Below are 245,696 nucleotides of genomic sequence, written 5' to 3' on the forward strand. Positions count from 1 at the left end.
GGAAGAGGAAGAGGAAGAGGAGCTCCACCACAATTCCCATCAAATGCTGTGACAGCTGTCACCTCCTGGCTGGTCCTGGCTGGAGGGGAGCCCTGCCAGGACAGAACTAATGGCAGAGAGAGCCCCAAATCACGAGGTTTATTCAGTGACATCAAGGATCAGTTGATACCTGTTTGTTATGTTGGGAAGATGAGTGTCTGTTCCTTTTTTTATTCAGGAATTGTTCCAGAGCAGTTAATGCTTTCCCTGTCTCCTTGTCCTGCATGTACGAGTTAGATTTACATGAGCTAGACCAGCTGTTCTCGGCCTGGGCTGGGAATTTTGTTATGCCGGGAGATTGAGCAGTTCATTTTTCATGCATCAGGAAGAGCTCGTAGTGTCAGTCAGCTGGACTTGTTAGGGGACAACTTCTACCTTAGGCTGCTTTAAAAACAGCCATTGTTTAACTTAATTGCTCCTCGGGAAACTTTCAGCTTCTAGCGTGCTTTTATGCTCATTTCGGGCTCAAGCTTTTCCGTTCCAGCTATGCGCTTCTTTTCCCGGGGCTTCCCGTTTCTCCCGTTGCAGAAACACAGATTCTGCCCTCTCGGAGCTGTTTCTGAACACCACTGCTTGCCTCTCGGACTGGGGCTTTGCTTGGCAATCCCTTGCGGCACAGCAGGAGCTGCGCTGACCTCTAGTGACAGGCCAGGAGACAGAAACTGTCTTTGCTGTTCACACCCACCCACAGCACTTCCCTCGGAGCATCCCCCTTTCTGCGGCGTTCAGCCCAAACAAACCCTTAGGGCTTAGTCTCTCCTGCAGTATCTCCAAGCCTTTATAATACTTGCTTCAATTTCTGTCCAGTTGTTGAACAGCTGGTGTCAGACTCAGATCTTCTGCTGGCTGTGCAATGGCAGAATTCTATTAACTTTTAATAATACTTATTAATTATAAAATGAACAAGTTTTGCAAGCTGATGATACTTCATTCCATTTATAATCCTACAATAAAATGATTCATATGAAGATAACCCTTGAAACCCAGAAAAAGCTTTAAAAAGCTTGTTTTGACTCTTACAATTTGCCTTTTTACTACATTTCAGTCCGTATGTCTTGTTGCCAACAGGGGAGTTGGAAGGGTTCAGTGAGATACTACTTGTTATGAAACATAGAGAAAAATCTTATAATTAGCAAATGTCTCTAGGGTTGCTAGATCTCTTTCAAAAGGTTTTAGACAATTCATGCCTCACAGTTTTAAATGGTTTTAATTTTTAAAATTTTGAAGTGTTAGAAAATCACCTATAAACTGGGAGCAGAGTTACTCCCTGTGTGAGTCACTGAAGTCAGCTGAGCGCACCAAACATCGAGTTGCACCAAAATTAGGTGGCACAGTCTACATACTAACAGATATTGTCAACTGTACTTGTACAGAAGAATGAAGAGATGACAGTGGAAATCACAGGGAACTAAACCAGAACTAAATTAGAACTTTAAGGGAATCAAATGTGAGAGAGACTCTGCAGGGACCTTTTGTTTGGCCTGCCCAGGAGGCTGGTAGATCACATGAAAGAGGCTCTCATTCCAGGTCCTCGCCCTTGAGTCCTGGATGCTCCTGGATCTCTAGGACCAGTTTTGAGTTAGGTGTTTAGACAGGGAAAATACTCCTGGTGTTGGAGTCTCCTACAGTATTGTCCTTGGGGTACATGTTCCCAAGTGTTCTGTTAGGTCTCACTGTGGTAGATGTAATGTGTTTAGCAAACCCTAAAAAGTCCAAACATAAACTGGATTTTACTGGATGAGGTAAGGGCCATTTTGGCTAAAAATAGTTATTGCTGCCTTCTGGTGAAATAACCCAATACCAGAACTATTACCAGATGCGAAATTAAAATATATGTCTGAATGCACTATGCACTCAGCAGTGAAATCCTCAGAAGCTCGCTATCATCTGCTTTGCTGTATCTCCAGTGTGCTACAATGAACCAACATCACAATTAGCAATACAGCTAATGTAGTTCCTTTTTTTCCTTAGCAGACTAAGGGAATTTAAAAATAATAATTCTCCTTTTTTTTAAAAAAAAAAGTATAATCATGAGCAAATGTGAATGAAAATTCTGTGTTCATTCATCTCACTGTTGTGCAAAGCAAAGGATTTCCCTTTCCTGTCTTATTTTTGAAACTTCCTTATTCTGTGTTTGCTCTTCAGCTCAGTTTGGTGATGCTGCAGGCCAAAGAACACATTCATTTCTAAAGGCATGTTTGCAATTTCTTGCTTACGGTAAAAGAAGGACAAAGATGTCACATCTCCCTGGGTAGTTTTGCTGCTTGGTGGTGGTGGCTTCAGTTCCTGTGAGGAGAGGGATCACTGTGAGGGAAATGATCGGTTTACCTTGGCGGAAGGTCTTCCCGAGCACCGGAGAGCAGCTATCTATTTCACCACATGCCAAATCTTTATTTAGAGCCTGAAAACTGCTTTTGTGGCCTCCAATGCCAACAAACAGGAAGGATGGGATACATGAGATGCTGAGGCTTTGGATCATGAGCAAATGACAGGATGTACTGGAGGCAAAATAGCAAAAGCAGGACTTCAGTGAAGACAGCTCCTGGAAAGGGGTATCAAATGGAACAGAAACTGGGAATGCCCTTGTGCCCAGAGATGAGCTGCAGCAAGAAGGAGAGGTGTGTCACATCCTGAGAATAGTGCCCACTCACAAAGTTACAAGGACTGCCCTGATAAAAGTAAAGTTTCTTTCAGTTTTAGTTGAAAACAGACAATATCCTGCTGGGGATTTTGGAACACGTCTTACCCACTCTTCTGGGCAGCTACTGCCTGGATGAGAAGTGGCAGAAATTGAACTTTTAATGTGAAAGAAACAAAAAAATCTGCTTAGCTGCACTCAAAACTTTTCTGCCAGAGACATTCCTCATTAGACACACATGGTGGGATTTTTTTCAAAAGAGTTTGGCACAGCCTTTTCCCTGCTCCCACTGGAATCCATGTAGGTGCCACAGGTTTCAGTGGGAGGAGAGCTAAATCAATACGGAGTGCTTTGGAAAAATGCAGCTCAGAATGGATCCTGGCAGCCTGAGCAGATAGGGATTGGAGGTGATGCTGAAATTGTCACGTAGAAATTTTCCATGCTGGCTAGCATTATCCTCTCCATCCTCCTCCGCTCAGAGCTAATGGAAAGCAGTGTGTGGCAAAGCATGACTTGAGGGGAAGGGAAAGTCAGTGTTGAATAAAATAAGAATACCCTAATTTCCTCTCTCCTCTGTGTCTTTTATCAGGACAAAAATGCAGAACTTCCCTTCTTCCTGAGGTTGCCACTTAACTCTTGAAGAACAGATGGGTTAATTGCAAGCAACAGAACACATTGTGCATGCTGCTCCTTCTGCATGGGATTCTCCTGACTGGGCTGAGCAGGCTGGTGCTCTGTTCTCTCCAAAGTGCACCTGGCACACGCTCAGGTGTGGGAGAAATAGAGGAGGAGGTCATGTTCCCTCCGTCCCCTTACCTATCTCATTTAAGGACAGGCAGCAGAGGCTGCTGTGCCAGGTCACAGGCCTCATGGAAAAATGTAGCTTGGAAGGGACCTCTGGAGGTCCCTAAGGCAAGCTCCTACCTTGGGCAGGGCAAACTTGAGAGTTCAGTGAGGTTGCTCAGGTGCTGAGCAGTAATTCCTCCAATATAGAGGGGAAAGAGCAAAGCGAGCACAGGCCTCAGATGTATGTGGGACAAAACAGGCAGCCTGAAGACTGTCAAAATATCTATCTGGTGATCCAGTGGTCTTGAAGGAAACCTAACATAGCTGACATCCTGCATTTCTTTGGTTTATGTCATTCTTTCCCCATCAGGTAGTAAAATCTCTTACTAATACAGGTTGTCACAGGAAATCCTGTTTCATTACATGTTTTCTTGTTGGCACGTGGGCAGTGAAGTGGTAAAGGTTGGTGAGGAGCAAAGTGGTCTTTGGATTCAAGGTCTTGCACAGCTGTGCCAGCTGTGGAGGTGGTGCCCCAGATGTGTCCAGATTTTCTAGTCCTTCTGTTGTGTGAGGTTACTCCTGCAGCTGAAAGCAGTGACAGCAGGCCAGTCCTGCAGCAGCCTCTGTGACTCTCACAAAGTGACATTGTCCCTCATTTGAGAAACCTTCAGCAAGTGGCTGATTCTCCTCATTCCCTCAGTTAGTCTGCATCTCTTCTGGATGCATCACGTTCAGCTTCCCTAGGTAAATTTCAGATCTTCTGACAGAAAAAGCTATACAAATACCAAATAATCACAGAATCAATCAGTTTGAAAAAGACCTCTGTGATCATTGAGTCCAACCTATGATCAAACATCCATCATGTGAACTGGACTATAGCACTGAGTGCCACATCCAGTCTTTCCTTAAACACTTGCAGGAACAGTGACTACACCAGTCATGGTCTCAGAAGTGAACAGTAGCCTCTGTTACACACAGCAATTCACCCCTTCTTTGCTTGAATGGCTCCTTAATAACTCCCTTGGCCTGCCTGGTGTTAAAAGAGGCCCCAGCATGCACAAACTGCCCTTCAAAGTGGGTGGCACTGTTAAAAGAACAATACTGTAGTGTCTTCTAGAGGCAGCAGCAGGGTTCCTGAGTTTGCCATGCACTTTGAAGGAATGCACTGTGGTTTAATTGCTGCCCAGATCAGGCCTGTGACATGCTCTAATTGAGTCTGTCACCTTTCTTTTTGAGGAATTAGGGAAGTGCCAAAGCCAGGAGCCCCTCTGCTGCCAAACTCAGATTCAGCCACGATCAATGTGAGCTAATAGGTCCTGACAACTCCTTCAGTGCCTTTAGCATTCCAGGACTTCTCTTAGTCAGGAATTTACTTGAGTATGTCAGTTGCCACTGTCTAGCTGAATATTTGTCATCACTGTGAGCTCTGTCTCTTGGATCCAAATTCAGCTGTTCAGCTGTGAGTCTTTTCCCAAGGAATGTTAGTGTTCACTTTGATAGTTTTAACACTGGCTAGTTTTTACACTGAATAGCATCCCAACATGAAAGTATCTGTTCATATCAAATATCTTTCTAGCTGAAATACACATAACTCCAGTTTCATAGTAACTTCATTCTCATTAGCACAGCAGCATTAAAAGGGAACTAGCACAATTCAGTTCTACCATGTCAGCAATTTTATTTTTTGTAGCAAGGAAATGTCTGCTTGAAAAAAGACTGGTTTTTTTAAAGGATCCATATGGATATATAAAGTATTGGTGCCATTTGGTATAAATTGTAATCAGTTCCAGATTCTGCTGTACTCAGAAACTTGAATCATGGAACTGTACGCGGTGGTTTCTGTATTTTGAAGGCTCTCACCTAAACCGCAGCTCTTGTAACAACTAAAATGGCTACACCCATGGTGTCCAATCCCTTGTCTTAATCATGTTAAGAAAATGTTTGTTTAACTATGAATCAAAATTGTATTCCTAAGCCCTGCAGCTTTTCAGGTAAAATGACAGAACCAGCCTTGCTATACTGGGCAAAGTAGGTGGGCTCCAGAGGCTGAATTTCACTTAATTCCTCCAATTGTGGTTCCTTTGTCAAAGCATTTCTGAAGGCCTGGAGCGAGGCAACGTGGAATGCTAAGCACTGGGATGTCAGTGGGATTTGGGGCTGCTTGGTCTGCCTTTGGCTCCCTGTGTGTTTTAAGGCATATTAGAGGTACAAAGAGGTGGAAGGGAAAGGCATGAGCACGCACAAAGTCTGCTGCCTGCTTCCACAGTGTCTTTGATTGACGGAACTGTGTGGCTGTAATGAGCACATGGCTACTGAACCAGCAGAATATTTCAAGCTTCATTCAGGGCTTGGGTCAACTGCTGCCCTCTTGAAGTAGGTAGGGGAGATGGAAGATGGCTGGACAAACCAGAATGTTTTTTGAGAATTGCTGCCAATAGAAACTGATAGGCAAAGAGATGGTTTAGGTTTGCTGGGGGATTTGTTTTCCATGGAACCAGAGCTAGCACAAGCCATCACTCTGAACATACTGGTAGCTTTCAATGCTGTGACCAATTTCAACCATGTCTATAAGGCAAACTAGAGCAAAAGGCAAGCACAACCTGAGGTCTGTGAACTTTGATGAACAGCTAGAGACAACTGAGCCAACTAATCCTCCCTGCTGAGAGCATGGACAACATTTAGTTTGGCAGCAGTTGTGCCAATGCATCTGCATCTATCAGCCTGTCCTGGCACTCACACCTGCAAACGGGTGCTACCTGTGTATGGACTGATGGAGTACTAGGATGGTGAAAATCTGAGCCTGGGGTGAGAGCTGCAGTGGTGGCTTGGGGCCCCAGGCTGTCTTACAGAGATGAACGCAGCTGGGTACGGAAGCAGGAGGAGGTGAGAGTCAGGACAGCACTGCCTTGTCTATGAATTGTCATGGTGGCTGAAAGCAGCCAGGGCTCATCCTGAAGCCAGTGAACAGCTCTAACTGTGACCTTGCTCTTTACTAAAGTCGTAGGATTAACCTCAAGCAGGACTAAGAGATCTTAGATCAACTAAGAGCTCTTTAGTTACAGTATCCACTAATTAAACTAAACCTTCCTTCCTTCTTCCTTAACCACAGCAGGTAAGCAAGAATTATTTTTGTGAGTGTAATTATAGACCAGCTCTAGTGTTTGTGATCCACCTCTTTTTGACTAGAAGAGTAACTGACCCTCCACCCCCTCCCCTGCCTAATTCTAGAAAAGTAAAGAGAGTTTGGCACTTCAAAAGTATCTCTTCCCTAAAGATCCTTCTTTCTAGAGTTTATTGAGAATGTTTTACTGCATTTTGACAGTAACTCCACTAGTCCTAGTGTCAGGTTCCAGCAGAGAGAGAGAAGCATCCTGGGAAGGACAGATGCTACTGCACATTTACCGTCACATGGACTTTAGTAAGATCTACTGTAGGTGCAGAACTGAAAGGGATGGAGCTTATATTTTTGGTTCCGTGGCTGACCTGAATATTGACTCACTTTTAAAAATCTCAAGTTATCCTTCTCCTTTTAATGCAGGGCATGTCTAGAAGGCACAGCAAAACATTTCATTTGAAAAATATGAGAACGACCTGTTTCAGGATTTCTGAAAGAAACTCTTTCATCACTTTGGAGAAGGTCACAGTGAAACATCTGTCAGTCTCCTAATCTCTCTCTCCTTCCACTGAAAAGTAAGAGCTGATGGGAAGGTACAGTTCATCAAGAAAAGGAAATTCTCCCCCTTCTCCTCAGTATTTCTGAAAACCAGGCCATCATACTGTAGAGTGTTATTTGCAGATTTAGTGGGAAACATGCCTAAACCAGGAAAGAAAAAAAAAAAATTCCATGTGAATCAGCTTCCAAGTCAAACAGTTTCTGTAGGTCTGTGTTTGAAATCTTCCCCTTGGAAGCCTAACTTCAGGCATTAACTAATTCAGGTTCTGGTCTTATTAAAACAGAATGAGAAGGAAAAACCAGCCAGACAACTCCCTAACACTATTCTAATGTAAATTAAATCTAGTACTGAGAGGCTGATTCTTGTAAACACCTGAGGGCTGATTTTTGTACAATAAACACACAGAAAAAAGAAAGGGGGGGGGGAGGAAAGGAGCCAAAATATTACTTTTTTTTTCTAAAAAAAGGTGATTTTATTGAGTTTTAATATACAGCTTTAATATGTTAGGGTAATCATACAAGATGTCTCTTGTGTTCAATTTACACATTACAATAGAGATGTGAGCTAAAATCTTTTGGTTTAATGTACAAAAGGAATCCAATGTTGTCCACTAGCAGCTTTGAACTTGGCAAGAAAGGTTCTAACGACTTTAAGTGCAGTAACAACCATAGAGGATACAAAATGAATATAAGGACTTTTCGCCAAGGTATATAAACATTTGAAAACAAATGGTGCCTGCTCCACAGGGCAGACAACTAGCAAATTAAAAAAAAGTCACTGACCAATGTTCTAGGGAAGGAGGAGCACCACCCTGTGTAACAGTTCTTATAAAATGGACTAAGAATATCTGTATCATAGAATTTGTACTGATCAGAAAAAAGGTCTGAAAAGAAACAGTAGGCAAGGAAATTAACAATCAAAAAATGACATAGTAATATAAAATATTTCCATCACTATTTAAATGCCAAATTAATCAAGCAATAGTAAAAACAATCCAAAACAAAACAAAAAACATAAAACCAATGCTCTTCTGTTTCAAATAACAGCACTGGTTTTGATTATTTTCAAAGATTTTTTTTTATGAACACACTATATACTTGTTTCTTTCATACAGAGCAATGTGTCCATTTGGTCTGTCACTTCAGTGAAGCTGATAAAGAACCAACCCATCACGTCTCACCTTTGATACACTTTAACCCTTTTCTCCCCTTCTGTTTGTTACTCTGGTGCCTTCTCTCCTCAAGTTAAATACTTTTCTTCCTTTTCTTTATACAGTGCAGAGTATATGGGCTTAGGATGTGGAGATTTTCCTCTACTCCAGTTCACTCTCTGGTTCTGAGTTCAGTGGTGTGCAGTAGTTTGGCTTGTCTGAAGGCACGTACCCAGGGAGACACAGGCACTTGTAGGACCCCTCTGTGTTGATGCACTTGGCGTTCTTGCAGAGGGACATCCTGTTGTTCAGCTCGCTGCACTCATTCACATCTGCAAAAAGGAGACATCAAAAGACACATGTGCTTGAGTCTGGTGTGTAGTTAATACTCATTCAGTTCCAGCATTGTTAGGACCAGAACAATCTGCACAAATGCCCTGGGAGCTTTATTTTCAGTTCCGATTGGGTGGAATTAGGCTGGGCCAAAAGCCCTAAAAGATGAATTGGGAAGAGGTGGAAGTTATCATAGGAAATCAATAGGGTATTAAAGGGCCTTAAACTGTTAGATTACCAAGCCCAAATTCAGCCCAGCTGCACAACAAAAGTAAGTAACCACTTACATGTGTTTATCTGATGACTGAAAAGTAACTTTTAAGAAAGAATCTCAAAGTTCTCAGCATAACATCTGTACTTTACCAGTGGAATACTTTAGGAGCTGCTGGTGCTGCCAGCTGAATAGCTGTGAGGACAAACTACCTGCACTCAGTGTCACACAGCTTAGGTCTGACATACACAGCAGCTACATCTTTTCTTTCTAAGGAGGCCAGCTTGCCATAAAGCCCTGAAGATTACAAGGCACATGGGCAGCTCCTCCTCACAGAGCTGGGAGATTTCAGCTGTGTGACACAAAGCAAAATGCTAAACAGGTTAGTGCAGACCTTAGACTGAAATAATCACACTGTTTGTACTAGGTTGCTATGTTGAGGGGTGGTTTTGCTTCATCTTCTCACTGACATTTGTTGTTCCCATGTTTAGCTGTTTTAATTGAAGATATAGATGTCTTGGTTAGTGAACATGCAGATTTACTAGTCTGAGAGTGAGAGAAATAGTTGAGTGTGTTGACTGTTGAAGTCTGTGAAAATCAGGGGCCAAACTTCACTAGCTTCACAAACTTCACTATTTCACTAAATATGCATATTTAGGCAAACACTCTGAATCCACTCTAAAAATCACTCTTCTGCTCTGGATCCAGTTCCATCCTCCTAGCTTACTTGAAGCCTTTGAAAAACATTTGGTCTGTACATTAAAATCTTGATATAAGTTTAAGCTTAATTCCAAAACTGTGTATCTGTTCACGTCTACTCTCTTAACTGAACACAGCTGTAATGACCAAGATGCACTGAGAAACACAAAGACATTTTTGTAACAATAATTACTAGCCTTTGCAGTAAATGAAACAAAGCTTGGATCTTTAATACAATTCAGGTGATCATCCTTAAATTCTTTGTTCAAGGCCTCCTAAGGGGAAGTGAGTGAGTAAACTGACAGACTACCAGGAGATAACAGGGGATATAAGAGGTGATATGTTATCCTCACCAACACAGGTCATTTTGGCCATGTCCAGGTGATAACCATCAAAGCAGTCACAGGTGTAGCCCTCCTGGACTCTCACACATCGGCCATTTTCACATCCATTCAGAATACCACATTCCTCTGCTTGTAGCTCCTCAAAGCTGTTCAGGAAACCTGGGAGGAAAAATAATTGCAAACAGGCAGGTTACAAAGCTATTGAATCAGTATACCCAAATATATAGTGGGAGACTGAAATTCTCTCAGAAGTTTACTGGAATGTGACTTGACTTTGCAGAAAATAGGTCAGCTCTAGCAGAGCTGCACCATCTGGAGTTTTAAATGTACCAGAAAAGTGCTGTGATATGTTTCAAGATGGAAACTGAATAACTTGGTTAACTCTTAAGTTTTATTTTGTGTTAAAAATCTGTGATTTTTTTTTTTTTTGGTAGAATGGAAACTCTAGAATTTCTTTGTTTATTTTTAAAGGGTAAGTTAGTGTTTTCTAAATAGCACCCTTTATTTCAATTGTTATGTTTATCAGCCTTTAAGGAAACAAATAGTCATGCAATTTGGGAAAGTTTCTTAAAACAGGATTGTAGAAAAATAAGGTGAGTGTGTAGAGGGGTAAGAGATGCATTATAATTTATCCAGAAGAAAACATATTAAAAAAAAATCAATCCCAGCTGCCATAAGGAAAATGAGAAGAAATCAGAGACTGCTTTCCTGTTGTGGTTTTTTGTTAACAGCCCTTTGGCTTGTGCTTCAGTGACTGGTGCCAGTACAAATACCTATAATCTACCAATTCCTCCTTGTCATAATTCTAGATGGTGAGCAGTCAAAGCTCAAAGAGTTGAGCTTTTTTTTTTTTCACCTCTTATACAAAGAGTTGTCTTTGTATTCAGTGGTTTGTATAATGCTTTTTGTGCTCCCTGCCTTAGGGCTTTTGTGACAGTTATGCTTTTATATATAAGGAAGAATTTATACTTACAAAATTATTTTACATTTTTAAATGTTCAGAGATTGTCTCTAGGACTGAACTGTTCCTCTAAGTCCTAAGATTTTTTTCACCAGCTTTCTGCTCATGGAGCAGTGATGTAACAGGACTGCAGATGGCAGCCCATCACACCAAACAGACTTCTGTGGAAAAAGCTGAGAATGTTTGACTCATAAGTTTAATAGCACAATGAATAGAGAGGGGAAATTGGAGCTGGAGTGGAATAGAGTAGAATATATCTCCCCATCTGTCCTGTAACTGGTAGTGGCTCCTCCAACAAGCCAGCAACTTATTGAAAAACTGTTTACTGATTCACATTGCAACAGCTGTGATACAGTATTTGCTAAGCTAGCTTGGAATATGAATTTCTCCCTTCCTTACGTTTTTTTTCTCTTGTCTTTTCTTATTTACTCCATTCTGTCTTGGTCCTTGAGGCCCTCTTTTCTACTGACCTGCTTTTTTCCTTTCCTATTCTGCCCTTTCCATATCTTCTTCCATTCTGCCATTTCCACTCCACTTCTCTTGACTACCAATACTGTTCCTATCCTGGATTTTCTAGCATGGTGGGCTTCTGAGTGAGGATCAGGCTGGTCAGTGATATGTTGAGTGGCTTCTGAAGATACTGAACACATAATGTGAAGTAAGTACTTGCTGACAGATGTCACATCTCAAGAACATATATAATACACAGAAGGTATACAAGTGCACATTACATGGGAAACATTGCAGGCTTTCTCATGAGCCTTGTAAATCACTTCTCAGTGCAGTAGTATTGAGGATATTGAGCACTGTCGTGATGTAGGCAACCAAGTTTCATTACTTGCTGGAGACCTCTGGCAGAGCTTGTAGAGAGCTCAGGAGAGACCTTTAAAGTAAAAACCTCTTCTAATTTAGAAAACAGTGCCAAGAAAGGCAAAGGTGTCCTCCCAAATACACAGGTATTTTTTAAATTCAAAAGCCCCTCATAATTTATTAGAAATATAGCTTATATGTAGCACATAGGCATGTGCATAAACTTATGTACACATATATATATATTTTTTTCTCTCCCTCTCTCTCTGTCATGAACTCAGTATGTTGCAATTTTAACTAGGTAAAACTAAAATATGTATCACTCACAGCAAGTTCTACTTCACAAAATATACTCTAGTTCAAAACAGCTCAACAGGACCTGTATTGTAATTCTGAGGTATGTATTTGCTTCTGTAGAAACTGACTGCACAATGACAAATACTGCACTGAAATACATGGCCCTGCCATGGGATGGGAGGTATTGTTGTATTCCTCACACAGCCTGCAGCAGGATTGTGATCCTGAAGTCTCTGATGCCCCATCTGGTTCAGTGATAAGATGGGAGCAAGAGCCATGAGCTCTCAAGCCTCTGTCCTTAAGAGGTTGGAACCAGATGATCTTTAAGGTCCCTTCCCACTGCAGCCATTCTATGGTCTCAGCTGTGGATTCAAAACTTTCCACAATTTATTGTATTTATTTACCACTAAATTATATACCTTGTTTATACCTTGTGAAATGCTTCTTTCCAGATTAACAGTACATTAACATTGCTTTTCCAGTCATTGTTCTGGGTTTTCATGGTGTAATCAGTAGTTTTCAGCTGTGAGACATTTCAGTTACACATCAACACTCAGAAACACTGACTGGGGAAGAACAGAGTGGCAACTTGCAGGCCATACATATGTAAAGCATGAGAAATTACCAGCTCCTTCTGATACTTCCACTTTTTTTCTCTAAAACTGTGTTGAAATACTCTGGACCTGTACAGGGTGCCTGATTTTGAGGAAGATGCTGAAATCTGTAAGCATTTATCTCATACAAGTGTTAAAAGTGAGCTGGGCCTGACCCAACATAAAGAGCCCTGATATTCCTCAGGTACAAGCAAGATGCTGTGTGCAATCCCTCACACCCTGCTTGGCAGGCCAGAGCATCCAGCCTCAAGTCCATACATGTGGGTATTCTCTGATCACACTCTGCTGTACATGTTCTCTGTTGGGCAAGAATGACTTGCATGCTCTCATTTCACCCATACAAGTTCTGCTGGGAAATCATGGAAAGATGAAGAGTTGTTTTTTTAATGCACTCTGGAGAAATCTGTCCCATGCTCCAAAGGAAAATCAATTTGTGAGAAGGAAAATTGGCAAGCCTTTTGACCTTGAGCTGTAAAACTGTTGGTAAACACAAATTTAGTACACTTGGCACAAACTGTTTCACTAAATTAAAAATGAATTGTACCCTGAGCCCAACTGGACTCTCACACAAACCTGGCTCTTGAACTGGAACACCTGACTGAAAGCTAGTATTGTAGGAATAACTAAAGCATAAATAGGCCACACTACCGAGAAGCAAAGAGAAGAATGAAACTGGCTACAGGGAAAAAAAACTGAAGTAAAAATCTCATTTCAAGTCTTTTTCATAACAGAGACTCTGGCTTACGGTCTTCAACGAAGTATGGATTGGTTTCTGGAGTGTAGTGCTCCTCAAAGTCAACCAAAGCATCCTGTCCATATGGCCGGCGAGATCCTGGAACGGGAATGTTGCACAGCTGGGCGTAATCCTCTGAGGGGGGGAAGAAAATAAGATACAAAAGTAAACACACTTGTAGCACAGGCTGCATTACATTAGTCCCAGTGAGCTGTGGTTCATGTTTGCTGGAAATAAACTTTTCTTCCTAGAAACACCATAAATCTGCAGAAAAGAAAATTTCCAGAAAGCATTCTCTCTTCAAGAAGGATGTCATTAAAATGTTAATGAGCCAAATATATACTATTAAGTCATAATAGGGATAACACCAGGGACAGATTTGAGTCAATAACTGTACAAAAAGTTATAGGTCAGGTTCTTCTGCTCTGCATGAGAAACAAGAGCTGAGGGATGCTGTGTATCCCGCTGCTGATGCACTTCTCTCCAGGGCTGTCTCTGTTTATACTCCTTGTTCTGTGGAACAAAGGCTATCCCAGACCATCATGGCTGCTAGCAGGAGCCTCCACAAGGGAAGTAAATTGGGGCAGGTACAGCCAATATTTCTAGCACTATCAGCCAAGCTGCAGAAATCAGAGTGAAAATATTTCTAGAATAGCCCACACTTATCTACAAACTGTATCTTAAACCCACAGCATTAAAAGTGTGAGTGCTGTTCAAAGTCTCCTTGGCTGTGAAGCTCAGAGCATGGGGAAACACACAGAAGAAAGAGTTACATCTGATTTTGTGCCTCTCTCTAAAAGCTGAGCAACACAAGTTAAGACCAAAGCAACTTTTCATTTTAGGTGTCAGAGTCCATGTTTGAAATGCTTAAGCAGAGTTTGATTCTTATAAATCAAATAAAAATTGTGTCAACTCTGTTTCTACTACCCTTTCCTAAAACACAAACAATGGAATTTATTTGAAAACAGAAATATTGTTAAAATAGAGCAACCCAGGTGCTCCCTTACTGTTGCTACAGTCTATTCAGCTTCTGGTTCTGTGAAGATTGCCTGGTGTTCTGAGAATCAGGCAGAGAAAGGACGGGAAAGAAAAACCACCAAAAGAGAGGGAGGAAAAAAAGCCCTAAGCAGATGCAGAATCCAAGAATTGCAGATGGTTGCAGAGCCAGAAACCTCATGCTGTGTAGAACTGTCCCAGACAGCAAATAGTTGGATAAGTCCAGACTGCCTCTAGACAGTACAGAGCACAGCCCTACTTGCTGTCCAGCACTGTAATTTTATTTTTACAGGTAGTATCTCCTCCACCTGGAATGATTTTATTTTGTACTGAAAACACCAAAGTGTTCAAATAGTCTGTTTGAATTCTGTGGTCAACAACTTGGCCCTTTGAGAGCACAAGACAGAGCAGTACAGGCAAAGCTTGTCTGTGCACACCCAGAGCTGCCATGGCTGGCAGTCCAAGTCTGCAGCATGAACTCCCCAGAGAACTGAAAAATCATTGTAAATCCCACCACATTCTGCTGCAAGAGCAAAGTGGTTTCCTTTGAGCTATGTCCTCCAGAATATATTTATATACAGTAATAACATCCAAACACCACTTTCCTCTCCCAGAGAACAAAGTACACTGCCCAAGAGCAACACCCCAGGGCACAGGAAACAAAGCCAGCATGGCAAAATAAACAACATATAGCAAAGGTTGCTTACATCCCTGACTGCACAGCTTCCCACTGAGATAGTGTGATAATGAGCACAGTTTTAAAAGTTGTCATAGGACCAGAAACACCTCATTCTTTCTTCCCCACATCTAACCCCTTCATGCATGGGGACAAGTTATCATCTCAGAATGATCCCTTCATTCATATGGAATGGACACAGAGGAAAGCTATGCAGAATAGTAAAAGCACTTTGTCACAGATGCCCACAAATGTTCTTGGCAAAGGAAATCTGTGTTCTACCACAAAATACTAATTCGTCTGGCTTGTGTGGAAGAAACCACCACATAAAAACAGTCAGTGAAAGGCAAAGGGACAAGACAAGCAGCTTTTAGGGATCACTGCCTCTTCCAGATGAATGTGATCTGATGGGAAGGGCTGAGCAGAACCTGTATACTGGCTTCCCAGATTACTCAGGGCTAAGCTTGCCATTAGTGATACTAGTAGTTATAAACAATGTTTTAGTTCTGAAGAAACTTTTGAAAATCCATAGAGCTGGAGGTCTCATGTACATGAGAGTTGCATAGTTTGATGATTGTGCAAGACTATTTTATATTGCATGTCTGCCAATGCAAAGTTGTTCAACATCTAAGGAAGAATTAAGAAATGTTGACAACAGAAACTTGTTTCCTGCCCCACTGGTCCCTCAAAAATCAAATTCTGAATGTCTGCATTTTTAGGTCTTATACTTGTAATACTCTCTTAATACTGTATGTTCTGTTTAGCTGTCCAAGTAGTATAGACTAAATCTCTTGTCTTTTAAATTGTGTTGATTCAGTCAACTAGGTGCTCGGGCAATAAATCCAAAGGGAGCAATAGCAACTCACCTAAGAAACTAACAGTAGAAATTCAGAAATAACAATGGTAAGTTATCTATTCCACCTTTCTCAGCTTGTCTTTTTTTTTTTCTTTCTTTCTTTTTTTTCCATTTTTTTTTCCCAGGGGAAAAAAGGGTGTGCAGAGAGGAGAGTACAAAGACTGAAAGGTATACAGGGGGCCACATTCTGGAAAGGTCATGAGAACTGGTGTTTTGAAATAAGGTAGACTTGAGACTTGGATCCCTGACAGAAATTAACCCATCAGAGTGCCCCTGTGGAGGATAGAACAAGTTACAGCAATGACACTTTCTGTTATTTTAAACTTTTCCCCTTGTTATGCTATGTTCCTACAGTTCAAATTAAAAATAAAGTATTTGGGGTCACTGTGATGTATGTTGGTCACAGTTTCCCAGGGGAGGGAACTACATGAACAGAGTGCTGTAAGATTTGTGGGTGAAAGCGTGACTGGTGCACAGAAACTTGCAGGCAAGTATTCAAATGGGAGAACAGCATGACACTGCCCTAGGGAAATGACAACAGGAGACTGAGATCAAGAAGGAGGTAAGGGGGCAGAGACCAAGACAGAACATGTAACTATCCCTGAATGACAGAAGCATTTTAGTTGTCACAGAAATTATTGCTGACTTTGAAACTAATCTTTCAAGTAAAGTTGAAAGAAAATACTCTATAATTCACAATGAATGAAGAAATCTTTTTATATAGGGGTTTATTTTTTCTGTTCACTCATCTCTTGGCTGTGATTAGGGACAATATAACTACAATTCAAGAGAAAAAAAATCCCTTTTTTTTAATAAAGCTTAGTCTACATTGGTCCATGTGTCTCTAAGTTTTTCTCATAACTTGCAAATGAAGCACAGAGACAGCTTGTTGTATACCTTAGGGTGGCTACTATCAAAGGAAGCTGATCATGCTTCCAAAAATGTAAAGGACATTTTTAAAGTCAGAAGTATTGCCTATTAAACAAGTGTTAGGGGATTACATCTAGACACACATGTGTACTGGCACAGATGTCAGCTGTAATTGGTGATGAAAGCTTGGCTGACAGAGATGACACAATATAAATTGCATGAACCGAGTGGCTTTTAGGTGCTTGTTAGCCAAAATGCAGCTGTGCAAATGTGCATCTAATTTGCATACAGAGTTGTAACTGAGCAAGCTCTTGTGAGTCTTACTTGTACCCAGAGGCCTAAAATTCCTAATGTCAGAAACATTATTCCATATTTCATGTATTTAAAGCAAAATATTAGATAAAAAGCTTTTCCTGACACAACCATGAAACAAATACACCACAGCCAGTCCAGCTCCTGCCCATAAAGAAAGCTTTATTTCTGTTCCAGCTCCTCAGAATTGTCACCATCACACACAGAAGAAGCCAAGACTAAGAAACCAAACCAGATCCTTCAAGTTATTTAAGAACGTAACAGTTTCAGCAAAGGTTCTGGACATCAATCTAAATTGGTTAAGTTTCTGCTGTCTCAGGACACTGCATCATATGAGAACTAAAGCTAATGGTATTTCTGCTCTATATTTAGATGTGCTATTTGACAATTTTGAAAACTTCATTGATGCTGCCCATGGATAGATGCTGAGGTTTGCAGTGAACAGCATTGGTATCTATTCTACAGCACAAGCAAAAGGTAAAGGTGTCAGTCTTAAAGGCTATTTTTTATTAGTTAAGAAGGATGTTTCTATCCTCTCATGAACACACTAAATAAAATACCTGAAAAAGATTCACAGTGGATGTAAAGCTCTTGCTAAGCTGAAATAATTACCAAATTGATTGTCTCAAAACCTCTTGGTAGTGACCTTTTGTTCCACTACTAATGCTGCTCAAGTTTCCTAAAATGATCTTGCCATTCCTTTTACTCCAAGCAGATAGTTAAAAGTTGGAGTAAAAGTCAGGTTGTTTCTGACACAACTTTGCACATGGCTTTCTGACTCCTTGCTGATTTCCATGAACACTTGGAATGTGAGGTTCCATGAGAAAGAACCTTTAGCCAAAGCTACTCTGCATGTCTCTCCTAACCTTCAGAAAAAGCACTGAAACTCTTCATCAACAGAAATTAAATCAGCGAAAAAACTGCACAACCAAACACAAGAATTTGAATATTCAAGGCCCAATCACTGCAATATTTTAAACCCAGAGGACAGAATCCATTTGACCAGAGTCCTTACCACAAAGGAAGGAGCCACAATGCCATCCTAAATGGAAAGATGAGCAATGATCTACAGAAATGAATCCAGTGCCTCCCTGCTCATCTTTACCATCCCAAAAGAGGAGAGATGAAAACTCATCCTTTACACACATTGGTTTTTCCCTGTACTTCCAGATCTTCATGAGTGACATCAGCCAGGACTTTAAGGGAACACTATGTTCACATAATATGGAAGCTCAGCCCAGAACTTACTCAATGTTTACAAAGGATACACAGAGTTCCTTTGCAACAAAAATGCAATCCAAACAATCTGTTCTGCCAGAAATGGGCAGAATTCAATTCCATGTAGGCATCTCTGAAGGTCTGCATCTGAATTAGTTGTTCATTGTCCATTTTAATCCATGGAAAGAGAGAAAGACCTCTAGGACAGCATCTCATTGTAAAGAACATGTCTAGAACAGATCAGGGAACTATATTGCTCAGGGCACTGATTTATCTTTCCAGATGGAAGGAAAAACTGGCAGCACTGATGTGGGTTTCTGTATAAAAACCACAATAGGAAATTGTTCAAGATAAATCCTACACTATACAATAGCCCAGGTGATCCACATTACCCACTACTCTCAGTGTTCTCCCAGCATGGGTTTTGCAAATGGTAAGGTGGAGATAAAGAGAAACATCAAATACAATATGAAGAGCAGTTCTTTATGTGACTTCTAATCCCACAGAACATCTGAAACATCTACTGACTGGAGAACTACCATTGTCTTTTCTGTAGATCTAAACATAAAGTGGTTCCCATAAAACCCCATAAAGTAATAGAATTCAAAACTTAAAGAGTAGAAAAATTATTTCTAAGGGTACACAAATAAGCAGGCTGATAAACAGAATGCTGGTGCCTCTTCCAGGTGCTTTAGAATGTGTTCGTGACATTATCTTAGTACTCAAACCAACAAAAAGTCTAGGTTACAGATGTAGTAATGTACCCCCACTCTCAATAGTTATTAAAACATCTGCTAAAGCTGCTGAGTCCCAGACCTACCTCACCCTGGTTTTCTGTATGAAAGCTTCTCCAGGCAGCCAGCTACAGAAAAGAAAGTACCTCCTTAACTGACTGACATCTCTTTGGTTCAGGGGCTCCTAATACCACCTTACAGCAACTTCAGGTGTTATTGAAGCAGAGGTGGTACTGCACTGCAATAGCCTCAAAACTATCATTTTGCAAATACAAAGATAGGCTGTTTCTGTAAATTAAATGCTGACCCAGCACACCACATCACTCAACATTTTCTAGATGATAGTTCTATCTCCTCTCTTCAAATTTCCTGTAACCATATACCTTGCCTAAAATCCATCCCAGTCCCCTAAGGGTCTCACAGGAATTTCTGGAGTCTCAGAACATTTATAGCTCAGGTCCTACAAGTTCAAGTTAACTTGAGGTGTATATGGCTTTATTTTGGATTTCAGATTTTTTCAGTCTGGGGCAGTTGCTCTGTTTTCTGGCATGGAGGCTCTGACCCAGCTGCTAAACCTATTGGTGCTTGTCCTGCTACCAGTTACTAGACCATGGACTCTGGATGGAGAGAGTTGGGCTGGTAGACACTAACAGCAAATTGACAAAGCAAGCAGCATTTCCAAAGGCCAGGCATCCAACATGTATTTTTTTGTGTGGGTGCAATGAAGAAAGGATGATTTGCTGTTGTTTTCTAAACCAAAAAGTATCCAATTTTCTAATTTTTGTCAACTGGTCAATTTCTACAGATTGCCAATGACAAACCCAAAACAACACAGAAGTGTTTTAAGAATAACTACTAAACTTCCATTACTGTTCTTTGGGCAAACACAGACTAATGACACTGTGAGCTCAGAGAGAATACATTTTAGTAGTCAACATTTTGGTATTGATGAAATCTGTGAAAGTCTTTATCCGCAATGATGATATACTAAGATAATTGAAATAATTAATTACAAGATAATTGAATGTAATTGAAAACAATGTCTTTACTTCTCTTGTTTGCACAAGTCAGATGTACTCAACCATAGCACTACAGCTCATGCTGCCAGTATTTTGATCAGGACTTTGAACCAATATTTTGAGTTTGTTCTTAATGTTGTCACCGAAATACTTATCAGTCTTACTGTTGTTAAGATGTTGCTGTTGATATTCGTTGCAATATCAAAAAATCCTAGTTATTTTTGTCTCAGTCGCTGAATGTTTGGAGTGGAATTTGTTTAATTAAGCACTGATTATTAGTTTTTAGAAACAGTAGTAACCATGTAAGTTCTGTTTTCAGGCTGATATTAAGATTGTATTTCTTTTTGCTTAATATGGATAAATTCTTACAAGAGTGCTCTATCTTCTCACTGGTTTTATGATGGATCCTACTCAAACAGCACATCTAAATCTTCCCATGAAAAAATGGAAGCACTTTAAAGACAAGTTGGGTTACAAAAGCTAGAGCTTACTTTTTAATAAAGCATTAATATCTTTAGAAGGGACTTGCAAAAGTATCAGTTATGGTGATAGGCCTGTATTTCCTTCTTTCTAAGGGTGGTGACTAGATCTTCAAATACAATGGAACTATAAACAAGGTGAAAGGAAACCACAGATCTGTACTATGATCCAACTCCTTTCATGGTGGAAGTCTTGTGGTAATAATGCTTTTCACATCGGCAGGTCTTCTTTAACATGTGTTAAAAATCTTCAGAAAGCCCTTAACTAGGGAAAGAAGCAAACACCTTCAGTAGTAAACCCAGCCAACACAATACCTAAGTATTTAAAAATGGAGAAATTCCAGGTTCCCCAGCCAGGACCTGAACCTGTGACCTGATGGCCTGGAGGTGTGAAAGCACTCTCCTGAGCCAATGATATCACTGTAAGGGCTACGGACCGAAGACATGTCAAATGAATCATTTGTTCAGTTCAGTCAGCTTCAAATTTTTCTTGGTAAATGTTCCTGAACACAGAGAAAGGCTTCCAGGTTTCTGTGTGGGTGAGTGCACATGTGTGTGAGGACAAATGAGCACATACCATCTCCACTAAAAAAATGAGAGCTTGCATGTTTGTTCTGACATATTAAACATTAACTATGCTTTTATTTTTAGCTATTTTCCAATCTATAGGGATAACTTAAAGTATTTGGGATCAAAGGTATGCCTCAGTTTCAGTTAAAGCAGATACTTCTCAATGCAAATGAAACCACATAAAAGTTATCTTGTGTCTGGAGGGAGAAAGATTTTATTACCCAACATAATGTTCTTCAGCTTTGACTAAGGATCATCCAACTGATGTTTAGGATGGTATCCATTGGGAACCTCCATGTAATTTTTAAAATGAATTTCTCAATTTCCTTCATAAGCTATTGGGGATTTGCACCCCACTGCTGGCACAGAATCCAGAATCCTGTGTTCCTAATGATCAAAATACATCTAGTATTTTCACACTGAAATAGTTCCAATTTTTTCCTGCACTTTTGTTTAAATTAAAAGCTTCTGGGAATCCTCTATGATTGTGCTCTAGAGGAGAGTCTTAGAATTTGTAGTCTTTGTTCTGCAGCTATGTTTGAAATTTTTCATCTTCCCTTGTGAGGCAGGTTCTCTTTGCCTGATCATGTTGGTGGTCCTTATCTCTTGCTTTTCAGATTTATCCTGCTTTAAATGTAACTAGCTAGAAATCTCCAGAAGTAAATCTCATACCTAATTTAACTCTCTCTAACAGGAACAGCTTTTCTTTGCTCCCTCAGGATTGCATGACACAGATGGGTCACTCTCACCACGTGATGAACTTTATAAGAGGAAAAACTCCTCTAATCTGCTCAATCTTTCCACTTGAGGAGTTCCAGGCCATAGCAACGATTCTTGCTATTAGCTGTTGCTCTATATTTGTCTTTCAAATACAGGGCAACATTACATTTCTTTCCACTGCATTTATTATTCTAGCAGGTATAGTAATTTGATGTCCTCATGTAAGATTTGTTCTGACAAAGACATTTCAAAGATTTCCAAATCTTATAAATCAAGCTGCTGTCATGCCCTGTTTTTCTTCTTCAGTCTCTTCCTGGGGTAAGCATCAGCCAGCACTTACTCCAGCCAACATCATCAAAATCAGATGCTTTTTTTTCAGTTGCTGCATTTCCAAAGCAAACTCAAACAAGTAAAGATATCTAAGAACAGGTTCAGGGACCTTGCAAGTAAATTATAAAAGCATACAACCCAAGCAGACAGAAACAGCCACATTAATGCTGCACTGAGTCTCTCTACGTAGTTTTTTAATTCCTGGGTTTTTCCTACAAGTAAAACATGTATTGCTTTAGCCACAACACTACCATTAGAGCAACAAAGGCCCAAGTGAAAATCCAGGAATGTGCACAATAAAATGCTTTACCAGTGCAGGTTGGTATTCCTACATGGTAAGGTATGTCACTGAAAGACATATTTATAGTAAGAAAGCTGCATCCAAACTAAGCCTTGGAACAGTTTATACAGGGGGGGAAGAAGTTTGTATTGTACCACCAGACTGTGTAACCAGGGCTGATGTATCTCAGGCAAAGCATGACATCTACCTATGCTGCTTCCACTAGCCCCTCCTCCAGAACCCAGAAATAAATCTGTGGGTCAAAGACATGTCTCTCTGTATCCATTCAGCTTTTGTAGTCACCACAAGTAACACCTTCTACATGAAATATCATAGAAAAGTATCTGATTTCCAAACATGTAAACAAAATACAGTCTTTTACAAATACAACAGCCAGCTTTCTTTTTAACACTAAACTATTGTATTTGCTGGGATGCCCTGATGAAGGCAGGAATGATGCATCGGACTCCATGTTCTCAGAAGGGTGATTTATTACTTTATTATACTATATTTTATTAAAGAATACTATACTATACTAAAGAATACAGAAAAGATACTTATTGAATGCTAAAAAGATAATAATGAAAATTTGTGACTCGTGGAAAAATCTTGCCAGAGTTTTGACACAGTTTGGCCCCAACTGGCCAATGAGTCATAACAACTCACACCAGAATCCAATGAAACAATATCACCTGTGGGTAATCAATCTCCAAACACATTCCACATGAGCACAACACAGGAGAAGCAAATGAGATAAGAATTGTTTTCCTTTTCTCTGAGGCCTCTCAGCTTCCCAGGAGAAAAATCCTGGGCAAAGGGATTTTTTCAGAGAATGTGAATGCCACACTAAACTACAGTCCCTGGAAATTCTTCAGTCGTTATTGGTAACCCATTTCTCTTAACTAGAGGGGCTAGGGGTTTTTTGTTCTTTCTCATGGTACTGGTGCAGGTACAAATGCAAGGGATGAAAGCAATGGAGTGCTCCAAGCAGTGCTGGAGCAGTGCTGTGTGTGCTCCTTACCTGACTCCTTCATGGGACACAGGGCGCACTGCATGCCCCAGGCCTCCCCGTACAGGCAGCAGCACTCCGTGTACGTCGTCTGCTTTCCAACCAGTGGGCGACTACAGACAAAATCGTCACTTAGGTGCTGCCAGCAAAGGTCCTGGTAGACCTCAGCTTCTTCAGTTTGTTCTGATGGAGAAGACAGGATTAGGTCATTGTCACATCGCTGTTATTTAAATAAGACGCTGGTATAATGATAAAATTTGTAAATTTAAATTAGAAAAATAACTTAGCTTTACAGACTTTGCTGAATACAAATTTAAGCTTAGAAGTCATGATCTTTTTTAAGGTCATGAGGTGGCTCATCCCTTGAATGTTCAGCTTTGGAAAAATCTTAAAATGTCCTGAGTTGTCACATTAGGCCAATTTAAAAGCACATTGTGTTGCATATCCAAAAACCAGATCTTTCTAAATCATAGTCATTGCTGAACACTTAACAGGGATTCAGCTCGGCTCCCATGGAAATTAACAGAGCTTGACAAAAAACAGCATTGGGAGAGAGGTGAATATTTGGGGAACTCCATCCACACAATAGATCTTTAAAAGTTGTTATTTCGCTTTTCTTATATTGCAATCAATGCATCTGAAAGAACTGTTACAACTAGGGCAGAGCTCAACAAAAATTTTACATGGTCTCCCTGGGAGACTGGACAAATACTTGGAAGACAGAGTCCCATTAACTAAACAGACAAACTACATCAGTCTCAGGAAATCCCCTGAGCTGAAAATAGCTGGAGGCTGAGAGAGCGCTGGGGAGGGTGAAGAGAAGTATTGTTTATCTGCCCTCCTGGTCTCCAATCTTCCACTTACAGCTATTGTTAAAGACAGAACACTGCTGTGAACTACTGTCACATTCTTATGAACATTAACAAAAATCTGTATTTTTGTCCAGGCTGGAATATTTCAGAGGCATAATAGTTTTGACACAGATCTCAGAAGAAACCATTCCCAGTCCCAGCAAGTTCTGATCACTGCTGATCAGAAGGAGAGGAACTGTAAACTTAATCTTCCACTTGGAATGTAAAAACCTCAGCACAATCGTTTTGTGAAGACATCTGCAAGGTTTTGATTTTGTTCCAACACAGAGTGAAAAATAAGTGTTGTCACAAAGCAAGGTTCTGTTTTGTCTGTGCATATCCATTTACCGCATTTTCACATTATGCATGGCTGAGTACAGAACCGAAACCTCACTCAAGAGCAAAACAGAGTTCTGAAAGCATGAAGGTGATCACAGCTTAGATACCTATTCTACTAAGAGCTTGGCAGAATATGCAGTGAAAAGCAGCAGTGGGTCTCTGCAACTGACTCCAAATTCTGCTGGCAGCAAAAGAACCAGCCTGCCCCCTCCCCCTGTGCATGAGGGGGACATTGCCAGAAGCGACACAAGGCTTGAGTGCTCTGTGCTGGCTGAGATGTTCACTGCTGTGTCAGCCGAATGTCTCATGACAGAAGACCCTTTGGGCTCTTGCATTCTCTTCACATCCTAGATGAACCCAAAGGACAATCCTGCTCTTGGTTTGTTTAACTGAAGATTGAACAATAGAAATGCTGTGGTTCTTTCACAGTTTCACGCAACAGGGTGACCACATCACTCCTCAAAATCTCAGCCTTACAATTTGGAGTGACTAAAGCAGGCATTCAGTCTGTATTCTCATTTCTTTTTACAGAAGCATCTCAGGAAAATTCACTGCAAGTTGCAGGAACCAGAGGTCTGGATTTATGGCTATACAGTGCCAGCATTAAATCAAACCCATTGTAACACTTCTGTCGAAGACATGAATGGCATAGACAAAGCTGTGCAGACTGCATAATGCTCTGGATTTCTGAGAGGTTTCCAAGAATCTCATAATATCTAACTTTTTTTTTCTGAAATAAGTGTCTATTGAAATTAAAAGCACACATAAAAATGTTACTTCAACACTGATGCTGAAGCCCACAGCTTGAAACTGTGAGCTCAATGTACCTTCAAAGTTAATCAATTGAGAGCACACATACAATTTTAGCTATTTCCTCCTATATCCTGTCATTCCTGTTTTTATTTTACTTTGGTAGAACTGAATCTCGAGACTTAGCCTGCAGCCAAACCCCAGCCTTACTGAGACAGCAAGCAGGCTGTGCCTCATTACCTACAAGGCTGGACAAGGCAGACGCAGAGCTGGTGAACTGGCTGAAGACTCCTCAGCCCGAGCCTAATCTCACAATACTTCCAGCAATGTCCTGTCTGTATGGGCAAAGTGGAGCACTGTGGAGTCCTACATCACGGTGCCTTCTGGATCAACAGACGACGGTCCAAGCATTGCCTTCCAAAATCCTCCAGAAGAGCAGGCTCATCCAAGGGTGACCCAGTCTAAGCTTAGACTTTGGGTCTGTAGCCATGTCAGCACCACCTCGTAGAGGTGTACTCACTTCAGTAATATGTATAATGGATCATACCACTTGAATCTGCTGGTCTGATGCATCGCTTTTCTGTTGCGTCCAAAACCATTGGGTGTGTACAGAAACAGTTGTAAGATCCTTCTGTGTTAATGCACTGGCCATCAATACAGCTGTGTGGGTCCTGACATTCATCCGTGTCTTTAAAATGGAAGGAAATGTATCAAGGAAAGCCAGCACAAAGTATTTGCATTGTGTTAATCTATGTTTCTATTTTCCTATATTAGGAGCAGACTTCCCTACATGCCTTCAGTAAATTACCACAAATACCCACTGCTGGCAAAAAAATCCTGCCTGTGCCCATGGAGAAGGACAGACATCTGAAGGATGCTGACCTCTGATCCTCAAGTCTTAGGGAGTTAGTACAGAGAAGTACTTGGGAGGATAAAGAGGCTTGTTGTAGGGGCTGCAGTGCCAGGAATACCCTGCACTCAAGTATAGTTGCTACTGCCTCCCACATTCCTCTCCCTTCAGGACAATACCAGCAGGCAGGTAGGCATACTCTTAGTGATTTCTTGTGAGCTTGTCAGAAGAAGAGATCACCTTACCTAGCCATGGTAGTTATTTTTCTTAGTTTGTCTTGGAAAGCAAAAGCTGAAATTTAGCTCAAAGGGAAGAGCAGGCCACTTCAGATAAATTACATGTAGTCAGCTAAAATTCCACCCTTTGTAAAGAATAATCACAGAATCCCAAGGTAAAAAGCTCCCTTATTGCAGTTGCAAAAATTGCTTCCTTTCATTATGCTATTCTGCACATTATACATGGTTCTCTGCTTACAAAGCAAAAGCCAGGGTCATGGTCATAAGTAATTTTCAGTTGAATGTCAGAACCAAAAGAGTACAAGGTTGTGCAGGCTAAAATGGGCTTATCAATGACCTCAACTGTAATTTCACATTGCATATTAACTCCATGGGGAAAATAGCTGTCCTTGAAACAAAAAAGAAGTCTGCATTAATTTGATTTAATATAGTAAACCCAGAACACCTACCAAATGAAAGGTGAGCTTCAACATACAGGCTTTCACTGCTCACCTCATACACAAAGAACAGAAGGCTAAACTGTCCCTTGGCAGAGCGAAGCAGCAGTGTGCATGTGAGGAGGGAGCCTCCTCTGATCACTTTGTGTTGCCTGCATTAAGGCTGGCACCAGTTCTTGACTGTGCACTCAAAGGAGCACAAAAGGCTGTTCTGGAGATGAAAACTCCTGGGAGTAATTTGCTGAAAAAGGAGGCAAATAAAGCAAACCCTGCTCTACATGCCACAGCCGTGTCATCCAGAATTGCTGCTCAGCCAAGCAGAAGGAAGGGAAATGACCCAATGCATCTTACAAAACTGCTACAGGAGTCCAGAGGCCCAGTGTTTCTCCCCTTACTGGAAATGCCACAGTTGTGATGGGAATCCTGCTGCAGGAGTCTGCTTGTTTTGCCCATCTGCATACTATTATAGTGACAAGACCACTTTAAATAAACTTACCAAAGCACTGGAGCTTAACAGGGTCATAGTATGTGCCTTGTTTGCAGTAGCACTCATAACCTGGCTGTGTATTCAAACAGAAGCCGTTTTTACAGATTTCTTGGCCAAAGAGTTGGCATTCATCAGCATCTGGGGAGAAAACGTAAACGTTGTGTTACCATTGTTATTATGATGCCATGTAGACAAGCAAGATGGAATAAATCCTATACACTTCTCTGTTCAAGCAAACTTCAATTTAAACAGAAAATCCTAGGAGCACAGATATCCACAGAAAAAAACCCCTCAGACAACTGGTGTGGAAGAGGCGATGTAGCCAGAGTGGAAATGGAAAAATTGGTGGACCCTTACTTTCCCTTGTCAGAATCAAGTCCTGTGGCACAGAGAGAATGGAATAATCTGCAGTTTTCCTTTCGTTCCTTTGGTATCACATTGCTCCTAACTCCAAGCAAAACAGATGAACAATACAGCCTGTATTTTCCCATATAATTTGCTTTACTGAAGGTGTTCCTACCATGGATGTAATTTAAGGACACCATCTGGCTACCAAACTAACTAATCTTCTTGCATAGAGTTTGGTGACTCTGCTGTGCACAGTAGGAAATCTTCCTATCTGCACTGCTCATGGCTTTGTTGCTCAAAGCACAACTTGAGTGCAGCCTTCCCCCTCACAGGGCCAATTGTGTCTGTGGCTGAACACTGGGTGGCAATCACTACAGAACTAGTGATGGCTGAAAAAGAGAATCTATCATGCTTTCAAATGAGGCTAAACGTGTTCAGGGAGGTTTCATGGAAAATATATGCCAGCTCATATATTGCTTTTCACAGTTGTACACATTTTTTCCCAGTCTTTATTTATGTATTTGTTACTGTTGGAATTCCATTCACTTCCTTTTCTCCAGCCTACTTTTCATTTGCTAGACCTACTTAGAGCCAATCTGTTAAAGCAAGGTTTGCAGTGAAAATGGCAATAAAAGGCACAACTTAAAGTAGGTCATTCTTCTCTCAATACCAATTGTTTTAATCCACTGTCTTCCATATATTTACTCCCCATTTATATTCTGGGGCACCACAGATCTTATCCCAAAGCTATCATTTCCAGCTGTACAGTAGCTTGAAAGGGACATTATTCAAATGTTTCCTTTTCTCCAGAAGAACTGAAAGATGTAGAAAACGATTTATTTTTACATCCACTCTTCCAGCCACTAAGTGGCTACAAACATTAAATATTTTGACTGCAGCAAGAATAATGCAAAGATTAATAAAAAACATCGTGTTCACATCTGTGGTTTTCCTGTGGAACACGGATTTGTGTCTGGAGAAAAGTGGGAAAGCCTGGAAGCAAAACCAAGGAAGGCTACCAGGCTATTCACTTCTGACAGATAATTCCAATAGCAAAACAGGAATTACTCCTACAAGCAGAAGCTTGTGGACAAAAGCAACAGTAACATTTAAGTTAGTGTAACAGAGAAAGACCATATTACAAAAAGAGCACATTAGTAAAAGTTATTTATCTGTTTAGTGTTTGTCCTTTGTGCCATTCCTAAGGTTTTACAACATAAATTTACTGAAAAGGAAAAAAGTCATACTATGACAGGGATTTGTGGAAGATATTTCCAGGTAGAGTACTTCAGTATTTACTCAGTCTACATTATTCAGTATACATTTCAGTATTTATAGCAGCTAGAGATATTACCAACCCTGAGCTAGCACAAGACCAACACAGATTTTATTTGAGACTAATTTGGATATGCTGCACACACAGCAAGTTCCAAATCCTCATTGTGAATATACACAGAAATCTTAGATCTCTAAAGATAAACAACCCCCTTAAACAATACCTCAACAAAAATACTCTCAAAGACTTTAGGATGAGTTCTGTGACAATCTTAAAAATTATCAATATTGATGGCTACTTCTCAAAACTGAAAAGACATTTTGCTGATCTCAATTTTCCTTCTTGGTGATGCCAGCTCCCTCCCAACTTCTATCACTCTGATTTCTTTACTACCACTGGACTACCACCAGTAATTATTCTATGAAGGTCTGTAATGAAAATATCGTTGCTGAACTTCTCTTCAGTTTTAATATTCATTCGCCCTTGCAGGTCAAATGTTTAACAGAACTCTCTCCTCTCTTCCAGCTCCCCATACATATATTTACAAATTTAAGCTGGCATTGTATTCCATATGTAAATAAGTATCTGTGGTTTGTGGTCACAGCACCTATTCTCACAGCATATAGCACTTAGTAGAAATTAAACCAGAATATTACAGAGACTGTGTAATCAACATTCTTAACAACCCGTAGAATGATTTTCAGCAATGGTTTGTACTACAAAATGTTTTTATCACCTAATAAAATTTGAATTAGTATGCTTACATTCCTGGCTCACATTTCTAGTCAATCAACTACCAGCACTTCTGAAATAATTAAACTTAATACAAGTCAGTACTGACCTTTGTAATTCTGAGCAAGAAGCCCGTAAGATGATTCTCCAGAGGGAATGAAACCTTTTCCTTCAGGACACAAGTCAGTAAATTCAGCTGGGAAAGAAAGAAAAAAAATTATGTTGTTAAGAAGAAGGTATTCACATATGTAGTGTTAGATGTATTTCAGGGTACTTTGAGATATTAGCCTTCTTTACATCTATCAGGCAATCATACACACTTTTAGTTTAATGAGGGATGTTAAATGCCACAGCCTGACTTGCCCCTGCTCTCAGTTTGCAGAAAAAAAACCAAACCTCACTAGGCTGCCTACAGCATCACACAGCTCCAGGCAAACTCATTTCTCTTGCTTTTTGGCAGGAGAATGTGGTCCTTACTAGGTTTCATGGTACACTGCAGTTATAACAATACCAGTAGCCAAATTACATTAATTAAAGCTAGCATGGGCCTCTCTGAGCTATGCTGCAAGCTGTAATCTAGGCATACTCCAACTGAGATACAAAACCCTGTCCACATTCTTCAGTCCTCATACAGGCAAAACACTAATTGACTGCAACAGGAGAACATGGTGTGCATTACAGAGAAAAATTATTTCAAGTGTCTTGGAGACTATACAGAATCAAACAAACCTATCTAAGCAGAGAGGCCCCTTTTTCATTTTGCATTTCATTTCAATTTGACCAATTCTAAGGTATAGTTAAAACCAGAATTAAACATGATGATGCATTTCTGTGAAAAGTAATCTTTAGCATTTAATCCCAAGGTTTACGCATGTTCTTCTCTTATGTGATTTTTTTTCCAGCTGGATTCTGAATTTCAACCATCCCTGTTTATGCTTCAAGTACTCTTCAAAATTTGTGACAAATGGCCCTGTTTGTCTAATTTAATATTTCGAGGTTAAACAATGGTCTGCAGACAACATTATTAACTGATGTTCTGTAAGTTGCAAAATGTAAAACTAATGCCATAATATATATTGGTAAGCTGTAGTGCTGTACAAACAGCACTACAAAGAATAGCTGCAGTCTCAAAAATATTATAATGGTTACCTTTGTTTTCCAGCTTGTGGAAAAAATCTAAAGTGTTACCATAGCATCTGGAAAAAGCTCTTGTGAGAATCCGTATTTGCCTAAAATCACTGCTCAGTAACAGGCTCTTTTAATCCCTAGGGCAAGAGCAGAGAAGCCAATGGATTTACAACAGGTAGAAATTATTCTTATCACCCTTTCCTCTGTGGAGGGTTCCTATGGATAAGTCATGACTAAATATTAAAAAATATGGGATTTAATGGGCCAGCCTTCTCTAAAGGCAAAGCAAACTCTGTTAACATAAACACAATGCTTCAAAAGCTTGCAGAGGGACAGAAGGCCTCCTCTTACCAGTTCCAATGACAGGGCATGGGAAGATCTCACAGTTATCACCCCAGCCGGCACCCAAGGTACAGCAGCATTCCTGTTTGGTTACATTGGACGTCAGCACGTTGTCACAGAAATTGGCATCATTCAGATTGTAGTAGCACTCCTTCTTTCCATCTTCCTGTTGATCAGCCTCTACCGGCATTTCTAAGGTAGAAAAGGAAACATAAACCACACAAGATGACATATGAAATTATTCACTCTTCCAGGAGGTCAAAAGAGCAGAGAAGAAAATGGTTAGGTACAAATTTTGGTTTAACTTTTTGACATTAGAAAGAACCATGGAAGTCAATGACATTCCTTTGGCTTTTTCAGACCTGTTCTCCAACTTGACCATAAAAGGATTCCTCCAATTTGCACTTCCATCATTTTCAAGCAATGCATGAAGTACCTACTCTCATGTTCTGCTACTAATGGACATGGCCAACTTTTGACATCTGCTCTTCACATATGAATCCAAAAGCTCTTCACAGAGGTAAGAAAATATTACAACCTCATTTTTTCAGATAAAGAAGTGAAGGCATGAACTGAAAAGACTCAATTTTCAAAAGAATGAGCATTTACCACCCCTTTTAATTTCACTGTGAAAAAGCACACTCCACATTTGAATACAATGCCCTTTATGATTTTTGCAGAAGTAACTTACTGACTCCACAGTAAGCAGAGGAATATAATACAGATGTCAAGTTAACTGACTCTGTGTTTTACTTTAAAATAGCAATCCAGCCAAGAAAGCAGATTTATTGCCTTAAGCACGGACTGGGTCCTCTCACAATATTTATATGGACTGAAGGCAAAATAGTCTGACCCACAGATCCAGTAAATACCCTATTACTATAATACTCAAAGACCTTTCAAAAGCAAGGCACTCCTGAAATACACCAAGAAGCAATTTTGAAAGAAAAACCTATTTAAAGCTTCTGTGTTTGTAGAACTCTGTTTACCTAACATTTCACTTCACAAAAACTATCATCAAGGGCTCAGAAGTGGGAACTACCACATAAAATTGTTATTCACACTTGATCAATATGAAAAACTTTTCACAGGCCATCAGTAAAGTCACCAAGCTCTAAAATTTCATATGCTCACATTTATCAATCAAACCCAAAACTTCATTCAGGAATTTTAGATAGATAAATCTTGAGGAGACTAGCTCATTTCCTTTTTATCTAGGGAAATTCTTTGTGCTTAGTACTTAACAAATGTTTAAGTCACAAAAAACCTATTAAACTTATTCCATGTTGGCTGATTTCTCACTCTTTGAGATCTCATTGTTTTTACCCAGGCTCTTGTACAATAAGGTAAGCATGAGACATTTGTCAAGAAACACAGCTGTAGGCAGGAATCAGGCAGGAATCAGAACCTCTACTTTATAGAGCGGCAGTGCATTTCAAGATGCTGCTGCAGCAAATGTTGGCTCCATGTTGCGGCAGGAAAACTGGAACAGAGCTGCTACCAGAGACACGGTGAGATGACTCGCACAACTAGAGCACCACAATGAACAGCTGTAAACTCTTGAGAAGGGACAGGCAGGGAAAGAGAGGCTGTGGGGTAGCCCTGTGTGTTAGGGAGTGTCTCAGTTGTCTGGAGTTGAATGATGATGATGATAGGGTTGAGTGCTTATGGGTAAGAATCAGGGGAGAGGCCAACAAGGCAGGTATCGTGGTGGGAGTCTGATGTAGACCACCCAGCCAGGATGGAGAGAAGGAATATTCTATAAGTAGCTGGGATAAGTCTTGCAATCCCTGGCCCTTACTGCTACGGCAGACTTCAGCATACCAGATGTCTGACAGAAAATACAACACAGCAGAAAGGAAGCAGTCTAGGAGATTCCTGGAGTGTGTAGAAGAGAACTTCCTGACATGTCTGGTGAGGAAGCCAACCAGGGGAGGTGCCCCAGAGGACTTGCTGTTTGTGAACAGAGAAGGATGGGCGGGTGATGTGATGGTCAGAGGCCACGGTGGGAAAAGCAATCAGGAAATGATAGTGATTGTGACTCTTTGGAAGTGAGGAGGGGTGCTAGCAGATCTGCCACCTTGGACTTCCAGAGGGCAGACTTTCACCTCTTTAGGAGACTGGTTGAGAGACTCCCTAAGGCAACAGTCCTGAAGGGCAAAAGAGTCCAGCAGGGCTGGATGTACTTTAGGAAGAAAATCCTAAAGGAGCAGGAGCAGGCCATCCCCATGTGCCGAAAGATGGGACAGGAGGGAAGGTGAACAGCCTGCCTGAATAGAGAACTTTGGCTGGAACTTGGAAAAAAAAAAGTGAATCACCTTTGAAACAAGACGCAAGCAACTCTGGAGTGGGTTTTAAGATCTCACTTAAAAAGTGTTTTTGAGGTGGGAGCTTGAAGATAGTGATGTCTAACAAATGCTGAAGGAATTAAATGAACTCCAGCTCTTGCTGTTTCAATCCAATCACTGCCCACCCACATTTCCCAAGGCAGATGGAGCAAAGGAACTTTACTGGGTGTGCAAATACTAGATCCATTTGGAGAAAAGCAGATTTTAAAATGTCAGCATGGGTTGCCTATTATTGCACTTCAATAGTATGAACATGTATAATAGTTCTTTTGGTTTCTAATTAGACACAGACAATTGGATTTACTTCTATTTTCCTCAGAAAAGTGACTTCAATTTTGGGAGGCTAAAGGGTTGGCAGACACCTCCATTCAAATTTAGTATGATGTTGCCACCTACAAGGCTTTGCAGTTTTGCCAATATAACTAAATCATACATTAAAGGATACACCCAGCTGGCTGCTTATTTCAGCTTTGTTACTTTAGCCTGTGGTCAACCCTCATCTGATAATTACAATTTTCCATAATGTGTTGAATTTCATCAATTGAGGCGGTTTTGTGGTATCAGTTGCTATCCAATAGGAACTATATTAAGACTATCATGTCACAGAAATCCAGCTGAACTAAATCTGCCATTCCAAGGTGAGAGAGCAGTACTTCAGTCACCAATTTATACATTTTCCTTGGCCATTTGCCATCTGTCTAACTGAATTAAAGCCAAATCTTCATTGGAAGAGAAAGCATGGCTGTTTTCATGCTGCTTATCAGAGAAAGAACACCAGAAGCTGCCTTGGAAGGAAAGGGATATGGTCTCATCATGTCCTTGTTTATTCCCATTTTCCATATCATGTGCTGGTTTCTCCTTCCATTATCTGTTCAGCAGCTTAAATGGCTGTTGTTTACACAGCTGTGAGTGAGGGTTAGTCAAGAAGGTGTCATGAATGTTTGGAAAGCAAATGAGACACAAACCTTTTTTTACTTTTTAAACCAAGTCCAGTCTATGTCTACAAGCTTTTAATTTCTCTATCATAGATTATTAACCATTTAGTAAATAGGCTGTTTCTGAAAGTGATTTCACTAGGTATGTTGACAAAATATGACAGAACAGGAGTACTTATTCTTTTGTATTGTTGCTTCTGGGTTTTTTTTTTTGGTTAGAAAATGTAAAATATCTCTATATATAAGGTAAAGGAAAATAATTTTACCCCATTTTCGATCTAACTGTTCTATTAACAGCCTATGAGAGGAATTCTGTGTAGTTGCTGCTGGACTGTATTCTGAAGTATTTCTTAGAAATAGATTTATATACCTTAGCATAACCTTAATCCTACAATATCCTTAGCATATGTTTGATACAAAAACATGCATCAGTAATATAGGATTCAGTAAATAATATGGATTAGCATATGCTTAGCCTTCAGCATACACTGAAATATTTGCCTAAATAGTGTTCTGTTAACAACTGTGATCTGAAGAAACCAAAACAGACAGGATCTCAAATACTGCAACTGTGTACCAACAATGCTTACAGATGCAATCAGAAAACTGGTTGCAACAATGAAAAATAGTCATTATAACTTCACGACTTCTAAAAACTCAGCAAATGATGACTCTGAGCAAACAGCTTGAGTAAGAATTTGAGTAACAATTCTCACTTTCAGAATCTGATTTTCAAGAAGAAAGTAAAAGTATATTGGTATGTGCCCATTATCAGGGTGTACTTGTTCAGATTTCTCAACTGACTCCACATGTGACAAGCCAACACGTGCATGTACAGTGCATATAAATATACCCGCATATACACAATTCAGGGATTAGTGCAACTGATGCACACATAAAACTTACAGCTAAGACTTCGTCCACAGACAACTGAAATTCACTTAACAATAAGAAAGCCCATAATGTTTAGGAAATTTAGAATCTATACTCATGCACCAAATTTCCAGCCTTAAGGAACCTTATGGATCAAATTTATTAACTGTTATGTTACTTGGCAGCCTCAAATTTTTTGTACTGGTCGTTGGTTAGATTACAGGGGGGATTGATTTTGTTTCAATATTAATCAATCTAGAAGGGACTTTTGGTTTTGGACATCAAAACCATGATTTTAACTTATAAATCCCATCAATCACTGTTAAATATATTACCATAAATAGCTGGTTGTATTTCATGTAGCCAGGAGAAAGCAACATCTAAATTAGCCGTAGTTACCTAAGTGGGCCCAGGTACCTTAGTGGAGATCTCCATGGTGATGCTGTCCCTGATGCCCCTCAGGACAGGGCTGGCCCTCCTGGCTGCCAGACCACTGCTGAACTGCCATCAACCAGGACCCCCCAGGTCCCTTTCTGTGGCACTGCTCTCCAGCATCTCATTCCCCAGCCATTCCATATGTCCAGGGCTGTCCCATCCCAGGTACAGAATCCGACACTTTCCTTTGTTGAACTTCACACTGTTGGTGATTGCCCAGCTCTCCGGTTTGTTGAGGTTCTCTCTGCCCTCAAGGTATTCAACAGCTCCTCCCAGTTCTGTATCCTCTGTGAACTCGCTCTGTGTCCCTTCCAATCCTGTGTCCAAGTCATTTATGAAGATGTTGAAGAGCACAGGGCCGAGAATGGAGCCCTGTGGAACCCCCCTAGTGACAGGTCCCCAGTCTGATGTCACCCCATTCACTGTAACCCTTTGTGCCTGGCCCGTGAGCCAGCTGCTCACCCATCCCATGATGTGTCTATCCAGCTGTGTGCTGGACATTTTGTCCCGAAAGATCCTGTGAGAGACAGTATCAAAACTTTACTGAAATCCAAAAAGATTACATCAACTGGTTTCCCTTGATCAGCTAGGTGGGATACCTTGTCAGAAAAGGAAATCAGGTTTGATAGGCATTCTCCTAATGAAGACATGCCAGCTGTGACCAATGACCATGTTGCTTTTCAGGTGTTTTTCAATAATTCCCAGATTAATCTTCTCCATAACTTTACCAGACACTGAAGTGAGACTGACAGACCTGTAGTTGGCAGGACCCTCCTTCTTGCCCTTTTTGAAAATCAGGACAATGTTTGCCTTTTTCCAGTCAGTTGGGATCTCTCCATACTCCAAAGACTGCTCAAAAATGATTGAGAGAGGCCTCACAATGACACAAGAGGCTCTTTGAGGATCCTTGGTTCAAACCCATTAGGTTGCAGAAGCTTACAGGGATCCAGATGGAGCAGCAGATCCTGCACAGGTTTAGGGTCAGTTTATCATTCTCACAGCCCTTCTCCAGCTCAGATCAACAAGACCCCCTTAGCTTGTGCTGAAGACAGAGGCAAAGAATACATTAAATATCTCTACCTTTCTATGTCCCTGTTTGTGAGGTGACCATCCTCATCCTGTAATGGGCCCATGCCATTTCTGTGCTGCCTTTCTCTATTAGTGTATTTAAACCCCTCTCTTTTTTATTGTCCCCCACAGTAATAGCCAGCATCAACTCCAACTGAGCTTTGGCCACACAAATTTTCTCCCAACAATGGTGAGCAGCATCTCTGTATTCTTCTCATGTTATCTGACCTTCCTCTCACTGGACATAAACCTTCTTTTTTTGTCTTAGCTCCAAAAGAAGACCCCTGCTCAGCCAAGCTGGTCTTCTGCCTCACCTTCTTGACTTTCCATGTTTTGGAATTGCCTGCTCCTGTGCTCCTAGGCAGCGGAGCTTAAAAAGTAAGCAGCACCTAATGGACCCCCAACACCTCCAAGAGCATTTTCTCAGGGGACCTGGCTAACCAGCTCCCTGAGAAGCCTGAAGTCTGCTATTCTCATATCTTCAGAGCTGAAGCTGGCAGTTTCCTCTTGTCATGAGATTTTAAACCTGATTGCTTTGTTGTCTCTGTATGCAAGACAGACATCAATAACCACTTCAGTCACAAAACCCTCCTTGTTAATTAAGCAACAAATCAAAAAGGGCATCCTTCCTAGCTGGCTCCCTTAGTACCTATACCATGAAGTTAGCATCCTGTTTGAGCAATCTTCTGAATCTGTTTGTGCCAGCTGTTTGATGTTCCTAGTTAATATCTGGCAAGTTGAAGTCCCCCCAAAGGACAAGGGAAGTTGATTGGAGGTTTCCATTAATTCCTCAAAGAAAAATTCATCATTGTCCTGGCTAGGTGGTTTAGAGTCCCACGATGACATCCATGCTATTTGTTTGTCCCTTTGTCCTTACCCAGAGACTTTAAACCATACCATTGCCAAATGTAAGCTCCACACATTCCAGCCACCTCACTGCCTCACCTAGCATGCCTGAAGAGCCTGTAAACATCCAGTGTGTCACTCCAGGCATAGTTTCATCCTACCACGTTTCTCTTATGCCAATGATGTTGTATCTCTGCAAGCACTGGTATTGAAACATTTCAAGTTTTGGCATGCCACCCCAAATCATACTAGTTATAATCCTCAGATATTCACTGTCCATTAGAGCTCCCGGATTCAATGTTATGAGACCTGTTAGTACTATATTAGTCTACATGAGTAGTTCAAATGTGTACTACAACATGCCACAGTTAAAACCATAATTATACTTAAACTTATTATTATTTATTACTATTGTTGATTATAACTTGAAATGCATAGAGATTGGCAGTTGCTAGAAATTAATCACAAATAGCTTTATATAGTTTGTTAAAAGAATAAATGAGAAGACTTTAATACAAAGCATGCATTTTTTTCTCCCTTAGGTACAAAGATGTATAGAACAGCAGATTTTCATCTCCTAGAGAATAAAGCTCTTTCTTCCTTTATCTTTTCTTATTTCTGAAACATTTCCTACATGTTATGAATGGTAGGGCAGAGAAGAGGGGAATGAGACAACCAACCCTTGCACAATTTTTTTGCACTTTTTTGGGTATTTTGACTGGAAAGTGACAATAGGGGCTTAAATTCCTGATACATACACTGGGAGGATTGTTTCAAGGCACAGCTAACAACAGACAAATTTCCAGCAAGTGGAATCTAAATAAAAGGAAGTCTTGAGAGCCCTAAGGATAAGAAAAGCGTGAACAGCACCCCACAAATTTAATGGACTTTAACCACATGTAAGAAAAGTCCCAAATTAAAGTAATGTTTGAACAAATGTCACCTATTTACACTTCATACAAGGGGAACAAACACTTCTTTATGCACAAAAATAAAGAATGAGAAATAAGCAGGAGCTGGGTGAGCCAGTCTGAACTATAGATATCTGTAACAGGATAACACAGATTAAGTTCTTCCTTTCTGCCTTTTAAGTTGTGCCTTCCATAAGCATGGTGCACGCTAATGCTGACAGATGATGTCCATATGCACCACGGGAGCTCTGGAAGCACCACGCCTGACTTGAGTATGTGGCTTGTCAAAGCCAGAGAGGACGTGTGACTATTCCAGCATTCTTTGCAGCAAGAATAGTTTATAAGAAGAACTAATAACAGTCTTTTCTCCTTTTACTTTGGAAGAAAAGAGGAGAGTAAGAACTCTATTCCAAGTACTGCCATTTTGCCTTACTCTAGTCCAAGACCATACGACATAAAGTACTTCTCATTAGCTCCTTGTGGTTGCCTATGAAACATCTTGATGACCTTATCAGAGAAGAGACAAAGGCAAATCATGTGTTTTCTTAGAGCCTGATGAAGCCTGGAGGGGAAGGAAGAACAGTTACTTTCCAGACTGATCACAGCAAAGCTGTGCTCACTGCTGATAGCATCATGGAATTAGTACTGACAGTAGAGTATCCATCTGTTGAAAGCACAATTGGTCATGCTGTGTTCTTCATCCCCTTCCTCCCCACAGTAATGTTAGTGTACGTCCTCAAATGTCCCTTAGATGTGAGTTCTTTTTACATGACTCAGGTCCTGTGCTAAGTTTTTAGTTCTGGTTTCATCAGCTAGCTGAACTCTCCTGAGTACTGCCTCCTCACAGGCCCAAAACATTCATCCATCAGCTGTTAATGATATTTCACAGACAACTTCTTGAGTGCTGCTGAGTGCTACATTCAGTGATCTAAGTATTTGTGACAATTAGGTCATGGATATTTCAACCCTCTTTACAAGTCTGAAAGATCACGAGTGATAGGAGAAAACAGCCAAAGCCTGGAAGCTGTAAAGAGAGCACCCCGGCCAAAAAGCCAGTTCCTCTAAGCCTTTCCAGAAGCTACATCAGCCTGCAGTGTAAGAAAACAAGGAAAAACCACCAAGATTTGCCTTCTGAAAAAAGCTATGCAAGTAAATCCTGTCAGTTCTTATACTCTGTTCATCCTCCTGTGGGTTTGTTCCTTTCTCCAAACTGGATCAGTGTAGAAATGTGAAGGCAGCTTTAAAAGTTCTATTTCCAACACCCAAAACACTTTGTAAGAAAAGCTCAAAAATGCAGTACAATGGACTAGTAGGAATGGACTAAAGGAGTAAAGCAGGCAAGGATACTTCAAGAGAGACTGACAACAGAGGTAGTTTGACACCAATGTAGTGGTTTGGGTTTTTGCTTTCCCAACAACCTTCTCTTAAGGCTCATATTAAATCTAGACAACGCTAATAAGATAAGACTATTGTGCTGATTTTGGCTGGTACAGAGCTCTTCACAGTGGCTTGTATGGACTTGGTTTTTGGATTTGTGCTGAGCACAGGTTTGATAAAATAGGGTTTTTGTTACTGCTGAGCAGGGCTTACAGAGAGCCAAAGCCTTTTCTGCTTTTTGTTCTGCCACACTCTAGCTGAAGTTGGGGGTGCATGGGAGGATGGGAGGAGACAGAGCCAGGACAGGTGACCCAAACTGACCAAAAGGATATTCCAGACTGAATGACAACATGCTCAGGATATAAAATGAGGAGAAGGAAGAAGAGAGGGGATGTTTGGAGTAATGACTTTTGTCTTCCCACATCACTGTGATGTGTGATGCGGCCCTGCTCTGCTGGAGATGGCTCAACACCAGCTGGCTCATGGGAAGCAGTCAATTCCTTGATTTGCTTTGCATGTGTGTGTGGCTTTTGCTTTCCCTATTAATTTGTCTTCATCTCAACCTGTGAGAGAGCTTTCTAGGGGAGTGAGTAAGTCACTGCTTGGGGCGTCGTTGCCATCTGGGTGGAAACCACAACTAAATATAACTCCTGGTTTTAATAATATGCTCCCTTCAACATTGTCCAAGCATACTAATGGGTGTTTGTAAAAGTTTGGACAAAACCCAAAATCACTCAGGCCGTAGACTTGATTCCATATCAGATTTCATTCATACAGTACAGTCAGCGAGACTATTTACTCTTACCTGTAGTAATTGCTCAATATTACTGCCAAGTCTGTTGATGTATAACATTTAAAAGGTGCTTCTGCTACATTTTCCCTGCTAATGATTCACTGATAACATATTCTGTCCTAGAAAACCACCTCTCATGTACACACTTTCAAGACAATGACAATGATTTCAATTTTTCTGCTGTAGTTAAAGCAACACCAATACTGCAACCAGCTTTGCCTTTCCAATGGTTCAGCATGCAGTTGAAATCAAGCCAAGCAGGCAAGAATCCACTGGTGCTTTACCTGGTGAGGTGCGGAAGCGACACTGTCCAGTCATTGGATCGTACTCCTGGTTTTCATTGGAGCACAGACACAGGAAAGAACCGTCAACATTTTCACAGAGGGCTTCGCCACATACTCCACTCAACATTTCACATTCATTCACATCTGGGGAAAAAAATCCAAAACAGAAATCAACTGAGACCCCCTACCGACTGATCTTTTATCTGCTGTATCTGTGCCAATACTGTCTGCCAGATTACAGATGTGATCTCTGGGGAAGGATTAAAAACTCACTAATACCTAAGTGGATTCATAAACAAGTAGTAAGTCCTTTGAAATAAAGACCCCTGAAAGTTTATAGACTATTAGTGTTGATTAGGTGCTGACTGTAGACCAGAACACAGTTTTTTTGATGTTTCTCGTTGTTAAATAATTGCTTTTCTGTGTATTCTCTTATTGGGATTTAAGACTCAGAGTAATTAAATTTGTTTTCTTATCTTTATTTTCAAACTTTCACTAACTCAAGGAGCAAAATGAACAGGCTTTGGTGAGATTCAGACTGCCTAACAAAAAAGAGAATTCATTTTCCTTCCCAAAATACCATTTTTCTTGTAAACAACCACCAAACAGAGAATTCCCCAGCCCCATTGCCACCATATGTCTATGCATGGACTCACAGGCTGTTCTGGGATCCACAAAAGTTGTGCCCAGGCCACTCAGGGACCCCCACTGAACACTGCAAAATTCCTCCCTCCAAAAAATTCCACATATTTTTAACTTAGATTCCATATACCTGCTCACTAGCCAGCCTGAAATGGTTTTTTGACTGATAGAATTGTCGGTTGTTAAAACAAGGACCAAGTACTACCAAGATCATTGAACTTTATTTTCTTTTTAGTTGCTAATGTTGACATTTGAAAATCTACTTCTAGTGAGAGAATCTCATTAGTAGATAGAAATTATGCTGATTAGTATCAGAAAAAGTAATTTCTGCATCACAGTTCAGAAATTCCTATAACTGAGTGTGGTCAAACTTGTGAAGCAGTATTTCATCCTTTTTACCTCTTGCCTATCAAAATCTAGTTATCTGAATAAATGTTGATTTTTGTGTGTTTTTATACACATATGAATTTTAACTTAGAGTTTGCTCACATTTAAAAAATGCATTCAGATTTTTCTTTATCTTTTTACTGGCTTCCTGTCATAGGAAGAACATTGCCTAGTCAGGAACTAGTGACTTGATTTTCCTTTAAATTGTTTTGGATGATAACTGGCTTCAAAATTTAAAAGAGTATTTTATACTATACAGTATTATACAAGAAAAAAAAAAAACCAAAAACAAGCAAATGCAGCATTTTGTGGTTCAGAACTACTTCAGTAGGAGCTCAAAATTAAATTTAGTTTCACACCATCCTTTACTTTCCCCTTTTATTTTTTACTTTCTTTGCTTCATTTGTTTTTATCCATGAAAAGTCATTGTACGACAAAATATACCTTGCTATGCAGCAAAGTAAGTGTCAAATGGCATAAAGAATTTTGTAAGAAAACTACTTAACATGTTAGAAAAGGCATACAATCACTCTGTAAAACTTCTGATTCCTCCTCTCTGTTACCAGTAAATGTGTTTCGTCCTGAGTCTGGCTTGAAGAAATTGCTTAATGAATACCTCTCCTTGATCTGGTATTAATTTTATACTACAAACTTGTGCTGCCTCAATTCTCCAGCCATCACTATTAACAACAGATCTGAAAACCTATTAGTCACAAAAGAAATGTGCACAATTTATACATCTACAAAAATCCCACATCATTTCAAGGTGATAGGTGTCCTTCCTGGAGCTGGAAGCTAATGTCAAAATCTGTTTAAACACCATATGCCTTGGGAGGTGCCATCTAATTCAGCCTGGCTGTGCCACATTCCAGATGTTATTTCCTGCAGGGGGTAGTGCAGGGTTCTGGTTAGTCAGCTAAGAGACTCAACAGATGTAGCTCTTAAATAGGCTAAGATATTAAATTCATGCTATTATATTTGTGAATGGTCCTGACATGCACCAACAAGGAGGTTTCTGGGGGTTTTTAAAAGAAATAAAATAAGTGGTTCAGCTTATTTGCTGTTGCCTTCTGTTTGCCCCAATAAAAGGTATTCATTAAATAAAGTTTCCATCTGGCACAAAGTTCAGTGAGTAAAGAAGAGCTCAACCCTATTTTACTAGTAAGTGGCATAACTTTAATAAAAAAATGTCAGAAAGCAAAAATGTGAAATGTGTCTTGTTGGAATGCTGTTTTTGGTCCCTTGAAGTTTGCAGCAGTGATTGCTAGCACCCACGAGCTCACCTGTGCAGCCTTGCCCATCCTGCGTGTCCTGGTAGCCCTGGTAACAGAGGCACCGGTAGGAGCCATCCATGTTCTCACAGAAGCCGTGAGTGCCGCACACCGTGCCGTTCACACACTCGTCCACATCTGCAGGGAGAATTGCAGCATCAGACAGGCTGTGTGACAGCAAAGGCACACATTCACTGAGTGCAGAACACCCACAGAGGGGCCACTTTGCAAACAGATGCAGCTACGCCTCGACACATTGGGAAGGAACACAAGGACAAGACACATAAATTAATGGAAGCACACACAATTTAAGACATTCTTTCAGTGTTAGCTTTGCAGTAAGCATGTCAGCAATGGGCAACTGCCTCCACCCATCTGTTTCACTAAACTTGCCAACCACAGCATGATGTTACATACCACAGACTAAAGCATAGTTTAAATAATTTCTCTGACTGACATATAGATTCTACCAGCGCACTATTATACAGTCAACAACACAAGTGAAACTGAACTCACTGTGCCTACAAAGACTTCAAGGGTATAGCTACATCCCCTGTGCAGAAGTGCTGCACAGATTTCATTTTGGCTCAGCACAGATCACAGTTTCACACTAGTGGTAAATATCTGTGGACTGAGCCTTCTGTCTTAAGTCCTGTAAATCTACACATACAAGTCATCTTGCTCAGGTGCACAAAGTAATTCCAATGCCAGAATGTTTTCTCTACTGGCCTTTTCATTTGTAGTTCCAGTTTTTTTTGCCTTACAAGTAAGTCATTTGCACATGTCTGTTCTTTGACTCAGCTGCCCATCAAATTGTAATGAAGCAGAGCTGCTTGTGGCACACTATGGTTTATTTTTGTAAGTGTGTTATAAGTGCTAGGAATGCGTTATTTTTATCTCCACTCAAAGTAAGACCTAAACCCAAAGCCCTGGCCATATGTGGTCATTAAAGATGTCATGAGGTGCTTTTCAGGAGGAAGAACACTAGCTGTGAACCTGCCAGGATACCAGGATTTCTATACTCCTTCTGCTTTCTATATTCCTCTGCAGTCTGAAGCAGAGAAAATATTGCTGTATTTCTTTCCTAAAAAACATTAAGTAAAGCTGCTGCTTTCCTTCTGCACATTTCCTCAAGGGATAATTGCATTTTAAATGGGGAATAAAGTGATTTATCTGAGGGCTTGTTCCTATCATTGTTTCTGCACATTTTGGTAGCCCTTCATGTGATGGAGCCTATCATCATTTTACCTCCAGTGAAGGCCTTTGGCACTCCCTGAGCTAAAGAACTGTTGGGACTGAATCTTGCAGTGCCACAGAGAGAAGGCTTCTCCAAACAGGTGACCAGCACCTGGTGCTTTTCTGTAAGGACAGAGCAGGGCTCAAATGTAGCCCTGCCTACTCCTCCAGCTGTCCACAGCTGTGTCAAACAAAAACCTAGAGAACTCAGCAAAGATGCACTGCAGTCTTATCCTGACAGTACTCACCAATCAAGGACTTTTTTACTTCTAAATTTTACTTCTAAATTGTGATTTATGGTCAGTTGAAAGGGAACTCTTGGTCTTGGAACAGTGTGGTCACAGCCCCCCAGGCTACCAAAATTTGAGCAACATGTCATCACCATCCATGCCTGTTAACTCTTCTGCTGCCCTCCTGCATCCAAGTGCTCAAATTTACCTGTACAAGCTTTGTGTGCCTCAGGGACTGGTGGTTTTGGGATCTTGAAAACCAGCTTTTCCTGTGTGCTGTGGTGGGGTCTGAACAGATTTGGAATCGCATGTACACTTTTAAAAAGGCTAAAAAACCTGTCTCTGACAATTTCTGTACCAATGGAACAAACTGTTAAATTTTAACATTTTTCTCAGAAAGGCATGTAGTTTCATGTTAGGATGTTTAAGTGATTGAAAACTCACTTCTCCCACTGAACTGATTCATTGGTTAACAAACTTTGGCACACATATGAAATGCAGGCAAAAACTGCACATACTAAATACACCAAAATCTAGGACACATGTATGAGTATAATTGATGGTTATAAAAAAGTACTTGCAGATGGAACTGGCAGAAAAATTTATTTGGTTCGTAAGTTTTGTAGTAAAGATTTTAATGGTCTTTACATCATGATTTATTAAACAAAGAAAAAATATTCAAGGCATTTATTTTAGAAAGGGCTATTGTATTTGGCAAAGAATACAATAGCCAGTATGCTTTTTCTCAAGGGATTCAATACAAAAATTTGGATGGTTTCTGGATATTGAACTTATTGAAACCTACCACAAGTCCTTCTTAGTAGAATTAATTCAGCAACACAAATAAGCAACTTATCTGTGTTAAAGACTGTCAGAGGTGAAGGGTCAAGAACTACCTTTTATACCTTTTCCTTTTTAAGTCCCCACAGTGACAGAATTATAAAAAGATGCATTTGGAGTTACTGGGAGGAAGACAATGGAAATTTTTGACAGTTGTGTTTTTCTGGTCCCTTCTTCTTGCTGCTGTGCACTGTCCCTGCATAACATATTTGCTATTAATAGTCTCATGTGATCAGCAGAGTTTCACATATCTAGTAAAAATATCTGAATACTCTGTCTCTTAATCAGAAAGCTCTATTAAGTAAAGGAATTCAAAATGAGTAAACAATGGTGACTTGACAGCCTGGAATTTCAGACAACAGACAGTAACACAGTGTTTGTGTTTTCAGTGAACAACTATTGTTAAATAAAAAGTTCCTGAGCCACGGGACAGTTCCTGTTAAAAACCTAAGCAGAAGAAACTGGAGATTTTAGAATTATCCAAATTACAGAACTCTTCTTACTTAAAACCTAAATGTTAAAGGAAACAGGGGAATGGTTCATGCAGCTGGATCTTCACAGGTAAAACAAGGTCATTGCCTAAAAAAGCCACAGAAACAAAACTTGTGATTGTAGCAAGTCCCCTAATTCAGTATTTAATACAGCCACAGAAGACAAGCTTTTTTTCTAAAAAGTACAGTCTGAACATCTTTCAGTGCATGGGATACTACAGAGAAGGTCCAAGCACCAAATATTTTTCCTTGTCTAGACAGTTCACTCAAAGGACTCTTTTTTACAGCCGGAAAGGACATTTGTTTCTTTAATCACCCCATAAAGAGCGAGGCTTGTAATTGGCAATTCTCTTGCTACATGGAAGCAAAGTCAGGGGAAAAAACTAAGCATGAAACTAATATATCCTCTGTCTATAGAGCGAATAAAGCAGTTCTCTGTAATTAAAACCTATTTTGGAATCCATTAATCAGTGCTGCCTGCTTTAATCAAAAGGTAAGATGAGTGCACTCACACACTTTTGTGCAGTTCAACACTGTGCTCCTGTTTTCTGACAACCTGAACAAGATGAAGGCAACCTCAACCTCAAGCATGATATTTAAATCTCACTGAAATCTACTTACATAGCAATATGTCTGGAAGAGGAACTGGTTCCTAAGACAGGCCTGCAAAGTGATTAGAGCAGCAGAGCTCTGATTCTGAAATTTCCAGGGCTACCTATAACATGCACACATAAAAAGGAAGAAGTAGAGGTGGGAGAGCTCTAGTGGGATGAGTAAGTTTTTTTGGACTGCCTGCTGCAGCAGTGAGAAGCCAATGAGAGACATATGGGATGGGACATGGAGACAGAAGAGATGCTTGAAGCAGAGAACCTTAAACATCAGAGAACCTCTAACTTGAGGTTTTGCCAACATATTTGACTAGTAGCCAGCTGGGTAAAACATCATCTTTACATGAACCCCAGAGAGCTCAACAAGGAACTAAGGAGCACTCAGAGAGCCTCCAGTTCAGAGAGCCCAGTGCAGTCAAATTTCTGAGCCCGGGGCCAGGCTGCAGTGGAATGTCACTGCTGCAACAAAAGTTTGTCTACACCTTGGAAGAAGACACAGTCTCCACAGCTGTTCGGTTTACTTTGGCCAATGGCCACAAAAACTCCATACCAGAACTAAACCACATGAGGATCTTAAATGTTTTGTGCTGTTGTTGTTTCAAACATCAAAAAAACCCAAGTCAAACTCATAAAAAAAATGTCTGGAGATAAGGAAAATCTGCTCCCCAGGTACAGAGAGGTGTGTGAATCCAGGAGAATTTTCTCAGATTCTTCCTCTGATGGTATAAACAGTTATTCTCACTCACTTAACTTGAATTAAATTCACAGAGGCACTTAGTGTAAAGAACAGTAGCTCCTGCGGCTGGAAGCCACACGTTTTCTCAGTATGTCACACATTCCTTTTGTTTTGTTCTGCTTTTTAGCATGAAGCTGACACCACTACAAATATTGACACTGATGCCATCAGTGCTCCCTTAAAATGAGTTTTTTCAAAACTATGGAGTTGTTTTTATTAAAACGACAGAATGGAGAAACTAATTGTGGTGGAAAAGGAGTGCTGCTGCTTCAGAGACTAGAAGTACCTTTGCTTAGCCAAGTTATTAAAATACTTTTCCAAGTGCTGAATATAAAGTCTGATCTGTATTCCATACACAACACCAATTACTTGTGAAGCATGCTCAACTGGTTTTGGACTCGTTTTACTCTTCATTAAAACGTTCCAAAACTAGTCACAATCCTGGAAATAAGATCTTGTGATTTCATCTTTCTCTATTTAGTAGAAGTTTGGCTTTTTTGTTCTAATGGAGATTAACTTTGTATTACTTCATCATATACGATAGCAGCCTTTCCCTAGAAACTGCTATTTTATTAAATGTCAGAGATACAGAGGAGCTCATTGTTTCTGCTACAGCTCCTAACAGTAGATGCTAATGACTTCAGATTTCTTTTTTAAATTGTGTTCCTTTTCAGTTGTGCTTTTTTAAATTTCTATGAATTTGATTTCACAAGGTTAATAAGTGTTCTTCTAGCTTCATTTTGAAATAAAGTGTTTGGCTTCTACAAAGAGAAGGCGGTATTCTTCTGTAGCCACTTTTCCCCCTTCTTTTATAGCTATGCTCAAGAGTGAGGCAAAACACCTGCTACTACTTTTCTTGCAGAGCAATTGAAGATATGTGGCCATACCCTTCCCAAATATTGGGTGAAGTGTACACATGCTGATGAAAGAGTCCACGAACATGCTTTAGAATTATCCCTATTACTTCAAATCATAAAATACTGCCTCCTCCATGAATCAGTGGAGTTACTCAGATTTGCTCTCTCTAGCCTACTTGACCAGGCTTTTGTCTTGGCAGTAAGAGAATATTTCTTTCAACTAACACCATGATTACAAAATGAGGTAAATGTTTAGAGATAAAAAAGCACTAAAGAACACTGGAGAATTTTTTATAATTACCAATAATAACTGAAGCACAAATGGTGCGTTTGATGTTATGCTATATCTAAATTTACAGCACTTATTCCCTGACATCAAGCGTAACAGTGTTCCTGCCAGCACAGTATTTCATTTCAGGAGAGATCACATTACTAAATACATGGCAGGTTATATGCCAGCTTCAGTAATAAAGCTGTAAGGCTCATTTTCCTCTGGTATAAGCAGGGAGCTGCAACAATCAGACACAAGTTTCAGTGTACTTCATCCACCAAAGGACAAACGTTTTCACCACAGTTCACTAAGTGAACTATGGGAAGAATTGGCCTCTGAAAACCAATCACATATGGATTTACTGGCCTATAATTTGGGAGAGAGAATGCTGCTTACTTCTTGGGTGCTTGAGATCCCTACCCATTGGTTCTAAGACTGAGCTATCTGCTCAGTGGTTCCCCTCAGCATGCTTCCAGCTGAAATACTACCATATTAATTTTTCACCTTCTGAACTTTTCCAACAAGCCTTACTGCCTTGAACACTCCTCTCAACCATAAGAATAGCCATTCTTAATCTAGTTAGGGGAGAGTTTATTTTCTATCAGCATCACTGACTTCACAAAGCCACATACCTTCTTGGTATCACTGGACACAAGTATCCTGTTTTAAATTCAGTGCAGGAGAGCAGCATCACTTGCAAATGTGTGTACACCATTAGCAACAGGATATATTCTCATGACATAGCAACATAAAAAACATAGTTACCCTTAATTCCAGGCTCCTGGTTGATGTTTCTATAAAGATCTAATTACTGCTACTTGCTCCATTTCTACCATTTCAAAATGCCTGAAGTTCTATAATAGAACTATTGGATTTCACTACAACTTCTCACTGGAGTTACTACTCTGTAACTTAATCAGGATATTTTAAATAAAAGTTTGGACAAGCAAGGTTCTGCTGTCTTCCATACAGCAATGAGAACATTCAGGTAGCTCAGGCTTGCTGACAATGCACTTAAGCTTCAAATTAGATAATCCTGAATATTCATGCGTATCTTACCCACAGAAATTTAAGTGGCAGATTTCAGAGTTAGTAGTGACTGACTGACTACTTTTCTCACCCTCCTAACAACAGCAAATCAATGGGAATGAATTATTGTAACTGGTCTCACCTTCACATGTTCTGCCATCTGCAGACACAGAAAAGCCCCGCTCACATATGCACTGGTAGGAACCATCCGTGTTTAGACACTCTCCATGTGGTGAACAGAGGTCAGATCTCTCACATTCATTGATATCTGAAAACACAGAGACATTTAGAGCTTTGCAAATCATCACAGCCTTAATATTAAGCCTAAATTCAATTAGTCTTAAAAGCAGCTTCTATCTCCACTGGCTATGTAAATAGCTGTGTGAATGGCTCATCTTCCAGAGTAACCAAATCTCCTGGGACCCTTCTCAAACTCTGTATGGATGTCAATCTGTTCTGCTGCATCATACTCTTGCTACACCACTCTGTGATGAGGATAAGCAGAGAGTGACTGGTGGGAAATGAGCATAGGCACCACCCTAGCACACATTTCTTCTGTGTTACAGGTATTCTCAGCCCCATCTCACTGCTCTTTCATGGCTGCACACCAGTCAACTTTGGTGTCCGACTCCACATGTTACTAGCAGGTTTGGAGCTGCATCTTTCCCAGAAGGCTGATTTTACATAATTTAAATCCAAATGCTCTTTTTTGCTGATGGGGAGTGGGAATGATCCCAAAAGATTGCTATATAAGAGCTTATCAGTCTCTTTTGTTTCATTCTATTTTTAACTTAGGAAGCATTTTTCAAACTTGTGAGTCTGAAAAACAAGTATTTCCTTTTGATTGATGTCTCATGTGAGCAACCAAATCTGCCCTCAGAACTTAAGGACTTCATTATTTCATTAAGGTACTGCCACTTTTATATAAATGATCATTCAAGTTGTAGTTGTACTTTTGTATTTTTTGCTTTACAAAAGCCCATTAAGAAGCTTTCAGTACCATGCTGAAACCGAGCACAAATTTACAAACAAAACTGACTCATGGGGCTTATTCATCCCTTACCCAAACACTAGAATTTCTCATTCTTAACTGTACCTTTTTCTGCTTACAGCCATCCAGAATGTATCAAAGTAGCCAGCAACTTTGATATACTACAGAAATTATGATTTCAATATCACTGTCTCAAGACCATGATATCATTATAGAATTTTCTCTAGCTACAAACTGATTCTAGCCTTAGTGTAAACCTTCTAACCAGTGTCCTGAAATCATGGCCATAAGAGGAAAGAAAAGAGGCAGGCAGCTCGGGGAAGTTGTATCTGCATGAGGTGCCTAAGGAAAAGTAAGTGCACTGTGCTGAACACAACACCTACATGAACAAAGCTTTCTCTGAAATCATAGCAAAAGCAAACCATCAACTACTTCCTGAAGCCCTCTGAAAGTTGGAAATGGTGGGAGATCAGCAATGACAAGGACAGTATTGTACCTTCTCATCCTGTACTCAAGATTTAGCTGTCTTAAAACTGCCAGAAAAATACTGGAAACCAAGCCAGCTGATTACACAAGGTAGAATGGTGTATTAAAAGGCAGGAAAACAAAATTACCAGTGTTAGGGAAATTAAGTATAATACCTCTGAAAGAGCAAACTGCACTTTCTCAAGTTTTGGAGTCTTTTCAATTTTCTCCTTACCAAAACGCATATCCCCAACTTCTAGTCTAGTCCAGATTCAAATTGCAGACACTGCACTCTGATAAATTTGCCAGTTTAATTCAATAGCTCTCTGTTTGCACTGTCTGTCCCTTAGCTGGCTCACAAGTGCTTTCAGTTTTGTTATATTTATCCATTTAAAATATGAGGCATGTATCTACTACTTTAGATGGCAAAGTGAAGAGAGTAGAGGGATATCAAAGCTGCCAATGATTTCAGCTTGTGGTCAATTCTCTTTTATCTGCTAAAGCAAGGTCTAATACAGCACTTCTGTACGCTGAATGCAGCATTTTCTGAATAAGAAAGCAGTCACATAGAACACTCAGAACTTTCACAGGGAATTTAGTGTTTGTTGCAGAAGACCTTCAATGTGGATGAGCTGGAATCCAGTTTCTCAGCTCAAGTCTAAACTCTGCACAAGTGAGCAGCCAAAGCAAAGTCCCGTGTTCTGGTCCTTCAGCCATTTAGAACATGTACGTGTTGTCACTTTCCAGCTCTAATACCATGGCTTCTGTCTCACAAAAACGGTGGGCAAAAGTGATGAGGCATGCCTGGGTGTTGTGCCAACATGAAGATGGGATTGTTCAGAACTAAAACCTGGGAAGTGTTTTCCTGGGTTTGGCAATGCTGACTCAGTCTCAGGTAACACATTTTCTTCATCCCCACCCATCCTCCACAAAGTACTGCAAGTGTTTTATAGAGGCAATATCTAAAGCGACTTTAATGCTAACAGTGCAGCTCTTCTTGTTACGGCTCTGATTCACAACACATAGAATGCTCTGTCAAAATAAACGTTTCCAGGATTTGGGAAAAAAGCAGCATGCATCTCTGTTAGTCGTAACATAGATTCTCTTTCAAGTTATGAAGGCTGAGACTTCAGCCTCTTGAAATAATTTCTCCGCATATATTTACAGAGAGAAGAGAATGAAAGAGTAGAAAATAAGAAGAGTAAAAAGCACTACAAATGATAAATTAGTTTCTCTTCCTTAGCAAGGTCTGTGACTATCACAAGTTACACTTACAAATCTGAACATTTATAATAATAATCCAGGGATTTTTTACCCCTACTTCATACCTTGACATCCCCTATTTGCTATCTGCTGGAAACCATCTGGACAAGTGCATTTGTAGGACCCTTCAGTATTTATGCAGCTTCCTCTTAGGCAAACATTGCTGTCTTGAAGGCATTCATCAACATCTGAAATAAAAAGGCAACTGAATTATTAGATGATGTCAAAACTGATGAAACTTTTAGAAGTTTCAACATAACTTGAAGCAACTGTGTGCATACATGGAAATCAAGTTTACTACGCTTTAGGATTCTTTGTTATTTTCCTTTCATTGTGTCATCAAACTTCTCATATTTCAAGAGGGCTTTGAAATTTGAGTTTGTATGTGATTAATTCCTAGCAAATATGACTCATCTCCATCTCTCACAAAAGCACATCATAACAGTAATGCAGTTAAAAAGAAATCCAAGCAGCTGCACATTGAGAAGACAGACACAAAAACTACCTACTAATGCAAATTTAAAATAGTCTTCTTTGGACATGTTTAAACCCCCACATAGAAATCCAAGAGCTGGAAGTGACTGACTCAGGCATCCCCCTGGGAGTGGGCAAGCCCAAGCAGAGCTGGTGTGTCACAGCAGGCAGGATGTGCCTGGGGAGCCTGCTCACTCCACAGCCACGTGGGACAGGACCACACTGTGGGCACTGCTGTGCTAATGGGGAGCTTTCCATGCAGCTCCCGAGATGCAACACAGCCATTTCACAGGCTTTTAGCAGCTGGGTCATGCAGCTACATGGCTGCTTTTGCACAGTGCGGCACCCCAGCCATAAATCCAGCTCCAGAGTCCAGGCACACAGGATCTTGTTTCCCAGCTCCTGCACACCATGTTCAGGATCAAGCCTCAGGCCTGTACACTCTGCTCTAGTGCCTCAATATCCATGGGATAAACAGCTGACACACAGCAGGGAAAGTTTCAGGATATAAACTAGACACAAGATAATCAAGTATTTCAAGAACAGGACACTGGCACTGTCTCCACCTATTTTCTTCCCTTAGTCTTTCAAAGGGCTTAAAGGCAGCCCAGTGGAGGAACCAGAGTACAGCTACTCTGGGTACAGGATTAAGTCAGCAAGTGCCGACATTCCAGTGACATTATACAGCTTTGGTTTCACTGCAGCTAAAGATCACAAGGTATTTGGTGCCTGTGCCTCTAAGTTCTACAAGCAAACAGAAAGTGAGTGACAAATTAAAAATACTGTCTCATAAGCAACTTCCCTCAGCCTCCACAGAGCTCTACCTAATCATCTACCCAGTCTATTGCTTTGATAATGTAGTTAGCTTCCTTTGAAAAACAGTATTCAAAGACTTTTCCCAGTACCTTTGATTATTCTGATTTCTTAAGTATGGATTTTAGCTGATTAGAATTGTAATTTTTTCCTGTGCTGCAGGAATGAATAGCAATTGTAATTGAAAAGAGGACATGACCTCATTTCTACATTTATCTTTGGAAGCCCACACTATATCATTCTCCTTGGGATTTAATCTATTTAATAAAAGTAAGAAATAGGGATAGCTCTCTTACACAAATGAATGTTATTGAAGATAAAATTGCACTTAATGTTGACAAAGTTATGACCTTTAAGATAACCACATGTTTTATAACCATTTTCAAGTGCAAAACAAATTGTGGCTTATTTAAAAAGCAATTCATTTTGACTAGAGCATGAGAAAAAATAATTACTCCCTTGTGCTAAGTTAATGCCAAGTCTAACAACAAGAAGGTGCCTTCTGCCAAATTCAGTAAAACTGCATTATTTTCCATATAGGATGCAAACCTCCCTCTCTCTGATGCAACTCTTCATATACCCTATGAGTGCTGCATGAGAATCCCCAGAAAAATCAGTGGCATCCCCAGAAAAATCTTAAGGCATTCACTGCTTTTTACCACCTTTACACATGCATGTCTTGAACATTTTGGCTAGCAAAATCTCTGAAAGCTCTAGGAGAACAGCAGAGACTTAAGCTTCAGACTTTCTTGCAGTAACACAGGTTTTTTGAGATGTACAGTCTGTATGTAAGTCCTGTTGGAGCATATTCCCCTCCTTTTTGGCTGAGACAAGGCCTCACAGGTGCCCTCACACTTTGTGCTCCCTCTTATTCAGGGCAACAATGAGCAGAAAGTCTCAATGTCACGTCACCTCAAGAACAAGGCGCTGAATGACAGACTAAGGCAGAAGATAAACACACATGTGGGTGTGTATCTTGAAGATAATACTGCATGTATAGTTGTATACATTGATGTGTACCAGTTATTTTCAAATAACTTCTATTCTTACACAAGTAAAACACTGCACAAGGGCTTCCAGACAAAAACTTCAGCCAGGGAGTTGCAAAAAGCACAGCTGAAAATGAGCACAGCATAATTCTCCTGAATTCTACAATACCCCTAGAAGTTTGCACAAGTTATAATGATCAAAGCAGCAAAATGCTTCTTGCATGCAACATCTTTAAGAAAACGCCTGCACCAGAAGAAAACTTAATTAAACAAACACATTTCTTGCAAGTGGTTTGCTAATCACATTTGTTTTACAGCATCACACATTCTTTGGGTATCCAGATGTGACAAATGTCCACACCTGGTTCTTGAGAAACTGGACAAAATTTGAACCACTTTGTTTTTTCCAGACAATTGTGCTGTGCTATGCTCACAGTTTTTGTAATCTCTTTTCTGCTTTCTCTGTGAAGTGTTATAAAACATTGAGGTAAATAAGCTAATCCAAAAATCAGAGGCCATTATGTGGAAAAACACTGCATGTCTTCTTGAGGTGACTGTCTCTTTAGTTTCCAAGGTGCAAAAAGCAGTCTGTAATATCCTGTACTTCAGAAAATTTTGAAGGGATATAATGAAAGCACAGAAGAACTTCTTCCACTTCAAGAGATTAAGTATTTTTGCAGGACTTGCAATATTTACAGAAGTCTTCAGCAAACAAACCATGGCTACAGAAATTAACCATTCTGTCACTGGGTGGAGAAGCTGTAAATTTGGTTCCAGATTTTTAAATGAGACAAATATCTTTGAGTAAGGGAATGGTTTTACTCTTTTTTCTTGTTTGATACAACCCCTCTTCTTTTGCCTTGAAAATGTCTGAAACTATTTTGTCTTGAAAACTGCCTTTAAGCAGGAGTAAGAGTTAAAGTATGGACCTATTGTGACAAGCCAGGTGATGGAGAGCTGCAACAGCTACCATGAGTTCTTGGGCTGTTTGAAAAGCACCAAAGCAGTCTGAAGAGAAGTTTGAAATGTCATCTGAAGTCTACTTAGAGCAAGTTAGATTAGCAGTTGTCACAAATGATACCATATTATCTCTTCTGTCTTTGGGAGGCAGAAGGACCTGTGATCCATTACACCACATTTTTCTTTGATTCTTGACAGGGTATCTCTGCATCTGCTGCAATTCATGAAGATCTTGAAGGCAGATGAGAGCAAAATTATTTGATGACAATTTCTAGTCCATTGCATCATCAGCCCACAATTCTTGAAGCTGATGCAAGAGATGCTGGGACTCAGCATGAATGATGTTAAGTGTGTTAAGTTCTTCCATGAACATATTCTCCAAATAGCTCAGGACCAAAGAGTATCAGTGTGCTGGGGAGATTTTATAAGATATCCTTACTCCTTGTTGATGAGAAATGCAAGAGTTGCTGTCACTCATGGAATGTGGATGTGTCCACATTCCATGTGTCCATTCCAATCCAGTGTAATCAGTTATGATAAAGTCTGTTACAAGTTTGTCTTGAGCAAACAGCATTTGTTTAGCCCAGGGGGAACTGCTCTTCTGCCTGCATCACTTGAAGAGGAGGATTCCTGACCTGTTGCTGTGAGGGAGAAGGTGAGGACTGCCTTCCAAGTGCTGTGTGGAGGATAACCTAGCAGCAGAACACTGTTTGGTAGAACAGCTGTAAGAAGCTGTACCTTGCAAAGCATCAGCAGTTACAGAAAGCACACCAGAGACCAAAAAGCTTTTATGAGCTAATGCCTCACGTACAGTGAGACCTTAAATGCCTCTTAGCTACTTTTCGCTGCTAGTGCGAGATAAGAAAGCAATTGAGACAGAATCTTTCCTGGAGCTTGCTGGTAAGTAATCTTGCATTCTCAAGGTGACCATGAGTAGTGCAGCAGATGTACCATATCAGATGGTAGCCAACAACAGAGAAGAGGGAGTAGCTTTGAAATGCTTCAATAGAAAAAAATATCAGTTTGCCAATTATGGGACAATTAAATTGTTTTACTTAAGAGATAAGAGAATTTTTTTTTCTACAACACAGCATTTCTTGCTACATATATTGTACATCTTTCACTTCTTTATTTTGTTTTTGCAAGCTCAGTACCTAGATTGCAGTTTGAGACAGTGCAAGCTGTGAGCTCCAGTAGATCCTGCTGGAACTTGTCATCTACTAAATGCTTTTCTTTCATGTGCACTCTTGCCAGTGCACATGTGTGACTGTGGTGGCTGGCTGCAGGTTCCCAAAACCAGCTGGAGAAGAAGTTTTAACTAGCAGACCCCCATGAGACTAGCATATACTGGCAGAAGCTTTTGTAATACAGAGCCTCTGTGTCAGAACTTAAACAAGGTTTGGAAAGGCTGACTTGTTCTCAGTAATAATATCAATTGGTCTTCCAATCTTACTGTTGGAAGCACATGTCCTAACTTTTTGTATGTGGAAAGATGACAGGTACTATTTCTAAGAATCCATTAAATATGTGGCTGTGTTGGTGGGAACGAATGGTTGGCAGTGTAGAGAAAGAAAGAGAGGCAACATATACTTCTTCTCCATTCTTAAAAGAGTTCACTCCTATACCTGAAATACTCAAGATCTTATTCAATAAAATTAAGTCAGCAGCTGAGTCCCTAAGCTTACCTTCACACTGATCTCCAGTAGATGACAAGGAGTAGCCTTGGCTACAGATACATCTGAAAGATCCTTCTGTGTTCCTGCAGCGTCCATTTGTACAGACTGATCGCTGCTGGCATTCGTTAATATCTGCAGAGACAGTGAAACTCTTACACATCTGAAAATACCAGCTACTCATCAAATGGTACAAAGACCAAGTCTGAACAAAACAGCAAAGCACGGTATCAGTATCCAGTACTGCTTAACTTGTTTGTGTTTATTAAATACAGACAATGTAATGCATAAAATTGTATGAAACTGCAGACTGTGTTTTTTCCTTGAGACGACGGTGTTCAACATTCTCTCCTGTAATTTATCCCTCATGCACAATGGGGTACACACAGACTCACAAATACACACACATGCTGCCTGAGAGCTGCTTTTGTTTCTGTTATATCTGGCAGAGGTAACAAGTCAGCCGCTCCAGTGAATCAGCAAAACCCACAAAATACTTTCCAGCAGGATCACCACCTTTTAACAGGGTGTGGTTTTCAGACGCACACTGACAGGCTAATCCCCTATTAAGTTAAGGCTCCTTGAAATTCTTGCCTTGTAGCAGTATGATTAATAACTGGAGAAATGTCTCTTTGCTTCCACAACACTGCTAATCCCTCTGTGCTTCAGCTCTCATAAACTGGGGTCAGCTTGAGCTAACAGATGGATTTGAACATCAAATTTATATTTTCCTATGGAAAACTCAAAGTATTGGAGGCAAGTGGCACTTTGAATTCAGAACATAGCACATGCCTTGTTTGAGCTAGGAAGCCTATTTTCCCTCTGTTATTTGTAAAATATTCATTAAGAACCATAAGAACCAGTGTTTAAATTGACATGGTGAGTTCTTGGTCACTTCTAGCATTTTGGCACAGCTGAAAGTCTTTCTGGAAATACACTTCAATTCAAACGGGAGAGTGCTACTCAATGAGGTTTTTCAGGTCTGTGTTATGGCTGAACAGTCTGACCTCTTAAGTAACGGTTCCTTGCAACCACAGAAGTTTAGAATTTAAGGATCACTGAAATCTGTGAGGCTCCATGAAGCAGCTGGGCATGTGTACGGGTCCTTACTTAGAAGGGTGCACTTTAAGAAGAACAGTCTGCACATGCCAGCTCAGCTTGGCAAGGGCTCTTTTCCATGAAAGTCTCAGAGGAAGCAGTCAAATTTTGTCTACATATTTTCCCCAAGATCAGTCTGCTGTGTGTCCTGAACAGCACATTTAACTCACTCAAGACACTTAACTTACACTGATGTTTTGTTTCAAACTTCCTGACAAATTTATATGAACGATCATTTAGTTTTACTGTATTATTTTTAGCACTCAGAAGTCTGAAAGTATTTGGTGCTGTACAGAGACATTTAGGGAAGGCTGAGGGAAAGGCAAAGGAAATCCAACATCTGACAAGAAACATGTAGGTGACTGTGCACTTCCACAGCCTGGAGACACTGTCTCAGATTTTCACCATTAGGGAAAAGTTTCAAGTACTCTCTAGTAAAGGAGAGGAATATTTATACCTCCTGTACATGCTCTAGGTTCACCCTCACACTACTTCACCCTAACTTCAGACCTAATTTTGTTCCACTGGAGAAGTCTTGACGGGAATTTTAGATGTGGAAGAAATGTGGAAACTGACACTTTAGGGGCACGGGAACTGTTCCTAGAAACACACCACCAAGCTCTCTCTCTCTCTCTCTCAGTGTACTGCTGGAAACACAGAGACACCAGTGCAGGCAGGGTTAACTGCTCAGTGGTAACTGACACTGCTGGGCTCCAAAGGGCAGCAGCCTAGGTTTTTTGATTTCACTCACCCACATGGTAGCGAAAAAAAAGAAAGAAAAGCAAAAGCCGCTGTCCTTAAAGCTCTGAAATGCCAGATATGCCATGGATTTTGCAAATATTTCAGTTTAGCAATATAAATATTACTACATGTTCTTGACTGGCTTTATAACATATGTCAAGATCTACAATGTGATCATAGAAACCATAAAATGGAAATACACATTCTTACATTTCTGTGTTTTTAGCATCAGTGTTATACATTTAAAAGCAAGATTTAAAAAAATTAAAAATATTATCTGAAAGGTAAATGCAACCTCATGAATTTTAGTAATATTCTTTCTTACCTTCACACTGATCCTTTGATGCAGAGAGTTTGAAACCCTGGGCACAAAAACACCTGAAGGATCCCTCTGTATTCTCACAACGTCCATTTGTACAGTGACTGCCATACTGACATTCATTTATATCTGTGAATAAAAAAAAAGTGCAAGAAATTAACTGGGGTACAACCACCTTTCAGTTGAGCTTGGGAATATATTCAAATTACATCATAAAGATGACTATTATTCCTGAGGAATTTATTTCAATGCGATTTTAGCACTTCATGCAGGTCCCTTTGTAAGGCTACCTACACACTCATCAAGGAACTTAACTGGATTATGCAAAATCTTTCCTAGTCACAAACCATCCTTTCTTTAGAAAGACTTGAAAGCAGCTTTTATTTCCTATACACTATCCCATGCACATCTACTTTCATCCTTCTCTGAAAGGTATTAATTAGATGGGCCACTTTCTTTAGCCAACATGAAAATTGCTGTGTTGCTACTTAACAGTAATTTTCAAGAATTCCTTCTGAAGGCAATTTGTATAAATCAACAAAGCAAAAAGCAAACAAAGATAAAACAAGAAACATATTTTACTATAAATCCAGCCAGAATTAATTCTGTATTCTAAAATAACAATTAGAAGTGGTTTTCACAGGAAAAAAAAATAATTCAAATTTTATTTCTTTCTTTTGGGTTTGCAGTAGTCAGCGCGTGTCCTTGTTTTACGGAAAAATGCTGTATTTTTTTAGCTTCACTGATGCAGGAAAAGAACTACCCTTTGTTTGTTTTTATGTGCCAGAAATCATATTACTCCCAATTATCCTGTCTTCTGCCACCACAAAGCACACAAAACCCATCAGCTAATTATTTGAGGCACTGGAGCCATTTAGACAGCTGTAGCACAGGGAGAGCTGGAAGATTCGACATCTTTAAACCATCATCAGAACCCTTATTAGCTGTTGTGAATATGTGCAGTAACTATTTTCCTCACATGTATTTAGAGGCATGGCTCTTTGCAAGCTCCTGTACCACCTGCCTTTGACAAAGCCCATCTTTCCCCCACAAACAAAATCACCACTATCATCCACATTCCCAGTGACCTACAACTCTCAGTTCCTCACTTGAGCCTCTAGCTCTGTAAATAATGGCCTGTTGCAGCCTGGCCAAGAAGAAGGAGTGACAGACATCCTTGGAGATACGACAGCACAGATCCACAGGTGCTGTGCTATGGCATTCAGTGGTGCTACTCCTCACTGCTTTCTCCAAGGCTTATCTCCCACTCACTAGCGTTGCTAATTGTGTTTGCTCTACAAAACACAATCTTTGCTCTCCATGTACATGATCAATGCTCTGACTGAAGAATCTGTTCAAACACAGAGAACCCAATTCAAGCACACAAATTTCCAACCAAACAACAAAACTGCTTCTTACAGATTCACTTGCATCTCCAAGCTGCTTGACAAAGAAATCTGGAATACTATTTCTGATTTTTGGATGGGATTCAAAGATCAAGAGTTTTCCACACGATGCCAACAGAAAAGCCAGGAACAGAACTTAAATTTTCTGAGATGAAATCCAGAGTTATAACTGATTCTGTTGGTGCTCCCTACAGTAGGGCTAGAGGTATTTGGATTAGCTCTGCTTACCTCTGTATTAGTTTTGGTATCTTCTAATGGGATCCTTAAAACTGTACAATTTGAATATTGACAGTTAAACCATGCAGCTTCAAAATCCACCACAGTGATAATCGCAAGGATGAAGTGATTTAGAAAGTTTTGCCAATCTACTTTTTAAATTTGTTCATCAATACACAGAAGTGTGCTCTAGATACGTCATGATATCTGACTTTATTTGAATGTGAAAATGTGCAGAGAGAAAAACGGAATAAAAAATTAATCAGTGGTTGAAAGTGAACTTAAAAATCAATTAATTATTTCATATAGTCCCTGTACAACACAAATACAGTGAGGGACCTGGGACAGTGACAATTTCAAGACAATGAGGAGTCAGGCTGTGCAAGTGTCCTTTTCCATTTCTTCCAATACATACCGAACATTCCCACCTAAACTCCAGATAAATGTAGTCTACCTGAGTTTGAAGTGAACTGATGGACTTGGCTTAATAAAACAGAAGTGGCTATGTTCCTGCCTTTAAATCCTGCAAGATTACAATATAAATGGCATCAAAGACCTATCTGTAGGATAAAGTGCAGGCAGAGGAATGAAGTGAAGTAAAAAAATTACTGAAAACAGCACTGTGGAAAAACAGAAGAGCTGCAACTGATCTAAACTAACAGGAGAAACAAATGAATTTATGGAACAATAGATTTAAATATCCTTCACAGACAATGGGAAATATTTTCCTTTTTGGTGTATTTAAGTGGTGCCATACTGCAGAACTACAGATTTAAGAAAAAATGTCTGCATTACATTTTCTAAAATATGTATGGCTCATTTCCAACATGATGTAAGCCTAGGATAAACAAAAAACAGAGTGATCACATCACTAATGAAGTGAGTAAGAATGTCTAGGCTTAGAACATTTCATAAGACAAAGGAAAAAAGGAAAGCTACATGAAGTAATACAAGGAAAAAATTATCACTTTAAATCAAGACATATTCCTTGCATGACTTAGTTCTGAGCAAAGAACTGACTTCTCTCATTCCCCTCCTACTAACCTGGTTAGCAAGAATGAAACAACTGAAAGTTTTGTCAGGGAATTTTCAACCAAGCTATTTCCATAAATAGGTACAGAAATAAAGCTTAATATTGGGAAAGAAGGCAAAATTAGGCCAACATTTTTGCAAAAGAAAAAAAAAAGGAGTTAAGTAAGTGCACTCTTAACAGAGTACATATGCCACATTCTTTGCAAGGGCACCAGGAATGCAGGCAGGTGGGCAGGAATGAAACAAAGATCAATGTGGAGTAATTAGTGCGAAAAGAAACCCATTAATTTGTTGTAAACATTTTGTAGCTTGTTACAACTCCATTAAATCCATGAAATTACCAGAGAAATACATTCCTCCACAGTAAGTCAAATGACAAGACCAAATATGCAGCTACGACATGGCAGATCAGACAGTAAAGACCTCTTCAGAAAACAGGGTAGTTGAAAAGGGTGTAATCTGCACAGCAAAATTGGTGGTGAGGTGCTGACAGCCACACCATTGGCTCCCTGCAACTTGGCTCTAATCTTGATCCATAGATCAGCACCACACTTGCAGCTGGAGCACAGCAGATCCCAGCCACCAGAGCTGCTTCAACCAAACTCTGCCCTAAGACTGCTTTGTGAACTAAACCACATCACAGCACCGGGAGCCATTACAAAATAGGCCATGGAAGTACACTGACAATCTGCCCTACAACAGTAATGCAAACACCCTCTGTATAGGTCATTGTACACCTGTTTAGGCAACACAGTTACTCCAACAATCACAATTATAGGGCATGTGTTACATCGAGTGGGAGGAATATTCGCAACAGATAGCAGATCCTTCACAACTGATGCTAAATTTAAGTTTCTGGTAGTGTCCCAAAAAGTGGCACTCAAAACTGCAAAAGATTATTTCCTTTTGCACAATGGATTAGTTTGCACTTTCTTACCTCCATTTCAAATAGTCAAAACTGATTTTGAAAAAAAAATTAATCTAACATTTACAAAAAAATCAACAAAAGTAAAATGCGAGAAATCTGTCCTAAACCCTCAAACTAAAGTTAGACAAGGGGCTTTAAGATATACTAATGTGTTGCTAGAAGTACAGATAATTAAAGACTTTAATTAACATGCTCCATGAGCAAACTCTCGAATATATTCCACTGAAAAACCTGAGTTGTACTGATGTATTAGCACTCGTCTTTTCCATTTTTCCACTTGTCTTTGCCAAACCACAGCCTACTAGTATTTCACTGACAATACATCCCCTTTCTGTTCCATATTTTCTATTTCAAGAATTTTGTTTTGTAATTATATTATTTGTAGTCTAGATTTATCTACAGTAAAACAAGATTTTCTCTTATGTACTGTGTCTGAGAACATAAAGCAATTTCAAAAATCTCATATTTTCAGATATTCTTGAATGAAATGAGGACCCAGAGCACAGTGATGTCATCAGATTGTAACACTGATTGAATATGAAACACAGCACCTCAGAACAAGAGCCACAACCAGAGAGACAAAGAGTACTAAACATACCATGGCACTGTCCATTCCAGCCTCTGAACCCCACTCTGCAAGGAATGCACTGGTAGGAGCCAGGAGCATTAAGGCACTGTGCATCTGGACAGGTAGTTGGAGTCAGGCACTCATCGATGTCTTCAAAAGAGAAGATAAAAGGAAATACTGGTCAAAGCCATAGCAGAACACTGAATAATAATCTGGTTACTCTGACTCTCTTCCTGAGATACTAAAGCATTTAAAGAGTTGTGTAATTTATCTGATAGAGGCACAGGAAAGAACAAGTTCACACATATTTGTACCATCAAAGCGGCATCTCAGAATAGTTCATAATACATGCAGCTGAATCTGAATTCTCTGTTTTACTATAAATCTTTGGTAGGTCTTCCAGAACATACAGCATATCAGATTTCTGGCTACCACATGTAAAAATAACTTTCCTTTACTCTACATGTTACTCCTTTATCATACTGAAGTGCCTGAGATTCTTCCTATAGTAAGACTTTTGAAGTTCATTGGAACTTCAGTAAAATTGTAACTGTGGCTTCCAAAAGCAAAGCACAATTTGGTATTTTCCAATGCTATAGAGTTATTCAGCATGCAAGTGCTATTGGGACAAAAACATAATTGTGTGAATAAGAATCAAAGAGGTTTACATGGAGTAAGGAGTTAATTTTGGCTGAAAGAAGGCACAAGCCACATCACTGAGGCTGGCAATGTTTAGGGTGAGAGAGGGACTTTCTGCATCAGGCAGAGTCCTAGAATGCCCATGACAAGAAGAGAGAGGTCCTGAAAAAGTCATGGAACTCATGTTCAGGCTCTGAGCAAGAACAACTTCTCATCCTGCCCCTAGGAAACCCAGACATCCAATATACGCAATCTAGAGGAGACTGCACACAGAAAACAACATTCAAAGACAAGTTGCTGTTAAGTGACCAATGATCAGAAGATTCTGGAATTAAAACTGTGTAGGCAGTCTCCTTGCAGTCTGCTCGCATGTGTGAGATCATTTTATATGATGGTATTTAATTACATAATAATTATAATCTTTTACATTAAATACTTCCTTCATGCAGTGCACAGAACTAATTAAATTGTCAGTCACCTCTAAACTCAGCTTCCTAAGCTTCCATCCTTTTCCTGCCCCAGGCCTAGCAGTTTTGTCTTCTGCAATTAAGGACTGCTACTTGAGCACAGATCATAGGGAGGGAATTCACTCCTAGTTTTAAGAACAAGCTCACAGAACTCAAGGAGCTCCCAACACTTGTAATTTAACTGGACAATGCTCCAAGGTTGAGAGAATTGAATATTCCAGCTCCAAACATCTCACTGGATGTAGGCAAATCACAATTTTTCGTAAAATCACGACTGTCCAGCTTAGAATACTTTCTCATAAAAACACTAACAGGCTTCTTCAGTGGCTACAATGCAGACCTGGAAAAGTTTCTCATTAAACTGCTGTACTGCTGTGGGAGTTTGTTTTTTTTTGGGTTTTTTTTTTGCCTTTTTTTTTTTAACTTAATTAACAAAGAAAATTACACTTCTGCTCCAATTTCTTCTCAGAATTGTGGACTGTGTCTGCCTTCAGAACATGAATGATGCACCTGGTTCAGAAATTTTTAGTCAAAGTCTAGATGTAGCAAAGCATTAAAAAAATCACAAGAAGATTCTATGAGAATTCTTCATCCTGTGCAATGATGTTCAGCTATGACTAAAACACTGTTCTACAGAAACAACAGAATTTACAAGATCTATGCACTCTCTACATTGGCCTGGCTAGGCCTGTGACAGAGCTTGTGTGAGTACAGCTTGAAGGCAGAATGAGGATGGGGTGAGGAAGTGCAAGTGAGCCCTGAGTATTGTGTGCAGCCTGGAGGACTCTTGCCTTTGTTTTTGAACTGTGGAGGGGGTGGAAGGAAGTTTTTTGTGAAATTAGAAATCTGTCAGTAGAGTGATGACGTGGTGAAATGATTCCCCAAATGTATCATTTCCTTGGTTTGATGGATTAATGTAGGAGCATTTTCCCCTCAAGCAACCTTAAATAACTTTCAAGAGAGAATTTGGTTTCAGAAATTACATTTTGTTAGGTTAAATTATAGAGGACTACCACCACACTATTTAAAATACAAGTTAATAACAAATTTGATGTAGTGTAAAAGTCTGATTTATAGCCTAACTGAATTACAGATTCCCTAGTCAGAGAAGATTTGCAAAGACTAGTTGTAAGAGTGGAGTTTGTGAAACATTTAAATAAATAAAAAAAAAATTGGAATAAGACTCTTTTATCATTGCTCAGAGCAGCAAATATATCCATGGCAGCTTTAAGTTGCTTATTTTCCAGGCAATCTAACATGTCAGCAATTTTATTCTATCCTATGTAACTTAGACTAAAGCATAAACAAAATCATGTTTAAAATGAAATGATTTCTTGGGGGTTTTAGTTCACCATTCAAGTTGAGAACGAAAAAAATACCAGGAAAATAGACCAAAATATCACACTAAAAAGCTTTGAAGGTCAGATGTGCTAGGATCTCCTGCAATGTGAAATATCTGCTTGATATGGATATTAAAAAGTCAACCTATCATTTGCGACCTGATCTAATATAGGAAAAGTTAATTTCTTCTTTTAAACAAAACTTGGCAAGCAGGCAAGGACTAACAATGAAGTTAGTGATTCCATGGCAAGAGATGATAAAATGGCTGTTCCAAGATGGTTCTGTACACAGTGGGGGAACTCCTTTACAACATCTTAAATTCAAATAGCAGGAATTGAATTGCAGTTCCAGACACCAAATAATGACAAAGATTGAAGAGTACTCACAAAGGCTTCTTGTTTAAGATTGCACCCCCTGAGATTTGTCCCCTTGCAGCTCAAGCTGCAGCGCAAAGCCTCGCCTCCCTTGAACAGAGGGAATGTTCATCGTTCCAAATAGCAGTAGTTTGGCACTGGTTTTGTGCTATCAATAAATGGTGCAATGAAGTGCTATCAGTATCAACCATCACCACCAGGGAAGAGTCCAAACCTACCTTCACATTCCCCTCTCCTGTTCATTTGGTAGCCACTATCACAATATTCACATCTGTATGAGCCAAGAGTGTTTATACAAAAGCCTTCTCCACAAGTGTGAGGTCTTGAACATTCATCAAAATCTGCAGATGACAAAGAGAAGTTCAGAGAAGCTGCTTCACCATCAAAGTATCAAATGCCTGCATCTCCTCAAAACTCTGCTTTAACTAAACACTAAGTAGTAAGTTTGGATTTCTGAAGCTGTTTGCAAGCCACCTCACTGCTTGTAATCAGAGAGACAGTGAGTTTGAGAAACAGCCAGGGTATAGAAGGTGGCCTGGGAGCATCCCTATGGCTGCAAACACAATGTGTGTTGCTGCATCTATGCAGTGCCCAAGGCAGACCTAACCTAAGGCAGACAACAGCCCATTCAGGCTGTTTGTGTTGTTTTGTGAAGTCTGTGGCTGTTTGGAGCTGTGTTTAAAAATATGGTTTGTTTCAGCTTCTACTCATTGAAAGTGTTGAATATTTGTATTTTATACAGCAGGTGTTTTTACTTATTGGTAGTTTTCTTAAACAATGATATACTGAATAAATTCTTGTTTTCCAACAAACAAACATTCTGAAAAGGAGTATCAGCTAATAAACAGGTGCCTTGCTCACTACAACACCTGGTGAGAGACAGTGAAATATACTTCCAGACATCAGTCCAGTACCACTGACATTGAGGAAAAAAGAGTTGAAAAGGGGACTTTAGGAAGGTTTAGCTATGCTTCTTGAATAATTTTGATATTTTTATTTTCTATAAAGAAGACTAATTATTACCAACGCAGTCAGTTCCATCTTCACTGGCCATGAATCCAGCTTGGCAAATACATAGGAAACTTCCTTCTGTATTTTCACAGCGTCCAAGGGAACAGAGATGTGGTGCCTGATCACACTCATTAATATCTGTAAAAGAAATGAAAACATAAGACTATAGAATAATGTATATAGTTGTGATTTTTTGTGCCTTCTGTGCCATGCACTTGAAAAGACTGATCTTGTAATTATTTTAACTATTGGAAAAGGTATACACGTTTTCTCTCAGAGATGAAAAAAAGATGCATTAAACAGTTTTGGTTGAAGTAAAATGCTCTTACTGGCTTACACTGTAAGAATATTGCATTGGCCTGAAGAACGTGACATGATTACAGTTCAAATCACTACACTGTGTGCAACATGAGCACAAGCTGCAAGCATGGAATGTTAATAAAATTTGGACAAAATAAAGGGATTCTAAGTTGCCATTTGGCTGTGTTGCATAATTTATTTTTCAATACTGCAGTTGCACCTGACAGCATGTGTTACAGCGTGAAGCTGCTGAGCTTTGGTGGCATGAACATTTTATAGCATTTAATCTGTAGATACAATACACCCTTTCTGATCCAAGTTATAGAGCAACCAGTGCACTCTGAATGACGAAAAGATACCAATACAGCTGCTTCCAAATCTGAAATGGCTCATGTAGGACCCCTTTGTGCTCTGCCTTATGTTCATCAGAGAATCATCATCTAGATTTACTAAAAAGGGGATGGAGACCTTACTTTGCAGATCTCTCACTGTGCTTCTGGGTTGTTTAGGATACACCTTCTCTTTTCAGTAGCAGGCTGAAAGGAATGACATAACAAAATGCCTGGACTTAGTCTGCCTGCAGAGCTGGTAGCTGGGTGAATCACTGTGAGAAGCAGGCACAAATTCATTCTTTTTCCAAACAGAAGGGTATTTCCTCCTAGTAGTCTGACTTTTAGATACCTGATACACAGCTGAGAGAAGATGGTCTGCCTATTTCTTTTTCTCTCACATCACAATGGGAGATGTCTTTACGCCATTTCATTAAATTCACACTAATTTTAGAGCAGCTGAAATGCTGTATTAGAGACTACCTCACAAATTCTATTTGGCATAGAAAAAAAAGCCTTGTAGTTTGAACGCCTGACTGCTCTGGAGAGATTTCCCGTAACCAGATTCTACATTTCAAGCATTTCATAGCACGGTTATTTCGGATTTTTGAAAGCACCATTTCATACCAATGCATTTTGTCTGCTGATCATTAAGTTTGAACCCCTTGTAGCAGATGCAAGTGTATCCCACAGGCAAATTAACACAGTGTCCTGCTCCACAGATATCAGGATTAACTGTACATTCGTTGATTTCTAAGCAAAGAAAGAGAAATTTCATGTTAAACTTACATAGCTCAGTAAGTGCACAATACTCTGTAATCCAAGTAGAAAGCTCATGCATGAAAACAACTGTAAATCAAGTCTGCAACTCCTGAATTTCTCTAATGGATATCTTATCTGGGAGAATCTAGAAACCATCTGCACTTTTCCTAGGGACATAATCTTATGTCCCATCCAAGATCTATAAATTAGTACATAAAATTTAAAGTAAAATGAAGATAAAATAAAAAAATGTATGGCTCAATCTTTGCATTGCACATTAAGAAAATAACTGCAGTGAGTTTTTGATCACAGTGGGTATCCTGATTTATAGAATACTCATCTACTAATGGCTTGGATGTATTTTGTAAGATAAGGAGATTCAGATATGGGCAGCATTGAATGCTAAATCCTTACAGTAGTTTTAGAAATTCCTGAAGTATATGCCTTACTGCAGAAAATACTAATTACTATCTTCAGTTCAACAAACTAAGGTTATACTGCAGTATGGAATTGTAATTCCTGAAAAAGAAGAAATTAAGTGTAAAGAAGAATTGTTTATCGAGACTTTAGAAGCAGGTCACATTTAAATTTACCTAAATTTTAAAGTACGGAAATAAGGCACTCAAAAACTTCTCAGCTTAAACTGCAGTCAGTTTTTTAAATCCTGTTTAGGATTTTGTCCTACAAATCTTACAGCACTTCTACTTTATTATCTCTGAACAACATTTTGATTTATAGCACACAGCAATTTCTAGTTCTACTAATTTTCCTGAGGAAATAAAAAACAGAGCATGGAAAATTACCATTTTCTTTTTACTAAGTGATGTGAGCTCCCAGCAATGTAACTTTCTCTCCTTGTAAAGAAGCTGGGAGCTGGCTGGTAGAAGGGGCACAGTCACAGAAGAGCTGACTTCCAAGTTCTACTTTGATGATCACAACTATTTGAACCTTTGTATGGGACTGATAAACTGTAATTATAGCAAACTGAAGGCAGCAGTTTGCTATAATTACTGTAAGCAGAATGCTTACAGACAGACAGGATTCTTTCTCTACTCTTAGAGTACATTCCAGAGGATTTAACTGCAGACAGAATTGTACAACTGGGTGATTTAGACCCTGCGTGCATTGCATCAACTTAAAAATCCATTCCTGCATGAATGAAAAGTGATTTTGAAGAGTTCATTTTTTTATTAAAGTATGTGAAATTTCTCCCTCTGAATGGAAACCAGGAAACCTCTTTGTAGGCCTAAATATCTCTACAATATACAAGAATGCATCTTACAGTATTCACCAGGATATTGCAAACACTTCAAAGCACCTGTGTTCATTCTGGGTCATTCTAACCAATGTGAATTGCTCTCATGTATACAAATATGGTACATTCACCTTTTGGCTTCTAAATGTATGGCAAAAGAACTTTTGATGTCTTTTTGACACAGCTGTCATTTAGACAAATTTCAGCTATGGCAGGTGCATTACTTGCATTTCTGTTATTTTCACCTCTTGACACATAGACGTAGATGAGGCAACTCTAATACATTAAATAAGGATGAAGCACAAACATCAAAAGAACATTTCAAAACAGATCTTAATGTCTCACCTGCTTTTTGCAGAACATTCTGATCTATATCCCTTGAACTCTACACCCCTCAAAGAACATCATCATGTATACTTCATGAAAACACATGCAGACTGTCTAACAACCTGACTTGTATTCAAGAAGTATTCAGTTCTAGACTTGCCTTGCAGATCTGCAAAGAAAGTCCAGAAATGAATCTGAGGTGAATTATTAATTTTATCTTCTGTCCTTTACTTGTGGACTCAAAAATGGCAGGTACATCCTGGAGGACCTGTCCTGGCTTTCTTGATAGTAGAAAGCCTCATTGTGCTGTTCTGCACTTTCTCCAGAATATTCCTTCTGTTCTACAACCATGGTCTCTTCACTATGGCAGCTCAGCAACAGCACAGAACAATAGTGTCAGAAACTCAGCAATTTCTTAATTTATTGCAGTTCTAAAAGAGAAGTACAATACCTGTAACTTGAGTAGGTGCAATAACTTGACTTGCACTGGAAGTAGAGACTTCAGGAGCAACTTCAACAGGCAAAGGAGGGGATGTTTTCTCAATCACTACTGTGTGACATGGAATGGAAATCAATCACGTCCAAAAAACCCACTTTAAAGCATTCAAAAATCACAACCCTTAAAGAATTCACACATGAATAAGGTAGGCATTCTAGAGATTTTTGTTTATTCTGCTTTGACCCACAGTAGGAAAAAACCCGTGTAATTGAGGTTTTCATCTTTCTACTGCTTGTGAAAAAATGCCACTGAGTTGCTAAAGAAAGCAAACACAGTTGCAAAACTTTTGCAGCAAAAGTTATGCATAAATCTGCAAAGAGCCACCTAAGCATAGTTTCCTCTGGAAAGGAGTACAAGGCTTCACCTCTGCTGACATTAAAATTCTCATGCACATCATCATCCAGGATACCACTTCTTCTTAAAATATGTCTTTATCTCCTAAACAAGTCATTAAACCAATGCAAACCTTTCAATTCCTCCCACTTCTGCTTCCATGATTTTTTTTTTGACCATGGAAAAATTGTTTTTGAAGCTCCAATCATTTTTTCATTAACTTCTGTTAGAATTGCTACTTTCCCATTCTTTAAGAACTGTAAGCACTCTCTCATACTGAAAGAAAAGATAAAATAAGTTACCTGGAAACTGTGGATGCAGGTTAATTGTTGAAATTCCAGGAGAAAGCTGAGGCTGCCCAGGCTCTAGATAAGGTTGCTTTTCTTGATCAATGGAAGCTAATTCCTAGAATCATAAAAAAAAAAAACATTCTGAAAACATTCTCTTAATTCATAGCTACCCACAAACTCCTGGCTTGAGACATTGCTAATATTCTCACATGAGTGGCTTTTGATAGCAGATCATTAATCACCACCAATTTAAAACTGAATGAACGTGGAATACTATGTTTATACAATAGAACACAATTTAACACTGATTTTACTTGAAGCAGCCATTTCCTAGAGCTTCTAATTGCATCTTTGGCTTTGTCCCTCCATAATTCTCCCATTCTCTGGTCTTTAATTGCTTACAAATAGCATTTGAATGCAGTTCAGCATCACACAAAAGTATACAATCACATCTAGGTGTCTGGCAACTGTGAAAGCTTCCTTCTTAGCTACTGAACCCATCATCTTATTTTCACAGAAATGTTATACGCTTGTATGTCTGTAGGAAAATTAAACAGAGCACAGCTGCAATTATTCACAACAAATCCCATTATCTGCAGCACAGAAAACCTGAAACCTCCAGAACGGAGGACTTCACAAAGATACACACTTACTCTTCTCCAATGAACACAGGACACCCTACACAATGAAATTAACTTAGGCACTAATACCAGCCTCACAAGCAGGTGTCACAAATGCTTCTCAAAGCTTCATAGCGTTTCTCTCTGATTTGTTTTCTCCAGCTGTTAGTATCTGTGTCTCTTCTTCATACTCTCTGCATTTTTTAATCTCTTAAAAAAGAGATTAAAGAGGATAAAGTATCCTCTTTATAACAGTCTCCAGAAGGGGACAGAGCAATATATACCAGACCCTCCAGCAAATGTCTCTAAGAGAGGTTAAAGTAATCTCTTTCCTGTACCTCACTACCTGCCTGTTGCTGTACATTATAACAACACGAGCTCTTTTTGCCTCAGGGTTTGAGCAGCAAGTCCACAGTGACTTGTTTGTACATCATAAATTCTAAATCCTTTCAGTTATCTGTATCCCATCTCATACATGGTCTGCATTCTAATTTCTACATAAATTACATCATGTTTTACCTGATCAGGAGCTGCAGTTGCCACTAAAACCAGAAAGAAAAAAGGAGAATTAATCAGTTTTCACAAAACATTTTATTACATATTTTGTCACATTTGAAAGCAGTCGTCGCCATCACACAAAAAATTCAGGCTCAAACCTCATTCCAAACTAGTGGAAACATGAAATCATGTTCCTGAAGCAAGTGTATAAAACTAACCTGAAAACCAGAATAAGATTCTACACACCATCTAATGTTTATTTACTCAGTATTCTGCTCCCTTGTAGATTTCTCAATTGTTTACCTGCTTCCTCAGAAACAATTTGACTAGCACGCAGGTTATTAACTCACTGATGAAACCTTTTCAATTCCTTCCAAGGGATATCAACATCTGTAAATACTTTAAAGGTAAATTAATGTCATAATGATAAATAATTTGCCACTAACAAATTTGCAGGATTTATTGCAAAAAAAAAGTTTTAAAATTAGTCTTTTCTTTAGACAAGTAAGAGTAGTTTGGGGGTTTTTCCTCTGCAAATATGACTTTTTTTCTGGGAAGGAGTGGTAGAAATTTCATATAAATTCTTATTTTCCATTGCAGCTTTCCTTTTTAGAATTCATAAATATATATATATATATATATATATATAAAATAAGTTTTTTTAAGTCTTACAAAAAGACTTGAAAAATATGTACTATTTCTGATCATAAAAATGATTGAGATTAAAGCAGTCTCACTTTCTCTCCATGGTCTCAGCACCTGGCAGGACCTACCCACAGCCTGTGAGGAGCAAATCCCGTGATGCCACACAGCGGGCACCAGGGAATGCTCTGCTGTGGGGAGCGCTGCCTCTCGGCCCTGCACTGTCTGCAGCTGCCACAAAAGAGACAAACCATGGAAGACACATGCACAGAAACAGAGAAAGACTAAATTCCCCCACTCTCACCTTCTTGTACAGCCATCTCAGTCTCACTTTTCTGTGAGAAGGTCAGTGCCTCCACTGGCTCTTCCTTTGCTGGGAGAGGTGGAGGAGAAGTACCTTTAGCAACAGGTTGAGTAATCGGGGTCTTGCCAATGGCAGGTGGCTGTACTCTAACTGCAGGGTGATGATATAGCTTGTTTCTGTGAGGGCCAGAAACCGTATAACCCATTCCACCAGGGCAGATTTCCTTAAAAGCAGCTAGATTTGGGATGGGAAAATATTCCTTTTAGGAGCTAAAAGTGCAATATGTTGACATAGTGGAAAATATAATGACTACCACTAAAAAATTTCATCTCATATTGTATATACATATTTACAAAAAACTTCTTAAAGAGAAGGTATGCATAGCATTCTAATACGATTGAGCATTCTCCCAAAGGCATGTTCTGACTGTTTTTCCCAGGAGGTTTCCACTCCAGTTTACCATTTTTCTTTAGTTATGCTTATCTGTCAATATATCAAGATTTTTTTAAATAAATCCCCTTAAAACAGTATATCCTTTCTTTGTATAAATTTATTGTGCAAGTAGTTTTTATCATCTATATTGCATAATGAATGGAGATCACTACTGCTATAATTCTCTTTTTTGTAGAAATCAAAGGGGAAAAGCTCACCAGCCCTGTACTATAGGAGCAGAACACTATCAACCAGTATCAACACTGATCCACAGGATCCCACCTGACTACATGAGAGGCCTCATAACAGTCCAGATCCAAATTCCACTGAATTGAAAAAGGCTGGCTAAAAACAAGATGGGGATATTAAGAAGCCAAATCACTACTGGAAGAGAGGGGAAATAACCTTATTTATAAAGCTGCTACAGAAAAAGTTAATTAAAGTCAGGCAAAAGCACTTGCTCTATCTCTACAGGCGCTCTATATGAACATCATATTTCACATTCTTTCTACTGGAAGAGTAAAATGAAAAAGAAATGCAAGTCAGTCCTCCTCCCCATCAAAGAGAATAGTTATAATCCTGTCAGGGTCAGGAGACCTTTAGGAGTCTTGAGGGAGCAGTGCTTCATTGTCCTTATTGCTCTAGGTAAAGCCATGTTGGGATGAAACAAAAAATATTTAGTCTCCTGTGTGGGAATTCTTATGGCAGCCTGAGGGATCTGCCAAGTGGGGCACTGGTATGTTCACAAATCCTGTTTTGAACACACCAGGGTTTCAAAATTAATTAGTATCTAAAATAAAAGCACAAAGTAGCTAAAAGCTCTCCAGAGATGAGTTAAACTATACATTAACCAATATGCATTAACTGCACAATGTGTTCTGATAGTGTCTTAGTAATAGAAAATATGAGGCGTAAAACTAATTAAATTGAGTGGATTCAGAATAAGGAAATACTTTTTGCTGGGACATCTAAGATCAAAACTTGCCATAATACCCGACTGAGGGTGGGAATTCTGGTCAAAAGAGTAAGACAGAAAATTTGCTGTCTGTCCCTTCAGATGCATACTTAGGACATAGGAAATCTTGCTTCAGGTCATATTCTCTCAAATGAAAAATAGAAATGTGAGCCTTATGCTACTACAGCTCTTATAAGAGCTCTCAACACCTGGGCATACAAATCTGGCCTCTCAGTGTCTCTTTAGGAGACAATTTACTTTGTACGAATATTTAGAAGCTTTTTACTTTAGTGGCTTTTATACTAACATGGGATGCTGCAGTAAATACATTACCCCCTTCTGGAGTATCCCACTTTCACACATTTTTCATAGAAAACTCTGAAACATTATCAATTTAACCTGTTACAGAAAGGAACATGTTTTTAAATCATGCATGTAGTCAATAAATGGGAAAAGCTCATCAGAATTTTCTACTAAGAGATTACTGAAGTTTTTTTCATTGAGAAAAAAATCACTACAATAACCAATTCCATATGATACTCAATATATTTTTTGTGACTATATAGCAGTCATATAAGGATGAATTCTGTGCTCCACTATACACACTATTGGGCATAATGCCTCATGCAATTTTCTCACAGATGTGAAACACCTGCATTTAAATTGCAAGTCATATCATTAGAATAGATTTTTTCTCCTTTAAAAAGCCATAGAAATATTATTTATCCAAAAGTGAACTGGAGTTTTAAATCCTGATCAATAATCTAGTGACCCAATGGTCATGCAGGAAACAGTGGCTTTAAAAATCTATTGAAATGCTCAAAACTGTTGGTCACTTTCATTTCTGTAAGTCAAAACTTCAGAAAGTAAGGAATCTGCTCATCATATCTCATAATATCTCTGATAGTAGCTGTGGATTTCCCAAAGCAGCTAGCTGGTTTGAAAATGTAAATCTTTACAAAATACTTCAGAGAAACACATGACCTGCATCACGACAGTGACATCTGCAGCAGCAGCTTCAAGTAAGCACAGTGGATTGTCACTAAAAATACCTGGGCTAACATACTCAAGAGACTGTACATCATGTATAGTACAACAAGCAGTGATGCTTCTAAAACAGATTAATTTGATATTACATTTGGGAAAAAAGGTAATAGTAAATTGATTTTGATTGAAGACTCCATGGGTATTTCAGTTTTAAGCAACATCAGTGAAAAAAAAGTACTTGAAAACAGTGATTGGTATGTGGTATCTTAATCTATAACCTGCCAAAGTGAGAGTGGTCACCAAACAGCTTGATGTTTTTGAACTCCTTATATATATATTTAAATAACAGCAGAGCTCCAAGGGAGCACAGATAATACAAGAAAGTTTTATGTATCAAGTAAGGAATAGCACATTCCTCAAAATGGATGGTAAAGATATGAAGGAAGATGAGAAAGCCGAGACATTACTGTGCATATCCTACTAAGTGTAATACAAACTACATCCCGTGTCACTCTGTAACTGAATTCTCAAAAGCCGCCACAGCCTTTAACAACTGAAGAGTATTAACTACATTTTGGGTTACTTTTCCTCTATCTAAAGTATATACTCTGGTGGTTGTTTTGGTTTTTTTAAAAGCGTGCATAACAAATTAGGGGGCAGGGCCAAGAGCTTGTATGCTTAGTGGGAGGTGCTTACCTGTTCCTGGGAGCGGACACTTCTCACAGTGTGGGCCCCAGGCTTTGCCAACACTGCAACAGCAAAGCTGCTTGCTGAGCTGCACAGAAAGAGGATGCATGCATTGCTTTCCTGCACTAACAAACCGGTAGCAGGGTCCTTTCTCTTCAGCAACTACAGGGTTATCAGCTGCAATGAAAGTGGAAGAGAGGATGGTACTGTTCACATGAAAAGCAAAACAGAGAAACACCACTAGATTTCCAAAACCACTTAAACAGATTTATATTCTGTCAGCAGAAGTTTTATTTCAAACACCTATCTCAGATGAGAATTACAACATTAAAAATTCTTATTTTGCATCAAACGCTCCGAATTCCAGCTTACTCTAGATCAAGGATAAGAAGTATTTGAAAGAAGAACAACAACAAAAAGTAAATTCAAAACCAGCAGTTGCCAAGCTGCCACAATAAAGAGTGAGAATTGTCACTCTCACTTGCACACAGCTGCTGAAGATCAGGCACTGGCACTACACAGTTGTGTCAAACTGTCAAGCCAAAGGAACGGCCATCTATAAGCAGGCTATATCAATAAGTCTGCAAAAGTTTTAAGTAGCATATATGACTTTTTTTTTTTTCATAAAAGAGACAATTACACATTAACATTTTGTTATGCTTAGTTTTAATGTGGAAGAGCCAAAGGCCATAAACTGTGATTTGTATGAGGTAACAGAAAGCTAAGGTCCATCCAGCTTTCTAATTTATGCATCCACATTAACATAAAGTTAACACTTCTGGGTAACACATTCACATAAATCAAAAAATACAGACATCTGATTTTCAACATGACATGTGAAGCAAAACCAAAACCCAACAACCAACTCCTTTCTTCTGGTGTTCAACTGCAAAGCAGTATGAAGTTCTTCAAACTGCTGAGAAGCTCTCTCAGCAATGGAGTGTTATTAACTAGTAGCATAAGATAGTTAAGGTAGGAAAAAAAAAAAGAACTCACTCACCTATGACTTGAGACTATATTTTATAAATGTAAAGATAGCTCAGAGAAAAAAGTTAGGATTATAGCTATTTTTCACTTGTACATATTCTTCACCAAAAAACGTGAAAAAATTAGTTGTTCTTTACATTGTCTTTTCTTCTTGCAGAGGTCATTGATTGTAAGCAAAGTAAAAGCTAACTAACAGAGGGAAATATTTGCATTCATGTCATTCACAACTTTTCTTTCTCCTAATTATCTCTTAATTTTTAATTCTTCTTAATTAAAAGGAAAATGTGCCAAAGACCATCCTGGGCTAAATCTTTATTAATGGAAACAACCGAAATCAAAGCTGCAGAGGTGGAAAAGAGGAGAGCACACAAAGATGATTTTGGCTGAAACTAGCAGAGAGGGGAGTGAAAAAAAAAAGTAGAAACCCCAGGCTATTGAAAAATGTACATAGGAGCTGGAGATGGCCTTGAAGATTTGGTAACAAGAAAATCAGGAAAAGATAGAAAGGATCCTGGGCAGCCACTGGTGGAGAGCAAGGTTTCCAGGACAAAGAAACAGAAAAGAGGCAGGAGCACTGAGAATAAGTAAATAAAGCAAATATACTGAGAACATCAGTTGGGGACAGAAAAAGAAAGCTGACAGATGAGAATAATTGGGCCCAGTCAAATAAATCTTCATCTGAAATGTAACTAGGTATCTAATTTGGTACTTTGATTAGCAGTGTTACTTACGGATGCATCTTGAGAGGGTAGGATCTGGCACAAATCCCATTTTGCAGGTACATCTGTAGCTGCCCATGGTATTCAAGCACTCACCATTAGGGCATACTCCCTGTAACTGACACTCATTGATATCTGTGGGAAAATTGAAAAAAATCAGACGCTGAAACATATACTAATATTTTTCTTTCTTCAGAAGTACTTTTTTTTAATATATGAAGGATAATTGTTACAAGTTAACACTCTAATCAACACTTTTCCCCATTCTGACATGCGATTTATAACCCTTTAAAACACTGCTGAGAACATAACAGAAACAAAATTATATTTATACATCATTCTTAAGTACACTGAATTAGAAAAACAAATACACTTTGACCAGCTTATCGATCCTTCTTCTCCTGACTAGATGATTGCTTGCACAGCTCAACACAGCTCACAAGAACATTCAAAGAGACAAGATTTGACCAATCTAGTATATTTTACAAAGGGTAGAACACTGCTTGCCACATTTAATACAGTTTTTATTAGTATTTATATTTAAGAGTGCTCAGCGGTTCATTATACTGAAAGAAGCACAATGCAAAAATATCTGTAGCCCAAAGGAACTTGATGGCAAGAACATGTTTCAGGGAGCACAGAACACACCTGGCATGGAAAGCATTGCAGCTGTGGCAACAGCAACACAACTTCTTAACAATTATGCTGATTGTGAGCCAGCAGTGCCCTGGCAGCCAGGAGGGCCAGCCCTGTCCTGGGGAGCATCAGGCACAGCATCACCAGCAGGGCAAGGGAGGGGATTGTCCTGCTCTGCTCTGAGCTGGGGCAGCCTCACCTTGAGTGCTGGGGGCGGCTTTGGGTGACACAATGTAAAAGGGACATTGAACTGTTAGAGAGTTTCCAAAGGAGGGCAGAAAAGATGGTGAAGACCTTGAGGAGTACCTGTATGATGAGTCGCTGAGGGCACTGGGTCTGTTCAGCCTGGGAGAGACTGAGGGCAGAGCTCACTGCAGTTACAGCTTCCTTGTGAGGGGAACAGGAGGGGCAGGCACTGATCTCTGCCCTGGGGTGACCAGTGACAGGACACAAGGAAATAGACTGAAGTTGTGTTGGGGATAAGTTGTTAAGTCGGATATTTGGAAAAGATTCTTCACCCAGAGGATGGTTTGGCACTGGAACAGGCTCTCCAGGGAAGTGCTCACAGCACCAGCCTTTCAGAATACAAGAAGTGTTTGAAGAACACTCTTGGGCACCTGGTGTGATTCCTGGGGATGCTGCTGTGCAGGGCAGGAGCTTGACTCCATGATCCTTATGGGTCCCCCTTCAAACTCTGTGTGTTCTCTAATTCTGTGAACTGCTTTAATGAAGTTTGCTGTTACTAGGCCACCTGTGCAAGTGTTGCTTTCAGGGTCTGTGTTGCTTTCAGGGTCTGACTGAATAATCCCCGCATTCCTCAAGCAATCGGTCTCAGGTCTGTATCACACTCATGGTTGCGTTTGTAGTTTACTTACTCTTAAAACAGGACCTGTCTAATAATCATCTGGATACCATCTGGAACCATAAGTCAGCCAAACTAGGTTTTTATTTCAGGAGACAGCAACAACATAGTTTGCGCTGATAATCCAAATGTCAAAATACTAACAAAAATATAATTTAAAAAAATCCTCTAATTCATAATTATCTGTGTCATAAATTGTGATCTCCTCTTTCAAAAAAAAATGGAGAGAGTAGGTTGAAATAGACCTACCTTAAAATATTTACATCTATTATTTTTCCATCAGACTTTTCCTCCCTATCCTCAAGGCTAGGAAAAAACACCTACCCCTGCTGGGTAAACAAACTTCATGTGGAAGTCAGAAATTCCAGCTAGCTCTTTAAAAATCAGATATTAGTGATCTTTTATCTAAAATATATAATATTTATTATCTTTCCTTTTACCTTTTATAATACCAACCTCATTATATTTGACCTCATTGTATGTTGCTTTGTAATTCAACACCATCACTCAGGGTAAGAGGTGGAATATACAAAATGTAACAGATGTGCCAAAGTTTGCATTTGGAAACCTACAGAAAGACTCTTTCTTCTTCATTTTTCTCCATAAGTTTGGCTACCTGTCCCATGACACAGGAGTGTACAGTACAGCAGACTGTGGCAGTTGACATATCAGGCAGATTTTTTTTCCCAAATACTGTGTTGAGCTTATCCCTCAGCTCTTCCAGTGTATAATATCTTGACACCACCTGGATAAACTTCACTTCCATGCACTTAGCTGCGTGTGACAAGGAGTAATAATTTATATCCTAGGACTTTGGATGAAATGTGATGGAAACCACATGAATTACAAAGGATCAGCTCTGCCTCAAAGGAATTTTCAAGTGAAATTCCCAGACTATATGACTTTCTGACCTCAGAGGGAGTGGACTATTTAAAGAGGAGAATGGTATAAGAAAAGAGCAGAAAAAACAGCTGAAATATTTTTGTACAGTAGTCTACTTTTTGTCCCGTCCAATGTTTAAGCAGGATGACATCCCATATAAGAAAAGGAGGATCTTATTTAAGGATTGTATTAATACAGAATATTTATCAAGCCAGACATTTTCAGATGTACTTGAATTTTATGAAGTTTCTTCATCTGACTAGGTTCTTTCTTTTACCCTGAAATCTCAAAATATGATCGAAGGCATCTACACAGTCCCAACTGATCCCAGAAGAAAGATTATCACTATTCCAATACCATTATAATTTGTGAGTATTAAAGAAATTAACTTAAATCTTAACAGTTAGCAAACTAAAGATATTATTGAAACATCCCTAAATAGAAACACAGTGATGCTGCTGTAAAGTTGTTGGGAGGAAAGGGCATATTACTAATGTGCTATTTTCCAAAATTAGGCTCAACTAGGACCTAATGGAACAAAATACTCTGAAATATCTACAAGCTAATACAAAGAAAATACTGGAACACTCAAGAACCTTCTGTTGAATTTTCTCTCTGTTGGCAATTTGGGTTGTCAGATCAGTCTTCAAATGCTAAACCACAAAATTATTCTACTTGCTTTGATAAAGCATTTTCTCTGATGTCAGAAATAAGCTAGAGGAAGAGATAGTATCCTTTACTCTGAGTACAGGTAAAATGTCATTATCTAGGTTCATTTCAAAATGAAAATCCTCAACACAATTACACAAATTACACATACACTTATGAACAAAAACCACATACAGATTTTGGAGGAAGAGGAAAAACACAGGAGAAATCAACACACATAATGAAAATAATTTCTCTACTTCCTACATTGTAATACCCAGACAATTTCAAACAACTTTCTCCCTTTCCAAATTCTCATTATATGTTTTTCTTTACAGGAAAACTAAATATACGACTGGGGGAAAATGGAAGCTGTCTGCCAAGCGACATACATAATGTATCACTTTTTGATGACTTTTTCTGGAATTAGAATTAGCAGAAATGTTTTGTCTCATGAAAACAGAATTTAAGTTTTACATCAGTAAGGAAGACAGCTTATTTTAAATAATGACAATTTGACTTAGTCTTTTTACTGAAAATAAGCACTGTAAAATCTAAGTCTCTTCTTTGTTAACTGTTAAAATACATGGCTATTTACATATATGTTAGCATGAAATGGATGGCACTTTTTCTTTCTATCAAGGAGAATAATTCTACCCTTCTACATGTTTTTAAGCAAGGTAAGTAATTACACGGCTTAACATAAATGCATTTGTATTTTGAATGTTAAAAATGATTAATGATGCATTCTTCACTTATTAGATAATATAATTTACTCATGTACATCCACCTTCCTTTTAAGGAATGTTTAAAAAAATCTATAGAGGGATAAACTTTATTATTTGAATATTAGAAGTATAAATGTTTCAAGGCATTATTTCCTGGAGTGGCTAATTTGTGGATATATGGGATCTTCCTATAATTCATGAATACACAGTCATCCTTCTTTCCAAATGATTCAACTATTCTGCAGGAAACATTCACAGATGCTGTCATTATTGCCTCAGTATTCAATCTCTTTACAGATGAACTGTTCTTGTATGTCTTGTACTAAAAACATAATTCCCCATTCACATGAGCTCTGCTATTCCTATTTAATGTGGACACTGCTACATTTAAGTACCAGCTTATATATATGTAAATATCAACTAAAATTTCTTCTAAGTTACTGATGCAGATAGTCCTTTTGCTAAATTTGTACAATTTTTAAAGTTAACTTCATTGTGCATGTGCCAGTGCCTCAGCATAACTTAATTATAGTGCATTTTAATGCCTCCTTTCCTGGTCATGTCTACTCAATGAGCTCATAGAATAACTGAGCTGATGCTCTATGCTGAATTGCACAAGCTTGTCTAGGGATTCCACAGAAAGCCAGAAGCTGATGATAAAAAAAATTTTAAAAACTCAAATTTTCAAAAGAAACATATATACACATAGGAATAGTGTTTATTTAACAGTTTGAGCTGAAAAAAAGAATCCTCTCGGATTTACTATCCATTTCAAACTGTGGTAAAAGGCAATCTATCCAAAATGTTTCCTACCACCTGTTGGCCTGCCCAGCTGTGCAAATTGCATTGGAATCAACTTGTTCAAGCAGCTTGAAAGGAAACCTGACACAATATTAGCAGACTTTTTTCTTAGCCCTCTATTTCTTATATATGGACATTAAAAATATTTCAATTGTACACTAGCATAGGAATAAGAATTCTTGCGCTCCATTGTAAAAACTAGAGAAAAATGTCTGAATAATGTCTTGTGCAGAAGTACAAACTCAAATTACCCCTGAAGCATGATGGCATGCTTGAGGAGTAATTAGATCAAATGCCTTCATCTACACAGAGGAACTACTAAGGGGCTAGGTAGTAGTACTATAAAACTACATATAACTTTCCAAAGACCAACTCATTATAGACTTTCAGTTTTTGAGAAAAGGAGAGCAATTAAGTTCCATTGCTAAAAAGCCTCTGTTCCAGTGATACAAAAAAAGAGAATTTAAACTAGGAGATATTCCACACAGCACCTCACATGGCTCCATAAAGAACTCTCACAGTAAGCACCGTCATGTATAATTTATACAGAACTGGTAAATAAATAATTGATTTTTAACAGTTGGTGTTTGATAATATGAATGACTTGAGCCTTTCTCCAGGGTAATAAATGGGTATAACCCCAGTGGCATGAAAGAAGCATTGTCAATTCTGCACTGACTGACAGCCTGACTCTTTGCTGTTACCCTTTAGTATTATCCATGCCAAATATGTGGAACTGCTCCTTGGCACACTGTGTCCCTGGATTTAGTAGTCCATGCTCATGAAAGTCTGACTCATCCTTACAATCAGCTGAGATGGCAGTGGAAGCCAGATGCCATCCCAGCGGCCCTGTTGGTGACTGCTCTCACAAGGTCACCCAAATACACAGAAGCTTTGTCACAACCAAGGTCTTAACAGTGATGCTGCGGCACTGTACGCTGTACACAGCACTGTACACACACAGCTGAGGCTGCTGTGGCTCAGCTCCTCCTTTACCCTTCTCTAAGCACAGCTTGATATATGGTGAGGTCAGCCACCACACTCTCCAGAGCCACCACCGTGCTCCCAGCTTCAAATAACCCAGACACCGTAACCAAACTGCTGCTAATCTGTCCCACTAAGGCAAATTTAAAACAGGCTTTCTTAACAACAACAACAGTTGGTGTTTGATACCTTCCCACACATTTTTATAGGTCTTCTGGGTGTTAGGTCAGCCTGCTCTCAGAAAATGCAATGTGTTAATGACTCACTGCCACTGAATTTCCGGGTGAAAAAAAGCAAGCTACAACTGCCATTTTCTAACTGCATGCCTGCCTGCTTATGTGGAGAGAACAACTATGAACACAGTACTATCTTCGTGAATTAAAAAAAAAAAAAAAACAACAAGAAAAAAACAACCCTCAGAACCAACCAAGCAAAGAAGGAAGGTGGGAACAATAAAAGATGGTGCTCATTTAAACAAGTAAGCACACAGTAACATTGAACTTGTTATAAACCATGATAATTATATAGCTTTATTAAGTTCAAAAAGAGATTCATCTTCAAAGAACTTTACATCCATTATTAGAAGATAAAAGATGGAAATGAATAGATAGGCCAGATAATAAAAAGAAAATTTACTTTGATCATGTCTTTCCTGCTTGCTTTCTATGAATGTTCCTAAAGAAATTTTATTTGGATTTTTGTCCAGTGTAAGGCAATCATCAAGATTTCATACTAGAAATACCCCAAAGCACTTTACTAGAATCTTGGTCCACATATATTTAACACAATCAGATGAAGAACTGTTTTTACTCATGACCATATATAAACATTTGCATGGGCTGAGTATCACAATACTAAACTAAATTTCGTTCAGTCTAAGTGCAGGTAATAGTTAACATCACCCATTTTCTTCTAATAACTGTGATTTAGAGAAGGACTAAATACTTCAGCAGAAATAAAAACTTGCAGGAAGCTTCTGAAAAACAACTGACCCCTATCTGTTACTCTTCTCTAAGCAGTTCTTGCTTGCCTTAAGATCAAAACCCCCAGTGATTTTTCAACATCTCCACCTGTATTTCCTCAAGTATGGATGTACTTGTTCAGCTCTCTTACATACACTGCACACTGGGGAATTGTGGTGACCAAAAAAGAAATGCATCAATCAAAACTTCAAATTCTGTCCTAAGGCACTTAAATTTCAGTGACAAACATTTCACACCTAATGAAAGGTTTCCCTCTCGCTGATGTAGAGGTATTTACGTACACAAAAGTACAATTGCAGTAGAATCTCTTTCTCAACTGAATGATAATGCACAGAACTCTCTGCTGGAGGGGAAGACATGCTGCAGAGGTTCTTAATTTCCAATATTCTGCTTGCATTCTCCAATTCTACATTGTTTTAAATTAGATTAAAACAGTATTTGTGACTGCATTAGCTGCTGTCCAACAGTTCTTTGGTTCTTTACTGGAAACCTACAAGCATCTACAAGCACATTTCCTTGAGCAATGTTATACCTAATTCAATCACATCCAGGAAGTGAATAATTTCAGCTTTATTCCAGGATTAATGACATTTAACGCAGCCTGAGTACCCTTTATCCAAGAATAACAAACCATGCTAAGTGTAAACATCCAATCCTAGGAAAAATTCCCGTGCCAGCTTAAAATGAGATCTGTACCTGTCACTTACTGTTGAAAGAACATGCTTTGCTTGGTTACTGTACAGCATGCCGAGTTATTTAGTACACCATAAAGCTCCTTTAATTTCCCCTTTTACTGAAATAGCAAGCAAAATGGAAATGCCCCACAACCTGCTTCTGTTCTACACATTAACAGGCCAACACAACCTGAAGGTGATGGCTGCTACAGCCAAGCAAAGTGGTGCAGAAGGACTGATGATCAGCAGAGAGCTGCTCTGCTGCTACAGAGCACCCTACAAAAGCTGATGGCTGGAGTATCAGCTCTGCAGCATTTCCCTCTGGCAGCTTCCAGCTGTAAGGCTATTTAGGAAAAGAAGTTTGCTGTGTTTTGGCTGTGTTAACCATTACAACAGCTTCTCAGACCACCCAGGCCCAGCTGGCCTAATGCAGAAATGCTGAGGTGGTGTAAAGCTGTCTTCTCTGCCTCCAGACTAGTAAGTCATTCGGACACACCACTGCCCACCCTTGTTGGATAGTGAGCAATGCCCATATTTGGTCACAGAATGCAGGCATTTCAAACATTCCTATAAAATTAAATTCATTCTTTCATTTCCAGGCTTAGCACATTGAATTTATGTGTATCAAAATCATTGCTGCTTGGAAACTTTAACGACATTTAAGTATTATCTTAAAATTCTACAACCAAACGTACGCGTTTATTATTGTGTTCTACAACCTTCTAATATTACATTATTTAAATCTATCTATTCATTTTAAAGAAAACATTTTTACTCAAGAAAAGCAGTCCATGAATTAAAAAAGGTCAGGGGTTAATGCAAGACTTTTGAACAATGTAATTGCAAAAAAAATAGCCTTTTTTGAAAGAAACCACTGCTACTATTGATGTAAATAATGCAGTCAAATTTCAGGAGAACTGACAGCTTGGAAATTATAAGTTCCACTATTAAAATGGGACTGGGGTTTGATTTTATTACTATTTAATGCTGAAGTAACTAAAAAAGGCATTTAAAATTTTTATAAACAAGGATGAAGAATGTTAAATGATTTAGTAAAAATTTTAAAAATAACCCCTCTTCTGAAACACTGTATCTCACTTGTATCATTGAGTTTTCTATATTACAAATTTGGTAGTTAATTTTTTGATTACATTAATTAATATGACAAAAAAACCAATGAACGAATCCAATTTTCAAAGTCACATTACAGGCACTAGAAGAAAAACAACATAATTTCACAATTTTTAATACAACACATAACAAGGCATGAGAAACTAAATACACAACTGCTTTCAGCTAAGACAGTCATGATATCCAGAAAGTTCTTATAAAAATTGGACCAAGAATAGGAATGCCTAGAAGTAGGGATTTCTAGCCAGACCACCTCAGCCCTGGTAAGTTCACAGAACTATTCAGAATAAACTTGTGGCTAGAGATGCACTGCAGCCCATCTCACCCCTTGGTCCCAAGAGGCTGGTGCTGCAGGACTCAAGCAATCTCAATTGCTGACTACAGGCCTAAGCACTGTGGAGAGATAAATTTCTGAAGGGGGACTTGTACAGTTAGCTCTGAAATCCCACCTCGAGGCTTATCAAGAACTGACTGACTTTGTTTAAATTACTAAGTAACAAAACCAAGTGGAAAATATTTGTCCCCTTCTGATGCAAAGAGAACAACTTGCCTTTCAATATGTACCATGCACCCTTAAAACACTCTGCTGCATTTAAGCAAAGAAAGCTGTCTAGATCAATTATATACTAATTAGAATTTGCCAAACTATTTAGGCAACTTCTTAATTAAAAATGACCTAGTGGTCAGTCATTAAATGTTATTTAGTAATATCTGCCTAGATAGATGTTTTCATGCTCTAAGTGCATAATAAATCATGCCGTAAATTTAGACTGGAACGTAAAATTTATGTCAATTGTGAAAATCTGATACATGCTGGTAAGTTAAATCCTAGGCTTCACTGCGAGTGCCATCTGACTGATTGACCCCCAAATTGACTCAATATGCAGGCATCAGTTTTTATTCTCCTTATGAAATATCAATTACAATCAATTACCTATTAACACCTCAGAAAATACCGTTCAAGTTGTTTCTGCTATATAATTAATATTAACCACTATTAATATAACCTAAGAAAAATACAATATCCAGATTTTACTGCCTCCATTATAGTTGATTGTTTCAATAATAACTTGATTAGTGAGAATAAGAGGTAGAAGAAACAAAAAACAAGGCTTTGCTGTTAAATAAACTATTGCAATGTTTTTTTAAATCAGAGAAAAAACAGTTGCTTATTCTAAGAACTGACCTAGTGATTTCTGTGAGCTAGCAGAATAGCAGCAGAAGAAATCAGTCCAACTCATTTTGTGCTTTTGCGTGGAATTTACCGGAACGCCAGTTTGCAGCGCCACACTTCTCAAACACATAATCAGTATCCAAACAGCAACCCAGCCCAGTTTCTGGAGATATATTTATTTCTCACTATGATCATCACAAAAGAACTTCTTGGAAAGAAGATTGTTGACTTAGCAACATTAAACAGCATTTCTTATTAATGAAGCTATTTTATTACTAAAAAGGAGTGAAATAAATATACAACATGCAGAGAAAACAAATTTATTACTGTAATTTAGGGACAGATGTAGGAGGGAAGAATATACCTTCAAAATTTATCTTAAATCATGATGAAGTCAAGGGAAAAGTGCTTCAAGCCCAAGTCCCCTGAGCATGTGATTATAGAATTTGATCTATCAATATACAAGTACTAGCTTCTACAAGCTCATAAACATTTAATTTTAATAATATAGGGACTTTCCAAGAACTTCCATGGACTTTTTACTTCATTGCAAAACAACAAGTGTTCAGGTATTTTTCCAGTTCTTCAAGATAAGATTTCTAAAGTGCTCTGTTGGCAATATATTAGTTTCCTGAAAAATGAATCCAACCTTTTCACCAGCTGTTTTTTCCATTCTATTTCAGTTTTCCAAGAAGACCATTAGCAGACTGAGGAAACATTAGGTATAACTTTAAGCAGGGAACCAGAAATCAGCATTGCATGTGGATTCTAACAAAGAAGTTGCAACACTGATAAGCTGTATTTTGGCTCTAGTGACAGCCTTAGGGCATCCACGTGTGTACATGTAATAAATCACCCCATTGAAAAGATAATTACTGAGGGGGAAAAAAGATTTCTTGATAGTAATTACACTAAACTGCTTGAATTAACATACCCACAGATGGTTCTTTGTGGTCCTACTTACACATTAGAGAGAAGAATGCTTGATTACATTAGTTCACTCACTTGAAAGGAAAAAAAAATAATGATCTGGTAATTATTCACACTAATACTCCTTAGTTGATGAAGCCTATGTAGATTTTTGACTGCAAAACCAAAGTAGAACAAAAGGGTAATTAGGCTTTTAGGCCTGAGTTTTCAAAGGCAGTGAAAGTTGGACAACATCTAGGTGAAAAAACCAGCCTCTTTTAGCTGCAGGCAGGGATTCAGAAACATATTCCCATTACTATTTGGTCTGGCAGCCCTGGCCCTTTCTGAGCATGGACACAGCATGTGTACCCTTTCAGCAAAGAATAATTTAATTAAAACTTACACTTGCATATGGACATGCTGTTCCACTCCCTTCCAATTTAATTGTAAGGATTCTTAAAGGAATATGAATACTCCCACGCCAGCAGCTCACACAGTTTTCTTCTGCCGTCTGTGGCTGTCTGTGTTAGTGATATGCACAGCTCTTTCTTCATTAGCCCTGGCTTCTTCTCTTACAGAAAAGCATGTCTGCTTCAGATAAACAAACAGGACATTTCTGGCTGACCCATTGAGAAGCTCATGCTAATGACCATTTCAGGGCTGCAATGCACCCTGGCAGCAGCTTTCACATATGAAGCTAGCTTTCCTGAAGAACATTCAAACAGAGGTCAAAATCCTGACCCTCTGAAAGAAAATGGTAATCTTGTTACTTACTTCAATAGGACTAAATACCATCATGGCTTTGTTTCATGGGGATTCCTTCTCCCTTTTGTGTCTCCTTATTGGAATGTGCTAGTGAGCAAATTACACACGAGCTATTTAAACCTCAGTAAAGCAATAAGGGGAACCTTCAACAGCCACTACCAAATTCCTCTCCAGAAAGTTAGGAGATTGTCCCCATCCTAAATTCATCAACAGTCTGGTAAAATAATCCTACTATCATTTTATGATTAAACAATACATTATAGATTTTCATGTATCAACTACAAATTAGAGTTCACAGCTCACTCTCTTCTGGGATAGTGACAGCAGTATAAAAACAAACTGTTTAAAACCTCATATTTCTTGCAATTTTAGTCATGTAGTACAAAAATGTGTCAGGGGAAGAACTATCGAAACCCAGTGCAAAACCCAATGATCAGCCTACCAGGTACAGTTCTATTTCTGTACACTACCGTGGTGGTACTCAGTTCTCTCTTATGCTCCTACCCACAGACCTATGTTCTCTCTCTATCAGCCTGTCATTGCTCAGTGAAACAACTTCCTGGCCTATTTCTGGCAGCCCTCACAAGCAGCAGACCATTTCTAACTGTCCATAACCCCTGAAAATGGATCTTAGGTTCCATGAAATAAGGTTTGCCAACACCTAGGTTCAACCTCTTGAACCAAGCTGAATGCCCTACTCACCTTGAAATGCCTGCTGGGTAGCTGCTGTCTGAAACCACTGTGTGCTCTGTGGGGTATACACATGAGTACTGAATCTCTCCTGGATCATGCTCAGAGGGTTGCATGAGGGCACTAATCCATTATGGCATCTTCTAGACACTTTCTAGGGTCAAAGTTAGAAAACCTCTCTTTTGCAGACTCTGATAAACCTCATGACTGATATGTGGAACAAGAATATCTCTTTCAAAATAGCTGGGACTGTCTTGCAGAAATGCATCGCCTGCATGTTTAATTTGAGGTATAAAAAGGCTGCCCATTTACATCTGACACTCAGTTCCTTCACCTTTTCACTTGGCAGTCCTCATTAGCAAATTGCCATGAACATCTCCCCATCCCTTTTACTTACTAAGAGGACTTTACAGTCTTCCACCGCAGAGCAGGGAACAAGCTCTTGAGATGCAATTGGCAGCTCTCCTCCATTTACTTTTTTAGTGTTTTGACTCATCCAGTCCTCCAAATGTCCCTACCCTGCAAGCTGGTAAACCACTAGGTAGAGACCTGAGGAACACACAGGCTCAGATAGCTGCAGATAGCAGCTCACATCTCCCTCAGCAGTGAAACAGTATGATGTTTGTGTTTAGTGCTCTACAAACTTCATTATTTTGGTGGGCAAATAATTCATTTATGCAACTGGCTATTGTACATTCCCTCATTAACAGGCAAAGTGAAAATTTTCAGTTAAATAAGATTAAATTTATGTCCAAAATGCTTACAAATATCCTTTAACATCAACTGTTCTTTCATTTTATCCAGCTCTTCACCAGCACTACTATTTGTTTGGACCTCTTTACCGCTTGCAGTATCAACACTGATCAAGAGTGCTGGCCACAGCAGTATCAGCCTCACTTGAACTAATTTTTCTCTTTCTTCCCAAATCTCTCTCCAGAACACTGCTGCAAGATTGCTTACATTGTCTCAGAGCTCCTTGTTCTTGTGCTGTGCCAAACCAGTCAGACAAGCAGCTAAGCTTTTTCCTACATCCTCACCTGGCACCTCTGTGCAGTGCTCCAAGATACACAGACAGAATGAGCATTTGTCTGTGCTCATCTCTTCAGCTGATCAGACAGAGATGCTACAGACCAGCAGAATCCAAATGTCCCAAGCTTTGCTTTGTAGCTGCATGATCATGCGGACCCCACAACCCTGTATGTTTTGGAAACTTCTGTATTTGCCAGCAGGCAATAATAATCTCAGAGTAACACAACTAGCCTGTGTCTAACTCCACACATCCTCACCTGCACTATGCACATTCTGGAACCAGGGGGGTCACTTTACATGGCAGCCAAGTACTCATTCTTTTCATCTCCACTTGCCAGGGATGTTATCTGGCTATTGTCAGTACTGTTGTGCCTATTCTCTTAAGTCCAAAAGAATTGTTCTCTGATTACTCTATACTTTGTAGTAACAAAAATTGTTCTGTATTGCTAGTTTCACCTGACTTAACTGAATATGTCCACAGATTCACTCTTTAGCAAAAAAACCTGACAAAACAATGTATTTCTACAGTAAAAGAATCCTTATGAAGTCATCTTTATATATCACCAAAGAAAATGAGGGTATACATAAAAGTTTCAGAAGTTATTTTCCCTGGAGGAAAAAACTCACTCTTACAGAGTTGTCAATATTTAGAAAGCATCAAAAGTATACTCAACATTTTTTCCCAAATATAAATCAATGGACCCGAATAATTGATCTAAATCATCAATATCAAAGAAGCTGTCACAGAAAGTCAGTACTAAAACTAAACACAACCAATTTGGGCGCTATCATACCTTGACAAAATGTAGCATTGATCCTCTTGTAGCCTTGTGGGCATTCCATCATAGGACCGTATCCATGGTAAGCTGAAAAAAAAAAATACATCAGTTAAATACTGATCACTCATATGTTTGCAGAGCCTGGCAGCTAAATTATTATATAAGTATGTTTAAAAAATTGTAAGGTTTTGTGAAAAAATGGTTAAGCAAAAAAGACAAGTTAAATTAAAGATTGTACAGGCAACCTTAATTTAATCTTTGTCAACATGTGTGCCACTTAAGTCTTCAGTTATCCAGTCAAATTTGTGTTAGAAAACCAATCTTTGAAATCTTTGAAATCAGGATACCTTTCATCCTACTTGTTCTGAAATATTCAAATAATAATAATTACTTTTGCAAACCAGCTACAAATATCATGTTTGGAAAAAGTAAAGCTGAAGATTCATTATGGAAACATCTAGGATTTAGCTAACAGAGCTGTTGCATTTTAGAATACTAAACTTCATTTACTGGCTGATCAGTGCAAACAGTCACAGACATAATAACACTGCAAAATAAATACTGAATTCAGTTTTGCCAAACTAGAAAGTTTTCAGTTAACCAGCTTTTTATTTCTATTGATTGTTTCTTTCCTTCACTTAAGGTTGCTTTTCAGACTACAGAAAACCATTTACTGATTCTTGAACATCATAAATGCAAGCAGTAACTTTGTATAGTTATGCACTAAAAGCTAACTTCTTGGCAAAGCCCAGCACTTTATTAAGCATACAGAACTAAACTTTTGGCACTATGATCACATAAATGCTTTTAATAAGAGTCAAGAGAGGTTTTCATAATTTCAATGTTACAACAGAGATACCTTACATTTTGTCAAATCTTTTGTTCATTTCAAAAGTGTTCCAAATATTCAACAGACAAAACCCACCAAAACTCACCAGATTAATTTGTTTCCATCTTTACTGTGTACAAGCTATCAAATAAGACAGAACAACCAAGTAACATAATGCCATTGATTGGCTTCCCTTCACATAATACCTGAATTGCACATTTATCCCTGCAGCTTACTTTAAAGCTGGCACTTGGTTGACTGTAATGATGGGAAAAAAAAAAAAAAAGGATAACTGCTTTAGCTAGTTTTAAAGCGTTGCCTATTATTTGGAAAAAATTAAGTGACGATCTTGAGTAGGAGGTTTTGGACTGAGATAGTTTTATTTCAAATATCAGTGAATTATTTAAAATAACTGCTTAAATAAAACACTGAGATTCTCCTTAGATGTTGCATAAAGTGTAAAATGGTTAAACACGCATAGTAAAAATACAGCAATGTTACTAGACTTCTGGACACATACTTTTCCATCTTTACACTGACTACAATCATGCTAACACCAACTAAAACTTGAAAATTTTTCTCTCTACTCAAGTGGCAGCTACACATTTAGTTTCTAAGGCAGATTTTTCAGTCTTTTCCTAATGTTAATATTAAAACTAGTTGAAATTTAAGGAGACTTCCAAAAGCACTATGCATTAGTCTACTTCTGGTCCCCAAAAGTGTCAATGAGACTCCTAGTACTCATGATAGCAGATTCAAACTCATAATTGCACTCATTATGTCCTAACTGATTTGTGCTTGCCATAACAGACCTGATTTAATCCACACTAGAACCAGGAGAGTCTCTGTAACTTTCTGTGGGCAGGAATGGTACCCTGCAGTGCAGCCTGCTGAATGAAAACAGCTTCCACTTATAGATGGAGACCAGCCCATAACCGATGCCAGGTCTTTTCCAGTGCTGCAGCACATTTTCCCTCCCAGGGTGACTCAGCTACTCTAGGAAGTGCAGTGCTGGACTGAGGTCAGAGATTTTAACCTCTCCCTCCTTCCTCATCCTCCTACTCCCACAATAAACAGGAAACTGGCAGCTTACTAGCAGCTGTTTTCTTCCCTTCAACAAAGAGCAGAAATATAAGCAAGTCACAGTAGAGAAGCAGCTTGTTCAGTGATGGCTGGAGATCCATGTGGGAGCTGAATGGAGTGCAACATTACTTACCCTTTACTCACCTAACAACATGTTTGTAATGACTAAGTTAGCAAGAAGCCTGACCAATCCCAACACTCCCCACATAACACAGAAAGATGCTTCTTCTTAAAAGCGGTCTTCTGTTAGAAGCCCTTAAAAATGGAGATGTGTTCCAAAACTACTTTTGGTTTTCAGTAATACTGAACAGCCCATAAACTTACAGACATGGCAGCTATCTAAGGCCAAGGCACTTACATTTGCAACAAGTCAGGAGCTCTGACTGAGCAGCGGCTGTTACCCAAAATACTCAAGTCCTTACAAAGATGACAGAGCCCCCTGTAAGACCATGGGAACAAGACATATGCAAACTTACGCATGTCCTTAAGTAGTTGATTGAAGAGAGAAGTACCTGCTAGTGACACTGGAGTATATGCTTAAATATTTTGCTCAAGTGGGTTAGGCAGAAGATCACAACCTGATTACACATTATTATAAAAACGTGTCCACTTTTAATGAAGTCTATGAGGCATAAAACCATAAAAGTAAAAGGAAGCCTGTTTGCTTCCAAAATATCTACAATAAAAAGGGTAATACCAATTTAATGAAATATCAGAACAGGTCGGAATTATATGGGAAGAATGTGGGACTAACTTAACCTGGTGAGACACATCTATAGATATCACTTAACTGACAACTTACTATTTATTTACTTGACTCTCAAGTTTTCCCATCCAATATCATATAAATTTATGTACATAATACATGCATATTATTTTTACCACAGAAACATTCTCAGTGTTGTAAAAATAAAAACACTTGATGAATATAAATCCTTCAGCATCCACTCTAGACTTCCACTAAATCTTCTAACAAATTTACATTTATCTTTGGAAATTGTTTACTCTACAGAACCGTAACACTTTGATACTGTCATGAGGTTCAGTTTGACACCTGTGCCCAAATAATACTTGGAAGAGATCCAGATCCAGAAGAGATTTTCAGTTTTCAGGTTTTGTGCCACAGCTCAAACAGAACACCTATAACATTTTAAGATGCTGTAAGATCAATTAAACACCTGCAACACACTAAATGTATCACCTTCAATTCTTAAAAATCTAAAAATTCACCATTTGCATCTATGTAGCACTGCCTTAAGACGTGGCATGATTAAACAGCATCATGCTTAGAATCATTCCTAAATCAAATGTTGTCTAGAGAAAATACATACAACTGTTACTAAACTTTGACAGACTCAATGAATATTCTTGAATCGTACATGTACCAAATCACACTCTTGATATAATGACACTGTATTTTAATTTGGAAAAAATAGATAGTGCACCCTTCTCCTTCTCCCTTCTTAAAACAGTAACCTACAGTGAGAACTTCCACCTAGAAAGATGAGAAATGTGTCCTATTACGTCTAGGAGTCACAAATCCTTACTTTCCAGGAATGCTTTAATTAGAAGAAGAGGATTATTCCAAGTGGCACCATTCTCTGTCTCCTCCTGAAATCATACAGTTACATTCAAAAAAACAATTCCAAATTGAGCCAGAAAGCAGGAGTGAGCATGACTCATACTGTGAGTAATTAAGGGCTCTGGGAAAGAGACTGGGTTCCCAGACCTGTTCCAAGAATTGTTTCTACATTTTATGGGTTAGGGCATCTCCTCATAGGTATAAAATGTAGATTAGAAATTATTATGGCAGATAAAGGAACTCTGAAGTGTCCCATCTGGAGCAAGCATGCTAGTCATTAAGCTTTTTTATAACAAAAGGACATTGCTCATCTCATTAGCATTTAAAGAAATTATTCAGTGCTTTGAAAAAAGAGTGGTGGACTTCCCTTTAGGAGAGGTTTTAGGCTGAGTTCAAGCACTTCTCTGCACCCACTTAGGAAGCACCTGTGGATCAGAAGTTCATCACAGTTTCCCTGTTTGCTTGCTTTTAACACTGTGCTGAGCACTGTGCCATTAAGCAGCTGCCTGATCCACGCATCTACTGTGGATTCCAGGCTGAGACAATGAATATTTTACCTGAACTGTGAAGAATTAGCAAGTGTGCTTCCTTTCAAATCAGGCACCAAAAATTTGTATTAGTAGCTCCAATCAATTTTTGGTTGAAACACATTTCAGCTCTTTTCTGATTTTTCTCGTATCACACCTACATCCAAAAATAAGCAACAATTCACTTGTCACTATGATTCTCATGAACTAGATTTCAGTTGTAGCTCAATTTCATCGCCTGAACCCTTCTCAAAATCTGTCAGGCTGGTGCTGTGACCACTTCCCTGGGGAGCTGTTGCAGTGCCCAACCACCCTCTGGTGAAGAACCTTTCCCTAATATCCAACCTAAGCCTCCTCTAACACAACTTCAGGCCATTCCCTTGGGTCCTGTCACTGTCACCCCCGAGCAGAGATCAGTGCCTGCCCCTCCTGTTCCCCTCACAAGGAAGCTGTAACTGCAGTGAGGTCTGCCCTCAGTCTCCCCCAGGCTGAACAGACCCAGTGACCACAGCTTTTCATCATACAGCTTCCCCTCAAGGCCCTTCACCATCCTCATGGTTCTCCTCTGGACACTCTCTAACAGTTCAATTTCTTTCTTATATTGTGTCACCCAACACTGCCCCCAGCACTTGAGGTGAGGCTGCCCCAGCTCAGAGCAGAGCAGCACAATCCTCTCCCTTGCCCTGCTGGTGATGCTGTGCCTGATGCCCCCAGGACAGTGCTGGCCCTCCTGGCTGCCAGGGCACTGCTGGCTCAGGTTCAACTTTCTGACTGGCACTGCTCTCCAGCCTCTCACTCTGCAGTCTGTACATACATCTGGGGCTGCCCGGGGCCAGGTGCAGAATCTGGCACTTGTCCTTTGTTCAGTTTTATACTGTTGGCACATATGCTCCTTTTAGAAACTGTATTTACATGCTACAGGAATAAAATAGATACCTAAGACTTCTTAACTATGACCTTCAAACACCCAAGGAGGCTCTCTTTCTAAAGCATGTCAGAAGATAGACATATTCAAACACACAGAATGTTTCAGGAACTAGCAAATCAGACTGAGTTATCATAAATTTATATCAGTCTCCTATGGAAGGAGGAGTCAGAGAAATAGGAGTAATAGCATATTTTCTGCTGAAATTGTATTTACATCCACATTACGACTTTCAGAGAAGCACATGCTTCCAAAAAAATCAAACACTGAACATATTTCCAGTATTGCTATCTGAATAACAGGGTCCCTAGAAGAACTAGGTAAGAATGATTGCAGTTTAATGATCTATTTTTGGTCCAGTAAATGCAAGTCCACTCCATCTGCAAAACAGAGATCACATTATCTTTTCCCATCTTTCATTTAATGCTGAAAATATGACATGACACAGAAGTATTATTATTCCTGTGCAACAATAATAGAATTCACAAAAAGTTCAAGATATTATCCTCACCAATCATGCAAATAATACTAAATTCTTTTCTCATTATAATATGATGTCAAATCCTAATAAAATGCTGAAGAAAGTCTTTGTCATTGTCTAATTATTGGGTAAGATATTTCAAAAGCAGAGGAAAAAAAAAGCAACCAGCAATTTAGAGCCTGGAAGACCTTGGCTCCAAACATGGAATTTCATCTGCAGTCCCAAGAGGTCACCGCATTCTCTCCAAGCAGAAACTGGCGCCTCCCTAATTCAAGATTTCTCTGCAAACTTAAAAAAAAAAAAAAAGAAGTCCAGCTGGAAAATCAATGTGATTACTCTTCCTGCACTGAGTAAATGCAACAGTCCATCACTAACTCAAAGGAGGAAGAAGCAGGGGAAAAACCCTATGACGTCAACTTTGCTGGCTGCACCAAGTGCCTGCATATTGTAACTCTGTTGGCATGCAAGGGAATTCCAGTTTCTACAACCTGTCCCTAATCAAATCATAGCACATTTTTTCTACTAGGTTCCTTCGGTATTTTTCCCTTCTAAAAAAAAGGAAAATACTACTTGAGCGGAAAAAGCCACAAGAATAACAATAAAATAGCACTTACATGGCTTCTTGGGACATTTCTGGCATTTGTTAAAACCCCAGGAAGTACCCACGGTTCCACAGCAGTCTTCTTGCTTGGAAAGGCCAGGAAGTGCTTTGCCACACTGAAATAGTCAGGTGAAGAATACTCTGGTTAGTGATACTGTACGACACTCACTTGCAGTACAATGTTCTTTTTCAGTCATTTTGGGTCAATCTCTTGCTGAGACACTGAAGATACAATGGAGTTCCTAACTGAACTAAAATGGTGCTCACACATTGCAGAGGCTCTCTACACAGGCATGAACACATTAAAAGACATTATTATCTTCCCCCATGTTGCCTTGAAAAGAAGAAGAAAACAGTATGTCATAGGAATGAATGAGTATATTTCTAAGGTAGTAATTCACCATTGGCAGCTATCGTTTTCATCATAAAAACATGCTTGTCCACTTTTTCAAAAGCTCTATGAATTATCTCAAATACCTTATTATTTCCGAGGTCAATTTCCATTTCCCCACCAATCAATAACATACTTATTACTCTTCATAATGATAAGACTATTAATATTTGGAAGCTTACAACATACTAGTTATGTTCTTGACTTTCGCAATTTTCTTCCATTTTGCATGGTAAAGAAAGCTTAAATGTATTTCAGCTGCAGACATTAAAAAGATCCCCCCAAACATCTAAACCTGCTAATTTGGTATACAATGGAACACATAAAGCCCAGGAGAAGTCCACAACAGCTGCACTTAGTAACACTTTCAAAGCAAATGTGATATAAATAGGCACTGCAGCAAACAATTCTAATGTGCTGAAGTGTGAATCCTCAGTATGGCGTGAATAGACTTTCCCTAATCTAACTCTGCTTTCTGACAGCCTGTAAGCTCTGACCCAAATGTTCATTGCCACACAGCTTTCAGCTCAAGATAGCTGGCTCATCCTATGCCACAGGGTGTGGCCTTGTGGTTGCTCTCACTTAGCTGGTAACACAGTCATTCTACAGTACACACACATGCTGAATGCACAGGCACTGACAGCTTCCTCCAGCTTTCCCAAAATTTTTCCAATGTGATCTTAATCATACTGTCATACATAAGCCAATGATATTTCTAAAGCAAAGTTACCCTGTGTAGCTTTACAGTGTGACTACTAACAGGATAGCAAGCTCTTCTAAAGGGTTCTGACTCATCAGAGGGTACCCTCTGCATGGGGAGGCCCAGCAAAGCATCATCCCAGCCATTTTCTCTCACAGATGCTCCCCAGACACATCCTGAAGTATCACAACAAATTAAAAGCAGCACCAGTTCACCATTTAAACATCAGACTGCAGCTCAGCATGTGCAGCACCTGAAGCTTAGATCTGTGTCAAGGGATATGTGAGAAGTTTGAAGTGTCCTCCATCTCAGTGACAGCCAGCCACACATGTCCAAGATTTTAGCACCAGGGCAACTTGGCATGGCTACTGTGTGCCTCTGCCCATTACCCACACACAGGTTAGCACCACCTGTGCTTTGAGCCTCAGCTTGGCATGGCACATGAACAGCCAAAAGAACAGAGTGGCCAAACAGGTTCAAACAGACTGCTCAGTTACTGTGCAACTTTAGGAGTACATCTTCACATTACTGTCTGGAGTGGGTCTGATGACAAATTTTCCTATATTGCAAGGGAGGGAAATAGTTCTTGCCGGGATGGTATTAGGCTGTGTTAAAACAGTGGAGTATCTCAGCAAGTCCCACTTTTCAGATGTAGGCCCAGGTTTACCCCAGGTGAATGCATATCTTTCAGCTGTCTTGCACTCCTCTGGCTTAGGCACTGGTAGGGTTGATACAAGGCAGACCACTGACCATCTGACCATCAGTCAGAGTCCACTGAGTTTCCTTCCATAAGCAAGTCCCAGCCTGGTACTTCAGAAATACCATCAAGATGCATAAATGGGGAATTCTGTATAATTTCCTCTGCCACAGCAGCTCTGCTGTTTTCAAAACTGAAATAAACTCTTCCAACTGCCCTTGCTAGAGCATACACAGATTGTCCTGCACATCCCAGAAGCTCAACTGGAGAGTACTCATAATGCCTCCTCTATGTGGTTACCCTAAAACCTTACAGAGTTCAAGCTACATCTTTACACAATGCTGGTTTCTCAACCTGCATCCCAGGCAGGCATGCTCCAGGAAGAACCATTTTACTTTATAACCACAGCTACCTTTGCTTTATAGTTACAGATGTTCCACCCCTTTTCTAGAGCTTCTTCAAAGACAGAGAAGCCACTTGGTAAAGTCATACACTGTGGCTGTTATCAAGAGTCAGCCAAAGCATTTTGCACCCAGCTTTTCTCCCCACACTGTACCTCGGTTTTACAAGTCTGCAAAAAGAAATGGGAGGAATCAAGGCTGGGGTTGGATCTCCCCTTATGATCTCAGAAATGGAGCATCTGGGCAGTGAGGCACATTACCTAACACCCAGTGTTTCTCTTCAAGGTCAAAACCTCAAGGACACATCCCAGGAGCTTGCATGTGTCAAGGCAAGATTCCAATAACACGACAGCCAACATGTCATCATGAACTGCCCCCCCCCACCTTTTTTCCCCTTTTCCCCAAAATAGAAAACGTGTCATCTAATTGTAACAAGCTAAAAGAGAAGAAGGGGGAAAAAAAAGGAGGGGAGAAGGAGGAAGATGGACTAAAGCCCACTTATAATTTAGGTGTGGTGCTACAGTATTTGCACTCCACTGAAAATCATGATCTTTGTGGTCATAACTTTTTCGAATTTCCATATAAAAATCATGAGCAAAAATAAGGATGCCAAAGTCTGAGTCATCTGGCAACTGTGATTTGCAGTTCTGTCAGTAAAAGCTGGCAATGATTAAAGCTGCTGCTCCCACTGCTTCTATGGTGAATTAAAGCTTGAAGAATCAATGATAATTTGGTTAACATCCAGATCATTGTAGAAACTGGGCAACAAGGAAAAGCAACTCCCACATGGGGCTCCTATTGCCTTAAGATCTGTGTAATTTTGGAGATATGCATCACAAAACATGAGTGCTCTGCAAAGTCCTAATCCAAGCAGAAACAGAGTTCTTCTGTGGCTAATAAACCCTGATTTCTCTGGTTCATCTAGTAGTGCTTCAGATACTCTAAACACTCATGGCACTGCACAAACTGTTCCTTAGCCCGATATGTTTTCTGAAGATGCTCGCTCCTTTCAGCAGCCTTAAGCATATTGGAACTGAAGCTCTATTTCTACAGGTCTCAAAAACTTTTATAGGTAATTCCTTTCCACTTTAAAAGTCTTAACACACTTCCTACTACCAAGATGAACTCATAAGCTCTTCAGACAGTCTTTTTCAGTCTCTGACTCACAAGTGACTGGAAAAGTCACTTGGAGGAATCCATAACTGTTTTTTAGTTTGTTTCACCATTCTACACAACTCCAACACACACTTATAGGCCTAAAATAAGCAGGAAAACTAAACACAGGCATGCTGGACTATGCATGAAGATAATGCCATTCTTTAAGCTTAAGTTTACACTATTCTATCCATCATATACACATATTTTAAACTAATCTAGTCTGTATTCCTGAGGGCTCCTGGAAAAGAGTACAGATTTTCATGAATGATATCTCTGTCATAAGCTTATGATTTGGAAATAAGTCTTACTGGTTCAGAAGGCAAAAAAGTCATGAAGGTTTGGTATAAAAGAGCTCAACTGTGCTGAAAGAGGCTCAGCAGTAGTAGCAGTATGATGAACACATGGTACTGCTATAAAACAAAGTTCTTCCTGGGTAAAGCACTCAGAGACACTGAAAGTATTGTTTCAAATCCACATATTTTTCCTCATGCGTGCCTAGGCTCCTGTGCCAATATTTTATATAACTGAAGGAAGTACTGAATATTCCCACTGGAAGACTGAAATTCTGGCTGACCCTGTGCTGGGGCACAAACGCCACCCCAAGCCACATCACTTTCTGTTACCCTGTCCAGACTCCAGCCTCTGCCCCATCTCCACAGTCCTAGAGCGCTAAGCTGTGTATTGCCACCAGTGCTGCACCATTTCCAATGGCAGGGAAAAGGAAGGATTATATCCTTGCAACTCATCTGCTAAGGCAGTGGAGGAAATTTATTCAGCTCCCTGTAAAGTGCACTGGGGAGCCCAGTCTGGCAATTACTCTCAGAGCAGCCGCAGAGGATTCTGGCCAAGGGACCACAAGGTTTCCTGGGACTCCCGCTCCTGTGCAGCCCATCTACAAATCCCTGTCACAAGCTGTTAGTTAAAACCACAATACAGACATAAATAAAGGAGTGTCACATGATTAGCTATGATTGAAACTGATAGGTGCTTTGCCTGAGCTAATAGCTAATGACTCTGGGATACAGCTCAAAAGACTGCATTTCACATACCACAATAGCAGAAGTGAATGGATACACTGTTTAACTTTCTACAAACTATTCAACAGGCACAGACCTTGGATTGTTGCTTCTTTTTTTTTCCTATAGGAACGACAAACAGAGTAAGAAACCTCAAACTCAATACACTGTATTACTGAAACAATTAACAGACATTCTTAATTAGCTTACTGACCAGCTGAATGACAGGTTGTTACAAATGAAGAGTGTTATCCCATGTAGCACTGGCTCACTAACAGGCATTGTCTCATAAGCAGAGGAGAGAAACTTAAATACTTCCAGACTTTCCAGAAGAACTGGTAAAGAATTTGTTTTGGCTTAAGCAGAACATTCTTCATAAGCAAGTAAAAATTATCCAGCTTTCTTCTATTTGAGTAATTAAAACAATGTTTGGTGTTTTTGGTATCTGATACATGTTTAATCTTCTGATATTTCAGAGTATTGATCTTGCAAAGAAACTACTGCAAATGAAACATTAATCCTGCAAATGAATCCACACCAATTTCTGACAGTCTATTTGTTTAAGAACTTCAGAAGCCAAACCATGAGCTTCAAGGAATTCCAGACAGTTATTTTATTTTATGAGATGGTATTTTTAAGACTATTCTAAAGAAAAGAGGTTTTAAAAGTGCTCTAAGAGAAAAAGTACCAGTACGAAGCACAAAACTATATCACTTCTCCGTCCTAAAGAAGATAAATACCAAAATTCATTTGATGCAGCTGTCAAAAAAAGAAAATACCTGAAATTTACCTCCCCAGGAAATGTTTTCTTAAATCTGAACTTCGACGGGGATGCTTATACAGTTGAATTAATAACTTCAACAGGCATATCACTGCTGTCATCACTTCCACACTACACTATGATTGTATTGCACACAGTAGCATCAGTATGTTGGGTTAGGCTTTAAGGGCTACCAACATATTTTGCTGTTCTGATTTCTAACTAAAAAAACTTTGATGTCTTTGTTTAATATTTCCCATCATGAAAAACTCATCAACTATCTAAGCCCAGTTTTTAAAAACTGAATGCATATTCTCAAAGTTAAGTACCCAGCCAGTGTATGCCCTTGTCGGAATGAAGGAAATGCTTAATGATTTGCAGTCAGAATCTTGACCATGATACAATGTTGATAATTTCTGACCTTTTCCAGCTGCCACCTATCATTTGGCTTTATTTTGTATTCTATTAAGTCTGACAGCAGACAGAAATGTGTTGCTCAAACCAAAACAAACTTTTCCTGTAAAAGATATTGCTGAAACAAAGTATTAAATAAACTGTCTCCATAGAAATTTATCCCACTTAAGATGCTGGTTAACTAATATCTGTTGATCAAACATACTAAGCAGCATTTGAAACACATTCGAATGCATATGTGAGGGTTTTGATTGCACTGAAAAATGGACAATCCTTATAATTTGCAAAAGTCTTTCCTAGTGTTCATCATTAATGTTACTTATTAAAACATTTCAATAATTAAAATAAATTAATTAAAACCATTAATTTATCAAAAATATGCTTCTTTTGTCTGCTATAGATGCTATATTGAGATTTTCTTTAAGATGATTTTTCAAAGTATCACTATAATCCACCAAACTTCACTTCATGATACCAAGACAACTCTAATTCAGGTGTCCTTTTGAACAGAGGTGTAACAATTATGGACCTTTTCTGCAACACCTTTTAAAGAACTTTGCAAGGGAAGCCTAAAACATCATGCAGCAAACCACTAAAAAGTGAGGAATGGAACATATACCCCCCAACATAGCAACCTGGAACGGACTTGAATTTGAAGTACCACAACAAGAAGGGGGGATCAGAAGACAGTATTTCTGAAATTCTTGTAGTGAGCATTTCAGAGAGCAGCCCAGCTCCTCTCAGCAGTTACGCGAGGAGGAATGAACAAGGATAGGCAGACATGACTTCATAGCCAGCTTCTCTTCTGGACATTTTGCCATGTGTTCCTTTCATCAAGGTAAGCAATTTCAGTATCTGTCTCTCTCTAGAATAACAATGGTTTTTAATTTTGTTTTTAAACTACAGATGCTGGGATCACTAGAAGTATCTTTCTGTAAACCTAATACCCAAAAATATCCGTAGAAGAGCACAGCATTACATGTGAATCTAGACAGACAGAGTCTGATTTAGAAGAATTTTTTGCGGTACCAACTTCTCCAATTTCTTGCTGTTTTGAAGTTTTTTTTACATTGAAGCAATGAAGAGACCCAAATAACTCTGAGGAAAAACCCCATTTTTTAGTGATAATATTTCTGCAATGCAGTTACCATAGGAAAACGAAAAACACATTAATATACTTAGTAAAAACTTTCAAAGTGTCTTAAGGGGTGAAAAAAGTAGTGCTCAATTATCTTTATATGGATTTTCATGGACAGCAGGCAAGTGCATTCTTTTCTGGATTTAAATGCAAAGAAATTATAAGCAAAATCAACAGGACTCAAGAATATCAACACAGCCTTTACTAGGTACACTACTGACGCTGTAGAAGGATTTTGGGAAATAAGATATCCTGTGTCATAATAAAGGCATTTTTATTAGAATTAAAATTAAAATCATCTGAAGAGGAAGAATTAAAGAGAAACAAAATCTTCCTTATCTGCTTGCTTTCTAAATAGGACTTAGTGAATCGGTGGTCTAAGATGACCAACTCCTTGGATTTCAGAAATAAAGGAGTACATGGATGTAAAACATTTTGCAGGACACTACACCCAGTCTCCAGCTTTTGAAGGCATCATTATAGCATGCTCTCCAAAAATTTACTGCTCTCCATCTTAATTGCCATTTTTGTCCTACTGCTTCCATTCTGTCTGTTTCCCAACTTCAAGCCTTTATTTCCTCTATATCAACAATGAGCAAGTTTAGGTAAAGGTTTGTTTTTTATATTTTTATGTCAGCAGCAAGTTTATGGGCTGCAGTTTAACATGCTTTATGATATATCCTGCAAAAATCATTGTGGTACTAGGAAAGAGTTAGATGAGCCACAACTTTTTTGTGGGAGGTATCATTGTGGGCTACCATGTAACATGATAAGTTATCCTGGAGCAATCACCATTAACATCTCCCAGAGGAGAAATAAATGCTGAGTGCTCCACTCAGAGAAAAGAGAGGCAGCCAGGAAAAGTGAATTGACTTGAGAACAAAACAGAACCATCTAAAACACTATTTTCTTCCTGTAATATCTTTTAAAAATTCAAATAGTAATGATACTTTTGTAATTTTCTTTCCACTTTACTTCACAGTGCTGAGGATGCGCTTCAGAGAACAATCACAGTTAAACAACACATACGCACGTGTGTACACTATTTACAAAATTTATGTCTTTATTTATCTATTCTTATTAAACTGGGAAATTTCATTTCTCTTGTCCCTCTACTCTCCCTGTCCTTCTGAGCTGGCAGACTGACATATTTTCATTGACCTTTTACTAGCTTGCTCTCATGGTTGCTGTCCTTGGTTACAGTCACTTATGATACTACAGACAGCTAAGGAAAGAGAAGGTCTGAAAGAATTCCTATGTCATTAATGAAAAGTGATTGTAGGCCTGCAATATGACCAGATTTTCAACTGTCTGTGCCATAATGTCCTCTGAACTTCAGTTCAAGGTGGCTCCAGTTGCTAACTGTAACAGTATGCACTTGCTTGGAAACTCACTGCAGAAAATGCACTCTCTGTGTCTTGGAAATTGAATATCCTACTGGTTTTGAATGAGATACATTGAGGGAATTTAACTAAGGTGGGGCAAGGAAGAACATGCTGGGAGATGAAAAATATTCCACCGAAGATTATGAAAAAAACCTCAGAGCACTAAAATCAAAGGACCTGTAACTGAAGAGCAGCTGAAATTCAAGGAAAAAGAAGGAGAGAACAAGGGATGGGGAGAAACAGAATGGCAGAAGCTACACATGCACACAAAACCACAAAAGAGATCCAATACAGTTTTAATCCTGTGCTTTTAGTGTGGACCAAGAGTAAGTTCAGCAAAGCCCTAATCAACTTAGTTGACTTGTCTACAAGAGGCCACACACAAATCTTTCAACCAATCTGCTCTACAGACAGTAAAGTCGTCTCAGGATCCCAGGATATTTAAGAAAACATTTCTGAAGCCAAATACACAATCCACCCTGCAAAAAAATGCATAAACACTGATGACTGTTGAACTAAGTATGGGTATCAAAATTATCCAGCATCAACTCCAGAAAGGACTTGCAACACATGGCTACTAATAGGGAAAGCTCATTTTAGTATTGCATCTGAATAAACAGAGAGAACCCACAGACACAGCAAAGCAAATATGAAAGAAGCTGAAAACCTAATTCTTTAAGAGTAGGTCTATTAAGTACTTAAAAAAAAAAGCTGCCTTTCCCAGTTCAAGGCATATTTAACATAAATAACAAGCATTGACTGGCTTCAAAAAAACAATAACATTTCAGATTCAAATTGAAAGGTAAATGAGTCACTTAGATCTATATTTATGGCAAGGTCTTAAATTAATGTTCTACAAAATGCCATTCTACAGCTCCAATTCTAAATTGAACCATCACTGTAACAAAATGCCTCTGAAATCCTTACTATGCTCTTCTTCAAGATGGACACTGATCAATGAAATCTGTAAAAACTGAGAACATGCACTGTTCTAACTAGGAGGCAGCACCCTTTCTTGAGTATTTCCAGGGAAATACTGGAAAAAAGTTATACAAATTGGCAACTAAGCATTTGGTAAGATTGCAAGTCAGACATTAGGGTAATACAAGCTTATTTTCCCTTTTCTCCCCCTTTAAAAGGAGATAGGAGACAAAAGAGCACTCATTGCAAAGTGTAAGACCAAGGAAGTAACTTTGTATTCCTTTATCTATGAGTACAAAGAGAAATATCAAAAAATAATAAGCAACTATTAATTGTTACACTTATTTCCAGATTTTTAGGATTGCACATTATGATGCCATGCTTTTTAGACTGACCATTTTAGGAAATAGAGATAAATGGTTGTAAACACAGGTCCTGTTATACTTTTTCATGTAAAACCCATGAACTTTCATTTGAAAACTTTAACACTTGTTGAAAAAGAAAAATGAAAATTTTAATATGCTTGAAACAGACAATCATGAAGAACTCACCAATGTAAATTAAAAGCGCAGATCCCAAACCAATCATTTGAAAATTAGTAAAGTCTAGCCTTTAATGTTCCATATGCAAACTTTGGTCTTCTAAAAAAATCTTTGGTATGCAACAATCAAATTAAATTTAAATTAACGTCTTCCATTGCCTTTTGCAGAATGGATTACTTTTAAGCATCCTCATGTCAACTTATTGGAGATGGCAGGAGACTGAGACTAAGGAACTTTGATTTTTAAGTTCAACATTCTGCCCATAGCAGGTGGGCCTGACAACTACGTCACCTTCACCCTGCTTCTGACTGCATCCTACTCCCGCTCCTGTCTCTTCCCCATTGCTGATCCTTTCCAAACTCCTTGCCCATCTGTGAGTAAGGGATTGAGGTCTCTTCCCTCTTTTTTCTGTGGGGTGAAGGCAGGGGTTGTACACAATTTAAGAGCCTCTAAAAAATTCAGTCTCAGCTGGAAGAAACAGCCAGAAGAAACACTTGTAAAGGGCATTTTGTGCCACTCTTCCATCTCAGGAGGGATGAGTGATGTCCATTTGAGTGGAAGGCATGCTCTGTGCCAGTGAATTCTTTGGATAATTTTGCTGCCAATATCTAACAAGCATTTGTGAAATACACTGGAAATACACGCAATATTTGATGCTTGAAAATTGGCTAACTTTAGGTGCATATTACTGGAAGGACCAAAAGCAAAGCAACCTTTGTGATAAACTTAAAATTCACACCTTCAATGATAGAGTCAGAGTATCTTTTAGCCTGAAAAACAACATACTTATTCTCTAACATTACATCCCAAAATGAGCGATTTTTCCTGGAACCTTACACATTATTGCAGTCTGAGGCATGCATTCACCTTAAGGACATTTGATCTGAAAAGCCACATTTCAGAAAGGTAATAAGCAATAAATAACAGGATTTTACTGACTCCTTAATCATCTTTTCACATATCTTTACAATCTCAATATATATATTCAAATATATATGCAAATATAAAACCACATGTTGCTATTAAAATGCTTTCAGGATTGAAAGAAGATACACAATTTTGAATAGTCATATGAAAAACATTATGTGAACACAGTATTTTTAAGTGAACCAAGGTTTTAATGTTCTAGTGAACAATCAGTTGGCTTTCATGATTTTTCTACTCCATTCAATGGTCAGACTCAAAATATTAGTCTCAACAGACTCAAAATATTAGTCTCAAATACTGTAAAACATATAAAATTGCTGAATAGGAATTTCCATGAGAAAAAGAAAAAGCTATGGAAAAAATAATTGAAACCAAAATGTCAGGGACCCAAGTCCACAGAAAATAAAGACATTATCTTGAAGGAGAAAGAGGTTCAGAAAATTGTTACTTAATAAAAATGTTACATTCTCAAAATAATTTTCTTGCAGAAAAGAACGTCAAACGTGTCCTTTCCCTCCAATTGCTGGATTTTTTGATTTTTTTTTTCATTCCTTTATAATAGAGTTTTAAAGCTACCTGTCTCAGCAAGCCTTAGCAAACATTTCTTACCTGTGTCCCAACAGTCTCCTGAAAGCAGCGCCCAAGCTGAGTTTTAACTGAAACAGGAAACATATGAGGAATGGGTTGTTGATTTGTGTAAGTTGTATGTCCTTTCTGGGTCTTCTGATATGGAAGACCTTGGTAAGAGACCTGTGGATGTACTGGCTGAGGTACTTTCGCTTTTTGTCCTGTTGATGTGCTGTCAATCCTTGACACTTGATGGATCTGAACTGAGGCTTCAGGGGGATGTTTCACATGGATATTCACTATGTTAGGAGGGAACTTCACTAAAATAATTGAAGGAAAAACACATAAGAGAAATTGGTAATAAAATATGTGAAAAAGACATCTTAGGCACCTCTAAGACATTTCTTTTTTGTAAATCAGAATTTTTACAGAGTGCCTTGAAGTGACTGAAATATAAATGAAGGCCAAATTTGGAGGTTAGAGGGAAGGCTAAAGAACACATCGAGTCTCATTAACAAATCAGGAAAACGAAAAATCTTCATGAAAGAAAGAACAACATTATAGGATTGTAAAGACTGCTAGATAAACATGGATGTCCAAATTGGCTGGTATGACATTAATATTTGTGGTCATACTGTGTAATAAGAATCCCATTCAAAGTTCCAGAATTCATACTCTACTAGGTTATTTTTGGATATATAGTAAGCTTTATTTTCATTTTCAGATCCATCATCTTTCTCTGGAACACAGAAAAAGCTTCAGATTTCATCTCTTCATCTTTATGTACCTGCCAAGTCCCAAGTTCGCCCCTGCAAGAGCTGCCAGCATCTCAACCATCTAAAATCACCACTCCCTTTGCTGAACTTTGAATTCAGGGTTTGGCAGATAAAGAGGGAGGAAATGATTTTCAGACACTTCCGTTTTTAAATATGGTAGCAGTTTTAAGTCTGGGAATGTAGACTGAGACCCTCCAGTCAATGCAACCTGCACAGAACTGCTTGTGACCCTTAAGCCTCTTTTCACTGGAACACAAAATGCCCTTTAAAGTAAATCAAATTATTGGGGTGGGCAGGGAGGAGAGGTGTGTAACAAGCCATGGAGTTTGTAAAGCTGCATAACTAAGTTAGCATTTCCCATGCCCAGCTGGGCCTGTCTTGTCAGTGAGTACTGCACAGGCTGCCTGAGGCCACACAATCCATCAGGCAGCACCCCTTCCAAACATCAAGAACCAAAAAATATCATTTGATACAGCTTTCTCTATGATGCACACTGCACTGTTCAGTCTTCTGGATTATCGCCTTGTTTCCTGAAGTTTGAACTGTTCTTTAGAACTTGATTAGGTAATTTCAGCTCTAATCCTCAGGAGGCATATGTCATTTATTGGAGCTAATTTAAAATTATAATATTTTGGAGAAAGTGCTTTTGGTTTTTGACATTTTCATTTCTCTATGCACATAATCAGTATTAACTGGTCTCACACAAGACTTCCTTAAAAGAAACAGACTTGTTTTTACACTGACTGCATTGTTTCATTTATGAAAATTGTCAATGTACTCGGACAGAAACATCAGCAAGAAGATGGTAGAAAGTCAGCAAAATATGGCTGCAGGGTAAAGATTTTGCCTGTAGCTGAAAACAACCCACGAGCAAAATGTATACCTACATGAGGTCTGCCAGAGGCAAACCCCCAGGGGAAAGCTTCAGTGTTACAAGCAGAAGCAGTGAGGTCCTTTTCAGGCTGTTAGACTGGGTTTGGAGGGCAAGACAAGACAGCCTAGTCTGTCTGTAACAAGAACAAAACTAACAAAACTCACCCCAATATTTTTATGTATGAAGAGGGATCCCTTCAACTAGTTTCTCTAGCTGCTAAATCTAAAAAATACAGTGATTCAAAAGAAATAGTGATTCAAAAATATAGTTTCTCAAAAGAAATCACTGAATTTCTCTGCTTTAGTTTCTCAATCCATCCAGAGATGTTCAGATGCTGAAAACATCAATTTTAGGCTGGGTTCTCCCATGCAGTATTATTGTCACTATCCTCTCCAGGCCTTGGATCACTGCCTAGATGTGCTCATTTTTATTTTTGTCAGCCATTTCAGGATGAATTGTTTTATTCTTTCCTTTAAAGAAATAAAATATTCATCTCTCAACAATCCAACGTCCTCATTTGGACACGTAAAGAGAAGAAAAGGCATTGTGACTGCTAATGATTCCAATGAGGATTTGAAGGTCGGGAAAAAATATTCAAGAGGTCAGACTCTTTAGCAATGAGAAACCTATTGTGCATTTTAGGAGAGAATTTGAAGAGTAACTATGTATTAAAATTTTGGGGGTTGTGGTCCACGGTCTCAAATTATTTCATCTGGAATTACATAGGCAGAGAAATAAACTGATGTTTTGCTAAATGTTTTGGTAATTATATTCTCTTCTTCTGATGGAGGAGGTACTCAGAAGTACTTATAAAACACTGCCATTTCCAGGACACTGTCAACAGTTCCTTCACAGCTCTGTCCTTTTCTGAACACAGAATTACTACATTAGATTATATTTATCATAAGTATCTTTTAGCAAAGTTATTCAGAAACTATTTGCCAGTGACTGAGCCTCCTCATGTCTTTCCCTATATATTTTCTTTTTATTCAGAGATACCAGCCTTGAAGAAGTAATTTTAAAATGACCCTTGACCAAAAATCAATCTGGCAATTCAAACAAGAAAACAAAATTCACATTAGGTCCTAGGTTGAGAATCTGAGTTGCAGGGGAAGGCATGCTCTGTGCTGGTGAATTCTTTGGATAATTTTTCTGCCAACATCTAACAAGCATTTGTGAAATATACTGGAAATACATACAATATTTGATGCTTGAAAATCACTTTATGTGGACAAGATCGCACCCAGATAAAATACTACCTAGACCCATAGGACACATAAGAAATAAATCCAAAACTTCTCTTCAAAGTAATCAGAAGTTTTCACCTCACAACAAAAGTATGAGAGAAAACGGTAATCCAAAGCTGAATGAACTTTCATGTTTCAGACTTTCAGACTTTAATGCATTTCAGACTTAAATGCTGTTTTCTTCACAGCATTAGCAGCAGGAAAACCCCACTATTTAAAAAAAAATTTTAATGATATTGTTATTTGGCCCAGAAGGAATGTTCTATTTAAGTGAATCATATCATGGCCTATCTACACTAAATAGTTCCCCACAAAACTAACTTATAAGACTCTACTAAGTCATGCAAGATAAATACGGCTTGTATCTTTAATTTTACTTTAGATTTAAGATTTTTTTATGTTGAAAAGCATGGTCTCTTCTCTCCATTAGTAACCATGGAATCACTTGCAACTGTCTAGGTACACTGCAATTTACTCTGCTCAGCCACAATCATTGTCTTTTTTAACAGGTCTACACTTCTAGAAGAAATCCCCTGCATTTTCCCTTGACTCTGCAATTTGCATTAAATTGTGCCATAAAGCAAAGTAAATTTACCTACAACCTCTTTTCAATAACAGTTGTTTCTTATTGTTTCAGTCATTGAGGAAAATATGCTCACATTCTGGTGAGCTCATGATTCAAGTTGTGGTGTCAATATTTGATATGTGTAGATGTAGCACTATTGTTACTGGTTGACTACTCAACATAATTTATTAAAACCGACAAGTTAAAAATACCTATTAAGAAAGAAGTTACCTTTTACACCTTGCTGTCCAGACATTGTCAGTGGTAAAGTATGAGTAGAGTGGATAACTTGTGATCCTACAGCCTTGTTCACCTGTTGCGGGTGATGGTAGAGTTTTGGAGAACTGGCAGTCTGCACAGGAATCTGACAAAGTTTACCAGTGTAATTAGGAGGGCACTGGCATTTATCTCTAGAACTACACTGGCCTCCATTCATGCATGGAAGGTGGCAAATAACTGAAATGAAAACAGAAATAAAAATGTTGTTAATGACTTTAGCTTTAGTATTATCTGACCACATATCATGCACAAGTTGAAGAGGAAAGGAATAGGGTTGCAGAGCTTTGTTCTTCATTCAGACATCTGAGGAAGGACTATCCATCTGACATGCACTTCTAGGTGCCTTGTGGTAGAACCACTTCCCTTCCCCTCCTTGTGATCTCTGACCTCTGCCTCATTTGCATCTTCTCTGCATGACAAACAGAAAGCAATTCTTTCCTTAGACATCCAAGCTATTTTTTTAATTTCATGATGCTATTAAGACAGACACTAAACTAATATGGTGTCTGGCTACATCTCTTACTCACACTTTGGTACAGATACTCTTATTTGTCAGCCACCTGTTTCTGAAAATCCTGGACTACTTACCCTTTCCTGGAAGTCTGAATAAACTCACCCGAGAACAGAAAGTACTGGGGACAAATTTTCCATTTTGACTTTTAAGTCTTGGCTGTTCTCTAGAAAACTATTTTTTGCAGAGGATCTAGATTTGTGCTTAACATTTATTTTTCAGATAAAAGAAGCTAATTTTTATCCACCCATAAAGATCATAAAAATAGCAAGAGATGCAACTGAGATGATTTCATAGACAAACTCCAAAGCATTAAAACCTTGTAACTCCAATATAAAGACAAGGGTAATTATTTCTGTGCTAGCTAGCACTTGCACATTTACAGCAATATAAATTATCAGATGAAACATGAAAAATGACGACATCAAATGAAAAATACTTCTCAACTCAGAGATACAGGCAGTAATAGGCATGGTTCAGCACTTTCTGAAAATATAATGTGGGGTGCTATAATCAATCACAATGTAAACGAGCTGTCAAAATTTCCAAGAACTAAACGATGTGAAAACAACAGTAAAAATACCATAAGTTTTTGTTCAAGACAAACAGAGGTCATTTCTGTCAGTAATCAAATAGTATTTGAGAAACAGAGCTCAGTATCCATTTGTCAGATTTAAGATAAGTTTCTGACTTTAAAAAATAAGAACCTTTACATTAATCATGGCATTTTGCTGGATTGGTATTGCTTGGTCTCTAATGAATTACAATAAAAATAACAAATTGCAGATAATTCAAGGTAATTTAGAACCTAGTGTTCATTACTCCAATTGCTGTGACCTCTGGACAACCACAGGGTATTACTATTATGAATACCATAGAAGGCCAGTGTTGGTAAAGGAATCTGTGTGTTGGGTGCTGAACATCCATTCAGCCAGGCTCATCTCAGAGCAGCCTCACATTGCCTGGACAGGGTCTGAACGCCAGTGCCCAATTGCTGGATAGGTCCATCACAATGCAAACTGCCAGAATTGTTTTTTCACTGTGCTCTGCAAAAGTGTATTTAATATTTTTCTTGTCTTATCTTATATTTACATTTAATATAAACTGACTGAAAGTACTTCAAGCTGTAGCATTGTGCTGATGGTGCTAAGTCAACCTTGGAAGGCTACCCATGACAGCACAAGCCTTACTTTTTTGGGTCCCAACCCTTGTTGGGACTTCATGATGAGTGTATAAAAGACATCCTCACAGAACTTCCAAGCAAAGTGAAGGAGGGTTGACCACAGCAGTGACTAAAGCATGACAGACACCTCTCTCTCTCTCTGGTACGATTTCTTCCTGAGCAGCCACAAAAAAGCAGCTGCACTGTAATAGACACAACATACAAAGAATTCTAGTGCTTTTAAAGATGTGCCTGAATGAGGTTGAACACAAGGTGATTTTCATGCAAAGTAAAATTACACAATGAAACAATATGAAATAGCATTAAGGGAGGAGCAGTTTGGTGTTTGAAGGAAGTACAGTGAAATAAAGGTTAACAAAAGTAGTTTCATGTGGAATTCTTTGAGTGCAAGAGGTCTACCCTACAGATTTTCTTCCCCCTCACTGCAGCGTTGAGGAAACACGGTAACATGCAAATTCCACCTTTTAAACAACATAAATATGTCCAGAATTTCTACCCAATAAATTAATTTCTTCTGTGCTACTGTTCCTGTAAAGCAGTTGACATCTAGAAGGCCAAGTTGTGTGGATATCTCTGCACCACCAGGTACTCTTCACCTGTTCCTCTCCTGCAGGAATCTGGTGGCAATGAATGAATAGGCACATGAAAAGCTTTGTTTTTGAGCAATAAGTTTGTGCTAAAAGTACTGGAAAGGAAGATGCCAACAGAAAAGCACTGGTTCATATTCCTTCCCATAACTGTTTGCTTCGGATATCCACCAAAATAATTTTTGCAAACGAGTGTAAACAAATGACACTAAAAGGTCTAGCTTGACGTAAATAATTAAGAATATTTAATGCCTCAGTATTTAAACATAACAAGATATATAAATTCCAAACTTCCAACATTATCATGTGGTGTAAATCACTCAGTTAACTGATACTGATTTATATCTCTGGCCTAATGTATGAGGAAGGAAGTTTAAGTAAGAATACATGAAATCTATTCTGAGAACATAAAGTTCTGTAATAAAAATTCTAAATTCTGAAATGTTCAATTGTAAGTTCAAGTCAGCCTTGCAAAACAAACAAACAAAAGGACGTAATCTCCAGGCTAAGCTGAAAATTTGACAATCTCAAATGGCAAATATTTTGAGAATTTAAAAAAAAACCCCAAAACCTCAAAACAAAAGACCAAATAAAAAACCCACACAGCACTGAAATAAAATTTCTAATTATTTTGAATAGGTGAAAGCCCACACTCTTTGTTGCACGATTTCTTCAGGTAGTTTATGGCCAGGAAAAGGGGTTGCATTTGATTATTACACTGGTGCTGGAAATCACAGGCACATAACACCACTAGAAGTGGAATATACACAGAGACCATTTGAGAAAAGTGAGCCGGAGGAGCATAAGCCTTCAAAAAGGCAGAGGAAGGAACCACTGCTTTTCCTTAACAAGGCTCAGGGAATCTCTGTTTAACAAAGACCAAAGAGCCCCAGGGAAAGGACCACTTAAGATAGACACAGGACATAAAGCCAGGGTATGTTTGAACAGCTCAACCTCTCCTCAAAGTTTTTTGCTTTGTTTTGTCTTGTCATTGAGGCTAAAAAACCTAATGGCAAAATACTGCCAGAGGCATAAGGGACATTCCTGACAAAAACCAGACCCATGCTTTTTGGGAGAGGCCATTTGAAGATGCTGGGTTTGCACGAAAGTTCTCAACAGACATTCAGATAAAGGGTACACTGAAGCCTGATTCTCACTGGGCTGTTACCATTTCCTCTGAAAAGAAGAAAATAGAAGAAATAAAAATATCCACTATAGAGTGAAACCCTCTAGCTCAGACCTTGATAAAAATGTGAAGATAGGTCAGCATAGGATAAGAAGAAATTTCAGTTCATGTGTGGGTATCTTACAAACTAAACTAAGGAAGCATTAATGGATCTAAGAAAGGGAACAATTTCCTCACTCAGGTCTACTGTAAGCTAAATCTCTCAATGGTCTCTTAAGGAACAGACAACATATGATTGAACAAGCTGATTTTTTTTTTTTTTTTTTTTTTTTTTTACTATAAATGACCACACATCCTTTAGAAATGTGGAGAAAGGTTTAAGAAAACACAAACTCTTTTAAGTATTCTTCCCACCCTTGGGCATTTAATTGCTAATAGCAAGCTTTCTTGCTGAGCATCACGGTTCAAAATGAGCCAGGCAGAGAAGGTGCATCAAGATGCCCCCACAGGGAGTCTCTGAACAGCTCAATGCATAGAAAAACAACATCTGCAAGATGAATTCCAATAAAGCTGCCACAGCTATGGATTGGAAACACAAGTACAGGGCATGAAATCATAACAAAGCAGCTAGGAAACCACTGATAAATACAGTTTGTTCATGTAATTACATAATCTAATTTGTTTTTGATACTCAAACAACCTCAAACAGCTCCAGATAAACTAATTTAATCAAGTCCAAATGTTTTCATTTAATCAAAACAATGTGTAACAAAACAAATTCCAAGCACCTAAAGCCTCCTAATCCTTTAAAAATAGCCCATGCTTACCCAAACAAGTCCTTAGGATGGAAGGAAACTCCCTTCCTGTAACCAGTGTTAGAGAAAATGAAGATGGGTTTTGAAATGTTCCTCATCAGACTCTCCAAATTCCTTTTCTTTTACACCTCAGGGAACATATGAGTTTCCCTCATCACTCTTTGCCTTTTCTACTTACATGCTATCAACAATTCAAGCGTAAGCACTATTCAATCACACCACTAGGCTTGCCAAGGAAAACCTTGAACTGCCCATGTAGATTACAGTATTTCCACTGGATGCATCACAAAGAGCAGAATAATTTTGTCTCCGAGTACTGCAGTTATCCAGCATTACTACATGCCCCCCAGCTGTTTGGGCATCTTTCATCCACCCTGTTACTAAGCACACATAAAGCACAGGACTCCTACGCAGACCTACTGAGTGCAAATTGTCACACTGCCATATGCAACATTCTTATAACACAGTGCTCTGAAACACCACAAGCTTTAGGTAAAAGTTGAAACCCAGAGGTGCCACAGAGGGATCGGCACAATCGCTCTAAACTTATTTCCACTTTCTAACTGCAGCAACTCCTACAGTAACTGACGAAATGCACAGAGGTGTGAACTACAGCAGTGATGCTATCTCTCTGGTTTAGACTCTTCCCTACCTTTTTTCCCTTTTTTTCTTAACTAGTGGTACCCCAACTTTCTAACTAATCGATCCTAAACTCTTTTCTCTTCAGATTTCTGGCTGTAATTCAGAGGTATTATGTAAAGAAGTTGCAAGTTAAAAAATAAATAAATTATTTCATTACTTTAGTAGGATTCAGATACTCTTGATATCACAAACTTGTGCTTGGGGATGCAAAGGGAGAAAAGAAAATCTTTAAGTGGCCTTTAGACTATAATACATCTGCATTCACTTCTGAATTTATCCTAATGTTTATATTTTGCCTTTTAATATTAAACATTCCATTGCAACAAGGAAAAGCAATTTTAAAAAGTAGATCTGACAGCAAGAGCTCCAGCACCAGATATAAGTATGACTTTTTCTGCTCCTAAAATACTGAAACACCTCTGTCACACCACTAAAAACAGTGAAGTGATGCCCTGCTCCTGTGACTGGCCTAGTTACATGACCATGATACTGAAGGCACTTGAGAGGTTTCTTCTGGAAAGAGGTAAAATCTGCAACACTGCAGGGAAAAACTTTGAACAGGAACACAGCTCAAACCTAATTGTATGATAAAAAAATACACAGCTCCTAAACTGGGTTCTCAGCTATTGCAAATTAACATGGCTACTGACTTCATTAGAATCTGCCTTATTTTTAAACTGATGTTACCAAGAGATCTTAAAAAAAAAGTAATGCACCCCCACTTGGGAATGGGATCATAAATACTGCTATTTAACCAAATTACTGCCCAAATAAGCAAGCTTTGTGGTGCTATTTCATTCTGGAGCTAATGGAGGCTACACTGTCAACTACGGAACATCCTGATACTGAAATTTGGGGAGCAAGTTCAGATCATAAAGGACAAGGCTGCAATATGTTATAGAGATACTTTTGAGTGAGCATCATGATCAGCAAGAAATCCAGAATGAACATGCACCAGATAATTTCACTGTACTACTTATCTGTGTTCCTCCACTTTAAACTCACTGCTTTAAAACAACTCAGGAAGAAAAGCTGGATGTACATCTTCAAGTACACAGCTTGAAGATGTGTACACAAAAATTCAACCAAGAGACATCCAATGTGTCCCCAGGTATTTCATTCATCTCTCATTGTGGGTCCCAGTGGGATGGGAGTCTCATTGGCCCTGTATCACATCTTCCCAAACTCATGTGATAAGCCAACTATCCTCAGATGTGCCCTACACCTGTTGTGTAGGTGCCTGACATGATCACCATCTGACCAACAGCTTCCAATAAAACTCTTATTGTTACAGTCTGGAAATAACAGGATGGATGAAAAACAGTCTTAGAATATTCAAATATACTATCAGAAAAATTCAATGTATGCTGTGGCACAGAAAATGGCCTAAAGCTGTGCTTACTCAATACAGAAAGGGTATAGCAAAAATTATGGTAGTTGCAAAATGATTGACAGGAGGATTCTTACTAACAGGCATGATGCTTAGTCAATCCTTGCTAACTCTGCTTCTAATATTCTCAATATCTGAGATGATTCAGACACTATTTTGAGATGAAAGGAGACACTGCTAAGGAGTCATCTTTGTCACTCCTACACTAATCATAGATGGTCAAATTTATTGACTTTATTGGACATCACCCTGATGTACTGAGTATATCACAACAGTTAGGCTTAGACTCATACTAAGAAAAACAAAAACCCCCACCAGTTGCTGTTTATCAGGAATTAATGCCTTACAAATGGCCAGGGTCAGACCTTTGAGAATGATACTAACACATACAAAAAAGCCATTCCAGACACTTTTTTGGATTTCTAGTGTATTATTTTCCTCAGAAATAAAATAACTAGAAAAAGCTGGCTTTGAAAGAGTAACAAGTTTGCACCCTTGCTTAAAACAAGCATGCTGCAGTATAAAAACTTTACAGGTATCAATTTAAGCAGTCCTGAATAACTTCTTAGTTGCCATCATCTAACTAGGAATACTGACATCAAGTGCATGGTATCAGCTGAAAACCACCCTTCCTACATTCCCAGGGTTTTTAAGGCTTACCCTTCTGTAGAGTGTTTCATGTGCCTGAGCATGTGTAATACCAATATGTATTACTTAATGCTGCTGAAACATACCCATTTTCAATAGAACAAGAACTCAACAGAAGGACAGGTAAAAATGAGCAACAAGCATCTTTATTGCTACAGGATCCTTCCAGACTATATTCCTCCCTTCAAGTGCCAGCTGAGCAGCCCTACCCACCTTTAAGGACACCAGGATTAATGAGCAATTTGACCATAATGACACTGGGTGGCCATTGCTCATGCACTGCTACAATCTGAAGACATCAGTGAACTGATTTCTCTGCTCTGACACCTATTGTCCTATTAGGCTATTTCCAAAAAGCAGACTGGACTCTCACATGGAGTAACAGCCAGCAGCAAAGGGCAGAGGAAAGAGCTCCTCCTAGACATCTGACTACTTGATTATCATCAGACACAACAGCAACACCTTCTGAGAAACACTGGCCATGCCTCTGTTATGCAATGGCTCTGAAGACCACAGAAGTAGTAAAGCTGACACTGGCCAGGGACATCAGCATCCTTACAATTTCTGGTATCTAAATAATAGATATTTAAGCTGACATGCTAGAGTTAATTTTCTTCACAGTGTCTGGTATGGGGTTGTGGTTTGGGTTTGTGCTGACCATAGTGTTGACAATGTAGAGATAGTTATTGCTGAGCAGAGCTTACACAGAGCCAAGGCCTTTTCTTCTTCGCACACTTCCACATAGGCAAAGAGGCTGGGGATGCACAGGAAACTGAGAGGAGACACAGCCAGGACTGGAGACCCCAAATGGCCAGAGGGATATTCTGGACCATATAACATGCTCAGTGCAAAAAGCTGGGGAGGAGGAGGAAGGGAGGGACATTTGGGATGATGGTATTTGTCTTCCTAAGTCACTGTTACAACATGTGACGAAGTCCTGCTCTCTTGGGAGTGAGTGAACACCTGCCTGCCCGTGGGAAGCAGTGAATTAACTCCTAGTTTTACATTGCTTGCATGCATGGCTTTCTGCTTTCTCTATTAAAGTCCTTCATCTCAGCCCAAGAGTTTTCCAGCTTTTACCCTCCCGATTCTCTCCCCAGTCCCACTGATGAGGAAGTGAGTGGCTGTGTGGTTACTGGTTGCTGGCTGGGGTTAAACCACAACAGCTGAGATTCATTCCTATTTAACCTTTTGTGCCTTCTTGAGCCACACAAGTTAGGAGTGCTGTTCTCTGAGGTTTCCTGGTCTGACAGCGAAGACAGGCTGGCCCAGCAGCCCAATAAGGACATCCAGAAGCCAACTTGCCCTACAGGTGCATCTCATCACCCACTCACAAGTAGGCTCTTCACTGAGCTAGCTTGGTATGGTTTGGTGAGCCAGATGAACCCCCAAACTTAGACCCAAATGGTCTATGAACACTGATCCACTGCATCCCACCATACAAGAAGACATCCCCAATAACAAAATTAGGTTTAAAATAGAAAAAGAAAAGCCACAGAAACCGTAGTCATTACAAAAATTTCCAAACATCAAGAGACTGGTCTCTGATTACTGTAGCATTACCACAGTGTTCATTTTGGTGTAAAAAGATCTAAAAGAATAAAATAAGAACAGACTCTTTAAAATGGATATTCATTAGCATACAAATAGCAGGTCATAATCCAGGCATTCATGGAAGAGTTAAAAAACATGAAAAACAGGCTATGATTTTCTGGCACTGGCTACATCACAAGAAATTGGAAAGTTTTCTAGGGAGTTGACCTTGCAGTGGTGACACAATGTGAGAATGGGATGGATATTGTTCAGAGTTTGAGTCATAAATTAGGTCATTGGAGACCAGTGAAAAGCTAGAGACTCAAATCCTGGAATTCTGAGAGAGGAAAGGAGAAAAGTCACTGCTAGTGAATAGGAAGGATAAAGGTTACTCTGCAGAGAATGTACAGTTGGAAATTCATTTTAAAAAAAGACAACTTCACCACCCATTGTGGTTCTTATAACCAAAATAGATGTATCAATTGTTGCACAAGTTGTGCAAACCTAAAACACAATCAATGCTGGTCAGGTCCAGTTCTAAGCAACTTAACCATGCACAAAATTCCCCTGAGCTGTGTACAACCTCATTGAGAAGCTTCACACCCCAATGTTGTACCCAACCCTGTGCGCTGAAATACATACATGCACAAAAAAAATCCCTTTTCCCCCTTGTCACAAAAGGCTTTCTGCATAACTCTGGTTAGACAGAAGATGTTCTAGCATCTACATTCATAGTAACTAACATAAGAGTCTGAATTTAATGCATTCAAACAATAAATAAGAGAGGTACAATGGACACATGCACTGCAGAAAGGCAGTATTACAGCTTATGTTATGAAGCTGGTCTCCCCTGTTTACCTATGCCAGCAGTTTCCAAAGCAGGGTGTGCTCATCCCACACAGTGTGCCAGAAAATGCACTGGGATGCAGGAAGGAACTATGTTTTGTGCCATTAATAAATACAATGAATTCTCAAAAGAGTTCACTTAGTCCTTTTCTCATCCATTTTTACTTCCTATTTTGCCTATGGTTTAAAATGGACAAATAGATGATATATACAATAGTGGGTGTATATAATTTAAAAATAAATACATATTGGAGAGAGTGCTCAAAAATATTTTACTGATAGAAATGTAGAATAATTTGGGGACCACTGCTATATACATCCTATGTACAAAGGCAGTCCTTCTAAGGGAGAATTCAAGGAACTCATTTCTAAATTATGAGATGAACAGCTGCTGAAAGTTTCTCTAAACTTGAAATACCTGAGTAATGTCAAAAAATTTGATTTAATCTTAACATCTTTAAATTAAACTGAAAATACAACCAAAATGAGAAATCAACAAGTTGTTTGGATTAATAAAATATAGATGAAAAGTACTCTGTTTGGGTTCTTAAAACTCAATCCTCTTCTTGTGCAATCAGAAAATATCCAATTTTCTTTCTTTTCATTGACTAGCATCCCTCAAGACTTTGTAAGAGATTAGTGGGCAAAAAATAAAAGTTTGCATCTCCCATAGACTTCAACTTGATTCACATTCACAAATCCCTGGTTGAAAGTTCGTGGTCCACCCTCTTAACATGTTTTTATGGATACATAGAAAACTCACTGAATTCAAGTGTGTACATCATGAAGATAAAGTTCACATTCCAAAAGAAAAATCCAGGAATCCCAGCGCCTCTACAAAACAGGACTCTCAATTACAGTGATACTCAAATCTAAGGTGGAATTACAGGTGGAATGGATAGGTGAGCACTATACAGACTACACAGGCACAGAGATGAGAATTATCTGGAGCAGAATAACAAACCAGAACAAGCAGTAGAAGGGCTGAATGGGGAAAGACTGTGATCAACAGAGCAGTGAGAGCTGCTTGCTTCCTTCTGACCGTGCCAAGCCCAGAAGGACACATTAAATACAAACTCTTTTGCTAAGAAACCTATTAATGAAAAATGCCTATTTTAACAAGTAGAGAAAATTTTCAGACTCTTTCTTCTGTACTTGCATAATTTAGAGGCAATTTCTTTTTTAAGCCAAAGTTGGCATATACTTGATCTTCAGTGAGGTGTGTGCAAAGACATTTAGTTTAGCAATAACATAGTTATAGCTGTACTAGGGAGTGTGTCTATATTATTATGCAACAATGTAATCATTCAAATAAATGCACTCAGTTCTCTTTTTACAGTACTTCAAGTCAGATGTACATAAAATAATGTCTATAAATTAAAACCATATACAGTAAAATAAAACATTATGCATTTTAACTTTGTGTTCTGTTTTGCTTTAACTTTGAGAGAAACATACTCCACATGTTTTTGAATGGCTGCAGGTGTGTATTTTGTACCATTTCCATTTGTGGTTTTTCCTATGACAGCACATCCAAAACTGTATTCTCTGTAATAGACAGTTTGGGGAGTACTCTGAGAGCAGATGGACATCATGGTGATGGTCTGAAGTCTTTAAGGTGAGCAAGGGAGCAGAAACAAATTGCTAACAGACCTGTATGAGTTCAACCTCATTAAAATCATCTGACTGAACAATCTCCTTTCTATCAATTAGCATCTGGCCTCCACTGGAATCTGAGGTAAAGATGTCAATTTTGAATAATTACTTTAAGATTATGAAGAAAGACCTCACAGATGCTGTAAATTCTATGGCAGAAACCAGAACTATTTCTTGATGACAAGTTCTGATAAATAAATGGGGGAAAGAAATAATTCTTTTTGAACAGATGTGGATATCAAAACCAACAAAATCGTTAAAATACAATTTTTCTTAGTAACTTGAGCACTGGAGGCCTATAATTGAAAATGCATTAAAACCCTGAGCTTTGCTCAGCCTATAGGATGGTACACTTACATTACAGGATAGAATTGTAGTGCACCAGTATCTCAGATTAGAAAAGCCTATACTATATTACCTGGACTGTAAGTAAATTATTTCATTCTGTTGTGAGCTCAGATTTATTTGTAGAACAAAGGGAGACTGGAAGAAAAAAAGTATTTTGAATTCGTGGTCATAATTGGTTCCTCCCAAATAATTTTGCAGTGGCTCTTCAGGCTAGGAAATACCTTTTTTCTACTATCTTCCATAAGGCATAGAATAATTTATAATAATTATAATCCCACCATTGTCATTATTTTAGCTACTCAGTTCACTGTCTGAGGAAAAATACTTGGCCTACAGCTATTACAATCTTGCTGCAAGAATATTTCCAGCATAGTCATCATTTGTACAGATTGAATTTCAAATTACCAGATAAAGCAGTGGATAAATCCTAATGTCCTTTTCATTTTTTTTTTCCTGAGACACATACACTGGCAGATTGACCAACTTCTTTGACTACTGTTGAAGAAAGTTAAAAAAGTTATTCTTTTAGCCAAGTTGTCCAAGAATTCAGAAGTTTTCAGGTGCATATTAAAGGAAATAGTATTTCATCTGGGAGTAAGCCAACAAAGCCTGATGAGGCACAAATTTGAATGACTGCAAGAACAGAAGAAACAAAGCTTTTACCAAATAAGGCTACAAGGTAGCTACCAGAGACAGTAAAAGGACAAAACTGATAATACTAAAGGAATAATAAAGTTCTTGCATCACAACTTCATATTTGCAAGTTCAAGTACAAAACCCAAGGATATTTCAAAGTAGCACTTCACTCTTGTGTGAAGAATATTTACTAAAGAGAATATTTACTGTAAAAAAACCCTGAATTACATCATATGCTGTTCTTGAGCTATGTAGTTATTCCAGAAATAAGCTTCTCTTCAATTCAGTTGTCTGATGGAACACATAAAGTTGAAAATAAAAGAATTTTAAAAAATTGAAGTAAAATGACTTCTCACTTATGTTAACAAAAGAAATTTTAAAAATCTCTGTGTGACACATTTGCAATTATTTTAAATCCTCCCCATGTTTATCTGCTATGTCTGAGATGAAGCCACAGGAACAGTGTTTTGCTGGGGCAGAGTTACATAGGTCAGACATGATGAGTTACCTACACAGGCTGACATCACTCACCAAATGGCAAACATCACTTCAAAACAGAGAAGAAAGTGTCTCTTCTAACATGTTCCCTTTCTAGCAACTCTTACTAAACCCAGCAAAACCAAAGAGCAAAATGTGATGGGTAAAAAACTTAACAGTGTGTACCTCACAAACTGCCAGAAGAGACTGTGATGGCAAATTCCAATAAATCGACACAAGCACTTCCACAAGATGTTGGTCTTTCATATGCCTTTACACGTCATCAAATTAGCTTTCCAATACTATTTGAAACATTCCTTTTTACCAAAAAGATACTAGAAAATCCTGCTCAAATATCAGTCTTACAGTTCCTCTTCAGTGTAGTAGGATCTGTGCAGTATGTATCATAAGGAACAAAGAATTGACAACTTTAATACCAAATGGAGGCAAGAAAATACCAATCAGTTCTCTTGGACTTTCTGTCATGTGTAAAGTACAGATAAAGGCAGCTGGCTGGCTTGCCAAAGGGGCGCCTTGCTTGCATGCAATTGCAATTTTTAAGCAACACTACTCTTCAATAATGCCTGAAGTGCTTGGAGAAAAAGCAATGCTAACTTCTACAACACTAACAGTAATTCATGATCCCATAGGTCTCAACAAAATTCAGGAATTCTGTCAACATTCTGTAAAATAACTGCTTTAAATTCTAAACAATTATGCTTACAAAACTCTTTCCTAGATAGGAAATTCTGCTAGAATAATAATTACATAGTGGGTCTTCTTACTAAATTTTCTTTGAATAATCTATTGTTTTAAAATATATTGGTCAAAATTTCTTTCACTGCTTTCAACAGAAGACCAAATAAAATTTGAGCAAAATGCTTCTGCTGCTTCTTGGAAGTTTCAGTCTATACGTAATTTGAAACTTCTGTACAATCTTCATTATCTAAAAACATTTACACAGAGTCAACACAGTAAAGCTGGAAAATTTTTTGATAGAAAGTTATAATAGGAAAAGTGCCAAAATTCAAGAGGCAACATAATTTGAGCATTATTGTAATAAAGGATGGAATATCCAAGTCACTGTGATCCATGCTGAAAGTTTCAGAATTTATTATTAAATATGAAGGAGCAGACACATTTTTACTTAAGACACCATGTTCACCTGGAGAAGGCTTCAAGGTGACCTCACAGCAACCTTCCAGCATCTAAAGGGGCCTACAAGAGAGCTGGAGAGGGACGTTTTTACATGGGCATGGACAGGGCAAGGGGGAGTGGCTTTAAATTGAAAGAGGGTAGATTTAGATTAGACACGGGAAGAAATGTTTTACTGTGAGGGTGGTGAGGCCCTGGTACAGGTAGCCCAGAGAAGCTGTGGATGTCCCATCCCTGGAAATGTTCAAGGCCAAGCTGGATGGGGCTTTGGGCAACCTGGTCTAGTGGAAGGTGTCCCTGCCCTTGGCTGGGGTTGGAACTTTATGGTTTTAAAGGTCCCTTCTAACCTAAACCCTTCTATAATTCTATGATTCTGTCTCCTTATTTGACACAGATACTGCCAAGTGCTCAGACACAAAATTTTTACAGAAAGGTATGCACTTTCACTGGCAAGCATGCAACTTTGACTTCTCATTTATACCAGTTTGAATGAATAGCTTCAAATGAGATGCAGGGCTGCAAACAAACAGTGAATATGAACCTAAGTAACCTAAGTATTAAATGACTACTTCCTTTACTAAGTTCTGTCATTCCTTCATTCATGTTCAATGAATGAAGCACAGATCCTTTGGGAAAAAATAGAATGTAAACCTATAATTAAATAAATCTACACAATGGGGGGTGGGGGGGAAGGCATGAAAATATGAAATTGGGCATTTACTAATTCCTTATTGCTTCATTTTACAGTTACAAATTAGTCATTGTCCTCCCACTCCTTACAGGAAGAGAAGTCATTTCAAAATTGGAATGTGGAATAATTTTGAGTAGAAACAGGACACCTCACTGAGTAACTTCAACACTGAGAGAGACAGAAAACTCATGTGCTACTCTATTCCCCTCCTTGCCTGTGCACACATATCAACTCTGTTTTACAAGCCTCAGTAGATATGTCAGGACTGAAATACCATACAAACTGCACATCGATCAATCCAACAGAATAATAAGATCCATCTATTCAGCAGAAGTTTCCACTCAGATTAAATGCGTTCATTCTCCAAGCCAATGAAATTCTGGAGGTTGGTTAGTTTAATTGTAACATATCCCATTCACAAAATGAAACTGCAAAAAACCCCACCGTTTCTCTGAAGCAACCTGGCAATCAAAGAGGTCATTCCTTTTAAATTCCAAGCTTTCATCACCTTAAATTGCTGTGCTAGGAGCTATTCTTCACCACAGCCAAAAATCTCAGCTACCTGAAAAGCAGCAATCCCCTCAGTCCATCACTTGTAGGTTTTTGTTTTTAATGGCTTATCCATATTGTATACAATTTTCAGGAAACAGGACTTGTTCCTTGCCTGGGCTCTCTGCTACCAAACTTCAGCTGAACTGACAAACTGAGCACATTTTAAGAATCTGAAATAATCCATGACAAAGCTTGAGTAGCTGTAGTAGAGGTATTGCAACTTACTCTCTCTGAAAATACCGTGCTTACAAAGTTCAGCATAAAGTTGAAGAGTAACAAACGATTTTACAGCTCATTATTAGAAATAATTTATTATTAAGAACAAAGCAAACTGATGTCTAACTACTCTGTCATCTGAGAACCTGAACTCAGTCTTGTGTACTAGAATGCTGCTCCTGCAACAGAAATGTATTTTAAACTTTTCCAAATAGAGCATGTGACTCTTTTCTCTGGTTTTAGGAAGAAGAAATATTTTTTAAAAACCAAACTGAAAAAGTGCTGTTCACTTCTTTAAATATGTATTTCCTGACATGACATTTTGTTTCATGGTTGCATTTTTAAATACCAAGTCATCTAAATAAGAATTTCCACACATTTTGGATTAACAGTAAGTAAAGAAGTTTAGAACAGGGACTTCAAAGCAAAATTATAAATTTTAAACAAGTTAAACATAATTCAGCTGCTAAAAATATAACAAAAGTTAATGATCTTGGAAGACACAAATTACTTCTGCTTTATGTGTCAGGAGATATCAGGACAAGCCTAAGCTAGTGAGAGGCACTAGTTAGAGAACAGATATGAAAAATTATTTCAGTAGTATGTATTTTAAAATCTGATTCAAAAGCTTCTGAAAACTGTGACTGGTGAAAGAATTCAATCTACAGGTAAAGGATTCCTCTTCTCTAGTTATTAAGAAGTTCATGCAGCATTTTTATTTTTATTTGGAGAGCCTTTAAGTGCTAGTTCAGACCTTCTTATTCTTCTGTGAAAATGACAATACCTAGAGCTGCACTAAACACTTCTTGTCTTTTAAATGTATTAGTGAAAATAGCTAACAGGCAAGCTAAAAATCCTTATCCATGTGTAGCAACTTGCTTTTACACATTTTTCAACAGAAGACTCCCTTATCTTTCCATCGAGTACTACAATAGGCTGCTTTTGTTGGATGTTTCCAGCAGCCCATTGTAGCCAGCGCACCAGAGCTGCGTGGCCTGGGGCCAGGAAGGAAGGTGGGGAACACGTCTTCACAGGTCAATTTCCACTCTCCAAGTTTTCAAGTATTTGAGAGAAGGTCATGTTACAGCACAGATTTACATAGCAGACAAATTACATGACTGCCTGTTCTCAGCATTTCATAATTTCAATGGAAAAATTAGGTCAAATGAAAAGGAGGAAGAATAACCCTATCCTTTCATGCTAGTCAGAAAATTAAACAAAAAACTTATTTAGCTGGGGTTCTTGCCAAAACCTTGGTAAAATTCTGCACTGGCAGTAAACACAAATTAGAAGTATAAGATTTACTATTCCTTTTGCAAAATACTTTTTCTTTTTTTGTGCATCCAAACGACCACAAACCAACCCCAAAATTTGCTCTATTCTTGTTTTAAAACACTGGTTTGACTATTAGTCCAAAACACATGCATTTTTACAAATATGCATACTATGGAGGAACGAGTTAGTAACTTCAATGGCTTTCCCCCACAGCCTGACAGTCTAGCAGGAGTGTTAAAAGAGGGAACTGCTCTTTGTATCATCTGTCCAGAAGAAAAGAATAATAATTTCAAATGGCTTTCCCCCCCCACCCTCAGAGCATGAAATACACTGCACTTGAAAAACGGCAATATTGGCCAGCCCCAGCACTGCCTGAACTCTATGTTTATTCTAGACAGAGACTAAAATTACAGTGTTCGTATTTGGCATTCTTTGACTAGAAATTCACAAACTTTTTTTTCCAGAAAACAACACTATGATATTTCATTTGTTATCTAGGATAACAAAAAAAATACTTTCCAAGAGCACCTCAGGGTATCCTATGGAAATGACAAATCTGAAGTGTTCAGGTACGAACCCATATATCTGTATATCTTAACTTACAAGCTAAAACAATTGCACACAATTACTATTTAGTATACAGTTAAAATATGCTAATCATTATCCTAGGTAGCTTTCAGGATTTGTTTCAACAGAGTCAAAGAGTTGTAGGATTTAGTCTGGCATTCTGTTGATACTCTTACTGAGCAAGCAGAAAGAATAAATATTAACAAAGAAATTACTGGCTTCAGTACCTTTAATTAGGCTTAACATTATTTCAGTTTCTAAAAATGCCAAATATGAAACCCGACTTACTGTCAGCAGTAAGAAAAGCTTTAAGCTACTGCATATTTAAGAAGGGCTGTAGTTTTAAGGAGCTCTGAACAAATTTTTGAAGACAGAGTCACTGTTAGCTGTTCACTAGGTTTTTTATGTGCATTTGATACATATTAAACACGTAAAAAACAGGAAACACAACCTTATGTGTAATCTGTCATTTTCCATATTTACTAACACAAACTCTGAGGGAGGAATTTTACAGAAAGCTTCAGCTTAGCATGTTGCATCCCTGCAGCTGAAAATTCAGATGAAAAACATGGGAGCTTTTTTTCTCAGACACAAAAGGAACTTTTGGGAACATTTCCGAAGGACACCAGAAAGCCTGTCTAGCATACAATGGTTCCTACTCAGCAGAGCCCTCCAAACAAAGAGCAACAGATGCACAAGTGGTATTAATAACAAAACATCTCCTCCCTCTGTTAGTCAAGAGAGGACAGCTAAGGACAGACAGAGTTTCAGGGTACTTACCTACTCGGAAGTTGGTGGCTGTCAGAGTGTCAGCAGCATGGCCGTTTTCACTGATCAGGGTGGTTGTATTTCCCTTCTCACAGTTGTTCTGACAGTTGCCTTTGGTACAAGTCACTTTACAGATGCTGGGTGTAAAGACCACCTTGATGCGACCAGTGTGATTTCCCACTGTCAGCGGAGGCAAAGAAAAAAAGAAAAATAAACAGATCACTTTGGTATCCATTGATTTCCTTCAAAAAGCTTTTGGGAAAAAAAAAAAAGGCGCAGGGGGGAAGGCGACAGGTCTACAGGAGGAGGGCAGTCTGCAGTGCTCTCTCATAGATCTCCAGTGGTGTCTCTGAAACAGGAGTAGGAAGCTTAGCAAACAGAACTCCGGGATCTGCTCCAAAACCACATTTAAAGTCAAGTCACTGGAGTGGGATTAGTAATCACAATGCTGCACTTTATTCACAGGCAGACAAAGAGCAATACCAAGGGCATGACAGCTTAAATAGCCGACCCTGACAGGCAGATGTAATGTAAAGAGCTGGCTCTGCACCTCGAGGTGAATAAACTCTTGTGTACTCCTACATACTTTTCCTGTTTCTGCACTTATTAAGTCACTATTTGTAGCTCAACCCCTGGAAACGTTTTAGGCATGCGGCATGTCTGAAAACATCTGTCTCAAATCTCCTGGCACCCCAGCCTGAAGTGGTCAAACCTTGTGACACAGCTGCCTGGACCCATTTTTTCTTCACAGATTTTTGGCACTGTTTTTCCACAACAATTTGCATATTATAGACTGAGCTCTACTGTCAGCCTTTGTTTTAGTAATGAATAGCTCAGAGAAAAGAGTGAGAAGTATCAGTACTTTAAAGTACTGAGATCAAAGATAAAAAATGGCTAGATTCTCCTTTTTTATATACTTCCCTATAGTCATTTTAAAAAACTTGAATGCAATAAAGGCTGCACAAGCACTAATTTGTTATTAAGCTAGTTATAAGAATTTCCTGTTACAGAATTATATGTAAAACCAGATGTATTTGATCCAACATCTAACAGCTGAAGACAAAAAACTGTATTAAAACTACTTATTAGGAAAAATGGTGAAAAGAACATATTCAATTTGCAATTATCTAAAAAGAAAACATTTTGTCCTCTGCATACTACTAATAAATCCAGCAAGTTCTTGAAAATATATCAGAGCATCTTTGTGGAAACTATTAATAAGTACTTTCATATCAAACCTAAGAATGCCAAGATATGATGCACAGAAAGAGAAGAATCTCCTTCTTCCTGATGTCATAGAAATAAAAAATGTCTGGATAGCTGCCTAACCTAGTTCATGAAATACTTTCCAGACAAACACTTTTTTGAAAATATTAAGAAAATCTTACAAATCTTCCTATTTCAAAAGAATAAAAACCTCCTTATTTCTGGCTCTTCATAAACAAATAAATTTAAGCAATTGTGCTGATTGTTTTGTCTACAGTAAAGGCATTGCTCTATTTGAACAGCAGCTGTATTACAGATGCTCCCACCTTATTCTCCATAAACAATGCTTGGAAAAGGAAGAGCCCTGACAGATACAAGAATAAAATACTTCGAGCAAAGGCTAATATTGTGATTTAGAAGATGTCTTGGATTCTAAGATGCCACACATTTCTTACAAAAATGAATACACCTTAAACAGATATAAGGGATCTATGAACTGCTGAGGGTAGAAATTTGAAACTTTGGTTTTTAAAAGCATAGCTTCAAAAGCAAGATTGCCATCTTTGTATTTTACTTGCATAGTTTTATATATATATATATATTTCCCTAGAAAACAGTCCACTTTATGTATCATATTTTCAGACGTTTTAGCAATACTTTTCCTTTAGGATGTGATCTAATTAAAAAAACAGGGATAGTTGAGTCAGTAAAGTCAGTCCTGCCTACACTGTAGAAACCAGTACTGGGGGACCCAGACAAGATTTCTGGCTTAGCTGAAAAAAAAATAAAATAACTCAGCTTTGTCAGTGCTGGAAGGGCAGAAAACACAGAGGTCAATAAGAGATGGAGACAAAGCACAGAAACTGAATGGTCACATGGTTTGTTTTGCTATGGCATGGGAGAAAAGTGGAGTCCATAAGGGTCAGATTCTTCCACCTGACACCCAGAGAAGTCCACTTCCTACTGAGAAATATTCTGTACAACGTGTCCCCATTAACAGAAGGTTTGACCATAGTCCCACCACAGCACCTGGCACAACTGTGGTTAGCGAGTTATAGGAAGTGCTGCCATTTTCTGTCTCCCCAGGAGATGAGAATTCAACATGAAATTGTGCAGGGACAGACTGACAGGTTTGTTGTCCTCACCCCCCGCCAGAGGGACGCCTTTCAGTAAGTCTTGTCCCCTGAGCTCTGCTGAGTGTTGGCTTGGGACATGAAGCTCATGAAGACAATAGTGCTGTTAGTGCTAAATACACCTACTCTGCAGTTAATGCGTTTGGCACCAGCGGTCCAGAGGAAACATCCCTATGTGTTGCATTCAATAAAATGTTCTATTCGTGAACGCAAGCAGCTCTTCTGAATGTGACTCAACTTAAAGTGCAATAGATTGTCTGCACACCCAGTCTAAGGCCCATAACTATGTTTTTGAAATAGTAAAGATGACATTAACTCATCATTTAATTCTCCTTCACAGTATTCTGTACTATGTTGAGTGCTGAGCTATAGTAAGAACACTTGGGCAAAGTGTTCCCAGCAACAAAAATTTTAAAATAATTTTTATCACCTAGTATAGATTTTACCAGAAAATCCTGTAGCACAATTATTCTATTAGAAGAGATGCCTTCATGTGAGAGTCAACAGAAATTCTAATATTTGCTTTTCAATGCTTTTGGATGAGAAAATACTAGTATCTAAGTTTGGGAGTATTAGTAGTCAAACAGTACTTTCAAAAACACAGATCAATACCTAGAGAGGTAAAGAGTAAAACAATGTTTAAATGGAGTTTTTCAGGAAGAAGTCTTCAAAACAACATGATGGAAGATCTAGTCCTTACAAATACTCAAATGATTATTCAGCAAAGTTTTTCATAGAATCTTCTGAGTTAGAAGGTACTTACACAGAGTCCAGTTCCTGGCCCTGCACAGGATGAGCTCCTAAGTCACACTGTGTGCTTGAGAGCTTTGTCCAAATACTTCTTGAACCCTGTCAAGCTGCTGCTGTGACCATTTCCCTGGGGAGCTGTTGCAGTGTGCCCACTCACCCTCTGGGTGAAGAACCTTTTCCTAATATCGAGCCTAAACTTCTCCTGACACAGCTTCAGACCATTCCCTCGGGTCCTGTCACTGTCACCCCAGAGCAGAGATCAGTGCCTGCCCCTCCTGTTCCCCTCACAAGGAAGCTGGAACTGCAGTGAGCTCTGCCCTCAGTCTCCTCCAGGCTGAACAGACCCAGTGCCCTCAGCTGCTCCCCTTACGGCTTCTCAAGGCCCTTCCTGTTTTCATGGCCCTTCTCTGGACACTGCCCAACTGCTTTATAGGCTTCTTATATTGTGGCACCCAAAACTACATTGAAGAGCGCTGACCCTAAAATGTAGCCCTATAGACACCCAGTAGTTACCAGTGACCAGGCTGATGTAACCCCATTTACTACAACCCTTTGTGCTTGACCTGTCAAGCTGGTTGGTGAACCATCACATGATGTGTTTATCTAGCTGTCTGCTAGTTATTCTGCAATAAAGCAAATTCTCTGATATTCCTGTTTTGATAGTTGCAAAGAGACAGAAATAAGACACCTTCATATTCTTTAGACATGGGAAGATTTTCTCCATCTTTCTCAGATTTATGAAGACTGTAAAAACACATAGCTTGTTCTCCCTCCCTAGCAGACCACATCTTTTAACTTCAATTCTTTTGAAGACATTTAGGACGGATACAAAGCTAATTACGGCCTCTGAGCTTAAAAACTGATCAGCATTTGACGAGGTGATTCAAGGCAGAGATGTCACTACCATTCTTTTCTGCAGTTACAGAGAAGTAAACAGTACTATCCTCACAGATTCTGAGGCTTAGGGACCTTAAAAGTGACCTTAATACAGATTAAGCAAGCAGATTAGGCAGATTCAGTTTGAAAAAAAGATCACAAGCTCTTCTCCTGAAAGGAAACTTTTAGCAGCAACTTCAAATTTAGGCTCTTGGACTTCCTTGAATCTCCTCTTCTGTATTCCCCGCCCCCCCCCCGCCCCTCTTCTCCAAAGAGGAAAATTCAATTCTAAATGAGAAACTATCCTTCAATATCTGTTAGCTGACTTGGCAGTATTAATGCTAAACTCCACAATTTCACTAGGAAGGGACCAGTACTGCTACAGCCTTGACCTCTTCTCACTTTGGACTAGCTCCTTTTAAAAGACAGTATTTTTTTAAGGAAGCATACAGAGTATTTTCTTGAAACTCCAGTACCTCCACTGATGATGCCACTGTGACACAGGCATAACAAAATCTGCAATTTAGATTACCTCAAATCCTTTTTTGGAAAAAAAAAAAAAAAAGATAGTGCTACAACAACACACCTGGAATAATTTTTTGTCTATATATATACAGACAGATGTAAATCCAACTCTTCTAGACCAATTTTAAACGTGGAAATGAAACACCTCACTATGCTCCTAAGTATAACAGCAGACTGAAAAAATACAAATATGAGACCAGATAAACAAACAAGCCTAATGAAAAAAAACAAAAGTAGAAGATGCAAACACCAAATAAATAGCAAAAATACTGAAGCAAATGGCTAAACTAGAGACAGATTGTTGGTTTAATAAAGACAGGTCAATCAAGATCACTAATAGTGGACAAAACTTCATCCCTCAGCTAGACAGCGAACTCACAATGAGATTCAGCCAACAGCGCCTCATCCTGCCTCACTTATACTTCAGAGCTCTGTGATACATTTGTCAAAAGACATCAGTGGAAGAAGGTACCCATAACTTCCAAAATCTGTAAAACTCTTGAGCCAGTTTAAAAAAAAAAAAAAAAAAAAAAAAAAAAAAAAAAAAAAAAAAAAAAAAAAAAAAAAAAAAAAAAAATAAGAAGGATGTCTGGGTGAAGTGCTGGGGCTGGGATTTTAGTTGAAAGTTGGCATGATATGTATGAGGTTTTTTTCCATCTCCGTAAGTCACTATGATATAATATCATGAACACAGCAAACCCCTGCTGTGATAAATTTATGATTTAGCAACAACTGCAGGAGAACTGGAAAATGCAAGCAAAAGGATTTCTTAATAGAACCCTTTCTGCCTCCACTATCCATTATGACAAATTTTCCCCCCTGCATTAGCAAAAAAGGTGAAGTAGCTAAGACAGGGCAAGTGGCAGGTTTTATGTTCAGGTGGCCACAACAGCTTACACAGCCATACCTGGAAAGAATTGTGTCAGGAGAAGGATTCCTCCTCAACCTCCTGAGTAGCTGTGCAATGCAACTCAGACTTTGTTTCTTCCTAGAAGAATTTCTATAAACACTTCTTTTCCTTGGGTTTATGGCTGCTCTCACAGCTCCAACATTCTGACAGTGTTCAACAGTCACAGTGGAGCTCAGGTGATTTGTGGTGTGTCCCTGTTCTGCAGGAAAACAATGAGCTAGCAACACTAGCGAAAGCAGGACTGGTATTCAGTTAAATAGTTAGCTACATAGGTCAAGGGGGCAAAGAGAATAAAATCTTTTCATGTGTCAAAAATACTGATGTTATTTGTGTGACGGTTTTGTGCTTCACGGTGATCTAACCAAAAGGATTCACAATAAAAAAAAAAAAAAAATCACAAGCAGTGGCTTCTACCAGCTGAACACACAGGTACATGCCTTCAGTTATGACAAATATCCTGAGACAAATCTCCTAAGGAAACAGAACTAGCAGAACTATCGACATTCCATCAGTGCCTCCAGTAATGATATACATTACTCTCTTTTCATGACATTCTACTTCTGCACTGATCCCAGTGTGTTTTCATATGTTTATCTACACAGTGTGCCATTGGACCTGAAGGCTCTAATTTTAAAATTACATTCTCTTCACAATAACAATAGATTACTTCAGGCTATTTTACATTTTCAAATTATAATCATGATGCATGAGGAGAGCATTTAAAATTCAATCTTCCAAATTCAAACCAAATTAGCTTTTAAGCAGCTAATACATTCAGCATTTTAAATTGTTAGATGACCAACACCCTCACTTTTTTCTTAGCTAAATGCTGACACAGAAAACAAAAACAAACATAGAAAAAACACCAAAAGAAGCAGAAGGAAATTACTTATTTCCTAAAAAAGGTGTCTCCCAGTTATTTCACCAATCCACCTGGTTTAGTCCTTACACTAAATATGCTTGTTCAGCTAAAAGGAAAGATGACATTGTATAAAAATCAATGGCACAAGTAAGATAGTTAAGCTCTTAGAACTACTGTCAAATGACCTTTTTACACTTTTGACAATATATGAGGAAGTTTTGTCTTGTCATCACTTAGTCATCACTTGAAAATAAAATAAAAAATCTTAAACAACCAATAAAAACCTAGTTTCCAAAGATCAGAACAAGTTGAACTTAGCTGTCATACAACTTAGAAAGAGAATCATCTAGAAGATTTATAATGCTAGGAGCTAATGAAGAAACAAACAAAAAAAAGTAACAGAAAGAGAAAAAATAAAAAGACAAAGACACACTAGATTGACATACAGACCAGAGGCAGATCTTCCCTAAGTTTTTGATTACACATTGAAAGAAATACAGGCTTTAAAAGGCACAGAAAGTGCTGTAAGAGATTCTGAGAGATCACTTAATCTTGCCATCTGCATTTTCCCAGGATAAAACAGCAACATTAAACAAAAGGTTTGTCCAGACAGACTATCCTCAAACCCCTTCTATTATGCAGATTCCACAGCCTCCCCCCAAAGAATTTATTCCAACACTTCAGCCTCTCCTATTGTAAAGGTATTCCTAATACCTAACCCACGTTTCCCCTGTAGCAACTCAAGCTATTGCCCTGTTTCATCTACAGCAAACTTTAACAAAACATTATTCCTCTGTGGATCATTTTCTAACAAACTAGAAGACACTGCCATCAATCTTCCTCAGTCTCATTTTGACCAGACCAAAACCCTCTAAACATACCGTTTAACAGCCTGTATTTTGCACATCTACATCTTTTTTGTTTTGCTTTTGATACCAGTCACTGGGTCCTCATCTTTCTTCACAAACCCTGTCCAAAACCACACTTTACTGCAGCTGAAGTATGATCAATGGTGAGGAGACCAGCAGAATTACTTAACAAAGCTTTACATAAAATGCTTCTATGATTTTAATTTATTTTTGTCTCCCAACAATGCACTGATACTTCATACCCAGAACCAATCTGCAGGCTACGCCAAAGGGGCACACATCTACCAAATCCCTTTCTGATCTGTTGATACAGATACCATCTCAGTGAAACAAATATAGGACATCCCTTTGCAAATAAAGAACAACCTTAGCAGGACCAAACTCAACTCTTAGTCTGCTCTGAGCACTGGAGTAAAATCTCCTGCATTCAAATCTTGCCCATCTAAAAATCATGCAAAATATAAGTCTTAATCTTTCTATAACAGTCACAAGTACAAACAAGTCTGAAAACTACATGGATTAAATAAAGGCAAGATACAGCTGTTGAGTAATTTGATTTTTGGCTTCAATATACAATGCCTACCTTTGCTCTTTGCAGAAACTTGGTTAGTGTTCCCTAGGTCACCTCACAGCCAGTTCCCTTTTCACAAGCATTGGGAGAAATTAGACATGTCAGTGAAATTAAAAATAAGATGATTCAGATTTATTTAATCCAAGATCCAATGCCTTCTCTAATGCTTAAGAGTACACCCCCAGTTCTGCATGAGGTGAGGTGTATGTGTGCACATCCACCCAGTCAAACATTTTGAACAAGATGACAGCGTGGCAAGCTGTACTTGATTTAACATGTCTAGACAGCTGTAGGAACACATTATATTGAAATGTAATTAGTTTAGCATTCCTACTTTTTGTTATTTCTGTACTTCATATTTTCGCTGCATTTGTATTACGTTATTCATGTATTTCACTAGTTAATACAACTTAACCTTTGATATTTCATCACTTTTCAAGTACTCAGCTCTATTGTCTTGATGCAAACTGGAAGGCTTCCAAAAAAAAGCAAAACATGATCCAGCTATTTAATATGACAGTAACTGAAGAGAGATATGCACTGATATTTTTGTTGCCATTCTTATTGCCATTGTTGCTGTTACACACACTTCTCTAGATACCTATTTCTGACTAGCCATGCCTCTACACCTTCACTTCTTCCTTCTGTCTCACTCAGAAGCTCCGACCACAAACTTCTCCCTGCAGTCAGAACTGAGCTCTCAGACTTCCTGCTTCTATCTCACCCTTGTTTCTCTACCCTCTTTTTAAGCCCTGCTTGCTTCTTCAGTATGCTTGACAAACAGGAAAAGAAATAATTTCAAAAGAAAGTTTGATGCTTCCAGGAAGCATCAGGTAGGAAGCTTCCAGGAAGGAAGAAGGTAATTGAAAAGAAAATAACCGGGAAAGTCTTTTCCCCTTCCTGACTGTATCCCTGTGATAATCTCTTCCTTGCTCCCTGTCAAGGAATAGAACAGAGAATTCCACTATCTTCCTCATCACCACCTCCACCACCCTCCAAAACATTTTAAAATTTTTAATAGTGTATTCTAGGAGAGGCAAATAACTCACTCTTCAATTATCTTAATCTCAGTTTAAAATAAGAGTGTGAACAGTGTACTGTTTGAAGTCATTTACTACAGCAACACTTGTTTTGTTTAAGTAGGTTTCCTCTATTAATTTTGACAAATTCCAAAAAGATCTCCACTATCTGCAACACAGATTTTTTGAGTTTTGTATGGATGGCTTCACTTAAAAGTACCAAAGGAGCATATGCAGGCACAAGTGCTGAGATTGTTTAGAAAGACCCAATTGTGTTTACATGCCACAAGCCCTTTGCTGATAAATTCTGTCACTGACACAGCCTTTTAGAGCAAGAGAGGAATTCACAGAAATTACATTCAATTTTGTCCTCTGGAAACCCATAATGTACAAATCACGCATAGATGTGAAATCTGAGGTCCCTGCCAGCTGGTTTTATCAATCGCCTTTTGTCCTCCTTGTCTTTTCGACCACTACAAGGATTCTTTATATACAATCCTCAGGCAATGAACATCCTATCCTTAACTACAGCCATTCTCCCTGGTAATGAGATACATGACTATAATTTCCATTCACACAGTTGAGAGTGATCCAGAAAAAGGTACCAACCCAAACAGAGCATGCAGTGTGGTTTGATGTCTGATGGAATGGCTTCAACTCAATTCAATAAACTTATTGGCCAATAATTCTTTTAATCTATGCTACATTTATTTTGTTTAAATCAATTATATTTAAACTAGATCCACAAATGGTTATGATGGTAAAGAGCTAAATTTTAGCCTCAAGTCACACCACTTACCAGTCCTAGGTTTCTTTTCCAAGGGATGAGAGAAATTGATTGCATGGAGCAAGCAGAACATTGAACAGGACTGTGCCCAACCCATTCAGAAGTAAAGGCTGATGACCTAAGACTGCTTAGTTCAAGACTGCTTAGTTGAGGGCTCAGACACTTGTCTTTGAAGAACTCTGTGAGTTCACTACAGCTGGATTCCAAATATCACAATGACTGCTATAGCAGTCCTTGGGGGACGTAATCCCACATGAGAGCTCAGCTGAGTGTACTTCTAAGGATAGGCAGGCAGTCAAGTGCTTCAGCTGCAATTTCAAATATGAATTACACAAAATATTAGCACCCAGATGGCCTGTCTTTCCCAGAGTGCAGTACTTGTCCTGAAACAGAACTTCAAGCTCTTCAAGAGACTCACGCTTGAGTTCATATCAGTGCTTCAGGTTTGGGGCTGGATACTACTCCAGCTGTAAGCACAGCATTCAGGTGAACAAGCCTTTTTAAGTTCCATTCAAATTATCCAGCTTCTTAGGTACTTAAGCATACCTGGACCCAAAAGGCTTTCACTTGAGCAACAAAGGCCCAAAAGCCACACTTAGACACAGACATCATCTAAGGCACAGAGTTAGGGTTAGGGTTACAATCCTCATCTCGGCTGTAACAAAGCAGCAGTAACTTTACAGCCCACCACAAGCAATTTTCCACTGATGAAGCTGCAATGCATACTCTGATAATGAAGTCAGCATCTTTACACACAAACTTAATATTCCCAGCTAAATACTATGCCATTGTCCACTTTATCAACAGGACTCTTTCACAAGGTGGTCTGAATTTGGTCTTAGACACTGAGAATGAGACTCACTGCCACCTGAAATTATGTACTCATTTCAAATTATGCCTTTTGCCTAAGGTTATTATTTAGGCTTCTTTCACAACAATAATACAAATATTAGACAATAGTATTACAAGTCTCAAGCTGGAAGAGCACTTCTCAAGAAAATAAATAACTTGTCAAGAAAATAAATTCTTGAGATAGAGTTTCCCCCTCCCAACATACACAATTCCCTCAAATGAGAAAAAAGTCTAAATTGCAAGAGTCAATGTTCATCATTTCTAGGAAGAATAGGGAATAAAAATTAAATTAATATTACCTTACTAAAGTATATCCACTTGACATTTCATTTCCTGAAGGGAAACAAAAAGCACTAGGGAAGTCAACAAACTGTAAACAGTGACAAAGGACAGGACATCATGGAATTAAGTTATTAATGAATACAGTTGCCTCTGCATGCTGAATCACCATTAAAAATCTTCTCCCTCAGCAGTACATGAAGCCAAGATCTTTTTTTCCCCCTAATTTTCTGAACAGGGGAAAAAATGACAACAGACATAAGGATGTCACTGATTCTGAAATCGCAGCTTCACAGGGAATGAACATTTGTACAGTAATTTTTTTGTCCACATTTTTTCATTCCTTCTAGCATAGGCAATGGACTGACAGAAAAGCACTTTCACATCTCCTTTGAAGAAAACCAGACTCAGCTACTTGAAGCAATCAGAATCAATTCTTGATACCAAAGACTTGTATTACAGTAACTCTGGAGTTAGCCAGGAGCCAGGCTAAGGGACTTTTAATGTTTGATTGTGTGGGTTCAATAGGTCTCTATATCCACCTAAACTAATATTTTCTAAACATCATAAAGACTTTCCCCTACAGAATTTTCTGGAAAGCCTCCTCTTATCTCCTTGAGAAATTTTTGCTTTTGGAGCCAATACTCTTTGATCTCAGAAGCTGAGATGCATTGGTCTCAGTCTGTGTTTTCCCCCAGCAATTACACGCTTTGAACTGATTTTAATTCTGTTTGCCAGATCACCATGTTTTTCCAACATCCTTCTTCATTCTGCTGTATATCAATCTCTGCATTTTAAAGCATGGAGATGGGAATTCATTTTTGGGTGAATGCAACATTTAAAATAGTTTCTATAAAAGCACCAGCAGCCTTTGCCTGTCAGGCAGACATTTATTTCCTAGTGAGCTCAGGGCCATAAAATCTTTTGAGAGTCCAGAGAGAAAAATACAGTACGTTTGGGGGGGCTGCTGATTTTCTGGCCTCCTCAACTGTGAGCCTTTATAGACACACAAACAATCATGAAGACAGCTTAGCAAGAGAATTGTTAGAATGCCTACAGCAACAGTATACTGAGTGAAATAGCTTGTATTCATACAGAGCTATTCTGTCTCCAAGGTTTTCAAAGAACTCCACGGTCTTTTATAATTGCTAAATAAACTGCATTCATTTGTAAGTTATTTTTTCAGAATTTGTCACTCTATTTTTTGAAGCAAAAGCAATGTAAATGTGCTGCTTGGTTTGCTACAGTTAGCTGAATTAATCTGAATCTACATAACTCAATTTATACCTAGAATTTAGCCTATTGTTTCCAAGACTTGCTGGAATCAAAAGTAAACTTTAACTGGCTGTTACAAATCACCATACTGTTCAATAGCAGGAAGAATAATGCTCTGAAATAGCAGTGAGGAAGAGAATGCTTCACACTAAAATTTTTCTTTGAAAAGCCTCAGTGCTCTTTGACCCTGATGCTGACAGGAACAAAATTTTATCTTAAAGTTTTTAGCTTGTCTCTTAAAAATCCCTTCTGCTCTGGAATGAGAGCACCAACTTTGTACACACATGCATTTGAGAAAATGAAACAAAAAGTCCCCAACATTTATATACTTGCCCCATTCCCTTGCAACTGAATATGTACAATTTTAGGAGCAATACATGAATGTCAGTTGCCATGAGTGACTGAAGCAAATTTGACTCTACATTCCCTCCAAACAGACTATGTTGTAATCACTCAGTTATTCCTTAATGTTAGTCTTCTAAGCGTTCATTCTGGTTTCACTCACCTCATTCTGCTGGATGTACCTTGTTCAGAGTGTAGCCTTGAGATCCTCCCTCATCTCCAAATTTCCCAAAACCTCTAGTTGGGAACATTACCACTGTTTAACTCTAATATCCATAAATATATTGACAGGCACAAGTTACAAGGAACACAATGCAATGATCTAGTTAAGACAAGCCAGAGAGAGAATTATTTTGCTGTTCATGAAGAGCAGCTCCACAAAGCAGTAACAAGAATGGTGGAAATAGTATCTGACCCAGTGAAGATCAGAGGGAGTTTTTCCTCCCAAGTCTGAACTTGGGTAGAATGTCAAATCATACAGATGTATTTATATGCAACACATATCATACCTCTGTGTGCACTTTTTACAGCAATAAAATATTTATGCCTTTTGCAGCTGTTTACCCATACTGCCTGGCAGGGAAATACAATTACTATGAAGTAAGTGTCACTTAATGAAGCCGGAATGGTGCAGTTCCACAAAAATAGTTTTAACTGGAATTTCAAAGTGACAACTGGGATTTGCTCAAATCAATCTCTGAAGTCATCAGTGAAGGCAGCACATGTAATTACATATAAACGTACAGAGGAGCTTCACTAGGTTACCAATGTATTGTGCTGCCAACAGAGGAAAGCTCTTGTTATGCCAAATTTGGAACAGGGTATTCTGTTCAGCCCATCACAACTATAAGTGCTGGGACATTTTCTTCCACATTAAGCTTATTTCATGTGTATAAACTTATGTAAAATATGATGTAATATAATGTAGCCACAGTTAGAGGAGTTACACAGCTTTCATATTGTTTCAGCTTCATCCTTACACAAGAATTTAAGAGTTGTCCACGGAACCATGAGCAGATCCTAAGAGTCCCAAAGCCATACAGGCATATTTGTCCAAATTCCAGCCACAAAAAATACAACTAAGACACAGTAGGGAGCTGCAAGCCCAAGTCCCCTAAACCTTATGTAACCTTTACTACTTAAATCCAAGACATGTTTTCATTTACCACCTAAAGTAGAGACAAGTTCTCTTTAATGAATTTTATAAAGAATTTTGGTGAAGACCAAAACAACCCAATCTAGCTAGAAGAAAGTAGTTTTCCATAGTACTTAATTTTAGCAACTTAACATGTAACTTCAATTGCAAAATTCACATACTTCTCACATTGTCTTCCTAGAGACATTAGTCTCGTTTTCTTTCTTATCCTCTTTTCCTCCTTGGGATAACTTCATTATACAAACACATGCCTGATTTACTTCACATAATACAATTCCAGTTGTAGGTAAAGTACTCTTGAGTTTTTCTTCTGCTCTCAGTGCATTCTGTGGTTGCCTCAGTCACTAATTAATACATTTTCTCAATGTGTCTCTAGAACAGGGAAGTAGTGGCATCTTCATTGTGCTTATGAGGAACTGTACCCTGGTGAGAGGGTGCACAAAATTGTCTTCCACATGCAGGCAACACCAAACAATTTATTTCAGAAGCAGAAATTTCACTATTTTCAGCTCAATGGGCAAAATGCACAGTGCCACTAAACATTAGCCCACAGACATCTCAGGCTGGAAAATGAAATGTGTATTTAAATGCATTTTCTGAAGAACCATATAGCAACCAGAAGTGGATAGAGTGAAACTGAAAACTTCCTAGCCTCTTCCTGCTGCAATAAGCAGTTCTTACAATAGCTAAGTTGAAAGGAATTCCAGAAAGACTACATTTAGAATTTGTTCACTATCATATACATTTTAGGCCAATAGAAATCACACAACATTCCTTTAACAAATTTTCTGCATTACTGCATTTATCAATCCAGGGATACAAGCACTGATATTTAGAGGATTCATGCTCAGATGAGTAGTGGTTACTATTTAACAGTGTCATTAAGGAACTAGTGGGAACTGTCTGAGGTAGATGTACCTGAATTACTAAAAATAAAAAAATTTTTCCTACTGTTTCATGGATTACCAGGTTGAAAATAGAATTCTATGGCTGAAATTTCTGTGCTGCTGCCATTGCTACTACTAGAGAATTTTTCACTCTGAGGTTCCAAATATTTAGGCAGATTACAGGAGAAGTGTGACAGTACTTTTAAACAAATAATACATCCCTTGAGTATTACTCAGAGTTTGTATCCCACAGGAGAGAAGTTCAAAATGCTTGACAGTAGAAATGCTACCTGCTACTAGCAGGTAACTCAATTTCACATCCCAGGGTGACTTTAAATGCTAAAATTGCAACCCCAGTGGCTTGCTGAATTTTCAAGCTCTGTTGATGTGATACATAATCTTACAGTAAAATTCAGCTTAAAAGCCAAAAGAATAAACTATTTACTGTTTTTAATAAGAGTACTATACTGCATGTTCTGAGCTTTTTCAGAAGCGAAACTGCTTACAAATGCACCAGAGCAAAAATTCCAGAAGGCATCTTGAATGAATTTTAATTGAAAAATGTTTAATGTGATTTCACTTTAATGTTTTTTACCCCAGTACATCCAAAAGCTCATCTGACAACGCTGTGATGGGGCATTTAAACATGACTGATTCCCTCTAAATCAGAAGATGCTCAGAAGCACCTGGTCATGTTTGGCAGTTTTCTTCCCAGTGTACCACTACCCCTCATCTCATTTGTTTCTAGCAGGACAGACTCATCCTGCTAGAAACAAAGGTAACAAAAGACTGACATTTGTTCCAGGTTCAAGACTACCCATTTTATATCACTGGATTGAAACAATCTATAGAAGTCCAGAAAAAGCAAAACCAACAGCAGCTACAGCTTTAGAAGAAAGTTTACTCTATGGAGTACATTTTTCACAATTGCCAGTCTCTGGCACAGTGTTAATATTTTGAAGTAAAATGCATAGAAATGCTCATAAAAACCCAACAGAATGAGTAGCTTTGCACTCCATGATTATTGATAGCTATGAACTCTTGGGCAATGCTACCAAGTATTACCTAGCTACACTTCTCATCTCTAAAGAAATTTTATTTAATGTTACCATAAAAAAAAAAAAAAAAAAAAAAAAACCTGTGAAGCATTTAGTACTAACTTTCTGGCCTCTGCTTTTTAATAAAATTATTACCTTTTCCCCCTCTTCCTTTTCAAGTACCTCCATATGGCCATTACCAATTCCTCTGCTCAATTAAGTAAGTGCCTGCCCCATTAAAATAGATTATACATTTAAGAGCAATTACAAAACACCATGAGATCATCAGCCACACTCATACATGAGCTAGACAATGAACATCAACCACAAGCATGAACTAATTCACACAGTTCATCTCTAGTCAAAACAGGACTAAGAACTGCATATTCATGGTTATCACAGGACACCTGACATGAAGTTTCAGATCCTAATCTTACCTCACCATAGTTAATTCAAACATCCCTAACATTAAAATACTGACAGCTGAAATTTAGAACTCAATTTTCATGAAAACAAGCAGTCTTCTAATCTTCAAGTTCATCCCAGTACCTCCAAAAACCAGAAAACCCAAACAGATATGGCAGGCCAAGTTCTAGGTCTCCTGTTCAAGCTAGTAGGACATCATCCTAGACTCCACCACCATACAGCTCAAACTGCACTCTGTACTAGCAGATATCTGAACTCATACATCAGAAGTTGCTGCCACCATCTCCCACCTCACAGATCTAGAAAACAGGTGAAACAGGTAATGAGACTGGTTTTTAGGCTGACAGAGAGCTCAGAATCAAATTTTGACACCATCCAAATAGCTTGCATTTTACCTCTGAGTCAACACTTAAGTCATGGCTGACCTTATCAGGCCATAGAAACTCTTTTTACTACTTGTCCTCTGGCTGTTTTAGGACTCACAAGCTTTTCAATAAGGGTAGAATGTTTTACTAAGGCACTGCTCAATAAGGGGCTTAGAATTTGATAAAAACCAGTCCAGGCTTCAGCTCCTGGTTTTCCTTCTCCTAGTCATGTCCCTCAGAGCACTCTAAGTAACAGTGGGACCCAAATAAGCTAGAAAGAGCTAGAAGCACTGGTTCCCTCACCTTACAGCTATAGAGTCTTCTCCTTATGCTACCATAGAAGGAAAAAAACCAACTCACAGAATCCATCCATTTAGCAGCAGTTTGATACTTGTGAGTACCACTGAGTGTACTGAAGGTAGAATGACTTAAACAGCCTGAAAAATGGAGCCAAAAGGAAAGATGGGTTTGTTTTTTTTTTTGGTCAGAATCCAACCTGGAACAGTCACACCAAGTAGTGGAGAACTATAAAACCTGGAATTTGTAAACTCTTTGACTAGTAAGAGTCATGACAGATGGTCACAATCCAATCCCAGTGGCCATTAATATTTTTTTTGAAAGAAAACAACTGCTGACTGGAAAAAAAGCAGTATCATATTTACAAAAGAGACTACTGCTTGATGTTGACAGTGTGACTAAAAAAATATAAATTTTTCTGAAACTTCTAAGAAAGGGAGATAGTGCTTTGCAAGAAGTATACTTCACCACTCTGAAAATGTTAACTGAAAGACCTCCAGCTGCCCACTGCTCTTCCTATTAGAGCCAATAGTCTCATATACCATCAACAAACCTACACTTGAAGAAAAGGAAGCAGGGAGTTGCACTGAAGTGTAAATGGACAGACCATAAAGATGAGCAATTGCAGAAATGCAAATATACACAAAGGAATTCTAGGTAAAGATTTAGAAGGAAAGTCTCTTCCCTAAAACCTCAGCAGAGCATAATTCTTTGTGCTACAGCAAAGGAAGTCTGTCAGGAGACTGCAAGTACCTAAAGGTCTCAATGTTAATCAGTCCATTATTCAGCTGCAGGAACTTTTCTCCAAATCAAGCCAGCAGACGTTCTGTAATACCTAACCCATAATTCATCAAGCTCTTAATCTTCTAAGCCAAAACTTGTCCTCAAGCTCTGCACACAATGGGGCATGAGCCAAGGCCACAAGCTGGGCACCTACACAATCTTTTTATTATAAATATGAAGCAGAAACTCTCAGGCAGCTCCATACTGTGCAGAAGTTCATAAACACGTAATAAATTAAATATAGAGAAAAATAGTCACCAATGAGACTACAGTCCTGAACTCCAGCTTTCCAAAAAGGTATCCATCATACTGACACTGACTACACTCATAGATGTGCCTATTCTAGCAAAGCATTCACAAAGCACCCTTTTCTGAAGAAAAAAACTATTATCTAGAAACAGCATGATAAATTTTCAACAGCAAAACAGATTCAATTGTTTTTCTCATCCAGGAAATCTGTTTTGTTTCTGCACAAAATGCAGAATATTGGAGCATTTGCTGACCTAAGAAATCTCACGTAGAGTTGTTTTAACCTTTCTCTGTCTTCAAGTGTTACTGCAGAAAATTTCAATATCTTTAAAAAAGCAGGGAGTGGGGCTTTGTGTGGGAGAGAAGGGAACATGCTTTTTGTACTCACATCGCAAAGGGGATGCAGGTTGATCCTGGCCCAGCCTCAGCGGTAATGAGCCCTCAGTGGACTGCTCTCCTGAAATCACTTTTTTTACTGGATAGTATTTGGGCTTAATCACATATTCCTGTGTTTGGCCATGATGAAGATTCATCATTAATGTCTGAGATGAAAGGGGTATCATCCTGTTTTGGAAAGAGATAGAAAAGACAAAACAAGGTAAGAATTAATAAATTAGACTTAGAAACTACTTGTAAAAAAATTGAAGACACATTCAACTATAGTCCAAATTCTCAAAATACAGTTTGGGAAATCTACTACCTTAGAAATAAGCACCTAATTTTCCAAGCATTTAGCACCATCATTGTCTTGTCAGCTCCAACTCCTAAGAAAGAAAGACTACAGGGATTATATAACTTTCTTCTTGACATGGCAAGAGAAATATCATGGACAGTTCAGAAAACAGAAAGGAACAGGGAAAAGCCCTGATCAAAATGAGTTGCAGCTCAAATTTGTTAACACAGAGCTTTCCAGACAGGTCAGAGAAGCAATAATGCATTCAAACCTTATTCCATTTTTTTACAATTCTCATTCCATAGAAGGTATATAAAGTAGAACCTAAACCCATCTGACTTTCCCCTTCTGTTCCCAGAAATCATTACCTTTTTCACCATATCCCTCTAGCAAAAGAGCAAAGCACTGCTCCTCTTCTCCTCTTTCAGATGTTTCTCATCTAATCACAAGATGTGTCCCAGAGTCACATTACTTTGCCCATCCACTTTCTCTTTGCCTGCACTATTGAACATCTCTGACAAATGTCCCATAACCACAAATGTCCCATAACCACACAGCCTCCCTTAACAACAAAACAATTTTTCCTTCCTGTTAAACAAGAAGATTCCTTCAAGCTCAGGATTCTCTCACTGCTAATCCTGACTCATATGTTTAGATTCCTCCCTATGACCTCAGCTTTTCACTGCACAAGGCCGTACCAACTTTCAACAACAATTCCCTCCTCCCCCTATCAAAAAGTCCTTGGCTATTTAGCAATCATCAGCAGTAGGAATAATTTCTTCACTAACAAACTGGCCTTCACTCTTCCAGCAATTTATAAGGCGGCAGATTGGGCAGCTCTTAGCTACATGCAATGAAACTGCAAGCTGCTTTGGGGCCCCAAGGCTGAAGAACCCCACCACCTAGCAAGTAACAAACCTACTAATAACACACCTTCTAGAGTCATAGCTAGTGCAGATCAGACTGTAATGACACACACACCTTGGAGAGTAGAATCAATTACTAACTTATAACAGTGGCTATCAGGACTACATCATCCTTTGCTCAAATGTTGAAGGCATACAGAGTGGGATGCTGTAAGCCTCCTTTACTGCATTCTCAGCTGAGAGTACGTAACTAGTTTGGTCTTCAAAAATGGAAAAATGGGAAAAAAGTTATGGGATTTGAAACAATCATCCCTCAGAGCCACAGTTCTGCAGGGTAAATAACTGTCCTCTGAGAATAAGTCATGGACCCTATATTACAAAGGACAGCTGAGCAGCACTTCCCCACAGAGGTGAGACTGCAGAGTTTCAGCTAAGAACTTAGATGACTACTGCATTGTTTTCTGACATGCAGAGCCTGAGCCAGCCCCTATCTCCAAAGTAATGCCTAACCCCTTGGTCATGTTATTCAAGATGCTTAGTAACTGCTGTAGCCAATGGATCTGTGGTTAGAACAAACAATGGGGTTTTGTCCTACACAGATGCTCTTTTTCTCAAACTGATCCAAGTTAACAAGAGCGTTCATTAATAGTGACATTCTAAGCCTCCTATGTAGAACAGAAACATAACTGCTCAGCTGTCTCCAAGTCAATATTTCTAATACAGTATTTACACAGTCTCATTACATTCAGTACAAGTCCTTTTGCCAGGCTAAGAGAAAATACTGTATTTTCTATGTAGTCTTTAGGGTTCCTACCAGAAGATCAAAAGACAGCCTTCACTGGTAGTGGAGGTCAGGCTTGGAATCCAACACAGCCTGATAAGAAGTATGACCAAAAAACCCTCAGCCTGAGATAAAGCTGAAGTTGTTGCCTTCAGTACTGCTTACATATGAATTTAATTTCTTTGAAGAATCACTGCAATCACTCCTGCATTTATTTTTTTTTCTAATGGACCCCATTTGATGCCTACACATAAGGACTTCCATTTCTGGTTTTGCATATAAAGGAGTATCTATGCTGAATGTAGAAACAGGACTTAACAGCAGAGGTCAAAATACTAGATACAGATGCTGCCATTGAAGTGGCTGAGTGTTTTCTGTTAAGGTTAAAACCAGTTGTAAAGCATTACAGAATCCCAGAATGGTTAATGTTGCAAGGGACCACTGGTGGGGTTAAACTCTGCTCAAACAGGGTCTTCCTAATGATCTCTGATTAGCAGTCCCCTAATTACCTTTGCTGCCCTCTGCTCAAACCCACTCCCAGAGCTCCATATTTCTCTTGTCCTGAGGAGCCAGAACTGGACTCAGCACTGCAGATGTGCCTCACCAGGGCTGGGCAGAGGGGCAGGATCAGCTCCCTTGACCGGCTGGCACTGCCCTTCCTAATGCACCCCAGGATTCCATTGGCCTTCTTGGCCACAAGGGCTCACTGCTGGCTCATGGATGGCTTGCTGTCCACCAGGACCCCCAGGTCCTTTTCCACAGAGCTGCTTTCCAGCAGGTCAGACCCCAGCCCCTACTGGTACAGGACTCTTCATTTGCCTTTGAACTTCAGACAGTTCTTCTCTGCCCATCCTCCAGCCTGTCAGGATCCTTCTGTACAGCACCCTGGGGTATAGGCCAGAGATATCTTCCCAGTATTGTGGCATCAGTGAACTTGCTGAGGAGGCATCTACCCCTTCATCCAGGTCATTGATGAATGAGTGAACAATATGGGACCTGGTAAAATGTTCTGCCATTCAGACAGAATGAGAACCACCTCACTGTCCACTCCTCCAATTAGCACCTCCCAGGTTTGCCTATGAGGATGTTGTGAGAGACAGTGTCGAAGAGCTTGGTGAAGTCCAGGTAGAAAACATTCATTCCTCTACCCTCATCCATCCAGGCACTTTTGTCACGGTAGAAGACAATTGGGTTGGTTGAGCATGATTTACCTTTAGTGAATCCATGCTAACTACTCCTTGTCACTTCCTGGTCTTCCACACACTTAAAGATGGCCTCCAGAACAAAGCAGTCCATTATATTTCCAGAGATTGAGGTGAGGCAGTAGTTGCCTGGGGACTCCTTTTTGCCCTTCTTGAAGGCTGGGGTGACATTGCTTTCCTCTGGTACTCAAGCACCACTTCTGACTGCCATGACCTTTCAAATATGAGCGTGAGTGGCCCAGCTGTGAGGTCTGCCATCTTTCTCAGCCCTCATGGATGCATCCCATCGTGGCCCATGGACTTCTGGATGTCAAGTTGGCCTAGGTGATTTCTAACCCAATCCTCCTTGACAAAGTGGAAGTCTTCCTTCCACCATTCCTCTTCCCTGGTGTCCCAGGTCAGAGACTCATAAGGGCTGGTCTTGTCAGTGAAGAGCGACAGACAGAAGGCATTCAGTACTTCTGCCTTCTTTGTATTCTCTGTTACCAGACTTCCCACTTAATTTAAAAACAGGCCCACATTTTCCTTAATTTCCTATTTGTTATTGATGTATTTGCTTCCTGTACTTGATATCCTTGGCCAGGTTTTTAATGGGCCTCAGCCTTCCTTGCTGCATTTCTGCATATTCTGACAACATCTCTATTTATGTTTTAAGTGTTCTGTCCCTGCTTCCTTCCTGTGTATCTCTCACTTGTGCTTGGGCATTGACAGGAATTCTGTCAATCATCCATGCAGGTCTCTTGCCCACTTTGCTCTATTTCTCACTCATCAGGATGCACCATTTTTGAGCCCAAAAAAAAAAATCCTTGAATACTGACCAGCTGTTGGAAGGTTTCAACTGTCTCAGATCCTTCTTCCCTGAAGGCAAATTCCAATGATATTTGTCAAAAAAAGTCCCTGAATAGGCTAAAGTTAACTCTCTGGAAGTCCAGGGTTGCAATCTTAATTGCTGCCCCTCTTCGTTCATGTAAGATACTGAGCTCCACAATGTCCTGGTCACTGTAGCCACGGCTGCCCCGATCCTCGCATGTTCAACAAGACCTTCCTTGTTTGTCCATATTAGATCTTTTTATTTTTATTTACCCTTCATCTTGCCACCCATCCAGCCTCACAGAAGCCCAACTGTTAGCTCACTAAAGTCCATCATAACACTTGTAATTATATACAAAAAAGTTAAAAATCATTTAAAAAACCCAACAAAACACAATGCCACACCAAAACCATGAACACCCTATGATGGAAGGTAAAATCTTAGCCATTAGAATTTACAAAAGTTGCCTTTTCCATCCTTCTCAGGTATTATAAATTTCTTCCTTAATTTAGTTTGCACTAAATGTTAATAAATTACTGCTAAGTCAGGTTTGTTTTCCAAGAGTGGCTTACTCAGTACAACACAGGAAAGCCATAAACTCTATCAATCCAATTCTTGAAAAGGAAAAACCTCCACATGATGTGCAAGTTGTTAATTTGTTTCAATGCAGACTAAACCACCTAATGTAAATCACCAAGTTATCTGCTTACAATAATCACACAAAACCAAAGTTAAGATTTGTCTAGACCGTTTTGCTTAAATACTTCTGCTCAGTTTGGATGAACTTGGTATATAACTGACATTAACTTAATAAACTTGACAAAAACTTTCCATTGCTGAAGTGTACGCCAGGAAGATAAACAAATGTCTAAATGCACCTTCAACAAACAAACAATATGAGAAATACTAATAAAGTTACAAGAGCACTGCAGAGGAAGAAGAAACATTTTCAGCTATCATACAAAAGAAAGCTCTCCTGCTTGATAAACCAGAGAAAGAATGTGAGGTACCAGAATAACTCTGGCAAGCAGAAATAAGATCGACAACATTTGGCATGAAAAGTACTGTCTAGACTAAACTAAGACAAATCTCACCCAGGTTGCTTTCTTTCTTTTATTTACTCTAAGCCTGATGCTCCCATGCCTGGCTCCTAGCTAGCAACATTTTCAGAAAATATGAATTGTTAACACAACTGCTTCATGCCAACATACAAATTAATTCCTTCTTCATTACCTCCTCCCAAAGTCACAATGAAAAATCAAAAGGAGAAGAAAACCAGTGTTTTCTAGAACTATGAGATAGTAAAGAAAATATGCAGGTCAGTTCAAAAGGCATGGAAATAGAACTAACCCCCTACCCCCACATAAATTGTTAAAATTCAGTTGCTAGTTCAGCCTGACCTTTGCCAGCTGTTTCCTCCTTACACTGCTTCTCAGATATATATATATATATCTTTTTTTTTTTAAAGATACATGAAAAAGTTTCACTTCCCAGCTGATGATGAACAGATGGGATTTCTCCAAAGCCCTTTACAACATCATACCCATCATCAATCAAGGATGGCCTATTTCATAAGGTCCTACCAGTAACCAAAGATGAAAGAGAGAAGCATTCAGCTTTCCTTTATTTTTACCATTACAAAAGATCTGCAAAATATTGATTTTATGTGCAAACATGTATTTTTTGTACATATTTAAAAGTCCTGTCCCTGAAATACAATGCAAACACTGCAAAACAAGCACTGAGACCTGCCTGTCTTACAATAAAAACCCTACAATGTTGCATTAATATCTTCTTTATAAAACTGCCTTGATTTACATCTTTGCAGTACATTTTTTCCCCAGGCAAATTTTTGCAAAGACAGTAGTTTAGATATTATTTAATAGTTTTCAAATAATACCATCAAGTTATTAATTCCTACTTTTTTACCACCTAAAGAGTTAGAATATTATTTACAATACAAAAAATATCTTCTTCGATTATCATCAAATTGATTTGGTTTGTAAATGAGGTAATACAACAAATACAACAAATTTTAATGGAGACATGTAATCTACACCAAGATATAAAGGGTAAAAAGGAATTCAAAGTTGTTTATAAAGGTTCACACAGAAATGTGAAACATTAACTTTTATCCACAAGTACCATTTCTGCCCCTCTTACATGCAATTTCTGTGGTAAAAGCCTTGTCCGAGACACTTTCAGGGATTACCTAACTCCTAAGTGTTTGCTCATAAAGCTAGCCCTGTATTTGCAGGCTCGAATGAATTGTTCATTGGTTGGATCCCACTTGCCAGCATAACCTGGTGTAAGAGCAGAACTAAAGCTCTGTGAAACAAAACTCACTGAAAAGAGCCCAACTACGAATCCATCGATGCACTTCAATTTTCACATACAACACAAACTGAAATGTCTAGATTATCAACATTGTTCCAGATCTCTAAAGAAATACACTGAGTTTTCTAGAATCACAAGCAGTGGTTGGTTTCCTAGATGTCAAAAAGCAGAAAGAGCTCTTAAGGCAATAGAAATGTATCTCTTGGTTAAATATTTGATGCAGAGCAACCCTACAGATGCTCGGTCACACAAGCTGAAGGAAGCTACAGCTCTTGCAAGTTACGCAGCAGCAGGCAAGCATTCTTCATGTAATGCAGCATTCAGAGACTAAATTTGAAGAATAATCCTTCTGTAAAAATTTAAACTATAAATGGTAATTCTATCAGTAAAATAAAGGCAACGTTTGCCTACAGCATCTTTTCATTAAAGAGATATAAAAAGTTTGCCTCACCCTACTCCCAAAGTGCCATCAAAATACAAGTGACACCAATTTAAAAAAAAAAAATCTTCTTATAGCATTAAGTCTTAAGTACCCTAAACCAGCATCAAAGAAAGAGTATGCATGAAGGCTAGAGAAGTCTGAGACAATGATGAACACAAACCAGCTGAGTCTAAGTCTCACAGTAGCAGCAACTCACAAACTTTTCATTTCACCACACACCAAATGAACAACTAGGAGCCAGAAATTATTTGTTACCTCATGCATACTTTCATTAACACAACCAATGGAGCTCTTCACAAATCTAGATGAATTAATTTGACATCTGGATTATTCTATATAGATTGCCAGCCATACATATATCTTCAACTTTCCAGACACCTCTTATCAATAAAGTTCAATGAGGCAAAAAAAGAAAAAACTCCACAACAGAAAACCTACATGCATTGCTGACTTGTTCTTGTTCCTCTGCTTTTATTGGTTAACTCATATTTTGGGGTTTTTTGTTGTTGTTTTCCAGGATGCTACACTGATAATCCTACAGTCAGGTAAGATATTTTGTCACTATCAAATCCAGCTTTTAAAAGAATGGCTGCTAATGTCACCAACACCTGTAGTAAGAAATTGCCCTCCAAGCATCCACTATGTTGCAGCACTGAGTCAAGATGAAATTTGCTAGTTAGCAGCAGACTTAATTGACCACAGCACTGTATCAGTTCAATATACTGTCTTCAGTAAATTCATGTATGTTTTTCCCTTTCCTGTTTTATGCTATATTTTCTACAGAAAAATTGTTTTTGTTTCCATAGTACTAGTGGCATGTCACACTGACACTGTGTCATAAAAAAATTACTTGGATCAAGACATACTAACTAGTGATAATTTCTAATCTGTCAACTCATGAGACAGACTTCGGTATTAGAAAAGCATGTTGAAATGACAACTAAAAATGGAAACAAACTCCCCCAATGGATGTTATACGATAAAGGCAAGTGAGCACAGCTGCTGCAAAGCAAAACCACGCATCACTAATCTACTCAAATTCTTGAGCATGTTAAACAAGAGACAAAGAGCCCAGCAGGTTGATGTAATTTATTTGAAATTTTTTTTTAAAAGAACTTTGAAGATTTATATTACAAGAGACTACTAAGAAATCTTAGATTATTAAACAGTGCTGTAAGCTTATACTGGGCAAATATACGGAACATAACAGATTCATTTTCTTGACTATATATTAATTATAATATATCCTTTTGAAATCTGCTAACATATACATGGTTTGATAATACCTCAGTTCAGGTTAATAAGTAACTTAAAACTATCTGCAGTTTTGTTACAGTAGTTCAAAAAACCCTCCATTATTTTTTTGTCTTCTGGATTAGCAATTATATTCACACAAGATGAATACACTTACATCCTTGTCTGAATTAAGCAGAAATCTGTCATTTAGAAATATAATACCTAAATAAAATGCTAGTAAAGAACTGAAAACCTTGGCCTATATTTGATATTCTGACAGGTTAATTCATGACTATGAAAAACATAAATGCAAAGAGCAAGTAACTACCCCATCAACTTTTTGCAAAGATGCAGATCGATTAGCAATAAATGTTTCCTCACTACTGCTTGTTACATCTAGAAAATGTTTTACAAGTATGATCTTGCTGGTATAAACCAAGTTTCTCAGGAGGAGTTAGATATAAAGGAATACATCATAGGTTTATAACCTCTTTATAAATTAGACCTGTGTACAAGTAGAAAAATATACAACCCTCCAAGAAAATTAATGGTGGCTAGACAAGAAGAGACAAAGACTCTGAGGACCTGGACTGCAGAGGAACTGAGCACTGATGAACAGGACAGTGTGCATCAGAAGCAACCAGCACGTGTCACAGACATTAAGAGATGTCTATGATGACTGCAGCCAAACAACCAAGAGACTCTCACATCACCCCAGTCAAAGTCTCCAGTGTACAAAATTGGATCAAAAGATCAAAATTGATCAAAATAAGATCAAAACTCAAAGCATTAACTGGGGTGCAAAGAGCTGAGGCAAAATAAAAAGGAAGGCTTTTAAAGGCAACGATATTCACAAAGTTAAGAGTGTCCAGAAAGTGCACAGGCAGGGAAAAGGCTGACTCTGATTCCAGAGAAAACTCTTTAGGGAATACATGAGAGAAAGACACAAAATCAAAACTGAAATTGAAAATTAACTGCAGTAAGTTCTAGACTAAAAAAATAAATACTTAAATACTTTTTCCACATAATGCATAATTAGAACTATGACAAGATATAATTGATAATTATTGCTTTCAAGAATGCCAGTGTAATGGTTGATGAGAAAACCACAAATTTGATTGAGATCACAGAAAAAAAAGTCAGAAATCCTTATGCTTAAGGCTATCTGTTTCCTAACATCATAAAAAATGTAAACAGACCTTACTTCTCTCCTGGTAAAGAAGTGCCAGGTGTGCAAGGTGGAGCACTTTATCCCTCTGTAATATATTCTAATTTCTAACATAAGCAACTACTAGCAGATGTATACAATACTGACTTTTCCCAAGTATTAGACACAAGAAGTGCTCATAGGAGAAAAAATTATGTCTTTGTGTTTGAGTGGGAAAATGGTTGCTGCACATTAAGAATCTTTACCACATTTACTGAAGGCTTTCTAAATTTACTTGACAAGAAGCATAATTTATGATGAGCAAGCCTTGAAAATTTCCAGATTAAATCCAGACTCCATCTTCAGTGTGTGTATTCATCAGCAGAAGCTTTTTCTGGTATATGAAATCAGCAGTAAGAAGCTCTGACAGACTGTACTGGCTACAGGATACGCTCCCTGAAACACCATAGGGGCTGCTCTTCCTAAGCTACAACACAAAATTTAGCAATCCTCAAGATGAAGGGTTAGAAAAACCCCAAACCCAAAGTTTATCCAAGTCCTCCACAGCAGTCACCTAAATTCAAGTGATGAAACAATGGCAAGCTTCCTACCACATCTGGGAAGTCTGGAAATGATGCACAAGAACAGAAGTACACGTTGTGCTCTACCCCAGAGGGTGAAAAGATTAGTGGTGAAAAGTTTTGGACATAGAAGAAATATTTGCATAAGGCCAAGAATACTTTTAACATCTATGTTTTTAAATGCATAATTACTTTCCTAGCTGAACTAGATAAACAACTCATATGATCTATTTCTTCATACCACAAAATTGAGCAATAAAGACTGTCCTTCTTATTAAGTCACCACCAAAATGGAATGCTTCCAACTGTGAGCAGAACCAGAGAAAGGGGGGACAGCAGCAAGCAGTTACACTTACTAGAAACCTAATTTTGGGGTAAAGGAGCTTCCAAAACCTTGAGACATATATACACAAATAGTCTGAACACAACATCACACAGAAAAAAGATTTTTTTAATTAACCAAGACAGTAAACTTATGCAGGATCAGAGGGCAGCAATTTCAAAAATTGTTAGTGAATTGTAGTTTGTTGAAATTCAGCTAAATAACATGTTGTTCACTAAAAATACATATATATGAGTGCATTATAAACATGTGTTCATCATCATGTATATTCATAAAAATAACATCCAGAGAAATAGCGTGGTTTTGCCTACATCCTTTTTGTGTCAGTACAAGATCCCTGATGTAAAAGGGTCACTTCAGTAGAGCTAAAGAACAGACTAAAGCTAACAGAACTGATAAAGCATTTATTCACTGCCATGACCTAAGAAATTTCTCTGCAGAGAGAACCTTGACAACAGATTAACAAAAACCAACATGCTTTATTTATACTTCTATTAGAGATACCATAAAAAATAATCAAACTCCACCACAATGCTATTTATCAGCTTATCAAGCTTGTTTCATAATGGAGACCAGCTATGGTAAATTTTAGCTACATGACTAAACACTTTAAGGCTTAATAGGAGCACTTTAGGAGTATTTCAGTATTGGCTTAGTGTCCCAGCATCAGGAGAGATACAACATACTCCTTTTCATTCCAGACATTAAAGAAAGAAAAAGTAAGTTTAGTAAATCAACAGTAGCTGCCGGCGTATGTAGATCACTGCAACATTTCATATAGCTAGCAAATCTAAAAACAGCATGCAAGGAATCTAGATTTAAAAATAGACTGGTTTTCCTCATTTACTTGCTTAATTTAACACTGCCATAAAAAGACTGGTTGCTTGAAAACAGTCTTAAAATAATTATTCAGAAAGCAAACCTAGATAATATAAAGACAGTAATATTTTTGTCTGACAAATGTTCATTATTTTCAGTAAAAATTACAGGGCTGAAAGTGAGGCACTCAATAGTCCCTCACCCCCTGCCACCCATCCACACACTTAAAAGGGCCCAACCAATCCTATGATTATAATTACTATCATAATTATGCCCTAGCTTTACCTCTAAAATAATTAAGTAAAATGTAAGAATTTCTAGTGCATTAAGGTCAAGGACAAAAGTTAAACTGTATGAAATTCTCATCTTTCCTACTGATAGTGCTCTACTGAGCCATACAGATTGCTCCAGAGACAGAGAAGTTTGCAGACAATAGGCATACATTTTTTCTTTTTCACTTCCCCATCTGTAAAACAAAGATCTACATCACCATCCAATAAGAGACTGCAAAGATTTTAACACTGAAATGTTGGTGCACTGCTTGGTCCTTACGCAAAAGAAAACCAAACAGTTAAACTGACTTTCATACAAGCTATTTCCCAGACACTAGCATAAAATCCTGATTTCACTGAAGTCAACAGCAGAACTCTCATTTATTTCATTGCTGGCCATGATTTCATCCCAGGACTTTGTTGCTTGTCAAACACAGCTTTGCATCCTTGGACTTTAAACCCATAGATGCTACATTCAGTGGTCCTCACCTTGCCTTGGATGCCAAAGCAGAGATTCCTCGTGGTTCCTAACTCTGGTTCCTGAAACCCACATTTGTCACCCTGGAAGGCAGTGAAATGCAAACAAACTTAAAGAGCACTGTATCCCTGACTTCAGCCCATGATCAACACAGGGATAAAGTGTGTGAAAGTGATCTAATTCATTACTATAAAAATAAGTCCACCTACAGTTCAAATTCATCTTGCAAGAAAGCAGCTATGAAGCATTTCTAACACACGGCTGAACCAACAATGTCTGGAGGAACTTGGATCTCCTATTCCAAACCACTCTGCCTACTTTAAAAAAAAAAAAAAAATACCATGACCAAAAGCCCAGACTGCATTCCAGAGGTCTAGGAATAGCTTGTTTTCCTATTTGCAGTTGGTAAATTTGAAGTCTGTGAGGCATTCCTCTGGTTTTTTAAGGATGTCTCTGATTTCTCCTCAAAAATTCACTTTACTTCTTTCTCTACATGTAAAATTTTGATCTCTTTAGAACGACAGGCTTTGTTATACGAAATATTTTTCAGAATGACTTTTTAGAAAACGTAACTCAATACATTCCTTCTTTCTGATACTGTCCCAGTCCTTAGTTTTGGTGAAATATACCAAGTATGTATACACAATACCAGGCATTTATTTTAAGTTGCTGAAGCTTGTGATTTACAGGCTCATGTTATACACAGGCATAACAGTAAAGCACATTTCACAATACTTATTTCTTTTTCTTCCTGTTGCATAAGGGATGGTTTTTAAACATCAGCTGAATGCTGTCATTCCAACAAGTCTAAACTATAAAAAGGACATGTTATAAAGTGTTTGAAATTACATCCTTAGGGCTCAATTTAGAATCTTCTCCTCACATTCTTTTGATTTGTGTGCTTCGTTATTGAAATTGTCTGCTAGAGTTCTTTTTTCTATCCTCGTTAATGAGTTCAAAGAAATACATGCTTGAACTCCTAAATATATTAAACTTAATTTAAATTATCTTACAACATCCAGTGACTGCTCAGCAAACCAGAAAAAGCAGACTTCACTTCTGGAAATAGTACACTATTTAGCTAGGGAACTGCATGCATAATGAATCATAAAATAAACACATCTAATTAAAGAATACTATCAATAAATATTTCATATGATTTCAATATTTTAAAACTGCTTATTCATCACAGTAACATAGAAACATAAAAATTAACAAATAGTTACCTTCAGTTTTTAAATTTATTTTTTTTAATATTTTCATTACATACTATTTGTGGTTTTTATTTTCTAGGGGGAAAATAAAAGAAAAAAGCAAATAATTATGCACCTTTCACAACGAAACAATTCAGATGTACAGTTCATCTCTAGAAACTCATTTGTTTATGGTATGACTTGAAAGAGCATGTGTTATAACTAAGATTATTAACTTGAAAAATTTAACTACAGCATTGCCCTCTAGAATTTTCTTATAGAATTCTGAAAATTAAAACATGGTTTCAACAGAACTGAAAAGCCATCTTTTATTTGGCCATATTTTGTGCTCCATAGAAAAGGATAAAGTTATTCTGTTACTAAAAGAGGTGTCTCAACAGCAGATCAGAATTTGTATTTTCAAATAGGATGATTGACAATAACAGCTTCCTGCCAAAACCAACAGAAAATTTACTCTTCACAATATTTGCATAGTCTAATACATGTTGAACCACAAAACTGATCAAACAACCTTATGAACATACTAAAACAGACAACCTGCAAACAAAATCCACTGAGATGGTAGGAATATAAATAAAATAGTGCCATCTCAGGATCACTGATAATAGGCTGTATTTTAGAAACATTCTGTGGTGCCAGCTGGTTTGTGAATTACACAAACTCAGCAGCCTGGCTGAACTTGTTCCTCTGAACTATTGGAAACTGGCATTCCTGCCAAAGAGAATTGTTGGTTCTGCCTAGGGCAAATTCACCTCTACCTTGGTAAAGCAACCAGGATGTCAAAAAAATCTGGATACTTCTATGAAGCCGACATTACACATTCCCAGGCCACTTCACTAATTTGAATCACGATGATACTGAGCACATTCTTCCTGTTTCCAGCACTTGAATGTTCCTGTAATAGGCTAGTATTTCTCAACACTTGGAGTTTTTTGGCAGGACTTACTGCTCAGTGCTATTTTTGGAAACTCCAGCAATAAATACCATAGGTACCTACTCTTATACATAATTTAATGATGAAAAGAAGTAGCTGTTTAGAATCCCTGAGCTTAACACACTACTTTTGAACAAAGAGTCAAAGATGGAACGGTTGCTACTCATCTCCAGTACTTTAAACACTACTTTGGACTCCGCTTGTTCAAACGCCTTCCTTCTCCCAGCTGATCACATCCATGACCAAAGAGCAAACGCTCTCAGCTCCACTGTGCACAGCCAGAGTCAACAGGCAGGGTGGATGAAGGCCCTGGCTCTGCCCTTCCAGCTGACCAGAAGTGACCCAAGTCCTGTGCTCCCTCCTGCAGCCTGTCACATGGAGACTGGCTCCTGTTTAGAGCTGGGACATGGCTGAATCACCCACAGGCACTTACACCCACAGCCTGCCTTCCAGGGGAGATGCCCAGAAATGGATTGGTGCAAGATCCCACTTCCTTGCAGCCATGGGGACATACCAGGAGCACCCTGCACACAGAGTGGCTTGTCCAACTACCCTGCTCAGGATAATGACAGGTGACTACTGATACTGTTAGGTTGGCAGATGACAATCCTCTGCTACCAGTATCAGCCTGGGACTGGGGCAAGAAATGAAACATAAGGTTGGGAGGGGGAAAAAGGCAAAAAGCTCCACACGGGAGCCACAATATACCTATGTTATTTGGCTTTGGATGTTCATAAGCACAGCTGACTTGCTGACCTTTTGGAATCCTGACAGCCTGCTGCTTCTTAGCTTACAAGAATTATCGCACACACGGAGTTCTACATACATGGAAACAGAAACAGTTACAGTAGAGTCTTGTTTTCACAATTAAAGCAACATAGTTACACCAAAATATCTCCTGTGCATACTTGTAATCAAAGACTAGCTTTTTTAAGTTCAGCTTGACTCTTTATACAGCACAAATATACTTAACAATTAGCCAAGAAACATCCCAACTATCTTCCCTGACAGAAATGAAGATAAAATGCACCAAGCACCTGAAAAAATACCCAATTTCAAACTACAGGACACATAGCATAATTAATTGGCTGGATGCTGAGAGTATTTTGATTTTCAAAGTACCCTTAAATTTGTTCGTGCTCTCTGTTCTGTAGCTCAAAGCACAAGCTGCTGTAATTCTTACAAGTTGCTCTTGTTCTGTACTATATGAAGCTCTGTAGTTTCCCAGTTCTGAGTGCTATATCAATGGCTGTGAAATAACACACAACAGTAAAGAGAACAGTATTTTATAACAACATACCAAAGGGTAAAATTTGGGCTGTACTTCCAGCCATAACTACTTTTCCTGACTAGTGTAGTTAAGAACTTCAGTTCTTAACTACAGCTTCTGTGAATGCCAAAACTTTCTGTATGAGTCTGACACAGAGTACGGCACGCAAGCTACAGTAATTTAATTTTACTAAATTATAAAACAATTTAAAAACCAATTACAATAAATATAGTGCACAACAACTGAAACTGATTTAAACTATATGGGTTATTGGGGTTTTCTGGTTTCATTTTGGTTTTTCCCCCAATAACATAGGAGGGGATAGGAGGAAGAGAAGCAGAAAGGATCAGAAAAGCCAAGAGCTGACATTTGAATTTTACAATAGAGGCATATATTACTTCTTCAATTCTCTGTAACAAGTTTGACAATTAAAATTAAATGTTTTCAGAAGACAACCACTGTAATTCACAGTTTAACTGAATCTAAAACTATTTATATGACTTTCGTAGCCCCAGCCAAAAGCAGCTATGGTTCCTCATAGCATGTGTTTAAGAGCAGATAATACTTCTGGAAGCTTGTGTCAAGCATGCTAAAAGTTGAGAAATAAGCCTTTTCTAGCAAGCACTACCATGTCAAAAAGATTTTAAGAACACACGCATACTGTTTTCTATACAGCTAGGAAAGCCAATAAATCTCTTTTGAATGACTGTAACTGCATTATAGTCTATGTACCAGGAGGATGTTGAATCAGAAGAGCAATGACTTCCGATGTGAGTCACTGGTATTTCAGAACTTCACAAATGCATTCAAGAGACACAAACCTAGGAGAGCCACACCAAATTCAACATGTCAAGGAACCTGACAACAAGTATGCTCAGAGCTTATAATCTACCCCTCCCAGCATCAAAAATTAACTCCAGCTTTGAAGCAAACTTGTAGAAATAGAAACATTTAACAAGCTTTCCCATGGTATTTTCTATCTAGAACTGTGTAGCCACCACAGACTTAACAGAAAGAAATGTGTGGCAATCAGCAGCTTTTATTGTCTCTGGTTTCATTCTTTTAAGCTGGAAGAATCTCCCCCCCACCCCGTTTAATGAGAAAATAATTACTCAAGTATTTTTTTAAATGTCATTATCTAAGTAAAATGGTACTGTTTAACCACTTGTGTTAGACGTGCAGTATAAATAATGTAATCTAAGAAACTGGAAGTTATGCCCACTAAACTCTGAACCTTCAAGTCTAGGTACACAACTCCTGTAGCCTTCAGGACATGTTTTGTAACATACACGAGACAAGTCTTTTGTCTTAAATGACTTAAAGCTGTAATTTGCCACTCTTGGTCTTGTTTCAAGAAGAAAAGTTTCTTTACCAGATATTTCCAGCTTGGAAGAGAAAAAAGATTCTATTTATGACTTTAAAAAAACAAACAGAAAACTAAGCAAACAGCTGTCCTATGTTTTAAAACTCTATCTTAATCAGGATGAATATTTTGCCCATTTAAAGAAAATTAAATTAATTAGAAATGTTGTAGAGTGCCTGTGAAGCACGTCAGTTTCAAGAAGGGAGCACAGCCAATGAAAGCAATGAATGTTCATATTAAATTGAAAATCCTGTAGTTTCCATAGCTACTTTTTAAACAATTGCATGCTCTTATCGTTTCTTAGAAGGACCTTGTTTACTATGAATAACATTAAAATAGCAGTTCTCAGAAAGAGCTACTTAAAAGCATTTAGAAAAAAGTACAATCATCAGCAGCAGCTGCTGCTTTAAACTTTTAAAGAAGACTAATAGTGTTAAAATACAAAAGACCAGTAGATAATGCATTTACTTTTTCCATAATATTACTTGTAATGAAGTATAAGCCTTAGGCATCTCAACCTGGATTCCAGTCTTGCCATGGGAAACACTTCAGAAACACCCAGAAGTGTAGAAATTACAGTGCAAGGATCATACAGGCCACACGGTCACTACAACAAGTGGGAATTAAAGAAGAGACGCTCCAAGGGCATAACAAACATCTCAAAGCGAAAATTTGTCACCAGAGCTCCCTCAGGTAATTTTTTGTGTTTGCTTCATCTTCAACACAACACAAGGAAATATCAATTAAGCAGATGGCAGCTATAAAGTCTCATCCTGGTATGAATAAACTATGCATCATGTAGAAAAAGCAAGACTACACACGACAACGTGCTGCTGCCCTGTACAGAGCAACCCTCACAGTGTGTAACTTCACAGAGCTCAGGGTTTCCATCGATTTCTATTCACTTCAGGGACAGTAAGTCTGGGACTTTCCACTCACTTGGCTGGATAGGAAGACTGTGTGTCTCCCTCTCCTTCAAGGAGAACCTGAAAACCTATGCGATGCCATCCCTTGAAGGAGACTGTTATAAAAAGGACTGACTGACTACTCTGGAATCACCCCAAAACAATCTCCTTTACAAGGAGCACATAGAATTATCCTCTACTCTTTCAATTATAGTGGAAATTGGCAATGACTGAGAAGAAGGGAAGGAGGGAAAGGGAAAAAAATTAAGTAATTACATGGCTGAATTTATACACCTCTTTTTCCTTTTACAATCTGAAGCTCTTCAGTCTTCATCACCTGAATTCCCATTAGAAATGTTCTGACTGTACAGCTGTGGGTTATATTTATTTCTAATATCACTTCCAGAAGCACATCAAAAGACAATCCAATTTAGGAATTCACTGGATTTCTAAATAGAACATTGGAACAAAAAAAGTTTATAGATACAGCCCTCCAGGGTGCAACAGAAGGAAAACTCTTCAGGATTCAAAGCATATTCTACAGTGAAAAGCCGCTATAAACCACTGGAATAGCAAAAGGGGGAATAGGGGGAGTTGGCTTCTTAAGGATCTGCATGTGTGCAACAGCTGGAATACCCAAACAGGCATTACATAATAACAACAGAAGCTGTTGGAAGAGTAAGGAGGCACAGCTGGGACTCCAGTGACCAGCTGACCTTCAGTTCAGAGCTTTGAGGTTCCGGTTCAGGAAGCAAGACAGACACCAGAGCTTTTGCTCCAGTACATAAATGTATATATCTATTTCTGCTTCACCATCATTATTAATTTGGCACTGGCATCGATTCTACAACTATCCTTGTCCATTATGCAGAAACCAGAACAGCATCCATTTTATAGTAGTATTTAAGATCAGATTATACATCAATTGAACACAATTTAAGTCTGTTTGCTACCTTTTCCAGAAGCACATACAGGTTATAAAATACAAAATGGTCTAAGGAAAGAGCTCACCCAGTGTAAAACCCATAAAGGTAAGAATTTTAGGCTCCCAAAAACTGTCATGTTCTAAAAGTACTTTAAAAAGTGCTTAAAGCTAAAGGGATTCTAGACTCAGATACTGCTACCCAGAGGCAATTACTGAAGATCACTGAAGTATTAGCTTTGCTCCAAAGCAATCTGGGAGTGTGGTTCAGAAAGCAGTTGAGCAGTATCCTGTTAGGAATGTGTGTGTTGGGAATCATAGTGAAATTAAACAAAAAAAAGTAAGTGTATTAAGACTATAAATGTTATAACTGGGAAGCTGATGTAAGAACAGAAGTACTTACTGGTTGACTGTTCCCCCTACCACAATTTTAGACTACTTCTTAAGAACTTGATATTTGTAACATATTGTGCTATTAAATATTTTGGAATCATGTATAATATAAAGGCATTTACTTCTTATGTGTTATATTGAAAGGGCAGGGGGCAACTGAACTGAGACAGGGACATAAGGAAAACATTTTACAGTGAGGGTGGTAAGGCAGCATACCTGCTTGCCCTGAAAAGTTGTGGATGTGCCATTCCTAGAAGAGTTCAAGGCATATGGGGCTTTGGGCAATCTGTTCTAGTGAAAGGCTCCCTGTCTATGACAGGGAAGTTGAAACAAGATGGTCTTTGAAGGCCCCTTGCAAACCAAGCCACTCTGGGATTATGGGAAAGTGCCAAATGACAGCACGTTTGTCCCACGTACTAAAAATTTAACACTATTTGCTAAGTCTGAACAAACAAGGTGCCAGAGAGGTTGACAGTTTTGCTGCATAGCTCACAAAATGGTAAAAACATAGGGGACACTTCAGAATTGTCAGAAACTGGAACAGAATGCTGCTGTATGGAAGAAAAAAATCTGCTTAAAGCTTCATGGAACTACAAGTACCACAGAAGAATTTTAAAGTCAAAAACTGGGAAAGAAAGTATACAGCTCTGAATAATGCAGTCATGACTTTTATCAAGTCAGCACAGTAAAGTAAAGAACAAAGCAAGAGTTGGTAACAAACAGGTAACAGTGAGAAATGGAAAATAAAACAGTGTGGTTTTAAACAGGGGAGGCAACTGAATCAGACATGTCTGTGCCACTCCATGAAGCATTAAAACTTCAAGAATTAGCACCAAGAAAGAACGACCAGACTTTCCAGGAAGGAATCACTCCTGTCTTAGGAAAGTAAAACTAACAGGATAGGAAAAGTCCATGTATTATCCTGGATATGAAACAGATCACCTGATGAAGGAGTGATGCTACTTCTCAAAGAGTAGCCTGTCAAATTAGATCAGCAAGTTAACCATACCAGTCACTAACAGAACGTCTCTGTAATCTGTAATTTCAATAAAAAGGAGAGAAAATAGAGCATTAGGACTATGTTACTAGCTGCCTAAGATGGTGACAGTGACTGCAGTGCTATCATAGATAGCTCTATGGTGCCAGCTCTCTACCTCATTGAAGGCAGAGAGTCAGGTAACAATGGTAGTATGAAATTTCAGTTATCCCCCAAAGAACAGCACAACCCTAAACCAGAATTTTTAGATGTAATTAACATGATCTTCAGGGATCAGCTCATTCACGAATGCAGAAGAAAACAGTAAAATTTTGGTTTGCCATAACCCATGTACAGGATCCAGTTCAGCTATTACCACTGAAGAGATGCTTCAAGAGTAATCAAAACAGAGTTAACAATGTTGAAGGGGAAAAAAGCCAAAATTCTCTACAGCACTTCATAGTTCCAAAACAGAAGAAAGAACATAAAATGGAAGCTAGTTCAAAACATTTAATGAACTGAAAAACTGTCCAGATGTCTTTTGATCCAATTAAGAAATCTATTAAAGGAACACATTATATATTTGGTCTTCTTTAATAGAAAACCAAAGACGACAGTTCCAATTAATTCTTCTCATCTAAGTTCACAAATGCACTTAGAAAGGTTCTTAAACCTTTCTTTCTGAGGGATTCTCAGGATCTGTTTCAGACTGAAGCACAGGAGAAGGTGGCTGAACTGACAGGCAACACTAATAAATCATTCAACCAGAAAATTCTCATACAAAACTTGTGGAAGTTAAAACAAGATTCTACCTATTCTCTCTATTTTGTAGTACTCTGGGCAAGATAAAACCCAATAGAGAAGAATACAGTAACTTTCAACAACAACAAAAAACTCCACATCAAAATTAGACGGGCGTTAGAGCTTTCCTTAGTGTCCATGTGCAACACAGGTTTTTCGTATAGATTGTTACAATTCATGCACAATGCCTGGAGAGGTTAATCAAACACAGTAAGCTCTTAAGAGACTGACTGGAATCTCAACAGAGCTGTTTTCTCTCTCTTACTGTAATGAAGCTTGTCTGTGTTGGCTTCCTGACAGAAGAGTCGTGAATGACAGGGGAAGGGGTGGAGGATTCTCCTACAAGCATTTAGTTGATCCTTCCCTCACACTCAAGATGAAATTAGTAGCGGAAATTGTTCTACAGCATGGGCAGGCAACAGCTTCCCTCTTAGTACTCCAACACTGACCACCCTTTTCTTGCACCAAAACTTTACTCAGGCCAGTGATGTCACACAGACACAAAAAATCATTAAACAACTGGCTGCTGTCACAACACAGAATAGCTTTCTTCTCTTGTCTGGAATAAGCTCTGGCTGGCTTGAGATCTCTGTTGGCTCCCAATAATTTAAGTCTCTGTATCAAGAAGATTTTATTTCTGAGAATGCTTTTCCTGTCAAAGATACTAATGAAAAGACTGAATATCCTCTAACAGCTGTTTGTGAGATGTTCACTTAACTAGAGGATAGCTAAAGTGTGGATAAAACAAGACATTCCAGCAAAGGCAGGCTATGTGATCTCAGGAACAACAACAGTTTGAAGTACAAGACTGCAGCTGCATCCTCTGAGTGCCCTGCATGCTGCTGCAGTACTGATACTTTATATTTTCAACATTCTTTCCAAGATACCTCTGCTTTTCTGGTGGACACAAGTTCACTGCACAGTACCTGACACGGCCAGATGCTATCTGGGTCCAGTCCATTGAAAAGAATCTGCGTGGAACTCTCAACAGAAGTGGATACTTGAAGCCTCAAAGATTTCAACCCAAACACTTGAGGAAATCTGAATAAACAGTGATAGATATCACAAATGTTCACATTCAAAAGACATTATAAACCAGTCATTAGAACAGACTGGACTTGGTCCACTAAAACACTAAAGGCTTCCTCAAGGCTCTCTGCCATAATGATCTGCCCACTTCTCACACCACTGTGAGCTAACAAGACCTATCAAATTATTAACCCATTTTGTAATAGCCACAGGGCCTTTTGCCTTTCACACCACACTTAAGGCCATAGTGTGTAGACCCAAGTCTACCACAACGCAATTTACAGAAAGTAGCCAGTCCAACAGAGGTAACAACAAAGTATCTGTTAGCTTAATGGATTAGCACTAAAATGTGCACTAGCAGTGTTCAAAAAGGACACCAAGACAAGATTGACATTACTGTAATCAAAAAATCATCTCCACGTTCTCTGCCAACACGAATGATCCCAGCCCTGAGGGAGACCAGCCATCTGAACCGAACAGTGACTTCAGCTGCTGCAGCCCGATGACTACATTTCCCCAGAATGATGAATGGAGGTGCTCTTGAGGGCTGACTCAGTGCCTGGCAGCACAAAGAGATGAGTAACTACCTTTGAACCAGTTTTTGTTCTAGCACACACAGATCATAGCACTGCCAAAGACTACAGAAGCGAGAGTTAACCACAGTATCAGGATCTCAAAACACTGGTCTCAATTTACCAATAGTGGATGCCAAGGATCCTTTTAGCCTCGTGCTCCTGCAGCAATGAAATTAACCATGGCCTCAACTGACAGCTCAGGTCTGCATTACCAGTCCCCAAACAGTTCTGATCTTCATTAGGAATTGTCCTCCTTTGTGAAGACACAAAGCTTCAGCAGTGAAAATGTAAATTTGTAAGGAACCTCTATGTACATGAGGAGACCTCTCCTTGCAGAATGCCCTACCATAATAAGAAGAAAATGTTAATTACTGTTTTAGAATTTCTAGAATGGCATAATTTAATGACTGTGTTGATGTCTGGGATCAAGGGTATCCAAAACAGCTGATCTTCCTCAGAGCAATTATTATAACGTGCACTTAGGATGGAGTGACTGAGAAAGAGAGACATGTAAAATTTTTAATCCAGAACAAACTTCCCCAAAACTTCAACAGCAAAGCAAGAAGAACTCTAGCTCATTCATTATGAGGACACTTAAATAATTAACTTGGCTAATGAATAAAAATTGTTCTAGAGACCAGTTTAGAATGTCTAAGTTGGAAAACAGCTGAGATGAACAGCATAGGAGCAGAGGTTCTACATCCCTGGTATCCTTGGTAAAGATACAGAGCTGATCACTAATTCATCAGCTGCCAGGCCATTTGCTCAAGGCAAGAAGTCTGAGCAGTCACCCCCAAGAGAAGTTCTTAAAGACAAGCACTCCAGCATTGCCCTTTCCACACAACCTTAGCTTTAGCTGGAGAGTTTGCTGCTGTTTTATTGTCCCCATGCTGAATCCAACACATGGGCAGAGCAGGCTGAGTTTGTGAGGACAGCTACAGCAATTCAGGGGGAATGAAAGGGCAGGCGTGAGCACACAGACCAGAACAGGATATGACACATCATAAGAAAGACAAATAAATATTCTATTATTTTTTCTTTAGATTAACTAGTCACAGGGATAAAATACAGGAAAATATTGTACTTAAAATTGGGTGTTGCTCCCCCTTGCCCCTAGCTGTAACTGCAGTCCACAACAGAATTGAACAGGAAGAACCCAAATAGTTTCAGATTGACTGTGACTTCACCTCATTTGTATAATGTCTATTAGTAATCTGCCCACAGAAGTCATGAGACAATGCAACAGAGCTCACACTCCTTGATTTGCATCCATCATTTGAAAAGAGGCTCTCCTTCAGTATTCAATAGCAAGACAATTATCCACAATGAACAAAAGAGATTGTTAAAGAAATGTGCTGCCAATAAATGACATCATCCAGTGAATTTAAACCACTCCTCTAAAAATTCTGGCATTCTGCAACATGAAAATAAACCTTAAGTAGAAGGAAAAGCAAAGCTTGCCACCTACTGCCCAATGACATAATAGTATGTACTAATACTATCTCCTTTTAACAAAATCTCTCTTCTTGACACAGAACATACAGAACTGTATCTTCAGTTTAATGAAAAAAAAAATACAAAAGCAGCACATGGAATATCCAAAAGCAGTCTTTTCTATAAAACCACTTAAAAAATCCCTGACAAGACTGAAACCTAATTTCTCACAGCATCCAAGCTGACAAGAATTCCTGTTAATATCATCCAGTGGTGCTAGAGGCTTTAATAAAGTCTGTTCCCCAGCTGCATGGTAAGTTTTAAAGACAGTACTTTAAACTTTAAAAAAAAAAAATACAACAGATAAAGTCTATCAGAAAAGATTTTTTGCTGTACACATCTGGAGGAGATATTTTCAAATCTATAGACTACACTAGTAAAAAAACAGGGCTGTAGCAAACACTGGCTTATTGCAGATACTTTATTTGTTCTACAAACTTCATGTCTCAGCATCAGAAATGATGTTTTGTTATGTTTTCAAGTACAGAGAAATTCTCTTCAGTAACTACAATGCTTTGTTGAGCTATTACTCCAAAGGTATTAATTTTCCTAGTATATCACATAGAAAAAGTAATTTCTGAGCAACAATAGGTTCTCTGCTTAGTGTAGGAAGTTGCTTAACTCAGTGTCAAGTAGTCATAATTCAGCTGCCTACAAAACTTCTGGGCACACCTGCAGACTTATCTTCAGAAACAACACTGTGCTGCACACTGAAATTAGCCAACAGTTCACGTTCTGGCTCTCCAGGACAGCTCTCAGGGCTAATTCAGGGAAAATGAAATTAATGGGAAACAAACAAGGATCTACTGCAGAGTCCCTGTAATAGATTGCTGGCTGGTTACAGAGTCTCAATGTGTACTTGAACAATAACACCAGGAGAAGAGCCCACCTCCTCCATCTGCCTAGTGCTCCTCACCAGTTACACAAAAAAGAAATACCAGTCTCAACAGGTATTGATGAACAGTAACCCCCAAACTTCAGCACAAGATGACATGAGCAATAAACTCCTTAGAAGTGGTTAGATTAGCAACTGATTACACTTTGTATAAAACAGTAATTTTGGATTCCTGGGCAGAATTGATCAAAGTACATGGCACAGGTATGCTTTATGGAGCTTGGGTAAAGCAGACACTGCTTCACAGTGAAGTACCTGGACTAGCACTGAAGAAAGTAAGTTCACTGGAGATGAAATACGTGTCTCTCAGGGTTCCTAAATCATGAGCAGAGCAGACTATTCATAACAATGAAATCAATGAGGCATTTGTAATTAATCAGACAGACTGATTAGGATACTGTCTGATACATGTGCCTGAAGATACATCTGCCTTTGTCTAAGGCCAGTCTCCATTATCTTAATGAAGACTGTTAATTCATTTGGTGAGCATTTTGCCAGTGTAGCAGATAAGACTAAGTAAAACCCCTGAAGAGGGCTTCTTTGTGTCTTTGTTATCTATTTAATAAGGTCATTAACAACTGAGTCTCAATAGTGACTGGAAGTTAAAACAATACCAAAAGTTATATTGACACATAAGATCTATAAATCAGCTAATAAGAGCAGTTAATAATTGGAAGGGCTAATAATTTAAAGGGCTTCAGATAAAATATTAAGCAAGATTTATGACACAAAGACTGAAGATATCTACAAACATTTTCAAGTTCAAAATACCTGAAACAGAGGAAAATGTCTCTGGTTCAGTGATCATTTGATCATTATTCTCACATTGTTTTTCTTCCTTTGCAAGTTAAAGGTACAGATGTGTATTCACAGGAGACAATTTTCCAAATCAAGCTACTGAACTCTATTCACAGCTCTAAAGAAGGGAATGAAAAATCACATGAAAACTATTCTCATTTGCTGCAAGGAAAACGGCTATTTGCAGCCTTGATTTTATTTGAGCCAGACCCCATAATCATTGCTGTAGCACAGTAGCTTGCTTAGAGTAACCTGAATGGGTTACTTTTATCTGTTTGGCTAAAAAGTCTCAGTTAGATATAAAATTGTTGCATAATTGTTTTACCATCAAACACACTGCTAACAGACAGACCTTACTAACACCAAAGGTACCACATGCCACAAAGTTGTGAATGACACAACAGCAATATATCAAATCAAACTTTAACAATACAAATGTGTTTTTGTGAAACTGAAAACACACTGTCATGCTTTCCAAGAAAACCTGTGCTCCTTCAGCCTCACCAAGCCCCTGGGAAGTTCTTCTGATAGGTCCCAACATCTCCTGAAATAATTGTTTGATAATAAATAGTATAAGTTCCAATAGTTACAAAAAAAAAAAAAAAAAAAAAAAAAAAAAAAAAAAAAAAAAAAAAAAAAAAAGGCAAAACAAACCAAAAAGCCAAACCACAACCTGAAAAAGCCACTTTGGAAGAAAACAGACCATATTGAACATAGTAACAAGTAACATTAAATGCTCCTCATTAAAGCCCTCCTCACCTATGCATTCCAACACTAAATGGTCAGGCACATATGTTTTTAAATTAGAAAAAAAAAAAAATTAAAAATGCTATGGCTTGAAATGGTGGCTTACTGTCTGCCTTTCAACTGAGCTGACAGCACCAGTACAGCTTAGAGGCAATTTTTTTTCCTGAAAAGCAGTGCCTTGAAAGTGAGACAATGATCTCCACACACATGGAATTTGCCTAAATCACTGTCTCTTTTTGCTGTATTGACATAGAGGAGCATAAACATATTCCAGCAGCATTCCAAAAACCCCCAAGATTTAATGACAAGTTAATTAAAAGCTAACTTTACTTCACAGAGTGTGTTCAAGTTGCTGGGACTGTGAGAGGGAAGTGTACACTGATATTCTCAAAAGGAATGTGCCTTACAGGATAACATGGACAACTGATCTGCATAAACTCTTTACAAGTCTTACAAACTTTACAAACTCTCTACAAACGCTTTACAATTTGGAAGAACATTAATAAGTTGATGGCTAATAGGGTACACTGTGCTTCCCTGCAGCAAGTATCTTTTGAAAACACTGTGCAAAAGGCATCTCAGAATCCACCCCAAAGAGCTCACAATGTAGAAGTTACTTTCCTGATTCTCCCTGGAGCCACCTTGTGCTAGCAATCCTAAGACAAGCACAGCATGAGTTCATTACATGTTAGAAGTCTATACTGAAGGGATGCAGACGTCAGCATAACCTGCAGACAGAACACCAGTTTTTCATCTCCCTGACACAAAGCAGTGAGCTCAAGAACTGCTGGGAAAATCTCACCTCTGACCACTACAGCTAAATTTTCAGTCTATGAACAGTAACACACGGTGCCAATACAAGCTCAAACAGCTTTGCCACTGGGCTCTAGGAGGGCAGAACCAGAAGCCCACAGCTTATAGACCAAAGCTCTGAAGCACCAGGGGGCAATCCATGGTTGTATCTCTGTGCAAGATTTGGCACAAAAATGGCTGGAAAGCAGCCCTACAAAAAGTGGGGGTCCTGGTGGATGAGTTGAACAAGTGTCAGCAGCATATCCTCACATGAATAATGCCAATCTCATACTGGGCAGCAGCACAGTCACACAGGTCAAGGGAGTGATGACTGCCTCCATCATGCACTCGTGAAACAACATCTCAAATATTATGGCCAGTTTTGGACTCCCCAAATCAAGACAGCAGCACAGTGGAGCAAGGCCAGTAGAGGGCCACCAAGACTGTCAGAGACTGGACTCACAACATAAGAGGAGAAAGATTTCTCAGTTCTTAAAAAAAAGAATAGCTCAAGGGGATGATACTGAGATCTACAACTGCCTCTTGAGAATCTGTAGAGGAGGCTGAGCCAGACTTTTTGGAGGAATACAGCAAAAAGACACAGATAACAATAAATGCGCAACAATGGAAACTTCAACTATAAAAGGAGAATACTTTTTTCTCTTGAGGGTGGTCAAACACTGCAACAGAAGCCTGCAAATATTGGAGATCTCCAACCCTGCAATCTTGAAAGCATTCAAAGCTCAACCGCACAAAGCCCAGAGCAACCTCTTGTAAGTCATCCTGCTATAAGCAAAGGGTTGGATCCAATTGCTTCATACTTCCAAACTAAGTTTTATCTCTGCTGTTCTTAAAAATTTTTCCTTAAAAGAAGTCAGTCAAGGTCTTTTTGGACAGAAGTTCAATATGACCAAGAGCTTCCATAAATTATTTTCAAATGGACTCCACACTTAAGCTCAAGTGGAGGGCTCTTGTAAATAAAGTGTTTTTCTTGCTCTGTACATCTTTAGTACAAAACTATCATAATGGTGGTGGAAAAGGATGTCCTCCAGATGCTACTGCCACACTAGCTTCAAAAAGCCTATTATAATATTTTTTAGACCATCACCTGATACATCATCATATTAACCAATCTTCAGAACCAGAAGTTCTAAAAAATACATCACATGCAGTCAAAGATACAAAACTGGTTTTGCAACTGGTTTGCAAGAGAGGAAATAGCCAAAAGAGCAGTCTCTTATACTTTACTGTGATACTCAGACTATAAGAGTTTGCACAATTCAAAGTCAATAATCTCTACAGATTTGAAATATATATGTAAACATTTAACTTACAATTATATATTATACCAAGCAGGTATTCAATTTTCTATTATGGCAGTCCTATGTTGTTGATTTCAGCAGGGTCACAACAGTAGTATGTCGTTTTTCTTTCAGGCATGCTTTTTCCAATCTAAATTCACACTGATTTTCCATCAACTAGTTAAAATTGGGAAAAAATAGCTTAAACTGGAAAAACTACTACATCTTGGAACAGAAGTCAAAAAACAGCTTTACGACATCAGCTGATAGGCTGACTAAAATCAGCAGGCAATACATCTGCCTGTCACAGCATGGGACTAGAGCCAGTGACCCAGGAGCACAGGTTTGGAAGGGACTTCTCAGCAGAGATTTGTGGGCACATAAGGCACACCAGTAAGGCCACATCTGTCACCTGGAGGGTGTGTGCTCACCACTCCTTTGATGAGCTTTGCTTTGTCCAACATTAAAGCAGATTTTCACATGTCGTCACCACCTCCCTCCAAAGGAGGCTGAAGGAGCAAGGCTGTGACACCTCAGTGTGTTACTGAGCTCCAGTTGGTTGATTCTGTACTCTTTCTGGTGATCATTTCCAAAACTGTACCAGAAAGATCCCTTAATAAAAAAATGTTCTGCTCACAGAGATGGTAAATGCACAAAATCAAGCTGTTGGAGCTATCCTGTTGCCAACAAGTGAGAACACGAGATGTGAAAGGAACACCCAGAGTTACTGGAGAGCTATCACAGGAATTCAGGCCCACAAAGCACGCCTGTTACTGAGATCAGAATTCCCTACAGGTTCCAATAAGAAGCAGATTTTTGTTTCTGAAACACCACTTGTTTTCAATTACAGCCATCTATACCTTCTGCTAACATTTTTCTGAGACGAGACCTTGTACCTGACAGTATATCCATCTTCAGAGCACAGCTATGACAGACTTGCTGAACCCAGGATATTCCAGGAAATTAATCTCTCTCCAGCTCTCCTTCTGTTCAGCACCTTATTCTTCAAAAAAAGATATCTGGAAAGAAATAAATGAATTCCCTGCTTTCCTAAATATCATTGCCACCGTGATCCTAAGAAAGCATACAGGAACACATCTTGATGTGTTGGAAAAGTTGCATTGCTATATAAAACAGAAAAAAATTGTCAGAGAATGGCAAAACAGAAGCTCTGTAGAGGCAAGCCTCCTCTAGGAGCTAATTTAGGTGTTCCAGGTTGGGTTCTGCCCTGGCTCTCACCAGTCCGGTCCTTGACTGCACAGCAGCAGTGTCCAGATCAGCACACCCACCACACTGACAGTGTGGATGACTCCACTTTTCAGGAGTGGGAACAGGAAAAGCCATTCAAAAAGTTTTTGGGCAGGCTCACACAACATACAAGACCACAACATCTCCAAAAAGGAACTGAAACAGGAACTGTCTGTCTGCCCCTCTCAGTGTTAGAGACGTGACCTCAGAAGGATCTTTCAGCCCTGTAAATTGTCCTAATAGTCATCCATGGGAACTATCACTGGCACTCATTTCAACAGCTGTATCTAAGCATCCACCTTCTGCAGCACTTGATAGAACAGCTTTGGTACGTGCAGTCCTTTTCCTCTCCAGCTCCGACACCTACAGCCAAGGTTGCAGGCTGGCATTCTCAGGACTCCAGAGACTCAGTTTCCCATTTTCCCATGCCAATATTAAGCTGACTGAAGGAGACTCAGCTTCATGTGATCTCAAAGAATAACAGTTCTACCTGAATAAGTCTCTCTACAGTTGTAAGAAAATCCTAGGCTGAGAAGGCTCACATGAGCAACAAAGCCCACTGCACATGGGAGCATGCAGAGGCACTCTGGATAGCAGGTAACAGGTGATTGGCTTTGTCAGTCTGAAGTTGCTTCCTCTGCATCTGTGATGAGGTCTCATGCAAGCAGGTAAAGAGATTTCAGTGAAGAATAAAATGCTATAGGTATTTTCTAGAAATACTTTGAGCATCACAGCCCAACAACTATCATAGTAGCAGAGAAAAATATCAACTTATCTTATCTCTTTTTTTTTTTTTTTTTTTTTTTTCCCCAGAGCCCTTTATCCCTGACATTATCCCAGGAAAGTAATTCTTCTCTACAGGCTGCCACAAACCTTCTGAGTACAGTTTTAGAGTGCTTAAAAGATGACAATTCTTTTTTTCAGGCAAGAACAAATTAATCTTTCTTTCCCCTCCTCATTTTTTTTAAAGTATATTTTACTACCCAATTTGGACAACTGGCCTTTATTGCAACAGAAAGAAAAATTCTTGAGAATATTTTTGTGTAGAGGGAGGGAGAAAAAAGAAAGTACATTCTACAGGAATCGGTACTGACAAGGCAGGAATTGTCTGGCCTTTTGTACTGATCTGTTGCACAGCTCTTTATGGGGCCAAGCAGAGACACCAGGTGATGAGTCCAGCTGGTCTGGAGAGGAAGGAACAGGAAAAATGCCTGATCATTTTACTGGAAATTTCCCCTTCACATTAGTCACTTCAATAAATCTTGCTTCACTGGTAGGAACAGAACTGGACTCGAAGTACGAGGAAATACTAAAACTGGTGGCAATTTCTCTGTTTTTCAAGACTGTGGATGCATTTGTCCTTAAGCTCTCAGAGTGCTACCTTCTCAAAGAAGACACTGGCTTATGGCTTAGAGCTCCAAAGGAATTAATGTAAATTTCTCTTATTATAGAAGACATCTAGGAACCTAGTTGAGCTTGTAGATTGATCCACAGTTAGTACAAAGAATTAGAAGGGCTTAGGAGGGAAAAAAACCTTATAAAGGGGTTATGAGACAACACATAACTCTGGGAGTGTCCAATGATCTCCACTCCCAGATGTAGCTTTGGAAAGGAAGTGGCACTGTGTTGTCAGGAGCCTATGATGACTCAGGTGCAGAACTCTATAATCACACACCACCCTTCCACACTCATTTTTACAGTTTTGAAAATGGAAAACACAGGAAAACACAATTTATTTCCTAGTCCTGATTATCTTGCTCTGCAGACTAGAAGCAAGACAGACTACACCTTCCCTAAAAGCAAAAGCAATCTCTCCAAAAGCAACACCTCTTACAGGACAGAAACACCTTTTGTCAGTGTCTTCACCTGAAAGTGGAAGGACAGCAGCAGTTTTAGGTGAAAACACCTAAAACTGCTCACATTCCACTTGACTACCACCCTCCTGCGACCCTTCCTCCCCCCATATCAAATGGGGTCTTGAAATAAATTAAGGTTGCACACATCAATAAAAACAACAGCACAATTAGAGAAATTTCAGACTCACATTAAGTACTTAAAGCTCAGAGAAATGATATCAAAGGCTGGCTAAGTCACCAGCTACTAAAGAGGCAGAGAAAAAATTGTCTAACAAGATGGGTGTTTCCTCGCTGTTTATGGCAGTCAGATACAATCCTGAACCTCAAACACAAGCAAGCAGAAATATTCATTGTAGCACAGACACACACACTTCTAATTAAAAGAGAAAATATAATGCAGATAGAAGAAACCCGAACAGAAGCACCAAATCTTACTCTCCTCAGTTACACAATGTGTTAGAACTCCATGTCAGACTTTGTTTCTAGGATCAACTCAAAAGGTCATGGGTGTAAATTAGGAATAATTCCTCCAAAACTAGTACAGCAGTATCATTCTAAGGAAAAGAGAAGCTGACTGATATCATGGGACTGATATCAAATTCTCTTCAGGTAAGGAAATCTGGCTCATAAGTAATAACAGTCTGAGCATCCACTGAAATCTTACAGTTAAAACAAGAAGCTGTTTTAAAAAAATCTGACAGTTTGATTTTTTGAAAACATTTGCAAGGAACAACGCTTTATAAATCTGACATACTGAACTTCTTTGAGAACAAAGAAAACACTTACTGTGGCTGCATTTGCTGAGTTAACCCAACAGGAGGCTTCTGCTTGATTGTGAATGCCATCTGAGCCATGGGGCCCGCCTTGGGTGGGACCTGCACCTTCTGGGAGAAGGTCTGCTGGGCAGCCTGCTGGGGTATGGGCCACGGGGGAACAGCGGGGCTCCGGCCTGCAGGGGAAGATGTGTCTTGCACGCCTGTATCCTCACAGGAGCTCCCTTTTGTGCCTGGTTTGCACACACAAAGCTGGGGTCGCAGGCACATCCCTCCATTTTGGCACGGTGGTGCACAGTTCGCTGAGGAAAGACATTTTAAAAAGCACCTGTGAAACAGAGCAGGAAGGAAAATGCAAACCCTCCCGACAATAAAAAAAGGCATTAATTGTTAATGTTAACTGGAGTAGGGGAGAGCAATATTGCTAAGCTCCACAAAAGATAATATACAAGTTGGCACAGCTTTTACTGATTCTAGCACAGCAGACATGCACAAAATTTTAACAACTTCAAAAAGTAAAATGCTGGATATAAAAAATAGGAAATGCACTAGTTAAATACAGCATTATTTCAAATCTTCCTCCTTTCTGCTCAGCATCCCTTCTCCTCATACTTTAAAAACCCAAACCGCATCTGATGAAACAATACTACACAGGTACACGATTCTACTACTGATCCAGGCTGGGATGATTTTACCACTATTTTAAAATAAAATCAGATGCTGCACAGGTACCTAGAATGAATCCCTACAGCCACATTATAGATCACCAAAACTTTGCAGAGAAGTGTGAAGCAATTCAACCCTTCCCCCTCTAAAACCCAAATGACATTCCCTGCAGTAACCCACCCCACTGTAACAACACAGGAGATGGGAGCTGCTGCTACCAAGACATTGCTACACCTAGGAAGAAACAGACAGGTGCTTGTGATTATCCCAAACCAGCTTCTATAGGTTCTTTGTGCCATCAGTGAAAAGGGATCAGATTCTTTAAAACACACTTGGCCTTCAGAGAGGATTGATTACACTGCCTTGCCTTGCTCTACCTAGTGACTACAGAGGGAGTCTGAATAACCAGCCTAACTCAACACCCAGCTTGTACACCCAGATAATGCAGTACCAACTCCACTCTGAATGAACAAGAAACTGAGAGGAGCAGCAAATCCCATCCAAAAAATGGAGGGAGGGAGGAAGAAAAGCAAAAGCAACTGCTGACTATAAGTATACATAATATTGCAAAGGCATGTCTACCTTGAGGATTTATTTTGGATAGTGAAATTTGCATCACATAAAGATGGCAAAACAAATTAATTATCTTATCTAAAGGACACAATATTAAAGCAAAAAAAAGTTTCATTATTCACATTAAAGATGGCATACAATGAAGCACGTATAAGAAAAAACCATGGCTGAGCTACTTTGTTCCTACAAACTAAGCAAATGGTTAATATTGTTAATGATCTTTTAATATCAACAAAAGTTTATGTCAGGTGATAATTTTTTTACTAGAATAGGTAAGATAATATCTTGAACTATAACATGGGATTCTGCACCATATTCAGATACATCCAACTGAACAAAAATCAGTCCACAACCCTGGCCCAAATAGATCAAGTTATGATACATTCTTCTATATGTAAAAATAAACTAAATGCACAAGAATATATATGAATTAACTCATTAGAATGGGACTGTGTTAATTTGGAAGCCTATTTTATCCACTGGCAAATGTATCATATATATACCAACTGCACACAGCACCAGAATTGCCCTGTAACTTAAACCTGAATTTTGCATGGGGTTTTTTCACTTACACTTTTCCCCTCCATGTGAAAGTTCTCTTCTTTCTCATATATTTACCTTAAATGTATATTATACACCTCCCTGGCAACACAAAAGTATCATTTGCTCACTTCTACTGGTTTATTTTTGAGACTCTGTCTCATCTTTACTGGAAGACTGAAGACCATTTTCACTGAAAACTTGAGAGGGGATTTGCAACAAGCATATGCTGTAATAGATAAGCCAAGTCTTCCCTGTGCCTTACTTTAAAACTTAGATTTTGCTACAAACAGTGAAAATTCAATTATATGTACATGACCAAAATAAATCATATTTTGGAAAATAAATTCAGAAGCCTGAAATTCTAATTAAATTTCACTGGCTTTGGAGACTCTTAAGACCAGAAGAGTGACCCCATCACCTGGGTCATCAGTGTGAAATGTGCAAAAATCACAGTAAAGAATTTGGGCCCAGTTGTGAGTGCTTTAGAAAAAATTATTTTAAAAAAGCAAGACTTTCAAAAGACCCATTTTTACATTAAGAAGCCATTCATATATTTGTGGAGATTTATGGACACGTGCCTATATTAGCCTCTAAGTTTCTCAAGAAAATATTTAAAAACCAATGACTCAACACTGAAGTAAGCTAAGAAGACCACACTAAAAGTCAGTGTGAAAAAACACCCACTCTGCTAGGACACTGATTACGGCATATCTCCTCCCAAAAGTGAAGTAACAATGTATACATACACAAAACACAACCCTGGAAAGACTGCAACTCGTTTTCCTGTAGTTAAGAACCAAAGTGGTGCTTCAGAAGCCTACACAACCTTGAGTTTCTACTGATTAAAGTGAAGGCTGTAGTGAATTTAAAACTGTAAAGCTAAAAACAGAACCTGTTTTGAAATTACCTCATCTTTTTTGCCCACACAGACTTGAACATTGTTACTTCACTGACAGTAAAGTAAAACCTGAAACACATTACATGTACACGAAGCAAATGTTCTGCAGGACAAACTGCATTACTCTAACTGGCCTTTAACAAAAGAACCGTCAGGAGATCCAACAACTATGTTGTAAGACCAGTGACAACAGGTTGAAAACCCCACCCATTAAATCTTCACAGCAATGAACCTTTTGACTGAGGGCCTTCATTAATGTTGCATAATAGAAGCTCACAAAACTGGATAAAAGATCACATTTTAGGAAAGAATTAAAATGAACATTTTAATTGACATAATACAGCAGTTTAGTTTCTAAAACATTCAAGACAGCTGTAGTGTGCCAAATGAATGACCTAATTATTTTGTTTGAAGACAACAATAATGGCCCATAAAACTGAAAACACCAGAATTTTCCACAAAGTTAAGGTTCCAAAACCTGCAGCGTGGAAGTATTAAGTTCAAAACTGAAAAGCAGGCCAATATACTGCTGTTAAAGGCAATTGACTTCATCCTATTCAATTCAAGGGGGTCATGACTGGAAATTCAAAATGGAGCTTGGCAAAGATGCAAATAATGAGACTAAGCTTAGTGGGTCAGATTAAAGATCCATTTAAGTGGAGTGTTCTCCCTCAATGCCTAAGGTGGATGCTTAAGGACAGGGTGAGACACAATAAAAATTTATACCACTACAGCTTTTATGAATTAGAGGCTCAGCAACTTCCTGAGCAAGAGTGCTGGTTTTTTGCTTAATAAGTCTCCATAGATTTTTCTGTCAGAGGTTGACAGATCTGCTCCTTGAGCTACTTTGGTGCAACACCCAAAACTTGCTGTGCCATGGAAGTTGGCCACATTGAAAGGCCAGGCATGGACAATACAGCCAACCTTCCCTCACTTTCCAGAAGTATGGTTTGTGGTGAGGTTGACCTGGGCTGGATGCCAGGAGTCCATTAAGGTGCTCTATCAGTCCCCAGCTAGACAGGGAAAAGAAAATAAGATCAAAAACAACTCATAGGTTGAGATAAGGCCGTTTACTAAAGAAAAGGTTTGTGGGCACCCAAGTAAAGAGAAAAAAAAAACCAGGCTTATTCTTTACTTCCCATCAGCAAGAGATGTTCAGCCATTCCCAGGAAGCAGGGCTTCAGCATGCATAGGGGTTGCATCAGAAGGCAAGCTTTGTAAATAACAAATGCCCTCTGTTTCTTCGCCTTTCCTTAGCTTTTCTGTCTGAGCTGATGCCATATGGTAAGCAATACCCCTTTGGTCAGTTTGGGTCAGCTGTCCCAGTTGTGTCCCCTCCCAGGACCTTGTCCACCCCCAGCCTATTGATGGGGGGAAGGGAATGTTGGGAATCATTGCTGGTGCTGTGCCACGGCTGCTCAGCAGTAGCCAACAGCCTGGAGTGTTACCAACACCTTTCCAGGTACCAATGTAAAGCACAGCCCCAGCTCAGCCAGACCCAATACAGTGGGGAAGGAACCAGGATTGTCTTGGGTTGGTTTATGTTTTAAGACCACATAATCTGTATCAATTAAAAATAAAGTGACACATTTGCTTCAGAAGTACCTAAGTCACAGAAAGCCCAAAATGTTCATCCTTGTAATACATCTTTCCCTAATCAACCACTGCTCACCACTCTCTCAGACAGACTACTACTGGCTTTGATAAATGCATATCAGGCCCAGCATGGTTGTACTTGTGATATCCTTTAGAAAAGCAAGGGTAAAATAACATTAACATTAGGTTTATACACACCCCTTCCAAAACATCTTATGTTGGTTTGGGACTGATCTATACATACACACTTTCCAGTCCATGTGCTCGTGTTATTACAGTTAAAGTATATATAAATATTTGCAGAAGTAAGACCTAAAATAAAAGATTTATAACAGTTTCAAACCACATAAATATTTTAAAACTTCTACATATACAGCATGTAATTAGTTTCAATACATTCCAAATCAAGTATAATTTATTATTTGGAACCAGTAAGCATAAAATGCTGTCATTTATCGAAGGAGTTTAAACAAAAATTTATATTTTTCCCTTCAAATGAATCAAAATACAAGTATAATCAACTCCACTTGTCCTAAAAATGTTTCTATTAAAGTAATATTAAACTAATGCTCATTCTTGGATTAAGATCATTACAATCTCATTCCTATGCTAATCACCTCACCTTCTCAAAAGTAACAACATATTTACAAGTTTATTTCCCTGTGGAGAATAGAAAATCACAAAAATATATTTTTCAGTGAGAAACTCACAATAAACAAATTTAAATATGCCAAAAGTTTTCTGCACCCAAGTTCCTAGCCTTTTAGCTTCAGCTCCACCTTCCTTTAACAAGCAACTGCTGTTGGTTTGTACTTAAATGACCACAAACATTTTTCAATGTCACTACTGAACTTCTAATACCTCCACACAATTGGCTATAACAGTGTTGTGAGTCTTATGCCATTTCTAATGCACCCATCTACCATGTTTCTTTCTTTTTCCACGTGAAATTTACCTTTTTTTTTTCCTCCATTTGAGCACACATAATAGCTCAGCAGCAGTTTAAACAAATTTCACCACCGTGCACATTGGCACAGTATGTATCAACTTCTCCCACAGGAGTGTGTAAATCCTGTCAGGCACAATACATGCCAGAGGGCAAATAATAGAAAATACAGCAATTGGAAAGAGGATTTTAAGCATAGAGCTGTTTCAGATTCCAGCACAAAATGGTTGAGAAACGAAGCATGCATGAAGTTTACAGAAAGGGGAAAAACCAACACTATGACATGGATACGTGTGTGCTGAGGGCAGAGTTTTCAAGTTTCCTTACATGCAACATAGGAACACTGCTAAAGGCATAACAAACACTGCCTTCTTGCATGAATGCAATATTTTTATTCCTCAAACACACGAGGAAACCAAACCAAAGCTCATCTTGGTTGAGTGCACATCCTAAACAAAAAGCTGTGATACAAAGGCACCTTTAACTCCCGCTGGGTTGAAAGACAGAGGGATGATCCCCCACCGATTCCAGAAGAAAAGCAGTGAAGTGCTTTCCTTGGAAGGCAAAAAGTTGTGGGTTCTGAAAGCAAAGAGGCATATTTCAGTGTGCCTCAGAAAAATCTGAATGTGGTGCTGACATCCTGAAGAAGAGCAATGTTTTTATAGAATTTCCTGTTCTCTGAACTACCCTACTGCTTAGCTCACCACTTAATTATTTGCTTTTACTCTGAATACCCTTTTAAGTATGAAGTCATCGTCAGGACTGAGGATGCAACTGGAGTCTAGAAACTCAAAAGTTCACTGAAGCTAATGCTTTTCTGGGGATCTAGTTCTCTATCTGGGTATCTCACACCAAAGAGGTTTCAAAAATTGAAAAGTTTACTAAAAATATATGCAAAAATTCCAAACATTCATTGAGAATGAAGGAGAGAGGAATTAGCAACAAGGGTCATACAACCTTGCTGTAAAACCATTTTATTGAAGAAAAAAAAAGCTGAAATTACTTTTATACAATCCTAAGAAACTACATTAACTGCAGAAAACCTGTATGACCTCTACACAACTAATAGAGGTGGTATTGCAACCATCTGTATCTTTCTACACAGGAACTTGTTTTTATCATAACTATATGGTCTTAAGGAATTCTTTCCCTAAATATATTTCAAATGAAAGCACGTGTTGGAATTCTTTGCAGTCCACTTCAAACCATCAGATTCATTCCCACAATGGCATGTAAACATGACCTCCAGGAAGGGAGGGAAAACAAAAACCAATGCTTTTAGCACACATATTTCTTTTAAAACAAACACACAAAAAACCAGCTTCTCTCTCAACCTAATGGCAACATAATGTACTTTACTAATATTTTATTCTATGTATCTCCATTGTATAATCTCTGAATGCCAAGACTCAGCAGAACTGAATAGCAACTGTACTCAAATACTTCAAAAGCTTAACTTTAGCAAAAGGATGCATTATTCTATCAGCAGCAAGAATATATAACACACTGTTTCATACTTGGCATTTTCATTCATGTTGTGTTTACTGGAGTTGATATAATATAAATATTTAAGACGGTACAATCTGAGAGGCATTTTAAAGTATTTAATTTTAAGAGATCATAACTATGCATATTCTGACAAGACAAACATTTCACATGCTACAAATCCCTTTATCATTCCAGTGCCCACAAATAAAAATGAAAATTGTTCATTACAGAATGGACTAAGCCAAGGAAACTGGCAGATTCACATGTTACACACTGTTTTTGCTGCTTGAGTGGTTAACACTCCAGTATGCAATCCTTTTTAATTCTCTTAACATTTCTCAGTACAGTGCTTATTTATTTTGTTACAAAATCCTTCACCATAAATTTGCAGGAAACTGAACAAACTAAGACAAGCTCAGTAAAAAAGCAACTGGAAATATTTAACTGGATGCAGGATTCAGACAACTGAAATGTTACAAAAAAAGAGAAATACTAGAGAAAAAAACTATTAATTACAGTAGAGTAGCAAACCAGTAAGTACAATGAAGTTTTCCCTAAATTCAACCAATTCTCAATAAGAGTGCACAATTCGGTTGAACTTCTCTGAAATTCCAGGCCTAAACTGCCATCTAGGGATAATAAAAACCTGACCTCAATTACAAAAAAACCCAAATCTTGCCATAGGACACAAAACAATTTCCCACATGCAGGGATTACTATCTGCACTTCACAAAAAAAAAAGAACATGCCCAAGCAGACCTATTTTTAGCTCTGTATTTAAATGAACATCTTGCCCTTACTAAATGTAACATGTTTCTTTCCCCTGTGTGTGCAGTCACGGATGTGGAGAAATGCTAAAGATCTGCTTGCTTTCATTAGTCAATGCACAGGGTCTATTTTCTAGGAATAAACTAGGCTACATAAGTACTGCTGCTTTTAAAGGCAGAACAAAAAGCCAACTAAAGAAACCTCAAACCCAGCCCAACATCAGTCCAACAACTAACATATCAGTTACAGAGCATGAACTGATTTGGCCACCCAAACCATCAATAATCTGTTAACCACTACTCCAGAGTTTGAACAGGGAGACAGTTTAGGGAGGTGTGTGCCTCTTTTCATCTACTCTCCACAAATCCTAGAGCTCCCAGGCAATCCAAGCTTCCTTTAAGGCAGGATCAGTTGGCACCAGCAGCCCTTTGAGGTGAAGGCTGCATTTTCTCCAGGCCTCACAGAGAGCAGAACCCCACACCTCGCTACAGCCCTGCTGTGCCCAAGGTTGGGAGGCTCACTGATCCCAAACACAAAGCCACTTTGCAGGACAGGAGGAGAGGGCAGCATGCTCCCTTCCAGCTCTTCCCTTCTCCATGCTCAGGAAGAGAAGCTGTAAGGAGAGAGGTGTAAGACTACTCCTGTGAGTATCAAAGCATCACTTCTGTGTCAATACATCATTTTGTTCCTACACACGTGCAGAACCAGGCAGTGCACAACTGAGGGATGAACCTCAGTTCAACAACAAACTGAAAGGGAGGGAAACAATATAAAACCAAAACATTTCAGTTTTCTGTGTTCATTCTGATTCTCTCTTAAAAGTTCAGGACTTTTTATCCACTGTAGATTTACCACAATTTTACTGCAGGTCCTGCTTCTTTTGTTAACACTAACTGCTGCAATGAGCTGAACAAGTTCACTATCAATCTGCCATCTGCTCCAGCATGAGAGCACAACATCTTGACAAGTTTCTTTTAAGGTTCTCTTTTTTCTGGTTCTGTCTTAATTCTATACACACTTGTAGTATTTGCATGAAACAGACCATGTACCATTATGAGCTTGTTTCCAGTAAAGTCCCCAGTGTCTCACAAAGAGAAGGCTGGGTAGGTTTCACTTCATACTAATTGCAGACTTAAGTTTCCTCACCAAAATGAGGGAATGCCACATGGCATGGTCATGTGTAGAGGAGGCAGCAGCTAACAGCTCCCCCATTTTTCACAGCTCTTTCACAGCTGGGTTTCACAGGAGGGAGGTTGGCTGCCAACCATGGCCAGGAGACAGACACTGTGCTCAAAGTCTGCATTTCTGCTGGTTTGGGTCAGCCTCTCCTGAAGCTGTTGTACCAACTGCACTTACAGAGGTTTGGTTTGTGTTGTGGGACCATCTTCAGGTGTGTGCACTCTATTTCTTTTAAGATGCAAAGAAAAAAATATATCTAAATAATAAAAAGCCAAAGGGTTTTTTGTCTATAGATGAGCTCCATGGTGCTTGCTAATGCTAATGTAGACAAAGACTACAAGAATTTGGACGCTGTCATTCCATCCCCTTCCCAAGGGCACTAAGTGAAAAATAAAGCAGAGAAGAATTACTACCAAGGCCTAACAAGCGCTTTCCCACTATGAAAGCCCATTTCCTGTTCATGAAATTCAAAAGTTTTATTTACATATTACAGTAGCAAGCACAGCAAAGGCAAAACCAAGCTTCTCAAACATTCGGTTTTTCAACTCTGAATTGTTTAAAAACCACATCAAAGGATAGAGAGATCAAAAAGTACTAACGTATAGGTCAGTCACACGGGTCAAAGTAGTTTGTCTCTTTAAAACTCAGATATTAAATTTTGATTTAGACATAATTTGAAGGAGATTGGTATTGCTTTTACTGAGATGATGGTCTTAGAATGAGAAGAAACAACATTTGGGGACAGTATGTTATAGTTAGGCTTTGTATACACAATGTAAATAAACAGAACTTGGTAAAACTCAAAGCCACAAAACTGATTAAGCTCAAGCCTCAGGAACTGGTTGTGACCAGAAAACCACCAAAAAGCACAGCTGCAAACATTTGAAGTACTCAGTTCCAATGATGAAAAGAACAGCTCTCCTGAATATCTCTTTCTAGGAGCTGAACTGAAGGCACAAAAAGAGATTCCAGGCAAATCATACTAAAATGTTTAGTGATCCAGAGTTTTACATCTAAACTGGAGGACTCACATATATTTCTAAGTTTCCAGGCTTGGATCCTAACCCTATTCCAGGACAAGACCTAAGCTGCAATCTTTCCCTCACGTTCCCCAAGAAATTCAGAAGCACAATTTGGAAGCAGCTTAGGGCACGCTCCATCCCGGTGATCTGGAGCCCCTGGTCACACTGTCAGGTGCCATGTCCTGAAGGAGACACAAAGCTGGAGCATGCTTACTCAGCCACAGCCAGAAGCGCTGCTCTGGAACTTCAGGGAGGAGGTGGCTCAAACTGAACAGCAGGGCACAGGCAGAGGCCAAGCAAATTCAGAAACTGAACAAGGGGACCCTTCCTCGGGGCAAGTATTCTCACAGCTTTCTAGTCTCCTGCCTCTACAGCAGCAAGTATCTACTGTTGTGTATTTTCCTATTCTGAAAAGCAAATTAATTCTCTCTAAGTCTTTATTTAACATTGAGTCAGGCAGTCTTTCTTAAAAGAGAATTTTCAAGATAATCTTTTAATACAAAGAAAAAGCCAACAGACTGCTTTCTTATTTTCTGATGACCTTCCCAAAGTGCCCAAGGACATGACAGACAGCTCATGATCAAACTCATAGAATTCAGTCCAGTTAAAACACCAAAGTACTAGCCCTATGCATGGAATACATGCTTGCAAACACACGATACCTTCAGCTAAGAAAGACTTAATACCCTTTTAATCTTAGATGACAATGATGGCACACCTGGATTCTACAAAGACAGCAATTTATCTCCCTATAGGAAATTTATTCTGAATGTGTTCCTCCAAAACCCACTTCCTCACCTCTTTGCCCTATGAGCCTTTCTTACACCTTTGCAGTAAGGAACTCATGCCATTAAAAACTGCAGGCGCCTTCCATTTTTTTAACCATCCAGTTTACACTGAGGTCACTCACAAACAACTGCTATTAATACTCCAGACAAAAACATATTATACATTTTACAAGGGGTTTACTACTACAAGGTGGATCTTCTCATTTATCTTTTTAAGATATCGGATTCTCCATACAATATGCAATTTTCTCTTACGTTCCCAACATGAAAAACAGCTCCTTGTACCATTAAGCAAACAAAACCAGAACAAGCAGAAGAGCAAATTTTGTAGAAGTAGTTTTAACTAACAGAAGTTTAGTAGTAAGTAACGAAGTCGGAGACAACAGATTTCAACAGGATAAACACACATTTGGGTGGTGGGAACTCCTGATTTCCAGCCCTTCCTGACAGTTGTTATAACTTGTCTAAGACCACATTTGGTTTCATTTCCATAAATGAAATAATAAAAACCCCACTCTCTAAGCTTTACTTGCCTTAGAGACATGTTACAGAGCTAATTAATGTTTCTAAAAAGCTCTGTTATGCAACAAGTACTAACAAAACATGGTGTCTCCAGCCTCAGTGCTATCTCATTACTGCACTTGCACAGATTATAACCTATGATAACTACGACTGGAAGACAATCCTTGTCCTAAACCCCTTTACGTGCTTCTGACTTTCCAAGATGTTTACTGTTGTGGTTCAATTTTTCCCACCTTTGTCTTTACCCAAAGGTGGATGTTCTGAAAGCTTCAAAAAGGTTGGTTTTGATTGTTAGGCATCATATGCCCAGCATAAAGCAATTCTGAATACTTCTAACGCTGAGTGTTATCATTTAATTTTTTTAATTAGAATGATACAGCTCTTCATAATTTAAGTCACTCTGAGTTTGAAAAAAGTTCTTAAAACTTTACAACGTAAAACTGAAATATGAGGGACAGAGGGGGGAAAACCCTACATGTCTAAACTGGATATGGTAGGCACTCTCACACAGTTCACAGAAAGACAGAAGTTCACCTTCCGAGGACTGTCAGGCTTCCAAGAGAACATGAACAAATGTAAACACAACAGGCAGCTCAGCTCCAGACTTCAGTTTAAATAAAAGTACTTAGAAAGTTCCCTTGCCTCTTCCATCCAGATGCTGCCCTCTGACCTGCACAGAGACATTTCAAACACCTCCTGTGGCTGCTGCTGAGGGAAAAGGGACGTGGCTGCCACTGCTCCCAGCCAGGCTGCTGGGACAGAAGTCACCCAAGGGAACGGCAGCCAGAGCCTCCCGCTGGCAAACACCACCCAGCAAGACAAAGGGAAGGGAAGGCAGCCTGGCTGCAAGAGCAGACCTCTGCCCTTCACCCCCTCTTTCTGAGGGTTCCAGGCAGGCTTATTCACACAGGTGCAGCAGAGCAGAAACACATGCTGCTTGTTCCTGCCTGGGATTACACCTGAGCTAATAAACTTCGCTGATCAGAGCTGGCTCTCAGCACTCTGGTTCTGGAAGCACGATGCAGACAAATGGAAGTTAGCTCTGGAAAGAGCCAGTATGGGTCTGGGGTTTATTAACTCAGGCTTTGCAACATGCAAAAGAATAAAATCTGGCCCTAGAGACTAAATAGCTTATTAAAGTGATACCGAGCCTGAACTAATAAACCCTGACAGAATCAAACCAACTTTGCATCAAGTCAGCTCAGGTGTGCCAGCATCTGTGGCACAGTTAATCCACTGCTGCAATAAGGCACTCACAACCAACAGAGCCTGCTATCTGAATTTTAAAAACTCACTTATAATTTTACAGGAAACAAAGAAGTTAACTGTTCAGTTATAATCTTCTTTTCTTCTGAAAGGAACATCAGGAGCTTCCAGAAAAGGTGATATCTGGCTTTTATGACTGTGAGCTGAATCAATTCAATGCTATCTCATGGTTTGCCTAAGTTACAAAACAGACAACTTCAGTACATTCAGTGCTTCCCTTGGCCTGCCAAGAGAGGGGTGAAACTGAGCAAATCCAAGCCAAGTGTATTATACCACTGCTAGGAGGAATTAGAGAAGCATCAGAGCAGAGAATAAGAATATTTAATGCTATGGAGAACCTAATATCAGAGGCACAAAATGAGAAAATCCTCCCACCTTTCTTTCTTTTAACTTTGTTACTCCATTCCCCCAGTAACTGTAAGAACTAGCCAAGTAATTAATGGATTTAAATTAAATTCTACACAGCTATCACATAAAAATGCAATTTTCTGTCTTGGTCCTTACTGAAGACTCTAAAAATAAAAGGCAATAAAAAAGAAAAGTGATAAACAGAGAAATGAAAAAGACAAACCATAAAGGACAAAAAGCAAAGAAAATGACCTAATTTACAAACAAAAAAGTTGCCTGGAAATGAAAGTTACTAGAAGACAGAGAAAAAGACATTAAGAAAAAAAACCAAAACATTGTTTGAGTTTTGTTCAAAATAGCGAAAATAAAATTGGTTGACAATAGCACAGCTAAAATACATGTTTACTTAATGTCCTGAAATTACTAAGAGGTTTATTTTTTTATTAGTCTTTAAGCTAAGGTAGGCTTTTATTAAGCTCTGCAGTTAGACTCAAAATATCACTGTAAGCTGGAGGAAAACATTCTAGTACTTGTAAGGTCTTAAGCAAATGTGACTAACCTAACACAGCAGCATGTGTTTGAAAATGTTAATTTAGAAGCATATCTTAAATACATGTCTAGATTAGTAGGTGAGGTTTTGTCTTTAACTACTGTCATAAAGTCTTTGCTTCTTAGCAACAGGTCCATGCAGGTCAAAGGTACTTGACCTTAGTCAGGATTACAAAAGTGATTGCTCCCTATTGTGAAAAATCCCACACAGGGACAAAAGCCATTGGGGGAAAAAAAAAAATCTCGAAAGCAGTGTTTACTCCAGCTCTCTCAGGGACAGCAATCTGTCCTGCTGAACTACAGCAGTACTCCCAGATCTGCCCAATCTCACTAATACTCACAGGTGTTTCCTGAAGACATATGCCCTTCCAGTCTTTCCTGACCTCATGACATCACTCCAGTTTAGCCACTAGCAATCATTCTGAGTCTTGCCTAAAGTAGCAGAAATTCTTCCACTCTCCCATTAGAAAGAACAACAGGAGCATAGCAGGACTGGCTCAATCAGTGCTATTTTTTGCACCTATTTTGTGTTTCTAGTTACCTCAGTAAAGGTACATCACTCTACCGTCACCAAACTCACTTGTTTCATGTTGTTCAGCCCTTCAAAAATTCCGTGTGGTAAGCACAGGACCATTCACGTGTCATACTGGTGAAGGGACAGGGTAGGTAGATGGCAATTCCCTGCTCCCCACCTGTGCTCCTCTGCTATATTCTTTACCATCTTAAGCCCCCCCATTCTGAAGACTCCTAAAAACCAAGAACTGACGGGGAGGGGATGCTCACACACACAAAGCCTCCACAAAACTCTCTCCAACAATGCCACTGTGCTACAAATAAACGCGAGAGACACCCACTATTCACCCTTCAGCAAAGGTGAAGGTTAGGAAAGAGGGATTTAAGGATGGAAAGAGTGTCAGATCTGTTCCGTGGGTTCTGTAGCTCAGCCAGCACCTCTTTGCCCACAGACGATGCCAGCCCCCACCACCTCGCCAGGTGCCAGCCTGGTCTCGGAGTCCCACGCCCCTCCCCGCACTCTACTCACGTTTGATGCAGCGCTGGGAGCCCGTGGCCTTGCTCCAGCCGTGGCAGCACTGCCCCCCGCACACATTGACCCTGCGGGAACAGCAAACAAGGACCAGTGTCCGGCGGGGCAGCCCCGCTCCCCACGCCGAGCCGGGCCGCGGGGCGGGCACTGGGCCGGGGAGACAAAGGGCGGGAAGAACGAACCCTCCCGACTGAACTCGACGCCTCACGCCGGGCCGGGCCGGGCGCGGATTCCCGGGATAAGGGAGCTGGCCCCGCGCCCGGCCCCACGTGCCGCGGGTGCTCCGGGGCGCCGGGCCCGGACAGGTAGTGCCGCGGTGCCCCCGGAGCCCGGGACAGCCCCCCGCCCTCTCCCCCCTCCCAGAGGGGCGACAGCGGCCGGGATGCTGCCGGTGGTCGGGAGCTGCGGTGTGGAGCGGGGGACGTGCGGGACAGGAGGGCGCCTTACCCCGGCAGCGGCGGCAGCTGGTGCTTCTGGCGGAGGGGCAGGGCGGCGCTGCTGTTGCCGTGGGGGCCCGGCGGCGCCTTGAGCCGCGGGCTGAAGCGGGCCGGTTTGGCGAAGGAGGAGGCGTGAGCGGCGGAGTTGGGGTGGACCTGGCCGGAGGGGCCCAAGCGGAGCTGGACGGCGGCGCTGCCCGGCTTGCTCATCCGCCGGGTCCGCTCCGGGGGGCCGCCGCCGTAGCGCGTGTTCAGCTGCACATTGAACGTGCGCTGCTGCTGCCGCTGCTCCCCCCCGAGGAGGGTCGGGCGCTGCTGCCGGCTGGCAGAGGAGCTGCCCCGGCCGGGCTGCAGGACGTACGTGATCCTCCTTAGCCTGCCCTTTTCGGAAGCTGCGAGCCCTGGTAACAAAAGCGCCCAGGCAGCGAGGAGGAGGAGGAGAAAGCCCCATCTGATCCGACCCATTTCCACAGCGGGAATCCCTACAGCCGGCGAACTTCGCGGAGCCGTGGCGCAAGGGTTTCCTCTGCTCCAAAGGACGCGGGGGTGCGTGCGACCTGCGCCCGCGGCGCGGATCCCTCCTCCGCTCGCTGCCCCCCAACCTGCTCCGGACGGGGCGGAGGAGGAAAAAAGCCTCAGGATCCTCCCGCCCGCCCCCCAGACTGTTGGGAAAGTTCAGCAAACACTTCGCCCCGTAGAGCAGGAAAACATCGTTGGAAGAAAGGAAGCGGCGGGTGCGAGCCGAGCTGCGAGCCGGAGCGGGAATGGAGGAGGAGCAGCAGGGGAAGGGTGTTTGCTGGAGGGGGGTGGTCGCAATGGAGAGCAGATGTCTCGGTGCCGGAGCTGCCAGGGGTCTGCCTGCGTGTGTAAAGAACAGCCCCGGAGCCGGTGCGGGCTGTTCCCAAGCCCCTCTTTAAGAGTTTCTCGGCGAGTGAGCGTGTGCGGAGGGGAGGGGGCGGGCGGAGGGAGCCCCTGCCCGGTGCCGGCCCCGCGCAGCCAGTCTGGGCCCGCCCTCACGGCAGGGGCGCTCCCGGGCTGGAGGGGGCCCGGCCGGGCCAGGTGACCGCGGGCAGGGCCGGCAGGGGTCCGGAGCTCCGGGGTGTGCGCCGCTAAGCCAGCCTCGGAAATACCCGCTGGAACCCGCGGGTGCCGAGCTGCCCTCTGCCCGGGACCGGCCCGCACAGCCGCCCGTACCTGTGCTTCGGCAACAGCTGAACCTTTCTGCGGTATTTCAATGGAGGTGAGGCTTTAAAGCCCCCAAAGCGTAATATACGTGCTTCACTCGGTAGGTGGGGACTCGATGAAAGCGCTTACACACGTTTAAGGTAAGCACATCCCTCCGTCTCAGCCTGGTGAGAGTCAGGGGCTGCGCTTAGCAGGATTAGGAGGGACTGTATTGTTCCTCGTTTTTCTTTATGTTCGTAAAGCAGTATGTATTAGTAAAGAATGAAATACAAACCACAATTGTATACTCGTAATTAATGTATAAGCAAAACTGCCCACTTTTTTCTCCAGTAGGTCTTCACTAATCTCACCCTTCAGCACTGTAAACAAAAAAACAAAAGTTCACAATATAACCCGAAGGTACATCTTTTAAAATACTCAGAAGCTGATGTGTCCGAGCTCTTTCCAAGAAAAATTGTGGAGAATCAGTTTGCAAATCCAATAGCTTGGAATTCAGGTCCTCCTCCCAGGGCTCTCCTCTGCTCTTTTCCAGAGCTTTAAGGACACTGACCCCGGCTCCAAACTGACGAGATTTTGCTCTTAAATGCTCTTGGCACAGCTACACAGACAAGGGGGAGCAGGAGGGTTTTAGGTGTACTCAATTCTAGGCAAAAGCCAGTGTTGAGAGCACAACAGTCCCTTCCTCTTTAGTTCTCATCTATTTAAAACTGCTCAAAAATAAATAGATGTTTTAAATAGATGGGAGTTTGGAGCTTGCTATAGTCACAGTGTAAGGGATCCACATCAATGTTAAAGGCTTCTGCTCCTGTGCCTCCAGTAGTCTGAATTGAAACCCAGTTTTTGAAAAGAAAATGCCACAAGTACTTGGGTATTCTAAATCCACAGTGGATTAAATGAGATTGAAACTCTGTGGTGCTTCAGAGAAAAACTGAGATAAAGCCTAAAAGTTTCCAAGCCCCCGGTTGAAGTTAGCAGGGAAGATAACTGTGAGACCACTGCCTCTTCTCATAGCAAACATATACATCTATTGTCTTTTTAACTTGGAAGACATTCCCAGCAAGTGAACTGCTCAGCCTTCCAAAAGCTAATTACTGTAAATCCCAACTATGCTAACTGGTTTTGCACTATTTAGGGAACAGAAAAACACCTTGAAACCAGTGTGGGGAGGTGAGGACTGAGTAAGTGGTGAGAAACTGACGTGGTACTCAGGATTGTTGCTCTGCACAAGGCCACTGTCCTTCAGAAGTTTTCCAGAATGAGATCACAACTCTGTGTGTGGCTGGGTTTGTTGAACACAGGGCAAAAACTGCATCATTCCACAGCAGCAGCCAGTTGCTTTTAAGAAATGTGAGGTTTAAGTCATGTCAAGCAGGGGGCAAATGTGGTGTATTACTGGCTACTGTACAGCAAGTGGTAAGGAACCTCAAGGGAAATACTGCCACAAAGGTGGATGCCTTGCATAGAATCACTGAGGTATAAAGCCATTCTTGAAAAAACATTTAGTGTTATCTGAAATTAATTGCTAGAGGTCAAGCACTCCTCACAAATTTACATGGCATATCTGATTTTCAGTGTTCTCTTTTTTTTCCCCCCTCTAGCAAGGAAATCCACACTTTTCCATTTGTCTGCTATCTGATTTTGCTTCCTCCCTCCCTCCCCCTCCTTCTTCTCCACAAGGTCTTGGATGTCAGGTTTGGCTGCAGTAACACATCAGGTTGGCTGCATAAGTTTTAACAGCTGAAAGAGGACTTCAGTGAACCACCACTGCAGACTAAATCTCAGCTCAAAAAAATCTTTTCACATGTAGAAGTTTCTGCTTCCAAAGGACAAGAAGTTCATCCAGCACAGAGCAGCATCAGCCAGATGCTGGCCTTTTAAAATCAAGCCAGGTGACTACTAAAATTCTGAGCATTCTTCAGTAAATGGTGTCACTGCTTGTGGGAAACCTGCCCTGGCTGCCTCCCCAGCTCCTGTGGAAAAGCCACTGACTTGAGTAAGCAGTGACAAACAGGAATTAGTACCTCACACCACCTTTCAGGAACAGCCCTCTATTTGAAGAAGAGTTGGGAAAGCAGTTTGCACTGTTTCTGTTCTTGTCCCCTGTGGTTTGTGACTAAAGGGTGGACATAAGGAACATAAAGTTCCTTAGTCTGTACACCACCCTCCAGAGGGGCAGACCTCTGGATGCTCTGCTGAAAGGGTGAGGCTGAGAAGGGCAGAGCTGGCTGGAAGGCTGGGAGCAGGACAGATGCAGGAGGCAGAGCTGCTGCCCTGATGAGATGGCACAACTGCCTCAAGGTTTAAAGGCTTAATGGACAGGGGAGAAGCCAGTTTGAGAGTGTGAGTATCTATAAGAAGGACCAAAATAGCATTGTTCAAACCAAAATAAAATAACTAAACTGCAATACATGACTTGGGGTCAGTCCCATGAGTTGAATGAGGAGGGACAATAGTTTTGAGCTGTCAAAGCTGGCAGCACTCACCTGTACTGTTCTTTTCATCAAACAGCTGTTGCCCTGTCTCATGGAGGATGTGCTTGGTGCATTGGCTGCAGGGCAATGCAGGGACCTTTGCAGGATGCTTCAGTGAGGATGTGCTCTGTGTTCTGCTGGGGGTGAAGCCATCTGAGCACAGGTGATCGCTGAGCCAGCAATGAGCACCACAGTGCCACCACAGCTCCCTGTGACTCCATGTCCACATTAGCCAGGCTCCAAGTTGAATGATGTGTCCAGCTAGGGGGTCAGTAAACAGCCCTGCTGATCTCATAGATCCACCAGGCAGCAAGTCTTGGCTTGTAAGCAGAGCTGGGTTGGAAGCTCACATTTAACATTAGAGTTTGACAAGGCTAAATGCTGTATTTAGCTTCAATTCTGGCTATTTAAGAAAACTTTTACAGTACTGTAGCTCCATTAGCTTCAGCAATATTACTTCAAACTTCTTTTGAGCTAAAGGAGGAGAAGCAGTCTATAATTTCTTGTAAGCTGAGAATCAGCTTGAGACTTGTATTTGCTCTTTTCCTTTTCTGTACTATACAATTATCTGAAAAAAAAGTCCTGTATTTTGCAGTCTAAATTACACTTTAGCCATAGCTCTGTACAGGTAACATGACTCTAATGTGGAGAGTAAGTACTTCTTTTGAACAAAAGAAAACAGCTCAGTCTAACTGTCATCAGCGCAGGAAAAAGAAGTAATTGGTATTTATTATGTCACTAAAGTAAGTCACATGTGACTCTGAATGCATATGTGATCTGCAGAGTAAGATCATGTAGATATAAGTATCATATCTGCATGCTATTTTTCAAACAGAACTGTACCTTCAAACCCTGTTTGTTGTTTGTTCCTTCAGGCAGAAACTGCAATTACTCTACAGTTTGTACTAATATCCTGAGGCCTCCACTGTTCCTGAGTGTTACCACAGTATAAATATCATTAATAATGTTTCAGAAAAGGACAAGTCCTGCTCACTCTATTCATGTAGGCACTTACACTCACTTCCAAGGAACTCAGATAGTCAGAGTATCTTGGATGGATGTGTGAGGCTTTGGAAGGAAGCAGCTGAGCTTTGCTGTACCCATTCACCACTGGTGACCTTCCTTGTGATTTGGAGGTCTCTAATGACCATACCTGGCACATCCCAGTAATTCCAGGCTCACTGTACATTACCTTGGGTAACTGACCTTCTGCCTCCCCCTTGTTGGATTTGCTGGATCCAAGATGCATGAATGTGCCTTCCCAACTCCTTGTCTGAAAGAACTCATGGTCTCCCAAGGCCACACTCCCCCTGGCACTGCAATCAGGGACTGCTGCGTCCCTGCTGCGTCACTGTACACACAGCCCAGGTGACAAATCCTGCTGGCTCCTCTGACTGCAGCCACAGGGTCCTGAAGCAGACCAGCTCTTCAGGGGCCAAGGAACTTTTATGATGAGCTTGGCCCATGATATGAATTCACACCTTGGAGCAGTACAGATCCTGTGTGGCACTCAGTTTCTGAAGCAGACAGATTAGCATGCAGATATTCCAGAGCTACAAGTCTGGATGGGAAAAGAAAACAAAGTCATGATAGTGGGGCTAGGGGGTCATCATTCCCACTCTGACTACTACCAAAAGAGATTGCAAGAGGGACTTTTTTTTTTCCCCCTTGCATTAAGTCACACTGAAAGTTGGATCTTTTTTGCAAAAGTCTGATGCCGGTCTGTCACCACTGACCACCACCATATCCAACAAAACACACACTTGAGGCAAGTAGGAGTAGGCTTCTCTATAAGTTACTGACAATAGCTGTAGTGAAAGAAGTTGTGTGGGTTTGTATAGCCTTAAATTCCATTTTACCAAACTAGCAGAAATCCATTCTAGAATATTTGGCAGTTTCACAGTCATTCTCACATATGGAAAATAACTGATTCAGAAATACAAGATTTTTTTCAAGATATGAAAATATCCACACTGTGCTGCTGCAATTATTCTTCCCCTCAAGGAGATAAATACATCTTGTCTACAAAAAATTAAAATATCTAAAAAACTTTTTTATTACACTATTCCTTACGATTAATTGTTTGGTTTTTTGTACAATCCCATGTACACTGTAAATAAATAAACTGCAGAGGAAATTAGGTGGAAAGGACCACAAAAATAACAAAATGCATACAATTATTTCACTTTACCTTAGGAGAAGACATGTTTAAATTAACATATTATTCACAAAAGCAAGGTAAATATTATAACTAATATTTGAGAACTCTCACAGTGTGATTATGTCATATGCCAAGAATACTAATCTCTACAAAAATAAAATTCAGCCATGGACCGTGATTTTTCAGTGTTGCACCGTGTGCTGCTCAGACTTTTGAAAGCTGAAGGAAAAAGAGTCTGTATAAAATAAAGCTGCTTCTGACTGCAATTAGCATTGAAGAATGTCTTAAAGTTTTCATAATTGTACATAATCTAGGCAGACCGGCAAATCAGTGTCAGTGGAAGTGAAGCAGACAGAAGCAGTATGAAACTATGGAAAGAGGCTGGGAACACCAGCCACAATTACCCCTGCAACAGCTGCTGAAAAACCTGAAAGGTGATGTTTGCACAGCCTTGTCTGGTTGGTCTCCCCCTCTGACAGCCTGGGATGAAGTTGGATGGACAGCTTGGGTGTCTACTGTCCAGTTTAACCTTGTTTTTTGCATGTCACAGAGACAGGAACCCAGCCCTGTTTAGTACCTGAGCTTGACTGTCAGGGTAAAAAATTGTTTAAAAACCAGCTGGGCACACAGAGCAGCAGATCCTGGCTCTCTGAATTAAAAAAGGGCAGACTACTTCTTCTCATGATGCACTTGGAGCAGCTCCCAGAACACCAATGTTAGAGGTTGGGAGACTGTGTATAGGTTCTCTGTCTGCTGCTCCTTCAAGGTTTGTGATGGAAGATGACGAAACGAAAATTACCAGCTTCTTTTTTTTCCCCACGATTTTTTAAAGTAGGTAGGCAATAAAATGCTGCTTTAAATGTGAAATAAATGCTTTCATTTCCATCACTTTTCCTCCAATAGCAAAACGTGTCTGCAGAGATGTTTAATGTCAGACTGTAGTGTGTCTGTGTTTTGCATCAGCATGCTTGAACACTGACCCTGGTCTGAGCAGGAGCACCTTTGAGGGTCCCCTCCACCCTTAATTACCATTAGCATCTGTGATGAGGTGTGGCACCATGCCTAACAAGCAGCCTCAGGTGGAAACAGGCACAGCTGCCATCCATTTTGGTCAGAAACCAGTTTCAAGAAGCAAGCCTGCAGGGTAAAAACATAGAAACTTCCTGGTGTCGGCTACAGGTGAGAAGGAGATTGTGGGCTGGAAGAGCTAGGATGGGATGAGCAGACCTCAGGAAAAGGCTCAACACCTGGGCTCACAGATGATGCCAGCCACAGTCTGAACTGATCTTGCCACCAGGCAGGTTGTAACACAACAGTAGAGAGACACATCAGCCCAGCACCTGCATTGAGAAAATACAAATCCAGCCTGGCCTTACAGCAAAGAGGCTTAGCCGAGGAGGTAGGGGCTGAGTGCACCAGATAATCCAAACATGGTGTCTGATTAGGCAGATCAAAGTGGCGTGAGTGACTACTCGATTAGAATCCTTCTCAGGTTATAGTCAGTTTTGCAGTATTCACCTGAGCCCAAGAAAAAAAGAAAAGGCACGATTATGAAAATAATAATTTTTTTATCCTCCTTTAACAGCTGTATTTAAAACGAATCTCTGTGACCGCCACATTGTTTCAGACCTGCCATTGTAATTCACCTAAAGCAGCAGCAGCAGATGCATCCAAACAGCAGAGGGCTTGTGCTCCGTGCCCAGCACGGCCACGCCGCCGCCAGACAGACAGACAGACAGACAGACACCGCCGTGTCCGTGAGTCACGAACCGCAGCTCCTCTGCGGGCTCCCGAGGGGCAGCCGAGCCTCCATCCATCCATCCATCCATCCATCCATCCATCCCTCCCTGCCTCCCTCCTCCCGCCGGGGCTCGGTGTCCCGGCAGATGCACATCGGCTCTGTCAGAGCGCGCATTGCGGGCAGCAGCGCATCCCACGAGCAGCGGCAGAGAGGCTTTCGGCTCCGCACATCAGCGCCCCTAGCAGGAAAAAAAAAAAAAAAAAAGTCTGAAGGATGTGCCTCAGTGCTAAAGAGCCTGTCTGGGAGTGAGGCTCTTAAGTTTGAGTCACATGTAGGTGGGCTGTAAAGAGAAGAACAATTATCTGTCCACAACAGGGTCATCCAGGAAAGCAGGCATTTGTAGTGTGAAGCTTCAGCTCATGGAGCCTCTTTTTCTCATTTTGGTTGAGTTGACTTTTAGCCAGCAGCAGACAAAAAATTCAAATTCTCTAGATTCAGGATCCTAGTGTTTTGTTCATATTACAGTTTAAAATTTTATGAAAAAAAAGAAAAAAAGAAAAGGAAGCAGATTCCTGTCCTTTTCTTCCAAAACAAGTGTAAAATTTTCAAGGACCATGGTTTTGACCTATCAGTGAACATACAATCTTCAACTGAAAAGAAGTAATCTGAGGACAAAAGGAATGATCTGCCTCTGCACAGAAGCTTTTCATCTGTTCCTGTTCAAAGCACATTGATGTCCGTCTCTGACCTAAAATCAAGTAGTGCCTTTACTCCTTCAGAGCTGAACTAACCTTTGTTGCCCCTCATTCTCTGTAGAGTTGTAGCCATAGCTGACAAGGATAGGGATTCTGCTCCAGGACTGTAAGTTTGATGATTTCCAGAGTTGATTTAAAGGCAACTGCAATTATGAAAATCAGAAATTATGACTGCCAACAATTTAAATTGAGAGAAAGCCTCTCCAGTTAAGAAAACCTGAACAAAGGCCATATGTAAGTTCTTAGTGCTGACTGGCAAAACCTCCAGTGGTTTTTCTGAGTGTTTGCCTGTTTTGTGAAAGATACAATACATAACATTTTTAGGGGCTACAGGAATCTCTTGTGATTCTCTACAGTTCAAATCATCAAGTACTATGACATTTTCATCTTCAGCGTTTCAGCATTTAAAGCAGCTTTTCCAAGCCAAAATTGTACAGCTCTTCAGTCTTCTCTTGTCATCTACTATCATGTCTATTTCAAAGACTAGAATAGATTTATACTAATTGATTTAGCTCTTCTCAAAGATTGGGCTAATAAACGGAACTTTCACACCTGCTGCCTTTTCTTAGGCTTTCTTAGTCTTATAATCAGGTGGGCCTTTTCCCTCTGAAAGAATTTAGGATTCATTTTTATTGCAGAGAGAATCTCAGCTACTTGACAATACAATTCAGTAGAACAAAGTCTTTTTACAAATAGTTTTGCTGAACAAACTATTAACAAACAGCTTCAGTATTTCATCACAATTTGATATAGAGTTTGTAAAGAAAAAAAGAAGAGGATCCATAGTTATAACTCACCTACAAAAAGTGTTTGTTTTGACTCTGCATCCAAATCTCATCTTGTCTCTATGATCTCCAACTTTTCAGGCAGGCTGTGCCTGAAAAGGATTAAGTTCTACCCTGTTGTGGAGAAAATGGGGAGTGTTATTAACTTATTCATGTTTTAGGTTGCTATTAAGAGCTCTGATCAGCACATCAGCGAGGTGGGAGGGTTTTCTCCCTTCTTTTAAAACTTGTTGTACAGATGAGCTGAGGCTGAATTTGCCTTTAAACTAAACAAACCTCTTTAGCAAGTAATTTTCTTGCATGTAACCCTTTCCAAATGCTTCCACCACGATTTTTTTCAAGTAGCCATAATGATGTCACCAGACAGGTAGCTTATTATTCACATTACAAATAAAAATCATAAAATAGTTTTGAGTGAATTCTCTAAGGAGCATTTTGTGAAGGAGGATATAGGTAACATTGTTGAAAGAGCTCCTAGGGATCCTCAAAGCAGGGAGAGAATTTCTCCTTCTTTTTTCATTAAGTGTAAATAAATGTTTGATATTTTGTCTTGTGTATTGAATGAAAAAGAGTTAATGTGACCATCTAGTTAGGTGTATGTGTTGAATACTTCATTAGCTAATTTTCACAGCTAAAAATCCCCATGCTTTAAAGCATCTTTATCCTCTCTGGCTGTGCAGTAATCTTCAGTACATGTTAGCCTGTATCATGAAAGCTTATCTTTTCAGCAAATGAGGCTTCAAGTTCTCTCTCACTGGTAAAGTAGTTTAGCTCTATGCCAAGCTGGAAAACTTCACCCTCCCCCAGGGGTAAATAAAATCCCTATAAGCAAGAGTTCAAGTTGAGCAAGTTCTTCACCAGCTACTCTTTCCATGAGTCACACACTTCTCTTCTGCAGATTCTGTCCAGATCCTTGTCTCAGTGATATAAGATCAGCATAATCTAAATTACCCTTCATAGCTGAAAACAATACTAAACCCTAAAACTAATGAGAATAAAAGCCCTCTACAGTAACAATCCAAAATTTCTTCTCCTTTCCTTCTGCACTTTTCTTCACTCTCTTATTCTTCTTGCTGTTTTTCCTAGGTCTGGCTCTCTAATCAAAACAACATGCTTACCTTCTCACATTGATTATTTCTAAAGCAGCCACTAACCTTCTTAATGTTTTTCAGTCAGGGAGATGCTCTTCTTTTCTTATACTTTCTGATTGTGTCTCCCTCAGGATATTATGCCATTGGCATGTGGTCATTCCTCACAGCACTCCAGTGTACAAGGCTTAGACACAAACCACAGCAGTGTCCTGGAGGACACAGAACCTGGTTTCAAGGGCTAGCACTGCCTCTTAAAGCCCACTTCTAATCTGAATAAAGGTTCTTATGTTGGGGAAAACCTAATGCTCTGAGCGTACTGTCTGATCCTGTAATCAACTAATCTTGCACAGACTTAACAATTGTCTTAACAATCAGACATAACCATTGTTTCCACAGCTCAATTCCAGCAAGAACCATAAATAAGAAAATGTTTTTACTATTGTGACTTACTAAACCAGAAACACTGACTTGGAGAAAAATCTATGTTATCCAAAGAGGGATGTACAGTACAGTGATTAGCACCTTCCAGGCCTAGGTGTTATTTTAGGAGGCTACATGAGAAACCTTTCTTCAAAAGTAAGAAAATAACATTCAAAGTAACAGAGAATGCTTAAACTGAAAATTAGGTGAGAAACCATTAGTTAGTTTTCATTGTAGTGCTGAATCCTCATATTGCCAGCCCATCTGAAATACTGGGCACAGCAAGCAGAGCAATCCCAAGGGGGAGTTTTGATTTTATTGTGTATTATGGTGATATGTGCACAAAGGTTTGTGTGTTGTGTGTTTGTCAAGAGAATCTTGTCAAAGATAATAATCCCACTGAACTGCTTGGGATGTTCTCACAGTTTCACTTTCCAGGATATCTCCAGAAGTGTAGCTGGTGATGTACAGGCATTGTGGAAGATGAATTATATTCTCCTGAACTTCATTAGTAGGTTAAGCCACTAGGTAGCTTGTTGAGTCCAAAAGGAGTTACACCAATATTCTGCCTGCAAAAACCTGTAATTCAAAGATGTTTGAAGTCACGGGATTACAAGCATACTGAAGTAACGGAAACTATGGCACAAAACACTTTCAACTGCAGGCAATTAATTGTTCTCTGTTTATATCTTTGTTTGACTAGGTCTTTTTTCTACCTATGTATTTTATGGTACACAAGAATAAATTCATTAGGATTTTAATATAAGACATGCTAATGTACTTAGAGGAAAAATCAAAGCCCTATAACAGGGGTTTTGCTTTATTTTAAAATTACACTGGTGTGAAAGCCAAGGACATGGTTTAGGTTCCCTTTTATTGCTTTAGAGTGCTGTCTGGCTTTTCCAAACCATATATATAACTATGACTGGATAACCTGGAGATAGGAAAGCACTTGTTTAAACATGTGCATGCCCACAGCACCACAATTTACAGAAACAGAGCTGGCACCGTGTTCTGACACAGAAATTTAGGGTTGCACCACACTTAGTGAACAATTGCTCTAATGTTTGAAATACAATGGCTACACTGTTTTGTTTCCAAGTTCTTTAGGAAAAATCACTACAAGTTTTTTGGTACCATAGTACCTCTCTAGATACTATAGAAAAGTATTCAGTGTATTATTTCTCAATTAGCTGTTACTTATTATACTCTAAAAAAATCTTGAAATTAAAGCTTAGGTACAACTAACTGGCACTTAGGGAAAAATCTCTGAAATTCAGTGGAAATGCTTTAGTAGCCTGTGGATTCAGAAGTGGCAGGTGGAACACAAACAAATAAAAAAGGCTAAGAAAAACCTCTAAATTACATTTACCAGTTTCATTGTTACAAGCCAGCAAGTCAAGCAAGCACTTTGTTTTATGAGGTGTTACAGAGTCAGAGGAAAAGGGGTCAGGGTACTGTACCAAAAAGCAGCAGTGCAAGGTAATGGAGAAAACCCCCACATTTGTCCCTGTCAGAGGCCAGCTCCCTGTGCTGGTTGCAGTTGTGATATACTGTGATATACACTGTATAAACACAGCCTGGTGCTCCTCAGCCCAGAGAAGCTGACTTGGAAAACCCCACATTTTCCCAGCTTAGCCTCAGAGTTTTGCCCTCCATAACTCTACATGGATCACTGTCTGGTCACTTCTGCACATGGCCACTCTCAGGGGGCAGCTGTGAAACAGAAAGGTTTTGGTGCACTTTGGGTCATTCCAAGCTTATTTCTTGATGGCAAATCACACTTCTGCTTTGTTGGTATCCAAAACTGATTTTGTCATCCCGACTCAAGGAAAGTATCTGTGTGGGACTAAGGCACTGAGCACACAGCCTCCAGAAGGTATGACAGGATGTACTAACCTGTCAGAAAAATCTCTAAGACTCTAAGAGAAAGAAAATATCCTTAGCTGTTAAAAATTACATTTTCTTTAAAGAGACACTGAAAAATTGTGAGCCTAAAAGTGGTATTTTCAGCCTTGGTCTCTGCTGCATTTGACTCAGGTAGACAGAAATTTTGTTGGAGTTTCAGGAATGCTACAGCAATTTTTTTTCTTTTACTTTAGCAGTTCTGAGCAAAAATGTCAATTTATCTGGGTTTAAGCTGACACTGCTGTGGCTCATTGTATCAGGTTCATTTGTAACACTGTCTATTTCTATTAAGCAGTTTATAATACTCACACCTATGCAATACTTTTCATTTATAGACTTCAACACACTGGCACAGCTGTACCCCCATCTTACACAGGGGACAAGTCAAGGAAAGCAAGGCCAGCACTGGACTTTCTAACACACACAGCAGTTTGGGTGGCAAAAGGATGTTGGATATTACTTGGTTTTTTTCCCTGGTGTGCTGGAAAAGGATTTAATTAGGCACAGTGGCCTTCAAGTGTGCAGCCATTTATGGGGCTGAAGGCTCACCAGGGTTCCTGTGTCTCGCAGGCACAGCTGGTTGTGTTTTGGGGCCAGGGGCTCAGCCTGAAGTGTGAAAAGCCCCCAGTGCCACAGCCCCGGGCACAGCACATCTGCTGCACCCAAACACTGCCTGCTCCCACATTATGGGGACAGGCACAGACACAGAGGGGAGAGACACACAGCCTTGGAAGTGTTGGTGGCATGGGATCAGAGGGAACATGAAGGGGAGACTCTTTTCTTGTGAAAAGAGAAGGGGAAAGAGCAGAAACTTCCAGGACAGCATAGGAAATGCATTCAGGGAAGAAGAGGTGGGACATGCTGCACCTCCTACATGAAAGCTTTGATCCAGCAAAGAACATAAGCATTGCTTAGGTGTCCTTTTAAACTAGAGGAGCTGGAATACAAAGATGCCTGAGCTTTGCAGTCTTAACACTTTTCCACTCATATGTCTGTCTCTTTTCTTGTGCTGGAAACATTTGCAGAATTATAGTCCAGTTCTCCTGAGTACCATGCCCAGGCAAATGGAAGCATAACAGGACAGGAAGCCAGCCCTTCATTACACAAGAACCAGAAGGACCATAAAGCAAGATCCCAGGGTGAGGCTGCCAGCAGTGCAGCCCTTATTGTCAGGAGCAAAACCCAATCAGCCCTGGGGCACAGGCACACCAATGTCATTTCCACAGCCTCATTTTCACTGCCCCACCGCTTCTTTGTGAAGCTGGCACTATTTTAATTTCCAGCCTCCATTTATGCACCACCACTTTATACAGACTCCCTGCTTTCTGTGTGAGAATTTTCTTTCCACCTTAGCAAAGTTCAGGCTTTTCCTGAGTGGATAACTTGTAAGTCAAGTTATCTGCAAGGCTATTAGCACTTCACTTACAGATTAATAACAACTTCTATGTTTATACAGGACTTGATATCCAGTGTACTTCCGAGTACCTTGTAGTTGTTAATATAAATTTCTTTTACAGAGGTGTAGACAATGGTCTTGTCTTAAATCACTAAAGAAGGTATGATGTTTAAGAATTATTATTAACTAGACTAATAGATTTATCAGTTAAACAACTAAGCTTTTGCCCTAAAAAATATTTAAATGACATAGCCTTAACATTAAGACTTTTAAAATTAGATATAAAACACACTTCAATAACATTTTAGAAAACACCAAATATTCAAATGTTTAGTCTGACGGTGAAGCTTATCACTTTAAGGACCCATGAAATATTGGCACACAGGTACTTGACAATGAATCACATCCTGGCTCATGTATTGAACATGAAATTCACACTGGACCCCTCTATTGTAAACAAAATACTTTTTATGTGGTCTAAGTTTTAAGGGATTCCTACATTTACCAGTTAAACTGCTAGGAGAAAAAAAAAAATTAACAATGAGCAGAAGTATACTCTAAAATAAGCTATCAGGTGTCCAAATACTCAAGAAAATCATAATCTGACTCTTTCTAAAACAGTTTAAGAAAAGTCACAGCAGCTGTTAGGTTCTGATTTCCTTTCAAAATTAGATTATTAATTTAGATACAACTAGAAGGTAAATTTGGCTATACCAGTTTAAGTATCAGTATCCATATAATGTTATTGTTCCCTATTTTGCAACAATTCCCTAATTACAGAGAAATTCTAAGTTGCTGGAAAGCTGTGCCATCAGACAGCTGGCTCAGCCAATCAAAAGTAGGATTTTCTTTTTAAAGTTAATATTTCCATTCATGGCCGTGGGCTGCATGCAGCTCTAACCCAGCTGTTCAGCATAACAAGGGAGCAGACAAAGGCACATTTCACCCTTTCAAACCTTCCTCCACTGCTTCTGCTCTGGGAAAAGATGGGAGGGCACAGGCTTTTGGCTGGGGCACAGCCCTGGGAGCTGGATGAGGGACACCCCAGGCTGGAGCAGACCCCTCCAAGGGCTCCCCTCCTTGCCAGGGCTGCTGCCTCCTCAACACTCACCTTAACCCATTCTAAGCAGAGAGCAAATTTCTGCCTGCTGGTTGGAAAGAGAAAACCAAAACCAGGCCCTGCAGCAGTTTGAACCCTTAGCCATGTCTGAGTCTGAGTGAGTGACGGTACAGAAGTGCTGTGACACCTCTCTGCATGGGAGGTACGCACAAAACCCTAAAAATACGGGACTGTGAATGTACTGCAGAGTCAACAGTAAGTGAAATGCTTTCAGAAAATCCTAAAGGGAAGAATGGAAGAAAAGCAGACCAGCCCTCTGGGAACTCCGCTTTCCTAAGTCATAAAACCCTCAGTTTTCCCCGTCTGGAAAAGCTGTCCACAATGCTCAGAACAATATGCTTTTATTTTTAGCTTTTCATACCAAATAGCCATGAGGAAAAAAATACCCCGTGTCAAATGTTGTGAGTGGGCAAAAGTACCATCTTGTAGTTAAGACAGATATGTTTTTAAAATCTGGAGTTTGAGACATGAAATTGAAATTGTTCAACAAAGTTTACAAGTAAATTTAATATTTCAGGAATATGTTTGTGTCTTTAACTAAAACATGATTTCAAACTGCTTTAGTTTTTTTATGCTATGTGTAAAAAATATTTCATGTTCTTCACTTTGAAATTCACAAAAATTTAGAATCTTAAAAAAGTCCTGAAAAATGGACATGCCAAATGTGTTGTTAATAAACAAAAAATTATTTTATTGAATAAAATGGCTTGAAATCAAGCCAAACTTCCAAAATGGAAAGGAAGATACATTTTTCTTCTTTTTCTGAAGGCATCCAACAGTGCAGGAATGCTTTGTTGAAAATCTAAAGATGGACAAAAAAAATCAAAAACTTGGTGGAGCAGCAGACTGCATTAATTAAACCACAATTAACTTCGCGGCCCTATTTGGTTTTGCATGGTCACGCAGTATATTCATGCATGCTGTATCTAATCCTGCTATCACCAGATAGACAAAACTCCAGACACCAGGAATTTGGTTTGGCTAAGTCAGGCACAGTGACTTATTTCAGATGCTGATCTGTTTCTTAAAAAGAAGCATTGTTACTTTTCCCTGCACGTTCTACAGCCCAGCTCAGCTGAGGCTCAGTTGCGTGGGCGCACTCAAGGCAAACCTTCAGACACCACCCAGCTCTTGCAGAAATCTATAAAGATGGTAATGAGGCTTTGCCTGGGTGTGTGGCTGTATCTGCAGCTGAACTGGGTCAGAGACTGAAGCTCCTGGGCACCCTCCCAGCTGCTCACTGTTGTTTCTTGTTTTTTTCACTGCCAGAGGTCACCCTCATTGGAGATGTGCCTCTGTCCCTGCATGCTTAGGTTGGCACCGTGAAATGACAGAATTGTCACTGCCATGATTGGCAGCTCTCAGTAGGCACTCACGTTACAGACAGGGAAGAGCTGACTTGGCCAGAGGGCTGGCTAACACCTGCACCCACCAGTGTGGCCCAGGCTGCTGCAGGAGCTCAGAGTTTACAGCAGCACAAAGCCATGGGAGGCACCTCTCACCTCGAGGGGCTGGCAAACCCCTCCGGGTGCAGGAGCCCCTCTCTGCACCCTCCCTGAGGGATGGAGACCTCTGCCCCAGCTCACTGGGCTGGTCTGTGTTCTCAGCCTCTGCTCTGCCATAAATGCAGACCCTCTCAGATGCCAATCAAAGGCAACCTTGTAATCTGGCACAGCACAGGATGGGTGTTCAGGAACAGACACAGACAGGGTTTCACTGCATTAACACCTGTGGCAGTGTTTCCCAGAAATCTAACAAACTGTAAGGGGAAGAGGTGATAAGAGGCAGGGTAGTTTTGGCAGCCTGCCACCACAAACTGGTGGATGCTGAATTTATGAATTTATTTATCCTGTGCAAAGGTCACAGCAAGCTAAACATTAAAAATCCTAAATGGTCCTTGCACAATTAACATTTTAAAAATAATGTATATTATATAAACTGCTGTGGTTAAAAGAGGCCAGGAACAGGGAAAGGTAGCCTGCAGCCAGGATTGTGCTAATTAAAGTATGCAATAGAAAAATTAATCAAGTGAACTTAAGGGTGGGAACAGGCAGGAGGAATGGGGAAGACATGACATAATCCCCTTAGTACCATGTAATATTCCAGTGCCTTGAAAAATGGGACAGGCAGGCAGAAAGAGAGCAGTCCTGCCATCCTGGCTGGGAAAAGCTGTCTCCACCAAGGCAGGGGTTCTGCCTGGGCTGAAAAGCCACAGACAATGTCTCTGAGTGCCCACACTGCACACCACAGCTGGGGTACTGCAGCCTGCAGCATCATGAGCCCATGAAGGCCTTGAAGAGGATGCTTTCCAAATGTAGCTTTAATAGGGGGTTTTGTTTTGGTTTTTCCTACCTTGGTATAACAGACTGAGGGTCTGAAGTAAGCCCTGTCTTTAAGGAAAAGTCTCACTGTGAGTAACCTCACACACTAAAGCTCTGTTCCTGCGAGCATGGCAATGTTCAAAGCTCTTCCTACAACCAGCATTCCTCTCTACATTTTTCAGGATACCCTAATGATAATATAGTCATCCTCCTCTTAGTCACAAGGCTGTTTGGGAGATGGTATCTCTGGGTCTGAGGTGGGGGAGCATCTGCCAGCAGACTGCTTTAGCCAGGAAAATCCTCTGGCACGGAGGGTGAGTCGGGAGCCTGCCAAGTACAGAGCGCTACAAGGGAGTTTGTAAAGAAGCAATGAAGCCTGTGCATGCTTCTGCCTTCCTTTGCTTGCTGCTATGGAGGACCATCCTTATGGTACAGCCCAGCTCCTGGCTTGTTTTGTTTACATCTACCAGCTCAACTCAGCTTCCTTTTCTCTCCCCAGCTGATCTTGCTGGCAAGCTGGGCACTTCCACTGAAAAATCCTTTTTGTCTCCATTCCCCCCTCCTCAGCACCACCCTCGTGTGTGGCTGTGAAATTCCTTACTTAATTCTTTCTGTCCCTTGATGGTGACCTGACATCTTTATCATCTCTGATGTTCAGTTTCTGTGCATGCAGCACACAGCACCTTGGGGCTGGATTTCCCTGGCAGGAGCCTGGGGAGCTGCCAACAGCAGTAATGAGGAAGAAGGATGGAGAATCTCAGCCAGATTCTGCCACATGAATACACCATCTTACAGTAATTAGGAACCCCACAGCAGCTTGGATATACATGCCCTTTACACTCTGCTCACTACTCACTTGCATACTGTATTTTTCTTAGCATTTTTTTTCCACTGATCTTTTGAACTGTATTTTGGAGCAGCTCTCAGTACCAGCAGTAGGATAAATAGGGTAGTCCTGTTCAACTTTAATTAGTAGTTTGCAGCAAGGATAGTATTCAAATATCAGCTCTTACTATCAAAATTACATAAACTTTCTTGCATGCAAGCACCCAGTCAAAGGAATGCATATGCCCATACCAAAAGTTCTTTCAATACCTTTGCTGGCATCTGTTATATATTGCCTGAACAAAGAAAGAGAATGGATCTTTTCAGCCATATAGCCATTCATACCTAAGGTCTTTGTTTCTGGGGCACAGGAATGAAGCTAGTCCCCAGGGGAAAAAAAAAAAAAAAAAAAAGAAAAAGGTTAAAAAGACCTCAATGTAATCTTGTTTCCCTTCATGATTAACTGAAGTTGGGAAAAAAAGGGATCTCTTTCATGAGCCTTAGGTTGCTGGAGACATATTGGAGTCATGCTGCTCTGTCAGCTGAACAGGAGCTCCCAGTGTGACACGCTGCTAAGAGAGACAATGCTGCTCTGGGATACAGGAGCAGATGTCCAGGGCTTGTATCCAGCAGGATGGCTATCGGATGTCTGCACACAGTCCTCAGCAAATACTGCTGCAATACTGTCCTGGCCTAGTGCCTGCAGTTCAAAGGGGATGCTGATAAATTATAGTAACTTCAGAGAAAAGCCACAAGAGTGTTTAACATGGACGTGACCGATCTTCCTTGGTAAGCTCCGTACCAAAATCATTGTTTGAACAAAAGCCAGCAAAGGGGAATTCCAGGAATAATTTGAAGAAGGCAAAATTGGTGCCCTAGGAATCCCACTGCTCACTGCATGGAAGATGAAACAAGGCCATGATAGAAGATGGGTTGGGCACTCACCTCTTCCATAACCATGCCACAGTCCTGGCACGAGCTGCCCCTTAACACTTCCATTTCATGTAGCTGGAGCACTGCTGATCAGTTACCTGGAAAATAAACATCATCTATGAGAAAGCCCATTCATTACAACTATTTAGCTCATCAAAAGGAGCTTAAGGACTGAGTTCAGAGTCTGATACACAAAAAAGACTTTGATAACAACTGTTTCAATTCAGTAAAGGAGAAGGACTCTGAAGGTTGACTATGAATAGTGTCTTCATTTCTTAAGGTGAAAAAACTATTTTTGAACGTAATACAGCATTTGAAATTTTGAAAAAGAAAGTTCATAAAAGCAGCCATAATCTCATTTCCATTTTCTTTCTTAAAGCTCTTCACAACGCCGTGAGCAAGTATTGCTTATTCACATGGTAAATGGCTGTAGCTGTATAACTAAAAGAAATTTCATAAAAATATTCTTAATCCTACATTGGAAAGAACAAATAAAATTTTATGTTCATTTCTAATAGAAATTAATTAAACTGGAATGAAACTCCCGTATCTTAAACTCTAAGCAGTCCAGCTACTCTGGCAGCTTGTCTCTTTTCTGATGGCAGCACACAGTTACTGACAGTACAAACCTACCAGCAAATTGTGCAGGGCCTTCAGACTTACTGCAGAAAAAACCCAACAGTTCAGAAGCCTTTGGCCAGGATGACCCCTGCTAGCAGTTTTAAAATGTCACAGTGGATTAAGGCACAGAGTGATTTTTTTGCAGTCCAGAGGTATGCAGAAGAGCTACTAGGAGATGAAGAAAAGCAGGCGATTCTGGGAAGCCAACGCTTGCATTACAAACTTTTAAATAACATTAAATGTATTTTTATGAAACAGCACAATCCCTCTTCCTTGGCTTCCTTGAGAAGAGGCTAATAGGAATCACATGACAATGATAAGTGCTTCAGCAACCATTATTGTGGCTAGTGGGGTTTGAAAACAACAACAGAATTATTGTATGTTCCTATTAAATCCTCTTTGTCGCCCTTGATAGAATTGATCGAGTGCTCTTCAGCGAATAAACACATTGGTGAATGACTCTTTTTCTTGGTCAGCTGTTGTGTTGACAGGACTCTTTTATCCTTTGAGTGGCAGATGGTATGTGTGGCTGCTGGGAGGCAGCAGACAGAAAGTCAAGGCCAGGGCTTAGGGAACAGGCTAAGAAATGCCAGTGGAGGCTTGTGCAATGTGCGAGAATCAGCCAGATTCAGAAGGGAAGGAGAAGCCCTGTCTAGTGTCTGCTGAGACTGATTTGGGATTATCTTCCTCATGACACACTTGCTTTATAAGATGCCATAGTGATTTCGAATGTTTGATTTCCCCAGCAGTTTCAGAAACTGTCCCAGCCTCCTGGAAATCAGATGCTGCTGAAATACCTTGCCACAGAGGACAACACCAACACAACAGCAAAGGGAAGTGCCACTTTTTCACATACAAACCTATTAGAGGAAAAGTGATTAGAAGAATCTTCCTCTAAATTAAAATGTTGCACATCATAACCCTCTTGTAAGTCAAAATGTTTGGGTATTTTTAGCACCACTCTACCAAATTAAGAGGAGACACTGAAACCAGTAAATCACCCTATGCTTGCTTTCTGTACCTCACCATGCCACATCCAGTATGCCTGTGGTTTCCAGTGACCAGAGAAGGAGCAGCCTGTGAAATTAAACAGGTATTTTTTCCTCAGCAGAAAGCTTTTGTTTCCCATTTCCTCTAAGGCACCATCCTGCCTCCAAGCAGGGGACCCAGCCCTGGCATTCCAGCACCATCCCTACTCTCCAGTGCCAGCTGGGCAGGGAGAGTTGGTGCAATGAATTTTGCAGCTACTGTCTGTGAGCACCCGTCAGTGCCACTGACCACATTCCTGGGACCTGACACACACTGGAACACCTCTCCTACGCATTCTTCTCCTCCAGTTTTGGCTCATTCCAGTGCTTTTCTTAGAAAAACGAACAAACTATGGTTGTATTACTTTAAAATGTAACACAGACATTTTGGCCCCTCAGCAAAACATCTTTATAGTCAGATACTGTAGAAATGTACAGAAGATACTTTGACCACCAGAGGGGGCCTGTATTGTCCCAAATTTAAAGTAAAGCCAGAAAAGCGTGTTTTAGGAGGGAAAGAAAACAGCAAGTATGTGTTTGTACCAGGGTAGCACCAACAGGCATGAAGTAATGATCCGTTCATTCCCTGAGATGAAGGGAAAACAAGTTGGTGTGGGGTGAGCAGGGAGTGCTATGTGGTACCCACCCCATCAGCTGAGCTCAGAAGGTATCCTACATAGGAAATTCTGAGTTTTTCTGTGAAAACATGAGTTTTCCTGTGTACCTGTATGTGAAATACAATGAGATTATTTTGGCCATTGCTTTTAGCTGCTGCCTCCTCCATGTGCATTTCAGTACAAACAATGCTGTAGATGCAAGTCAAGCATTCAAGGTTCTTAACCATATGTCATGGTATTAATATCTCTGTCTTAACTTCAAATAGGACATTTTTGAAACATCGATATTTTATCAATATTTTGCATAGATATAAAACAGGGTTAGGTATCCCAGTCAAAGTACAAACAACAGACTTCAGAAATACAGTTTCCAGTAAATACTTCTAATTATAGTGAGAAATTCTCGCACAAAATTTAACATGTAAGATTGGAAAAGCCTAAAAGAAGATTTTTTCACCCTAAGAGAATGAACTGATCTACAACCGAGAGATACCATTTTCCAGTACCTACTTAGTTATTGTACTGTATATCTCAAAAGTATTTGTTTTCCCTTTGTCTCCATTTTGCTTTTTTTATCTGTGTAGAATGAATACAAACCTTGTGTAATGCCATACCCCGTGCTTGCAGTCCAAAGCAACTTTCAAAACTCACTCATATATCATCATACTAATAACTAGGCAGCAGAAATTCTAATCCAGCAATTAATGCAAATAATCCTGTTTATGTTCTGTGACTTTTACAGCAGACCATCTATACAAAACAATGGCATTAACACTACCACACACAATTTAAAAAGATGGGAAAGTTACTGCTGTTTGAATAGGAATTGACAATCTTGCATGTTCTTGCTTGGAAACATTGTTCAAAGGAAACAAATCTTCCAGCTGAAAGCCTCATTCCTAGAGTCATCCAGTAACACATAAATAGGACCACTTAAACACAGCATTTGTCCCACACTCTAACTTATTCATCTATTTGTAGCGGATATGAGACCTTGTGGGTGGCCTGACATGGTCCTCATTCAATTTTATTTAATTACTCACTTGATTTCACTTGAAAGAACTATTAAAATGGCATCTTAATTGCTCAGTATTATCCAGATTCTTTTTCAAAGCCCATAAACTTTCAGGGATTAAAAATGATGTCACTTTTCTGAATTTCCTATTCAGAGGGGAAAAGAAAAAATATCTCCATCCAAGCCAAAATAAATACATAAAAATACACAGCCCTTGAGGAGGGGGCCAACTCTTTCCCTCCCCCAATGCTGCACTTCTGCTGTAAGCAGGATTTGGGGAAAGCAGATGAAGCACTACAGCCATAAAGGTTTAGGCAGGAAAGGAAAGTCACATTTGGGATTGTCAGATCCTGGGTGATGGGGTTTCACAGGCACAGCCCACTCCACACCCTGACACAGAACACTGCCACCCCAGGGTAGACGAAAGGTCCATCCAGCCCAATATCCTGCCTTAGACAGCAGACAAAGGCAGATGCTTAGGAGAAGAATATAAGAACAGGGTGCATTCAGAGTGATTCCCTCTCCACATACTCCCCTCTCTTAATATCCTCTGTGTTTCCAACAATCAGGAGTTTAGGGATTTCCTGAGCCAGATGTTGCATCTGGATCCCTGTTTTTAATAATCAAATAGAAATAGAGACCCTCTTGTGCAGGGGCTTGGCTGCGACTGCAGCCAGCCCAACACAGCAGCAGCCACAGTGAGTGGCTGTACCATTCCCCGAATCTACAGAACATTTCTTCCTGTTTCTGACCTTCATCTATAAAAATGCTGTAAATTCAGGATTAGCCCTAAGAAGAATTCATAGCCATTGGACTTTATAAAGATAGATTATGCCATCAGCAGTCTTATTAAGAAATCTATTAGTTGAGTGGAAAGCCCTGTTTTTACATGCACAAACACATGAGCTACATCTGCAAGTAGATGCTAACTGCAAGACATATGGAATCTACCCCTTAAAGATCTTACATATCAGAAAAGTTTGGTTAGATATTTGATTCAAGTGTACTTCAATTTATCTGGGAACTGGAAAACTAGAAAAAAAGAAAATAGATAAATGTTGGTATAGAAGCATGGGGCACTAACTTCCCTTGAAGCGCTGCAAATTCCTTGTACAGCAGACATCCCATAATGACTATGAGGAACAGCTCTCATGGACCCAGAAATTAGATTAATTTTTATCTTTGGAGAAGGGAGGAAGGCAACAGAGAATACCGCCCTCTTTTTTGTGCTTGATGTCCATGCATAGCTTTGCTTTCTCTTTGTTTACTTAACCAATTTGAAAGAAAAAGTGTCTTTTATTTCTGCTTTAAATAAAATCATCTTTCTTCTCCTGATCAAATGCCAAACACTTTTAAAAAAAATATTTATTTTTATAGAGTTAACTCAAAAATAACTGAACTCTAGAACCTGGCATGCAAATAGTTCTAATCTTAGTGTACACACATGTTCAAGCTTGAAAACAAACTGAGTAAGATAAAAATAAAGGTGTTGGTAATTCTGAATATGGCTGCTTGGCATCTGCTAAGACCTTTAGAATGTCCTGATTTAACTCCCCCATATTTTGTGACTTGACACAGATACACCTGCCTGATCCCCATGCTCAGAAGGCTCTGCAGAGGCAGCGGACAATGGAGGACAGTGATGCCTCACAGTTATCTCAGCAGAACCTTGAAGACAGTGAGGGAAAAGAAAGAAGAAATTGCCTAAGCACAGACTCACTGGAGAGTGCTTTCTTTCAAGAACTGCAGCTCCCAAATACTTTTGTTGCATTTTGCTACTTTAGCTCTGCAGTTGACTCTTTGTACTTTAGGCAGTTCCAGTCCCTCAGTCACTCAGTGGATCACACTATACATCATTCAGGTCACACCACATTCCATTCCAGTGAAACAAGAGCATCAATGACTAATTTTGTGATAATTCAGCCCCTGATTCATCAGTGTTTAGTTACACAGTTCACCTTCAAGAAAGAAGGATCTCATTTACATACCCAAGTGGCTTACTTAGTTGGAGTTTAGTTTGGAGTTTTCTTGCTCCAAAACCCAAAAGCCATAAACCCTAATGCCCTCAACTGGAGTTTCCAGTATTTTTAAGCTGCTTAAGGGAGACTCAAAACTGAGACACTCCCCCAACATCAGGGTCAGACATCCATTAGGTAAGGATGTGCATGTCCCCTCTATTTCTCCTTTTCTTTCTCAGCAGCCTTTAAAGAAGTCAAATATCTTCAAGGAGCTGGGATCCTCTCAAAACTCTTGCTGTCTCATGGAAGATTGAAGGCAGTGGAAATAGTGCTCACTACCTTTCAATCTCCACCCCTTCTTCTTTTGCCCTTCTGCCCAAACTTTTCTGCACTTCCCCTCACAATCACGAGTTCTGCCATCCCTGTGCAGCAAGAGAGTCTGTCTGCAGGGCAGGAAAGGGAAGGCAATGCACTTGGGGAAACCAAAATCATCCTCTTCTGCGAACCCCCTTCAGTTAACAATGCAAGAAACATCTTACCCATCACTTTTAGCAAGCTTATTACATTTAAATGCTACTGACTGAGCTCCATGTTGCCAGTAAATTCTTTTGAAGATTTAAAAATGAGAAAGTACTACTACATAAAGAGAAATTGTCACAGACTTTACACACTGATACAGAATCAGGATTGCCAGAAACGCGCACCTGCACATCCCAGGCAGCAGCTCCTGCTGGAGTCAGTGTGCTACCTCACACAGGGATGTGCACAGCACTCGGGAAGTGTCCAGCCTGAGCCCTGCTAGACTCATGCTGGGCTTGAAATTAAACATTCATTCACTGAAAAGAAGAGAATGGGCAGCTCTGGGTACCGAGAAGACACACACATGTTAAGTAAAATAGTCTTCAGAGCTCCTGAGGTGCAAAGGATCATCCACCTGGAAAGTCTTTTCTATCATATGAAAAAGTGCACTTAAATGATATCTGAATTTTCTGAGCATGAAGCATCTCTCAAAAAGATACAAATACTGAAACATTTCAAGCATGTTTTAACTCTAAGTTGGATTTATCATAAAGAAACATCTCTGGTTTATAAATTAGAATTCAGCTTTTTCTTAGGCATGAGTTAAAACCAGAAGAAATTGATCAGTTTCCTCTGTGCTTAGGTCTGTGTATGCATGCACACACCTACATACAAGATCAGCAGCTATAACACATGTTTTATCATTTAAAGCATCCTTCTCTGGGAAAATAATGGGGAAAATGGCCTTTCTCATTTAATTAATTAGAACTCAAATGGTTTCTAATTTTGACATAGCTCTTCAGAAATGAGTGTTTCTGCCTGTGACTTACCTGATTTACATTCTATGTCACTTGAAATTCAAGGAGTCATTCATCTTTGCATCACCTACTGGCATGTGCTGACTGCAGACACAGTCCTGCAAGCTTGCACCACTCCCATCAGTCTCAAGAACTGTTTTCCAAAATGCAGCAATAACAATGCATTTCAAACAAGACAGTCCAGCAGTTGGACTTGCACTGTAACCAGAACTGTCAGTGGAAGCAGCATATTTTCTGACTAAGAAATTGCTGATCACTTCAGGCCTACACAAAATAAGGGGGAAAAAACAACCCCCACTAATTAAAAACTTGCCTTGCAATATAATGGTAAAGACTTTTTTTTTTTTAAACTGGGGTTATTTTCCCGTTTGTTTCTTGCCAGATGTTAACAGGACTGCAGCACATTTGCACAGCTCATGGAGATTTTTGACTGTAAGGTTTACAAGAGACATATAAAATGCATCTCCTAGCCTCTGACACAATTTATTTTTAACTAGCGCAAGTGAAAGCACTAAAATTCCCTGCTCAGCACTTGAGGAATGAGTATCTGACAAGGAATGCAGCACAATTGCCCCCAAATAACTTTGCCCTGACCCACCAAACACAAGGATAAAACAAATGAGATGGTTCTTGCCCCTCCTCCTTTTCTGAGAAGTCAGCATTCTCCACTGAAAATAAACCAGTGTCAGTAAGTGACAATTCTGGAATTCTCCTTGGGAGTTAAGTCCCAGCTGAGACACTAAATCACTTCATGAGAATGTGTCCTATTGCAAAACATTTGTATCAGGGTCCCATTGCAGTATCCTTGGGTGCATTCCTTTTTTAATAAAATTGACATTTTATTCCACTTAGGCACATCATAAAATTGCCACCAAATAATACTTCATGTGGTAGTTCTGTAATAATCAAAGAGACACTCCAGGCACTTTATTCTAAATGTTAGTCCTAATCCTCCAGGCAAATACTAACGGATTGTAGCAATCTGGGTAGTCATTGGAGCATTAAAAATGAACTTTTTAAAATACCTAACGCTTAAAAAGCAAACAAACAAACAAACAAACAAACAAACACAATAGTTTGCTTGTCAGAACACAAACAACTTCCCCACAAAACATCTGAGAAAGAATGAAAAGGCAGAAGTTTGGACAAATCCAGTTTAGTCACTGTGTGCGAGTCTCTGCCTGCAGGAGGAAATTTCGGTGCTTTCCTCTTTTTTACTGACATGACTGCTGCTGCACCAAAGGATCAACAAAGCAAGCAGTAATGTATACAGGAGGAGACAGATCCAGCAAACTGAAAAGCATTCCCTGTTTTCCTGCTCCAGGATAGAGGACACCATAGCTGTCAGTAGATGGCTTAAACCCAAACTACTGACAAACCAAAACTAGTGAAAAGCAATTGTAGTGACAAACATTGGCTATGTGACAGGGCAAACACAGACACAGAGCTGAGCTCCCCAGGTGAATGGCCCCATCTGCACCAGAGAAATGATGACACTGTGCTGTGTGTGTTAACTTACCTTGTAGGAGGCAGAACCCTCCCATTTCAGTCACAGCCACATGGGCACAACTCGAATTTTACTTGTCACCTGAACTTTTCCAAACTTCCCCTGAACACAGAAGAACACATTGTCTTGGAACCATTAAACAATTTTAATGCGTCCTTTTCTAATTAAGTGCTTGAAAACAAACAAGCAGACTGACCCACACATGCAACAAGACTAATTTCCCCAATTTTCATTACATTCCCTTTCTTCCCTACTTTCAGATGATGAAACTGCACAATTCACAATTTGACCTTTCCTTTTTGGAATGGAATGCTTGACCACATTTAGACCCTGGACAGCAAGATGCCCCAGCTAACACATCCAGGGAGTCACTGCTGAGGTCCAGGCAGTGACCAGAGCTGCCCTATGGACCAGCCTGCTAGGACAGCTGTCAACCCCAGCATGACTTGACCTGGTCTCTTCAGAGCCACGTGTCCCAGAGCATCCTGCAGCTATCCTGGCTGCCAGAGGCTTTTCCCCATGAACCTGGGGGAACAGGACATCAGCTGCCCATGGAGTGCTGCACTGACACACACCTCCTGCCAGGTTTCCACTGGGAGCACTGGCCAAAGAGGCCAGACACAAGCTCAGGCTTTTCCTCGGGTGAAGCTATTTACAGTAAGTGCAGGACAGAGCTTACCTGTGCCTAAGTGGTCAGGGCAGTCATTTGGGAGGAGAGTTCTGGTCTTGGTATCTGTGCCAGAGATCATTTGTAGCTTCTTTTTAATAAACAACAGATACATGCATACACCCATATCCACACAGATGTCCACTTAACTGCCTGAGCTTTGGTCTAATATCTGCTGAGGGTGGGTACCCTCAGCTTAACGTGAGAAGTGGCACATGGTCCCAAATGAGCACCATTTGAGGGAGCCAAATCCATGTTTGCACCAGCCTGACCCAACTGGCTTTGTGGTAAAGGTGCTCAGCTTGCTGACTGCACTGGGCCCTTCTGAGGGCTGCAGGACCATGCCAAGCACTGTCAGAAAAGTAAATGCTTCTGAGGGTCCAATCAGAGGTGCGCAGAATAGAATTCCAGACACCTCAAAAAGAGATGGACTTGATGACTATAGAACAGGGAGAAGCAAAGCGCTACTCCTTGTGGCTTTGCATTTTGGTATTTCCAGTTTGAACACCTATGCCCTTCGTGGGGCTGAACCTGAAGCTCAAAGCTCACAGTAAATCTTACATGTGTTACCAGACAGGAAGCACACCATGTAAATTAAAATGGCAAAGTACTAAAGACCAATCAATTGGAGGCTTCATAGAGAAAATATTAATGAATTCTGTGTGCCCAAAGTTTTTACTTGAAATATCTGAAGATGATTGAAGTCCTCTGATATCCTGAGCTTCAAAATCAAAATGTCACTATAACTATTTCTTGAATACTTTTCTGCCTTTTCCCTCTTTCTAGATGGAGAATCTTCATAAAAAAAATATTGCTTACCTAAGACTTCATATTTATGCTGACTCTGTATGCTAGAAAGGAGATGAGAGATATCAAACATATTTTTCAAAAAGTATTTTCAACCATGTAAGATAAAGAATCACATTAGTTACCTTTATAACCCTAACAAAAATGGCAGATCGTGTTTCTGGTGATAGAAGTGACCAGACACACTTGGTTTCTGTCAGCTCTCTCAGCTCTGGAAAGAAGAGACAAGCAGTTGAACCACTGTTTTCTCTCTCCTTAGATGTAGTTCTCATGTGTCAGCATGGTGGCTATGTTAAATCACAGTCTCTCATAGGATATTATCATTAAGGAGAGGCACATGGGAAACCAGTAATTGGCACTAAAACTTGATCTTTCACCTCTGTTGCTGCTAACTCAACAGATCCCCCATTTCCGGGCTTCATGAGATACTTCAGCTTTTGGACAATGTTCATGCACTCTGAGCTTGTGACACACATTTTGGTGTTAATCTCATTTTGCTGAGCTCATATCCTCACCTCAGTGCAGGCACTGGTGTCCACATTATAAAGACAGATGCTTATTGCTGGACATAATCACATAACAAGATCCCAGGGCTACGAAAGAAATTTAGGTAAGTTCAAATTGTAAGGCATGCATATTTCTACTGTGAGGAAATGAAGCATTTACTTCAAGTCTGGGTGAATACTGAATTTTTTTACAGCTGGCTCAAATGTTCTAGGCACAAACCAAGAACTGCAGGGTGAAATTCTATGGTTTGTTCTATAAGGAAAGCTGAAAGAGATGAATATTTATAACCTCTCCTGGTTTTAAAATCTACCAGTTCTTTGACCTGTGATCAGACTGCCAGCAAGTTTTTTGGAAGAGTTCTCCAATCTATTGTTTTCAGACAATTAAAATTTTGTAATTTTGAAAACACGTGCATGTTTTTAAGTGTTTGCTCCACTTTTCCTTTCCTTCTTTTTTTGTTTTTTTTTTTTTTTTTTTTTTTTTTTGAGGGAGGGTGTGGGGGTTGGGGAGGGGCAGGGAAGGAAGAGGGAAGGACATGAAATGAAATTAAAAAACCCCAACCTTCCCCAAAAGATCTGCTTCAAATACCACCTTACTTTGTCTACTTTGGATGCAACCCTGGGTTTTATGCATTCATTAGAAGATAGTACAAAGAATTTCTTACTATTGCTTAACTTTGATTTTGTTCTGAAAGGCAATTAAGTATCTTGTTTCAAAGATATTTAGGTGACTAATTTCAACAGTTAAAAGATACTTCAAGGGGAGCATGTGCTAAACATCTCTGCAGCCATTGCTTACTGTGTTAAGAATTTACTCAATAATTGAAAAAGTAGACTCCTATTCTACTTTTTACCTTTTTTATTCTTAATTTTACAAATAGTGAATCAGCTCACTCTGACATGGGACATATAACATTCTGTATATAATGTTCAAAATAGATAAACCATCTGAACTAATTTCCTCTTTGACTTCCTATAATCTAAAGAAGTAAATGCATATCTTTGACTTCCTATAATCTAAAGCAATAAATTCATATCTTTTTCATCACCTGTCCTTCATATGGGGAAGAGCAGAAGGTAAAGATCTGTCCTACCAAGGAATCTGCAGACAACTGACTTTACAGCAAACCCCTAAAATGCATAATTTATTTTCCAAACAAGATCCTGCCAGAACTGGAGAGTTTGTATCTAAAAACATCCTGATGTGATTTTATCCAGCAAACTCATACCATTATTATTCTTGGCCTAGTTTCCTAAGATATTGAAAAGGTGTAATCATTGCATGTGTCTTCCCCTAATAACTTCTATGGACATGGCTGACTTCAATCACCTTTTAAGAGGAACAGAGATGTCAAATGTATTCAGTTCCACAAGGCTGCTAAACTGAAATGAGGAGAAGCTCCACTGGAAAATGGCAACAGTTTTAAACTGTGAAATATTGTGGGAATCCTAGGTCTGGGACAGGTTTTGTTGGCATTTGCAGTGTAGATCAGATGAGATCTACCCAAAAGATAGAAAGTTATGGATTGGACCTCAGTAATGTTGCTGCCCATAAAACTGTTTTCTGTAGAGTGACTGATACATTTTTACATTTTTTTAAAGACAAAAGTGTTTGAGTAGTCCCAATCTGCTGCACATCAAATAGGTGTCCACATCTGCCATCCAGGCTGCCTGCTAATTCCATAGAAAATATTGCCTCTGCCTCCTGAGAATCACTGCAGAATTCCCTCTCCCCTGCTTTTTAAGGAGAGGACCAGGAGTTCTACTACTGTGAGGCACTTCAACCCATAAACCATTGGTTGAAACTTCTATCCCTATGTCACCCCTGTTCTGTGAGCAGGTCCCACAACTGGTCTCCAGCCCTGCTTCCTAAAAACAGCTGGACAGCTAATCACACGAGCCATAAAATCTCATGTGGTAATTTCACCACAATTATATTTGCATTATTTCATGACATTGTTATAGCTTTGGTTTGCTGTTGGAATTCTGTATCTCTACCTTCTTTTCTTGTAAGTCAAGTTGTCATCTGCCAGCTAAACAACATACAATTTTGCTCTATCTATAAGAACTATAAAGCCACTAAAAGCGCACTGAATTGAAAAATGACAGTCTCTCTCTCAAGATTTTTCCTGGAACTGATAAATACTAGATAGACTGCAAGAGAAATTGAAAATAAACTTTAAAATATGGCTCAAAGAGCAAACCAGTTTGGACAGTCTTATGGAAACTTAGAAAATCAAGTTCAAGCCACAGAGATTTAAAATAAAAAGGCAGAAAGAGCAGATCCTTAGATTCTGTAAACACATAGAACATATTTGTTTTGACTGAAAGATTTCCCACTATATTTTAAAAAATATGTTCACTTACATAATACAAAATTGTACGTACAAAGAATAATGTACATTTTCTACCCTGATATCTATCATCCATCCCATCTCTCAGATGAAAACCAATTGCACTATATGCCTTAAGTATTTTGTCACTGGAAGTTTAGCTAGAAAAACAAATGCCTAACACTTTTATTGTTCAGCTCTTGAAAGAATTCTAGTTTTCATTACAGCAAAGAAAGTTATAAATGCTGCATTTCAAAGACTGTGTATGGTACCACAGACTGCCATTAGGCACCTCAATGAAGCCCATGGTGAGAGTAAATGATGGCATATTTGCATCAATAGTCACTGGATATTTGCTCTCAATTGCTATGGAATTAAAGTCTCTAATAGCATCTAGAGCATGGACAGTCAAAGCATTAATCATTCCATCACTTTGCTTTTGTTCTTAATTAGTTAAGATGACACAGGAAAGGTCATCTCTGGTATTGTGAAGCCCTAGATATGTCACAGATTCTGCGATTCCAAGCAGGTCATACCAGAAAAAGCCCAGCATATCAAGAGGTGGGCACTAGCCACGCAGCACCAAACATCTCACAAATCTCATCTGTGTCCTACCAAAAACAAAGGTGGGCATTAGAAGAGAGATGGAAGACATTGGGCGTGCACTCTGAGATCCGAGGTGCCTCCCTGCACAAGCTGGCAAAGCAGGATACTTCAGCTAGAAAGGGCAAAGCAGAGCCAGGGAAAGGGAGTGATGGGAACCAGGCATGCTCAATAGTTATTTATTTCTACAGCTGTACAGGAAATTTCAGCTGTTGGCAGCCTGCCTTGGCAAGCCACACCTTGTCACCCTTTCTGAGCAGACAGAAAAGAAAGAAAGGGAGCCAAGAGAGATCCCTCTGTGAGTTCAGCCACCAGCCCACCTGGAGCCAGCCATATCTGAAATGTGATGTTTGAGTACCTGCTTTGCTTTGCTTATGGGTTAGAGATTTCTGCTTCACCCTCAAATTGGGGAATAGTTGATGGCCTAAGTGCTGAAATGGCAAATGCTGGTAGGACTGTGAAACACATAGAAAGGTTAGATGCTTTCCTTTCTCAGCATGGGAAAGAGCTCAGCTGAAGTACTCTGCCCCATTTGGACTCCACACTTCACAGATGGAGCTAAATGGAGATAGCTCTGAGGGGAGTGATGAAACTAATCTGAGATTCAGAAAACCTGATATCCAGAGAAAAACAGAATAAACAAGTTGTTTACAGAAAAAGGCCAAGAAGAGACTTGAGAACAATCTTTGGTGTATAAGGTTGCAAAAATAAAAGGAGAGGAACAAACTATTTTCCAGGTCCAGTGTAGACAGGATAAGAAGTAATATGCTTCATTTGCAGTATGAGAAATCTGGGGAAAGAAGTCCTCTAACAAAAAAGAAAACTAAACACTGGTGAGTTTGTCTGGAGAGCTCATTATGGGTGGAATTTAGGAACAGAGCAGACAGATCCGTATGACAAAGTGATGTTGGTTTAATGGATCCTTCCTTGGGACAGGGAGTGGACTTCACAACTTTTCTGAGATCATAGCTTGAGAAAACTCTAAATGAGGTAAACTGTGTGTCATGTCACACTACAGACCCCGAGACATCATGTGTGAATCAAAGTCAGAAGGACTGTGCCATACCAAAAGGCCAAATGGATTCCTTGGCACTTCAGTGGAATACTGGGGGTACTGCTTTAGGCCATATTCTTCTAATGTGTGTGAAACATTACCTATTGATACTCCCTTCCCTTTGCAATTTCCAAGTCATTTCTGCTTATCGGGGAGCTGATTCAGAGGACAGTCTTTGTTAGGTCACTGTTAGGGCCTCCTTTCCCAGGAGGGAGGAAGTGGTCTGGGAAAAAATAAGTCATATCCTCAGAGTAGTTGTTAGAAATCACAGCTTTTTTGCAGGGTCGAGACAAGTGTCTTAAAGCTGCTTCCAAATTTAGATTAACAGGGACACTGAACATGTCTACAGTAAGCAGAGGCCTGGGATGAGAAATAGACTTTTTCTTAGATAAGTCAAAAAAAGAGGACTAAAGAGAGCCATATCACACGTACCTCCTGTACTTGTAAAGGGGTCAGGAGCCTTCTGGCCACTCCCAGCTCAGGTGAATCCCCTTCTTCAATCAACCCCACACCACCAGGAATCCTTCCAGGAAGGGCTGCCATGCTTTTCTGCCTGCTGGTGGAACAATGTCCTTGCCCTCATTCAGCTCTGCAGGAAGCACATTTTGGTGAGTGCTGCAGTTTAAGGAATGTAGGAATGTTAATTATTAGACCTTCAAAAGATACAAGTTCCAGTGGGCTGGATTCCAGAGCTCTGAATGAAAACCTCATCTTGAGCTCCGCTGGCCCACAGTTTGGGTTGTAAGTGGAAAAAAGAATTGAGTACACACACAAGATAGTTTACCAGCACAAAACAACAGTACACAGCTTTAGGACTTGGGGACATGTTAAAGTAGGAGCTGTAGTTGAGAAATGTTCCTTATACAGACTTACCATTCACGGCTGTTAAGAAAATACCACTGGAAGATTTCAGTGTTATGTTTACGGTGCTCTCCTTTAAAACAGATGTAAACAGATCCCCTCCTTCCCTACTGTTTGTTTGGAGTTCACATTTCAGTTCCTATGCTGTGACTGTGTTATATAATGGGTGCCACTGGCATTCTGAATGCCATAAGCAAAAAAGAATCACTTAAAAATACATCAGAACTGAGTTTCTCATCAAGTCCCACTATAGTTTCTTGCTGTTCCTCCACTTTTGCAGAAGAATATGTACAGCTGTTATTTTGCCTGCCTCTCTGTTTGAGGAAGCCTGTGAGAGAAGCAAAAAAACCCCCTATGAGCTATGTTCATCCTCTGGTTGCTGAAAAGCTGTGATTTGAGGCACTGGATGTAGGAAATACTCCTACATAATACAAATACTCCTCCACCTCTGCTTACACAGGTAAGACAGCACAATCCAGGGCAAAAGTTCAAAATTTGGTCTGTTATGCCCCATTTCCTACTGTGGTACACACAGACAAAACTAGCTTGTTTAGGTTATGATTAAGATGATGACATGGCTCATCTAGTAAAATATGAGACTAGACAGTATCGAAAGGAATATGAGGTGTCTGCACAGAAGATTCATTCTCCCATGAGAGCTTCCATCATAGCTGAACACAGAAGAAAACAGTACAAACACATTTTGTACCCTCAAAAGCATTTTTTCATTGAGTGAGAGAAAAAAAACACATAAAGATGGACTCAGCCATGGATGCATGCCTCCTCCTAATAGAGGCAGACACATGAGCTTCTTATTGCCAGCACACTGGTGCAAGCCATCTGAAATTCAGAAGGTGCCAATCGCCAGCTCTCTCTACTCTTCAGACACTCTGTTTTATGAACCACAGAGGTGAAGTGATTCCCATTTCTGAAGGTCAAAATCTCTGGTATTCACTGCTAGCATGTGAAATGTCTTCTCCTTTCCTGATGGCTGCAGCATGTGTCTGAATGGATGTGGCACAAGGAAAATGTACAAACTTACTCTTGTTCTTTTTCTTACTTGCTGGATGGGCTGGGGCAAGTCACTTCAATCTTCCGTGGCTCAAGTTCCCCATATGTGAACTGATGCTACTAAAACCTCTCCAAAATCTCTGGAAATGGATAACTGAAAAGTTCTAGATACTGTAAGCAGTTTATTTCCCCAGTAGTTCTTAAAAATTGCATGGGACACTCTCACAAAAATACAAGTAATTTAAAAGAAGTCAGGAAACTTCCAGCAGTTCAGACTCTAAGGAGAAGGCGTAAAGTCCAAACCTAAAAATCTGCCTAGTGATAATCCAGAGTTTCTCATTTAATCAAAATACAGACAGCTAGCTCAAACTCCACTTCTTACCTCACTGCCTGTGACTAATTCACAAGGATTCACTAGCACCCAAACAAGGGAGGATTTTCTGTGAGTAGGTAAAAGAAAAGTTTGAGGGAGGTCTCTCTGGGATCTATAAAAACCATGCATATTACACTCTCAACAAGTTCCAAAAACATCAAGATTGAAAAATCGCATTTCAATACAGCCAAGAGTTCAGGTACTATAAAAGCACCATTAAAATGTACATTTGTATTGCATCACTGAGGCAGAGCATCAAAGGATACACATTAGATTTTTTACTTCACTGGCTTTAATATAGGCATTGCTATATCCTGGCTGCACTAGGACTATCTCTTTACGACTTTGCCTTTACCATCCAAATATATACATGAAGTGCTAGAAGTTGTTTTAGTGGACTGAAGAACATAATTCTTAAAAAAATAATAGTGCATACTTTGCATTTGACTGGATAATTATCGATGAAATTATGATTGAGTGTGCAATTGTGAAAACGAAAAGATTAGACTTAACATTTGCCAGCACAAGCTTTTGTAGTAGGGCTGAAATGAAAATCTTCTGTTCTGAGGTGAAAAACTATGAAATCTGGATTAAAGGGCATAGATAATCAACTGCTGATGGTGGTAGTTCTATGGTCTCACCAAAATAAAAAGACAGAAGCACTATTTTTAGGGCACATTACAAATCTGCTCTTGTGCACACAACACCGAAAACCTGGAAATAAATCATCAGATCTGCTTTCTCTTATGGGAAAAACTTTGAACCAGGGTTTTCAAGCACACAAAATAGCTCTGATAGTCACTGCAGTACTGCATTCTGTTATGTCCTGTTATTTTCACTAGAATTTCCTACAAAATTGGAGCCTATGTGATCATTCATTTTGTGTTCACCTGTGCATCCATTCCATCAATTTCTCGACGATATTTCCAACTAGCTTCTAACCCTGGTAGACTTGTGAAAGACAGCCAAATTCCTCCTTTTTCTTCCTGAAAATAGACAGATGCATAGAGATGCTATCAGAATCCTGGCTCTGAGAAAACTTGCAGTTGTGAGTTCAAGATATGAGAGAAGCCTCATGGGAGAAATCCCTTATATAAACACCCCACTGATGGGAAAAGCTTTGCCTGGGGCTCACATCCTCTTAGATAGTGAAAGTCAATCACCCATGAGACAAAAACTATAGGAAACCAGGCTTCATTAGTTCTGCTGCCACAAAATTTACTTGTTAAACAAAATGGCAATTCCAGGATTTCTAAAGAATAGCACTGTACTGTAGGCATGTGGAAGTCTGGATTTTTATTAATTTTCACTAAGTACTTCTGTTTCATAAGCTGCAAGTTGTGTGCCTAACTCACCAAAATGTACACTCTCACTGCCACCTGTAGCAAGACAAACTGGTGACCTATGAAACATTGAGAGTTGAGCAAAGGTTTGCACAAACAAACCATGACACAAATCCGCTGAGAACAACAAAGAATGAACAATTTAAACTACTTGCCTTCTTTGCCAACACATGATGCCTGACTTTTAACAAGTAAATCTTTAGCAGAACATGGAGGGGGAAAAAAACAACAAAAAAAGCCTGAAAGCAAGCTGTTCAGAATTTTCTTTTCAGCAGAATATAGTGTCCTAAATTTTCAGCAGTGGTTTTGCATGCCAAAACATCTGAAACAAGATTAATTATCAGAGAGCAAACTTTGAAAACATAAATAAAAACCCCCAAGCCTATTTTGATGTCTCATAGCTGGTCAACTCAGAAATGCAGTACACAAAATCTTTAACTTTTTTTTTCTAATCAAGTATTGTGAGTATACTTTTTCACTTCTTGGAATTCCCACTTTGTTTGGGAGAGAAGAAAATTTAGTCACAAAAGTCCCTCTGTGCTCTTGATGATTAGCATTCTTCAAACACTAAAGCAAGTTACAAAACTGTAATAATCTCTCCTTCAAATTCTGGATTTCACACATACACACACAAAATACCCTCAACATGCTGGAAAGCTTCTGCTATTGTGATTACACCAACAATCACAAAAACAGCCTGGAGACTTGGGCCAGGGTCAAAGAATTGGATCTTTTCTGCTCTCCAGTATGACCAGTCTGAAAAAGTAAGGCTCAGCAGCCTTCTTCCCTGGTGGTCTGTTAGTATGGATATATACTGGTTTACATTTTTCAGGTCTGTTTCAGGAAGCAGGCTACAGACTTTAAAGAAAAACAACCCAAATTCACCTCCAACCTAGTGGACAACCACCATAAACCTCACCAGACTCTACCTCAAAAGCCTCAGAAAACGGAGAGGGTGAATGTGACCACAGTCCCACATATGAAATACTCACATTGGTATGGACAGAAATCCATTCACTGGGTCTGGAGAGCAATTGCTTGAAAGATTTACTAATTGTCCCACGTCTCTTATTTTTTCATCCTTTTCTTACATTTTTTTTTCATTTTTCTTCACAAAGAAAGTACAGTCTGTGAAGGTCTGCAGTCACACAAATCAAAAGTTCCTCAGTTTAGTCCCTAGTCTATATTGTTCCCACTTAGTAGGTTGACATGAAAACACTTCATGGCTGTAGCCAGATTAATACTGCTGTAATGTTTTCCTTACCCTTCTTAAGCCTCACTTAAACCAAATCTTTATCTTTACTCTTTTAAATCCTCTTTGTTTCTCCTAGCCCTTTTAAAGTAAAATCCCCATGATCTTTCTCTTTGCACCTTAAAAGTTGATTCAGTTTGCTACCTCCATCATTTCCAGTTTATTTCCTTACCATGGGAACTGCTTTATATCTTCTCACAACTTCTCCATGTCCAATTTTCAGTTCTCTCCACCCAGGTTTTAAGGAGGAAGAATAGAATGCAGGATGTAACAGACGAGGACCAGATGAGCTACAAGAAACACTGATAGTGGGAAAACACTGAGAATTCTCCAATGAAAGAAATACCTGCTGATTATTTCTAGCTTGGCATGCCATAACTACTCTGCCTCACAGAATGCTCTGCCCCATAAGCAAGTTTCCATGTCCTGTGCAGAGCTGACTGGTATTGCTTCAATTAAGTGCAATTTTCCATTGAATGGAGATGTTTAGATAAGAGATTTTACCATGGGTCTCTTGAATCCCAGATAATTACAGATTCTTAGATAATATATACACGCCTCTCTTCAGTGTTTACAGATTATCCATCATGCAATTTTGCAATTTTTTTTACATTGTTTCCTTTTTTTCAGTACCTTCAGTGAATAGCATTGATATATTCCCTAATCAATCTTTGTCTGTAACTCAGTGGTTGAGTCACCAACCCTGGAGATATTTAATAGATGTGTAGACAGGGCATTTATTAGGGCCATGATTTAGTGGTGGGCTTGGCAGTGCTGGGTTAATGGTTGGATTTGATCATCTTAAGGGTCTTTCTGAGCCTAAATGCTTCTGTGCTTGTAAATGGTTAACTAACACCAGAACCCTCACCTCCTAAACTCTGTGGCAATTAAGCATCACTACTTTAAGTCCCTTCACCCTTTTTTAAATCATATTGATGCATATATTCAAGCTGATTTCAGAATTTGTGCACTGCATATTCCATGGTCCCCTACTGATTTAGTTGTTATGTAAAAATAACACAGTCAAATGTGGTGAGGTCTGTTAGTGACATAAACAAGGGCTATGACTGGAATGGCAATAAGCTATATGTAGGCATGTGCTGATTGAAAAGAGAACTGATCCACAAGAGTCCGGCATCCTGCAAAACACAAATTAAGGCAGTAAGTGCTCCAATGCAGACATCTGATCCTGCACATTCCAGCCTATCTGGGACCTTGATCCTCTGATTCCTCCCTCTCCTCCCATCTCTGTAAATAACATTTCTTATTATGAACAACCCCACATCTGGCACAGGATTTCTTATACCAAGCTGAACTACACCCTTCCCCTGGGGAATAAGGTCAGGAATCATGATAAACACAGCAGTATAGGAATTTCACACCTTATAAAACTTTTGTTTACAAGTAATAGCAGCGATTACACAAAACAATCTCAGAAAAAAAGATGAAAAAAAGTTAATCTGATATGTAGACACAGTAATTAGGTTGTAGCCACTACCAGTTATCAATTTACCCAGCAGTCTGTGCCTTTATTCTTCTGCTGCTTTCTCTCTAAGAAAGCAAACCCCCTGCAGTCCTGAGAGGAGAAATATCGTTTAAATACCCTGCCCATGCAGAGCCCTGATTCAGATCCTTTCCTTACTCCCAGAAAGAAAAAAAAAACCAAGAGGGTGCCTTCTGGAATATATTTATTTTGCTTACTAGCTTGAGACTATTTGGAGACTATCCAAACTATCCACTCTTGCAGCCTTCCCTTAATGCAATTGCTCCAAGCAGAATCCCACTGGGAGCAGGCTGCCGGAAGACATGCAGCACTTGAGAGCTGCTGCATCCTTTCTACGTGTGGCATGGCTGGCCAAGCACACAGGAGCACCAGAGACACGATCTGGGAAGAGGAGAGGAGCAGCTTCCTCAGCCTGGCTGTTCTGGATGAGCAAAGATCCAGGGCAGGTGCCCAGTGGCACACACAGCCATGGCAGAGAAGTACCTGCTTGGTCACACTTCCAGCATGGAGATGACACTTCCCAGCTGAGATGGAAGGACCCTGGTGCCACCAAAAAACCTGCTGCAGTGTCCCCAGCCTACAGTGTGTTTCTCTCCACTCGACATTATTTGCAGGTATCCCACACTTAAAGTGGGAAGTTTTCTATCTTTCCATACAGGTGTTCTCCCACAAACAACACACACAAACTCCCTGAGGCCCTGGAAGCCAGAGTGCACCACACCTGAGTGACAGTGATCCTTGCAGGGTGCCATCAGCTGCACAAGGCTGGACAGGGAAGGTTTGACATGCCAAAAACCAATCTCTTCCTCTCACTCAGAATTCTGGCAACAAAGACTACTTCATGGGTCATGCTTTCTACATTTAGAAAATTCTCTCCCAAGCTGAAAACACCACTCAGGGACTTTCCAGACCCTTCAAAGCTATTGGAAATGGCAACACCACGTGTCCTCCTCCACTCTCATCAGAGAGTTATTTAGGAGTTAGTTCCTCTGGGTTCACCTTAAAAATACTCAGAGCACAAAAATAAGTCATGCCTGAAGGTCAATTAAATTGAACTCTTCCAAACAGTGTTAAAAGTGCCCCACTAGATGCAGCTAAGAGTGAGGACTGGGATTTATTTCCCAACACCTTCCATATAGCTCAGTCAGTACTATGCCAATGTCAAGGGGGAGACAGGGAAATATTCTAGAGGGTCATATCTTGCATCTTTCCTCCTTTCTGTGTAGACATGTGGACAGACTGACAGGAATGGTGGCAGTGTGTCCATCACCAGGTTGTGCTCCATGACCAGAGACACATAAAATGGGGTTACAGAAGAAAACAGCAACGCCTTCCTTTGCCAGTCAGCCATAGGATGAGTTCATCTGCTGTCAAATTTACAGGTTCTTTACAAAGCTGACAGCTATGGCCTGGCTGTCCCACCAGTGCTGTCAGCTGTAGCTGGAATATAGCACATGGGAGACTGCAGGCATGCATGAATTTTGGATTTCTATTTCTTCCTACAAATTAAACCCTTTTACAGTTATATTTCTCTAAAGATATTTGAGCCATTACTATATGTTCTGTGCTGCTGCATATATATGCATGTTCTTTGACTGCATTTAGAAGTTACATCTGCTGTATTGCCAAAAAAGTGTAGTTTATAAAAAAAACCAAAAACATTAGGGTGGAGGTAGGAGCTGACTAAATGAATGCAGAAGATTAAAATCCTTCTTCAGGGCAGAAGAAAGTAGTTAATTTTAGTGGTTACTATTCACTAGCAAATTTGATTACTTTATGGTTCCCATCTCTTTACCCCTTCCTGTTTAATTATTCTCCCTTATCAGTCATTTGAAGACTAAAACCTTCAAGCCTGGCTTCATTCAGTCTTGTCCTCTTTTATGTTTTCTTGTCAAGACTGCTGTTATCTACTACTTCTTCCATCTGTGGCTTATTTTTCTGTCAGGGCAACAAGCTTCCCTTTGTCAGCTCCCCAAGGTCACTTCTGGGACATCTTCCATATGTGTAACTCCACGTAAAACCAGTGGGTCTAAGGTCACCTGCAAAGCCCTTTGCTTTTTACAAGGCCTTACCTCATATCTCCTCCAGCTGCTCACGGGAGTTCACAGTAACTTGTACATAAAATAATGTACTAGAAACTGACATTTCCTCTGCCTATTTGGCAATCCTTGGGCTGTGGTTTTCCTGGAGTAGGAACTGTATTCTTCAGCTATGTCTAGACTGGCCAAAGTAACAGTGTCTGAGCACAGACCCACCCAGCTCAATTTGGAGAATGGCCTCTGGCATGGTTTTGGCTGAGGCCAGCTAACTCTCTTCCAAGTATTCTGTGGGCACAGTTCAAGTTTGGACATGAAGATGGGCCATGGACCATTCCCAGCGGAGTCCCATGTGGGGGGAAGAGATGTGTTTCTCTGTGTGGATGTGAGCCCTGCCATGCCATCCCAGAGCAGGCTGACATCCTAACCAGATGTTCCTGCAATTCCCAGCTCCTACAACAGGGACTGCTTGGGATGGGTGCAGTGCCCATGCCTGGGGGATCTCAGCCATGACTGAGATCTCAGCTTGCTGTCTGAACCTCAGTGACTAAACAACACCTTTATTTTTCCATTCCTAAGATTTTATGAGCGCATAAGAAAGGATTTGTCTTTGTTTCCCCCCTCACATTACTTGAGTATCCCTTTCTTAAGGCACAGAGGCACTTCACTCAACACTTGAATGAGAAAACCCAGTTCCAATCTCCCTTTCATTTGAGAGAAGCCAAGAAAAAGGATCAGAAGTCTCTGCACTCCCATTCTCCTCCTTGAGCCACCTGCATTACCTCTGCTGACTCGAGGGTTAACAGGGACTTTCTGTCCAAACTCTGCCTGTGAAACCTGTGGGTTCCTCTTTAGGGACTAGGCTGGAGCACTGGGACCTGGAGGGATTTCCCAATTTCTCTGATTCCAGAAAAGCTGTGCTGCAGGGAAAGAGGGCTCTGGGGAGGTACACAGCCTCTCAAAGAGCACCCTGAAAACAAGAGAGCTGTTAATGAGTTGCAGCAGAGAAGCCTAATGTGAGAGGTGGTGATTGAAGGCAAGGAAGATGCAACACAACCAGCAGCTGCAAAATTTGCCCTGGTCAGAGGCTGTTCCCCTCTGAATGATGCTGGAGGAAGCGAGGTGTCACAGATCCCCTCCATGTCACTGCAGATAAAAGCTGTTATTCCTTTCCTATAAGGCCCCTTTCAGAGCCCAGGGAAGAGAAGCAAAGATAAATAGGAAACTGGGACACCATCATCTGTCTCTTATGGGTCCTTAGAAAGAAGAATTTGGTGGCAAAAGCCACAAGTAAGAAAGGAGAAAAGAAAAGCAAGAATGGCTGTGCATGTCCTCTGCTGTCAACAACAAAAACTTTTATCTCAATGCCTTTCTTGGGCATCAGAGGGCTGGAAGGCAAAGACTGATGCCTGGGAAAGTGGGCATCTTGCTCCCTGCATGGTTCTGACCATAGCTCATGGAGGCTTTCCTGCTACTGTGCCTTAGAGGCAAAAAAAACAAATAGGGACAGGGGGAGTGTATGCATATTCTTATCTAGATTTTGTTCATAAATGAGAAAAGTCTGAAGATTAATTCAAATCTCTCTTAACTGAGATTCCTAGGAAGAGCATTACTACATCATCCTTTCCAACTGCAGGCTGAGCCCTGAGATTTTCCAACCCCCATCTCCTAAACCCTCCCACCCCATGGCTGCACTGCAGTCAATATTTATGAGTGAGACTTATAAAACAATTTTATATGCCCTCATTCTGCCACAATTAAACACCATCTCCAGAGCTGTTCTGAGATCACTGATGGTATCAAGAGCAAATGGGACAGTAATTTGTAAAGACATGTTAGCATTGTTCGCCTTTAAAAGGCACAAACCCACACACTTACGTGCCCTCGAACACACACAATTTTGCCAAGCATTACAACCAATGTTATTTTTAAGCTTCTGTCAAATAGATGCACAACTGCTGTAGGGATTTTATGTTTAAAATGATTTCAGATATTTTTCTCTTAAATCTCTACTTTCAAAAAAAAAACTTTTTTTCAAAACAGGTTTTGAAATACTCACAAAGCCTAAACACATTTAAGCTTGCAGAAAGGCACGTTTAGTTTAAGGTCTGACAAGACTATGTTTAAGTAAGCTTGAAGGATCACTACTTTTTCAAGGATACTGTTCTTATTATAGTGCTGGGTTTCGGATTGATAAACCTACACACACACAGAGGTAACTTTTCTCCACTGCATCCAACGAGAATACACAAACAAATCAGGCTCACATAAAGAACAAGTTATGAGAGCTACTGTTTTAAACTGTGAGGCCTCAGTTTTAGGAAGCATTCTTTACACTGCAAATCCTCAAGTGAACAGAAAGGCTGTTTCACCGAGTTTCTCAGGGGAAGTTCATGGCCTCTGCATTTGACAGATCAAAATAACACTGCTGCTCCATTCCTGAAGTGGTGATGCAATATTTTCACTAGAACTCTCAGAGAGAAAGTCCGAAGAAAAAAACCAAAACACCCTAGATTAAATTTCAGTGACAATAAATCAAGGCATGAATGCTTGAAACAACTCAAATGCAATTGCTTGTCTGCACAGATACTACTACTTGCCATCCCATAATACAAACCCCATTTGTTTTCACTGATGCAGAACCTTGTTATAGAAATGTCATTACAGCAAGAAGCAGCATAAGGGAGGATATCAGGTTTTCCTTTGGATTTATGCCTTGGAAGGTAAGTGTATCTGCACTGCATCCAAAACACACGCAGGCAGAATGTGACAACATATCCCAGTTGTGTTCACTGTTGTCACAGTAAGCTACCTTCATTGCTTTCTCAATACTTTCACAAGAAGTAGACTTGTATGAAAAATAAAAATAATTTGCAATGTGCAAAATAACTTCTAGTACAAATGTATGAGAAAATATCCAGAAAAGATACCTTCATATCTTCTGAAGTTTTTTGGATCAGCTCCCCAAGCTTCCACATGTAGCATCAAACTGATCACTCAGCTAAAGGCATTGCAAAACAACACAGGATTCAACTGCTTTAAAAAAAAATTGCAAAACTTTCCTTTTAGAAACCAAACCAACAAACAAATCATCCCACCACGGTATTCACCAAATGGTATATTTTCCACTCACTTAAACCTCATGGAAATAATAAAACCTTAACCAGAAACTCTAAAATTTAGCCTCAGGCAGAATGCTTGAAAGAGCATAAATCAAAAGCTCCCATGATATCCACCAGAGACTTGGTTATAGCCAGTGATATTATGCAGCAGGCACTCAAACACTGCAGTAGCAGGTGGAAGCATTCACTGCAGGAATGATAAACTAGGAAAAAACCCCAGTTTCAGACATGTCACCTTGTGAAGCAGAACATTCCAGATTGCTTTGCTTTGCCTCGAGGTGGAGGGAGGATCATTACAAACAAGAGACATGTGTGCCTGTGTGTTCTAAGAGTGGTCTGCAATATCTGCAGTAAGTTAGGCAGTTGGTGTAACCCAATCAAAGCAGAAAAGTCTTGGCTTTATCCAAGAGCATTACACATTTAAGAGTATAACAGACACAAGATACTGAGGAAAAAGGACAAGCAAAGGCTTAACATCAGACTGAATCTTCATCCAAGATGTTCAGAAAGCATGGAAAAATCCTCAGTGCCAATCTTCCTGATTAGGAGCTTGCCAGAAGTTTGCTACAGTTCTGATTTGGAACATATCAGAATCTGTATCTGACAACTCTTTCTGTAGTGAAACAGCATGTGCAAGGAGCAGCGAGCCTCTCACTGCCAGTGCCACCTCTCAGTGGTGTCCTTGGCACTATCACCGCTTCATTTCATTTTATGGACTTCACTTGTCATGCTATTTCCATGGCCAGTTACTTTTTTCTCCTTCCTCCAATTATTTATAAATTAGACAGGACTCAATTTAAAGTTCTGTTTGGAGCTGTGTAAGTTGTTCTACAGCAATTCTTTTCAACTGGCTTTATCCACCTATCAGCTCTCTTAGAAGTAAAAAAGGGCAGTACAACCCCTTGTGAAGTACAGACCAAATGCAAGACATACCTCAGCTACAAAAAACCATTCTCTGCCTCGCTAAACAATAAATTAAGACTACAAAAATTATCTGATTTAGTAGTTTGCCAAACTTATGAATTACTTGCCTGTTTTTCACTTGCAAACAGAAGATGCAGACTGATTGACGCTGTGTTCACTATGCCTGGTTTTAGGACTGCATAGAATTTACAGTCAAATTTAAAAAATCTCTCTAACAGGAGGCAATAGCATTGACAATAGCAAAACCAAGGAAGATGGACTGCTACAAATAAAACAAGTAAAAAAGTTGCAGGTACCTCTGGAGCATTCCCTGACAGGCAATCCCTCAGAGCACATGTGCTGTTCCAAGTCCTGCAGTATGCTGGTGTTTGTGCCTGAAGTTGTTTCTTTTAACTTCAGGCTATTGCCAAACCGTGACTGAGTTTTCTCTCCAGCTGCATCTGTTACTTCTGGTTGGTCTGCCATCTCCCTCTGGCAGTGTTTGGTCTGCTTATTCACTGCTCCAACCTTCACTAAGGAAAGACTTGTGCTTTCCTGTCTGATGAAGAGTGCTAATCTTGTTTTCCTTGTTTCAACAGTTCTACAGGGACCACCATCACCATCTCTGGGCTGCTGTTTTTCCTCCACAGTCAGAGTTTTCTGGCAAACACTCATGGTGCTCTTAACTCCCCTAAAACATAGAGGTCCTTGCCCTCTGCCTCATCCCCAAGGGGCTCAACTAAGACAGAGGGGGAAAATGCCCTTTTCCCACTCCTTCAAGTAACTGTCACCTCACTACAAATTAAATTTTTTATGCTGCTGCCAGCTACTCTCTACAATAATTGCAGTCTTAGGGTCCTTGCTATCATCTTTCCTATTAAGACCTCATAGACAAATGTTCAAGAAGCAGGGAAGAGCTCTTACAGGGAGGGGATGGTGAGATAGTACTGCTGGAAAGGGACAAAATGAGATTGCTGTGAGGCAGAAGCACACCAAGAACTATAAAATTAGGAGTGCTTTTCCAGGGACTAAAGGTCACAAAACTGGCAGAGGGCTAAGAGATCACAAAGATGGGCAAGTCAAGTCTGTGCCAGAGAGGGTGGAGAAAGAAACACAAAGGATCACCATTCTAGTGAGCAGAAACTGAAAAGTAGATCCTAAGCAGGAAAAATCCTTGGAAGTGGATGTAATGATTGCACTTAAGACAGAAAGATATGACGTTCACCTAGAGATGACAGTGGAACAAAGATGAATTGCAGGGGTTAACTTCTAAAAGCAACTTGAAAAATGTAGCTGCTTCACTGCAGCAGTGATGTCATTAACAGGCTAACTTGCAGTTTTGAAGATATTCATGCTGTTAATCCCAGTTTTCCATTGCATGGCTCTTGGCTGGTACTTCTTTGTCTGGTTTGTTACACTGATTTTTGGCCAAGAACTCTTGTAGTTGACTCACAGGTTACTGAGGTGTAAAATAAATAGGAAAAAGATTGTGAAGGGACATATGACATCACTGGTGATGAAAAGGTTCTTAGTGTGTTCTGAGAAAACATTCAGGTCAGACTAAACTGGACAGAAAAATGGACATTCATACTTAGGTTAACTTGGAAAACAGTTCTATAAAGAAAGCAGTTATTTGACATAGATTTTTTAATCTTAAACCACTCTGTTGTTGCAGAGGATCATTTTAGCTTTATATCTGTATTAGTGGATTGTCTTTCATCTAACTCAGCAGAGAAGAGCAGCAATTACTTGACTCAGCATCCTTGTCTCGCTCAGTGAAGAGAGCCTGAATCCAAAAACTCACTTTTCTTGCCTTAACAAAGGAATCAAAAGTGCAAAAAAGCGTGAGTGAAATGACAAATGCTATAAAAATAGTAAAACAAACCAAAGTAAAATGTCCATCAAGATAGCTGCTGCTGTCTGAGAGCTTTCTTTGTTTAAAGAGCAGAAATAAATTCACTTCAGCTACACCATATAAGCTGCTCCCAAAAGCAAGTCTGTCTCCATTTTGAGTAAGGAATTCTAACAACATGCTGTTAAGTTACCAATTTTCAACTAATTTGCTGGAAACCAAATACTATCACTAATAATGATTAGACCTTGGTCTTTGAAGGATGCTAATAACTAAAAAGAGAGCCCTCTGCTACTACACTCAGCCCATAAAGGATAACTCTTTTATTGCTGTAGCTGATGGGTTAGTAGGAATGTTTGTCTAATGAATGCAGCTACTATATTTGAGCACATGCCTGAATAAGCTACTGGTTGATTGAAACCTATCTATTTTTAAGTACTTCTGAATGCTGCAAAAACTTACCCTACTGCAGTATTACACTGGATTTTGTATAAATGTACACATTTTATTGCCAGTAACTTGTGAAATTCACCTTATCTGCAAGTCTTATGCCTGAAACACATCATGCAAAATGTACAGGAATGACTTGCTTACATCTGGCCTGATTTCCAGTCTCTAATGCACACAGCTTTCATGAGTTGTACCATTCTGTAAATGTACCTCTTATCTCTTCAGAATTGTAACTGTTTCTGTAACAGACACAAGATTCTACACATGTGTGTATGTGTTTGTTTATACACATACACAAATAAGCTTACAAATATATAGACACAATATAAACAAAAAATTAAAATTATTTTTGGAAATAATTTTTGAAACAAAAAGCATTTAGTTTTAGTAATCACACCAAAACCAACCCCATACCATTGATGGCAGTCTTTTCTTCTTTACAGTAATGTATTTCCTACCAAATTCCAGGTTATTTTTAATTTCAGAGAACCCAAGTTGTACCCTATCAGCTGTTACCTTTTCTCTATTTTGTATGCACTTCTGATATAGAGCTCTGCCTGAATGCAGAAGAAGAAAAATTAGGTACTTGGTATATTATTTTAATTTGTATTCCTCTGAAAATAGAATGAGTTTGTTTAGCTTCCTTTTATCTCCTGAAATATATTATGTCCATCTGTACTGTCAATCACTGATATTGAGACAGAAATACTGAACAGTAGAGCCAAGTCAAAATAATTTCAAAGAGGCTTTACAGCTTCTCCAAAGTATGGTAAAATTCATACCTGGATTTTTTCCTGTATATTTATTTTGAAGGGGCATAGTTTTAACCAATGTATGTACACTTGCAAAAGCTGATCATGTAAATGTGTCCTCTGTATTTGATATAAAACATGCATTATTTTTAGAACTGAAAAATTATTTAAAGCTTTATTTCTTTCCATAGTTTTAGTACAGAGCTCTGCATGAATGATGGGATGAAAGCTGCTTGCCTTTCTGAATGCACCGGTCAGCATGGTGGAAGAACACCAAGGACAATGTGACATGGAACACAACATTTACTGGCCTGTACTTGGGATGACCTGCCTGAGTCAGTGTGGCCCCACTAACCCTAAGAACAACCACTTCAGCTCATGAGTAATGTCCCAAACCCAACAAAACTTCTACTGCCACACCCAGCCTGACACAACCCTGTGGGTGAATCAGATGATCTTCCCTAGGTTCTAACCACCAGGGGCTGAAAATACATCATGTGTTGAACCATTTAGGTCAAAGACATAATAACAAACTCTTTTAGACCACAAAATTAATTCTTTTTCATACATCATACTTCCTGGCTTATACTCATCTTCCAAACTCTGAGACATTTGCTTTCCCTGTCTGGGTTGGTAGAAGTTGAAAGATCTAGACTCATCTGTTTTACCTCCATGTCACATCACATTAATGGCAGACTGACATCAAAGGGGGAAACCTCAATACTTCTAAAATCAGAAAGACAAAAAAGAAGGGAAAGTACCCAAAGTTCTACCCAAAGTGAACTGTAAGCCATTCCTGCAATGTACTTCTTAATCAAGTCCATGCCACACTAATTAATAATAGGCAGCATGTGCTGTACATAGAGCTTTGAAAATAACAGAGGGGTTATAGAGGTATTTGCAAATGTGACAACTATATAAGGAAAGGACTGCACAGTTTTGCTAAACTCTCAAGGATTCTGCAGCTGTCATGAAAGTGATCTAAGTAAGAAGACAGACGCTTCCCGTAAGATGGAGAGCTGAAAAGTCTGTTTAGGAAATGATTCTTCCTCTTTCAATACTAGCCAGATTTTTTTTGACAGCCAGAGCTTTTATAGAGACATTGTATTTATGACAATGGTCTCCTAAAGCTATTCTGAACCAAATACTGCTGGCATGAACACAGAAAATCAGCACCACACATAAGTGACACGGTTTTTTGTGTCTGGAAAGTTTAAAAAGGCTTGTGACGATCTCCAAAGAAACTCAAAGTATGGGCTCACCTTGTATCTGAGGAAGATGAAAACACCACCAATTCAAAGGAAGAGGTAGCAAGTACATACCTGGTAGAGAGATTTATTTACATCAGGTCTTCAGTCTCATGGATGAAGTGGCTGAGGTCTTCTGGCATCATCGGCCCTGAAAAGCCAGACTCCTCCATGATGAGTCAGCTCCTGCCTTGCCATCTTTCACACCATGTATATTGTCTGTACATATTCCAGTTGTGTATTTATAAGTCTCTGCAGACATCTCCTCTTTCCTACATTAATTGTGACAGGAAAACTGATGTGCTGTCACAACACTAGTCATCCCTCTCTACAAACAGGAACACCCTGTCTGCTGTCACCAGGCTTTTCCTGTATTAGGGGAAAGACAAAGCTGCTTGCATTCCATGCATCTACTAAGACAGGGAGGCACAAATGGGGAATAGATCTGTGCTGAGAAAACATGTGAGGTACTGTAAGAGTAGAAACTACTCAAAGAGCAAAATTACTTTTTCATTTGACCACCTTAGGCAAAGAAACAGGAAGAATTTTCAAAGGAACAAAATCAAAAGGAAAAGGACTTGAAGGCTTTTTCACAGACAGACTCTTCTAATATTCCACATGAAGTGTTAACTTCCCATCTATGTTTTTTAAATGATAAGCAGAAACCACTACACAAAAAAGAATCTGGCTTCATGCTCTGCACCACCAAACTGCAGCTATAAAAGTGTCTCCGGTAGACTCAACAGAATTATTGTCCTTTAAATCAAGAGAACAGAATTCAAATCTCATGTTTTCAAGCTAATCATGGGATATAATTCCAGTTTAAAATTTGCCATAAGATTACTACAAAAATTGAAGATTTTTCTGTCACTGAACTATTCCACTAAATCCCTTCTTCTTAAAAAACTTAGTGCTGGGAACAAAATAATAGTTTTAAAGATACTTTCTTTTCCTTAGTGAATAAGGTTAAGTCACATCAAAACACAATGACATATCAAAAAGATGGTAGTGGTGCCAGTCTGACACAAAACTCTCAGCCCTTTTTTTTTGCAGTCAGGTGGACTTCTCATTATATGTATGAG

General features: G+C 39.5%; 1 protein-coding gene across 8 annotated transcripts; it reads right to left on the reverse strand.

The window, feature by feature from the left end:
• Positions 1-7,607: 7,607 nt before the first annotated feature.
• Positions 7,608-195,288, reverse strand: LTBP1 (latent transforming growth factor beta binding protein 1). Of its 8 annotated transcripts, XM_063151832.1 has the most exons (33): positions 194,754-195,288; positions 194,304-194,374; positions 180,123-180,411; positions 148,224-148,399; positions 130,392-130,559; positions 112,710-112,934; positions 109,059-109,336; positions 98,013-98,115; positions 91,987-92,058; positions 78,309-78,431; positions 76,600-76,767; positions 73,530-73,763; positions 72,605-72,627; positions 71,478-71,580; positions 70,795-70,893; positions 68,627-68,752; positions 67,383-67,508; positions 66,578-66,700; positions 63,569-63,688; positions 59,395-59,517; positions 57,243-57,365; positions 52,387-52,509; positions 49,745-49,870; positions 43,317-43,442; positions 41,005-41,148; positions 31,144-31,326; positions 29,774-29,860; positions 27,318-27,446; positions 25,846-25,986; positions 23,371-23,541; positions 13,302-13,424; positions 9,884-10,033; positions 7,608-8,619 (listed from the first exon to the last, which is right to left on the reverse strand). In XM_063151832.1, exons 1-33 carry the CDS (start codon positions 195,206-195,208, stop codon positions 8,450-8,452), a joined length of 5,001 nt encoding a protein of 1,666 aa, XP_063007902.1. In that variant the 5' UTR covers positions 195,209-195,288; the 3' UTR covers positions 7,608-8,449. The 8 variants fall into 8 exon arrangements, with proteins under 8 accessions (XP_063007902.1, XP_063007898.1, XP_063007897.1 ...); XM_063151828.1 differs by lacking the exon at positions 194,754-195,288 and having other exon boundaries at positions 109,059-109,105; positions 194,304-194,369; XM_063151827.1 differs by lacking the exon at positions 194,754-195,288 and having other exon boundaries at positions 73,530-73,598; positions 194,304-194,369.
• Between the last annotated feature and the right edge of the window lie 50,408 nt (positions 195,289-245,696).

The sequence above is a fragment of the Melospiza melodia genome, chromosome 3 (genome assembly GCF_035770615.1).
Source record: "Melospiza melodia melodia isolate bMelMel2 chromosome 3, bMelMel2.pri, whole genome shotgun sequence".
NCBI classification, from domain to species: domain Eukaryota; kingdom Metazoa; phylum Chordata; class Aves; order Passeriformes; family Passerellidae; genus Melospiza; species Melospiza melodia.

Bases quoted from the DNA above. Each gene is read 5' to 3' on its own strand.
- LTBP1 (XM_063151832.1), bottom strand. From the start codon at position 195,208: ATGGGTCGGATCAGATGGGGCTTTCTCCTCCTCCTCCTCGCTGCCTGG. The intron at 180,412-194,303 runs GTGAGTAGAGTG...GTCTTTCCTCAG, and splicing joins CTCCCAGCGCTGCATCAAAC to CGAACTGTGCACCACCGTGC. The intron at 27,447-29,773 runs GTCAGTACTGAC...TTTTCTCCCCAG, and splicing joins TCTTGCTCAGAATTACAAAG to ATGCTGATGAATGCCAACTC.